The sequence below is a fragment of the Scomber scombrus genome, chromosome 8, assembly GCF_963691925.1.
Source record: "Scomber scombrus chromosome 8, fScoSco1.1, whole genome shotgun sequence".
Lineage (NCBI taxonomy): Eukaryota > Metazoa > Chordata > Actinopteri > Scombriformes > Scombridae > Scomber > Scomber scombrus.
The window spans coordinates 7626594-7880832 of record NC_084977.1 but is presented as its reverse complement, the minus strand read 5'-3'; the positions used below and the strand labels follow the sequence as shown (position 1 = coordinate 7880832).

Sequence of the window (254239 nt, the reverse complement as noted above, 5' to 3'; positions counted from 1 at the left end):
GGTGGTGGTGGTGTACTGGTAGACTATATTGAAGTGTTCCTAATATTTTGTCCACATCAATAACATAAATTCAAATTCAAATGTGTTTGTGAATTTTTACACCTTCGCTGCACACTGTAACTGAGACTACAACAGATAACTCATACTAAAACAAACAGCTCAGTTTTTCTGAGTTTATGATTGAACTACAAAACGTCACTACCGCACTACAAATACACACAGTGCGGCAGTATCCCATGATTCCTCGCGGTGTGTGACCTCTCAGCGCACGGGAAGAAGAAGCGGCCCCGCTCACGCTGTCTGACGCACGCAGGTACTCACTGCTGGCTAGCCACTGCTCGCTTATAGATCATGGCTGCTTCAAAGCCGGTAGAGCCGCAGTCCGGGACTGGACTCCCCCGCTGGCAGCTGGCACTGTTAGTCGGGACTCCCATAGTGCTGGGGGTCGGGGCGGTTTATCTATGGAACCGCAGCCGGACGAAGGAAAGGCGAGGGAAAGATACCGGAGAGCGAAAAACACCGGAAGGCAGCGCCAGTCCAGTACAGGGCCAAGACGGCGCAGCCCGGGCCAGCCGTGAGCAGGAAGAAATGGTAACTGAAGCATGGACACTGAGTTTAATTCACCACTAACACAATAGCTCGTGTTTGCATTTATGCCGTGCGTACGCCTCGCTCACTATGTGCGTCATTACCGTGACAGTAGCCTCAAGGACACCTGACGTTACCGAGAGTCGGTGGCCGCTACCTTCAGGGGAGCAAGGCCATTAGCAGGCGGCTCAGCGGGGCTGGATTAGCCCGGGTTAATATTCCTGCTAGGTTAATTTAGCCTGGTTGTAAAAGCCTGCACGCCTTTAAAAGCCGTCATTGTCCATACAGAACATGCCAGTGTAACCGAGGAGTGAAAACACAGCAGGGACAACGCGACACAGGGGGCGTTTATTTGGAGTTAAGAGCACACCTTTGTAGTTTATATGTTGTGTAAATGTCATTTGAAGCAGGTTAGTTTCATTTAACAGTGTGACAGGCTGCCAGCTGTCTACTTTCACTTCATGGTGTCAAGCATGCGTAACATACACCTGCTGCTCATGAGGAGTGTCCCGCTGCTCGTTCATTCACAGTGCAAGAGTGAAGCAGCTCTGAAATGAAGAGAACAGTGTCATTAGTATGACATAGTTAATGAGTTACAAATGAGATCTCAATGTGTAATAATGTGGATTAAGGTAAATTGTTTTCCCAGATGAACTGCACTGTTATCAAAGTGGGCTTTACATTTTACACACCCCCTGTAATCACCCCACTGATCACGTTCATATATGTTAATCAAACTGGACTTTACATTATGCATTATAGTCAGCCTCCTCTGTTATGTAACTGAAGTGTTTATTGCACATTGTCACATTTAATCTTTGCTCCTGTCACCATTTATTGGTCTGTAGTACAGTCCATATTCCCTTTAGACAATCACTATTTATAAGCTTGGCTCACATTTCAAAACTATTATTATTCCATTCTATTAATAAATTGTAATTTTTAATTTTTTTTAGCACTACTTTGTTTACTGTATAATTTCATCATTATTATTATCTTACTCTTACTCTGTATTTTTATTGTTTTGTTTGTGGGAGCAGTGACACATTCTTTATATGCTGCATACTCAACAGATTCTGATTATATGTGACAGGAAACAAACAGGATGAATTTGAACTATTGTGTGATATTAATGTGAAGTAATGGAGCAATAATCAAATTTTTAAAAAAACGATTAAACTATTATTACATTAATAAACAAACTTTTGCACTTTTGGAGGCAGCAGAAACCGTTTCACATTTCAAACACAAACATGATCAATTAGTCAGATTTAATTTGTTCCTGTGGTGTTTGCTAATGTCAGTGAAATTGGCATTTCTCCTCCATTACTGCACTCATTTATTTATAGAAAAATCTGAAAGCAGTGTTTTGAGTTCATGAATAATTCATCGCTTAGTTGATGGTCAGAAAATGTATCCACAAAATAATTTTCATTAATCATAAAGTGCTTTTGTTTCTTGCTAAAAACACAGAGTAAATTGTGACAATCAATTTTTACTTTTTTCTGACATTTTTACGGACCAAATGATTAGAAGAAAATAACTGGTAGTTTAATCAATTCAAATAATTATTATCTGCAGGCTGCAGCCTAATATTACAGTTGGCATCGTTTAATGTTGGTGATGGCATTGTTGTTATAAATGATGCTTTTGCAAATATTGTCTCTTTTATCAGATGACATTCAAAGTCTATGGTAGGGTAAAATGTATTGTAGGGCTGCAACTAATATTTTAATTGATTTAATTTTTTGGTTTGTGATACATCAGAAAATATCCATCACAGTTTCTTCAGCTCAAGGCGATGTCATAAGATGTCAAGCTTTACCTTACCACTGTCTAAAATCCAACAGATGTTCACGTTATTATGTTAAGACAATGATCGGGAGTTGCCGGTTAATTTTCTGTGCTGCATCTCTCGTGTGTTTTTAAGGGATACGCTTCAGTTCTGGATCTAGTCTACTGAGTCACCGCAGACAGCGTTCCAGCCAATAAACACTGCCTTTTCTCTTCTCTCTCATTTAGAGCCCACTGGACCGGGCCCAAGCAGCAAAGAACAAGGGCAACAAGTACTTCAAAGCTGGGAAGTATGAGAACGCCATCCAGTGCTACACAGAGGCCATCGCTCTCTGCCCCACAGAGCAAAAGTCTGATTTGTCAACGTTTTACCAGAACAGAGCAGCAGCCTTCGAACAGCAGGTTGGCTCCACCTTCTTATAAATGTTTACATGAAAGCTCCATATGATATTTAACAATGTGAAAATAAAAATAAAAGCTGAAATCATTGCAGAAGCACTTTCCCCATTCACTTAAATGAGAAATAATGTCCAACATAGACGGTTTCTTCTTAATGGATGAATTGTTACTGCTGTTTTTAGTCAAATATTTCTTAAACTAGGTTTGTTAGGTTTACTATAAAGTGAATTTCTCACTATTATGTCAAAGTTTAGCTACAACGACACTGTTTCTTCATTCATTCTATTGCTGAAATGAACAACGCAGAATCATTGTAGCTTGTTTTAGGATATCCTATTGTGTATGTTGCAGTAAAGCACAATTTCCTCCTCTCTAAATGTCCCCAGAGATATTCAGTATGCTTATAGAAGGAAAGGCACACAAGTCAGTACTCGTTACTCTAACTTCAACTTAAAATGGGCATGAAACTTCAGAGCATATTAACATCCTGCAGAAGAAATACTCTCTTTTTACAACTTAAAGCCGGTCAGAGATGGTGTCATCTGTAGAAAAACATTAGTTTGAGGTCTTTGGTCAATGTGGAGCAACACCAAGTGAAATGTCAACACTCAAATCCTTCCACCCTCATGTTTCGTTGAGTGTTCATTAACCTTACGTTTGGCTTCTTGGTCTCCGACTGGAAGTGTAATGTTGAGCTGATTAATCAGTGAAGATTCCATCCCAGTTGCCAGCAGTTACATCTTTAATTTGTAAACCATTTATACCCATTCAGGCTGCAGTTTGCCAGTTGTAACTGGTTGTACTGATTGTATATGTTGGTCTTCAGCTATCAGGATAACTGTAGATCTTGTGTGGTGAAATGATCTCCAACAGTCTGCAGTGTTATCCAGTTCAGCTGCAATTAGGCACTGACATTTTGGCCCATACGTTTTATTAAATGTCTCAACATTGTTATGCACAAGGGAAAAAAAGAAACTAAAACAGAGGTAAGAATTTGATATATAGACTTCTCCAGATAGTGGAAACACTTTTGGACTCTACTGTGTGTTCTGATGCAGATATTTTTGGAAGATACCAAAGTTTCTAACTCTAATTTCAGATGAAGTGGACAGAAGTGGTGCAGGACTGCTCTCATGCTGTGGAGCTTAACCCACGCTACGTGAAGGCTCTCTTCAGGAGGGCTAAAGCTCTGGAAAAACTCGACAACAGGAAGGAGTGCCTGGAAGGTGAGTTGAGACCTTATTATGAAATTATTCTTTTACAAACATGTCTTTTAAAAAAATGTGTCATTTTTGTTGTGACAAATGCTGTCAAGTTGAATTGCTATCGTTCCCTTTAAATCCTCCAGATGTCACAGCGGTGTGTATTCTCGAGGCTTTCCAGAACCAACAGAGCATGCTGCTAGCAGACAAGGTGCTGAAACAGCTGGGAAAAGAGAAGGCCAAAGATAAATACAAGGTATTACTACACTTTTACAGACATTCGTTTCAGTTTCATTTCCCCTGAATTGTGAGGGTAAACATTTTTCTTTTCTTTTTTTTAACCCTCTCTCTGTAGAATCGTGAGCCCATGATGCCTTCTCCTCAGTTCATCAAGTCTTACTTTAGTTCATTCACTGATGACATCATCTCACAGGCCCTGCAGAAGGGCGAGAAGAAAGATGAAGACAAGGACAATGAGGGCGAGGCGGCAGAGGTCACTGAGAGGTCAGAGAATATTAGCTTAGGATCAACTTAGTTTGTACAATCGGTTTTACCGGCGGGGACGGAGAAGCAGTTTTGGGCAGTGACACATTACTTACTAACCTGTTCTAGTAATACTATTATTTTTAAGGGATTACAGTTTGAAATTCAGTTATACTAAAGTTACTAATCCCAGTAATGCCCTGGTACTTTTACATTTGGTGTCACTGGTCGTGTTGTCTCTGCATTCAGCTAACAGACACTCTGAAGAAGGAAAAATGCATCTTGCATTACTTCCAAAGTATTGCTGTAGCTTAGCTGGCTTGCCTATATTCAGGAGTCACTTGGTGATCGTTTAGTTTAGAGAATTAAATCTTTGAATTGTAGATCTAAGGGCCAAGATCTCTGGAGTGCTTTGTACAGTTGTTGAGGTTACGCTAACATTAGCTGAGTAAATTCATCCAAACTGTATCCTGCCTCTTGTTAAACCACAAACGTCTAATTTTTCTGCTGTGTATTATATACAAACACAATACATATAATGTGTTGGTATGGAGGATTATGGTGGAGCTGATGGGTGAGTAAAGTAAAGTAACAAGTTATCTAATGCATTACTCTTGCTGCTGAGCAATAAGTAAAGTCATTAGTAATATATAATCAGAAATTAATTCCAATTTTCAAGTTAGTTGCCCAACAGTGCAGAGGAGTTTGTGACATAGAACATAATGCTCTAAATGTTCCACAGGGATCATTCTGTCTGTGTGTTGACTTAACAGTCACAACATTCCCAAGAATATTGAAATGTAACGGGCAGCATGACATGAAAGCTCCAAACATATTCATACATCCAACAGAAGAGACACATTTGTTTTTATGATCCTGTGGCTTTTCTATCAGTGGCTATCTTAGCACACAAGGACAGTGTATTAAATGAAAAGTCTTCTTTGTGTCCTTAGCTCTGGCTACCTGAAAGCAAAGCAGTACATGGAGGAGGAGAACTACGACAAAATCATCAGCGAATGCACCAAGGAGATCGAGTCAGGCGGTCGCTACACTGCCGAGGCCCTGCTGCTGCGTGCCACGTTCTACCTGCTGATTGGCAACGCTACTGCCGCTCAACCTGATCTGGACCGAGTAATCAACATGCACGATGCCAACGTGAAGGTATGGACTGTTTAACCGGTTCTCCAGGTTTAATCAGATTTTTTTAACAGATGCCATTTTGTCACAGTTTAACTGATGATTTTTACTTATGAATAAAGACTTTTGTGTCCTGTTTCTTTTTTTAATATACAGTTACGAGCCAATGCTTTGATCAAACGCGGAAGCATGTACATGCAGCAGCAGCAGCCTATGCTCTCGACACAAGACTTCAACATGGCAGCCGACATCGACACACGCAACCCTGACGTGTATCACCACAGGGGTCAGGTAGGAGTCCGGATGAAGTGGTCTCTTTAAAAATATATTTGTTAACTGACCGGGTGTCAGTGTTACAGTAGATGTTTGTGATGCTTCATAACAAGTCCTCTGTATCTCCTCTCTCAGCTGAAGATTCTGCTGGACCAGGTGGACGAGGCCGTGGGAGACTTCGACGAGTGCATCCTGCTCAGGCCTGACTCGGCTCTAGCCCAGGCGCAGAAATGCTTCGCTCTCGTAAGTTTTTTAAATCAGCAAGACCGTCTGACATTAACTGAACTATCTCATGAATGAATTGTTGAGATTAGCTGTTGAGTTTGTTTGGCTGTCGTATTCCAGTACAGACAAGCGTACACTGGAAACAACCCGTCACAAGTACAGACCGCCATGGACGGCTTCGAGGACGTTATCAGAAGGTTCCCAAAGTGTGCTGAGGGCTACGCTCTCTATGCTCAGGTATGACATCAAAAACATGGATTGTACTCATTTGTGTGGCAGTTTTAAAATATTTCAGATGTTACTGATGTGTTCAATAGAACGATAACACTTTTGTTTCTCTCTCTCTCTCTCTCTCTCCAGGCTTTGACTGATCAGCAGCAGTTTGGAAAAGCAGACGAGATGTACGACAAGTGTATTGAACTGGAACCAGACAACGCTACCACATATGTCCACAAGGGGTAGGCTTTTTTTTCCCTTCAAGTGTGCATATTGTTAAAATGACATATGTGTAAGCTAGATATCAGTTGGTAATTCTTCAATATGTTACCAGTTTGTTACAGCTTCAGTGGAAACAGGATCTCGATTTAGGTCTAGAGCTCATCAGTAAGGCAATCGAGATCGACAACAAATGTGACTTCGCTTATGAAACTATGGGAACCATCGAGGTTCAAAGGTGAGATAAAGAGCTTGACCAAAATCTCATGTTATGTCTTTTGTCTTTGTCAGAGTGCTTAAAATAACCTGAGTGTTTTCCTTCCAGGGGCAATCTGGACAAGGCGATAGAGATGTTTAACAAGGCGATTAACCTTGCCAAGTCAGAGATGGAGATGGCCCATTTGTACTCGTTATGTGACGCCGCATACGCCCAGACAGAAGTGGCGAGGAAGTACGGGCTGAAACCTCCGACGCTGTAATTTTCGAGGCCTGTCGATTGCCAATCTCAGTCTTCATTGCTGAACCTAACTGTGTTAAAAAGTGCAACTGTCTGACTTACTTTGATTTGTCTCAAAAAAAAAAAAGAGTACTGGATCATATAAAGATTAAAAAAGGAAGCGCCCTGAATAATATACCGTGTTTACATCACATTAAAGGGGTTTGCTGTCATGGAAACGATGGATATATATTTCACAATCAAGCCAAGGCAGCGATTGAGGCCTCTGGTGTACTCTGTAGGTTGATTTAGATAGGGGTCTTGGTCTTTAACAACACAGCCCATTGACACTTAAGTCAGCCAGAACATCGTCTTTTTTTTCTTTGTCTTTTTTCTTCTTTTTTGCTCAGAGTAAAGAAAGATTGTCATCTAGAGAGAGAAAACGCATACATGAACCGTCATGTATACCTGTCCACATTACAAGTAACGATGTAAAATGTAAGAGAAATGGAGACGTGAACCAATTACTAAGGTTTTTGTGACACATTTAGATCTACAGAAAATACTGTGAGAGCTTTATTTAGTTCTAATGGACTGCTCACCTGTTAATTTAAGCTGAACTGAAGGGTTTTTGTCTGGCTACCTTCTACATTGTAACATACAGCATCAGCTCTGAAAGCAAGATTAAAATTATAGTCAAATGTGTAATGTCTGTGTTTGTAATGCTGGAACTGATCCCATAAGGGAGAAGGGCGTACAGAGGAGTTAGATTAGGATCCTGAAGTGTTTTGTTTTTTGTTTTTTTTAATTACAGGATTGCCTGTTGTTTTTTTTTGTTGTTGTTTTTTTTAATATATATTTTTTGTGCAGCATGTTCACTTTATAAATAAATGTAAATGCAATGATCGTGCTGTTTGAACACTAGGAACACCCTAACGATAAGAGACTGAGCAAAACACTTTGGATTAGGAAAACATAACCAACTTCATGTCTTTAGCTTTTTTTGAAAATGTTATATTTTTTGCCTCTAGTGTCAGAAAACATCACGAGGGATTGGATATTCAGTGTTTGTTTTCCTAGCTTACCTAAATTGACAAAAACCTGATTTATTTTCTATACTATTGTAAAATGTTTATTTTTCATGCAACATTTGGTTTCATCTTTTTTGACAGAGTAAGAAGACAAATGATTTGATTTTATTTTTTCTCTACGTGCCCTCCTTTTTAAATGTATCCTCCCATTACTCGAGCCTTATTGTTTCCAGTCTACACGCAGTGCTGAGTCTTTCGGCACAGTGTGTGATTTGGTTCTCAGGTAGCAAGGAGCCACCACTGCTGAAAGATGTTTTCATCCATCTAGCAGCATTATTGGCTCCATTTCTTTTAACGTATGGCGTTGCCAAAGAACCAAATCATACATTCCTGCTGCAGCTGGTTACTTCTGGTTACTTCTCTTCAGATTTTAGAGAAACAAACGGGTTAACCTCGGAGAAATAGATGTGACCTCAGCTTTAGATATCCACTAAATTTTGACTGACATATGACACTGACATTCTTCATCAACAATATGTATGGTGACCAAAGTGAAAGAATCCTAATAAAGTTATAATTCCTGGAATTATTTTCATCTTTGCAACTTTTCTTCCAGCCTGTACACAGTGTTGTACTCTATGATAACACTCAAAGAACTCTTCACTGTGTTTGAAATGTCACTGATATCAGACAAATCCTTATATTCAAGGGGTTTATTACTCCTCAATAACCAAAGATGTCATAGCAGTATTTTCACACACTGATGAAACCTCACTTGTTGGGCTTATAATATTGTGTAATTAATAATTGTCTTTTTATATATCTATTTATGTGCTCACAGATAAAATAATACATAAAAATGGAATATCACACTGATCTAATTTGGCATTGACATTGCAATAGACAATACTTGAATTTGTTGTAAAATACCAGATGTCCTCTCCATTGTCTAAATGACCTGGACTTAATAGAAAGCTTTCTCAGACTTATGGACAAGTGAGACTATCACCTGTTAGAGCGTTACAGTAGCAGAAGCACAAGTGTAAATGAAATGAATGATGGCCAAATTCCACTCAGCTGCTTCGGTTTCACGGCCCTGATAATATGTGCGCCGGCTGACGCTATCACACTGTCATGGTTTATTACTAGAACACACCCCAGTGTTAATGATATTAGTGACACATAGTTTCCATACCATGACTACTGCAAAGTATCTGTGTTGAAAAAAGACCTATAATCGACAGAAAATCATCTGACCAGGACTCAGTCTTAAACCAAGACACTACAGATATCTAAATGGTCTCAATAACATCCAGGTTTACTGTGTTCACACGTAAATAAAACAGCCTTTACATTACATTATGCAGGTTTGAAATGAAAATGACAACAGTGCATGTGAAGCACATTTCCTGCGGGAAGCTGTTTTGAAGTGTGATCAGGAACAATGATTAAACAGTATGAGGGAGCAAAGCCAACAGACTTAGTTTTAATCCTATTAGCACACAGAGGCTAGAGGTCATTCACAAAGTGGATTTGATAATACATGAGGTAGTATGTCAAAGTGTAGCATTTGGCCTTCAAACTTATTCACTTTTTTCAATATATGGAAAACATAATGAAACACAAAACCATTTATTTCAGTGAATAAATGAAAAATAAGCAACAGAACAAAGAGAATGAAACAAAATAAATATGGGCAAGCAAAATTAGCTTAATATACAGTAAGAGAAAACATAATTGTGGAGAAAAATTAAATATAAAACTGAGGGGCCAACATGCATTTAGCCTTCTCAAAAGATATAGTTCTGTTTAATATATTTGTGTGTTAAAATTAAAAATGACAACGTTACTATAAATATCACTCACTAATATTAAAAAAGAGCCTCTAAAGTCTTTATAAATAACTAATTAATCGCCATACAGGCTGAAGTGCTATAATCTTATAATTGACAAGACTAATTATCTAATTAATCATTGACAGCGCGGCGCGACATATCGGCCGTGTTGACGGCATCTGACGTGTCTCCGTCAACACAACAATGGCGGATGCGGTGGAGGAAGCTCTTCAGGGCAGCTGGTGAGACGATTTTACATTGGATAAGAAGGGCTTTCAATCGACTGTCAAACTGTTGCGTTAGCTTCATCTGTCAGGATTCGGTGTGCGGTCTCAAAATAAGAGTTAGTGTGGTTAATTTGCTCCGCTGACGGTCGATGTTTGTGTTATTGAGGCAGTTTGGGACCGTTACTGCTCGACAGCTAGCAGCTAATATTAAATAACCAACTTCTGGTGAATAAAAAGTGGAGATATTAATATAGACGCGAATAACCAAGGAGCTTGTGAAGAAGACCTTTATCATTACACCCCTTTTCATTCTTACTTTCACAATTTTACGGGTAAAGCTTGTTAGCAAGAAAGCTAACAATATCAAGCTAGACAACCGGTGTTATGTCGAAGTCTGTACCCTCGTCAATGTGTTCCCTCTTCTCCATAACCCCAACCAGTCGTGTTTTGAACTGCTTACCTTAACCCCAACCAGCTAACCGTAACCATAATATAATTCCTAAAGCGGATGTGGTGCCATGAGAAACACAGTTTTAACAGGAGGGGGACATTATTCGAGGGGGGGGAACAGACTTCGACACAACACCGGTGTTATGTCGGATATGTTTCAACTTAACTACAATCACAGCTGGAGCTCAAACCACATCCACAGTCTGCTGCTTTAACTAGAATCTCATCATCTGTAGTGTTTCATCACGTCATCCTGAGATGTGACACAATGACCTGTTGGGTCCAGCTAGAGTTTCAGTTCGTTTGACAGAGTGATGGTGAAGAAGCAAACCAAAATCATCACCTGACTTTAGTGATAGTACATACTGTCCATGGTTATAATTACTAGAACTGCAACAATTAGTCGATTCATCGATTAGTTGTTATCTATCAGGAGTCACCAGCTATATTGATAATTGATTTGGAGTCATCTCTAAGAAAAAAAAGTCCTAATTTTAATATGTTGTGGTTTCTATGGTAGTAAACTGAATGTCTTTTGGTTGTGGACAAAACAACCAATTTTTATATGTCATTTTGGGCTTTAGGAAACAGAAATCAAAACATTTTCACCATTTACTAACATTTTATAGTTATGTTATCTTAGTTCATCAATAACTTTTTAAATACACTTATTGATGATGGACGTTACCAAAGAAAATTGTGCATTTTGTTTGACGAACATCAATCTTTGATTAGTTGTCTGACAGAAAAGTAATCTGCATCAGTGTGTGTGTGTGTGTATTTTTTCTGGTCAAAATGCTCAATATTCACTAGTTGCCACTTCTTAAATGTGAGGATTAGATGCTTATATACATGACAGTAAACTGAAAATAGTGTGTTTTAGACTGTTGGTTGAGTGAATCACGCAACTTGATGACGCTGATTTAAAAATATGATAATCTTATTAGCTTTTTATTTTATGTAAAGTGACTAGTCAGTGGAGCCACAACTCATTTCAGCTCAAAAAAGTTGTGTTTCATGTTAGAATGATAGAATGATACATGGACACATTTAACACATAAAAAAATCTTATCTTTGTTATTTGGTGGAGATGACCTTCATTTGTACTCTGTTGAAATTGTTTATCCATTTTAACGGTGTTCTCTGCGCGCCCCTTCAGGGACCAGGATCTAGCCGAGGCTCTGGACTCTGGCTCTGACATGGAGATGGAGAGAGGCATCATCCAGGTCCTGGAGCATTCAGCTCAACACAGGGCCAAGATGTGGAAGGTGAGGGGCACTTTTACATTTCCACACTGTGACCACCGCAGACAAGTTCTGTTTGTTGTTTATCTGAAGCTAAAATGACCAACTAGAAAATAATAAAATTCACTTATAATGCAATAGTGTGGTAGTGTGAAACATACAATTCATTCATCAGTTTATCAATGTAAAAAATCATGTGTAAGTGCATAAATAGAAGTGAGTAATGCTTCTATTATTAGGATCTAGCTGAGGGTTATTCACCACAGACAGCCACCTAACTGGAAAGACAAGTGTCACATACGTAAATGATATGAAGGGTGTCACCTCTTCATGACACACCCACAGCTGGACTGTCAGTGGTGTTTGAAACCACATTCCTACAATGTCATTTCAACATTCTGATAAAACATTACTTTACAACAACGCTACCCTATAGTTTATGTGAGTTAGCGCTCATAGAGTCATCATTTTAATTTTAGAATTTACATTAATACAATTGACAGTAGTAAATCGTATAAGCTGAATAAATATGCTTTAAAATATTGTTAATGCATTCTAAATCATTTTAAGAGGAAATAGTAATGCTGAATAACTTTAAATTTAGTTGTACTTGTATTCATTCTCATATTGACACATTGGCCTCATCTAATTACTTTGAAACATAAATAAACAAGTAATTAACAGTCATAAGTTTCATACAAAGTAAATTATTCATTTGTCCAGATTGTATCTACACGTTAAGACAGATGTTCATTCATGGATGGATAACTCTACATATTATGCCTGCTTAACCGGGTGATACAGCATTGGCCATGAAATCAACTCCATTCAATAATTTATAGCAGATAGTGATTATTTAATGTGAACTCCAACTGTCGAACAAAACGGGCTCCATGAATAATTCTGACTGACAGGTCAAATTAAGTTCATCATTGCTCCAAACTGCATTTTTTGCTGGTGTTATTGTTTCGTTTGAATAAAATCCTGATGTGAGGATCCACATTATATATTGTAACTGATCCCAACTGGAATTGCATGGATTGCTGCATGTAAAATCACAAGTTAATATAAATCCATTCATCCACTTTAACACTGAGTAGTCATTACTTTGTGGTGGCAGCTGTTGAGAGTCTTTAAAGTGTATTTTCAAGTGTCCCTTCATCACTGCGTAGCTGCACGTTTAACAATGACTCCTGGTTTTGTGTCTGCAGATCGCTCTGAATGTCTCCGGCAAAGGAGACAGCCTGTCTCCCTGGGACGGTGTCCTCGATTTACCAGAACAGACTCTCATTCACAATCGCAGCCAACAGCTGATTGGTGAGTAAATGCATGTGACTCTAATTTCTAATGACACAATCCTGAATGTTGGAATCGTCAGCACCTAAACACCAGGACAGGATGAATTTAACACCTCACAGTTTGTGCAGGTGCAGGACGTGACAAGCACCAGTTATAATGAAAATAAACCATGAGGTAGATTTTATGGAATGAAAACTGACAGCATCTCTATATTTTGCTTGTAAAATGCTAAACACTGAGCAAAGATAAGTGTTGCAGTGGTTGAACATTAGACTAATCCTTTAGCTTTTCATATGCAGATAACTTAGATACCAAAACATCCTCAGGACTTTGTGGCACCTTCTGGAAAATGTGTGTCTCAAGCTAAGGCAATACACATGACACAAATAGACAGACACACACATTTGTAAGCAGCAGGAAGGGAGAAAAGGTTATTTTAATTTTGGATCATACTTAGTCTGGCAGTATCTGGAGAAGATTGTCAGGATTTTATAGGAAAAAACGACTTTAATCAGTTTGTTACGGCTCAAAATAGGAAGCCTCTGATGAGAATGATGCCCAAAAAAACTCTGCAGGCAGAAAAAAGGGCTATTTTTGTGCTTAACCTCTCAGATTTGTCACACTGAGATTTTTCTCTGTGTCACGTTCTACAATGCATTTTTACAAAGATATTTATAGAAAAAAACCACTACTAACGCTTCCCAATTTGTTACCTGTGTTTAGACAAGCTGGAGGTGTCAGAGGAGGAGAGGAGCGACATGGCGTCCGACGTTGAGTCAGTCATCACGTTCTACTGCAAGTCCCGCAACATCACCTTCAACCCGGAGCTGAGCTGGCCGCACCTGCTCAAACCGCTGCTGGGGCTCCAGCTTCCCCGCAGTGACCTCTACAACTGCTTCTACGCCATCATGAACAAATACATCCCCAGGTGGGTTATCTGAGCTCCCCTCGTCCTGTTCGCCCCCCTCGTGTGTTGAATTTTTATTCTAACGCCTGAAAATTTGTGTCCGTTTCAGGGACTGCGTGCCAAAGGGCCGTCCCTTCCACCTGTACAGACTACTGCTGCAGTACCACGAGCCAGAACTCTGCTCCTTCCTGGACACCAAAAAGATCACGCCTGACTCCTACGCCATCAACTGGGTCAGCATGAGACATTGCCGCCTCTCGATTCCGACGTATTCAATGGCGATGTGCGAGCTAAATGTCTCCTTTTGTCTCCTCTTTTCCTCAACAGATGGGTAGTCTGTTTTCCAGCCACTGCCTTCCCGACGTAACACAGGCCTTGTGGGACAACTACTTCCAGCAGGCGGACCCTTTCTTCATCTTCTTCCTCATGCTCATCATCCTCGTCAATGCCAAGTAGGCAGCCGCTCGTGGAAACTATACAGACACATGTTCATACTGAGGAACGTAGATTTGATTTGTCTTTGTTTGATTGACCCTCAGAGAGAGCATCCTCACACAAGAAGGAGGCAGCAAAGAGGACATCATTAGTAAGCATGACTTCCTGTCTTCTTATTTATCCAATGTCACATAAAACCGAGCATAAACAAGACTTTTATCTATCACAGAAATGCTGGAAGACTCTCCTTCCCTTCTGGAAAGTGAAGACATTGATGATTTGTTTTCTCTGGCGCAGTATTACCAGAGCAAGACCCCCTTATCACTCAGAAAGGTAAGAGACTATTTATATTTTTGATGCACACAGAGTCACGCTGAGGAGAAACAAGACTGCTAACAAGAGATGAAGGACGCTGCACAAGAGGAGGCATTGTTTAAAAACTGGTATTGTGTGTGTGCTTTCTCTGCCCTGCTAGATGAACCAGAATCTGTTTGGTAGCAGCCTGGTGGCTCTGAAAGAAGAGGACACAGACCTGAGTCAGGCGCTGTGTCTCCCCGTGTCTGTCCCTGAAATCCTGCAGGCTAACCAGATGCAGCAGGTCAGTAATGCTCCACTGACCCTTGATTTAGCTTCTACTAATCACCCGAAGATGGGATAATAATGGATTTCACTTTTCAGGACGGGGTACGCTTCTTCGTGGTGGATTGTCGGCCCGCCGAGCAGTACAACGCTGGTCACCTCTCCACCGCCTTTCACCTGGACTCTGACCTGGTGAGTGTAAACGTCACCGCATTCAGCTGTAGAGCAACATGTTGGCGAACCTGATAGTGTAATAAACGTTTATTTTCTTCCCACAGATGCTCCAGAACCCCTCAGAGTTCGCTCTCTCGGTCAAGTCGCTCTTAGAGGCACAGAAGCAGTCTTTGGAGTCGGGCTCCATCGCCAGCGGAGAACATTTGTGCTTCATGGGCAGTGGGAGAGAGGAGGAGGACATGTATATGAACATGGTGTTAGCCCATTTCCTGCAGGTGGGGAGGATTAGACATATAAAACATCTGTATTTTCCTTTTTTTATTTTTTATAACATTTTGCTAATTAAAGGCTTTCTGTTATAGAAAAACAAAGAATACGTCAGCATTGCTAAAGGAGGTTTCATGGGTGAGTGGGTTGAATATGTTGAGAATTCTGCAACATCTGGTCACAAATTGCTGGTTTTTTTTGGGCAAGAACTGAAAATTCACTTGAGATTTGTGTGATTTTTTTTTTTTAGCCCTCCAGCAGCATCTGGTAGACATGAATGTGGAAGGTCTCGACTCCTCATACGTACACTGGATCGTCAGCACGTCGGGATCTCACAGCAGCCTCAGCTCGGCAGACGTAAGTTCACCTCAAAGAAAGTTTTTTCCAGCACGCAGATGTACATTTTGAACACATTTCTATTTCTTTGTGACTGTTATTTTGTTACTTTCTTTTTGTTTTTCGACAATGCAGGGAGATTCTCTGAGCAGCCCGGGAGACAGTAAAGGCGTCAAGTCTTTGGTCAACAAAATGACGTTCGCTCTAAAATCCAAGTCGGTAAACGTCAAGGAGAAGATGATCAGCTTCATTGAGAACACTTCCACCCCCGCAGACCGGTGAGCATCCAGTGTCTCCTCTATATAACTATATCCTTTTATTATTATATCTTTTACACACGGCTTATTATGCAAGTGTGAAATATGTAGCCGCTCTTAAACTGTACACTGAGCTATCAAATCAGTGAACTAACCCCTATAACACATAATTTTTCTTTTTTTATATATATATACTTTAATTTATGTTCACCATACCTTGTGCCTTATTCCATGCTAGAATATCTTTCAATCTACCCTGGCCAGAGAAGGTGATTCCTGATCGGTAAGAGCTCTCCAACATCGAGCTGTTTTTTCACCAGCATGTCCACTGGCTGCAGACCCACCAGTCCGCCCCCCCTCCCTCCCCTCCTCCCTCTCTTCGGGGATTGTAGGAGACATAGCCTGTGTCACATTAAAACGCATGCCTTTTTTGGTGTCAGCATCCCTACTCTCACACCACTCAACCACTCACTCATGTAGGTGGGCGGGCAGGCTGCGTACGAGACAATAGTGTACTTTTTCTTGAGATCTCGTCTTCATGCTTTCACTAACAACATCCAACACCGCTGTTTGGTTTGCTGAAGCCGCTGTCGCCCTCTCACAGGAGCATTGAGTCATCTTTACATCAGCAACTCCACAACCAAGGCCGTCGTCTCGTTCTTTTAGTACCCGATCATTGAGGCGTTTTTGTTTAAGGGAGAACCTCCTCTTCACTGCTGTTTGCTTGGAGATGCACTTTAACAGTCTGTCTTTTCATTTCATTCAAGTTCTTTTAGATGATAGACAGGGCTATGCAGAAAAGTTGAATCCACATTGAAAAAAAAAAGTTTTTTAAGCACACTGATTTGCTGCACATAGCCCTGAATATCATACAATAACTTACCTGTAAGTCTTCTAATATCCAAGTAGAAATGTCTCATCTAACCTCTGTCTTTTATATTTAACAGCATAACCTGTTGCAGTAGATTGCTTACATGTTTTAAGAAGGTTTTTTACTCCAGGCTGAAGGTCTTCATGCCATTGCTATATGTGTGTAGCCTTGCTGTTGCGTGTATTTAATGTGACTTTTCAGTTGCAGGCATTGATATTTCTCAGTACTGATGAGAGGCTCTAAAGTTGCCCTGTTGCTTTCTGTCTGTAGGCATGTAAGCAGCAGCGACCGCGTCGGCAAACCTTACCGGGGGGTGAAGCCTGTTTTCAGTATCGGTGATGAGGAGGAGTACGACACAGGTAAATCGCTTCTGAACACAGCTGCAGTGGGAAAATGAAGTGTTTAAGTATTTCTAGGCATTTTATTTATGAAAGAAAACGCACTGCAGAACCATATTGCTGTAATACAGTTTTGACTTATGACTATCTAATGTCTGCCCCTCACTCATATAGATGAGATTGACAGCTCATCCATGTCAGACGATGACAGGAAGGAGATCGTCAACATTCAGACCTGGATAAACAAACCGGACGTAAAGCATCACATTACATGCAATGAGGTGAAAGAAACCGGTCACATGTTCCCGAGGTGAGTTCTGCCTGAGCGTCAGAAATGACCATAACATTGAAGTTGTGTGTGTGTGTGTGTGTGTGTGTGTGTGTGTGTGTGTGTGTGTGTGTGTGTGTGTGTGTGTGTGTGTGTGTGTGTGTGTGTGTGTGTGTGTGTGTGTGTGTGTGTGTGTGTGTGTGTGTGTGTGTGTGTGTGTGTGTGTGTGTGTGTGTGTGTGTGTGTGTAACATTCCTCACATGACTCTCCCACACCCATCCTCCCCAACTGTTCTGGGTGTTAGAGTCTGGATTGAGCAAGCAGAAGGGGAAGTTGCACTTAAACGTGACTAATCCCCCCACTGCATCTTTAAAAAATGAATGAACCACAAGCATTGAGATGACTCATGAATGAATTATTGTGTGCTCACTCTGTCTGCTTGTCCTGTTGACTTTGCAGCCACCTGTTAATCACAGCCACTCACATGTACTGCCTGCGAGAGATCGCCTCGAGGAAAGGTTTCGCCTACATCCAGTCGAGACAAGCGCTAAACTCCGTGGTGAAGATCACATCCAAAAAGAAACACCCGGAACTGATCACGTTCAAGTTTGGCAGCAACAACTCAGCTGGAGTGGAGATAGTGGCAGTTGAAAGGTGCCTGTCTACTAACACAAATGTTGTTCACATTGGACACTGTAATTATCAGAAAAGGCTTAAAACAGGGGTTGATGTTTATAGCAGTGATAGATTAATACCCTTCTTATTATAGGCTGCTTTCACACTCCTTTTAACTGGAAGGTCCAGAACTGAATTTAAATGTCAGATGACCCTGATTAAAAGTATATATTGCTGTGTATACGCTAATATAATAATTTGGTGGTATTTCTGACTCTGATTTTGATTTTAAGTCTTTCATTTACACATAAAGTATTATATATTATCACATTTTTTCTGATGTGAAAAAACGTGTTTGGTTTTTTTGGGGGGGTTTTCGGGTTGATATTAATGAAGGGGGAAAAATCAGATTCCTTCATAATTCTGTTACATTTAAGGAAGTGCACTTATTTGCTTTACTCTAAAGAGTTGTGAGTAAGATAGAGCTCTCATCTCTGTCTGTGTTAACTGTGGAGCTACAGCATATAGGTTGCTGTGTTATTGTGACAGGAAATAGTCTCCCACATAACCCCACATACAACCACAACTTCTCATATTTACACTTTGTTTTTTGTACAGATTCAACAAACCAGGTCAGGTTATAACTGTTTATATGTGTTTCCAGTCTTTGTGCTAAACTAAGCTAACAGTCTCCCAGCTGTAGTTTCATATTTATTGTACAGACACGAGAGAAATCCTTTCATCTAACTCGTTTCCCAAACTTTTCCTTTTAACCTTACTGAAGACACATTTAAAGATTATTCTGTGCGATAAAAGGGCTTCATTTTGAATATTTTATTTAAATCAAATGTTATTTTCCTGTTTCAAGTGTTTCCTCCTTTTCTAATGTTTTATTTTCGTCCTTCTCCTCTCAGATATTTGATACCCAACGCGGGGGATGCCACAAAGGTCATCAAGCAGCAGATCATGAAAGTCCTAGATGCTCTGGAGAGCTCGTAAAGGGAGACGGTGGAGCAGGAGGGGGTGGGGGTCATGATTGGGAATCATGACGGCCAGCCGTAACACAAACTGTTAGAAGAGTCTGTCTGCCGAGAGTGAAACCTTCTCCCACTCTCTCTCTCTCCTCGGCTGTCCTCCCTCTCCGGACAGATTCCAGTGCAGTGTTTGACTGTGAAGCCCTGCGTGTCTGCGTTTTGGGGCCACATGTGGGGGCCACACCGCTGACTGCAGAGCTGCGGGACAGGCCGCGTGTGTGTTGAAATACTTAGGTGCTCCGCAGTCATTCAACCATCCTCTTACACTAAGTTAAAAAAATGGTTATGATGGGTTTTTTTTTTCTTTGCTGTTAATTTAAAAAAACATCTTTACAGTGCAATTCCACCTTGGAAACTTCCCTCTGGCCTTAAACGTAGCGTACTAACCAGTAACTGGACCAGTGGCAAACCTTTTCACTTCAAACATCTCAACTCTGAACCCTTCTTTTTTGTTTTGTTTTGTAGTGAACAGCGTCGCATTTCAGTCACTTAAGACTCTTAATTTCCTTTCTCATGTGTCGACAGCAGGTTTTTCACGATCATTTGTTCTGGTCAGGAAGTGAACATGAGTCACGTACTGCCGGCTCCCAACAGAAGATGCACATCCCCATAAAAGAAATAAAAACTAAAGAAAGCAGTGTTGGCACATGAGGCAGGTTTCCTACCACAACAACTGTTTTTGATAACTTTTTCTTTTTTTCCAGCAGGCAGCCTTAAATAGGAATTATTTGAGGATGTTTATAAATATGTAATGTATATATATTGTGTAAACTGCTCTATATTATCAGCACAGACCTTTGCAATGTCATTTTGAAAGCATATCCCGATGGTGAGAATATGCAGCGAAAACTTAACATAGCTTCTAAAACCAGCTCACATGGTTTGAAGCTCCTCTCCTCTTCCTTTCTTTCTAGAGCAAGCAGTAAGTACGTTTTACAGAGTTTCTGGGAGATAATTTATTCTCTTTTTCTCTATTCGCTTTTACATTTAAGAGTGATTCAACCTCATCTCATAACGGTGTGATGTAGCTCTCATAAAGCGTCGTTCACAGCCCCTCTGGACTACAGTAGTATTACAAAAAAGCGATTGTAGTTATCAAGAGCTTGAGCACCTCAGTATTTATTTTCCATCTCATTCAGATACAGTATGTGAGGTTTTTTTCCCCCAAGTTAACTGGATGAAAATATCTGCGATGAAGACTGCTCTACACAGCTTCCAGAGGAATGAAAAGATAATGTGATTTAAATTTTAAAAAAAAGATAAGTTATTATATATCCATGGTTTCTGATCAGTCTTGTCAGTCGTATTAATCAAACTAAGCAGCTTTAGTTGGCTTGCCACTGTTGCCTTCGGCCTCATGCCTGTGATGTGTGATAACTGGCACCAGCAGTGGGCAACGTATCACAGTATATATTGCTGCTTCTTCGTCTAACCTTTAACTCTTTTTTGGACTTTTTCTCCTCCTTCTGCTTCTCTCGCTTAACTTATTCTTTCGCATCGAAGTCTAGTCGCGTAGGCAGCCTGGGTATAAATTGTTAAGCAAAGGCTCTGAACTGACAGCTCCAGTTGAAACTTCAGTCCAGAGGGGAGGGGGGTTTATCCCTTTTTATCATCGAAGACAAATTAAATGAGGGGGAGAACTCATCCTGACTAAATCATTAAGGCACATTTATAATAAATATGGGCAACAAAAACCAAAAAAAAACTTGAATTAGAGACTCACAAATCTGGTTTCTCTTTCACTCCAGTGTCTCATAGCATTCCTGTGTAACCCATGCATCGTGTTGTAATTTGTAATTTTGTGACATATTTTTCAGTATTCAACTGACTGGAACATCCTCGATTACTCTGTAACATCACTGGCTAAAGGATGTCACCACTAGTCGAAATGCAACATGTCTCAAGTGTAATTTGCACCTTACTGTACTGCTATTATTTTCTAAACGTTTCTGTTTTTAATAAATGGAAATTACTCAACTGCACCTGTGGAAATATTGTCATTCATATGTTGCCTTTTGATATATATGTAAATTAAAACAGTTGGGTTTTTTTGACAGAGGCCTGTCACAGTATAAATGCAATTTTCTCTCTGTTTCCTTGCCATGTGCAATATTTGTAGAGCTCAAATATTGGAACAAAGCAAAGATGTACACAGGTGTTCTGTTTCTGCAAACAAGTCACAGTTAAACAAGAATATCATGTTTTCTGTTTACTTGCTTTTCCACATGTGGTGGTCATATTGGAGGACAGATAATGCAAACACCTGCCAGCAGCAGAAGAGACAGAAACAATATGAAGAGTTGGTCTCCTCAATAATTATGTGCTTTGCCCTTAATTTCATGCATAAAAATAGTTATAAATATCAACTTTTTGGTTCAAATATACAATATAAATTTACCATTTACAATGGCTAACTCCTGCATTAGGCGTCAGGTATGTTCATTTTATGTTATTTTAATGTTATAAATTACCGGTTCGTTTAACCAATGAGGACAGGCGTGTCATCTCGCACTGAAACTTGATTGGAAGGAAAACACCCACCCTTTGTGACGTAACTTCTTGTCTAAATTTCATATTAATTGTTGTGAAGTTTACGTGAGCTCAAAGCAGAGTGGTAGAGTCACTATAAGAGAGAATAACAATCAATATGTATCAGTAAACGTGTATTATTATTTCATTAATGCAGTTATTCAACCTTAAGTAAATAAAGAAATTTAAAAAATAAAACTGTAGGCTTTTACTCTGAAAACCGGAGAGCCAGCCGCAGTCACGTGACCTTTGCTTTGCTCTGTGTGACAGCAAACCGCACTGTGTTGCATTCATGTCTAACTTAACTAAAGCAATGTCCAGTAAGTATTAACATCTCCTCTGTGAGCTTCATGCATGTATAAAGTATTTTAATGAATATGTCGCCAATTGAGTACATGTACAGTTTAATAGTATCAGCTGGTGTATTGACCCTGCCTGCTCTCACTGTTGTTGACACTGTTTTAAAGTTGTAGTAAAGCCAAACTTACTCTGAGGCTCTCCTGTCTGTTCAGAGTTCCGTCTGGCCGTGGTGCAGCTGCAGGTGACCAGCGTGAAGGCGGATAACCTGAGCCGGGCCCGGAGGCTTGTTCAGCAGGCTGCAGGAGAGGGCAGCAAGGTGGTGCTGCTGCCGGTGAGGAAATACTCTGACCCTGTATTGATCAGTAATGATCAGTAGTGTGAAAATACTCTATTAGAAGTCAAAGTAGAAGTAAACAAACATTATCAGCTTGATGTAGTTGTAGAAGTCAGTAGCAGTCCCTTTGCAATTTCATTTCATATTTTGAAATGGCAAGTCCAACTTAAAGGCATGATCCCTCACCGGCTTCCCACAGGCAAACACATCTGAGCAGGTGGAGGTATCTCTACCAGGAATTGTGCTCATGCCTCTGCACCAAACACACACCCCACACACTTTGGAGTACTTTTAACACGCAGTCGTAACCCAACAACTTGGATCAACATGTAAAAGAAGTCAAAATTCTGACTTAAAGGTATCAATGCATGAGTCTGAGTCAAATGATGGTTTATCACTAACACAGGAATGCTTCAATTCTCCATATGGAACCGGCTTCTTCGCTTCGTATGCTGAGAGGATCCCAGGAGAGTCCACACAGGTGCTGTCAGAGGTAGCGAAGGAGAACAAGGTGTATCTAGTGGGAGGTGAGGAGGCTGCTGTTGCTGCAGAAAGAGATAACAACAATTATTTTTCTGCACTGTAAATTGACATTTTAGTTTATTTCCATTGCTACCTCTAACTTATTCAATATATTCAAATATCTCCTGGATATATTCAATATACAGTACTATTTTATGGCCATGTTTTACAACATTACTTTGAATTGAATTAAAAGTGTATTATATTTCTTGTACTAACAGGTTAATTATCTCATTATCTTAAGAAAACGTACATTTTTTTTCTCTAGTTAACAAGGTGTAGTCTTTTACTTGAATGGTCTTGAACTTGGCAATCAAGTATAATTGTAGATAATAAATATGTACTTCCTGTGAATAAATGTAGAACAATGTTGCATCACACCAGTTTTTCTCTCCTCATCTAGAATATCAACCCTGTGCATCAGGTGTTTGTGTATGCTCCGAGTTAAAGCTAACAGACTTTTTAATAGTTAACATGACTCTTGCTGTTTAACTGGCACTAACAGATTTAAAACAAGTTGTACTCTTCCTTCTATGTCATTTATTAGATACATTTTAAGATACGTTTTAATAGCAATTGAACAAACGAGCAAACCACATAAATGAGTATATGTGTGAAAATTGAAAGATGAAGCATTAAAAACCACCAGTGTTAACAACCTTCATTAATCAAACTTTGCTCTGGTAATGTGTAACCAACTTTTTAACCACACACATTTTTACTGTCTTACTGTAACTAACATCATGAAGCATGAAGAGTCCTGTAAATGCATTCAGGCATCGTTAAATGTTATTAATTGCTTTTCCTGCTTGTTGTCCTCTTGTTGACCAGGATCCATCCCAGAGGAGGACGGTGGGAAGTTGTATAACAGCTGTACAGTGTTCGGCCCTGATGGAGAGCTGATTCTGAAACACAGGAAGGTATTGGTTGTTTGCTGTTTGTGTGTATTTAACGACCTCATTAGTGAAAGCAGTTTAGTTTCATATTTGATCACCATTATACCCACATCTACGTGTTTCTCTTTCTTCAAGATTCACCTCTTTGACATCGACGTTCCCGGGAAAATCCGCTTCCAGGAGTCGGAAACACTGAGCCCAGGCGACAATTTGTCAATGTTTGAAACCCGTAAGCGTCGTCTCCTGACTCCTGTGTTTTGTGTCCCTGCAGCTGGACGAGCATCACGTTGATCTGTTTTCACTCTCTCTGTCTCACAGCGTTCTGTAAAGTAGGCGTAGGGATCTGCTACGACATGAGGTTCGCAGAGCTCGCACAGCTCTACAGCAGGAAAGGTAAGTAGCTGAAGTTTCTGTTTGTCTGTTTTTAAATGCTGTGTAAGATAGTGGATCATGTTTTCCTTTCTGCTCTCAGGCTGTCAGCTGCTGGTCTACCCCGGAGCCTTCAACATGACCACTGGTCCGGCCCACTGGGAGCTCCTGCAGAGGGGGAGGTCAGGCTGAGTCCATGTTCAAAATCTTCTTAAATATTTTGTGTGTTGTGCAACATTTGCTGTTGAAAAAATATCTAACAGCAGACACTGTATCATCTGACAGGGTTGAGTCAGCTCACTTGTAATTTAAAACTATAAAACTTGAGATCTGTCCTCCATCATGAAGTATGACTGGAGTTTAATAAAGTGACCAAATCTTCCATCTTCCATTAAAGATGAAACGTTCCAAGTTGAAAGTTAAACTATTCTATCATATAAACTGCTGATATTATTTTACTCACATGCCAATAACAGCATTTAGTTTAGTTTATACTAATACATTTAATACTGCATAGAAACATGTAGATAACATAAAGATGAATCTTGTTATATTTAAGAAAATCAGTGGCAGAACTCTTCCAAATCTCTTCTCCATACACTTTGTAATGTGAGTTTTGAAATGTGCTCATTAAATAAAGATTATTATTAGTAGTATTATTATTATCATCCAAGATAAGGTTGACATAAATAACACTCAATCATTTATATTTTTATATTTATATAGCATTCAAAGCCATATTACAAGGGCGTCCTCATGATTGTTTTTGGTTGTTACAATCCACTAGAAGTGCTTCATGGGAGTCTTGAACCAGAGATATTTAGGCTGTAATTAAATATCCTATCAATTGGTATAAATCATCAGTGTGTGTACTCTTCCTGTCTCTCATGCAGGGCGCTTGATAACCAGGTATACGTGGCCACAGCATCACCTGCCAGAGATGAAACTGCCTCTTATGTGGCCTGGGGTCACAGCACTGTTGTAAACCCATGGTAAGAACCAGGATTCATCTGAGCACCTTGTGTGTGTGTGTGTGTCTGTGTGTGTGTCTGTGTGTGTGTCTATGTGTGTGTCTGTGTGTGTCTTCTAAGCTCTGGTTTTCCAATAATAACCAAACCACATCTTGAACTGTGATGTCTGTGAATATTTAAGGTGTAAATTGTGCAGATTTCAGGTTTTTTTTTTCTTCATTCTGTTGATGCAGGGGAGAAGTTGTCTCCAAGGCTGGAGCAGAGGAGGCTGTAATATACGCTGATATCGGTGAGTGGCTTCTCTCTGCAGACTTCTATTCACACTAAAACTGCCAAACATGCAGTCACACCAGTTTTATCACGTGTTTTTGATGATGATGATGGTACATTTGCACAGTCTCTATAATAACTGAACATTATGAGCTTCACAGAGGAGGTTTTTATTTCTACTCTGTGGTATAATACAGTAATAAAGTGTAACAGCAATGCAAAATCATGCCTAAAAATGACTAAAATAGGAGCGTTTCTCTCACAGTCTGCTTCACAAAGGCCATTCATGCAGGGTATTTGTATTGGATTGCATTACACTGCACGCAGGTTGCTGTTATTGCGTTCACCCTCTGTATATTTTGCACTACACACTCATATCATTGTGTCACTTGGGTTAACCGCCTCTCTCTGTGTCCTCCTGTCACCAGACCTGCAGTATTTAGCCGACATCCGGCAGCAGATCCCCATCACAGTTCAGCGTCGGAGCGACCTCTACACAGTCAAGACCGTGCAGGAAGGATCGAGCTGAAGTCCGCACACAGAGAAACGGAGTCCATTCACTCTGATGCCACGTCGTCTTCTCTTCCTGCACCAGAAGCACCAGACTCTTAATTGTGGAAATGAGAGATGCAAATGAGAGACATATGTTGATGCCAGCATGACTGGAACACAAACACACTGCTCGCTTTTTTGGATAGAGCCTCCATTGCATCTGTGTGATGTCTAGTGCTGAAATGATTAGTCGATTAGTAGAAAATTGACGAGAATTTTGGTAAAGAAATAACTGTTTGCCATTTCTGGTCACAGCTTGTCTAATGTGAAAATGTACCTCTTATTTTTATCTGTTTCAGATTATTGGTAAATGAACAGTTGGTTTGCCCAAAAAAGAAGAAAAAAAACTGAAATCATATTCATCTCAATAGAGACTGATAATTATTTTGTCTTATTTTTTCAGGATATTTTCTGTCCTGATGGGAAAAGATGAACACATTTACACAAAGTGAAATCAATAAAACAGAAAGTGAAATAAAACAGTCAAGGTTTTGGTTTTGGTATCTTTTATTAAACCTTAAAACACCACGACTCCACCCTGTAAGAAAACAGAGGGAGTGTCCAACAGTAAAGCTTATTTATGAAAGTGAAGAGATGAAGATGAAACGTGTCGCCAGCTTAATTTACATCTTTCTTTTACTTATTATCTACATGGTCTGTTTAGAAAAAATGCAGCTCAAGACAGAATATTTAAGTAGTCAACCACAACACACACATATATATATATATATTTATATATTTACAAATCAGTGCTCTGTTATTCAGGCTGAAACCTGCCAGTTTATGAGGATTCATCACTGTACGTAACATAAAAAGTTACACATCGGTCTCCTTTGGCCCCAACTTCATCGCCTCAGTTTCCTCTGTGTCTGGCTCTCTCCTTCTGTGTCCTGATGATGACAAATATTTCAGTAAGAGCAAAATCACAACACATTACAATGTCTACCAGGTGTTCTTGATAGGATACATTTTAAATCACTAGGGACAATGAATAGTTTCTGCTAAGGTGAAGCAGTTGAGTTCCTGTTCTACCTCTAACAACATTGATCTTAAATAGATGATTCTCCACCCAGTCTGTGTGTACAGGTGTGGGATGATTATTCTCCTGTGGGAGTCTCTCAGTAACTGACAGTGACTTGTGTGCAACCATTTAAATAAAACAGGTTATATGGGCTGATTTGCTTAATGTTATTCATAAGTTACTGCTCTGATCACACCGAGTGTCAGTATAGTTTGTGTTTTGGATAACATGATAATACATTCTACAAAAGGATGTGACAAGATGATATCAATAGTACCACCTGGTGGAAAAAAAACTGGGTGTGATTTTGTGGAGGATTGCAAAAGGTCAGGGGTCACCAGATATGTTATGTTCCAGCTTCTTTCATTCATTTTAACAACCAAACAACTAATCGATTAATTGAGAAAATAATCAACAGATCAATTGAAAATGAAAAGAACCATTAGTTGAGGCCCCATATACACCAGATCCTGTGACATATTGCAATAGTGTAAAATGCAGATTCTAAATTTCAAGGTGCAAGTGACTTCAAAAGACGTCACCAACTTCTATTAAACGAGAGACTTTGTTTATTCTTCTTAAAATGTCACATTTTGATGTTTAGGACAGCACTTTTATCCCAGTATGTAATATATCAGTATTAGCCTCTTGCTTTTACGAGAGAATAAGAAAGAAAAAGATTGACTGTTGATTCAGAAGAGCTGAGGATGATTAATAAAGAATTGTGTCAAATATACCAAACCAAAAGGCTTAAACTTTATAACTGGTGGAAAATCTGTAGCTTAAAGTTGTGACACAGGGGAGAAACCAGATTTGTGTGGTTTTATATTTGAGAAGTGGAGTCTCTGTATCATAATAAACTGATCTAAACAAAGTCTTGATTGTATTTCTTACACTGTGACACTGCAGGTGCTTACCTCTGCCTGGACGGCTGTGCTGGTATTGCTTCTTCTTCTTCTTACTAACCCTGTCCAGGTGGATCTGATAGAACACTCCTGCCACCACCATGACCCCGACCACCACGCAGAGAGCCGTGCTGAACATCCACATGGCTTCTGACGCTCGTCTCACCACCGGGCTGCCTCGCACTCCATCTGAGCTCCGACAAAGAACCAGACATTAGTGACCCGGAGTTGACCCGCCGGTGCTTTTTAAAGCCTGATACACTGAATGAATCACTCACAGCTGGTGGACGACAAAGTTTCCTTCATGTACATGTTCTCTATGATGCACGACACCCTGGATTCTTTGGAAATGTTGGCCGTCAGGTGGCTGGTGACGTTGTAGAGACGGGAGTGCGGGAGTGATGACGCCTGGGTCTTCACTGAGCCCTCGGGGGGCTCGTGCGTGTCGTTGATGAACCAGTAAACAGCTGGTGCAGGAAAACCACCGCTGGAGTGACACAAGAAGACAGTCTCATCGCCCTGAGCTTCTTCTCTCAGCAACAATGGGGAGCTGAAACTGGCTGCAAACAGTCATCAAAGAGAGGAGTTAGTACCGTTAAAGTCCCCCTCCACTCAATAATGTGTTTTTCTTTTTGTTCTTACAGTTGGATATTTGAGCTTTTGTATTCATTTTAATTTATATGTGATTGATTGAACTTGCTTGTTTGCACCGGCGGGGACAGTAGTCCAATTTCGTTGTACTATTGTACTTGGTATGATTGTGCAATGACAATAAAGACTTATCTAACTAACACTGTGCAGAATGATGCATGTGCAGAGTTTGTTTTCACTCTCACTTTCTAGTTTCCCCCACTTATTTAATAGTGACTTTATCTAATTATGGATTTATTAGATTTCATTAATCCTTTATTATTTTCTATTTTATCTAGCTATTGGGACTTTTTACATTTTTATCCTATAACTGGTGTTTCCTCATTGCAGATTCATGAGAGTTTCTGCAGTTCCTGATTTTACTGAGTCATTTATTTCTTCTTTTGTTTGTTTGTTTGTTTGTTTTTTTCTTTCATTTTCTTTCTTACTATGCAAAGCACTTTGTCTTAAATGACTATGTATGAAAAGTTCTATACAGATAAAGTCTAAATGATTTATTGATTTCATCTGCAGAAAGTGGAAAGTGTCTCTGAGCTCATTGAAAATCTGATTTTAGGGTACGGGCATGGCCATGATTTGTGACATCACCAACAGTTTTGAAGCCAATCATGATCCAGTATTCAATTTACACAAGTGTGATGTGGGAACTTGAGGCCTCCAGTGCAGGGGTGGAGGTAGGGGGTGGCTAGGGGGCTGCAGCCCTGAATGTTTAAATCACTATTACTACAACTAATGTTTGCAGTAGTCACACAACGCAGTAAAATGACATCCTGCGCATGTAAAAAATTGTCCCCACCCCTGGGTGCTCTGGGCTTGACCCTTGATTTTATCAACTCCTAAATACGCCCATTTGTTCCAAGCAGGGTATTTCTATATATCTTAATAAGTGTCTGGAGGCTATCTTCAAACAATCTCCTGATAACAGCCTGTGTGTTTGACACTTACCTGCTGTCTTGAGACAAACGGTGCACAGAGGAGCACTGTGATTCCCCTGTGATGTGACGAACAGACTATAATAAGTTTTGTCCTCTTTGGGGTCAACTGTGGGCAGCTTCAGAGAGAAGTTTCCAGTCAGGGGAGCATCAGCTGAGATGATGAGGCTGTTAGTGCTGCATATCTCCACATTTCCGTCCTCTCTCCACTTTGATTTGAGCACCACTTCACTGCCTCTCCTCCACTCAATGGAAATATTCACGAAGGTTAATAATTCAGAGTAAACGCAGGGAAGTGAGACCGACCGTCCCACTATGCCAAGGACGCACTCCTCCTCTGTAAGGAAAGACGTGAAAAAGCACAAGCACATGTAAATCAGCAGGGAGTTTAAGTGTAATAAGTGATCTCAGTATGTGATCTGCATGATCAGACAAAGTCATCTCACCCAGACAAGCGCACAGAGTCAGGAAGCTGAGCAGCAGTCCCGTCCGCCACAGATCCACCGCCATCGCCCACTGAGGGCAAGTTTGCGCACTCAAGACGCAAAAAAGACTCCAAAGATAATTAACTCTTTAATCTGGAAAACAAAATCAGGTCCATTATTGATTCATATGCAGATCTGAATCCTCCCCTCCTCGTCCTCGGCTCGTTCCCTTTAACAAGTCCCGGTCACAGCTCACCTTTATTCACTCTGAAGGAATTCATTATCAGTCATGTTGCGGCTTGTTGTGCCGTACCTGGTAGCAACGCTGACGCCTCTTAGAATAAAACATTTACATACAGAATGGACTTAAAACGGCAGCCTGCTTAGTTTCCATCTGATTAGTTCTACTTGTGAGTCATTGTGCAAATCTGTCCGACCTGTTTGACTTCTTTTTATGTCACCTACACACCCACCCCCCTAACACACATACACACACATAGGCTACACACACACACCTCAGTGATGTAGGCGCCTGGCTGCGGTTCAAGAATCAAAACAATCTGTAGGATAGGATCAATTTCAAAATAAGGATGTTGTCAATATAACAACCACATATTGAAGTTTTCATGCTGTACCAAAAGCTTTAAAGATTTTAACAAATGATATCCACGTCACCAGAAGTTTAATATCGACTGAAGCCCAATATTTGCATTTTCTGATCAAATTGAAATAAAATGTTGACTCTATTCTTTCGTTCTTTTTTAAACATACTTATATTTTTGTGTTCAGATATTTCCATGACAGCAACACTGTTTTAAAATTGTAATGCAGAACTAAAGACTGAATTGCTTGTAGGGGTTTACTGGCAAAATATTATTTACATAAATGTAAATTTGACAAATCTCCTCATGTATTTAATTTTAGCATTTAAAAACAACTGTATAACGTATTTCTAAAATCCTTCAGACATATTACTAAACCTAAAAAGTCAGTAACGCTCCTTAGAAAATAATTTGAAGTAAGTTAATACTGAAACTTTTACAAGACGCTTAATCTCAACACAATTGTTTTCTGTATTACATAATATCATTGTTTGTTCACTATTTATTTACTTCACATCTTACTTCATATGAATTATATGATTGTATCTGGCATATTACCAGTTACTGTGAATATTTGAACTTTGTATCCAATAAATTACTAAAGAAATCTCTGGGATCCAAGCTTTAGTAATGCTTAAAGTAAAATTGCTGAAACTAATTCTGACTAACAGTTTACTAAAATAAAATAAAAAGCATTTAATCCGCAGAAATAAACCTATACGTGAAAAACAATCTAAAACGGACCAAAAGCATGAAAATATTCCTGTCAACATTCATATAAATACAAATTCTGACTGTGCTAATAAAATAAAGCTACTAGGATACTTTAAACTAGAATATGAAGCAGTTTGAACATAAACTCAGAGTGAATATTACATATATAAATGTAAAAGCAGATTAAGTGTGATGTCCAGCAGGCGGCTGTAACATGTGACACACAGACATTTCATTTATAAACTCTGTTTTGTACATTTATATCAGAACAATTCATGCATTTTACACTAGCTTCAGTTTCGTGTTAATTATTTGTCAGTAAAGTGTTTTTAATAAATATGTGAAACAGCGGAAGTGACGTAAACAGGAAAGACTACAACAACGGAGTGCGTTTTGGTTTGTCATTTTGCCCTGAGTTTAGTCTTCCAGGCAGCTGCTTCCGCCAAATCGTGCTTAAAAAACCTCCAGTAGGATTTACAAGCAAACACAAACTACACTCAGGGGCCAATTTCACACACTGTTAGCCTTTATCTAAAAGCATATGACTAACATTGTCCCCTCAATTTGCAACAAAGGTATACACAATGGGAAAACCCGCTGCCTGAAAGTCACACTCGGGGCAAAAAAAAACACCTTAAAAAACCCTGCAGCCCACAACTATGGAAGCTCGTGTAATTAAATAGATAATATAACTTAATGTTTAAATAGCTAGACTTTATATGTGAGTGTATTTATAGAGTGAAATCGCTACAGTAGCAGTGTGAGAGTGTCAGGCTGGAGAAGAAGAAGACGGTGCTCATGGTGACCTGCAGCCTCACTGTCACATGTGTTAGTTCCTATACTGTCTGATCAGAGGTGACACTGACATTTAACCGCGGTCCAGATGACACCAATCAGACAGAGCTTCCCGAAACAACATGACCACACTGAGGAGGATCCATTCGTGGTTCCCCTTCCTGCAGAAAACTGCATCATCAGCACAATGCAGACCCCCCCTCACCTGTCAGCACGCAGCCTCGGCCATCACCTGTCACCAACACCGCCTGAGAGCTGTCGCCACCCTGCACACCAGAGCCTTCACATTATCTGCACGCACTCTCAAGAACACAGATGATGACCTCAAAGGTGGACAGCAACGTTTTGGATCCACGATGGAGGAGACGGAGGAGGAGGATGAGGATGAAGATTTCATCGAGGACAGTGAGGTGGAGGAGCTCTTCCAGCAGCAGGTTCCCACAGGAATAGAAGGCCACCACAGGGTCTTCATTGTTCACCCTGATGTCAAGTGGGGAAGCAGGAAGCAGTATCTGACCACCGGTAATCACATTGTTATTCATATATGAGGAGTGTGAGTCATAGAGGTGTTGTTTCAATCGTTTTACGCCTTGCTTTGCAGCTGAGCTGATGATGGCCGAGGCTGTGGGGCTTGTGAATACATTAGACAACTGGAAAGTGGTGGATCAGATCATCCTCTCCACCAAGACGCCGCAGAAAAAGAGGATTTTTGGAAAAGGCAATTTTGAGTTTCTCACAGGTATGATCCCCTCTCAGTTTCCACCTGTGAATCTGCACATGTACGTCTTAATGTGACTCATTATATGTTTCTACTGCAGAGAAAATCAGGCAAACATCAGGAATAACAGCTGTTTTTGTCAATGTGGAGCGCCTGTACCCTTTGTCTGAGGTGAGCTTGTGTAAAAGTCGCTTCATGTCCACGTACAGAAATGTGTCATCCACTGACACTTTTTTTATATTTTCAGAGGGAGCTTGAGGAAGCCTGGGGGGTGAAAGTGTTTGACAGATACTCAGTGGTCCTCCACATCTTCCGCTGCAACGCCAGAACTAAAGAAGCCAAGTTACAGATCTCACTGGCAGAGATTCCCTTATTAAGGTTGTAATTATTGATTACATTTTATAATTTCAACCACTTTTCTTTGGTCAAATCTGACACCAAAAATGATTCCTACTAATCCACAATACTGGTTTCAGGTCTCGTGTGAAAAATGAAATTGCAAACTTGGATCAGCAGGGGGGAAAGTCGAGATACATCGGAGGTTCAGGTAATATCATGAGTGGTTAACTACAGTGTAAAACCGTCAGGTGCCTATATGAACATTGAAAGAGGTTTTTTCCTCACTATAATCATTCCTCCTGTTCATACTGGCTATTAAAAGATCTCCTTCATATGTGCCTTCAATATAAGTGATGGAGGTTGTTGAGTCAAAACAATCGATCTGATCAGTTGTTCACAAAGTGTTCAGTCTCAAAAATCTCCAGGAATCTTTTTCTTTTTTTTGCCGTCAGCTAATCCCGGAACCAAAATACACACAGACAGCGTCTATGCAGAATTGATACAATGATTCAAGATAAGTGTCTTCTTTCTATACCCAAAATACTGCTGATGTCCGTGGGAAAGTGACAACCCACTCCCCCCCCCCTAAGGCCAGGTGGATTCATCCAATCATCTTTCTCTCAAAACAACTTCATCTTATCTCCTTGGCGCCAATTATTATTGTTGTGCAGCTTCTTCGTTTTGTCTCAGTTGCACCCGGCTTCTAATCTTTGGAGCTGTTCTGAAAACAGAGGTCATACTGTTCAGTTGCTTTAAACAGAGATCCCCACAGGTCATTTCAATACTGTTCAGTTGCTTTTCTTACTGCATTTTTAAAATAATCAAAGTGTGGTATATTTAATCACACACTTTTCAGTTCATATTCATCAGATCACAAATGCTTAGCTTCAGATCAACTTTTAAATACATTTCTACACAGACGGTAGCCTTTGTCCTCCATCATTTACATTAGAAATGTATCATGTAGGGATCTTCTGATGGTCAGTGTGAACAGGAGGAATGATTACAGCAAGAAAAACCTATCAGTATTCATTTGGGCTCCTTACTGTTATTACAGACAGACTTGAAAAACTGTGAACTTGTCCTTTAAGCTTCCCTGCTGGAACCTAGCTTCGGTTTGGTCCTTACAGGTGAGACGCTGATGGAGTTCCAGCAGAGACTGTTGAAGGAGCGAGAGATGAAGATCCGCTCAGTGCTGGAAAAGCTGCGGAAGAAGAGACACCTGCTGCGATCTCAGCGCAAACACAAAGAATTCCCCACCGTCTCTGTGCTGGGATACACAAACTGTGGTGAGAGGCTGGAAACACACACACAGAGTCTTGATATTAGCCATATTTATAGTTTGATGACACTATTTATTTCCCTTATTTCAGGAAAAACGACTTTGATCAAAGCACTGACTGGTGACAGCGGTCTACAGCCCAGAAATCAGCTGTTTGCCACCCTGGATGTCACCGTCCATGCCGGCCAGTTACCCAGTCGCATGACCGTGTTGTACGTGGACACCATCGGCTTCCTGTCCCAGCTTCCCCACCAGCTCATCGACTCCTTTTCTGCCACCTTGGAAGATATTAAACACTCTGTATGTAGCTAGCACACTTATCAAAGATGATCATAACTTATTTTTCCAAGTTTCAGTGTTGTAATGCAGCTGGTATCTGGTTTTCTGGCACCTTCCAGGATCTGTTGATTCACGTGAGAGACATCAGCCACCCAGAGACGGTCAATCAGAAGGTGAACGTACTAAATGTTTTGAAGAACCTACAAATCCCCGACAGGCTGATGAACTCCATGATCGAGGTCCACAATAAAATCGACCTCGTTGACGAGTAAGAGCAAACATCCTGTTATACTGTAGGTTACCTGCCAGTTTCATCATGGTACTGATGTTCAAAGACTTTAAAAGATATTTTAGAATCTATTTAGGTTGAAAAATAAGATCACGTTAATCCATAGAGGAAAAAATGGGAAATACAGGCATCTGTTGACTAGCATACATAAGATCTAGAACATTGTATGTCAGGTTGAACCTCTGCACATAAAGTTGCATCACAGAAACACATCATTTTACTTATACAACTGAATTTATGTTATAAAATACCTTATTTAACTGTACACAAAGCAATATAATGATTTGAACTTAGATAACAGGATTTTAGGCATGTTTATACTGTTCCAGGAACCAGACATTAAATTATAATCTCATCAAATGTTTTGGCGTCCCTTTCAGCTATCAGCCCGCAGAGCCCAACACAATGTCCATATCTGCTTTGGAAGAGCGAGGTCTGGATGAGCTGAAGGCAGCAGTGGAGAAAGACATCGTGAACTCGACGGGAAAACACATTTTAGACCTCGAAATAGACCTCAGCACTCCTCAGTTAAGGTGAGCCGTTTCTCTCTCTGCGTTTTCACATTTAGAACAACGGAGCATCCGTAGTTAAACGTGCGTCTTCCTCCGCAGTTGGCTGTACAAAGAGGCCACCGTTCAGGACGTGCAGGTGAATGCAGATGAGGGCTCGGCCGTCGTCAACGTCATCATCAGCACGGCTGCTTATGGACGTTACAAGAAGCTGTTCGTGGGGAGATAACGGCGCCGGGAGGAGAGGAAACCTTTTTGTGCTGCATCACCGAAGCTCCAAATAAATGACTGATTCACACCAGACACACACACACACACAAACTACAGCAAACACACTGTGAATAAAAGACTCTGTATGTACCAAAGAGTATATTAAAATATAAGAATATACAGTTTTTGAAAGGAATCGTGTACATTCTTGTAAACATATATAAATTGCACTTTACAGCTGTATCAGACAGGTATGCAGGATGTTTTTGGGTTAAAAAAAAACTTAATTAGCATAAGAAATACAGACACTCAGATTTGTAAATACAGATCTCTTTTCAGTTAAAGATTTTAAGGTAGATATGAAAAGTGGCAGAAATATAGAAAAGTGGAGATGAGGTATACATATATATCAGTTCCCATTCAATGAAATGCTAGCTATTAACGCTGTTTAATCTGACGGTCTGTGTTTCGGACAAGTTTTTGGTTCAGTCCAATGACCAGAGAGCAGAGTGGAACTGGACCCACAAAGTCTCCTGCAATGATGTTGAGGCTCTTAGGGTCCGACCCGGGTATCTGCTTCTCCAGCCATTTCCTCAAACACTCCCAGTTATTGAACGTCAGCGTCCGCAGGGATTCTTTCGGGTTCATGGTGATGTAACTCTTGGCGGCTGTCAGATTCAGGCCAGAGACGAAGAAGCCCTCTGGAAAAAACTCATTAATAAGTAGTGTATTCAAGAAAATGCTCCAATACACACACGTCAAAGATGTCTCTCATATTCTGCACTCTGCTACCAAGTCAGTGCAGTGAATGTCAGAGAAGGAGAGTGTAAATTAATCTCACCTGGACGCCCAAAGTCTTTGTTCCACTCCAGGTAACTGATCACTTCTTCTGCTGTGTGCTTATTGGCCCACCAGTAAGGGATGGCTGGCCAGAGCTCCTGATGTCTCGCTGCATGCTGGGAGTCATAGGACAGCAGGACCTGGTAACCAGACGCCCACAGACTCCTCAAGGTCAGGACTGACTCCTGTGTGAGGCAGTTTAGGCTGTGTCAGGCACACAGTTGTTTTTAGAAAGTAAATCAGCTGGAGAAGGAGTAGGACACTAACCTTCCGGGGGCAGAGTTTAGAGCCGAACAGCTTCTTAAGAGAGAAAATGAAGGATTCGTGGAGTGCGTCGTCGATTCCCTCCAAATGGCTGCAAGCAAGGATAACAATCTCCTTCGGGTGGGACTCCAGCCAGGTGGCAACAGACGACAGTGTTTCCTGTAAATGACAGGTACCAGACGTGAGGGTGCATAAACAATACATGCATATTCCCCAAAAGCCCAAACTGATGGTTATACTCACCAAGACAGTTAAATGTGTGTATATGACGTGTGTGAAATACAGGTCGTCTGAGGAGTCGTGAGGCTTGTGTGCAATGCGGAGATCAAAGAACCGGATCCCCATCGAAAGCTGCTCCTCAATGATTTTATCCTGAGAGGAAGATATATATGTTTGTATACTACATATGCAAGTATGTTATATGAAAATTAGATATGTTACATCAATGTAATTAAAAATGTATTAATAGTTAGATCATTATCTTAACAATGGATCAAATGACTGTGTATGTCAAAGGTATTGCACAAAGTGATGAAACTCCACAGATAATTATCACCTGACCCTGAGCCGCAACCAGCTCGTGAACATAGTGGAGCATTTAGCAGCTAAAGAGGCAGATATTGTCCTCTGGAGTCACAGGAGGAGACCAAAACAGAGCTCAAAGGAGAGTGAATATTGGATACATACATGTGTGGGGTGAACAGAAACTTGACTCTAAATGATTTATAATGTTGCTTGATAATTGCTGGTTGTGTAAATAAGTCAATTTTGCTGACAATTGGCTTTACAGCTTTTCCCTGCTGTCTTCCAGTAGCTGAATAAATCAGTTAATGCAGAAAATCAGTAATCAATATCCAATCAGGTTTGTTGGGTCCTTGTTTTAATAATTTAATTTACTTTACTTTTTACATTTTATCCACCACATTCATCATCTTATCCCCCTGTCTCCTTATCCCTGTGCTAAGGCTGGGAATAATGTGATGTCAACAAACCCTTTGAACCAATTACAATGATAAACATGTCAATTGTCCCGCCCCAAACAGATGCAACAAAACATACAGGAAAATCAGGACAATGTGGATCAATTACAGTCTGTACACACAAGTCTAGCTTTAGGGGGCTGGCTGTATTTGGATATTGAATTTGGCATTTCAAGCTTTGTGGTCACCTGACACCACAACAGAGATACAACTGGTGGCGTTGACACTTTTACACCACACATACCTGTGTTGTAGCCCATTTAAAAATGGCAGGTCTTGTAAAGCAGTAGAAAAGTCCATCCAGCAGTCTGAAGAAGTCCGATTCAGATCTGACCAAAGGAGAGTTTATATCCAGACAGTAGCTCATGGCATCATGGCTCCCTGCATCAACAAGAACATGAAGGATTTCAATGCTGTCATCGCTCTGAACTGGGAGAACTAGTTTAATTTTCCACAAGGGTAACATGCAAAACCATTCACACTCATTCCTCTGAAGGACCTTATTGTTTCACTTTTTTTTTTCTTCCTCAAAAGCCACAGTACCTATTTAAACAGTCCAAAACCTAGAGATACTCACTTTACTATCATAAAAGACCCAGAAAACCTGCAAATATTCACATTTAAGAAACACAATTAAACAGTATATAATTAGTTGAGAGTATGATTGTTCTATAGTATTTATACTGGGTGATCTGTGCTCCTCTTTGCTGTATACGATTAATAGTTTTATGAATAGATTAGTTGTATTCCCAGTACAAACACAGAGAAGAGAAAAGTTACCAGGTATGGCCAGGTCTGTCAGCGGGATGTCCCACAGCTGCTCGGGTAGAGATGACATCCAGTCCTGGCAGCTGTGATCCATGTCTGTCCCAGACCTGCAAGAGACCCACCGAAAACTGGACTTGGAGATCTGAGAAGTCTGTTCGTGTCAAGTCATCATATGATCAATACCACTTCCTTTAACCAATTCCTTTAAAAGATCGACCACGAATTGATTTACAAATGAGGGAGGGGGGACTGACTGTTTCCTGATTCAGCTGCAGTGCGCTCCCTCCGAAGAAAAACAACTACATTGTTTAGCAGTTAGAGGTGCGCATTCACGTCTTGAGAGGTAAGGGTAAGTTTATCCTTTGTGTGGAAAAAGTCAACATCAGGTAAACTTCCCTGACACCTGATCCACTCTCACAACAGACTACCTGCTTCACCTAACAGCCCAGCTGACTGCTGTGACATGTCAGAGGAGGAGGGGCGAGTGTGTAGCAATCTGGGTGAGAAAAATCTCGCGAGAGTTGTGTGTTATAATAAAAAACAAGATCTTTTCCCAACCTTAATCAAGTGTTTTTGTGCCTAAACATAACCAAACGATATCCACAGCTTTGATACATCATAAAACCATTTTTTTGGAATAACAAACACAATAAGAAACAACGCGAACAAAATCTCGCGATAGCTTCGCAAATACAGGGTTACCTAGAGTTGTCTAGACAAAACCATCTTCAATACATTTTGCAACCTGATTTATTTTAAATCTATAAGAAAACTACAGTGTAAAAAAGGCCTTAAGATCATGTGAAAATATGGCAGTAGTCTATGTATCATGTATATAGTTTTGTTTCATTTATATTGAATTGTTTCCTTGGTTATGTGCTGGATGGTTTATTTTTTCCTGTTATGTTCATGTGATTTTATGTCATTAATAAAATCTTTGTATCAATAAATGCTTCATCATGTGCAGAGGAAACTGTTAAAAGTGATATTAATGCTGTTTTCTTTCATTCTTGCCACAAATGGTCTTTTAGAAAAACGTTTTTTTAAACTGCTAAATCTATATGTTCTTGTTGGGTCATCAATTTCTGAATTAAAAAATGCTGAATATTCTTTTTGTGTTTTAAATGAGTCAGGACAAAGTGCTGATGTGAAGTTTATTTAAATACTCCATCATCACAAAAGCAGGCAACCTTTCCTAGCTCTAACTCATCAACATATCAATCAGCCATCTCACAGAGAAAGTAGCTGCTGACAGGAAGTAGAGAAACAACAAAACAAAATCCCTGATTAAATGAAGACAGTATGAATAAAAATCCAGACATTCAAAACCTCATCATTCTCTTTAATGAATTTAGGCTGGACAGAGCTGCTGGTATTACTATAAACGTTTAAGTGGTTAATTATTATTGATTACTGCAATTTAGGGGAAAAAAATTTAAATCATGCCCACCGTCATAAAATTCTTCTTTTTCCCCTTTTCCCACAACACTGGAAGCAAATGCCAACCAATGAGAGCTCCAGTAACTCTGTGGGTCAGACTTCCTTTAATTATTGAGATTATTAAATTGACCTGTGGGTATAAAGGAAACTGCATTTAAGAGTGTAAGACAAAATGAAATATGTATTAATTTCGTCATTAAATCTGTAATATGTATATTGTATGTATATTTTTTCCAACAGTACCTTTTATTTAAACTTTTTAGATTGTAATTACATAATTTAAATGTAATACATTCCTTAAGGGTTTTCTAAGTGCAACAATTAAACAAATCAATCTGAAAAAAAATCACAATTATGTCAACAGCATGCACACTCTTTAGTTTTACGTTAATTAGTTTATTTGTAAGAGAAAGCTACAGAGAATGGTGACAGTAGTAGAAGCAGTGTTTCATGTATTGTACATGTGTACATAGTAGAAGCTCGTTTCCAACAGCAGTCCCCTGATGGGCGTCGATGGCTCAAAAACCTCATATCAGTGCATATAGGAATAAAACAAGAAAAACATCCCTCCATGACAACACACAAACAAATAACAGACAAGTAAAACCAAATGGAACAAAAAACATTTATAGCATGAACTCAACTATACAAATAAAAACTGGTTAGTGTCATAATCACATTTGTGACCAAGTTTTAAGCAGGACTCGACTGTTGTAGAAAACTTTTTAAAATCCTGGCAGGGAGGGAATTCAACCGCCGTACAAGCCTTCAGAAAATTGAAATGCACAATTTAGGAGTTGTGTTTACCCTGTGCGAGGCTTTAAACTGCAAACTAACAGTAGAAACATATATACACTGAACAATCTGAACAAAGGCCTTTTTAAAAGGTCATTTTCACATCTTATAAAAAAAGTGACAAGGAGAAGAAATCTGTTTTGTGGCTCTTATGTTACACTCTCATTTCCCTGTTTGTCACCATGTTGGCTGTCATGGTGACTTTAACAGAACCGTTGACATGAACAGTCTCCAGTTTAACCAGTATATCCCTTTAATGCATTTGACTAATAATGTACTAACAGCTTACATTTAAAATAGTCTTTTACATTCTTTGCTAATTAACAACTGCAGCATTATGTTTTTTGCAAGGTAACACAAACTGTCACTTCTTTTATGTAAATCAAACATTTTTATTTGCATTCATACTTCTGAATGATCAGTGAATAAAATGCGATTTATTTCCTTTAAAATGTTTATTGGAAAAGCGGATCTCCACAGGCACAGTGGTGCAGCATTATTTTTAATATCAAGGCCGAACCTGCTGGCTAAAGTCAATTATAAGTAGAACAGTCAAGGTTGAGTTCATGCATTAACTTTTGTTTTTTTCTCCATGCAATTTTGCATAAGTTTCTTCTCTACATTCTCTATGGATTAATACATGTGTTGTAGGTAACTACTTCTTAAACCTGCTGCCCACATGTTGTATTTATAAAACACGTGCCCTACATGAAGTCATATGTGGTCAGTGAATACATGGTTTGTGCTTATTCATCTAAAATGCCTACGTTAAAGGTGACATTAGTCGTATCATTATTGCTTCAGTCACCGTAATGTTAAACGGGCCACCTCGCTGACGTGTGACAACTGATACAGTACATTGCATAAATAGTAAACTGAATGTAAACAAACAAAGTGCAGCTCAAGATACCAAAAGTCTGTTTCCAAGCAGCTTTAAGATGTAAATATACAATTCACTGCCTCTGATAAGTGCAATTTATATTTAAATGAATAATTCAAGTACTTAAGTATTTTTCTGTCACTCTTGACAAAACAAGCTCATTTGTGTTTCATGCTGTAATTCACATTTTTGTCTTTTTTTTTTTTTTGTAGAATAATGCATATTGGTAAAAAGTCATGAAGACCATTTCAGTAGTTTCTCATTCAGTGAAACGACAGCTGGTACAAACTGGCTCTCTGTGATAAAATCCCCAGCGATGATGTTGAGAGAGTCGACTTTGGAGCCGGGAGTCTGCTCTTTCACCCAGCCGAGCAGCGTCGGGTAGGTGGACATCACCAGGTCTTTTAGGGACTCTGTGGGATGTGTGCAGATGTACTTCAGGTCCTCTGTCAGATTAATTCCCGTGACGAAGAAACCTCCTGAAACACAAAATACACACGAGATTGAACAAGTGATGGTAATAAAGTACTAATAATGAATTTTGTCCCCACTATGTATCTGATATCAAAGTAATTGGTATATTACCCGGTCTGCCACGTTGTTTCCTGTGTTCAAACTCCTCAATGAGAGCCTCAGCTTTGCATTTATTGGCCCACCAGTAAGGAATATGTGGCCAAAGGTCACTGTGACAGCTGGCAATGGTGTGTTCATAGGACACGATCACTTGGTAGCCCAAATCCCACAGGTTTCGAAGACTTAACACTTCCTGAAATTAAAAGAATAATGGGCTGAGTTTCATTTTCTAAGTTTTTCATTGTAATTTAAAGGATGAGGCTTGCATTCTTCTACTAGAAAAACCCATGTAAAGACGTAAACTGTTTCTGTCTTCCATCATCTGTTCATTCCTAATTAAGACATACATCTTTAAAAATGCTTCATATGTACAGTAGTTTCAGCTGGGCTCTGTAGTTTATAGCAAACGTTACTCAAACAGAAGAAAACAGCACATTTGTTGGGGACTATTTTCAGCGGTGGATTAATACACATTTGGTGTGGGATCAGCTAAAATAAACTATAATTTACAGTGTGTTTTTAATAGTTTTTGTACATCAATGGAGCTCTATGGCACAGAGGAATAAGATATATCAAGATTTGGCAAAACACATTACTTGTTAGGATAAATTTACTGATTATTTGAGTCTTTTCATGAGATTTATTAACAATATGAAAAATGTAAAACATCGTCTTATCCTTTTAACTTCTTATACAAAACAGGAGGAGTAGCCGTACCATTTTGGGACAGAGTTTGGAGGTGAATATGTTGCGTATGGTTCTGAGCAGCCTCATGTGGAGCTCCTGGCTCAGGCCGAGGAAGTGGCTGAAGGAGAGTATGACCACCTCTCTAGGATGAGCGTCCAGCCACTCTCTTATCTCAATAAGAACAGTCTGTAAAGGAAAACACCAGTTGACATTTATTCTACCACAGAATAATGAAAGATTTACAGTTTTGCACGATTGGAACCTGTCACAGGATCCGTTCCGTGGTAGGATGTGATTTTTGGAATTCATCCGAGGGTTTACTAATGGAGCGTGTCAAGTGTGTTCGATCTGCCAAATCTGCTCTGGATAAATAAGACTTTTTTTCCCTCTACTCACCACCTGGCAGCTCTGCTGGAGAGCAGAGTTGAGTGAAGAGCATTCTTATTTTTTTCTCATACATACGTTGAGTACCACAGCTTTATATTTGCTGCGTGCTTTCCTTTGTAGCATCACAGATAAGGTCTCTTTGGTGGCCTTATCATCAACATTGCTATGCAAGATTAGCTACATTCTTTTGCAACAAGCTTGTCTAAAGCAGGTACATTTTCTTTTTCACTCTTACCAAAGCAATAATGGGTTAAGGCGCATTTAAGAAATAGCTTAAAGAATGGGATTCTAAATGAAATGGCTGCAACCATAATGTTGATTTTTTTTTTTGGAGCACAATAAAGAGAGCAGAAACAGGATGATTTAGTATCTCCAGAATGAGTGTATTGTTGTTCTTTATGTTTATCTTTATGGTTATTGTTCTCGCAGCCTTTTACAGGATCGTAACTCTCAGCGTGGAAACATCTTGTGAACATTTGTGTCTGCATGTCATTACTTCACCTCCACAGTGAGCGTGGTGTAAACACCGTGGTAGAAGTACAGATCGGTGGAGCTGTCGTTAGGTCTGTGTGCTATCCTCAGGTCACAGTATCTGACACCACAGTCCAGCTGCTGCTTTATACTGAACTCCTGAGAGACACAGGATGCACAATATATTACAAGATACTACAAAATATTACTCAATCCATTTTTTTTAACAAAGAGTATGTTCTGTGGCCTTTTTTTGTGATTTATTACCTGGGTTTTCGCCCATTTGTATACAAAGGGGCGAATAAGAGGCTTCATGTACTTGTCCAGCTTTTGAAGCATGTCTGGCTGGGTGAGGTCAACGGGGGATCTGTCATTCATATCCAGACAGTAGGTTATGGCATTATGGCTGCCTGAGTGGAGAAGAAGACATTTCATTATTATTTAATGTATTAGTAACTAAGATAGTCTAGACACCAATGCGTCTAACATTTAAGCAACAGCTAACTTCAGCCTACCTGGGATGGCCAGGTGGTAGAGGGGGATGTCCAACAGGGCGCAGGGCAGGTGAGTCATCCAGCTCTCCATGGGCAGCTCTCCCAGGCTCAGCTCACTCACTCCGGACACCACAACCGAGGACATAGTGAGCTCCAGCGTCTGCAGCCCATCAGCAAACACACATTTAATCAATGGTGGAGGAAGTACTCAGATCATTTACTTCAGTAAAAGTACCAACACAGCAGTGTAGAAACACTCCATTATACGTAAAAGTCCTACTTCAGTAAGTATTATGAGCTTGATGTAATTAAAGTATTACAGTAAAAGTAATGGTTTGCTCCCTCTGACTGACATCATTAGATTATTAATAGTGAAGCATCAGTGTTAGAGCAGCATGTTACTGTTGTAGCTGCTGGAGGTTAAACTAGTTTCAACTACTTTACATACAGTTAGCTAGTTAAGTCCAGTGGTTCCAAACCTAGGGGTGGGGCCCCTCCAAAGGGTCAGCAGATAAATGTGAGGGGTGGTGAGATGATTAATGGGAGAGGAAAGAGGAAAAAACTAAGTTCTGATACACAAATGTGTTTTCAGTTTTAGGAATTTTTCCTCTAATCTTTGATTTTTGGTGAAATATTGGATCATTTGAACATTTATTGAAATGAAACCATGTGAGAAGTTTAGAGGGAAAAATCACTATATAACAACTCATAGACATCTGAAATGTGAGCCCGACTACACACTGCTTTTTGGAAAAGGTCAAAAGACAAAAGGGACACCACTGGTTACAATAATGTGTTGTAGCAAAAGCTTGTTATATTATGCAGTTGAAAATAGGATATTTCTATTGTAGTGGAGTGGAAGTATAAAATAGCATTAAACACAAATATTTAAGTAAAACACAAGTACCTCAAAATTGTACTGGAGTAAATGTACTTAGTTACTTCCCAGCACTGCATTTAATGGTAGCCTCTCACTACAGTGTGTTTCCATACAGGGATGCTGCTATTGTGTCAAAATGAAACTACATAAAGGCAGTCTTATTTGTGTGGAGGGCTAATTCATAGACGTGCATGAAGAGGAACTTGTGCATATAGAGGAACTTGTGCACCGTGTTCACAGTCACACACATACAGTCAGTGGAGCAGTGCTCCTGTTTATCTCACACTTACTTGATCAAACTGACGCTTCCTCCAGTCGCCAAACCAGCTGAACCAGCCCAACAGGCACAGAGGACAAATGCGATGCTGACTACAATTAAAGACGTGTACAAGGAGAAGCGGTACATCCCAACGCTGTAGGAAATGTCATGGCTGTACATAAAACATGTATGATGGGATCCAGGCAAAAAAAAAGAAAGAAGAAGCGTGGCCATGCACGTCTCTCCCCGGCAGCTCCGTCTGGTTACCTTTTCCACCTGCACAGCCCGGGATGCTGAGGACGCTGGGCCCGGCTCATTTTGAGTTCAGCTATTGATTATCCATAGCGATGACCGATTATCCACGTGCGATCTGCCGGCTGCTCGTGTGCATGAGTGCTCAGTGGGTCCCCTCAGCTCCCTGCGGTGCAGCGGCGGGATGTGCGGGCAGGGCGGGCGGGTAGCACCGCGCCCGCTGACAGATCAGCAGATGTAGAGAGTCTCTGTTCTTAAAGAGCCCGCTTACATGTGGAGATGAGAGTTCACTGTTGACTCACAGAGGACAGAGAAGTGATGTTCAATTGCTGCTTTCTGTGGATAGAAACTACCTAAACTCCCGCTATACTGGTGCTCTGCCCTCACCTGTAGGTACCCCACCTGTCCCAGCAGGTTCCCCTACACCTGCTGATACGTCACAGATGGGGCGTGGCCAAAAATACAACCTACTCCGGGCATTGGTTCAGCATTGATTGATTGATTTAAAAAAAAAAAAAGATGAATACTGTCATCATAATGTGAAATGTCAGTTTCAGGTACTAATATAACCATGGTCTGTGGTTTTCAACCTGGGGTCTGGGACACTCCAAGGGGTCACCAGATAGCACAGCTGCCCTGTGCAGTTTTCCTGTTAACAAAATAAGTTATGTATTCAGTATAACTCATCACTACATATATTGTGAATCCTTAAAACATGTTTCCTTCCTTTTTCTTTAATCATCTGCACATTTTAAAACACACATCTCTTTCTTCCTTGCCTTTGTTAGCACATTGCTAAGTTTCTTTGCATTTCTTACCACCACTGGTATTGATCAGAGTGTGAAACTGGAGACAGGAGTGTGTATTTTGCTGACAGTGTGCTCACACACATGTGATTAATAAAAACAAAAGGATCCACTCATAAAAACATGCCTTCATAGTCTTACTGGTGGTGAAAAACTCCACAGGGTAACTTTAACAGACATAACGAATTGTGTTTATTTTTCTGAGAGTCCTTTATTTTCTCTTCTCTATGGTAACATTTTAGAAGTTTCTCAAATTCAAATGAAACAAAGTGAAAAGGAAGAAGTGCTTACTGAAACTGAACTGCTTGTGACTACACATTGATTTACTTTGAAGGGTCATAAGTCATAAGATTAGGAACTGCTGACCTACCTCATGGAGCCTGTCAAGGAAACAGTAGTTGTCCATTCTGCAAAAAAATGTGTATTAGATGTGTGCAGGCAGTATCAGTATTTTATCTCATATACCAACTATGTTTCAGATGGTCCAATGTGTTATTTGTGTGTTCATAATTGCTGTTACACATTAAACAGTGACTCTTAAAATGTCTTGAAATCTACCAAACTGGAGACTGGTAATGATACATGGATTTTTTGGTTGAATGACACATAAGCGTTGAAATATATTTACACCAGAAGTTGACCTTTGCACTAAAATAGACTTCAAGAGAAGAAACTGATGAAGTTGTCAGTTTGCTTGTGATCATTTGGTCTTTCTCAGCTTCTTCAGCAGGTCAATAAACTCTGAAACAGCACTAACCAGCGTGGTGAAGCAAACTACACAAGCTGCTCCCCCACCTTGCTGACTTTAGATTTAATCACAACAGCTTTCCCTTCTGTACTGCTTTCTATAGATATTTTTCACCATGTAGCCGGTTACAGCCTCAGTATTGTTCACGCCGCCTCACTGAGTGCAGTCATCATTAATTAATGTAATTAGTTGCGTCTGTGCTTTTCCTGCAAGAATGGCTTGTTCACACATGCTGGATACAGGCTACCTGCTCCTCTGTAGTGCTGCTTTTAGTTAATAGTGTAGTTATGCTGCCATCTAGCTTCAAATCCAAAAAAAGTGATGGAGAAGGAAATGATAACCAATAGCACTATTATATAGAGCCTCCTGTTTCTACCACTATTCATCTTGTATTTTCTTTTTTTCCCCTATGACTCAACCTTTTTATAAACTTATCTGAAACAATTGGTTGCTGCAAATGTTGCTACTTGCAGCTTACAATGGGAGTTTCGTATTTTATCAACTAGCTGGCATAAAATAGCTCGACATCTATCCGCACAAGGTGCACAATTTTAATTTTTAAATGTATCTTCAAAAAATATTGTATATGCACATGAAAATGCATATCTGGATCCTTATTTATCTCATTAGTGTGCTCCTGTTTTTGCGATTTACAACCAACCTTAAGTCAGAATCACACAACATATCTAAAAGTTGCAAGTGCTTCCAGTCAGTGTTCATTCATGCTGTACAGGGGGTGCATTTGCATATGACTGCAACGCTCTACTTAATGCATTCTCTGTGATGATTCCTCAGCAGAGCCTCAAACCCCTCCACAGCAGCATGTGTTAACAGCAGAGTGTGCATTTGTAAAAACGATTACAGTGATGTAGGTCAGGCATGAAAGCCGTGTCTCACTTTGGCATGACATTTCTGGTTCATGAAAATGTATGTAGCGCTGCCTTTAAAGGCTGGTAACGCTGCCACTTCTGTCTGCTTTCACTCGTCTAGACTCCCACTCTCTTAAATGCGTTTCACAAGGCGAGGTGAATGATTGGATGCCCTCTGCTTTCTCTGACCTCATCTGACAAAGTGGCTCGGTCTTGTTCTGAGAGGTCAGCTCAGGTTAAGGAGTTAAATGTCTGTAAGAGGGCATTGGAAGTAGTGAATGTGAATACTTGAAGCAACAACTGAGATATGGATGACCAATCAGTGAAAAGGCATTAAATGCTTGTCAGATGATTTCAAATAATTTTTCATTTTATAACAAGGCAAAGTTCTACAGCTGTTAGTATAAAAACACAATTAAACAGTCAAATTTGAGAAGTTTTTCATAAAAATAAAATAAAAATGTGTTTCTCACTTGTGCATCTGTATAAAAAAAAATACAACAATATCCAGCCCTAGTGACCCAGCTGTGCCACAGTGTTTATTATCAAATCAGGGACACAAGTAACAGCAAAGACTGCAAATATGCAAAGTATGCACATTTCAAAATAAAAGTCTGTGGTGATGAAGGCTGATCAGTGAGTCTCTCTAACCGAAGGACACATCGGGGAATGTTATTACACTTTCTTACACGTGTTTCTTCACATGATCCACAACATACTGTAACCTGCGAACTTCACGGTACTAATATAGTGAAACTGCATTCCTACTGCACAAAAGGCATGTTGTTAAAAAAAAGAGAAGAAAAAAAAAGACTCAGCTACTTTACAAATGTAAAAAGGTTCATCGAGCCGGTTTATCACCTGTGTGTGTGTGTGTGTGTGTGTGTGTGTGTGTGTGTGTGTGTGTGTGTGTGTGTGTGTGTGTGTGTGTGTGTGTGTGTGCATGTGTGTGTTTTGCAGGTTGACTGTAACAGACAGTGTGCGACAAAACAGGTGCAGGAGATGCTCGGATTCGCTACAGGACTTCCACCTGGCGTGTCAGTTATAATTTGTGGCCGCGGTGATGTTGGGAGTGTCGGCGGAGTGGAACATTTTGTGATTCGGTTGTTATTTACACGCCAATTTCAACATCGTATGTACAAATGTTTTAGTCAAAGGCGAATTAAACCGGTTTCACACAAAGTTGTGCGGAGTACAAATGTAACTCAGGAATGACAGATGTGTTCCTCTCAAACTAACACTGACGCGCTTTTTTTTTTTTTGACGGCGATATCCTTCGTGCATCTTCTCCTGCTTTCGTGTGTACAGCACCGTTGGCACTGTGGCGTGTTCTGGTCCCTGATAGAGACGTGTTCAGAGAAACGGCCCCGGCACTTAGGAAGACTGCCAAGAGGGTGCGCGGAGAACAGCGGCGGCGGCGTTGGTGAGCGGATTCTACGAGCAAACGGCCGTCACCTCTGCACCGGGTGTCTGGAGCCCAGCGACTGCTTCCCTCTGCTCACTCCTTTCTGACAGTCCCGCCGAGGAGCGTCCGGCTGCGGAAGCCCGACCTGCCGCCGGTGCCTCCCTTTGGCCTCTGGCTCTGAGTCACTGAGCTCCAGGTCGGGACAGTAACCGTCGCTGTCCTGGTAAGAGCGTGCACTTTTCACTTTGTGTTCGGATACGGGTTTAACCCATAGTCTCTCCTTGGTGGAGCCCTTACGGGACAGTTTGTCCGAGGCCCGCAGGTCCTCTGTGGTCCGTACTAAGTTAATAGTCGCCTCTTTGAAGGACCTGCCAAAGTGCTCCATGGCAGACTTGCGAAAGCTGCTCTTGTCCAAAGCCTCGTTTGAAGCGTCCTGGTTGCCGGCCGTCTGGCAGGAGCTGTCCTTCTGAGCCACGAACTTCTCCAAGAGGCCGTTGGGTTTGGCTCGCTCTTGGTCGAGTTTGCCGTTGCTGTGGGACGAGTGGCCATGGAGGGCGGCGTGCAGGGCTAAGGGTTTGCCGCTGGGTTTGACCGCCAACGCCGAGCCGCTCGAGGCGGACAGGCGGCCGTTGGAGCGCTCCTCTCTCCGGCTGCGACCATGCATCTGAGGCTTCCCCTGGCCCAACCCTTCACCGCCATGTTCAGTCAGGTTCCCACTATGGTCCGGGCAGAGCGGACCATTACCAGATTTGGAGCTGGGGTTCCCGTTTCCAAGTGCTGAGGCTTTGGGCATTTTCAGCTTCAGAGTTATCCTCGGGGGAGGACGAAACAGTATACCCTCCACTGGAAATGAAGCAGGAAGGCCTTAAAGAGGACAAAGAGACACAAATATGTTCAATTTACACAACAAAACATGACCAAAAAAACTGAAAATGATCAGAATTATAGTTATAAATTGTAAAACGTGTGCTTGTGGTGACAAAGCGATAAGCAAGCTGAAACACAACAGATGTCTCACCAGCAGAGAGCTCCTGGTTCAACAGCTTCACATGAAGGTTGAACATCTGCTCCTGAGCTTTACTCTGCAGCAGCTTCAGCTTCTCCCGCCGACTCACCATGTAGCACAAGTTCCTCACCTGCAGAAGGAAAAAATGATGTCAAGTCATACTGACTCTTTAGTTTTCTTCGTTTCTAAACTGTTCTGACAGTTGGTTTGAGATCTGGACCCTGACTGGAACATTTCAGGACATTAATATTGTTTTGAAGTCGTTCCCGTGTCGCTTCGGCTGTCTGTTCGGGGTTGTTTGATTTGCTGGGAAGGAAATGTAAATCTTTCCGTGTGTGGCAGTTCTCTTGAGGACTGCAGCAGGTTCCCTTTCAGCATATCTCTGTAGTTTTTGGCACAGTTTTACCTTCAGCAGCCTTTCAGCCCTTGCAGAGTCTTTCTGCTGATGTGTGTGGATTGATTTGTAGAGATTTGATTTACTGCGATTCCTCGTAGAACAGTCACACAGGCAGAAACTCCCCTGGGTCTCATCTCAACAGACCCAAATAAACACATAAAATATGTTTGAAATATACTCAGAATGTGCTAAACTCAAATTAGAGCATGAATCGAGGAGCACAAGCACCACGGTTATGTAAACTAATGACGTGATTTTGAGTTTACAGGCCAAATTATGAATTCTAACACAGAGAATATCAGGCATAAAGAACGCTCACAAAGCAACCATCATCATATTATGAATAAAAATTAAGTTCAAACACAGTATATAGTGTGAAACACTCTGAACTTGCTCTGTAAACAGAAAAAAACAAGACTCAGCACTAAAGACTCAAACACTGCAGTCTATATAAAAAAAAAACCTACCCTCTCTAAATCCTGTCGCAGATGCATGAACATGCGCATGCGAGTGTGGATGGTGTCCTCCTGAGGCTGCAGCACCAGATTCTCCTCCTCCTCTTTAGGGGGCAGCAGAGCTTTGTTAAAGTTGGCTTTCCTCTTCATCTTCCAGTACTGGTAGATGAAGTCAGCCAGGTGCTCGGAGAGTCCCAGGACCTGGGCCAGCTCCCCCAGCTGGATTAGAGTGAAGAACTCCTCCTCCAGCTCCTGCAGTCTCTGCGCCCGCTGGCCAACCTTACCCGATTCACCGGGTGGTTTGGAGCGAGCTGGGCTCAGGCCAGCCTCGCCAGATTTGGACTTGCTGTGCTTCAGGCAGTAAGACTTGAACTTGACTTCGTCGCCTTCGTCCAGGATCGTCTTCATCTCCAAGCTGTGCTCAAAGGCGCATGTCACATGGAAAGGAGTGGTGCAGTTCTTTACCGAGCACTGAGCAGAGAAAAAGAACAGCAAGTGTGTTTACATGGACTCCAGTAAAAGGGAATAACAAGATTATGGTAAGAGTAGGATTTAAACTTATACATTTTTTGCAGAAACCCAACTTCCCCACTAACCTGGGTTTACATGATTAGTTTCATAATTGGATTACTGTGTGGGAAGTTGTGTGTAGCTACAAATAGCATCTCATCAGTGCCGCCAAGTAAAAAAAAAAAAAAAAAGGAAAATGGAGGCAGTCGGAGACACATTCAGATAAACATTGTAAAGGAATAGTTTGACATATATTAGCTTTTCCTTTAAATAATTGGGTTAAGATTAATACCAGTTTTAATGGTTTTGATAAAAATGAAGCTACAACAAGCTGTTTGTTAGCTTAGCTTAGCACAAAGAATAGAAAGAGCTAGTCTTTCAGCACCAAAGCTCACTAATTAACATGTTATATCTTATTTGCTTAGTACACACACACACACACACACACACACACACACACACACACACACACACACACACACACACACACACACACACACACACACACACACACACACACACACACACACACACACCTTCACTGGTGCGCGACTGTATCTTGGCTGGATACATGAATGTGTCCTCTGGTTGCCTAGCAACCTCAAGCTGACAACAAAACACCCCTGATTTCCTGTCTTTATGCTAGTCTAACCATGGGTGTAATCTTCACTGTGGGAAAGTATTCAAAATGATATTTTTCTACTCTTTGAGGGTTGATTTCAGTCCTCTTACTGTCTGTACTCTGAGCTAAATCTTCTTCTATCTTATCTCTGCTATACACCACTGTATGAATGGTACATTTTAGCACTTCATGTGTTTTTGGGGGGAAAAATAGATACATGGAACAAGTATCAACACATTATTTGGACCTTTTCCCCAATAAAACTGTTCAATATTAAACTTCCACACATTTTTTTACCACTTTACAACTTTCCCGAGGGTCAGATTTTGATACTCAAAGGGTAAATTTAGGGTGAAGTATCCCTTTAATTCAATAAACATAACCTTAAATGAATAACATTTCTATAACTGTGACCCTCACTCACCTGGATACATGCGCCTGTCTTCACTTTGCACAGACTGCAGATGAGAGACCAGCGGCTGGGTGGGATGTGGGACACCTTGGTGATGGGCTCCATCCTCTCGGGACAAGCAATGCTCACCTACAGAGGAGTAACGTTTACAGCGTGATGAGACGTTATTCATCTTTCAATGCGCATTGATATAAAGAGCAAATATAAGATATACACTCACTCCCACTTCGTTAGGTACACCTGTTCAACTGCTATGCAAATATCTAATCAGCCAATCAGGTGACAGCAACTCAATGCATTGAGGCATGTAGATGTGGTCAAGATGATATGCTGGGGTTCAAATCGAGCATCAGAACAGGAAAGAAAGCCGACTTTGAACATACCATGGGTGTTGGTGCCAGACAAGGTTGGTTTGAGTATTTCAGAAACTGCAGATCTGCTGGTATTTTAATGCAAATCCATCTCTAAGGTTTACAGAGAATGGATCAAAAAAGAGAAATGATCCAGTGAGCTGCGGTGCTCTGAGAGAAAATGTGTTGCTGATGGCAGAGGTCAAAGGTCAGAGGAGAATGCCCAGACTTGTCTAAGCTGATAGAAAAGCAACAGTAACTCAAATAAGCCCTCGTTCCAGTCGAGTATGCAGAAGAGCATCTCTGAGCGCACAACATGTTGAACGTTGGAGCAGATGGTCTACAGCAGCAGGAGAGCGCACCAGGTGCCACTGCTGTCAGCTTAGAACAGGAAAGCAAGGCTACAATTCACACAGGCTCATCAAAATTCAACAACAGAAGATTATAAAAATGCTGCCCAGACTGATCAGCCTCCAATTCTGCTGCGACATTCAGATGGTCGGGTCAGAATTTTGCATAAATAACATGAAAGCATGGATCCATCGTGCCTTGTATCAACGGTTCAGGCTGTTGGTGGTGTAATGGTGTGGGGGATATTTCCTTTGCACACTTTGGGCTCCTTAGTATCAACCGTCACTTCATTTTCTTACTACTTCATGTAAGATAACGCACCATGTCTCAAAACTCAAATCATCTCAAACTGTTTTTTTTAAAGAGTTCACTGTATTCAAATGACCTCCACAGTCAACAGATCTCACCACACAATTGGGATGTGGTGGAATGGGAGATTCACATTATAGATGTGCAGGTGACAAATCTGCAGCAACTGCGTGATGTTATCATGTTAATATGGACCAAATCCACTGAGGAATGTCTTGGAAAGATTGGTCCAACCCGGTAGTAACAAGGTGCACCTAATAAAGTGGCCGGTGAATGTGTGTGTGTGAGTGTGTGATGGTTTACCTCTGGTATCCACAGGGCGCAGCTTACATGCGCCCACTTGGTGCCGGCTCGTGTGGCCTTCATGGCTCCGCCCTTCAGGGGACACAGAAGGCACTGCGGGTCGATGCTGAGGACGCACGTTCTGCACAGCCAGTTCCCAACAGGCACTTTGACTATACCGTAGCAGGCCTGAGAGGAGAGAGGGAGGTTGATACAGTCTGTCATTAATGCGATTCTTAAATTACCATAAAAACAGGTTTATAAGACACACCTTTAAAGCAATATTTTTTCATTTAAAAATTAGGTGTGTCTTATACGCCAGTAAAATACAGAGAGAGGTTGGATCTGGATGTGATCATAGGTATGTAAAAGGCGACCCACACTAAGAACGATAACTATAACTTTAAATGTGAGCGTCAAACATTTACGAACTATAACGTCCTATACACACAGTGTCAAGCACACACTGCGCACTCCAGCTGTTTTGGCAGCTAATGAAAATAGACCTGTCACCTCTGCATGTTTTACAGAAAAATGATTGTGTGTTGATCAGAAGTATTTCGGGACATTAGTTGCTGTGATGTTTCAGTATTTACAGACCAAATTATGTTGAAGTGCGACTCGGGTGCAGTATTCTATTTACGCACAGTGACAGCTGTGATGAAGAGTTTCTGAGACTTGAGTAAGCACACAGCTACACACTGTATCAAATATGTAAAGTTACTGTGTTCTTTTAAAAGTTCCAGTTCAGTTAAGCAAATCATTACCAGACCATTAACCATTAACCTGACACACTGTTTCAGGTGTAATGTGTGTGTTTTGATTGTGTTTCAAATAGAAGTAAATTGAGGAAGTTTTGGAGTATAAACATATGTGTTAATAAATGAATAACTACTGGTGCATTCAAATAAACCAGTCTTTAATGGGAAAGTGTTTTTCCCAGCAGACAAAAAAAATAGACTGCTTCTTATACACCGGTTTTTACGGTAAGTCAATGTGGAAGAAGACAAGAAATTATGATTAGTAATTAAGTGAAATAGACTAAATGTATCTTTAGATCAAATAAAGAAACAGAAAAAACTCTTCTATACAAATAAGTAGTGGCCATGTTTAACTGGAGTAATTTCCTTATTGATCATTTGGCAGATTATTTTCTCTGATTGATCGGAGCAGGCATCCAAGGTAGCATCTTCAAACATTTTGTTTGACCAACAAGCAAAAACAAAAAAAGATATTAAATTTAAAATCACATAAAACGGAGAACACATTTTTGCTTGAAAAACGACTAAAACACAGCTTTAGAAATAGTTTTCATACTAGTTTGCCAATTCATTTTCCTTTGATGCTGTTGCCACTCTAGAATTGTATTCAATAATAAAGTGACTTCTATTACTAAGACTATTATTATTATTTAGCTATTTTATTTGATAAAGTGTTAATAGAGAATCAAGATTAATATAGTTTCTGTTACATAACTAAATGTGAGGTGTGCTCATGTCTACCTGGTGCACGCAGATGTTGCACTTGTCACAGAACACCATGTCGTTCCCTTCCTCGCTGTCGGGCGAGCGGCACACGTCGCAGATGACGTCCTCATCGTACTCGATCCCCAGACCCTCCACCGTCTCGATGGCGTGCTTCATGTTGTCGTGGCACTGGCTCTCCAGGGCCTCCATGGCACGCTCCATCGTCAGCTCGTCTATGGGCTCCTCACCTGGAAGACAGACAGGGACAAACAAAACCCGGCAGACTGTCAGAACCACATCAGTTGAAATCTTAATGCTCTTATTTCCAATTTAAGGACACAGACGTCCTCTGCTGCAGATATCGACTACACCCTCCAATTTTACAGTGGATTATCCTTTCACGACCCCGCTCCTCACCCATGCAGTCCAGCTCTCTGTTGAGCGCATGCAGCCAGTAGAGGTCCATGTCGTCCAGGTCGTAGCGACACATGGCCTCTGCCAGCTCTTTGATGTTGACATATCCCGGCTCTATCGACTCCTGGCTCGAGCACTGAATGTACTTCCTCTGGTGGGAGTAAAGCACTTCCTTGGATTTCTCCGCTATAATTCTGAACACAGAAGATCAAAAAGAAACCTGTCAGTGCTACAGAGCTCTTTGAAGGCTGTAACTAGTTATAATAACATATTTATCTCAGAGCTTCAGGACTGCAGCTTTACCTGACTGACGGCTGTGGGATGGTATCCGGACTGGCCGGGACCTGGACCCCCTTCTCCCACTCCTGCTTCCAGGTGTCCGCCAGCAGGTAGTAGTCCTCAGGGGAGACGTGGTGGGAGTCTGGCAGCTTCATGGCACTGATCAGGTCTTTTCTGAACACCTGTAGGAGAGGACGAGCCACACAGTTAAATCAGACGCCGGCGCTGATGTTTAGCAGTGCGTCGTTCTTGTGGAGGGAGGGTTACTCACTTCAGCCGGTTTCTTCGGGTCGGAGGCGGGGGTTCCCAATTTACTGCCATATTTGTTGGAAGAGCAGAATGAAGTTGAGGGACCTAAATCAAGACAGAAAGGGAGAGAGAGGGGGTTAAAAAAGCTGCAGAAAATATTTTAAAAAACAGTCTGTGTAAGGTTACAGCAGGTGACTCACTCTCATTGTCAGAACTGTCGCTGCTGCTTGAGGACCTGAGACGTTTCATCCTGTTACATCCTGCAGAAGACGAGAGGTGCGGCATTAAAACATGAAGGAAAAAGGGAATTTAAGACCCTTTAGAAACTGAAATGAGTGCTTAAATCATTATAAAAGTCAAGCTTAAATAAAAACCAACAATGTGTGTTCACAGGAGAGAGCTACTCACCATAAATTTCAAATTGAAAAGCATGCTAGTGGATTCCTCTGATAAACCTTTAACCACTAAATGTTATACCTGCAAAATAAGAAATACAGCAGTAAGAAATATGGCAGTGCAGTCAACAAAAGATGAAGGTGTAAAAAGATGCAATAAAACCCCCCAAAACACTGTTCACTATATTGCACAAGTTTCATTTCTCTGGTTCTTTTAATCTTTTTTTTCTTCCTTCGTGAATTGGACAGCTTATAGCGAGGAGAAATAGAGCAGGCAGACGCCGCAGATTCACAATACGCCCCTCTAGTCTCCTAAACCGCCGGGACGACTCATTAAAAGGTCTCAAAATACTGAGGGACTCAAACCCCGAGTAGCCCCAAATACAGTACGCTGTTTCAACAGACAGGACATGCCTCACATTCCCCATGAGGACAGGAGGGGTGGGTAGGTGGGTGAGAGCGTGAAACTCACTCCACTCCATACTGAAGTATAAGTAAAATACAGTAATGCAAACTCCTGAGGAAAGAGTGGACGTAGTTTTAAAGTAGTTACAAAGTCCAAACTAGATCTCAGTGATTCCTCAGTGAAATTACAGAGGATGGGTGATACACAAAAATTATAAAAACCTGATTTACTCTGTGGTGTGTAAATCTGACCACAGAGCTATAACGTCATTGGTTGTTCTGAGATCTTTCTTGACTTTAAACTCAGTGCTGTTTTAAACAGTGAAATCCAAGCACAGTAAACAGTGTGTCCGGCCTTTACAGCAGAGTCTGTTGTTGTTGTTGCTGCACTCAGAGCGTCCGGCATCTGCTACTGACACCACCGAGTTCACCTGTGAGTGCAGATCACTCAGGACTGCTACATAAACAACACGATTAATAAATTATGAGTAGACGTGAGAGTAACCGTCTCAAATATAAACCTACAACTCTGACTTGTTGTGGAGAACTGGAGGGAACTTTTAGATGACATCAGACAAAGGGTGCACATAATCTGAGGGAGGACAATAGTGTTAAACTGCCAGTGATTTAGGAGGCAGGTAATAAAAATGTGTTTAATGAAATAAAAAGTTTTGAATCATTATACAAAAAAAACAAGTTCTCTTGGCATGATTCTATGTTTTCTGCTCTTACTGAACTCTGTCTTTAAGATGTTTTACTATCTACTTCACCCAACTACTACTTTATGGCTTAGGTGAGACATCATTATAAAATGTAATGAGACTGTGTCTGTGTCATAACTCTACTCCAGACTTCCTCATACTGCTAATGTTAATATACTCACATTTAGGGGGAGCAGGAAGCCCCTCATATACAGTATAAAGTGGACGGATATGACATCACTCTGATATGAGACTACTGGATAAGAGGCGACAATGAGCAAACTGCTGTTACCACTTTGTTTACATTTCTCTCCTCATTTTCTTCTGTATGTAATAAAGTCAGGCTGCTAGCTGTACTTAGCTTAACTACAGAGACGTTGGGGGCGCTTTTACAGACATAAACCCTTTAAACAGCTACACAAAGTGCCCTGCCCTGAGAGCATTGGCGCCAAACACACACACACACGCACACATACATAGAGAGGCCTGTTAGCGGGCTGCAGGCTGTGGAGAAATCAAACATGAGCGCCACCGTCGTACAAAGATGTCACTTCCTACACACATTAAAGACGAATATTTCTGGAGTTCGGAGGGGTTAATTACACGCTGCAGTGAGAAGAGAAGTATCACAAACATTTACTCTCCTGTCGTTAACGTCAATGTAGTAAAGAGGCAGGAAGAGTCCCAGAAAAGGAGCAGGCCCCGTGGCCTGGAAACACCATCCAGGGCAAATCCTGGCACACTGAACCCCCCCTGTTCTTTCATTCCTGCCATCTTACCTCCAGTCCTCGCTCTGCTGTCCGCTTTATTCCCACAAACAACCCAATCTTCAACATACACTTAGAAACACAGAGCCAGGCCCTCTATCTGCGCATTCATTTGATGTTTTTTGTGTCCCACCACAGTAGGAACCTCCTGGGCTGCAATCTGTCCACCACCACGGCACAACAGCTCTATTGTACCGCGCGTCCCGCCGGGTCCTAAACCCCGCCGATTTCCCTCCAAGCTGTGTGCGCTCGATTTACGCACCGGTGTGTAGCCTGAGACACTAACCGCAAAGCAACTCCTACACAACTGTAACATAGTGATTAAAAAACAAAACAAAAGCAAATAACAGTCCAACATTCATCTGTGTGCTTTCAGATACCGTACAGCTTTTAATGTGACTACATATTTAAGTTTAGAAGTTAGACATTACACATACATGTGCATGCATGGAGACAAATTGCTAAAAAAAACCCTCCAAACTACGCTCAAGTACAAAAGGTTTACAAGTACAATAGTACATCACAAGAAGTCCCTATGTATTTTTTTTTTTTTAAAGGCAACTGTACAAAACTATCCCTCCAGACATATTTCAATATGTATAAAATACGAAGAAAGTTCCATTATCTTGTTAAAATCCTTAAAATGACATCTCTTCATTCCCCCTCATTAAAAATTGACAATATATAAATATGCAAATATTGTTCATTTCAGAAGTTTAACTGCTGAACAAAAGATGTCTCATGTAAATGAATAAATGAAACACAGTCTGGGTGTCACACTGTGACTTAATAGTGAGTCAACTGATAGAAATGTTGTTTAAGAAGGTGGAAGTCAAATAGCTGAAGTGAAAGCTGCTATGTGGGATTAACTGAGCTGTGAATGAGAGGAAGACAGCATATTGTTACTGAGGTCATCATTGCAATACACACGACTCATTCTGCCTGAAGGAAACAATGGCATGAGGGTTTTTCCATTAGACACTGATCTCTAATATGTAACCACTGTGTCTGCTAAAACACCACAGAAAATATTTCACTAATTTGACGAGTGATATTCACGAATCACGCTTTTTCCCCCACAGTCTAACACAACACAGAAGCCAGTCAAACATTGAGAGCTTGTTCGAGAATTTTGATCAAGTTACAAAACGGAAGAAGAAAGTTTCCCCTTTACCATTTTGGTGGTTTTCTCATAGTAAATGGAAACCTTAAAATAATGTGGATGTGCTGGTGACTATAGAAACTAAACTAAACCATTTACCACATTGTGATTATAGACTGTTGTTACCTTCATTTCATGTCTACAATCATTATCAGAATATATATAAAAAGCATGATAACAAAACAACAAAAGTCACACAAAAAGAAACGTTTACTAAAAATTATAACGAACATCAATTTGTTTCTATACAAAAACATTCAGTAGAGAGTATAAAACAAATATTACAAAATAAAAAAAAAACTGATCACATGAATTGCCTACATCAAAAAAACAACAGCAATTTTGAACTTGTTTACATTTACACGTATTCAGCATAAACTGATCAGTTCAGACATGCGCTCAGCCTTTCACGATTCAACTTTGGCCTAGCATATAATCAGTAAAGATGTAGTTATCATCTACACAGCTTGTTTCAAATATACACAACTTAAACACAGTCCATTATCTAAACCACATACACACATTAATCCTCATCAGAGTTAAAAATATTGATTTATATATAAAATATTTTATCCTCAGGCATTGTTGTGCCCCCCCACCCCACCCGCCCCCCACACTGCAGAGATTGTTTCAGGCATGTTTACATGAAAACAAAGCTTTAAATTAAGAATCACATTTACAGCAAAGAGCTACATTCACAGTTGATAAAAGCAACAGAACGAGCACATACATTCAGAGAAATATAAATATTCACAGCACGCTTAGTTAGCAACTAATGGACGTTATGTGGTTTACAGCGAATGTTTTACTCCTAGTTTTTAGATGATGATGCAATGACAGACTCATGGTTGATGAACTTCTTGTTCTATCAAAGGCGTTATCAAACACAGTCCTTAATGGTTTCCTTTTCTACCTAGTTTTTTTTTGTTTTAGGATAAAAAGAGGCAAATAATTGGATGCTACTTATAAAACAACCCAAACTGGACGGCAGGGTTTTTTTTAGACATTCTAAATCAGTCTGATGAGAGCTTTGTTCTGAAACTCATTTACAAGCCCATCTGCATGTCAGCAAAGTTGAAGAAGTTGTCCACGTCTCGAGAGGATGTGTTCTTATTATCAGAGACGTAAACCTGCGAGAGAAACCAAAGTTAAATGTTCCGGGCTTGGTGGAGGAATTTTAACTAGAGAAAGTGAAGCTATGTGAGTAAAACTGCTTACCTTGGTCCCACTGAACACTTCGCTTGCAGTGTTCTTGCAGGCTTCTACCACTCCGTCACCGTTGAGCTCCAGAGCGATGACGGGACCTTTAGTGATAAAGATACAAGAGTCACGACTCTGCAGTGCAACGACAACCACCTCCAACTGCTCTAACTTTCTATAAGCAAAAACCGGGATTCCTGTTGTTTTTAAATATAATGACCAAATCTGAGTGCTGACTCAGTAGATTTTTGCAATGTGGTGGCACTGGAAAGTTAGCAGTCAGCAGATTTATCATCATAAGAATCATGTGAGGTTATAGGCCACAAGTCTTTCTTAACTTCTGAGAAATGCCATAATGCTGCTTCTAAGTATTTGGGTGTAAAAAAGAAAGAAAAGAAAGCCAAAAAAAACAGATTTTGATATAATAGATAAAAAAAATATGCATTATTAGTAGCATTGTTTCAGAATTAGAATCGGCTTCATTGGACAAGTATGTTAATGCATGAAAGGAATTTGACTCTGGTTTCTAGTGGCTATCAATACCCTTAATGTTCAGGAGATACATGCGGACAAACAGTCAAAACAGAGATATATAAATATAAACGTGACTACTATGTACAAGAAAGTAGATGGGAAAATATTTGTGTCCAGTTTAAACCTGTTAAAACACACCACGATATTCATTCTGCTCTGCTGCAATATGTACAAAGCAACTTGAAGCTTGAGAGTGTGAACGTGTGTTTTATCTTTTAGGCATCTTGACAATCTACTGATTAACATCAGGCATGACGGGCCAGCTCTTGAGCAGCATGAATTTGAGAGATATTATGGAGCAATAACAACACAAGGAGAAAAAAGAAAGACTGCAAAAAACAGAAGATTACCTTTGGTGATCCACTCTACCAGGTCGTCTGCGTTATTCTGAAACACCCTCTTCACATCTTCTGGTCGCATTGAGACTTCCTTTGTCTGAATCAGCGTGAAACCTTTAGCGGTCGCCTGTGGTGGGGAGATCATAGCAACAAAGAAACTGTAACTGCCCCAGATCTGGATACACAGTCTCATGCTTGAGTGATAGAGTAATGCATATTTGGGCGATAACACAAACATAACTGGAATGTTTGAATGGCAACGCAGCCGGCTTAGCATGTTATTTTAGCATCTCAGATACTTTACAAGTAGTCAGAGTAAACAGAAATGTGGCTCAGACTACCTTCATCTGTCCTGAAAATCACATTATTTGGAATAAATCTGTCTCGTGCAAGCAGATGATAACATGTTTATCTGAATGCAATATGTCGATATAGCAGATATTTAAAGGAATGTTGAGGTGTTTACTTCACAGAGCTAAAAAGACACAGTGAAGTGAAATTTTAAACAAGTTCTACATTTCACAAGAAGTCATTGGATGGTTTGAGATGAGCACAACATCAGCTGAGCTTCAGTGATGATGCATCTCGTCTGATTTGGCCGACAAACATCTTAAAAATCCTCTAAATGTTTTAAAATGACTCCACTGAGGACGGGTGCGGCTGCTTGATCAAAAATCCCCATGTGTAAATTCAAAAAAGTGCAGCTTCTGTCAGTTAACGCTGTGGTTTCGCTTTTCTTTCGATTCATACTGCAGCTATTTAAAGACTGACCCCTATTTCAGTTTTATCAGCAGGTTTTTATGCATCATTGCCGCCACCGTGTTTCTAATACTACAGAGAAAAACCTCACTTCCCCACACTCCTCTCTCTCTCTTTTTAATCCTCCTCACCTCGTCAATCAGTTTGCGGGCGTTGGCAGTCGTGTACTCTCCAGCAAAGAAAACAAAAAGGCAGGACTCTTCGCTGTCTTTACGCCTTCCTCCTTTCGTCAAAGGCACAATGCTGCGTGCGGGTTCGGTGGAGATTCGCACCGACTTGAACTCAGACTCGGAGCCCGGGGCCGGCACGAAATCCAGGACAGCTGAAGTCTCCGGCAACAGGCTCCAGTTGTTCTCTCCGGACACCGGAGTGAAGTCGTGTATGTTGCTCCAGTTGTTGTTGAATATACTCAGCCCGGCGTCTTTGAAGTGGAAGGCAAGCTCGGGGTAGAAGTACTGAAAGCAAGCAAATTTCATACCTGTGGATGACTCGATGATGGGCTGGGTGGCGCAGCACAAGAACACCTCCATCTTTTTACAGTCCCGCGTGCGGAACTGCTGACAGGCCACCACGCACTTGATGTCCTTACAGTCTCTGAAAAACACGCTGCCCTTGATGGGCCCGAGAACGATGCGGCAGTTGACGCAGTCGTCGATGGTGATGGTGGCCGAGTGGTCGAACACGTAGATGTCGCAGTTCTCGCACTCTTGTATGACAAACTGCTGCCCGTTCAGTTTGCCAGGCAGGCGGCCCACCGTCACATCTTTGAGCCCTGTCAGCATGTAGTCTTTGGGATCAACCTGTGCAAAGACAACGGAGAATAGATGAATATTCAACATTGCTTTTATGCTCCTTTTAGGCCCTTTTAATGTGAAGCAATTGTTGTATATAATTTATTTTGTTGTTGAGCACTTTGAGCTGCATTTCTTGTATGAAAGGTGCTTTACAAATTCAATCATTATTTATTTTAAGTGTCTAACTTTTAGAAACATGCATGCAGAAGCTTTAAAGCTTCTCAAACATGCTTATACAAATAATGCACTATATTTCTTCTACACCTCTTTTATTATTTAAGTTTATTTAAGGCATTATATTTAACTTGCAGGTGTGAATTCAACTATTTTAAGACTTGTAAACCGGATGTTGCATGTTGTCCTGCATTTGGTGGCAGACTACTTTTAAAGGTGCAACATCCCATGAGTCAAAACGGAAGTTTAACCAAGGCTGTTGACGCCCATGTCTACACACACACATATACACACAGTACAGGCCATGTAAAAGTGTGGTCAGCTGCTGCAGAACAGTGAACCACACAGTGTTGTGTAGTAATCCGCTAATGAGATAACGTGGGATACACGGAGAGGCAGAGACTGAGAGAGGAAAAGGGCTTTGAGCCTAAAACTCAAAGAGCGTTGTCCATGTGCAATGAGCATTACACGCAGGTCCTGGCTGGTTAGATAACAGTTGAGTACCTGAAGGCTGCACAGTGAATCTCAGCACCGAGGAAATCACTGTAAAGCAAATGTCAATAATGTTGTTTTCTCACAACAGTCACTGATACTTTTTAGATGTCGGCATAGTAACGCTCTGCTAGCATTTAGACTATTTTACCTTTTTACCTATAGGCGAGATGTGTAAATGTAGCTCCCATTAATTGCACCTCTTGGGGGGAAACACAGTATCTAGCTGCCTGGAAGCGACTCAACACACGCGTTAAGAGGTGTTTAAAGCGTGCAGACGAGCTGAAGTTAGCTGGTTAAGTCCCCAATTTAACATTCAGCTATAGGTTTGTGTCATTTCATCACTTTATTTTGCATTTTCGCCGTTCCTTTCAGCGTTACCTTTTCCCTCTTATCCCAGCTGTACTGCTTTGGTGGCTCGTCGGTGTTGTTGCCAAGGGGAACCGCGTTGCTTGTCGTCGTAGTTTCGACCGTCGTTGTTGTAGGTGTGCGTTCCTCTTTTTCCGACGACTTTCTTTTTGATTTTTTCGAAAAGAAGCACCCCATTTTGCTCTCTCAGTGGTGGCCAGATGAGACCTGTTCTCTAGGTGTAACGTTTGCGAGAAGAAACCGAGATATGTGACTCAGGAGCTTACGTGCACTTTTAGTTGACAAGATTTTTTTTTTTTTTTGGTTCCCGTTTCCCAGTGTCGCTCCACAACCAATCGATGCCGTGCTGGTCGTTATAACAGCCAATCACAGAGCTTTACAGAGTGACGAGCTCATGGAGATGAGGCGTGCACTCACGGTGCGTTCATGTACTATCACAAAACAGAACTTCAGCAATCAGTTCTTATTTAAAGACATTTTAATGCTTGTTTATTCAAAACTACTGGCATTTTTTTTTTTTTTGCAAGTTTAACACTTTTCGTATAATGTATAGCTTGATCCGGCATCAGTAGGGTCGGTCCAGTTGCATCAAAGGACAGTTACCATGGTGGTACCTTGTACATTTTTTGTTTATAAGTCAGAGGAAGGTATAGACATTTTAATTTTTTATTGTTCTATCTATGAACTGTGATTTTCATAAATTGAATACACTGTTTGCAAAACCGTTCAAATATTCAAACTAATATGACAGGTTAAATAAAAAGTAAGTTAATGAATACCATTGTAGTGTATGCTGCAACTGTCCCTGTCCCTAAGTGTAGAATCAGTTGCAACACCTGACTTCTTCTTTTCAAATGTAAAATATGAGATTTTATCATACGTAAACATATTTCGATGACATGGGGAACTAAGCTGGTAGATATCAAAATTTTGCAATGCAAAAAGTGTTGCAACTGTCTCCACCCACAGTCTGTAGCCACTACTCAGGAATACAATGGCGTTGCTAAGTTCATAAGTTCAACACGTCTTATGTATTATGTTCCTGTGGCAGCAATCCAGTCATATGTTGTGCATTATGAAGTAGGGTGCCCTCAAAGTAGACCAACCACAGCTAAAATCGTATCAGCTTGTATTTTTCAGAGTACCATGAACGCACCGTCACCAACACATTGGACACACCTCTCTGGGTGTTGCCTTGTACCCATAACAAGCAGCTTACTGTACAATGTGGAAATAACATGTCTCATATAAAATAATTATAATACTGTGGGATTAAATGATTGAGAATAGTAGTGAGTCATTTATGCAAATGTGCTGAGATGTCTGTGTTTTTTGTTTTTTATTTTTTATTTCAACAAGTCTATATTTGCAATGTTATGAAGTTTGAGCTATAGTGAAAAAGCACACAATCCTACGACACACAACATGTAACCGTGCCCGATCAGACATCAGATTACCTTGCAACTTAAGCTACAAGGTCACTCTAATAATAGGTAATAATCCCACATCCTGCCTTATGTGAAAGATGCTGTGAGGCCTGGCCTTTCTGTAGGTACACCCACTTTTCATTCATAACCACAACGTGACAGACACAGAATATCCCCTCCAGGCATGTTTTAACACTTATACAAAATATGTGTCTGATATGGTTTTCCTAGAAGTTCAGTTACCTCGTTAAAATCCTTAAAATGTCTCCTTCTACCTCATTGAAAGATCCACAACCTATGATCATGCAACTATTTATCATGTAAGATGTCTCCTTCTTTTCAGTTGTCACGTCACATCTCATGTAAGTTGCATACTGGACCAAGATTGGCTCTAGACTAGTTGTGATGTCACAAATCATGCTCACAGGTACAGTACATGTGTTGAACTCAGATTTAAGGAGAGCAACAGTCCTCCTTTAGCAGACGAAAGTGGTAAACAGAACAGTGAAGTTCAAACATCCAACAATAAGTAGTTATAACTATTATATTTAATAGTTCCTGGGGTGAGACACAGGACAGAAAGTCGCCCATTGTGAGAATAAAAGATTAAATTACTGCAAAGGTGGAAGGATTTTGGTGGAGAAGTCTTGTGAACAGCAACAGTAATTATTTCCCTCTAATAATGAATATACCAGTCATTCATTGTTGTATCATGGCTGCCACTGTTAGAAAACGTGTCATTGTGGTGAATGACTGCATGAAATGTATTTTCAGTCACTGATGCATCATTTTTGTATTCAGTTGAAAGAAACTGACACTTCTCACTCTCAGGGGACTTTATTTTGCTGTCACTGCTGCAACGCATGGCTGGATTGACCTGTTAGGGGACCTCGGGGCAAATATTTGAGCCCCATCCTACACACACACACACACACACGCCCAATATTAAAATGAATCATAATAATAGTCACTAATAGACTTTCTGACATTTGCTGCTGAGCGGTTACCATATCAGGGCTTATTCTGTGAAAACAGCTGTGTGTTGCTGCTGCAGCAGCAGCTGGAAATGAGGTTGATGAGAGGAGTAATGGTGAATCAAAACAGGAAAGTGGTGGGTCATAAGACAAAAACAGCAAGTTGGAGGAAGCTAAAAAACTCTCTGGTCACAATTGTCTGTAGGTTTGACAATATGCTCCACCACTTCCACATTACAAACAGTCATTAGGCCCCATTCCTAACTTAAACTTCTTATCATAAAAATATTGATTGGAGCAACTTTGAGGTTAACTGTCACTTATCTGCTATACTAGAGGGGCCAGATAACATTTCCACTTTGAATTCAAAAGCAGATGTTGAGTATGGTGGTGATTATCTTTGAGTATCAGTTCATCTTTCACTTTACACAAGTAGTTTGATCTATTTTCAATGAAAATGTAAAAAAAAAAAAAAAAAAAAAAAAATTGAGTAGTGCAGCTTCAAAGTTTTAACACTAGACTTAGAAACAGGTGCATCAGAGTGTGCTTTTTGTGTGCATTTTGTGAACTAATGTATAATTGATGAAATGATGTGCATTTGACAGAATGTGAATCTGCTATTTCTGGGGCCTATGGGGCAGTTCTTGGCTTTGCTCAGCCTTTCCAGCTGCGAACCCCCCCCCCCCCCCACCCCCCCACCCCCCACCTACACTACCTCTCACCCCCACTAGTGTCACTACCAAGGCCACATCACCCCACAGCGGATATTTGTTCCTTCTCTTCTTGCAGTAGTTCGACTTTTAACGTCCAAGCACACTCCGTGTCAATTTCCTGTTTTGAGGACTGAATTGCAAAATCATCAAAAAAATCCCAGGACAATGACTCAGTAGCTTTAAATCGGCCGACTTGGTGTGTGTGTGTGTGTGTGTGTGTCTGTGCCTGTGTGATTTGGTCTCCTCCACAACAAGGACAGCGCAATCTCCCTCCGGATCGGCTCCATCGCCTTTCTTTTTTTTTTAAACACCGCGCAGTGTACCTTTAAAAGGTTGACCTCGCCGATCTACAATCTGCGAGCTGTGGATTGTTTTCCCACTCGGCTCAGCTGTGTGTAGACTACCTTCCAGCAGTGACATGGCATAGAGGTGGTTTGCTGTCAGCAGCAACAGCAACAGCAGCAGCAGCAGCAGCAGCATCATCCTGCGCCATGGAGGCTCTCCGACAGCCGCTGAAGACGATGCTGCCGCCCGTGTGGATCTTACTGATCACGGTGTACGGATTGAACGCGGAGGGCGACGGAATGGAAGAACTTGCCACGGAGAAGGAGGCAGAGGAAAGTCACCGACAGGACAGCGTTAATTTGCTGACATTCATTTTACTGCTGACCTTAACCATTCTTACCATATGGCTCTTTAAGCACAGAAGGGTCCGTTTCCTTCACGAAACCGGACTGGCAATGATTTACGGTGAGTCTTTATATCTACTAGGTTACATGTTGAGTACACACACACACACACACACACACACACACACACACACACACACACACACACACACACACACACACACACTGGCTACACACACACACAGGCTACATACACACTCCTTCACTACCACCACCTTCCCGCAGGCTTTGGTATGATTCAGTCAGCCTAGTGGTTGCAAAGAGGCTGCACACAGGCGATGAGGAGATAAAAACCTTAGCAGATGATTTAAGTCTGAACAAATGCACCGACGCGCCTCCGCATTTCCACCCCGCTCACATTGCTTCTAATTGGCTGGGCCGGCGCTAATTTAATTCTAGAAGGTGCTTTCGGCTGATCAGCCCCGTCTATACTCTCCTCACCACCAGGCTGCTGCTGCCGCTGCTTGTGCAGCTTTATCCCTGACTGACCGGGGATCAGTGCTCTGACATATCTGAAGGCACTTACGCAATCTCTGTGCTATCATGAATTAGATTACAGTGACCCTAATGTATTTTATATTATCTCATCCCCCTGTTATGATATTATACTCTGCTAAAAATAGATCTTGCACATTTTTTGTTGTTGTAGGATATCATCTTGAAATGTTTTGATGTTTGATTTAGCATCTTAAAAGCCTCTGGAAGTACTTCACATAGAAAAAGAAAAGGATAGAGAATAGAAAAAGAAGCAGTTTTGCATGATTTATAGTAACACTCATTGCCTGCTCAGACTGCAGTCAGTAAAAGCCTCTATCTCACCAGCATAAGCAGCAGACATATTTTTTTTTTAAAAGGAAAAAAGAGAGATTATCTCGGTTGTTAAAAGCCACAAATTTAGAAAAATGAGACGCAGAGTTCCTCATATTCGTCAACCTGTCATGAGCTGGGGTCTGGATGTTTTTCTGTGCCAGTGAGCTTCTGTTGATTTCTACTGGGACATGTAGATAATAAACACAGGAGATTGACTGAATAGATGCCAAATACAGTGTAAAGTTGCCCAGGAAGCAAATCTATCTGAGCAGGAGAGATATATCAGAGAATAAACTCTTCAGTCAACAAATCAAAGTCTGTCTTTATCATCTGAATGAATGAAAACAAAACCACGGTCAGTGTCAATGGCCGCTGTCTGCGACAACATGTGGCAAGTCATGCTGAGCTGATCCAGGTGGGACAAGGTGGAAGAATGTAACAGTGCAACATCTGTATTGTGTTTCTCTGGATTCCAGTCACTTATTAACCAGATATCAGACGAAAAAGATAGACTTTGGTTTGTTCTGTGCATGTGTTTCATGGAGGTTTTCCTGTTAATCGGCCTTCATGGTTGAATTAAAACCAGTTTCAGTGCTTTCAGCTTTTAGCAATGACCTAACACTGAATTGAAAACAGAAAGTAAGGGTAGCATTAGTTGTGTTTGACTATTTCCTGCTACTGGAAACTACCTGCCCTTCTGGCTTAGATACGGGTTATGGTATGTGTTATGTGCTTCAGTAAGACAGGTTCTATCAGTATGTCAATTTCATATCATTATTTCCTTTTAAGCTGCTTTTCATAAACTCAACATTCATTTCATACTCTTAAACATTGCTTTGGTTTTGTTTAGTTTGATAATATGAAGTTTAATCTATATCAGACTGTTTGTACTTTTTGGACTGTCACCACGATGGATGTGCTGCCAAGTTGGCATCCTGTTACAATATTGATTCAGTGTATAAAGAGCAACCTCTAAAAGAAATCCCTTTTTTTTTCTCCAGTTGGCTACCGTGGAGTAATTATCAGGACAAATTCACAAATTGCCAACACAAAGTCTGTTGTGTCAGTTCTGAGAGATAAAAACATGACAAATTGCAGGATCACATGATGCTTATTTTCCTTTCATGGAGCTCCCCTTTTTTAAAAAACATGAAAAGTCCCCCCCCCCAGGTGGAAAGAACCTAAAGTTTTTGATGGTGAAATCTCTTTTTTTCCCTTTTTTAAAAATGTAATAGATACAACAGGCAGTTTATTCTCAATTCTTACTCAGAGTCAACACTGTGTCAATATACCTATGCCTGCAGCAAAACTGTCATCGTGTGTATATATGTGTCTGTGTGTGTGTGTGTGTGTGTGTGTGGTTTGGCCGTAGCCAGAGTGTGATGTACATGGTTAACTCTCTTCTAGGAGGAATGAATGCAGTGCTGGCAGCTTTGCCAGAGGATTTATGTTCTCTGACTGCCTGCCTGCCTCATCTCTTCCTCCTGGCTTTAGCTCTCCCCACAAGCTCCTGCTTACCATCTCCCCATTTCTCTTCCTTGCTCTGCTGCTTTTCTTGCGTTGTCACAGCCTCAACCTTCGGGCTTGTACAGCAGAAGCACCTAGACAAATGATCCGGCGCCGAGCAATCGACTTAATGAGTTTGCCTTGGCAGCATTTTAGTTTTGGATAATTGTAGATTCTTTGTCATTATTATCTGTGTAATTGAAAAGGTTCTACTGGTGGATGATAGATGCTAAAAATGTACGCATTCTTATCTCTCTTCTTCTTTCTTTCTTTTTTCTTTCTCAGGTTTGCTGGTAGGTGTAATCCTGCGTTACGGCATCCCTGCTACCAGCTACAACCACAAAACCCCACCGAGCTGCTCGCTGAAGGAAGGGCCTGTCAGCACCCTGCTGCTTAATGTCAGCGGCAAGTTCTTTGAGTACACCCTCAAAGGAGAGATCAACTCCCGCGAGATTCACAATGTGGAGCAGAACGACATGCTGCGCAAAGTAAGACGAAAACATCAAAATCTTATTTTTTTTATTTGTCAGATTGACCCAATTAACTTGTTATTTTCCTCTCCAGGTGACATTTGACCCTGAAGTATTCTTCAACATATTGCTGCCTCCGATTATTTTCCACGCTGGCTACAGTCTAAAGAAGGTGAGACGTAATATTTTGTGGATATTTCAATTTTCAGTCCGAGGCTTTGGTTTGTATGAGACACGGTAACATGAGATGATGTTGTAGGGCCAGGTGGACGCACTGTGCCTGCTGCCACAAACTGCTGTCTCATTGGACAGATGGTAAGCTAAGAAAAGCTCTCATTGGCCAGACTGTGACAGCGTCCAGTTTTCACTGTACATAAGTGGCCCTTTTGAGGGGAAGTCCAGAGCAGATGTCTTTCGTTTCCTCTCTGGTGTTTGGCTGCAACCTAAAAAAAAAAACGGCTGACGCTGACAATATGAACAGTTTCTTCTTTCAACTGTTGTGGAAGGGGATCTGATCCTCAGTATGTCTGTGCACTCTTCATTATTATTCCATCTCTAAATATATGTAAAAATTCAGATTATGGCTGAAATATACTTTCTCCATATTAGAATTACAGGTTACAGATCTCCAGTGCAGGTGCTTGAGTGTCCCGACTTTGAAATAATAGAGAGTGAAACGTGTTTAAACAGCTGGTGACATCTGATTAATAGTCGTAGCATGAGGGCGTAGCTCAGCCAATTATACTGTGATAGATAATATCAAGGAGCAGGGGGGATGAGGAGGAGGGGGGACGGCTGTGTGCTTTGCTACTGAGCAGAAGTGATTGTGCAGTGGTTGAGTTTTAATTCTTTATCTTTATTTAATGTTTCGCAGGGCTTCACCTAATGATTATTTTCATTATGAGTTCATCTATGTTTTTTAATTAATAGCTTATCTTATAAAAATTACAGAAAAAACTCATCAAAATTCAACCAAATGAGCCCAAATTGCTTGTTTTGTCCAACCAACAATCCAAAATGTAAATATAGCCAATATGAAATAATATGTGTGAAGCTGAAATTGTTCCCAAGCAATTTTCTGTTGATTTGAGTAAACAGATACACTAATACACAAACTATGTGAATTCTCAAAATTCCTCAATTCGGTCTTTTGATACAATCAGTCTCTACAATGTTTTTTATCCACTGAAGCTACAAAGAGTCCTGTCTTCGCAAGCTTCTCTGTTTTTCTAGCGAAACTGCCTTTCAGGAATTCGCTGAGTACATCTGGCCTCAGGAAATAGGAAGCAGGAGGTCGTGGCAGCCTTTAAGTGGACTATTTTTTTCTTATCATCTGTTGCAATTCAGCTTTAGAGAGCGAAAACCGGGAGAAATGCTCACTGATGGTCTGTGTGATACTGTTGTGCTTCTTTCTCTCCTTACCTTCTCCATTCGGTTAATCGTCTACTTTAGATCATCTCAGTGAAACCAGCAGGATTGTAACTGGTGTGCAAGTGTTTGCATAATAGTATCATTGAACTGAGCTATCCTGAACCTAATCTGTCTTCCATTAAAACATCACTCCTGGCAGTCACTGAGGGAAAAGACACGTTTCCCGGGAAGAAATTAGCATTTTTTTGTTTCATATAGACATTGATGGATTTTTAGAAGGAGCTCAGCTATGGAAGTGATCCAGAGAGGCTTTTGTGTTGTGCTGTTAGTTTGCTGTACAACCAGTCAGACAGCTGAACCACCGGCACCGTCTCTGACCTGAAACCTAATTTTGTACATTTTAATTACATTCCCCTTTTCTTTTTCTTTGTCTTTTTCCAGAGACACTTCTTCAGGAACTTGGGCTCCATCATAACATATGCATTTCTGGGCACTGCCATCTCATGCTTTGTTATCGGGTGAGTGTCCACTTTCACTTTTCATGCTATGTCATAGTTTCAAATCTGGAACTTACCGGATATCCTTCTGTTGTGGGCTCGGGTTAGTTACCCTTAATTTTGTTCTATCTATCTCCAGGAACTTGATGTACGGTGTGGTCAAACTCATGCAAATGGTCGGACAGCTGACTGACAAGTTCTACTACACTGACTGCCTTTTCTTTGGTGCCATCATCTCCGCCACAGATCCAGGTATGACACACATGTGCTGACAATCAGCCAAGAAGATCTGATGCAGTTTACATCCATGTATCTGAAATTAAATGATCATATTCATGTGTGTGCAGTGACGGTGTTGGCCATCTTCAATGAGCTGCACGCAGATGGGGATCTGTACGCTCTGCTTTTCGGAGAAAGCGTCATGAATGATGCAGTGGCCATTGTGCTTTCCTCGTAAGTCACATTTCTGTCACACTTTCCTACCTCCTGCACCAGATACAGGTCTTTATAGTAATTTCCTAGCCCCCTTTTCCCCCTTCTGATGCTGAAAGTCAACGCAGAAGTGTGACACAGAGCAGACAGCACTCTGCTGCCCTCTGCTGGAACATTACAGTTCACCTCCTAGTGGATGTGAAAGGATATTACAACCAATTCTTTTACAACATTTTGGTAGATTTATATGAAAATTAACAAATCATGAATCTAAAAAAAAAAAAGCACTCAAAATGAGATATATTATATTGTAAAGAGTTGAATTCATTCAAATCCATGTTGGAAAATTGGATTCATTTATGTTAAATAGTGAAAATAACTTTCTCAACCTGTGTTTCACTTGTATTTCAGGTCTATTGTGGCTTACCAGCCTAGCGGAGCAAACACACACATGTTTGATGCTTCGGCCTTTTTCAAGTCAGTAGGGGTTTTCCTGGGTATTTTCAGCGGCTCCTTCGTGATGGGTGCAGCCACAGGAGTCGTCACCGCTCTCATATCCTTCTCTGACCCATACTTTAAACAAATGAAATAACTTGTATCAACATCAGTCTTTGGTGGGTAGCTGTGATCTAGTTGTGGTGAATAATAAAATACCCCGATGAGTGTTTTTCTTTAACTCTACTCCTACGTCACCAAATTCACCAAGCTGCACTGCTTCCCCTTGCTGGAGACGGCCCTCTTCTTCCTCATGTCCTGGAGCACGTTCCTGCTGGCAGAGGCCTGCGGCTTTACAGGTGAGCAGTGCCATTGCATGGCCTAGGGGGAAGTGGATGCAATTTTGAGAAGCAGGCACTAGACGTCTGTGGTCAGAATGCAAAACTACAGAAGCCCACATGTTCGGCACCTGTGTGACCTGAAACTATCAGAATTTGACATTTAAAAAAAGGTGAAATAAGCACCTGAACCCAAGCATCTGGTGTGAGTAGGCAAGGTGGAAAAAAAGCTTGAGTGTTTTCAAGGGGAAATACAAAAGATATGATGATAAACTATGAAAGAAGAAGGGTTTTGATCACCATCAGTACAAATGTAATGATTTTCTTATTATAATTGAACCAGAAATGTTGCATATATATGACCATTTGCCTATTTGGACACTTTTTGGATGAGAAGATCTGAAGAAGAAGATCTTTTTACATCTGAAGAGCTTCTTCAAGTTCTTTCTTCTATATGACAACTCATTAAAAAGAAGATCTGTGCTTTCAACAGCATGTTAAGTATGTAAATATATGTCTACATACTAAACTGTGAATCTTCTGGTTCTCAATCACAACCGCAGTTTACCCACACAGAGCCCTTTTTTAATTACATTTAAATTCTCGATTATATCGAATAACATAATTAAGAGCCGTTCACGCCAGCCGATGTTAAACCATCCTCAGAGAGCTGAAACTGTCTGTTGGACAAATGAAATGTGACAGGGACTTTAATAGAGATTATGCAGCAGATGTGCAGCAGATGAAATGAACAGACACAGCGCAGCAACAAGAGGATTAAAAAGCTAATCTTTAGTGATCATGTTTCCAGATAGGTAAATTGTTCTATTGCATGTCCAAATTATTCAGCTCAACCTCTGCGATACACTGTCTGGTGGAATATTGAGCTCTCTAATTGTGTGTGTGTGTGTGTGTGTGTGTGTGTGTGTTGTTTTACAGGTGTCGTGGCCGTGCTCTTCTGTGGCATCACGCAGGCTCACTACACCTACAACAACCTCTCCGAAGAGTCCACAAAGCGCACCAAGCAGGTAGCATCTGGCCGCCTCTTGCACGTGTCCCCGTGTTTTGATTCGGACTGTTTTGAACCCCCCTGATAGTATGAACCCGCTGCCAGATGGCTCAATGATCAGCCTGCTGTGACCTTAATCGGGGCTGTCTGAGGACATCCCTCCTGACTGTTTTGTATCCCAGAGGGGGGTTCAGTCTTGAGGACAGGGTACAGATTAACACATAGACAACACGCAGCGTGACACATTTGGGCTCCGAACTCCAAGTATCTTGTTATTCGGTTTCAAAGAAAGCAGAAAACTTGTAGTGCATTGGCAAGGTTCAAGTACACATAGATTAAAACAAGATTATTCTGTCTACACATGTTGGCTTTTTTTGTGAGAATTTTTCAATGCATTTTTAAAATTGAATTCATGATGTATGTGATGTTTTCCACACAGCTCTTTGAGGTTCTTCACTTCCTGGCGGAGAATTTCATCTTCTCCTACATGGGTTTGGCTCTGTTCACATTCCAGAATCACATTTTCAGCCCCATCTTCATCATCGGGGCTTTTGTATCCTTTTCTCGAAGCATGTGTTTTTTCTGTTTCCAGTTGGGACAATTAGAATCACCCTTAAGCTGTATTAGTGGGACATAGCTGATGATTTGGAGACTGCTGTGGTGTCCCTGCTGTTAGGCCAGAGTTTTGGTTAATGTTCCAGTCTTTTAAGCCCAAAATCAAGGTCAAGATAAGTCAGAGAAAAACTTTAATGTATTACTTGTTCTATATGAGTGTACAGTTACACATTTCTTGACTGCTCCCTGTGTGCCAGCTCTCTATATTCATCGGAAGAGCCTTCAACATTTACCCGCTCTCCTTCCTGCTCAACCTCGGTAGAAGGCACAAAATCAAAGGAAATTTCCAGCACATGATGATGTTTGCAGGTATGGAGAAAAAAAACACATTGTTTATTTCTTCATCACGTCAGGCCGGATGTGTGATTTGATTTTCCTGGATGTGACTCTCTACAGGTCTGCGCGGGGCGATGGCGTTCGCCCTGGCCATCAGGGATACGGCCACCTACGCCCGCCAGATGATGTTCACCACAACGCTGCTCATTGTTTTCTTCACTGTTTGGGTATTTGGTGGCGGGACCACACCCATGCTGTCTTGGCTACACATCAGGTAACGTAGACATTTTTTCCCCCCATTTGTTTTTTACTTTTTTTTTTTTTATAAATGAGACATAATACAGCTGCCAAGATTGAGACACAAACATCTGCCCACCATTTCCACAAAGTTTGTCAGTAGTGTCGCAACAAGCAGTAGCAAAAATAGCAATTGACACATGAAAAAGCACAAATCCTTAAAAGAAAAGACTATTTTGTGTCTTAGAACAAAGTGAATGAACTATTCAACATTCCCCTCAATATTTGTACAAATTTACATGTTGTCTCATGTGAACATTTTTTTAAATATGCAAGAAAAGGGGCATACAAATCTTCAAAAATACGCCCACGGTTATGCCTCTCTTGAATTAGTCTCTCAAAATGAATTTATTTGCAAAATAAGTAATCATATTTAGTATTCTACATATTCTGTTTTCTAAAGAAAGATCGAGTGTGGCGTTTAAATTATACAGACATGGATTAAAAATAAAAGACAAGAAAAAACCCCAGCTAGACTCCTGCCAAGAGTTACTAGCGGCAAGCATCAGCTCAGCTTTTGACTCATGTAACTAATTCACCCTTGAGCCTCCTTTTTAAATTACAAATTCAGATGCATGAAAAAATATATTAAAATATTCTATTAATTTCAATAAATGTTAATAATAGATAGGCAGACACCTTGAAAAACAGAGCTACATTTAATTCCTATAAAAAATCAAGATACAGTGAATTATTTATTATTATTTATTCCTCCTTGTATTCCTTGAAGATTATCCACAGGCAGGTTAAAATATCTACATTGTTTGGAATAATTTAGGCTAAATAGAAATGATTTTTGTGGGGGTAAAATCCGCCTGAAAAGACTTATAAAGAATGCATCACTGCTTGTCTATCTGCTACAGAGTGTGCCAGCCAGTCATTTAAACATTAAACCCCTCTCAATTTCACTGCTCCTGTAGTTATTGCTCTCTGCTTTTGTGTGACAGTTGCATGCTGAGCTTTAATTATGCATTGCTGATCTCTTCTATGACATGTAGCTCAGTTCCCATTGACGTTATAAGATTTATCTTCAGCTGCCAGTAGATGGGGCCAGAGTGCTCCACTCCTGCTAACTTTCCATCTTTCATTTCTTCCTCCCACAGCTTGAAGTCACTCTGATTTATTGTCTCTTACGTCTTTGAAGGAATTCACTGTGTTTTCTACTGGCAGCACTAAAAGTCCTCTGCTCTCAGATTGAACACATGAACGTTAACTCTTATTATTATTCCTGAGACGATGGTGACACTGAATCTATAATTATATCAGGTATTTATCACCAGGCTGCCACAATATGAGCTGCCCCAACTTGAGATGTTATTAGTAATGGGGTGGATCCTTGCTCCTACTTGTCTATTTGGAGCCCAGCCTCAAATATTTTTGTCTGACCATGATGCAATGAGAGGCTCTATTTGTCATGATAAAGCGGATTATGTGGCGTGATGTGTGTGTGTGTGTGTGTGACAGCAGCCGCAGCCGCAGCAGCATGAGTGAGCAGGCTCTGTTTAATATGAGTAATGCCTCCTCAGTCCGAGCAGGAACTATTGTGTTTGGTGGTGGTTGGTTCAGAGCGCTGCCAAAATCTCCCCCGTGAACTTGTCGCCATGGTAACTGGGACATGTGGCGTACGGCAGGCGGGTATCAGCCGTGCTCCTCTGTGATCCTTGTATCATCCTCTGTATATGTGCATAAATTTGCACATTTTTTCGGCTATATGGGAGGTACTTTAAAAGCACTGTGACGACATGCCTGTTTACAATACAACCAATCAGTTACTGAACAGTATTTTCTCCTTTTTTATTTAAAACTGGAGATTACATTTGGAAGATGGTATTTGCTTCTTTTTTATTTATTTATTTATTTATTTATTTATTTATGTATGACTCCTCTGGCCGGGAAGCCAAAAAGAAGCATTGCCTGTGAGACAGTGATGATGATGATGATGAGGAGCAGGCTGTGATGGAGGACTGTTGCTGGGATAGAAAGCGTTTTGGTGTGAGGGGCTCTGAGGCGCTGCTGCTTTCTGTTATTGGCTTTTGATGGATGGTCTGTAAGCAGGGAGGCGTGCAGCTTATCACCAAACCCCGGCAGAGCAGCCACCAGGAGAGGAAGAGATCACTCTGTGCTCACACTCGGTTAATAGTTGCTGGAGACATTTAGGTTGGACTGTGGTGGAACATTACTGTATAATCTATAATCAAAGTGGGGTCTGGAGACCTCCAGGTGGCCATTGAGGCGATAAAGGAGAATCATTTATTTTCAGTATAACGTCATCCATAATTAGAACAATGACAATGTGTGACTATTTTTGGTCATGGGTTTCATACACGGTCTGTAATAAAACATCTTAAATAAACAATCTTATCGAATGTGGGGCCGTGGTCAGTTTAGGGCAGACAAATATTGGCCCTGGGACAAATCTGGCCCTACGATAACATGATTTGGCCCTTTAACTAAAGTTTTCCCTTTTAAACATTACATCAATTCTTTTACATGACTTTTCATAACAATGTAAACATCAGAGTCTGTGTATATTCTACTAAATTAATTCTTATGAGATGAATAAAACAGGCACACCGCTAAATTTGGCCTCATTTTATTGTCAGTTGTGAGTATTAACATGTGTGCTCTATACACAAGTTTTGGTCTTGAATGAATTGAAGGAAATAAACAAAAAACCGAGGACGTTGCCTGTAAATCATCGGCCACCCAAATAAACAGAGCTGAAAAAACTGGCTCATGGTTGAACATAGTTGCTGACCCTTGCTTTGGAGGTCCTTAATGTGAAAACTGTAGCGTGCTCGCTGCTGAAAATGTGTTTTTTAAAGATTTTTGAAATATGTGAAATACTGTAAGCAGTTAAAGTGGCAGTTTAGGTGTAAGTTCTGGAAGAAGTGCACATTTGAAGTCCTGCTCCACTAAAAAATGTGTTTTTCTTCTTGTTCCTTCAGTTTCATGTTGGATGTCATCTGTGGAGAATGATGGACTTGCAGAGTTTTATATGCTTTCTGTAGATTTTTGGAGCCAATTGAGTATCAGTAAACAACTTACCCAAGTGTGATGTGTAAAATCGAAACGTCCAGTGCACTTTGTGGTCGGCGGTTAAACTTTTGAAAGGGAAGGGAAAAATGTTCATAGATTCTGGATTTTAAGACTTTTATTACACCAAGCAGAACAGTTTTCTATGTCCTAAAATGTCTGGAGGGGGGTCTTTAAGTTTAAGAACCGAGTGAAGTGAGTGAAAATGCTGAAAGGAGATGATGATTCAAATGAAGTTCAAGCACTGACAGGAACTTAGTGAGATGACTTCACCTGGGAGTATCATATGTAGTCTATTCTAATCACTGAGAGCAGATGAAGGAGATACAAGCAGCGGAAATGTTAGTTGACACGTAAGCGCCGAAATCAGTCGAATTGTTCCTTTACGAGCTCTACTTCTTTCATCCAACATTTTTTTTATTATCATTATTTTATGATGTTTATGCCTGAACATCTGCTCAGCCTCTGCGCCAAGTTGGAGGATTAGTGCATGTCCCCAAAACAGAGGATCATATTTGGCTGAGACTGTTGCCACTTACTGTTGGAAAAAACACCCACTGAGTGCTCACTGTTAACTACTTAAACTCTCATTTATTCTTCGCCCCCTTTTAAACTAACGCTGACACTGACATGACTTTTGATCTGGAAAATGATGCAGATGATTTTTTTTTTTTTAATCCAGTTTGTGAGAATATAGAAGCTTTTCATGCACAGAACACTTTCATTATTAGGGAAAAAACTCAATTAACAGCAGTTCATTTGCATCTGCATCTGATGTTAACATCAAATGGGGGATTTCACAGATGTGCTTTTATGAGAATCTTAATATATGACAAGTCTAGTCTTTTTACACGCAGATAAAAATATAAATGTACCACTTCATACTTTTCTCTTCGACTCTTACGAGCCTTTTTTTGTCTCGTTTTAATGTGCTTGATCCTGTACGTGTTTATGATGTGACAGAGTCGGTGATGACGAAGCATTGCAGGAGCCGCAACGTCACCGTGGATACGTCAGGTGCCGTATCTGAGCAGTGAACTCTGGTGGTGTTGGGAAACCGTGCAGTTGCTTAAGATGGGGCTCTTTTTTACGCTGTGTACTTCTGTTTTTCTGGTGATGGGGAACATGGGGTTAAAAGAGAAGTTGGGACTCTCAAGAATTATATGGTTATATATATTTTCCAGAGAATGAGTTTGGTGTTTTTTTGTCTGAATTTAAAAAAAAAAAACAAAAAAAAAAAACAATTCATTTTTGAGAAAGAAGCTGTTTTCTGTCTGTGAAAATCACATTGTCTCAGCTCTGGTGGAGCTAAATGCTGGTTACTGTAGCGTGATCAAGTGCTTTGTTCAAGGTTTTCTCTGGATGATGTGAAAACAAGAGGTTGTTTTCTCTTGTGTCTCTTGGGACTGTGCACAAGTTTATCACACAGCGGCGCGAAAAACACATCACGAGCTGTGTTCCCCTAGAAACAGCACGACAGACCTGTGTGAGCTGATCTGAAAACTATTTGGTAATGAGAGCCAGAAACCGAGCAAACTAAATAGCTTTAAAGGAATATTTGATAGATTAATGTTAAGAAGAAGGGGATGTATTCAGGAGAGGGATCCAGGGTTAGTGGGTGAACTACAGTCAGTGGAACACTCTCTAATGTGTGTGTGTGTGTGTGTGTGTGCACGCGCGTTTGAGCACGTGTGGCTGTGCGGTATTGTTCTTATCAGAGGAAACGTGTTTTAGGCTGGGCCTCACTCTTCTTGGGGCCCCAGCAGTGTGTCCTAATGCTTAATTCCTCCCAGATCCTTCCTGACGTAGCGCCATTGGAGTTTGCACCTCTTTGTTTTTGCAGGTCCTTTGACCTCTGTGCAGCCCCCCCCCCCCCTGAAGATCCTCTGTATATATATATTTGTGTGTGTGTGTGTGTGTGTGTGTAGTTTAGATAGGAAAAAGTCCTTCCAGGCTCAAAGTTTTCAAGCTATCAGACACTCTTGGCCCTGCTCTTTTTTTAAAGCAGCCGGGGCGGAAAACGGAAATAAATGCGCTGTTCCTCATTGACTCCGAAGTGACGTTTATGTACGGCTGTCATGGAAAAGTCTAAAGATAACCGTCCACATTAGCTGAACCGTCAACTGCACAGCACTGCTCTTCAGTTCAGATGTAACCGTGAAAGGCTACACTTCTCCGCCTTGGCCCATGTCCATAAGGATTAGACTCAACTGCTCCAGAGCTTATGTGAATTAAAAGTGCCCCTTTTTAAAATCTGCTTGTGTTCAGTTTTAATCCTTCCCTGTTGGTAAGAGACACCAGGAGGAAATTATTCATGCCCTGGCTGTGAACGCTAAAAACGTGCTGTTGTAACTTCAGTGGAACAGTTTGAAATAAGATGTTCACTGAGAGTTACATGACATTGATAGCGATCTCAGGTCTGTACAATAAAGGTGAAGATCTTATCATTTAACTCTGCAACAAAAGAAAGAAAAGAAGCAGGTTGTGGTTTAAGTTGTAATAGTTTAAATATGGTAATTAATTAGTTATGCTTTTCTGGTTTAAGAGACAAACACGCATAATTAGTTCAATCATGTTATGTTTCTTGCTTTCTGTATGATGATCTGTCTCTCTGGCACGGGATCAATTATGACTACATGGAACTTGTTTATAAGGTTGTGGTTTTCTGTTTTGATTCATGAACTACTAAAATGATTTCGGTGATTTTCTTATCTTCCTTCATCTCCTTTCCTTCCAGTGAGTTACACAATCTTTTGTAGCGTTTTTCAGCCTTCTAGGAAAGGTCTACCAAACAGAGCTTTGATGTGCAGGTTTGTAAAGTAACCGAGCCGCAAAGAGGCCAAATGTGACTTCTTGCAGGTGCAGTAGTCGCACACAAAAAAAAACACACACACACACACACACACACACACACACACACACACACACACACACACACACACACACACACACACACACACACACACACACACACAGGACTTTCTGTGTGAAAGGGAACCATCTGAAAACAAAGAAAAGAGGTCAAAAGTAGGGGAATTACATGGAAACAGTTTAAAAGAGGGCTGACAAATACTGCTGCTTGTAATTAGCATTTAACCAAATATGAGCCACGTTTGAAGCACTTATCTAAAGTTAAACCACTTTTTTTATTTTTTTATTAGTTGTTAATATTATCTTTCTACTTTCTTCCTGTGTTGCAGGGTTGGCGTGGACCCAGATCAGGACCTGCAGCCCTCAACAGACAGCTTCCAGGTCTTACAAGGGGTGAGGATCTTGCTCAAAACTCATTTTTATTATTGCCTGTCCTGAAACTGAAACTCCTCTACTTCTGCAATTTGATGTTGATGCCAAGCAGAATCAGCAAGTCTGAGCACATAGTTCCGTTTGTTGTCAGAAACGGAGACAAATGTCCTGAACGCCAAATGAACGGAAGCAGGATGTCGCTATTAGTTGCGTGAGATATGACCGGAATTACTTTTCAGCAGATGATGATGACGAATAATATTGCTGGTTTAGTGCCGTCTTCCCTGTTGAATGCATCAAGTGTCCCATACAGTTATAGAATTACCGTGAGCCCAGGCTTGGGATTATGTCTGTGGGGGTGGGTGCAGGTTACTATGGAGCTAGGATGTGATTTTAGTACTTACATTGCTCAGATTGCTACAGATTTACAGTATTATTAAGGTGAGCTTGCTAGTCATTTTATATGTACTTTAAAGCCGCTGAAAATATGGTGTTCCATTTTAGAAGATTAATGCACTGATAAGTAGACTTTGTTGTGTAAAATTGGTGCACTTACCCTTTAAGTATTTCTCTGTGTCATTACATACTAAGTGCTAAATATGCAAAAGTTAAATAAGGGCTCTGTTTGCCTTCTTGCTGACACACACATACTTATACAGAAATCTCTCATGTGAAATAACCCAAAAGGCTTATTGAGAAAAGAAGTTTTGTTTATCACAGAGTTATTATAATCCCAGACATTATTACATCTTTTATGCTCCATGTGATTTTTGGATGCAGACCTTATCTTTATCTCATGCAGCCTGTCTAGAATGTCTAGATGAGAATATAATGACTTTTCCATGTTTTTCCTCAGGATGGCCCCCAGGCTGAAGGTCAAAGTAAAACCAAACAGGAGAGTGCCTGGCTGTTCAGAATGTGGTACACATTTGATCACAAGTATCCTTTGTGCACCCTGCTCTACAGAAACAATGAAAAGTACGAGTTTATTAATAGTTTAAACTAATTGGCATCTCTATCGAACCACCTTACTTTACAACACAATGAAAATATTAACCATCTCCTCTCTGCCTGCCTGCAAAAACAGATTGAAGTGAATGTGTTTAGCAGCTCTCCTCCCTTCTTCCCTCTCTGGTGAACAACTGCATCCCCAGGTGGCTGATTGTGTAGCTGCTTGTGAGCGTAGCAGCTGTGCTTTGGAGTGGAGACTCTCTCCATGATGCAGCTGAAGCGAGCAGGGGTTGCATATTTCTCACATCTGAAATGCGACGTAGAGCTTTGGTGTGGAGAGTTCTGTGACTTGTGGTGACACATCAGGGGATTTACCTTTGGGTAGCTGATGGTGTACCTCAACCGGGTGTTGTTTTTGTTTTTTTGCAGCTGCAGCGAAGCTCTCGATTCCGCTTTAAACAATACAAATGTTCTGACAGGGCGCAGACTGCCTCTCTACCCACAGGGACCCATGACCTGACTGGTTGAACGGTGTGTCAGGTTTTTCCCAGAGTGCAATACAGCCTGACTAATTATAAACAAGAGGCAGAGAAGCCTGCTGTTTCACTCTCTGCTGCGCTCCCCGCCAAGCATCGCAAAACGACTTTACCCTCAGTTGCTCGCAGAATCCCATGCAGATTTAAACTCCAAATATATCCTGCTGGCAGACAGCCTCTACAATATTAAGCCATAATTCATCCGCTGAAATGTATTGATGTTTCTGGAGGGAAAAGCCTCTTGTAGGAAATGACCTCAAGGTGTGTTTTGATTAAAATACACAGCTAGTTTAAACAGTTTTATATTGGATTTACCTTATGTAAACTGTGTTTTAAGAGTTGTTTGGCTACCACTTTTGAGTAAGGCGCTATTTCTAAAGTGTTTATAACCTGTGACTAATGGTTTTTATTAATGGGTAAGGAATGAATAATGAATAAAGTTAGATAGTTGTAAGCCATTAAAAAAGGAGCAACTTTTGAGATGCCAGATTGTGGAAAATTCTCCTCCAGACACTTGCTTTGTGTTTTTTAGCTTTTAAAGTTGATCATATCGGTTCATCTTCATCCACTTACCTTTTGGAAAAGGCTGAAGGGCATCTAAACCAAAATTAACACATTACCATTTACACCTGCACTAATGACTTTTTTAGTGGTTCTTATTAGCCAGTGAGAATCTCAGTACCCTTTATTAATGACTTTAATAACTGCTCATACTCACCTTTTTTAATAATTGTTGTAGAGCTCTTTGGGTCACTCTCCTTAACAACCTCTCAGTTACCTTAAACCGATCCTGACACACAGCGGCCCGCCGCTCACCTCCACTCTGCCCAGCTACTGTGGCCCGCTGGCGAGCTGTCTGACCAGCCCCCAGGCGTACGAGGTGAGTGTCCGCACGCACCTCCACAAATAAACAGCAGGCACACCGCAAACACACAGTGACACTCCTACATGACCACCGATCTGTGAAAAATACATGTTCACATTGCAGAAGCTGCAGTTCACTGCATGGTATCTGGTCAAAGGTTTTTAAAGGGATAGTTTGACACTTTGGGAAGTTTTTACAAATGCAAATTTTCTCCTTATTATGGTCCATCTCATTTTTAACTTTCTCTACAACATATATAGGTAATTATGTGATTGTGAACTGTGTATGTGAACATGCTTTCATGAGAAAATCTATCTTTTTATGCATATATCTTGAGTTCTCTTTTTAGGCAGTGAACTGACTTCCTGATTTCTATACACAATGACAATAAAGTGATCTTGAATCTTGAAATATGCCCATTCACTGAGGCTGAGAAGATTCATACCACTCTCATTTGCACACTAAATAAACAGCCAGCTTAGCTTGTATCTTAGCTTAGCATAAAGACTGGGAACAGCTAGCCAGGTTCTGTCTGATAGTAACAAAATCCACCTAATGTTAGAGATAGCTTGGCATGTAACTTCTTTTAAAACAGCAAATGGTCATTTTCACACATTTGTTTTTGTGCGGGTTAAAAAGATAACAAAGAAGATATAATGTATTCTATATAACAGTTAGCTTTAGAGGTGCTGGTAGGCAGATTTTATTGTTTTTGGACTGAGCCAGATAAGACATTTCCTCCTGTTTCAGGCTATGCTAAGCTAACTCAATTTTTCTTTACAAATTATGTGACTAAAAATATTTGAAAAAAAATCTATGTTTTGATGCTTAAATAAAAGGATTGATCCCAACTATTGTTCACATCAGTTAGAGGGGTGAGGTCTGTTCCTGAGTCCGGTGCCTCAGGAAAGCCCTGCTTGAATACTGAAGGTTTTTCTCTCAGGAGAATTGTAATATCGTCAAAGTATTCTCAGTGCCTGCCAGTAAACGCACAAAGCAGCGAGGCCTACGGCTAGAGAGAAAATGGACGGTCAAGAAGCCTTTTTGCATTCAGCGGGCACAAAAAACCCTTTTCAGCACCACCTCAATGATGATCGGGTTGTGAAAGACGCTGCGCTCCGATATTTTAAACACACAGACTCCCATTGAGGGCCCGGTCACACTCGGATTCACTCTTGCAAGTTTTTCCTATTCTTTTCATGTGACATAGTTTCACATTGGGGCTTTTTACTATTATAGACTGCTTTCACAGTAACCCACAGAGCCTGTCACAATCAGGCTGCAAAATCTAAAACTGCATTTCTTCACTGTGACATTTTTCCCCCACTTTAAAAATCTCTGAAAGTTTAGTTCTGTCTTCTGCTCTGCATCCCTAAATATTCCTCTCTCCTGGTATGTCGGAGTTGGTTTGCCTGTGTAGGGCTGGCTGGCAGGCGTGCTGAGAATTTAGGTAGTTGCTCATATAATCAGGACCGTCCAGTGTTGCCAAGCGGAGAGAAACAGGATTAAATAAAGCTCCTTGCCTGGTTCTTTTTTGGTTATGGATATTATGAAACCTGGAGGGAATAAAATGCCCCACAAACAAAGGAGATTTTCGGTTCCTGCTGACCTCATACTGTATAAAATTTTAAAAATGTGATTATAGATGTATTCCCCAAGCTAGGTAGTTGTGAAATAATACTTAACACAGATTTAACAATCCTTTTCAAGCTTTTTATGTAAAATAAACTGAAGGCCTCAAACCAGAAATGTGTTTCAGTACCAGTCTGTGCCCACTGCTTCCTACGGTGTTAATATTTTAAAATGGGCCAAAAATATATACTTTAAAAGGAAAAAACATGTATAATTTAATAAAAGAGGTGAGCACTGTAGTTTTTAACACATTTTTTTTTAGCAAATGTTACTCAAACATTAAGTGCATTTATTGGGGACTATTTTAACCTCAGATTTTTCCCCCTCTTTCTTTATTTAAAAAAAAACATTTTTACACTGGCTTTTTAAAATGATATATATTCCTTTTACACATTATAACAGTGTGTCACTATTTTAATTTAAAAATGACCCATACTCGTTTATCTACATAAAACTGATGGATTCATTTTGAGTGTTTTTTCCTCTGCCCAGTTAATTGTCGGAGAGAAGTGGTTATGTAATTTCTTTTTTTCTTTTTTTATCCCTTCATCTGAGTAATCCCTGTATTGACCCGACGTTAACTCGTGCTGTTCTCCCCGGGGACATAGCCAGACTATTGATTGTCAGTCAGTCAATTATAGCTGTGAGAGCCTCATGCCATAGTTTGAGAGCTTCTACATACTCCAAATGCAATATGCACATTTAAATTAAGTGTCTAACTTTTAGACTTGAAGTGTGTGTTCATAACATCACGTATGCTGCTTTGCTGTGGGGGTAGGTTGTATGTTTATGCACATCTTGTGGTTTCCTGTGTTACTGCTATTTAATGAAGTTGCTACACTAAAGGCTGCTAAGTGAAAGTCTCCTTCCTTCCCTTATGTAAATCCATAGTGTCCCTTATGAGCCTTTGCACTGTTAATGTCAGTCTGTTCATCTGTTCCCACCACATGCACCCACACTGTACACCGTCCTGCGTCTGTCCCTCACCCCCATGTTCGCCATCCCTCCCCTCATGTTCCACTGTGGATGTGTTTGCAGAACCACGAGCAGCTGAGGGACCACGACTCTGACCTCATTCACAACGATGGCAACCTGACCTTCATGTTCGGGGACACGTCCATCACAGCCAACGGGGCGTCCGGCAGTGGGGTGGACGGTGCCGGGGGGTCGGGCTGGAGCGCCAATGGAAAAAGGAGCGGCAGCACCTCAGAGGAGGCGCTGGAGCGAGAGTTGGACTCGAGGGAGCAGGAGCTGCTGAGCCGCGGCACGCGCCTGGTTTTCCCCATCGAGGATCACGTCTGACCCTGCCTTCCTCCCGCCTGTGCTGTCAAACCTCCCTGACCTCACCCCTAGACCGCCTCGCCCTCAGCTCTCTTCTCATCCTGCGGGCAGAGCGTCCAGTCCTTCAGAGATAAGACAGAGTGGAGATGGGAGTAGACGAGAGGGGAGGGTTCAGAGTGACTCTGAGCTCCAGGCCCGAGAGCAGAGTTCAAGGAGCATTTTCATCCTCATCACAGAGACGCAGTTTATCCTCTAGGAGACATATGACCTCTTGTGCGTCAGGGGACTAATTCTCCATGCTGTTATACTGTGATTCAGTTTGACTGACTCTTTTGTTGTTTTCATTTTTTTTGTTTTGTTTCATCTGCATAAACGGGATTGAAACTTTTATGCAGGACAAGATGCGAGATTCAAACTGCACTACTGAAAATGTGACACTTTGTGTGTTCAGCTGGAGTGTAAAAGTAGTAGAAAAATGAAAAATATTGCCCAACAGCACTCTGTCATCATGTGATCTGACCAGTTTTATGCCTTCAAAGTTACATTAGTTAGAACTGAAACGATGCTAAGTGACTTCTTTGCCATCGTCCCCCATCTATATGCTAAAAACGAGTCCAAACAAACCAAATGTTAATGGTTTATAGATTAAACATGTCCTCTCTGGTCAATTTGTACCATTTGTCTGAAGCTGCTCAGTGTGTTAATGAAGCTTTGTGCAGTTTCACACAAAAGCATCTGTGTGGAGGAGATTCTGGCATCTGAGTGGTGCAGAGAGGGACAACAAACCTTTTACCCTCTCCACCACCAACAACAACAACACCACCACCACCACAGCCCGTCATGTGTGAAGTTACATGGGTGAAGAATACAAGCATGTAAATAGCTACAATGCCAAGCTTTGTTTCTCCTTTCAGTGCGTTACATCTCATGACTGATACAAAAAGCATCTGTTGTCTTTGAGCTGGCCCGGATCATTTTCTGTGTTAAGGGCTGGTTTTCATATCAATAACAGGAACAAGCAATGGGAGTGTTTCAATGCTGATTACATTGTTTCGTCCTTAGATGATGCTGATTTCCCGAAACTTCAAATATCATCATTAATTATAAACTCTAACACAGTTAAAAAGGAATTTGAACACTGTCAAATAAATGGCAGGCCTTTATAGTTATCATTTTGATTCCTTTGCACCATTACTACATTGTCTGCAGCTTGAAAAATGTTTAGAATTATTAATTAAGATGCATCCATTTAGGGAAAATGTGATGTAATGTTTGCACAGGTTGGATTTCTGAGTCCCCACAAGAGCTTTACAGCAAAGCTTGAGGAGGGAAACGTTCTTGAAAGACCACAAGATTCACCTGACCCACAGTGTTTAGACATTCTAACGTCCTGAATATAAAAAGAGAAGCTCTGAATGCTAAACGCTTATTACTGAGGATTAACACTCATACATAACCTCACAAAGCAGAACCCACCTTTTACCTGCATTAGCATCATCTATATTCTTTAAACTGTGGTGTCTCTGGACTGTTTAGCCTTTATATACTCACATCAAATGCTTGTCGAACTTGCTAGCACTTTAAATGAATTATGGACTGAGTTGGGTCTCATAAATTACTAATGTCAAGTATTTTAATGGGATATTTTTTTAAACTAGTGTCTCGCCTGTTGTTCGAAAACCTTAAGTTCCTGGGTTAACTGCAATATTTATTAACACTTATATTCAAATTTGTCTAGTCCTGTTTCTTGTTTGGAGACATTTTTTTTAACATACGTTTCCATTTTACAAGAAAGAAAATTCATGTTTGAATGTTGTTGGATAAGACGGTCTTAAAGTAGTAGTTAAACATGCGCTTCTTCACTTAGATAAGAAGATAAGTGCCACTCTCATATCTTTCCTTTTTAAATGTGAAGCTACAGCCAGAAACCAGTTAGCATAGCTTAGCACAAAGACTGCTAAACAGCTAGCCGAGCTCTATCTGCTGACAACAAATCTGCTTGCCAGTACCTCTAAAGCTAACCAGTTAGCATATTGCATTTTTTTTTGTTTAATTTAAACAAAAACAGCAGAGTAAAAATGAAAATTTGACAGTTTTACACATGTTGAATTTTGGGCCAATGTATTTTGAATTAGGCTACTATAAGGCTAATTTTGTTACCTTTACACAACTTTGGCTAGCTGTTATCCTGTTTTCAGGCTAAGCTAAGCTAAGCAGCTGCTAGCTGTGGCTTCATCTAACTCTCTGCCAAACAATGTATAAGTGAAGTTGCTTATTACTTCTCTGGCAGTCACTGCTCAAAAAGAATCAAAATCTACAAACTTCCCTAAACATGTGACCTGAATTCCTTTATTATATTAAATTGGACTGATAATAAATAGGAACACATGTTGCTTCCTTTAATCGATCAATCAACCAAAAAAAAACATTTTTTTTTTATTTGTCTCATGTATTCATATACAGGTACAGTCACAGTGAAATGTAATCTCATCACTGTGATTGTACCTTTAAGTGGGCTGATGGTATCCTGCATTGTTGGAGAAAATGAGGTGAACCTCTTGCGGTTAACGCATGTCATCACAGCATTAGATCAATTCTTGTGCACAGCAGGTGGATAACATCAAATACAGCATATAATACATGACATCAGTTCACCTGTGGCCCAGTTAGCAGCTACACAGAGCAGTTTAACCGATAAGAGGCTCAAATCCAGCATGCAAATCCTTGATAAGCGATTGTGGGCTTTTTGAATTTCACTTGCCTCACAACTCTGTGTTGGCATTTTTCCACAATGAACCACTGAGCCCTATTGTTTTTTTTTCTACAGGATGATTTGTGTCACTCCCACATAAACTACAGCAATGTTTCAATATTTCTCATGCATTAATTACTCCATGGCGACCTTCTACAGTTCTTCACTGTTAATAGGCCCTGTGGGATTTCCTCCCACACAGCATGATTAAGAGGGGAAGTATTTGGTCATTTTCCTTCAAGATGTCAGCTCTTATCCAACAAATGTAAATAGTAGCACATTATCTGGTGTCGTTTTCTGGATCTAAAGAGCTCTGTCAGCCCTGATCCAGCATACACATACCCATGCCCTATCTGGGAGTAGGAAGAGGTTCCTCTGTTGTTTCTTTCTCATGTTCCCCTTTCCTAAGTCTAGGCATTTGAACTGCTCCCGGTTTGAAATTCACCACATAGCACGTGTCGCCTTTGTTTTTCTCCTTCGACTGCACACAGCGGCTCCTGCATTTATGTATGAGTACACAAGGCCAGGTGTGAAAGGCGTGATTGTGTAAGTTGAAATCTCAGGCTTCCACAGGAGGGAAGAAGGCCTGCACAAGTTTTATGGTTTCACCGGGGACCTCCAAGAGGAAATGAATCTAGTTATGTAAGCTGTTGCCAAGCAGTACTGACTGTGGGTCATTTAAACTTGAGCTGAAGTGAGAAGTAATGTGAAGCGCGGCGCTGTGATTTCTGATGAACATGTCTGCAGTGCGATGACAGGGAAGCTTGTCTGTATCTAGGGCATTAAAATAATCACTTTCACCATTTTTGTCTCAACAATCCATTAATGTTAGACTCCATGATCCTCACACTGCCTCTTCTGTTATACGGATAGGTAACGCAGGCATTCTACATGCTGTGTGATTATGGTATGAATGTGAAAAACAGACCAAACTGTGATTTTTGATCATATCTGTTAAGGATTTCCACACATTTACTGCTGTATTTACTAACAAAAGTGCATAAAAAAAGGCAGAAAATTAGCTACTGTATGTCAACACTCAAGTTCAAACTGACTTTGTGTTTTCTTCAAGATGTTGGAGCACTTTATAGACAGCAACTTAAATGTTGGGTACAGGAAAACAAATTAGCAGAGTTTGGCACTTTACCTCGAGCAGAGGACACTCGTGGGACTCTTATATAACCTTCATGCGCACTCATCTCTCTCCAGACTGTTGTGCTGTCAGTTGTCTTTGCTGGCTATATTTACTTGCTCTCTTTACCTGAGAAATATGAGATGTAGCTCAGTTGTCAATATGTGCACCTGTTGTTTCTAGTAGCAACTGGCTGCAAGGTTCTACCTGCCATGGTTTGCATGTCAACATGTTAATAAAAATTGTTCAACTATAAGTCGCCTGGTTGTCTTTGATTTTGCTCTAAGAATCCGTCACATGAGGTTTGCTTTTAGTGGTAACTGGAATGCATCACATCACATTGCTGTCATGCATACTTTTACGTGCTTTTTTTCTCCTCACTTACAGCTAACAATTTCACGCAGTTTCATCAGCTGTTTGCATATTGTATGAGCAGTTCCTGAAAACAAGATTTAAAAAAAGACACTTCTGCTTTGTAAATTCTTCTAGAGTTTATATGCTGAAATGACGATTCATGTCAAAATGTGAGCCATTTTCTGTAGCTGTCTGCTACGATTTTTCATTTTGATAACGTTAACATTAAATTTCAATCCCCACTGACAATCCATTGGATTTACATTTCAGCCAGTAACTTTGCTGATATTTTTAAATGATTATTATTGCCAGCTGATCAACTCTGTGTACATGATTTCATTATGATGACATGTAAAGATTAAGGTTATATCTGGCATTTAAAAGATGGGTTCACAATTTTTCAAGTGTGTGTTAAAACAACAGTCAGGTGCCCAAATGATCATGGAAATAGTTGTTTCATGCTGTAATCATTCCTCATTTTCATACTGACAATTAGAAGATCCTGTCAGAATGAATTTAAGTGATGACTCATTTGCACAGAAAGGAGGGCTGTGGATTTCAGCCCTCCTTTCTGTGCAAATGAGTCAAATCAAGTAGATATCTTTAACATAACATTCATTTTTGTGCCAAAGTCGCTCTTTGTTAATCTATTTCCACTACATCTGATTTTTCTTTACTAAAAAGGCTGTAACTATGGAGGATACCATCTAATTCTGTTGGCTAAAGCCTTTAAATACATTTTTGCTAAAAGGAGGACTGTGAATTTTATCCCCCATCACTTACATTAAAAGTGCATTATGAAGAAGATCTTTAAATAGCCAGTATGAACAGGAGGAAGGATTACAGGGAGGAAAAACTTATTTCACTGTTCATTTCATACACCTGACTGCTGTTTTAAAACTCACTTGAAAACCTGTGGACTTATCCTGTAGAAATATGGAGACCCATTCATCAATCCCATAACATTTCAAACTCAGGACCTGCATAGAGTCCATTCAAATATCAGCTGATCATCATCACCCCCTGGTCAACTGTACATAAGCTCATTATGATGAGATGTACAGTGCATGAGTAATTATCATTTACATAATACATTATAATCTGTGGCGGACCATTCGCTACCATTGTATCTGTAACTTACTGTGCATAAGCTTGTTATGATAACACGTACGGTTTGATGCATTCATTTCTGATCAAGCAATCACACTCACTTCCTTCAAGACAGGCTTCTCTAGTTTTCACTAACTCTTTATTGTCAGTTTAAATAAGTCTAAACGTTATTTCCTTCTTTAACAAGAGAACTTCTTCAGGTATTCCACCCACAACAAATATGAACCAACTTCTAAAGTTGAACACATGGATGCTGGTAAACATTTTACCCCTCCTCAGCCCATCCTTAAGCGGAGAGATATCACAGCATTTTAACAATATTTTAGACAAAAAAACAACTAAAAAACAATAAAAATGGCAGATAAAATAAATCAGTACCATCTGTGCTGAAAACTTGCTAAAAAGTTCGTTGGCAGAGGACGGAGACAGCTTTCCAACACGCGCCCGTGGGATACTTGAAAATTTCACACCCATGTGAGTGTTTTGTCAGTGGGGCGCTGCAGCTGTCCAGATTCCTGAGGGGCCGGGGGTGGGGTGGGGTTGGTGGGGGGGGGACAATAGCTCCTCAGTCAGGCCTCTTTTAAAGAAAATACTGTAATTTCTCCTTTCAAAAGTTCTACATTAGCATTGTTAGTGAGCCAAATGCAGTTAAGTATCAGTAATGTTCGCGATTACTGCCGCGCTTATTCATAGGCTGGACGGATAATAAGTCGGGCAGGTGAGAGCTACGACCTGACACTGCCATCCTGTACGGTGCCAGTTGTCTCCCAAGAAGGACCCATCTCTGGCTTTTTATGGCCCTCGCCTGCAGGGGATTTGTGGAGGGATTAGTGCTACTAAAAGGACGGAAGGATAGAGAGGGTGGTGAGCACGGTGGCAGCACACACACCAGCCTCATCTCTCTGTCTCTCTCTTCTTGTTTATTTCTCCTCCCCGTGTTCTCTCTATCTGTATAGACCTCACTGGCGTTGAGCAGGCTACACTGTAAAAAAAAGAAGAAGAAAAAAAGCTGTCGGCTCCTCGTTTCAAATTCATCTGTCTCTGACTGGCTGCTCTTTCCACTCGGCTTCTCTCCAGTTCATTGACCTGGGCTCGGCTGAGGGAAAACAACCCGAGAAGGCCGTGCTCACACCTCCCAGTGGACCATATTCCAGCTGCTCACGTTGTTATTCCGCCTTTTTTTGCCCTCCGCCTTGAATACCAGGCCCCTGAAAGAGAGAGAGAGAGAGAGGGAGAGAGAGAGAGAGAGAGAGAGAAAAAAAAAGTCAGCTGAGCATTAAAATTAAAGCCTGAAGTTATGACCAAAGTGTACACAGAAACAGATACTGGAAGCATGAGGACAAGCTCAAGCATTCCACAGGATTAATAATGCTGGTGAGCTCTATTAATAACACTACTGATAGAGCAATGCTACGGGCTAGAGTCAGTGAGACAAGGGGCACCCGCTGCCACCACCCTGTGTCTTGCTCCGTACTTTGACGGCTTGCAGGCCACACAGCCCTAAAGGGTCTGCTTGTGAGAGCTGGCGGTGACAGGCTGCTGGTAACCCTGGGAGCTCTATGCCGTCACGGACAGCCGCGCACAATGATCCCCTTCTCGACGGCGCAGTCTGAGGCCCAGTGACTCTCTGCCAGCACCCCCCGCTATCCATGAGAGGAGCCGGCAATGCCAGGGAGAAAACAATGAGGCCTCTATTAAAAACAGCAGATCAGTCACTCATTAAGGGGGGAGAAATATTTCTGACTGTCCCGCTCTGATAGCCCCCCCCCCCAAAAAAAAATCAGTCACAGTGGTGTCACTTGTATTATTGATCTTTTAGAGCACCCAAATACATTATGTTCATTTAACCTCAACGTTAGTGTGCGGTTGTGGTTTTTACGTGTTAAATCTGTAAAGTGTGATTCATTGCCTAGTATGAAAAGGGAAAGCGAAGCCAGATTTTGATGGGTGACAGCAACAAAGTGACATATTAATAGATTATGAGGATCCGACACAGCTGTTATCTACAACATAAGAGCAGAGTCCGATATAACAGATCACACGAGGAGGGGCTGCAATGGGGAAAGTAATGAGCAAATGGACACAAGCAACAGATATATTTTGTCACAGACTCGATCTAATTCGATCAAAGACCCCCTCCAGATGTGTCTCAGGACAAACCAAAAAAGTTAGTTGCAGTTATGTGTATGTGCACATTTTGAACCTTGACTTGTGATGTCACAAAATCCTGCTTTTAAGCTTAAATCTCCATTACGACTCAAAATTGATGATAAAGAGAGAGAAATTGCAGCTCAAACAGAAAAGCCCTCTATTGTTAAACTCTGTAACCTACATACATACATAGATCTAGCACAGTGAAACTCACACATACAAAAATAGTGATGATTCATTTATGAGTGTAGAGGGGTCTTTAAATCCATCAAATCCCCACTGCCCGCCTGATCCTGCAGAGTTAAATGAATAAGAATGTGATACTCTACTGATCCCTGTATGGACTCTGCTTTCAATTCGCCTCATTCAAAAGGGAGGTCAAAGGTCAAGGATCAGCCTCAGTATACACAGCAGCAGGCATGGAGCTTGCTGGATGGTTTCTGTTAAACCACAAACATCCTGTACTGGCGGGGTACATGTTCAGAAAACGAGATGAGCATTTGCAGCAGAGTTACACATTCACAGTTAAACAAAAAAAAACACTCTTGACTTAACGCTCATTTAGTGTGATGTCACATACCTTAACCCAATGATTCTTCATGGCGCATCCTCATGTGGTTTTGTCCACGCTGTTCTTCTCATACCCCAGGTGTCTCATGACTTCGCTGCAGTAGGCCTCCACCTGATTTATCTGCTCAACATTGAGTCGCTCCCTCCAGGCGTATATGGCCTCTTTCGCGTCCCTGGATGATATCAAGAAGGGCTTGTCTGAGGAGTAACCATGGCCGTGCGTCATGTTCAGCGCAAACCTCTCCAAAGCAGGGGAGCTGGAGAGGTTGGAGAAACGGAACAGCCTCTGGAGCTCCTCCATGGGGTGCAGGACTAAGTCCTCGTAACGAATCCGGAGGTAGTTCCTCTTTACCCAAGGTGGAGAGTTCACCACCAGCATCATGTCACTCAGCCAGTTGTCACAGATGAGCTCCATGGCGCTGGAGACGTAGCTCTCCGCCCGGTTCACCCTGTTGCTCGGCACCAGCAGGCGCTTGTACTTGTCATTCTGCTTCTTACTCCTCAGCACCTGGATGCTCTCCTTCACCAGGGCCTGCTTGGATTTCAGCCGCGAGTTGTGCACGGCCCTCGGATCTCTGAAGAGCTGAATGATTTGGAGGTTTATCGCCGGGTCTTTCATCAAAGGAACCAGCGTGCTCAGGTCCAAAACGCGGACTCCTTTGATCACCACCACCTTGTACTTTTTACACTCCCTTTCCAGATCCCTGATGTCTCTCTTTTGGCACTTTGCGCACTGGTCCTCTTTCACCAGCCCGATCTCGTGTCGCTTGTGCGCTTCACACAGCGGCTCCGAGCATATCACCTTGTTCATCTTCCAGCCGAAGATGAACGACGTGGTGATGTTTTGCGAGCCTGCGTAAAGTTTGAGGACGGAGAAGTCGCAGCGGTACAGGGCGTTCATCATGTCCCGCACTGCGCCCTGCAGACTGCCCGCGTCCCCCGGGTACAGAGCCTGCCATATGTGCCACATCGGCTCATACAGGTAGAAAACATCGGGGTGCTGGTTAAACAGCTCCCCCAAAAAAGACGAGCCCGTCCTCCAGGTGGCATGCAGGTAGATGTGTATCCGAGACTGGCTCCTGTTGACGGCGTACTCCGCCCCGTCGCTGCTGCCGTTGAGTTTGTAGCCGGCGTCCCACAGCAGAGCCACTGTGTTCTCCAGATCTGGGCATCTGGGCTGTTGCTGCGGCAGTCCTTGTTTACCGTGTTGAGCGGATTTGTCCCGGTAATCTAACACATAAGGGATTAGAAGAAGTAAACCTGAATATGCTAATATCAAAATTAAGTATTTCTTATGTAGCCTCCTCTTCATTTCCTTTTGCCGTGTGAGGGGGGGCAGGCTAGCTGCTGGTGAAGAGTCGGCGCAGCGATGTGTGGAGTACCGCGGCGGCGACTGTAAAGTTATGTGAGAGGAGGGGGTGTTAGCCACGCCCATTAAAGACTAAATAACATTAGTTCTCCTTCTGGTTCGTAGAAAACGCCGCCTGTTAACGCTGCTTGATAAAATAAGTGCTACAGAAGCGTTATTAAATACGTAGCTTTCATCTATTTCTGTGACAACACTCAGAAGAAAAGTGTGATGCCGCGTGAAGAGGAGCACCGTTAAATCTCAACATCAGAGAGCCTTTGAAGGAGAGAGGCACCAACAGACACCACTTCCCGTAACCGACCGTATTGCATTATGGGAGAAGTGTTACACCCAGTGCTCCCGAATGAAATAACGTTTCAGTAACGACGCTGAAGTAAACTGCAGATTATTGTTTCTCATATATATACATGTATATATATGTTTACACTTACACTTGTTAAACATCGTAGTAAAAGCTTTGCTACGACGTTTAACACTTTTTCATTAGTGTAAGTGATGAAAAAACGGAGAATAAGCCGCTAAATATAATTTATGTTTCCTATAACTTTGCCCTTAACCCCGAATTTGAAGCTAACCTCAGCGTCGTATTTCGGTAGTATTTTGTAGTTATAACTAAATATGAAACTTATTGGCTGAATAAGTGGAATTTCCAAAGAAAATTAATTTAAAAACTCTTCTTAAATCGAATTTGAAGTCGCGCGTGCGCACTCCTCTGTTGTGGGAGTCAAGCGCAGCAGCGCGGCATTAGCTGGATGAATCAATGAAGAGATAACTACAGCTTTCCTACCATTTACAACAAAGCACATTTAGCTAACATTTTCTTACTCGTGTTAGCACTTTAGCCTCAACTAGTTGTGTACCAAGCCTTAACAGAAAGACAGCTACATGCAGCTAACATCAAGCTAACAGCAGCAGCACTGTCAACATCAGTATGGCTTACTGGAGCACCTTCGAAAAGGAGACAGAGAAAGAAATCAAGACGTTGATCCGGTGTGTCAGCGGGATTGAGGATGAGGAGGACCAGAACTTTCAGCTGGCATTGAAATTCGCCTGGTCAAATTTCAAGTGAGTGAATGTTAGTCACTGACAGGATTGGGAGCTAGCTTGTCGTCTGCTAACTTGTAACCCAGTGTTTACCTCAAATGGTGATGCTAGGAAGCTAATAATGTGATATCTTGTCAGGTTTCATCGTTTCCTGGACGCAGACAGCCATAAAATCCAACGCAGTATAACTGGGTGAGTGTGTGGTGCTTGTTGCTCTGGCACTGTCTTTTGCAGAAGTGGAAGTGTTATTTTGTAATACAAGGGGTCTATTAGGGTCCTCTCAGAAAGTGTCCTGCTGCATTACCTGATACTCTTCATGCTGTACCATGGCTGCAATATGAATGTATATTTGAATGAAAGATTATTCCATGACAGAAAAGTAAAGAACAACATGGATTAAGCCCCCACAAGTTTGTTCATCTTGATTGATTTAGCCATTTCCTCAACCCAAATATACAATATAAGTGTTTCAGATGCCACTCTCATGCCTAATCTGCTGTGTTTTTCAGAATCTATGAAAAGCTCATGGTCCACTCAGACTTAAGTAAAGCAGAAAGCTGGTTGAGGCTCACTGACGAGTTCCTGAACTCACCGTTATCTCTTACAGATGGAACAAAGGTATGGCACAGAAAATGGACTCATTAATAGAGTGAGGGTCCATTAAGTAAAACCACTCTAAAGAAACAATACCCAATAGATACTTTCAGGGCTGTGAGCCTGCGACTAACAGTTATTTTCATTATTGATTAATTGTTTTATCTATAAAATGTCAGAAAATAATGAAATATGCCTTCTATGTTTTCTTAGAGCTCAAGGTGACTTCCTCAAATGACTACAGTCCAAAGATTACTATCACATATGTCACATAAAGCTTTAAATCCTTACACTTGAGAAGCTGCCAAACAATGATTTAAATGAGAGCACTCTGGTAGTCGAGTGGTTACAGCGCATGCTGTATACTTTCAACGTCCCTGCTTTGAGTTTGGCAAGAGACCTTTGTAATACCCCTTTCTCTCTCTCCTCTTGTTTCTTGTCAGCCTCTCTGCCACCAACTATCCAATAACAGAGAATTATTATTATTTTTTTTTAAAAGACTGGAACGATTATCAAATAGTTGACGATTAATTTTCTTTCGATCAATAAACTAACTGATCCTTGCAGTACTTGATACTTTTCTTTGTGGTTCATGTTTCCTTTTGGCTTTATCTATTTTCGCAGACTGATGTGCACCACAGCATACTGTCCCTGCTCCTCTCCTTGTCGGAGTCGCCCTCCAACACAAACTTCACCGAGAGACCCAGGGTGAAGGAAGCCGGTGAGCCAACGTTTCCAAAATGTTTAGTTTCATGTTTAATGTTGAAGAATCGTGTTGAAACGCTCACCTGTTTAAATGTATTTTTTCCACTTGTTTCTCTGCAGAACAAGAGGACAACTTTGACTGGGCCCAATATCTGATGGAGGGTGAGGACATAGACATGGGACCATATCCAGATACCCCTGTGAGTAAATCAGAACCAACCTACTATTCAAGATATTTGTGCTCTAAAAATGTCCTTTTGGATGCCTGATGAATGTATTTTTAATGTAATTTATGAAATATCAAGTGGTATGTAATTTTTAGGAATGGTCTGAGGAGGAGAGTGAGGATGAGGACAGCCAACAGCCAATCAGCAGGGAGGACTCTGGGATCCAGTTGGACAGAACCCCCCAGGAAGACCAGGACCACACTAATAAAACAGTTGCAGTGGCATGGACGGGTGCGAACCAATCAAATTGTATTTAATAGAGAATGTAACTTCAAATCATGAAATCCTTATAAATAATAATAATAATAATAACAATGCAATAAGTTGAAATACACAAATGACTGAGGCAAGTCACTATGTGTTTGTTTGTCCGCTCTGTTGTTGAAAGTGAGAATAATTCCAGTTTGTGTATCATACAGTGGGGGAGCCTGATGCCCGAGCCTGGCTTGAACAACATGTAGTGACACCATACTGGGTGCCTCACGCTCCTCGTTTTCCTCACAGCTTGCATTTACACTCCAACTTGCTCAATGTGTGGTAAGACTCCAGCACTTGTACGTACTTCACTTTAAGACACAGTTGTAAGGTAACGCTTTCAAACTAAATCACAAGTTTTAAGAATTAAAATGTGAAAATGTGATAGTTTTGAATGAAAAAGTCACGTCAGTAGAAAAAAAAAGAATATTAAGATGATAACAATGAGAAAAAAGTAATATTATAGGAATAACGTCATAAATCACAGTTACAGTAATTATAAGGGAACAACTATTATAAAACAAAGCTGTAATATTAGGAGAAGATGCTCACAATATTTTAATAAAAAATATATATTTTTGAACTTTTAGAGCTCATAACCAATATCCAGTATTTTCATAAAAGTTGTAGTACAGATGCAGGTTCCATAAAATATAAAAATTGCTTTAAAAATATAATAAAAATGACCATGATGCTGCACTTTTAATGATGATTTGTTGACTTGTTGCTGATTTAACAGTTTAAGAGAAAGGGAAAAAATATCACAAAATGCACATTCCATAAATAACAAAATATCATTTATAAAATAAATATTTAATTGATAGTAACATTGTTTTTTCAAACAAGTTTATAGCAGCTCAGACTAATAGTTTATCTTTATAAACTAGAAGGGTTTACTTGAAGTTATTTATGAATGAGTATGATTTTAAATGAACATAAAGACATTAATGCTCTGTGTTTCTCTCTACAGGGATCAGCACTTGTACAACACTGATCCATTGTATCTACCAGAAGAAAAAGCCTTTGTCACAGAGTCCCAAGTAATACGGGAGACACTGTGGTAAGATGTAATGATGGGATGGTGTCAACATTTGAGTCATTGTTGGATTATAAAGGAAATTATCTTGTTCTTTACACGCTGATGTTAACATAATTATGTTTTGTTGTCATTCATTTGAGCTGTTGTGATTATGTTGCAGGCTTCTGTCTGGGGTTAAGAAACACTTTATATTCCAACATCATGATGGAAAAGTGTCAGTAAGGAATAACGTGGTTGTAACTCATCTGACCAGCGTAAGTTAAAAATCAGAAAATTCCTTGTCTTATATTTTTTTAAAAACGTGTCCTCTGTTTGCTGAAGGAAGCAATCTTTCTCCCTCTGTATTGCAGAACTGTCTGCGCTCTGTTCTGGAGCATATTGCTGTTTACGGGCAGGCCGTGTTCAGGCTGCAGAGGTTCATAGACGAGGTGACGGGGTATAACTCGGAACCGTGCCCACCAGGCTCCGGTTCCTCCCACGGCTCCAAAAAGGGTTCCGAGCCTCCCTTCAGGACCTACCAGGCCTTTGTCTGGGCCCTCAACAAGTACTTCACCAGCTTCAAAGAGGAGCTGACTACAATTGAGAGAGAGCTGATATGCAATGGCAAGTATAAGTATGTTTATGAGATCCAAAAACCATTTGGTAAGATAGTAAAACTCTACATTCACAGTAATTCTAACTTAAGATGTTGGTATAACAACACAGGTGATCTGGTGAAATATATGGCACAACTCGTGACATAGTACGTAGAATCTTAACCTTTTTAACACACACATCAGCATGTAATGTATGCGTGATCTTGTCAGTGCCATAAACTGACAGATGGCTGAAATGATAGAAAGTCAGACAGTTTCAAAGTCCAGTTAAAAGAATGTATTGCGATATCGTTGCCGGTGTATCAATCCAAATGTAAAAGAAATCTCAAATATAATGCATAGAAAAAGTTAAATAACCCAAGAAGCATATGCAGCTATTATCATGTAGTGATCAGCATGTAGTGGATTTTTAATAAGGTGGTGGAGAGTTTCATGCAGTCACTAGTGAACAAGAAACAACTTTTACAGTGTGTTTATGGCTTTTGGCTTATTAATAATTAATACAATAGGAAGACATTTTGACACGTCAGAGTATGAGAAACACTGGTGTACATGCTAGAATGAATGATGGCTGAATTCCATTTAGTTTCCCCAGTCATTAGTAATTAGTGGTGTTCGGTTTGTCTCTTACATCAGCTGGTATTTGACGATTCGTCCTCTTTTGCAGATGAGACGGTGACTCTGTCTGGGGTCCTGGAGCGGCTCAGCCCTCACCTGGCACAGATCAAAGTGCTGCACAAAGTCTTTTGCACCGGGGTCGCTGAAGTCCCACCGGAGACCCCGAACGTTGTGCGGGCCTCTCACTTGCTCAACACTCTGTACAAGGCCATCATTGAGTATGACAGCGTTGGGGAAGCTTCAGAGCAAGCTGTGAGTTGCTTAGCTCAGCAGGTTTCCACACAAGGAAGAGTTCTTGGATGTTAAGGTGATCATTCCTGTGTGTCCTTTTCTCTTATTGTAGGTGGCCTTATTGTTTTCACTGTGGACAGAGACAGTCAGACCATATCTGGAGATTGTGGATGAATGGATAGTTCACGGCCACCTGTTTGATCCTGCCAAAGAGTTCATCATCCAAAGGTTTGCACCCCAAAGACCACAAAACATCAATTCCAACATGACCTATAAACCTAACATTTTGGCAGCTATGCTACAATAAATGACATTTGATTGGCTGAATTTATTGCGTAGGAACAAGGATGTCCCAGTGAACCACAGGGACTTCTGGTACGCCACCTACACCCTGTACAGCGTGTCTGAGACGGTGGACAACGAGGAGAAGCTGAACGACGCGGCCAGTGGGAGCTCCGGAGGCGATCAGGGCTCCAGCAACAGGCAGCTCACCATGGTGTCCTTCCTCAAGCCTGTCCTCAAGCAGATCATCATGGCCGGGAAGTCCATGCAGCTGCTCAAAAACCTGGACTGTAAGGATGAGGAGCAGTCGGAGAGATCCTCCAGAGGTCAGTGTTATCCCTGCAAGCGTTACTGTACCTTATTACACTTGGAACAGTTTTTAGGAGTCTGCAAAATGAAAATCTTAAAAAATGCCAACATATTACATTGCAGATGCAGAGAGGAAGAGTTTATACGCGCTGTTCCTGGAGTCAGTGCAGTCACGCCTCTGCAGCCAAGATTCATCTCCAACCGACACAGTGACTGAGCGGCAGGCCACAGAGAGGAGCCTCATAAAGATGCAGTCCATCATCGCGCAGCATCTGGAGGTCGATCACGTCAATGATCCACTGTTGGCCATCAACTTTGCCAGGTGAGCAGTAATCTCAACACACTGAATATTGGCTAACAAGATGCCAGAATACCTACTGACATACCAATACAAACTTTAAAATCCTGAAGTTTTACTACCAATCTTTGAGGTGAATGTCCACGTTTAAATATCAAGACTCCACTGCTGGTGATAGAAGTAAACATGGATGTATAATGAAACGCCAGAATTTTAAAACAAAAAACACTTTTGTAGTCCACAACTCAAGAATAAAACATTCATTTCATGTCATAAATTTGTAATTTAAAAAAAAAAGAAAACATTATATAATGCCTTTTTGCAGCTGCTGCTTTCATAATCTCACAAAAGGCACTGTCTAAAGATGATAAGATTTTCAAAGGGATTATTTATTTTTTATGTCAGACCTACATGGATAAAATCTGAAGTGATCTGTGTTTTCTTTCAGACTCTACTTGGAGCAGAGGGACTTCCACGAGCGCTTCTCAGGAGGTGATGTCATCGTGGACCGCTCCTCTCAGTCCGTCACCTGCCAGACGTTTGAGCTCACCCTGCGCTCCTGCCTCTACCCGCACATCGAGAGGAGGTACATCGAATGCTGCGGGAACCTCATGAAGACTTTGAAAAAAGACTACAAGTAAGCATCACATTCAGGGGTTACATAATTGAACATTAATATTAAGTAATGACTTTTTTTTTGTTGCTGCGTATAGAGAATTTGAGCTCCTTGATGTCTCCGCAGGCTGCTGGAATACCTCCAAGCTATGAGGAACTATTTCCTGCTGGAAGCCGGAGACACCATGTATGACTTTTACACGGCCATCTTTGAAAAGGTGCAGGAGAAGGAGAGCTGGCAGCAGCTGTCTTTTCTCAACGTTCAGCTGCAGGAGGCAGTAGGACAGCGCCACCCTGAGGACAGCGGCAGGTACTGCATGTATTTGCGTGTGAAGAATTCAATTGATTAAAAAAAAAAAGATGAATGTGTTTTATTAAAAACGTGGGTATTTTTTCACTGTTTTTTCACATTTTCTCAGATTGTCGATCTTCTTGGAGACCATCGACCCTGCAAGGAAAAAACACCCTGTAAATAATCTAGAAGTGCTTACCCTCAGTTACAAGGTAGACACCATGAATGTGTTTGTTTAGATTTTATTAAGAATTTTTTAAAATGCTGAGCTGACAGTGACTTATTTTTCCTCATAGGTTCCCTGGCCTGTTGACATTGTGATCAGCTCAGAGTGTCAGAAGATATACAATCAGGTGTTTCTCCTCCTGCTGCAGATCAAATGGGCCAAATATAGTCTGGACACGCTTCGATTCAATGGTATGACTTACCACGTGTCTACACAGCAAGTGGTCAGATGTGTTTTTACACGCACACCACACGCAACATATATGCTTCTGTTTTAATTTATGCAGCTGTCTGCACCGGCCGTGTGCAAGTCGCGTGTCAGCTGCGTCTCGCAGGCGTCTTTTCAACCTAAGCATACATTTATGCTTCAAGTCTATTTTCCTCACATTTTGCATGCGCCACTACAGTTGTGTATATTGAGCTACGACTGCTTCTAAAACGCGGGTGACCCATGCTCAACATTGTACCTGAACTCCACACAGACAGAGCACTTGCCGCTGCTACATGCTCTGCTGATGTGCTGCTCACACTACGCTTGCCATGTAGTTAGTATGGCACTTAAAAAGCAGCATATATTTTAATGCATTCTCCAAAATAGGGCTCAATTCAGTGATATGTATAAAAACATGTCAGTTGTTTATGACGCATGAATATCTTCAGTATGCAGAGAATTTCCCCTTTTACCGCATTGATACTGCTAGTTTTCTCTAATATCTAAAATATGTTTAATTTTCACAGAGTTCATGAACATCACTAAGAAACTTGAGGGTGCTTTGGCTGAGGAAGTAAAAGTCAAAGAGCAGATCAATCAGCAGATTCACAGGATGTGTCTGCTGCGAGTCAAACTGATGCACTTTGTCAACAGCCTTCACAACTACATCGTGACCAGGGTGAGACGAGCAATGGACATTTTGACTTTTCATGGCAAGAAAAGCACAGGTGTTACTAATAACATGAACAATGGATCTGTTAATATTTAAGTGTCCCAGTAAGCCATGACAGTGTGACTGTTATCCAGCATGTGTAACACCAGGATCCTGAAACTGAAGCAGCTACATGCAATTCAGCCATCATCCATTTCAATATTTACACCTGTGCTTTTCCTATTTTTTTTACATTATCATCAGTTTCCAAAGTATATTATTCTGACTTTAAGGTCAATGCTTGTAAAATGAGACAGTTTTTAAAATTCATCATTGTGGTGGATTTAAGGACATTCCAATTCACAAGATTTCTGATTAAACTGTCAAACGTCAACTTGCTAAAAACAAGAAACGACCAAATTTGTATCGAGCTCTTTAGAAGCAAGTTTCAAGTCTGCAGTTGATTTTCAGCAGATGTGAGAATTAACAGAAAACAGCAATTGTCTGGAAGGTAGAAAAATAATCTCGAAGTAGATGATATGCTTTGGAAAATGGTTAGAGGCATTTATTATTATTTAATTATAGAGGAATTTATGCACTGAACTGCCTTTAAATTGAACTATTATATCATCTTTTACTTGTCTGTGCTGTCTCTTGGCAGATTCTGCACAGCACGGGACTGGAGTTTCAGCACCAAGTACAGGAAGCGAAGGACCTGGACCAGCTGATCAAGATCCATTACAGATATTTAGCAACTATTCATGACCGCTGCCTACTGAGGGAGAAGGTAAAACCTCACTTCACTGATCTGTGAAATCTTGTAATGTTACCTTACTCCCTGTTCGGGTAGTAGTGTGGGAGCGGGCAGTTCATTTATCTGCTGTCGTCCTCTCCTCTTGTGTTCTCTCAGGTCAGTTTTGTGAAGGAGGCAATAATGAAGGTTCTCAATCTAGTCCTCATCTTCTCAGACCGATGGCAAGCCGGATTTGGAGCCTGGAAGTAAGAGCATTCATGTAGACAGAAGAGAAGTAACAAGCTTTAATTTATAGTGTATATTATATTTTTCTCTTTAAGAAATAAAGGTACACACACATTTATATATATAATGTCAGTATATTTGTGAAGTTGTGTACAGATGACAAGGTGTTCATGATGTTTGTTTTATTCCAAGCAATTTAAAAAGTGTCTCATTATAAAAAAAATTAAAAAAAACTATGTATCAAAGCTGTCTTGGCAAACCTTCTGTGACTAAATACTGTGTTTATCTTTTGATTACAGGATTGAGTCCATAGATAAAATGGAGTCAGATTTCAAAAACTGTCACATGTTCCTCGTCACGATACTCAATAAAGCTGTATGTCGCGGCTCCTTTCCTCATTGTAAGTAAAACACTGATTCTTGCTTGAATTATTACAGATTTTTGAACTTTTTCTAATCATATGATTGGTTAACATGGAGGTAATGAGTTTTTTCTTTGCTTTTCCTTCACAGTGGAGTCTCTGGCGCTCTCTCTGATGGCGGGGTTCGAGCAGTGCTGAGGAATGTGTCCGCTTTGGCGCGGTTGGACTGAACTCCGCCGTTTGTTCCTCTACCTCATTATCATCTCTGTTCTCTGACTGCTGTCATTGTCCCATGATGATGTGCGACATATGATGTCACTGTGCGATCAGACTGTCGGAGACGGACTTGGACTGCGTGGTGTCAGAGGACAATATGTGTCTTTTTAGGGCCGTAGTTAAACAAGCTGCTTGTAAACACACAGCACTACGCATCAGCTTACTGTAAATATTGAACAAATTGTACTTTTTGTAAAGGACTTTTTTTATAAGCTGTCATGTTGATAATGTTAATAATGTGTTATATGTGAAGCACAATAAATCTTACGCTATGATGTAAGTGTGTATGTCATATTTAACATAATCAACCTTGCTTTATGATAATGGTTTATTAATAGTATTGAGAGTGTAATCAACTAGTTTATTCAATTATATAGTTTATTTAATTATTTAAGTTGAATTGGATAGGCAAGGCATAATATACTAATATACTAAGGCATAATATAATACATATACAGTATGCACACTGCATAAGTATGCTAATGTAAGTAAGGGTCTTTATTGTTATTTATTGAACAGTGAAGTTTTGACTGCAAGTATTATTACAGCTCTGTTACACTGGTTATTTTCCAACCAACAAGTAAAATGTATTTATTATGATTAACAGTTTACTTTTGCAAGTGAAAATTTGAATTAAAAGTTTAATAAACATCCATTGGCAGGCCTATCCAAAATGTCCTAAAATGTGCATAATGCCTTTTCTTTACAAATTAAAGTCAAACGCTTTGTGCCAGGAGGAATTCAGTCTATTATAATCGGAACTTAGTTGTCTCTGCTGTAAGTGGGAGATGGCAGGCTACCAATGGTTCCTATCAAAGGGCCTAACAAAATTGCTTGTCATCAGCACACTGAGGATCATTTCTCCTGACGTTGTGATTCAGGGCAACCAACATTTGAGGTATTGCAGAATGCACGGGACACTGACAAAATGTGGTCATTCTCATGCAGCAGCCCACTGTAAGCTGTGATTTAAGGCTTTTTAAATGTGACCTTTCCAGGCAACGCCCACCTGATGACTTTTAATAGTCACGAATTACAATGCCTCATTGCACAACCTGTGTTGCTGTATGGCTTAAATCGAATAGATAACCTTAGGTAAATGTACACAACAGAATTGTCTCATTCCAGATAATGTTTACTTATGTCTGGAAAAGGAGAGAGATTAGACTTATTCTGTTCTTATTTATCTTATTTCAGTTGTGATAGTTTTGATAAATATGTGGTTAGGCACAATGGTTAGCACTGTTGCCTCACAGGCACCAAGAAGGCCCTGCATCATCAGTATGGCATTTGGAGTTCCTGTGTTTGTGTGATTTCCTGTGCTCCAAGCTTCACACCTGTATGGTCAAAGCGAAAATGGCTCCAACAACTGCTAAAAAAGTTGAATTGTATAGATCGGATAAATGAATTATCTAGATTCAATCAATCAATCTTTATTTATATAGCGCCAAATCACAACAAAAGTCATCTCAAGGCACTTTACACATAGAGCAGGTCTACACCGAGATTAACTTAATCAACTAGTTCATAAATTCAAAAATTGCAACAATTTGCACGATGGGGAATTGAGCCTTCTGCTCTGCTGCACCACACTTGTGGAACAGCCTTCCCAAACATCTGAGGGCAGCACAGAGCCTCAACTCTTTAAAAAAAAGGCCCAAAAACCTATCTCTTCAGGAAGGCATTTATTCTTATTCTTATTTGTGTTCTGTGTTCTATGTTATTAATGTTGTAGCATTTTCAGTGTTTTATTATTATTATTATTATCATTATCAAAATATAATAATAAATCTTATCATATCACCCAGTAATTGGTGGTAGCGATGAAAAGAAAAACCCTACTATTTTGGTTATTAGGCTACTTGATGAACGTAATTGCTGTAATGTTATAACTTGTCTCTGATTTGAATATTTTTCTGAAAGGTCAACCACATGGTATGCTATATTTATAAGAGAAATGGGTCAATTATGTTTGTTTGTGTTCATACGGTTTAGTCAAATTTAAAGGGGTTAAATTTTGAAAATAAACGTATAAATACTTTGCATCTTTTAATTTCTGCTTTTAATCCATTTTGAGAGAATATATTGAAGGATTATGGCAAACATGTCTAAGTGGTGTAACTCTAAAACACTAAATTCTCAATAAAACACCATATCAACTAGTTTGGCATTATCTTAGATTATAACTATTTTTATATTAAATAAAAGTAATGGAAAACCATTGTTTTAAATATTAAATTTAATATGGATAATCATGTAAATCAGGAATCATTTAATTTTTTTTTTTTAATTAAGTAATTTTAGTACACTTAAATACACATACATATTAATCATTCTTTTGTGGTTACACCATTTGACATTTTCAGGAGCATTCAGTCTTACTTTTGGTTTAAAAAATGGTGCAAATGTCATTTCAAACGACAACACAAATACAAAATGTACACCCAGCTGGTGTATTCTTGAGCTGGGTATTAACAATAAATCATGAACTAGTCTTCCCATGTCATGCATTCATGTATTTGTCATATCCCTTACAGTGTTTTTTATATATGCATTTATTATTACTATTTTATCCCTAGCATCTACAATGTGTCTTTTACTATTTAAATGATATGTATGTTACTGTATATATTTACTGACAAATTGGCATTCATGACCTTAATTATGCCATGTATTTATGCGATTGTACATCCTATTATTAATATATAATGACATTGAAATTTTTTTTTCTCTTAAATTGAGACTTTTGTCCCTTATTTACCTTCCCTGTTGCTTTTTTTTATAGAATGGATTTAATATGGTTGATATTGCTGCAAGATTCATGATATATCAGAATGATTGCTATTAATTCACTTGTTCTTTTTTCTATTTTTCACCTTTGGAGCACTTTGTGGTTACATGGATGCATAAGATTTATGGGCATTGTTATAATGTATCATTTTGTATCTTTCTAATCTTTTTAATGGTGGTCTGACTTGTGATGCATATGCTTTGATTAAGTTCAAGGTACCATCCCTATAGTCCTCTGATTGGATGATTTAGGTATATATGTAAAAAATTCTTCAAATTGTTTTCGGGTTTTTAGATTACTAAAAACAACCATCTTGAATTTTTTTTAATTAAAAAAAATTCCATAGAGGATAAATCCATGATGTCACATGTCACGCTGTGTTTGATGGATGGGGGTAGTTTTTTTTCTTTTTGGGCACTATTCACCCTCCATAACCTCCGGGCACGCTCCTACTGTACATTCCTGTGACTTCAGCTTTCCCTGCCCTAGTGGAGGAGGCCAGCACCGCAGCTCAGAGCAGAGTTTCCTGTTGAGTTTCCCTGTTTGAGGGACAGGAACTCCCTGCTCGACTTCTCTCCCCCGCCCATGATAATAACACCCACCGAGGAAACTCTCCTCTGACCGACGACTGGAAAAACTTGGAGTGAAGACTTTCAAAGACTTAGCAGCCGCTGGAAGTAATCGACTATCCGGCTAAATGGCTCTCTAGTCGGGTCAATAAACGCGCAAGTTTTCCCTGATAATAACCAGCAGCTCCGGGTGAGTAGGAGTGATTCATCGTGAAGTTAGTTTCAGAGACTATTTCCAGCTAACTCCCCCACGGAGGAGAAAAAAAGCTGTGCCGCGGTGCTTTGGGTGTAGCCGTCCTTACGTCGCTTTGTTTAAGTTCTCCGTTAAAATAAGTGTTTACTTGAAATGTTGACCAGACTTATAAGCTTTAAGTGGAGTAAACAGCTTGTTGCTTCGCCAAGCCATTTTCCTGGCTCACAGGCCCGAGCTGAGACTAATCTCAGGCCACGGCAGCGATCCTGTAACCAGCCATACCACAGCTACATGGTGGAGGCTGCTCCTCACACAACTTCTCCACTTCAAAGGCTACAAATTGTTCAAGTTTCTCAGGCTGAACTTAATTATATGTGGATTTATTTGACTAGTGTTGGAAGTGAGCAGTGTCCGTCAGGTGTGAAAGAGAGTGAAACTTCTCAGTAATCAAAACTTTTCACTCTCAGCTACCGAAAATGTTTGAAAATGAACAGTTTATGATGTTTCTGTGAACGCATCTTCTTTCTCTTTCATTTGTTGCTTTGGGAATGACAGTAGTAGGAGAGATGTTGTGTTCAGGAACCCGACTGTATCACATACACACTTCTTGATGTTGCGTTCAGGGCATAGCCGCCTCACTGTAAATACCAGAGCACTCTGCCATTTCAGACATTTCTAAACGTGTGCGTCACTTAGATATTTGAAGACATTTCTCTTTAGTGGTGTCTCAAGAATGACATGTCATTTTAGGGGAAAATCATGGCAACTGCAATGTTTATTCTCCATCAAAAACAATTGGAAACGTGTGTGCCTGTACAGTAAAATGAGGAGCCAAACATGCAAATTGTTTTTTATCAGTGTTATTTTGGAGGAGGGAAGGAAGGAAGGAATGAAGGAAGGAAGAAAGAGGGTGATGAGGCATGAAGATACTTATAGTAAAGCCACATCTTATGTCATTTGGTGAAAGTTGTCTTTTTTCTCTCTCTGTGTGGTTGAATGTCTTCTTCAAAGATGCTGTGACGTCAATTAGAAATAGCACACTTCAGGTGATATATCATTTTATAGAGCGGTGACGCCACTGAAACTAAGTTGATCTCCCACAGTTTTTCTGTATTGATCACATATTAAACTTTTGTGAGAATGTGGATTTTGTCAAAGCCCTTAAGAAGGTTCAACTACTGCATGTTTGGTGGGCTTTACTAAATACTTCACTAAGTAGGCTTGAAAGTTTTGTTTTCGACATTGAACAGCACTCTATACTTGCATTTGGAGGTTCCTTTTTAATAGATATGGGTTCAAAGAAAGTATGTTGTCAGTTTTCTCCATTGCCAACCAAATCTAGGTCATGATTTATTTAGCAGCGATAGGTAAGTAACTGTGTTGATACCTTGCAAAATATGTGTTCAAAATGTAAGGTGTGAAAACGGATTATTACACCTCAGACTAAAGAAACGTCTACAACTTCCTCCCGAGTCACTGGCACACTGCGATGGCAGTGTAACAATTTGCCATTTTCTGTGGAAAGCTAAAAATTGTGCAGAGCCTACATTGTTGTTGTTGCATCTGTTTCTCGCTTGAAAGGAATACTGTAAATGTGACTTCCTTTCACGACTTCAGATGTGTGATGTCTGCGTGATCTGTTGGTTTTATTTTGTAGCAGAACCTGTTAAAGTGTCAAATTGTTCACCCACTGAGCTGCTCTATCACGCACGAGACAGATGCAAGTCATACTGTATCACAGATTGATGTTTCCTCTTTTGGAAAGGACTTTGCACGACCACTGTTTGCATACAGTAACTGCCATTAATTAAAAGATCTGTTCGCATTAAAAATTTCACATACTGATGCTGATAGCTTCTGTTTCAGAGGTTTGGAGATTAAACATTTCTGCTGGTGCTCCACTACAATGAAAGTGAATTGAATTTCATTGATGTCACCTACAGCATAAAAGAACTGAACAGCAGCATGTCTTTAGGAACAATGTCCAAGTTAGTCTAGATCAGTAGTTCTCAACATATTTTTGCCCATATATGACCCCATGTTAGATTATTATAACACTATTCATTAAGTAAAAGTGGACATTGAATTGTCAAAGTTCAGGTCGGGTTAGTCAAGTTGCATTTATACTTTTAGATCTGCAACTATTAGTGCGATAATTGACTGAAATAAATTTAAAAAACAGCGTTTTTTTATTTCTAGCTTCTTAAATGTGGATATTTTTCTGTTTTTTTTTTTACTTTCTGTGACAGCAAACTTAAATATCAGGTTATGGGCTGTTGGTCGGGGCAAAAACAAGACATTTAAGGATGCATGTTGAGCACATTTTCACCATTTTCTGACATTTTATAGACCGGACAACTAATTAATTAACTGAAAGATGAATCAAATTGTTAGCTGCAGCCCTATACTTATTGGACTATATGGGACTATTTGTTTGGAAGAAAGTCATCACTCCTTTGACTTTCCTTTTGGTTTCTTTCTTGACACTTTACATCTCTTGGCCAATTTTGTAATTTAATCTTCTGACGTCTGACAAAACTCCACGAAGTGTCAAGAGGCTCGATTCAGCTACTAGTGGTATTATTACTACTATAGTTGTATGGTGGTGCCTTCTGGTTGACCTCTGCTTCTCACACCTAGGTTACCTACTTGAGGCTGGTTTAAGCTCCTTACCGTGTAATTACCGAGGGAGCCCGACAAACACATGCTGTGCAACTTCAGCAGTGGGCATATTGGCCGACAACCTGACAGACTACATTAAGAGACATGACTTTACTAATTTGTCCCTTGTCTGGCTCTTGATTTATCAGAGGAGACAGCTGTAGAGGCTGCAGTCTTAAGAGGAACTATGCTCTCAAACAAAAGCCAGGGTTCCCTTTTTTTTTTTTTTTTTTTTAAGTAAATGGACTTTCTTACTTTCTTAAGTTCAAGAAAACCAAAAGGTTCAACAATAGCTGACTATTCCACTGTGTGAATTTTATTTTATCTGCACTTCCATAAGAACACTATCCAAATAGCCTACAATGTTTATTTTGAATGTTGTGTACCTTTCTCATTGGCTACTTTCAGTTTCTTGGACATCAGTGTTACAGTGTTTCATGAAGTAGACCCCCCCCCCCCCCCCCCCCCCCCCCAACAAAAAAAAAATCACATGGTCTCTTTGTCTGTGACTCATACTTCCCATTTTGTTGCTAAGACTGGTCTGTACTCTCCTGTGCTGCTTGCTTGAGTGTTTGCACTTCAGTTTGTCATACTGAAAAAAGAGATTGGGCTGAATCATTAATGAGACACGATCTGAGTGCCGCTTTGCATAGTTCTCCCCATCTGACTTCCTTCCCTCTTTCAAAGACTTGTATTTTGTAACTTACCACAGCTATATATACTCTCTGATCTGTGCATAACTTCATTATGGCAGTGACACATTTATTTTGGTTTTGTTGGCTTTGTACCCTCACATATCGGATATGAAATGCTGCTTCGTGGCTTTAAATTGAAGATGTTGAACAGTGAAGGAACTGAAATATGTATCCAAAGTGTTACAATTCTTTCACTTCTCAACCAATATATACAGTCATCGTGTCACTTCAAGCTAATTGTGCTGGAGTACAGAGCTTAAATAATGTGTTATTGTCCAAATGAGGAGGTGCATTTCATTGTTAATACGTTTATGAGGTGACACATTTATATATATATATATATATATATATATATATATATATATATATATATATATATATATATATATATATATATATATATGGGTATGCAAGTTTATTGACCCCAAGTAGGTCTTCTATTGCTTTATAAAAAGGAGGGAATGGCGTTGTACTATTAAAAAGTCATTTTCAGAATTATACATTTAATGTAACATAAGCTACAAAGTACCCTTAAAGATACCCTGTGGAGTTTTTTTTGTAAACAAACAAGCTTCTGTTTGCAATGAGCATTACTCACCGAAATGCATCATGTGTACCTTTGATATCTAGCAAATGTGTGGAATGCATTTTTTTCTTAAATATTGCATTGTTTACAATCCTCTAGCTTGCGGTCTTGTTCTTCTCTGCCTTCTTTGGTGCACTGCTGTACCACCGGTAGATCGGTGAAATCCTGTGAATTTGTTGATCTTTAAAAAGGTAAACTAATTTGACTATGCAATATCTGGCAAGTGAAGTTACATAATTTCTGTCATGTCATTAAGGATTAGAGATACCATTCCAACCCATATTTGTTTCTGTGCTTCATTTTCATCCTGAAAAGCAAAGCTGCTTGTGTAATGATGTGGTTTGCTGTGGTCACTTTGTAGAGATCTTTGTAGACCACGTGTCTGGGCTTGTAGTGGCTGTCTACTGTTTTATTTGCCTAAAATCTACTAAAGTTGTATTATAGTGATATAGCTGAGGTCTTATGTCCTCATCTAGCTTTCATTTCTTCCACTATCATCTCTAACTCAGTTTATTTCTAAGAGTTTGTTTCATCACCCTTCCTGAAAAGCTGAAACATGATGTTTGAGTACCATACCCCTCTACTGGAAAATTGGAAAAAGATCTCCATTGTGTATTTAACTAAAATGATATGGTGATTAATCAACAGCCAGATCTCATAATTCAGAGGGGTGAGACTAAGACTCTATATCTGCCATGTAATCTCCAAACTAAAAGTGTCATGGCAACTGTCTTTTTTTTTCTCAGTAGACCCCCTAAACAACATGTTTTAGAAGAGCTGACAAAAGGCATGAAAGGACTACTATTCTGTAGTAGTCCTTTTTAATTATATGGATCCTTTCTCCTCTTTGCGCTCTGGGCTGTACTTCCATCTACAGAGCAGTAGGTCAGTGACCTCCTCTGACCCCAGGCCTGTGCACGCAGTCACTGCCAGGCTTTTGTGTTGGTGGATAGTCACTGTGGATTGTTTGACTCACTGTCAGTTCTGATTGCAATAGGTTTTCTGATTGTCAGCAGTCAGCAGCAGCAGCAGCCGCAGCGTGAGAATGCAAACCAAAGCATACCACGCCTCTGACCGATGCAGCCTGCAGGGCTACAGTTTGAGCATTTAACTGATTCTTTTATTGACAAACATGATCTTATCTGTTCATGAGGATTTTTTTTGTTTCAGTGATTTTTCTGCATTTGATTGCAGAAACTACACTGCTGTTGTTGCAATCATGAATTTCCCTAAAGAGCAGAAGAGCAACTTTGCACCTTCGTTTCCAGTCTGAAATGGTCTATTGGTTTATTAGCATGTAGTACACAATTGATGACACCAACATACTCATGACTTTTGGGGAAATTCCTGTCATATTCACACTAACAACAGCACATGGAGCAGTTTCTTAACATGCTTGTCCGTACATGAACTAAGCGCAGAGAATATGTCCAGGTATGTAGATGGGCATGCAGATCTCTAGACAACATGAAATAATGTGTATTTGTATGATATACACCTGCAAATATCATATATACTGTCCACTTCATTTGCAGTCGCACCAGTTTTATGCATGTTTGCAAAAGTGACACAACAGCAACAATGTGAAAGCCATGCTTGTTCTCTTTTTCATAAATTTAATCACACAATATTGATGGAGGAAGTATGTGGAAAGAAAAAGACGATAAGATACTGTTATAAATGATAATTACATAGATTAGGTTAGTTTGCAGTGCAGAGTCCATGTTTCAGCACTGACCTTGTTCCCCTGTTTGGCTGTTTGGACAGGAAGCATTGTGAAGCCTGGTCACTGTTTACATAAAGGGGAACTTAAAGCATCCTGTGAAGCTGCTTGTGAGTGATTGTTCAGAGATAAAGACGTTGTGTCTGCAGCTGAATCTGACTACTGTGGGGCAATTAGTTTTAAGCGTGAAGTTCAGTTTAGTTCCACCAAGCTATCCTCTGCTGTGCTGCTGCCTCCAGGCTGTCTAGTGACACCAGAGCCTCCTCCTTCTACCCCCAAAAGAGTCCCTCTACCCCCTCCTACACTGTCTCATGTTATCAAAGCATTAAAAAAAGCATTATGCTGTTTTTAGGCATGTGGCAGCTGGAGTCTAGGGATTTCATCTATGTCAGTTGGTTGGTTGGCCACCAATCCTACACTGACATATTTCAAACACGACTACTAAAGGCACAGTATAGAGCTGGAGTCTCATTTCTGTGCCTATTTATTTCTAAGAAAGAGTTTGTTTTATCTGCCTTCCTGAAAAGCGGAAACATGATACTGTAGTTTTTTTAATCATTATTATAAGATACTACTCTACTCTACTGGATAGCAACATTTGATCACTATTATTATACCTCCATTTGTGTATTTAACCAAAATGATATGGTGATTATTCATCAATATTTAAAAAAACTAGTGGATGGATAGCTACTAACCGTTGTGCAGATGTTCCTGGTACCAAGAGGATGAATTCTATTTACATTTGTGGTTTGGTGTGAACTCTCTAAAGCATAGGTCCTGCATTTTTGGACAACAGTTTAAACATCATTCATTTTTTGACCTTTCCAGCAGCATGGCGTCCACTGTGACCTTAGAGGATGCTTTGTCCAACGTGGACCTGCTGGAGGAATTGCCGCTCCCGGACCAGCAGCCATGCATCGAGCCTCTCCCCTCTTCGGTCATGTACCAGGTCAGTGCTGATGGTGGCGATTTGCGGTTGCCCGGCCTTTCACTTATGCAGACTGATAAAGGCACACTTATTCTGTAGGCATACAGTTATGTCATGATAATGATTGTTTCAGTCAGACACTTTTTTCACACACATTTTCTATACATCAGTTTCACCATGAACAGCTGTTCAGCTAGTTGACACTCATCACTTTATGCTAAATTTTTAAAGGAAGAGAAAATCAGGCCACATTAAACAAAGATATTTTGACATGTCACTTGTAGCAATTAATGTAAGCATTACTATATGTTAAATATCTGTACCAGTGTCATTTTCATAAACAAAATTTTCTTCCCACAGCCCAACTTCAACACCAACTTCGAGGACCGAAATGCTTTCGTCACAGGCATCGCCAGATACATCGAGCAGGCCACCGTCCACTCCAGCATGGTACAGCAGCAGGGTTGTATATACGAGAAGTGACTGATTAGCGCTTCCTCTTTAATGTCATTCCTCTCTCTCACCTCAGTAATGACTCAGTGGAGAAACAAAATTCACCAGAATGAGGTCAAAGGCTTGTTTGAAAAAGGGACAGGGACTCGCCTGTCCCATCAGAGATTTTGGCTTTGTGTAGCGGGCAGCTCATAGGATCTGGGGCCAGGAGCGAGACTCTCAAAGGGCCCGAGGACAAACGGGTGCTTTCGGGCCATCTCTAGCAGGAATACTGAGGCTTTGTGTCTAATTAGTGAGGGATAATTGCTCGGGGGGTCTGAATCAAACAGCACTTTGTACCAAAGCAAGGCTGACTTGAAAGCACCTCGCTGCCACCCACCGGGAAGAAATGACTTACAAAAGAAGCAATGGTGCATGCTTAGTTTACTGTATTTTTTTGGGGGGGGCGGTGTGACATGTGAGTGCAGTGTTGTGAGTATAAACTTAAGTTTTGTTTCTTGCATTAGAATGAAATGTTGGAGGAGGGGCAGGGGTACGCCATCATGCTCTACACCTGGAGGAGCTGCTCACGTGCAATACCACAGGTAGTCATGGTTTCCTGGTACCATTGTGTGTTCTTACACAAACAAAAGCTGCATTTTCTTTCATTCACTTAACCTCACTTCTTTGTAGCAATTATTTGTCTTTTCTCTCTTTCTGTAGGTAAAATGCAACGAACAGCCCAACAGAGTAGAAATCTACGAGAAGACAGTGGAGGTCCTTGAGCCTGAAGTCACCAAGCTGATGAATTTCATGTACTTCCAGGTAAAGTCACTTTATCAGCAGCAGGTATCCTCCTTGACTACTGCCTCAAACTAATCTACAATCTCCTTCTCTCTCTTTCTTCCAGCGCACAGCTATCGACCGTTTCTGCGGGGAGGTCCGTCGTCTCTGTCACACCGAGCGCAGGAAGGACTTTGTCTCCGAAGCCTACCTGCTAACGCTCGGAAAGTTCATCAACATGTTCGCCGTGTTGGACGAGCTGAAGAACATGAAATGCAGTGTCAAGAATGACCACTCAGCCTACAAACGGTACTCAGAAACTTTGAAAACCTCCCAGATATGAATCCTGTAATTACCAAAACAGACACTAGATGGCAGCATCGGGCAGCCCCCTTTTAGAATACTTTTTCTGTCCTCTTCTACTTCACTGACTAATGAAAGATGCTCACATTCTGTGTGTGTTTTTTAAAATGTATTATTAAAACAAAATCTCTGTCTTTCTTTCTTTTTTTCTCCCAGTGCTGCTCAGTTCCTCAGAAAAATGTCTGAGCCCTCGTCCATTCAGGAGTCTCAGAACCTGTCCATGTTCCTCGCAAACCACAACAAAATCACTCAGGTTTGTCAGATATGCATGACACTGTTCGTCCAGCATCCACGATGAAACAATTTTTATCCTAAGCAGCTGTGTTGTTGCTTTTAATCAAGTCTTTTATGGTTAAGTAAATGTACAGAATATTAAAATGGGGAGTGAGTCGATTGAAACCATATGATAGGTTGTATTATTATATTATTATTACCTTTCAATCATCTGTTCTGTACTGTCTGCCAGTCTTTGCAGCAGCAGCTGGAAGTGATTAACGGATACGAAGAGCTGCTGGCTGATATCGTCAACCTGTGCGTCGATTACTACGAGAACAAGATGTACCTCACACCCAATGAGAAACACATGCTGCTCAAAGTAAGTAAGCCCCGCACCTGCGAGCATGGATTCGCTTATGATTGCCTTTGTGATCCTGCTCAGTCTAAACAATTTACCGGAGAAATGTTGTCAGTAATGGACATCCTATATATAACCACTGTTCCACTTCTTAGGTAATGGGTTTTGGCTTGTACCTCATGGATGGGAACAGCAGCAACATCTACAAGCTAGATGCCAAGAAGAGAATTAACCTCACCAAGATTGACAAGTTTTTTAAGGTATGGAGGTGTATATGTGAATATGTAATTAATTACACTACAGTACATTGCGGTATCATCATAATACAAACCTTAAAGACAAATATTGAAGAAGCCATAAGGCAGCTTGTCAACCAGACACAGAAAAGGAGGGAGAATTAAAAAAAAAAAAAAAATTGATATCAACACCAAATGTCCATGTTTCTCAAGTACCATTAGATACAGTTGGTCTCCATTGTATTTCGTGCAAAACTATAATCTTCATGGAATTGGATTTTGGATTATAATTGCATTTTAAATTATAAGATTCCTCAGTAACCCCAGGGTGTACCTACTGTGCAGTGGTCATTAAGTAGAGCCATAAAATTCCTCCCTTCACTATTACACATTGATCCAAGCGTGAGAACCTGACTGTACTACTGATTAACTGAAGGAAGTGTTTGTAGCCAGCAAATCATGCCTTGTTACGGAAATGTAGTCTACAGCTATCTCATGGTAAATCAGTATTTACACTTTAAGACAGAATTTCAAGAGATGCTAAGTCTTACATAACGGGCCTTTTATATGCATCCTTTTCTCAATGGTAAGAAAGGATAAAATACCCCCCAAAACAAGCTAATGACCACTTTTAGTTTTACATCTGACAACTCCGGTCATCACTGTAAATGCTTGATTTAGGCAGAGTCTTCCTTTGAATTTGTTGTCTTTGTTGTTTAATATGGTATTAAACATGCATTCCTCATGTCCTCGCTGTTCACAGCAACTCCAGGTGGTTCCTTTGTTCGGTGACATGCAGATTGAGTTGTCCAGGTACATCAAGACCAGCGCTCATTTTGAGGAGAACAAATCCAGGTGAGAGTGAAAGGCACTTTGCTGCGGGGTCAGAATGTGTCTATGAGTGAGGGTCATTGACAGACACATGGATTACCAAGTAGATGTAATGAAATATGAAGAATGAACCATAGAGAGAGTGTTTTTGCTTTCGGGGTAAGTTTGTTGCTGTTTATCTGTTTCTTTATCTATTTCTTGACCTAATGCCACCTGCAGTGCAAAAACACTTTGAGTTTGTCATGCTGAGTTTGTCATATTAAGTGGATATCTGCCGTCTGCCACGCAGATACAGTTTTTTTTAAATCATATCTTTGTGTTCCTTCAAAAGAGTGTTCTTGGCACTAAAAAGACAGTAACTGTGAAAGATATCTACTTGATTTGACTTACTTGGATGGCTGACGCTTCATATTAAAGAGTACGGTCTAGACCTGCTCTATGTATTTTGATTGGGCACTATATATATATATATATATTAATTGATTGACTGATAATAGCTCAGATGAATTTTCAAGTATATGAGTGTATATATGAACAAGGACTGTGGATATTGGACCCCATCACTTACCTTGTAAATACATCATGAAGTGATCTTCTAATGGTCAGTATGAACAGGAGGAATGATTATGGCACCTTTTTTAAAGAACACATTTCAGCTTGAAACCATTTCTGGCTGTTAAATGATGAATGCGTTTACATATTAGGCCATCATATCCTCATAACTAAAGATGACTTTCTTTGACGTGCACTTATATACTATTATTACCATGTTTGAATGTTCCTTTTTATTTTATCAGGGAGATTGTCTTTTAATACGATTGTCAAATTAATAAAAAAATGAAAGACTTGTTTTTTCTGTCTTTTGTTTAACCACTTCATACCTTTTTAAAGAATAAGGTAATTCTTTTTTATTATCAACAACTCACCTGAAGAGATAAAAACAACAAAAATAAATTGATCCAGCTAATATGTATTGTCTGTGTAGCCATCCCCGAACCAACACGTCTTTCCTTATTTTGCGATTGAATAGCATCCTCCTCCTTTTTTCTTCTTTTTCTTTTCCCTAAATCCCCGGGTGGTGTTTCAGTGTTGGCACATGTTCTTAACAAGAATATATCCTTTATTATCTCCCTCATTTCCTCACTCTGCTCTCCTGTGTCTCTCCCCCCTCTCAGGTGGACTTGCACGTCTATATCCAGCAGCCCCCAGTACAACATCTGTGAGCAGATGATTCAGATCCGCGAGGATCATATGCGCTTCATCTCGGAGCTGGCTCGTTATAGCAACAGTGAGGTTAGTGTGTAATAGGGCCTGATTACGCCGCTGCTGTAAATTGGTCATCAGTGAGGTGTTAGATTGTCTTTGAGATGAGCACGTGGTAACAGAACTGAAGAGCGGATCAATACATTATGTGCTCTCGGATATTTTCCTGTTAAAAAAGGAGAAAAAACAAGAGTGTATTTTACATCCATCACCTTTACAAGTAGACAACAGACTTTTCAGCACCCCTGATCAGATGTCTTTCCCCCCCACTGGGGCAAGACATCTGCTCAGGGGTCACAATCAAGTGTGCTTCAAATGCAGATTTAAATGACTGACTCACAGATCAGAATCACTGATGTGCTGCCAATACAAATATCAAGTCATTTTAATGATCACATCCTCAACAGTGCTATTTTATACTGGGTTTTCTCATTCTGTCAGTTTCATGAAAAACGCTGAATAGTTTAATTATCTTGTCTAACAAGCACTGTGAGGAGGTCAGGATTTTATCGAGCTGGCCTTCAGTTTTCTGAGAAAGCGTGTTAATTTGTGTCCCTGTAGGTGGTGACTGGATCGGGGCGACAGGAAGCCCAAAAGACAGATTCCGAGTACAGGAAGCTGTTTGACTTGGCCCTGCAGGGTATGCAGCTGCTCTCCCAGTGGAGCGCACACGTCATGGAAGTGGTGAGGACGGACAAATTGTACAGAGAAGAAAATATATGGAGCGGATTAGTTGAGACTGTATTGATGACTGTATTATAAGTTGTTTTTTTTTTGGCACTGATTAAAGCTGCAGGAGTCGTCAAAGTCATCAAATTAAATTTTGTACTAGCTTTAAAGCTGCTTGATTTTCAATTTTTTTGTGTGTTCAAATTTTCAAAAACTTTTCGGCTTTCCCCCGCAGTACTCCTGGAAACTGGTTCATCCGACAGACAAGTACTCAAATAAGGAGTGTCCTGATAATGCCGAGGAATATGAAAGAGCCACCAGATACAACTACACAAGCGAGGAGAAGTTTGCCCTCGTGGAGGTCAGTGGTGGTGACTCATCGCATACGTGCATTTCTGATTTCACTAGCGGCCTTTTCATCGGTGAACGTTGTGTTTTTTTGGCAGGTGATGGCGATGATAAAAGGGCTGCAGGTGTTGATGGGACGCATGGAGAGTGTGTTCAATCACGCCATCCGTCACACCATCTACTCGGCTCTGCAGGACTTCTCTCAAATCACCCTGCGAGACCCGCTGCGGCAGGCCATCAAGAAGAAGAAGAACGTCATCCAGAGGTGCGGATCACATGACAAATCAGCTTTCGGTTATAGTCAGCACATCACTTCTACATACTCTGTACACTTTATACCAAATTCCCATCAGTTCTCCAGAGGAAACAAGTCCTTTCATTAAATCTACATACAATTTGGAAAGACTTTGCATGATGGGTGAAGAGTCAAATAATGTAGTTAGAATATGAATACAAGCTTTTATGTCCTTTTACAGACTACAAAGAGGGAATGATAAATAGAGCTTATTTGATTTTTTGAATGAACAGAGTCTACATTTGTTATGTTAATGACAGCTTTTGAAATCATAATTTTTCTGTCTTACAGTGTTGTCAAAACCATATTTACTGTAAACATGTTTGACACTGTTTGTTGATTGTAAATGTGATTGTGAATATGTTTTCCTGCAGATTTCCTCGATAGTTCTAGTACACTGCTGTGCAGCTGTTCCCCAGGAAATCTCTGTAGTGTATAATAGATCGAACCCTACTGAGCTGCTTAGGCCTTGCAGCAAGGCTTTCATCTTCTTCATACTTCTTCCCTTTCATTATTCACCATTGAAGCTGAATGCAACCGTCTGTGTGTGTGTGTGTAGTTGTTTGTGCTTGTACGCAAACCCCCAAGCCAATGTTTGACAACCCCACTGCCCTATTTCTGCTCATAATACTACGCTCCTAACCATATTTGTTATCTCACTCCAGCGTCCTCCAGGCCATCCGAAAGACGATCTGTGACTGGGAGGCGGGCCGCGAGCCGCACAACGATCCTGCCCTCCGCGGGGAAAAAGATCCCAAGGGTGGTTTCGACATCAAGGTTCCTCGTCGCGCCGTGGGGCCGTCCAGCACACAGGTGTCACCCTCTTGCCTCTCATTCTCTACCCCCCGACTCCCATTATCATTCCTCCCGTTATCCTTTCCCGCACCCCCCCTCTAGAGGTCTTACACACCGTGACCCGAGCAGCTGCCAGTCAACACTAATCGGGCTTATGAAGCTCACAGCGCCCCCGTAGCACACCTGATTTGAGCTCAGGTCTTCCGACGTGTCATGTCGAAGCCGAATCACCTCTGGATAGTGGGGCAGGGGGAGATAATACGAGCTCATAAGGTCTCAGGCATGGCTGCGATGCCTCATAAACCAGCCTGTTTTGTATTCTGCATTTCTCTCTCTTCACATCATAGATCTGTAGTGTTATATAGCCTTTCCTCTCAGAGCTTGTCCCTAAATCCCTCTAATGAAACACATACAAGCACAATTCTGAATAGTAATCATCGGCACAATTTTGTTATATATTCACACATGTTGTCATTTTGTTGTAGCATACCTTATGTTGCATGAACCAACCAGATTTATCCGCTTAGTGCTCGGTTCCAAGAACTAATCTTGTTTTCAGGTGCAGGACTATAAAGCCCAACTCCACAATCACCCTCTGTGTGTATCTACATTGAACAGTTTTTAAACCCCAGTAGTTTTCAGTAGTAAATGATAGGGATTATGAAAATGGGTCTAAGAAAATGTTCCCCGCTGAGGTGAAGTCAAAGCTTATTTTGAGTTAAATGTAAAAATGGACTACAGACTCCCTGCAGATGCATGTGTGCTGTTGTGGTTAGACCAGGAAAAAGAAAAACACAAGGAGACATTTCACATTCCTGGTAAATATTCAGGTAGATTTTAACGTGTAGGTTTTTTAAAATTAGATAATATTCTGTAGGTAGCAACATGGAGAAGGTCTTTTATACAAGCCACCCACCTATAAGATTAGAACTGGTATTTGAAGGATCTGTGATGTGGCTCGTAAAACCTCCGCTGTGCTACCATTTATAAGATTTCAGTCTCCTTGTGGCTCTTTTAAAGCAAACATAATCACCTACCTGGCTTTAATTTGTGCCGCTTTCATTTTACGTGCAGCTCTACATGGTGAGGACTATGCTGGAGTCTCTCATCGCTGATAAAAGTGGCTCTAAGAAGACTTTGCGCAGCAGTCTTGAAGGCCCCACCATCGTGGACATTGAGAGGTTTCACCGCGAGTCCTTCTTTTACACCCATCTGTTAAACTTCAGCGGTAAGGGGGAAATCTCTAGGAACCTTTTGTTCAACGGCTGCGTGATGTTAACTCTTTTAATAAAACCTGTGTCTCTCCACATCTTCCATGCAGAAACCTTGCAGCAATGTTGTGACCTCTCCCAGCTCTGGTTCAGGGAGTTCTTCCTGGAGCTCACCATGGGCCGCAGGATCCAGTTCCCCATTGAGATGTCCATGCCCTGGATCCTCACCGACCACATCCTAGAGACCAAGGAAGCTTCCATGATGGAGTACGGAAATCATCTTTTTATCTTTTTTCGTTGCAGGGACTGCGTGGGAAACATTATTTTTCTATTGCTCCCAACTGCTTCACACTTCTAACAAATTTAAGATTTTCATCGGGGGCTGCACAGTTAATTAAAATAAGATTACAGTGTTTGATCTTGTATTAGCTTAGAGATCCACTGCATCAAGATAAATTCTCCTAATTTCTCTTTAAGCAGCATCGACTAATAAAATGTGCATTACTCCATGTGACAAATTGCACAGGACAAAGAAAAGTTGTAAAAATGCAGCAATGGTGAGGAAGAACAAATACAGTACATTCCTCCACCCCCAGTTCTGAGAAAAACACTGAGCCTGTACTGTAAAAAGTGGGAAACAGATTAAAAGACGAGACGACGAGAGGCAAACGCAGCTGCTTAAAACTTATACAACCAACTGAAATGTCACAAAAAGTCCAATATTGTCACAATTATCTTGAGTGAGTCATCCACCTAGCACTGTTAAGCTAGATGGATGCGTGGAGCGTCTCCCGTCTCCAGACCCTGGTCGTTTAAAGTTCACTGTTGTCTGTCTGAGAAACTGTTGTCTAACTTTGAAATAATGAGACTTTTTGATACAGTGAAATAGCAACTACAGGATTTAAAAATGCCAGTGTCAGGAAATGGCACCACTAGCTTGTTTTCTCTATGAAACCAACAAAAATGTAGAGTGTCGTTTAAAGTTTGGGTGAGCAATGATGCCAAATTTAGTGCTTCAAACTTCAGTGCTTGTTTCTTCTTACCTTATATTTTCAAACAGGCCCCCTGGTAAAATCTTAAAATTAGAGATAAACCATAACACACAAACTGTCAGGAATTAAAACATTAGCTTTAATTTACCCTAAATTGCTAAAAAATAAATGAATCTGTATTTTACCCATGTAGATATTTGACTTATGATTCATGGAACCAAATTAACTTTAGATTTATGTCCTAATATCCTTGTCAGCTGTACAGTACATGGGAACAGTTGAGTTCTGCTAATATGTGAACTACATTAACAGAGAAGCTGTGCACTCACGTCCTTTATTTTAATTAAGTTTTCCATTTCTGTGCTCGCTCACATCTGAAAAGACTTTTAAAAAAATGAGTCATCAAGACAGGGAGTATTTGTATGACAGTTATAATTGTGTTTTTACCCAGCTCCAAATAAAGAGGCCTCGCTGTCTCCATCCATTAGCTTTCCATCTTTTTAACAAGTTGCTATGTTCCAATCTCAGCCTGTGTTTTTTTCTTCTTCACACCCGAATGCAAATGAAAATCTGTTGGTATTAATTTTCTTTTTTCTTGAATGTCTTCCAGGTACGTGCTGTATCCTCTGGATTTATATAATGACAGTGCACACTACGCCCTGACCAAGTTCAGGAAGCAGTTCCTCTATGATGAAATAGAAGCTGAGGTAGGTTCAAATATTTGGTGTTAACATGAGTGTCACTTGTCCATAGTATCTCCTATTATGTCAGTCATTTCTTAGTTAGGTAACTGTTAATATAATTCCAAAAAGCTTTGTTGGTGTGTGTGTATGTGAAGTTAATTTGAACTTTGGTTATTTCAGGTGAACTTGTGCTTTGATCAGTTTGTCTACAAGCTGGCTGATCAAATATTTGCCTACTACAAGATTCTAGCAGGAAGGTAGGTGAAAATCCATTTGTACCTTTTCCCTTCATACTGTAGCATTAGCGTGGATGTGGTGGATTGCATGAGTTTTAAGGCACTGATTCCCAACCATGGTTAGTTGTGCCCCAGTGGGTACTTATACACTTTCTTTAGGGTATGTGGAAAGATGGAAAGTGGATCAGTTTTACTAATCTTTTTTAATTTAAATGTATTTGTATTTAGGTGAGAATAACTACCCAAAACTGAGAGTGCATAGAAGCAAAGAAATAGAATTAGTTAGCTAAAAGTAATCAGAATTAATAGTTAACTAAAAGAGGAAATAATTAAACAGCTGAAATAGCTAGCTAGAAGTAAAGCATACAGTGTTTAAATAAGTAATAAAAGGTAATGGATCAACAGGTGAAATAGCTAAAACTAATGTATAAATGGTTGCAATATTCATATTTGTCACATGTGGTAGAAGTATGAAAGAAATTAATTCTATGAGAAAATATTGCAAGAGTATCCACTTTTTGCAGTGTTACTGTTGAAATCAACTGAAATTAACACATTAGGGACATGTATTTGATTGTGGTGGGGGGTAAAATTACACAAAAAACATTGGGAACCATGATTGTAATGTGCTTCATTCAGAAATAAATATGTGTTTAAAATGCACATTGGCACTTCTACTACACCCTGTATGTGACTCTTCCTGTGTTCATTTTAATCCCTCAGTCTTCTGCTTGACAAACGTCTGAGAACCGACTGCAAGAACCAAGGAGCCAACATTCCCTGGCCGGCCTCCAACCGCTATGAGACTCTACTGAAGCAGAGACATGTCCAGGTATTTACCAATCATACTCATATATTGTACCTCTCTCTACTCCTACCTGTATTATTTTGGCGTAATGTTGTCTATGCCTGTCTAACTGGTTGTGCACTTCAGCTTCTAGGCCGCTCCATTGATCTGAACAGACTCATCACTCAGAGGGTTTCAGCTGCCCTTTACAAGTCTCTAGAGCTGGCCATCAATCGCTTTGAGAGTGAGGACCTCACTTCAATTATGGTATGTTCATTTTAGTCTTATAAACAACATTATCTTTTATTCCATCAGTATTTTTGTGTTTGCTACTATCATTTATTCATGTGTGTTCCTAGAGGCAGACTTGTGTTTTTGACTATTGTCATGTCTCTTTCTTGGTTAAAGGAACTAGAAGGTCTCTTAGACATCAACAGATTGACGCACAAGCTACTCAGTAAGTTCTTGACCCTGGACAGCTTAGACGCCATGTTCCGCGAGGCCAACCACAACGTGTCAGCCCCGTATGGACGGATAACACTGCACGTCTTCTGGGAACTCAACTATGATTTCTTGCCCAACTATTGCTACAACGGCTCCACCAACAGGTTTGAACCACTGTCTGAGTCGCATTACACTGTTGGAGTTATACTATGCCTATCACACTATATCTATCATAATAATATCATAGTGTCTATCATAATTACCAATAGCCCTAGCTTACTTTATTTGCTTATATTGTCCAACCAACACTAGTAAAATATTTGGGGTACTTTTGCTTTGAAAATGACTTATTTTGTTAATTGTCAAAATTGTTGCCTATTATTTCTGTCAATCAACTAATCAATTGATTGTCTTTTCTCGAAAGAGCTTGTTGTTTCCTGAGCTGCCATGTACAGTGAGGGTCAGCAGGGGTCCAATAGCACATTTTAACCAGGGACCCCATAGCTATAAATAGTAGCAAACGTATTGCCCACTACATTAATCAAAACGTAATGTCCTGAGTTTTAAAATTTTGAGAGATTTCTATAAATAGCAGCAAAATAAAGCTTTGCTTGTTTTAGCCCTGATGTTATTGAAAGGTCTTCTTGTGTCAAGGTTGGACCACAGTCTAATTTATGATAAATCTCCATATACAAGTACTGTATCATCTGTTTGGCTATATGCTGCTCATATAGATATCAGATCTCTGATTGCAGTAGACAATATATGTGATAAACAGATAAAATATATTTTGAGATTCTTTGGGTGTTGTATATGCGTCAAATGTTCATTTTTAATCTGTTAATATTTTATTCTTGTATGTAAGTAAAGTTTATTTGTGTTGCACCTTTCACAGATACAAAATCACATGAATACTTAATGAAAAATCCACTACTAAAGGCAATATTAAAAAATAGCAGTGATAACAAACAGCATGGGGGTGACAAGTTAAAAGCACAGCAAATCACACAAATGAGGACGGAGACACATACACAAGAACAAGAAAAACGAATAAATAAAGGGGAGCCACTATTCAGACCGGCTAATAAAAACCCTGTCTGAATAAAACTGCTTTCATAAAGACGTCACAGGAGTCCAGGGATAGCAGCGATAATGGGAGAGTGTGCCATCATTCTTTTATAGATTTGTTTTATAGTGGGTTTGAGGGACAGCTAGTAGTTAATGTTCAGCAGACCCAAGAGCTTGATTGGGCATATAAGGAAGAAAAGGTCATCAATATACTGGGGTGTTATAGGCTAGCAGCAGTGTTTTAAGGTGGATGGGAAATTTAATTGGGAGCCAGTGCAGAGAGGATGAGATTGGCTTGATATGTGATCTTTTGTCATTTCTAGTCAGTGTCACGATAATCTTAAAGAGAGGAAATGAAAGCATGAATCATCATCTCCATCTCAACCTTGGTCACCACAGATTTTAATTTAACAATGTTCCTCAAATAGAAAAAACATGAGCATATAAGCTGACATGATTACCAAACAGGGATTGGTCATAGATGACACTTAAATTTCAAAGGTTATGCTGAACACAAACACTTAATGACCACATATACTGCTTGATGTTTGGTATAAAATTTACAGGAGCAATCATAAGAGCTTTTGTCCTGTTCGCATTTAACTGACCGTTGTCAGACGTCCAAATCTTAATAGCATCCAAACATTGATGTAAAATGGACAATTGGTGTCATCAGGTTCAAAAGAGAAATACAACGGAATATCATCGGCATAAAATAAGATCCCGCTAAAATGTGTAATAATCTGTCCAAGATTTTAGCTTTTTTGTATCTCTCCACCACTTAAACACAACACTACTGTGAGGTTATCTATAGCAGGACTGGAGAGGGAACGTTTACAAGTGTGTGTGTGTTTGTCTGGATGTGTTTTAAACCTTCTTCTGTTTCCGATCACGTGCATCATATTTTGATGTCGGTGACATTAGAGATACATGTTTGAAGACTCCTCCTCATCTGTGTTCAGGTTTGTGCGCACCATCCTGCCCTTCTCTCAGGAGTTCCAGAGAGACAAGCCGCCCAATGCTCAACCCCATTATCTGTACGGGTCAAAGGTCAGTACACTTTTATTCATCATCATCACCTACAGAGAGAACATTGTCCTTTTTTAAAGGAATTTTCTTATATTTAATGAGTGGATGATCTTTTAATGATTTCTAGTATGATTTGACTGGCAGTGTATGAACTCTCCTCTGGTAAACATTCATTGCAGATTAGTAATACATGTAATGTAGATGCTGGTGGAAAAGCATCATGGTATGGGTAACAATGTCTGAAATGTCTTGTGTGTGCAAGTAAAAGGTGGGAAAATGTAGATGTTTAAATTCAGAAACATGAATGCATATCCATGGTGCATAATAAAAAAAAAAGTCCTTCATGAGCTTCTTGTTATTTACAAGAGAAACATTCACATTCAGTGGAACAAACAAATACGGACAGGCAGACAGGATGAAGCTTTTTTTCATTCAAAACATCTCAAACATCATTGAAAACTTTGAAGTGGTTCAGCAATTTAGTTTCAAATGGAAACATTTTTATTTCTGTTAAACACAAACAGGATTTCATCAGTGGGTAAAAACACTCGACAGACAATTCGTGCACAACAATACTGTGATGATGACCTCAATCCAGTTGATTCATACTGGCTCGCTGCCAGAGAGCTTAGCAAGCGTTCTCAGCTCATGGTCCTTGGTAATTATGTGGCCGGTGGTCTGCGCTGAGAGGAGCGGCGTTTGCATGATGGCGGCGTGTTTGGCGCTGCTGTCGCCACCGCCACTGCTGCTGCCGCTGGGAGTGTAGAGCTGTCTGGATCCTGAGGTGTCTTGGCGGGCCGCGTTGGTCGCGTGGCAGCTGTCGGCAGCCTGGCTGGCGATGGAGCAGGTGTTGTGGAGACAGCCCCACAACAGGATGCCAGCGATGACCAGGAGCAAGATGCAACAGGTCAGCCAGACGCCCATTGCGAGCTCCCAGCCGGCCCTGTCGTGACCTTCGTTGCTCTCTGTCAGAGTGCTGAACACCTGGCACTGGTCCCGAACCGGATTGGCGGCCTGACATGTCACGCACAAGAAGTAGGCGGTCTGAGGGAGGAGGTTGGCCAGGTGCGTGCTGGTCTGACTGACAGGGATGCGTTCCTCGTGCATGAAAGTCTTGCGCTTGTAGCCCATCAGCAGGCTGTTCCAGTTGGGGTCGTACATGACGCTGTAGAAGGTGTCCAGGCAGCCGGGAGACGACGGCCAGCTCACTCTGGCAGAGGTGGTGGAGATATTGTAGACCGCAATCCCCATGATGTCTGTCTGTCTGCTTCTGGAGGTGTGTTATACTGAGGGAAGTGTTCCCGCAATTATTTCACTCTTTGTGTGCTCACAATGTAAACTGGGCTGGAAAGAGAGATAACACGCAGAGTCAGACAGACAGAAAAGATCATTTTAAGCACAACCATTTTTTTGTGCTTATTTCCACCCAGGCGTTTGAAGCCTCCACCTCACAATTAGTCATTAAATCAGCAGGTTTTGGTCGGGGCTGTCGTGCTTGCTTCCTGTGATTACAGACTGTTTTGACCACTTTGATTACAACACCTTTTTCTCTTATGAGGGCATACGATAAAAATAATCCAAACTCGCCTGTGGCCGAATGAAATATAAAAGCAGATTCTGTCCTATACCTCCCACTCACTGAGGATTATGTTAAACACTATTAATGAACAATGTCACGGCCACCCACCACCCCGTCCCACATCATATCAAGCAGTAAACAAGAGGCATTGACATCAGAAGATAATAAGCATTGTAGAGAGGATTATCTGGAGCAAAGTGCGGCGGTAGGAGGGACGCCACGCATACGTACAGATGTTCGGCAAATTACATAATGCAGCTCATCTGTGCTGTGAAGTCACCTGTTATGGGAAAGGTGATGATCTGCTGACCTTGAAGAGCATTATATGAAATATCTATTGAAACTTAGCTCTATAGAATATAATAGCTCAGTCCTGACCTGAAATCAAGATGTCAAGTGGTGGCAGTAGAAGCCTGGGGGGAAAACTCAACAAAAGAATAATGTTCTGAAAAGCCATCATTTGACTTTCAGAGTATTTTTCATTTACATTTTATATAATGCTGTCTGGTGTAAAATACATGACTCTTTAAGTGCTCATGTTGCCTCCTCCCGTATGAAGTAATGCAGGGTGGGTGTGGTGCACATTAGAAACAAGGCAAAGTAAATGGTGTAGTTAAGTGCTGTTTTTGCCCAACAGGGTTTTCTAATTAAGCCATCATGGAAATTACCAAAGCAGACACAGATAGTATCACAAGAAGATAATAAGTCCATTGTAGAATTATTAAATTAAATCAAAACAGAGCTTACATGTGATTTATAAAGCACAAGTCACTTCAGATGTATTTCTATTTTATTCCAACTATTAAATCCAGTAAATGCATCCTTCCACAGTTTTTTTTTCTTTTTCTGTTGCATCAGCTGTAACCCGTAGCAACAAAACAGATGTGAGTTTATGGTAATAAGCCATGTTAAGATAGTCACTCGAAGTCACCCATTCAAAGCACGATTCGGAAGGAAGACTTACCGGGGAAAACGGCGCTGGCACGTGTTGAACATACCAATCTGTTGTGCCTGTGGTTGTTGAGATTATCCTGCACTCCAGCTACTCACTCATATTAGCATCTACTCCACTGTCATTGTATGAGCTGCTCTGATGCCAGATGCTGCTGCTGCTGCCGTGTAGGTTTTCAACCTCAGGACTGGACTGGAGATCGTTGTGTCCTCGTCTACGCTGCTGCCACACTAGTGGGAGTGCTGCTGGATTACGGCAGCAACTTCAACTCCCTGCCGACAGGGGAGAGAGGGAGCTGAAATCTCCTGCTGTGAATGTTAGGAAAGAAACAGTTCACCATCAAAATGGCTTATTATTTATCAGTTGTTTTTTTTTTAAATAAATAATATTAATCTGAAATACCTTGCTGTTTCATCCAGTGAGACTAATTATTCATATACCCTTGAGCAACACTTTGGAGAAGGCAGTGGTATCTTGAAAACTATTGACACAGAGCCTCTTGTGTCAGTGGAAGAGGGAGCTGAAATTTAGTTTGTCCATCTGTCAAAACATTTGGTTCAGAGCAAAATCTCTCAACAACTGCTGGCCAGATTATTGTGACATTTACTGTGGGATATTTATGGTTCCCAGAGGGGGAGTTTCTGGTGATCCCCTCACACTGACATTACCAGAAATGTCCAAAATCTCACAGAATGCTGTGAAATGTCAGTGAAATGTTCTCTGACACTTTGTGAGTTTTCCTCTTGAGCCTCCTTCAGGCCAAAATCCCAGTTTTGAACACTAGATATCTCATGATGATCTACCATGGATGTTACCATTAATTGAAAGTGATTAACCTATTTTTATTGAGGATCTCATGTTAGGACTCTGGCTACGTTAGTCAGTGAGCTGGTCAGTCGTTCTACCACTTTGGTCCTGACTGAAATATCTCAACAACTATTGGATGGATTGCCGTGAAATTTTGTACAGACATTCATAGTCACCAGAGGATGAATTTTACCAACCTCCGGCCTTCTACTCCTTTGTTTATGACCAAACAACTGGAAATGTGATGTCACTCCCATCAGCCTTAGCTGTGCTTTTGTGTTAAGGGTTAATTAGCAAATGTTAACTTGCTAACAAACCAAACTAAGATGGTGAATATGATAAACATTACTTAAACATTGTACCTCCTAAACCTCAGCATGTTAGCATCATCATTGGCTGTAGACTCCCTCCAGAGCCTCAGAGGATGTTTGGCAACCGTTTTTAGGGAGTGGTACTTCATGTGATGAATAAAGCTGAACTTCATGTATACAATGTAAAAATAGGCCTTTTTAAACTCTGTTAGCTTTTCTCTAGCACCACCCCAAGGTCAAAACTCTCATTTTGCACCCAAAAATGTTTCATAAACCACTATCATACCACTAACATGATTTACCCATTTTTTAATAAATTGTCTCACTTAGCAGAATATTGACACTAGTGCTAAGAATTACAAAATGATCTGTGTATCTGTGTTACACTTACATATTGTGTTTGATTTCCCAAACATAGAATGTGTTTTGTTGTGTTTGGGGATGATAAAGTGTTAAAAGTCTTCACTGACAAAGTGACTCATCCCTGCTGTAGACGTTAATATGCCCACGGGGCTGAATTTACCTTTAGAACCCATCTGGTCATCAGGGAGAGGAGAGTAGTGAGCAGGGGCTTGAATAGAAAAACACAATCTATTTTTTTGTTTTTTAAATACTCATCCTCATTCCCTGATGCATCACAGATGATTGAAGGTCACAATGTTTATTCAAGTGATGAAATAAGTGCCGATGCTCTAAATTGAATCATGTCTTGTCGTCGCTTCTCCTCCTCTGAATGTAGACCTTGAACCTGGCGTACAGCAGCATATATAGCTCGTACAGAAACTTCGTGGGCCCCCCGCACATAAAGGTCATGTGCAGGCTTCTGGGTTACCAGGGCATCGCCGTGGTGATGGAGGAACTGCTGAAGGTCGTCAAAAGCCTGGTGAGTGGGACTTTAATGGGTGACGTCGTGTGGAAGGCATAATTGGGGTAGCTGTTGCAGAACTGAGGACGTCACTGCTAGGAGGGGTTTAAAAGAAGAGTTTCTTAGTTGTGAATGAGAGTGATGTCATGGGAAGCTGAATGAAAAGTAGAAAAATGTGAACTTTTGTCACCTTGGTTAGTTTATGGCTTCAATGATTAGTCATATCACTTCTGGTTAACGCTTTCCTTCTCATGTGTAGCTTCAGGGAACTATAATGCAGTATGTGAAGACCCTGATGGAGGTGATGCCCAAGATCTGCCGACTTCCCCGCCACGAATACGGCTCCCCAGGTTAGTGGAAATGTGACGTCTGCATCAGTTTATTGATCTAATTTGAATTTAAAGGATCTTCTCTTTTATTTTATTTATATAAGTTATTATCAGCACCTGATTGCATTGCGTTAGATTTCCCGGAAGAAATGAAAACATTTATTTCGATCTCACATCTGTGAACTACAGCAAAGTTCCTAAAAAAACTACAAAAATGTGCCACATTGGATGCTGTGAGCCAGGAGGAAGCACCACTCCAGTTAAAAGCAACCAGCTGTGCAGCCACTGAGCAAGATATTTTAATTGAAGCTTTTCAGCAAATAAAGTGGCGTCAAATCTCCCTGAAGTAGTAGAACAAATACCAATGTTTTATACTTGCTTAGCTCAATTTGTTCCTATTCAGCTTTTTCTAAATCAAATGCAGGAGAACAGTTAGGATTAGTTTCACTGAGCGCCTTCATTTTACACAGAGCTGACGTCCAAGAAAATTAGCCGCTCTGCCACCTCAGCAGTCCGTGTTTTTATTAACTGGATAGGTTATGCCGGGTCCGCTGCTGTGACGATGGACATTTGAAGGCGATTAAACTGTGCGACTCAAAAATGAAATGAGGTGTAAGATTTGATAATTGGGGCTGTATTTGCTTTCAGGTATCTTGGAGTTCTTCCACCACCAGCTGAAGGACATTGTCGAGTACGCCGAGCTCAAGACGGTGTGTTTCCAGAACCTGAGGGAAGTTGGAAACGCCCTCCTCTTCTGTCTGCTGAGCGAGCAGAGTCTGGTACGCTTCACAGCCCAGACACACCTTGTTGAGATTATACCTGTAGATTAGTAGTAACAAATACGTCTTTGTCATCATGTGTGTAATATTGAATTTAATGCGTTTATAAGTATCATCCTCAGTCAAGCTGTTAAATCACATCCATGGTATAATCATTATGCATCTGATATTAATGAGGATAGATTATAACTTCTGCTGTATTTTCCTCCCAGTCACAGGAAGAAGTTTGTGATTTGCTGCATGCCGCACCCTTCCAGAACATTCTTCCCAGAGTTCATGTCAAAGGTAAATACAAGAAAAACATTATTATGCAGTTATATTTGAACCTTTGAATTCAAGGTGTTAGTTCATATATATATTCTATTATAGAACGTCAAAAAATCCTCCAAAATGTAATGTGAAAAGTTAGTGTCCATGGCAGGTATTCTACAAATCATACAGTTCAACACAGCACAGTTTTTAGATGAGAGTAGTAAATCAGGTGATTGCAGACACAGCCCAAAATCAACTTTCTGTCTTCTCTGCCCTGTTTGTGAATAACAACTAATGTTATTGGTTCATACAGAGGGTGTATATCTTAACAAAACAAGATAGAATATATGCTTTCACAGTTAGAAAAGACTTTTCTAAAACAGCTGGTCGTTGTAGTTTGTAGCAAATGTTACACAAACAGGAGTAGGTGGTTCATTTATTCGGGACTATTTTCAGCTGCGGATTAATACCAGCAGTGCCCATGTTAATGGTGTCGATGAGTGCAAACCTGTGGTGCACTGATGTGTTTTAAATAGTTTTGGGACAACAGTGCAGCTCTATAACACAGAGGACACTTTAAATGTATTTTTGGTTTTGGTCTTTTTTTTTTAGGGTATTTGTTGACAAAATATAGAATTTTATATACATATATATATAAATAAAAGAATATCACCAGACTCATCCCTTTATATTTGTCTTCTCTGTAATGCAGAGGGGGAGCGCCTTGATGCCAAGATGAAGCGCTTGGAAGCCAAATACACAGCGTTGCATCTGGTTCCACTGATTGAGCGCCTGGGCACTCCACAGGTATGACCTGTCCAAATATGTCAGGAGAGGACGCTGTCAACACAAGTAGAAGATACTAATAAAGTAAGGTGCTCAGTATTTGTGACTTAAATCCTCCTGCTTCACTTTCCTCTCAGCAAATCGCCATCGCTCGTGAGGGAGACCTCCTAACCAAAGAGAGGCTGTGCTGCGGTTTGTCCATGTTCGAGGTCATCCTCACACGTGTGCGCGGCTTCCTCGAGGACCCCATCTGGCGCGGCCCTCTTCCCAGCAACGGCGTGATGCACGTCGATGAGTGCGTGGAGTTCCACCGTCTCTGGAGCGCCATGCAGTTTGTGTACTGCATCCCAGTAGGAGCCCACGAGTTCACAGTGGAGTGAGTACAGCAGAGAATCGCAGACTTTTCACCACATGTGATTTGTCAGCGCCACATCTTTTATTCACACCATCTTTTTTTTTTTCTTCCCCAGGCAATGCTTCGGAGACGGCCTCCACTGGGCGGGCTGTATGATCATCGCTCTCCTGGGACAGCAGAGGCGCTTCGACATCCTCGACTTCAGCTACCACCTTCTCAAAGTGCAGAAGCACGACGGCAAGGACGAGGTCATCAAGAGCGTGGTGAGTTGGGAGAGGCGATGGAACATCAACGCCGACACACAATCTGTAAAACGGCACCTCATCGGGCGAAATGCTTGACGTGTCACAGCTGTTGTCTAATTCCTCCTATTTAATATCACGGAGCAGAGAGGCAACAGAGCATGTCAGTTTTCTCCCAACCCATGACTGTGATAACCCTGTTTATTCCGGTCATGACAGGATTATCAGTCTTACTAAGTCACACTTCCTTCTACTTTTGCCTTCATTTCATGTTTTTCCACTTAAAATTGAAACTAGAGTGTTTCTCACTTCGTATCAGCTGTATCACTTTATTTTGAACCATTCCGTTCAGTATATCGTAGCATATTTGTTGCCGTGACATGAATCTGATAAACAAGTGCTTATTTATAGACTACTTGTATCTCTTCTAGCTGAGAGTTAGAGGATAGATGCTAAACATGACGCTGAGAGCGGTATCAATCTTCTCATTTAATTCAAAGCAAGAAAGCGAATGTGTACTTTGTAAAATGTTAAACTACTTCTTAAAAGCCCAGAATCCATAAAAAGTTACCACATATAACGCTGACCACCCTTTAAAAATAACTTTAGTACATTTAAATGACAAAACCTTTATGCTCCGTTTCCCTTTTAGCCACTGAAGAAGATGGTTGACAGAATCCGCAAATTCCAAGTCCTCAACAATGAGATTTTCGCCATCCTGAACAAGTACCTGAAGTCTGGAGACGGAGAGAACATGCCGGTGGAACACGTCCGATGCTTCCAGCCACCGATACACCAGTCGCTCGCCAGCAGCTGAGGCGCCTCAGCGCGCCGTCGACACCGCGGACCAGTTTAAGTTCCAAAACACTGTCAGCATTACCAGACTATCCACAAATATTCCCATTCATTTACTTTTAGGTCTTTTAGTAGCAAATGACCATTAAATGTGAGGAAGTTGGGCCACTTTTTTTTTGTCAGAATAAATTGTTTTTGTATTCACTTGTGCCTTATCAGAAATGAATAGATATTTTCCCCCTTTTTTTGATGAACTATTCTTTGTTTTATACTTGCAGAAAGATATAGATCAGGGAGGGGAAATTAGTTTTTATCAGATAAATATTTAAAGGGTTTGCAGTGGTGGAAGATTAAGGGTGAACAGTGACCTATTTTAAGTGGGGGGTGAAGGTAAATTTGTATTTTCTATATTGTTAAAACATGCATGCTAAAACATTTTAAAAAGAAATTGAAATGTAACAAGCTCATACTCGTGTTAAGCATTTATTCACTGTGCCTTGTGTTTTCGAATGTTTTAATCATTTTAATTCAATAAATATGAAACAAATCTGTGGGTTCATCTCGAGAGCTTTTCATGTTAACGCCACATAAAAAAAGTTCGCAATGACCTCCAACAAAAATAGTTGTTACTTTCAAGTATCACGAGAATCCAAATTATAGTGACAGTCCTTTTTAAATGTTGTCATTTTTAGCAGGACTTCATATAGAATATATATATTAAAACCTTTGATTTATAGAAAGTAAGTCAGTGCATGGATATGCATGTACATATAACAAAACATTTCTTTAAAAAAAAACAAACCCAAAACATATTTACAGCGCTACAGAGGAATGAAATTAAGGTTTAAACTAAGTGAATATGAGCAGGTCATATTCTGAGAAAAGTAAGGCAAATTAAAACATTAAGTACAATCCACTGGTCTGTCCGAGTCACTTCCCCCTCACAGGTGATTGTCTTATTGTTTCATACACCATGCCTATAACAATGCCATGGCTGGTGAGTCAGAAGGAGGCTGTTTTGTTAGTGGCCTGCAAAAAGTTTCCAACATCATCCTATGATGATGTCATCGCCCCGTTTCTTCTGGAGACGTTATCGAAAGGCAAGCCCATTTCTCTGTCCTCCATGCCCTCGCTGGACTCATTATGTAGTAGTTCGTAGGTACTGTGGGATGCCATGCCGTTGGCCGCGGGAAACGCCCGATCATCCTTCCTCATGGACACAGCGAGCGTAGCCAAGCTGACGCTAATGTCTTTGAAGGCGTGGAGCAGGAAGATGCCCACGATGATTGTAAGGAAGCCACTGAGGGTGCCGATCACGTCGTCCGTGCCCATGTGCTCCCACTCCTTGAACAGGATGGCCGAGCAAGTGAGCACGGACGTGGTGAAGAACACGTAGTAGATGGGGGTCACCAGGGACGTGTTGAATATGTCCAGAGCCTTGTTCAAGTAGTTGATCTGAGTGCTCACGCAGGCAATCAGACCCAACAGCAGGATCCACGCCAACGGGTTTTGCACTACGTTTTCCCCGGCGATCGCTTCCTTGATGGCGATGCCCAGTCCTTTGACGCAGGATACTGATAGTGCCCCAATCACTGAGCAGATTGTGATGTACACGAGGATATTGGTTTGACCGTGGCGGGGACCCACAACAAAAATAAAGATGAGGGCCACGATGATGACAAGTGTGGCAAAAACGAAAAACCCTAGGAGAAAAAAAAGGGAGGATGCAAGTGTCAAACTGGGCTTCACATGAATTTAAAAGAATAAAATATGAACTTAGTGGTAATGTTTGGGCTTAAATCAAACAAAACAGGGAGCACTCTAATATGGAATAGCTCTACTTTATGTATTTCACTTCCAACTTTTAATACTTTAAATTATACATTTTGGCTCAGAAAGGAAAAGTTACAGGGCAGGATCTCTGATGTATATCTTGTTGTTTACCTGGGTCGACCAGCTTTTTGGCCATATGCTCGAGGCTGGTGATCTCTTCTTCTTTTGGAGCGTGAATTACCATGGTGGTGGAGCCTAGGATGCTGAGTAGGCAGCCGAGCTTCCCGTGCAGGTTTAACCGCTCAGTCAGGAAGTACGACGACAGCACGGCGCTGCGAAAAACACACATTTACACTCTCGTCAGCCACAGTGACTGACTGCGCTCTGCAAATCAATACGCAAATGTGAGGAAAAACGTATGTAGGCTTAACTGCCTAGTCCACACTGAGTTATCTGTACCTGACAAGCACGCTGAGGGCTCCCAATGGAGTGACGAGAGTAGCGGGAGCAAAAGCATATGCTGCAAAGTTGGCTGCTTCCCCAGCTCCCACTAGAAAAAGGACAGAAGCCCATAAAGTTAACTGCCAAGTATAGAGAGCTTAACAATGTTGTAATGGAGGCAGACAGAGTTGCCGGTAAACACAATTTGGTCTGAGGTTTAAGTGTGTTGCAACAATGAATACAAAAGATACTCTTCAAGGTAAGCACAGGTTTGGAAATTTGCAAGTCAAAAAAAACATGGAGTCTCAGTTTAAACTGGTTGTAAGTTTTTTTTTGGATTTGTAGGTTAAATGGTTTCAACTGAATTTTAATTAACATATTTCGACTGTTCCAGTAGTGCTAGAAAACAACAATTAAGTGTAGTTTAGCTGTGAAAAACATTTATTTAATTCAACCACAATGTGTGTCATCACTTACTCGATAATAAACCAGCCCACCACAGCCATTCTTTCAAATATGCATGACCACCCTGGCCTGAGGAGCAAAGAATACATATTTAAGCACATGTGATTCGACTCATATAAACAACAACACTTGAATGTATGCAAAATCTGAATTGTGCAATCATCCTAGTTAATAATTACAAGAATGCTGAGGACTCACTCTCTCACACACACACACACACACACACACACACACACACACACACACACACACACACACACACACACACACACACACACACACACACACACACACACACACACACACACAGCAAATATGAGCAAAACTGGGCAAGCCTGAAATGTAAGGCAGGTGTGCTAATGGCTTGACTTCATTACCGACTTTTGCGTGTTGCACAAGTAGCAGGGAGTGCCTCTGCTTTACTGCCAAAATTGCACCATTTGTTATTTGCTGACAGATTAGAAGGAATGATGCACATTTGACACACACACACACACACACACACACACACACACACACACACACACACACACACACACACACACACACACACACACACACACACACACACACACACAAAGCGTATTACCTGCCCGCATTGATCCCTTCCTCGCCAACCTCAGAAGTCCTTTCTTCTTGAGGATAAAACTGCCTCCGATGAAGATGCTGGAGCTGATAGCCAACCCAAGACCAAGGTAGAAATCATACTTCCCCCTGTCCTGACCCATAGTGAGGCTGGATGTGTTTGTGCGATCTGTCACATTTACTACCAAACAGTGCAGATGCTGACCCAAAGTGCAGTTCTGGCCAGCCCTGACACCTGAGAGCAGAGAACATGAGACACAACAACAAGGCGTGCATAAGCTGCTGTAAAAAAGTCAGGAAAACACAGTTGGATCTTTCTAACACCAGTTTAAAAACTAAGCTTTTACCGTTTCCACATGTGACAGTACAAGCTGGCGAACCATAATGTAATGTGTTAGAAGAATCCATGAGTTACAGCACATGTAGGAGCTCTAACTTTCACTAGCAGCTGCTCCCGTATAAACACACAGAAGTGACTGTCGCATGATATGTCACTTGTGTGGGTGTTGTACATTTTTCCCAAACGCCTTTTGAAACTCGGTCACCTGCTCTGTCAATATATTCACATGTCAAGGCTCAGGAATTCAGGAAGTGAGGTTAATGTTAACCTACACACGCTAGGTGCGGCTAACAAGCTAGCCTGAAGCAAAAGTCGCCCTTTTGCATAGTTGTAGTTTTACAATTACCCGCCTACTACATATCAGCACACTACTCTAGACTCTTCTCAGGCAGTAGCTTCACCGTGGCTACACTGTATTATATTTCAAAAACTTTGCTAGTATCTAATTGCTAGCTACTATAACCGCTCGTTAGCCAGATTAGCTTTCCCATTAACACGGCTGGCTAGCTGGTTGGCTAGCGAAGTCAATCAGCGTTCACTAAGAATTTGAGCGTCCGGTTGTTTGCGAGGTTTGAGAAGTGGTGAATGTGGGTTAAATACCTGTTCAGCAGCTGCTTGGTTTTTTTCCCTCCCAGACGCGAAGACTCTGGTAGCAGCTGGAGGGTTGCTAATAGCTCGGCTGCTTCCTGGCTCTGAGGCTAACCATCACATAGTGCCCTCCTCATACACCCAGCACCGACTCAGCCGAACGATTGCCGCACTGCCAGCCTCCTCTTCCGCCTATTATCTGGGATGTGACCGATGAGCTGTGTGCCCTCCGCAGGCTGAACGCCAGCATGTCCACAGTTCAGATAAAAACACCGCACCTCAATGCAAAGTCGACTCATGGAGTATTTATCACAAAATTATTTATTAATTATAAATGCATGATACATTATTAAAAAAAGTAACAAAAATATGATTTAAATCTTAAATCTTAGTTTCCAGAAAAAAACCATAATGTACAGTACTGATAATAAGGATTATGACATCAAAAACAAAATGTGTAGGAATTTGCAATCACCACTTTCTCAATGATAACTGCTTTATGATAACAGATTTACAATAAATGATTCCTCTAAATTATTTACTAAAACGTTAGGACTCATAGGATTAAAATAATAAGTTTAAATTTATTATTTTAATCCTATGAGTCCTAACGTTTTAGTAAATAATTTAGAGGAATCATTTATTGTAAATCTGTTATCATAAAGCAGTTATCATTGAGAAAGTGGTGATTGCAATTCATAATTTAAAGTCAGCTCATGAGTGACAAAAGCGTAAATATAATTGAAATGATCGAGTCAATTTTTAAAGCAAAAATATGAAACATGTTCAGTTTTCAGCCTTTCAAATGTGAGGATTTTCTGCTTTTCTTAATAATTTATCAGTAAAATGAAGATATTTGGGTTGTGGTCAAAGGGTAAAATAAAAAAAAAGCATTAGTAGATCTTACTTTGGGCTCTACGAAATTACAATGGATATTTTTAGACAAGAATTTGACAAAGATCATTGGCAAAACAATCATAGATTAATTAATTAAAAAAGGACTGCGTCTCACACACTTTAGTTGGACAAAACTGTTTAAGATTTCAAGTCTGCCAAGTCACAGTCATCACTGACACATACAGTAACAGAAATTAGTGTCGACACTGTAATGGAATGGTAATAAATAACCCTTTACAGTTACCTTTTTAATCACACGCCTAAAATAAGTAGCCACGTTTAATGTCATGACGAACCAGCTGTTGTTATATCAGCCTTACAAATCTTCCCATTAGAACTAAACACCTGGTCACTGTTGATACTCATCTTCTAAACAACTCCGCCACTGAAGTGACTGCTGCTGAAATTACACTGAATAATTCAAAGGCATACTGAATAAGTCACAGTGTAGGTGTTTCTGCACTGAGGCAGTCTGGCATTGGGAGAAAGGGAAACCATTCAAGAGGTCTATAAAACCCTTGAGAGGAACACTGTCTATTTGAAATGAGTAAAAACATAAAAGTCCCCAGGCTGTATTTTAAGTGTGCTGTTAAAAAGCTCTGAGACGTCAAGCAGCAGTCTCATGATAATGGTTGACGGTTATTTGTGGGTTACAGTAACTAAGAACTAGTCCAATAGAAACTGCAATAAAATTCAAGTTAATGTTGAGTGAAACCAGTTATATAACACATTGTAACTTTGGTCATTCAAGTATAGACTGTTATAAAAAAAAAGGCACAAAAGTCATATAATTATAAAAAGGCATGTCGATCACTCTGTCTTTTCCCGTAACCCCTTCTGCTTCCAAGTAAGCGAGGCCTCCTGGGATATTCGCAGTAAAACCACCCCGACGCACACTGTTGTCAAACCACAAAGCATGGCGAGGCTGTCAGTTAAAGTAAGCGCAGTCCACTCTTTGAAGAGAAGAGCAGACGCAAGAATCACAGTGGATGTGAACGTCACGTAGTAGACGGCTTCAAACATGTTGGAGCTGAACGACTCCAGGGCTTTATTGATGAAGTAGAACTGCGTGAGGACGCTGACAGCTAGCGTTCCCAGCAAGCCCAGGAACAGAGCCAGGGCCCCGCTGCTCGGAGGCCCGTCACTGAAGATGTCTTGTGCGGCCAAGCCAAGTCCTTTGCTGCTTGGAACGGTAAAGCTTCCCAAGAGGGAACATATGGCGACATACACCATGATGTTTGATGTGCCGTGAGTTGGAGCCATCCACACAATTAGCACGATGAGCATCAGGACCACCAAGAGGGCGTAAATTACAAACACTGCAGGATGAAAATGGAGATTTTTAGTGATTTCTTCATTTATAACTTTGTTCTATTGTATGCAGTACATTCAAAAAGAAGTAAAAGCTTAGAAAAGATGTTTACTTGAATTGCACATGGGCTATTGTACTTCGAATTTCACTTCAATAATCCTAGTGGCCACATTTATCTGTTACTAGAGTAGACTAAATAGGCAAAAACAAACTTGACTTATTCACCTGGGTCCCATAGCCTCTCCTCTAGCTCCAGCCTCGATGTTACAGCCTCCGCTTTAGGGGCATGAATGATGAGCATCACGGAGCCGCAGCAGCATAACACACAGCCCAGCTTCCCCAGGATATTTAAATGCTCCTCCAAGATCCAAGAAGCAAGCACAGCCCTGTAACGCATAAAAAAAGCCTCTTTTATCAAACACACCTAAGGCAATTCATAGAGTCCCGGAAGTATTTATACAAACAGGTTTATCTCTTCACTGTGCAGGTTTCTGCTCACTGATGTGAGATGTCACAGTGACATAATGAGGTTAAAGCACTTCATGATTGCTTTCATTTTCTTCTGTATGTTTGTACTTATGTGTAGATTGTTTTTGCTTAAGTTTGTTTTTTTCTTGCTTGGTGAGTTGTATTCATATTTTTATTCTATTTTATTTTTTTAGTCTCACCTGCAGGATCCTTTTTCTTCCTGCAATGTATTATGGTTTGTCTGTCTCAAATGAATAAACTAAAACTGAAGTCATGACAACAAATAAACTAAAACTAAAGTCTAGACAAGAAAATATACAATTTTAGCTTTGCACATGGCAGTGAAATAGATTGATAATTAACCATAACTTTACAGTATTTGAAAGATTAAACCTGTCCACTCATTGTCCAACACTCAAACTGATGACAAATCACAAAAAAACCACCCCAAAATTAAATAGGAAAAAAATGTTTCAAATGCAGTGCCTGTGAGTGGCAGATACTGAATAAAATCAAAAAATATGCTGCGGTTTTTGTAATGATGTTTCTCATCTAAACAAACCATATACCACAGTGTCAAACACTTCTCCAAATCCAGTTCTGTCTTGGACTTACCCAAACAACACTCCAAGGGCTCCTAGAGGTGTCACTATCACAGCAGGGGCCACATTGTAGGCCAGGAAATTCCCAATTTGACCAACAATCACTAAATGAGATTCATAAAAAGTTGCGTCATTACATTTGATATTAAGTGCATTCAATATTTAATTAAAGGTTCATTTTAATACTGAAGGAAAGGGACGATGCAAAAAAAATAAATAAAAAACTGTGAGTATGACTCGGAGTCAACAGATGGCGCTATACTCACTGGCCACTGTGCCACTCCACCACACAGCATCTACGAGGTACGACCCTCCTGGACACAAAGTACAGAGACAATTCAGTCTGTGTGGTTTAAAAGGCTTTTCTCAACTTCATGATATAATTTGTATGCTTCTCCTACTTCCTACTACATTTCATATAAGCATTGTTTAATAAAATGTCGTGTTGGTCTTCTTATCTGCTGTTTCAGTTTACCTCTGTCTCGGGAGCGTAATATTCCCTTCTTTTGCAGCACAAATGTCGACCCGTTGATGAAACTTGATATTACAGCTATCGCTATTCCAGCAACTGGTAACGAGACGGCGCTTATGTCCGAGTCTAACGCCATTTCTGCCATTTCTGGCTTTAGTTTGTTTGGTTTAACAGCACAGAGTCAACAATCCTCAATCAATGTTTGGGTTGGGAAGTGTGGTAGTGCGCATGCGCGGTTCACACAGCACCCGGCTGCAGCCCTCATGCTTTTTTGCTTTTCTCTCCAAATGAAGTGTGTCTACAGCAAACTCCCCAGTGGTATGAGATCCAGTTTCATACACGGAGAATGATTCTTCATCTATGAAATGTTAGACTTATAGAAAAGCTTCTTTGATTATTGTCACACCCCTATATATTCATTTTAACTGATCAAATGAGACTCACTGTGAGCCCATCCCAAAGATACCACATTCAAATTTCTACTGTGGATACTATACTCTATTGTGCCATTAATGCTGGAATGCTGCCTACAGTCTTCCTCCTGACTGATGAAGCAAAAATATGCCCTTCAGCTAAAAACTAAGGACACAGGCTGAACTGTGCTGAACACACATTCTTAAATATCTCCCCTTGCTGCTGGAGTCTCTTTGGGCAAGGCACTAAATGCCCACGAACAAAGTTTTATATACAAAAGTTTTTCCAGCAGATTTGTAGAGCCTAATGGTATAGTGTCACTCTGAACCCTAACTTAACTTTAAACAACATGAACCCCAATTTAACTTTTTATCAGTGTGATAAACACTGCTTGAATTAAGTAAATGTTGAGACCAAAACCAAAAGGAAATTTTACCCTGTCATTCTGTAATGAGATAACTTCAAACATACTCTAAGCACCTGTGTGTAGCCTATATGTATGTCAGATGTTTAAGTTATTAGTTGTGTATTTGTTTCAAAAGAATGTACACATTTTGAGGCTGTATTTGTATTTTCTATTAGGTATTATTCATCAACCTTGTACTGTTTCAGAACAATAAGCACATTTTTGTTCTAGTTAAAGGTATATTATACTTGATTTGTTTATGTAAATATGGTAATAAATGAAAGACATTATTGTGTGTTTAGAACCATCACTGCACATGTATTCATCTATTTATGTGTTTAATTTTTCAGTGAAGTTAGAGGGGGGGGACACCAAATATACTAGTGCCGGCCCTGCCTGTCAAATAAATACCCCCACCCTTTCCTTGAGACGAACCGCCCCCTAGTGGACAGTCGGCCTACACTCCAGGCCAACCCCGCCCCTCCTAAGTCCCGCCTCAGATACAGACGGAACGAACGTTTTATACACCCGCCAGTGCGCGGGGGCGGAGTACAGCGTGTCTAAGAAACCACAGTGCAGTGAAACCCCTCCTCCGGAGACGGCGGTGATACATATCAAACGCATCGACTCTCACAGTTACCACTACGTAATTTGTTTCCATGCATCGTGCCTCAGTCCGCGACCTGTCAATCAAGCCCATTATGCACGTCCTGTTAATGCAGCAAAGCAGCTGAGGGGACGAGAATAGCATAAGAAGAGACCGCAGGTAATTTAGAAAATCTGTCGTTAAAATACAAATGTTATCTGTTATGTTGTTGAACTTTCCTAAACGCTGCATCTCTCTCGGTTCAGTGTCACTGAGGCTGGTTCATTGCTGCCGGGATGATGAGAAGTGGTTCACCGTTAGCAAGCTAGTTAGCCTAGCCGCCAAGCTAACGTGAACGTTACCTTGCAATATGTTTTGCTTCATGAGCGTGCTGGTGCGGTGTCACTGTGTTATTAGTTGCTGCAGTGGTGTATGTAATAGTACACATATGTTAACCTGCTTATAACCAGTGTGTCAACGTTAACAGAGACGGTGTCCTTGCTAGCATTTAAATGCTCTCAACGTCATTTAACGTTACAGTAAAGGATACATCTCTGGCCCTAAACCTGAGCCTTGTATATGTAAATGAAGTCATAATACTGAATGTAATAACTTATAGATATAGGCATATTCAGGCGTATCACTGAAATAGCTTACCCAGCTTATGATAAAGCAATTTGGGTAACTTTACCTGAAACATTCATGGTGAAAAGCAGCAACATTTCGATGTAACAGTTGCAGAGTAATGTCAGCTTCTGTATCACACACCTGTCATTGAATTTTGGGAGTGGTTCAGTCCTGTGCTGAAGATATTAACGGTGGGCTAATGTTTTGTTTACATTTGGTTTCTAATATCAGTTGACTGCGGTTTACTCTGATAGTGAAAGTCAAGTAGTTCACTAGTTTGAGGTTTTGTTAGTATAAGCGTCCATTGTCAAATTTATAGATGTTGACATTTGCGGGCAATTCAAAGCAAAGCGAAAACCTGCCGTGATAAGTGCATGCTGATGTTACCCGACCTCACACTAGTAGTTTGATATATAATCATCTTACTATAATTCCTATTCCTAACAGTGACTTTGTAAGTTTGACTTGTATTAGTAACACAGCTGTTCATCTCTTCATCTTGCAGGTTGGCTGCGTTTGCAGCCAGGAGAGGAGAGGGGAAGATGCCTTCTCCATCTTTTACCCTCGATGCTCAGCTGAGATTTCATGACAAATGGCTGAAGATAGACTTACAGGTACATGTACCCAAGTGAAGGGGTGGGGGGGTCTCTTTAAAATATATGGTTTTACAGATTAAGAGGACAGCATGATATTGTGTGGGCTCAGTCACGTAAGACTACTGTAAAGCCTTTAAATGTTGATGTCTCTCTGATGAATGTTGAATAGATTCTTCTTTTCTGAAGCGATTTACTGAGTCATACCTTTCACTGTCTCAGAACTAATCAGCATAAACATCCATAATTCTGCTATTATAACCTGATCAGAGTCAAACATAAAGATGAGCTAAAGGCGCTACATTTGTTGACACATCAGATTTTCTCAGGCATTTCTAAAAGCACTAGCCTGCAAACTGTATCAAGCCTTTTGCACAGATGATTATTATTTTCCATGTGTGCTTGTGAAAAGAGGCATAACCTATAATAACACAGTAAATACAGAGAACTTTTACTTTTTATTTAAAGATCTATGTTGTGAAAACAGCCATGTGTTGGTAGTAATTATAAAGCATGTCAATATAGGATGGATTTAAAGAAGATTGATATACGAAAATCTGACTCTGCTGTCTCATATTACAAAATAGCTTCTCCTTCCTAAATTGAAGCCTGTGTGGACTCACCATGAACCTGAAAATTGTTTTTACTGACATTCAAAGCACGACTAAGACTGGAGAAGGGTGTCAAGTTTTCTCATGGTTAGATCTCTCTCCAGTGTTAAAGGCTTTATAATTGTAGTGTTGTGTGTCTGCTCTGGTGTCCTCTGTGAGCTAACATGTTTTTGACATTTGAGACATTTGATCCCCTGAAAGCAAGAGTTAACTTTCCATCTGTGTGTGTGTTTCTTAGTAAAGCAAAGCTGCCCATCAATAGTTTACTACTACGCTGATGAGCCAAACCTTATCACAGATGTGTCCTTGAGTCATTTGGAAACTAAGAGATGATGCAGCTGTTTTAAAGTCTCTATTAATCAATTACTATTGATATTAGTTTTAGTTGGGGTTCATTTCCTTGGTTGAGTTATAAAGATTGCACAACAGATTTCTTTCGACATTTGAAACAGATGGAAGAATTTAAAGAGGAATGATATACATGCAACATCACACACATTGAAATCATTATCTAAAAATGCAGCAGCGTGAGGAGACATTTTGAGCTGATACTGTAGCGCCAAAACAATCTGAGCCCCTGGTTTTTAGCTGCAATTATAAAGCCCTCATAACGGGTTAATAGCCCATCTGTGACACATTCAGATGAACTTACAAAGCAAACACATGAATGATGGGAATATATGAACATTTCAAATTTGATAAGTGACTTTCTTGCTTCTTCCGGCAGCGGGCATTCTCTCCGGAGGGACTGAGCGAGATGTGGAACGAAATGGTAAAAGATGAGGAGATAACGTTCAACGGAGAAGAATCGGCTCACCCAGGTATGCCGCTGTGAGATCGCCGCCTTCATTTAGCCGCATTTACACTGCACTGTCATTTATTTAGGATAACATACTAGGTGTCTACACACTGTTAAAGGATGACTCAGGAGCCATGAAGGAGGAGACGAAGGTTAACGTTAATGTTTTTTGGCTCTTTCAGAAGATTGCACTGATTGCTTTGGAACCCAAAAGAAGGATGAACCCAATGACAAAGAGAAGAAAGAGGAGGAGGAGACGTCGACATCAGTACATCACTCCATCATCGAGACCTGGGACTGGGGGCGGCAGCCAGGTGAGAGCGCCTGAGTTACTACACTATATATCGTCATGGCCGCTACTTCTCCTGCTGTGGCTCTCATTTCTCTTAATTTCACTTCTTATATCTGTTATTTTATGCCTTTTGGATTTCCGAGTAGGTTAATTAACACCGCGCCGACACACAACAACCGAAATGTCGGCTTGGGATACGTTGATACCGGGGCCGTCTCGCCACACATGGCCAGCCCTCTCTGTTTATCAATTTCACGTCTGTCAGGCCTCGCTGGTGTGTGTGTGTGTGTCCTGCTTGGCAAGCAATGTGTGGAAACTGCAATGACAACTTGCAGTCTGCAGGTCTGAGTGGTTATTTTTACCCCTCCGGAGTGTAATCTTGGTAGGCGTTATAATGTTGATCCAGCGCGGTGTAACGTCTCTCACCCGAGCTGAGTATGTTTACTGGCAAGGGGGGGGCGGGGGGTGGGGCTGGGTAGGATGGTGTTATGGTGGTGGGAGATAAGCTTTTGGTGTGAGGGGGTGGGGGGGCCTGCTGGGGGGCCATGCCTAGCAAAAGTAGGTTTTTGCTTGTAGCTAATTGGCTTCTCCTCTTTAGTTTTCATTTTCTTAAAAAAGAAAAAAAAAGAAAAGAATATATATATATATATATTGACTGAGCCTGGTCTGATTGTACAGCGAGTGTAACTGGATCACCTCACAGATGAGCTCTCTGTCATTGATGCTTAAAGTTCAAACAGCACACTTCCTGCTTTTCCATTGAGTGGTCCGATGTCTGGAACATGTTGATGTCAGCAGTTAGGGCTCAGACCCGACCTATTGTGTTGAAAATCAGGTTGCCGCAGGGGACACATGACAGATTCACTCTGCTTCCTTGCGGTGGATGTATTTTATGTCCCCCCCTCTCTCTCTTTACCTGTCCTGTTTATGTTAGCTCTTTTATCAAGAACTGATCAGCCCTCATCATGAATGTGGTAGTTCTCCTGTAGCAGTTAGTTTGTAGCTGAGGGTGATGTATAATAAATAGTGAGAGACTTTGTCTGAGCGGGATACATATCTATCCTGACAGCCGTGCACAGCTGACTGTAGCGCAGCTCCTACAACCTCAGGCCAGTCTGGCTTACATAAAGCTTAAGTGGATTTCAGACCTGCTATTTTGGCCCATCTTGTCTTCCCTGCAGCGCTGCCGTATAGCAACATAATGAAGACAATTTTCAGTGATGAAAGCCAGAGAGGGAAACTTTTTTTTTCTTCACATTAAAAAAAGAAACAGTCAAGGCCACAAGTAAAGCTGAAGGAGTTGTTTTGAGGCTTTCTTGAACACAGCTTTGTTAGTTTAATAAAGAGCTGTGACGTAATGATGACGCGTCATTGTAATGATGAAATGAAATATATTAACTTGAGATAGATATTTTCGTTGTTGGTGGTTTATTTTGATTGATAAACAGAAATGCACTGAACCTTGAGGGTTATATATTAAAAATTTAAGACAGTTTGAGATTGCAGATTGCAACATAAATGATTAAAAAGTAGCAGTATCTTTGTAGAATGGCAAAAAGGATTTTTAGTCATTACATGTTATTGTTTGTCATGTATCATCTGCTTTTTTTGTGTATTTTTAATCACAAAATGTGAGTTTTTGTGAGTAGTATGAAATATTTTCTAAAATGACAGTGAACGTTGTTTTGGCAAGGTCACACAAAGTGCTGAGGCTCTTTTTCTGGTGACCTATTAAAATCAGGGTGCCAAATTAACTGTTGTGTCCATTGATCTAATGGATAGTAAATGTTAAAATTTTACCAGCCACTCATAGATTACCATTGTTTTTTTGGCTAGTCAGTGAAGCAAATCTACCAGCCAGTTGCATATTGTACTGAAATGACACACAAAGTGCTGTGGCTTTTGTTCTGGTGACCTATTAAAACTGTGTTCACTAGCCAAATGACTAGTGAATGATCACATTTACCAGCTACCAGTTACAATGATTTTTTTTGGCAGGTCAGTGAAGCTAATTCACCAGCATTTGGCTTCTGTCTGGTAAATTGTTGATTTTGTGCCCTGGTTACAATATAAACTGCACATACATCTTTACATATATTTTAAGATGACTTTTGCTGCCAGAAATTGGTTTCACAACTGCAGAAGAACAACTTGAAATATAAATAAATGATATACATATATTTAATAATACATTAGTAATGCATTTGGTGTGTCTGCTCATGAAGACAATGACATGATATATTTTTATTTTAAACAAGTTTGCTCTCAGAATAAAGTTTAAATATGTTGTTGTAGAGTTTATCTACAAGTAGTAATAATCTGTAATAATAGTAGTAATTACCATTTGCTGACAGTCTTCTTCACACTGAAGCACTACTGAACTTCTTTTAAAATGTATCCACTTGATTTTATATATTGTATTTATTCTATTTTTTAATTACCTTTACTATGTACTAATTTTACTATTTTAAAATATTGACTATTTTTATTTTTCCATCTTATATTACTGATATTCTTTTTTCTTCTTTTGCTCTTTTTAACATTGCTGTATGCTCCTTTTTGGCCCTTTTTAATGTGAATCTTTTGTTGTAAAGCACTTTGAGCTGCATTTCTTGTATGAAATATGCTATACAAATAAAGTTATTATTATGATCTGTAACGACAAATAAGTTACATTATATTTATGATGATGGTGTTTTAATTGCACGTCCCTTTGTGTGTGTGTGCAGATGAGACAGAGTTGAAGGACTGTCTCATGGTCCTGGTCGACGACCAGCAGAAGCTGTCGGGCCAGATGGCCAAAAGCACCTTGTCTGCCCAACGTCTGCGCCAGCGCCTCGTCATCCTGGAGCGCTACCTCATCTCTCTCAGCCACAGCATGATGGAGGAGAAGTACAAGGTCCGCTGGAAGACGCCCCCCAGCCCCCCACTGCCTGCTGCTGACAATAAGAGGTGAGAATGATAAAGCTAGAGATGATTTAAAGCTGGCGTGGCGCTAGAAGAAGAAGAAGGTCCAGGGTTCAAATCTGATGGTCCAGCTGAGCCCTTTTGGGCGTGTGCTTAATCTTTCTATTTTTGTATATGTCTCCTGTGGGTGGGTTTTTCCCACAGTTCCGGGGTGAGGTGAATTGGAAGTATGAATGTGAGTGTGCATGTGGTGAGTCCTGTGACAGACTTCAACCCCTCACAACACTACACAGGATAAACAGATAGAGAACGAATGGAGGGATACTGGCCAGTGATTGTTACTTAAGTTGTTTACTGACAGGCCACTGAACGAGATAACTTATCAATCTATAGATTCAGCAAGTAGCGTTACAAAGTGCAAAGGACTGAACTGTTTCTCCCTGGTGTTTACAGCCCACTGACATTGATTGTTCATGCTTGTCTCGGTTAAACCCTACAGCTCAGTGTATGAATTCACACAGCTTTCCTTAAGTAGGACTCTAAAGCGCACACAAATATGCATTTCAAACATTGCATAGCCTATGTTGCACTTCGTTCCAATCCAATTGATCCAATGGAGTAACACGGTTAAGTCACAAGCTCTTTTTAACACTGTAAATTGATTCAATATTTGTGAAACCAACAGTTTTACAGACAGATGTAAAGGGTGGCCAATAGCATTGATTTATGAAAAAGAATAAAAATGACAAAATATGGATGTACGAGGTTTCTGCCCTACAGCAACGACTTGCTTGTAATCTACTATACTTTGTATTTGTGTTCCAAACTTTTTCTTGTATACTTTTTCTTCTTAAGTACTTTCTTAAGTAATTTCTTCAGTTTCATATCAGGAATGCATGATTATCTTTTGCTGTGTTTTTAACTTGTTTTCCAAGTCAGCACACCCTGTTCGTAACCCCAAAAACATGCTAACCCTGCTGCAGTGTGTGTGTTCAATGGCATTTTAAAGGGAATGATGATCATTTGCAAACAAACTTCATGAACAAACCAACCAGCAAACACACACAACTTGGCTCTTTTTTGGTACTCCCTTACACAAAACCCTATACACTGAGCAACACAGTTTACTCTGTGGCATTAAATATATTTTATTGTGAGTATCACTGAGAAAATGACATGGAGTTGTTTGATTTTGTTATTTCAGCCCTCGTCCAACCAGCAAAGGTGTAGAAGGTCTGGCCAGAGTAGGCTCCAGAGCAGCTCTCTCATTCGCCTTTGCTTTCCTGCGTCGGGCCTGGAGGTCAGGTAAGAACGTCCAGGAATACTAACAGTAGACACGTTTTTCCCCTTTAGCAGTGGTGATGATGGCTGCTGTCATGGTAATGGAGCCGTGCTCAACAGCTGGTGATGCATGTGTTGCACCATGGTACAAGTAAAGTAACAAAGTAAACAAGCCCAATGCATTTTGTAATGCTATGTTTTTAGCCTTAGCCCTGCAGTGTCCGGATGAATTATTGCATGAGTGTTTGGGATGAGGGAGACTCGTTGGTAACATTCCTGCTACTTTGGGAGAAGATATTCCCAAAATTAAAGATGACTGGGTTGAGTCTGACACTTGATCAGCACCACTAAAATATAAAAGTCCCCACTATAGATAGATGAATTTTGAACTACCCTCGAATCTCCTCTCACTTTTAAAATAACATTCAGCTGCCCAGTTTTGTAATTTGTAGCTATAACAACAGTCTGTTACCTATAATGGGGTTGCAGCTAATGATTATTTTCATTATTGATTAATCTACGAAAAATGTATTTCTAGCCATTGTTTATTCAGGGAATATTGGCTGAGCATTAAGCTCTTTTACAGCAATGATTTCACATTCATACAGGCTATATGATTTTTAAAAAAAAACACAGTAATGACAGAAAATGTCAAATCAAACAAATAACTAGCAGAGTTTGTCTAGAAGGATATACAGCAACATTAAAACAATACATTGTAAACAATGTAGAAAAAAACTGCTATTATTTCTCATCTGTAAGCATTCCATGTCTTTCTTGTTCATTGAAACAACCTTGTGGTCTAAATCAATGCAGAATACCAGTAACACAACAATAAATCCTGACTTTGGGAATGCAAAATATGTGGTTCTGACAGCCTGCATTGTATTAAAAGATGATTTTAACACAGTTCCCCTGATTTTTGTAAATGAGGATGGATTGAACTTCAATACAATACAAAGCAATCCAGTGCACTTAAAAGTTTTTTTTATTTTTAGTTTTGCAAGTAAAAACTGCTCTCTGTGTTATGTTCAGTGATTTAAGCTTGAGAGCGAGCTGCCCGTCCACAGGGACTGGGTGGGAATAAAGAGCTGGCCTCTTCTCTGTAGCTTTCTTGTAACATGAGCAGCGCACACACACACACACACACACACACACACACACACACACACACACACACACACACACACACACACACACACACTCACACACTCACACACTCACACACTCACACACTCACACACACACTCACACACACTCACACACAGAGAGAGTTAAGCCTCTCATCCTCATTCTAGCCGTGTTCCTGGAATACACTGCAAGAAAGCAGAAGTGAAAAGTGAAACAGTGTGTTCTTTCACTCGCCACCTGCTGAACGAATCCTAGTTATGATAGAACTTTATATTGTTGTGGCAGGTCCTTCAAAGGCCAGGACCTGGAACGTTCAGTCTGATTGGTTTACTAGTTAAGCTTGTGGATTGAAGGTTATAGTCTGTTAAGCGCATCCAAGGTTGAGACCAGGGCTCATATTCATCAGGTCATCACGTCAGAATCAATATCTAATGTAAAAATAGGTCTTTGATCACATTTGCTGACTATTTTTGGTGTTTTGTTAGTAAGGGAAGTCTGTGTTAGGCAAGATTGTGGTTAATGTATTATTCTAAGTGTCTGTATATGTTTATGTGCATTACAGTTTATCATTTTAAATGTAGGAAAACTGAATATATTGTAAAATAAAATAGCACAAACCTCCAATTGTTTAACTGCTGGGCTGAGCTACCCATAAACTGTATATTCTTCATACCCTCTGTGTAATATACTGTAGCCACTGCAGTTCCTTTCATAAAACAAGTTGTTTTTTTCTACAGGAGATGATGCGGATCTCTGCAGCGAGCTCCTCCAGGAGTCTCTGGATGCTCTGCGGGCTCTGCCAGAGGCCACGCTGTTCGACGAGGGAACTGTGTCATCAGTGTGGCTCGAGGTCGTCGAGAGGGCCACCAAGTTCCTCAGGTTTGTCGCTTACTGATCAGTTTCTACCTTTTAAACATTACAAGATATATTGAGATGGATAATCATGTGTCTTTCCTAAATCTTTGTCTCCCTCTGGACACAGTGATGTACATGGAAACGCCAGCACCAAAGGCAACATTCCTCTTCAGGACCAGCATTTAGCCCTGGCCATCCTGCTAGAGTTGGCTGTGCAGAGGGGAACGCTCAGGTACCCGGATACCCTTTAAAAAAAATGCTTATTTGCTCAGTTAAAATGCACCACTTCCCCCACCGATCACTCTATCTTTACGTCATTTTTTTGTCTCTCCAGTCAGTTGCTGTCCGCCGTTCTGCTGCTGCTGCGCCTGTGGGAAAGCGGCACCAGAGAGATGGACAACGAACGCTCCACGCAGGGCACCAGCGCTCCTCTGCTGCCCCTCCTGCAACGCTTTCAAAACATACACAGCAGTAAGGAAGAGCCCATCCCCGAAGAGGAAGCAGAGGTGAACATTCCCTTTTACCAGAGATAGCAATGATTCAGTTACACACCCATATGAGTAGGAAATGTGAGAAATGGAGCAATTTAACTTAATATAATTTGAAGATGAAGATCTGACCAGTGATGATCTGTTGCCTTGTGTGTTGCTCGGAAACACATGCCTTAAAATACCACTGTTCTCATACTCCTGATTAAGAGGCAAGCTAATAAGTGCTTTGTGGCTGATTTTGTGATTTCCAGATTCTAGCAGGTCCTCTCAGTCCAAACGAGAGCTTCCTGCGCTACCTGACCTTGCCTCAGGATAACGACTTGGCCATCGACCTTCGGCAAACGGCCGTGGTAATCATGGCTCACCTCGACCGCCTGGCCTCTCCCTGCAGCCCCCCACACTGCAACTCCCCGACATCACACAAGGTGACAACTCTTTTTTTTTTCTTTTTTTATAGGCTAATAAAGCTACTTGGAAGTCAGAATTTGTTTTCCAACGCTCATGCCAGTTAGCCACACAAATGTAATTCCTCCATTAGAAAAACTTGGCAAGTTGTTAAAGAAATGTGAGAAGTCAACATGTCCATCTTTTTTTGTTTTAGGGAACCCTGCAGGAGGTGATTGCCTGGGGCTTGCTGGGCTGGAAGCTCTATGCCAATGTTAATGGACCCATTCAGTGTAAAGCCCTGTCAAGCCTTGGAGTCTCACAAATAGTCTGTTCAGAAAAGGGCTTTCTCATTCTGTCCAGCAGTGGTGCTGTTTATACCCAGAACTACAAGAGCACAACCCTGGTCAGTGCTGTCATACAATGTTTCTGTTTATAATTAATCTAAAAAAAAAAAAGAAGAGAGAATAGAAGTTCCTCTCTCGCTGTAAATTGATCCACTGCATTATTTTGTTACAGGCTCCCATGCTAATCCACGGCCTGAGCTCTAGAAAGATTATGAAGCTCGCAGCTCATCCAGATGGGCAGCACTATTTGGCCTTGTCGTCCAACGGGGAAGTGTTCTCGTGGGGCTGTGGCGATGGTGGCCGCCTCGGACATGGAGACACTACGTAAGTAACTGGATTCGAGCTGATATTCATTTTCCTTAACGGCCACCCAGTGTGGTGTTTTGGCATTGTGTCATAATATAAAATACGAAGGTACCTGGAAATTATGGTGCTTTCAAATTGGAAGGACTTTGGGACACAAAATCTAATTTTTGGAAATCTATTTGAATGAAATGATTGATCTGAAATATTCCCTGATTATTTCTCAAATCGCTGACATTCCTATTAATTTGTTATGCTAATACACCACAGATCTTTAGCTGCCTACATTTTAAGCAGAGATGGAAACATCCAACCTCAACAAATTCCTTTAAACTGAATCAGTGGTATTAATATTTCCTAAAAGACTGCTTAAAACATAAATTATTCATTTTCTTCGTGATCAGAAAATTTAATTTTAGTCATTATCCATCCTATTTTTTTCTTGATTTCAGATATCTAGAAGAGCCTACAATAATTGCAGCCTTCAATGGGAAACAGACAGGAAAGAATGTGGTGCACATTGCTTGTGGGAGCACGTACAGCGCTGCGATCACAGCTGACGGCGAGCTCTACACGTGGGGTAGAGGGAACTATGGTCGCCTGGGCCACGGTAAGCTCCATCTGCTTTAAAACTGCCAGACATAGTCTCATCTATGGCTGCTTTATCTCTGAAAATAAAATATCTTCTGACTGTGTTTTTTAGGCTCTAGTGAGGATCAGACTACACCCATGCTGGTGACGGCGCTAAAAGGACTAAAGGTGATGGATGTGGCGTGCGGGAGTGGTGATGCACAGACGCTAGCTGTGACAGAAAATGGTAAGAACAATGGTAAGATATTTTTTTTATTTGGCTCGAATTCTGTCCAAAGAAGCCAAATCTGCATTTTTATTCATCTTGTCTGTGGCGCTACAGGTCAGGTGTGGTCCTGGGGGGACGGAGACTATGGAAAACTGGGCAGAGGAGGCAGCGATGGCTGCAAGACCCCCAAACTGGTGGAGAAACTGCAGGATCTGGACATAGTGAAGGTGTGCTGTGGCAGCCAGTTTTCAGTGGCCCTTACCAAAGACGGCCAAGTATACACTTGGGGAAAGGGAGACAATCAACGACTGGGTCACGGCACTGACGAGCACGTCCGCTACCCCAAGCTGCTCGACAGTCTACAGGGTGAGTGGAATATGTGAAGATAAATCCTCAGAAGCTTTTAGAATACAAAATCTGATCTCTTTCTGTTTTTATTAAGAAACAGGGAAGAAAGTCGTGGATGTGGCTGTGGGGTCGACACACTGCTTAGCCCTCACTGACGACGGAGAGGTGCACAGCTGGGGCAGTAATGATAAGCTACAACACTTTGATACCCTCTTTTCTAACAAGAAGCAGCCTAAAGCACTCCCAGGGTTCAACTCCAAACACATAGTGGGGATCTCCTGCGGTCCAGGACAGGTAGTTTACAGAACTGTCATGATTTTAAAATTCTCTTAATGATCAAACATAGATTTAACTAACTTTATTTGTTTTCAGAGCTTTGCCTGGTCCTCCTGCTCAGAGTGGTCCGTCGGACAGCGCGTGCCCTTCGTTGTGGACGTGTGTCCCGTGACCTTTGAGCAGCTGGACCTGCTCTTGAGGCAGGTCAGCGACGGCATGGACGGCAGCTCAGACTGGCCTCCTCCACAGGAGAAGGAGTGTATGGTCGTCGCCACGCTCAACCTGCTCAGGCTCCAGGTAGGCAGCAGTCTGTCAACAGATGTTTTTATTGCAGATGTGGCACTTATTTATGATCCAAGAATCTCCAGACTTTCTCTTATGCCTAGTTTAACATTACAATGAGAAGATGAATTGAACAGCTCTAAAACCTTCTCCACTGAATGTGTCTTCAGCTCCATGCAGCCATCAGTAATCAGATGGATCCAGAGGAGCTGGGATTGGGGCTCGGCAGCGTCCTGCTCAACAACCTCAAACAAACCATTGTCGTGCTAGCCAGCAATGCCGGGGTGCTCAACACTGTCCAAGCAGCTGCTCAGGCTGTCCTCCAAAGTGGCTGGTCAGTGCTGCTGCCCACCGCTGAGGAAAGGGCGAGGGCGTTATCCTCACTTTTGCCTAATGCTGGTGAGTGAAAAATCTGCTCACACTGATTAAATGCAATAATGGACGCTTTATATTCCATTAAATCCTTTTTGAAAGAACTGTCAACATGGTTTGGACCAGGGAGATAGGTTTGAATTTTTTAATTTTTTTCTCTCCCAGCATCCGGAAATGAGATGAGTGTGAGCCCCGGACGTCGCTTTATGATCGACCTTTTGGTCAGCAGCTTAATGGCTGATGGAGGTTTGGAATCTGCACTGAATGCAGCCATTACTGCTGAGATACAGGTCAGTGTTTAAACGCATGAGTCACTACTCTACTCTCATCTCTTATGTAATGTATTCATAACTGCCTCGTCTGTTTGTGTAACAAAACGATAAAATTATCTTTGGAGTCTCAAATTATCAAGATATAAGATCTTTTCACTTGTCACAAGGCAGTTTTTTTCTGGCTCTGTTAAATTACTTCAGACTTGGAGAATGAACTTCTCCTAGAACTGACCTGAAACTTTAGATAACCTTTTTTTGATCAATTTGATTTCTTCTGGACAATTTAAATCATAATTAATTGTACTATTAGGATAACTAATGCAGAATTTTAGATTGTTAATGGTATCCGCATCCTTGAACTCTTGGCATAACCCTGCTCACTGGTTAAGGAGGTCACACTTTGTTTGTTTTTTTTCATGACAGGATATTGAAGCCAAAAAGGAGGCTCAGAAAGAGAAGGAGATAGACGAACAAGAAGCCAACGCGTCCACCATGCACCGCTGTCGCGCCATGCTGGACAAAGACCTCATCAACACGGGCATCTACGAGTCAGCGGGGAAACAAATCCTGCCTCTGGTGCAACTTGTGCAGCAGCTTTTGAGGTACGTGTGCTTTGCCTGGGTCATGCCACAGATACAGAGCGAATGAGTAGCTTGGTGCCGATTTACATCAGTTTGATTTCTGCAGGAATATCGCGTCCCAGACCATCGCAAGGCTGAAGGACGTAGCTCGGCGTATCTCCAACTATCTAGAGGCAGAGCACGTAAGCAAGGAGCGCTCTGCGTCGCTGGATCTGCTTCTGCGTTTCCAGAGGCTGCTGGTTAGCAAGCTCTACCTCGGTGTTAACGGCACAGAGAATGTCAACGGATACAGTAAGTTGTGTATTTCAGCTTTTTGAAATGACCTTTCTAGTCTTCCAGATCGGAGTGAGTAGAGATCAAGTTTGAAAATGAGTTCTAAATGGGCAGCGTTGTCTGTTGTTTTGTAGATCCTGAGCTCCTGGGTGTCGGTTCCCTGTTGAAGAAGTACATCGCCCTGCTGTGCACTCATATCGGAGACATCCTCCCAGTGGCAACAAGTATTGCTTCTACCGGTCGCCGCCACTTTGCTGAAGTGTCTCGTGTTATTGAAGGAGATCTAACCGGTAACTCCCTCTCTTAAAAGTTACTGAGTGTGTGTATATGCATCATGAGTTGTGAATGATTTGAGGTCTTTTCTCTTGTAGGAGTGCTCCTGCCTGAGTTGGTGGTGTCCATTGTCCTCCTCCTCACCATTGACGCCGGTCTGATGCAGGAGACAGGTTCCATCCCTCTCCTGGCTGGACTCCTGGAGCATGTAGACCGATTTAATCACCTGGCTCCAGGTCACGAGAGGGACGATAATGAAGACCTGGCCTGGCCGGGTATTATGGGTATAACACCAGTTTCGTGTTAAAATGTCATTGAAGAGGATTTATTAGTATCAAGATTGTAAATATAAGGGAGAAAGTTTTAAAATTAGAATGTAACTAGCTCCTTTTCTGCTGTGGCAGGATCCTTCTTCACAGGACAAAGCTCCAAGAACAACGAAGAAGTGTCCCTCATCCGCAAAGCTGACCTGGAGAATCACAACAAAGACGGCGGTTTCTGGACTGTCATTGACGGAAAGGTCTATGACATCAAGGACTTCCAGGCTCAGTCCCAGTCACTAACAGGAAACAGTATACTGGGTAAGGGTAAAAAGATATTAGTTGGAGAGAAATACATTGTATTAGTCAGAATAAATTGGACTTAAAGATATATTAGTGCTTCTGTGGTGTAATAAAATATCTCCACTTACAGCTCAGTTTGCAGGAGAGGACCCTGTGGTTGCTTTGGAAGCTGCCCTGCAGTTTGAGGACACCAGGGAGTCAATGCAGGCCTTCTGTGTTGGCCAGTATATGGAGGTACCAACTATCCAAGCATACATTCTCCACATGACATTTCTTGCTTTGTAATTGGTTATAGTTTTTTTTATATTTTAATGTTTTATCATTTGCAGCCTAACCAGGAGACAGTCACCACTCCAGACCTCAGCAGTCTGTCCTCCCCACTCATCGACACAGAGAGGAACCTGGGGTTGCTGCTGGGTCTCCATGCCTCCTACTTAGCCAAGAGCACTCCCCTGTCCCCCATGGAGATCGAATGTGCCAGTGGGTTCAATGATTTTTTTTCTAATCCAGTTGATGCTCTTACCCAGACTCAGCATTGGTTTTAAATTTTAATACCATTTTTTCATCTCTTTGCACAGAGTGGCTCCAGTCCTCTATATTCTCTGGGGGCTTGCAGACCAGTCAGATCCACTACAACTACAATGAAGAGAAGGATGAAGACCACTGCAGCTCCCTGGGTACCACCACTCCAGATAAGGCCAAAATGTACTCCCGCAGAATAACCCTCAGCGACCACGCTCAGCCTTTCCTGCAGGCCATCGCTGACAACAATACTCAGGACCACACTGTAAAGGTACAAGCATTAAATCTTTGAGTGTGGACTGAAACGAATAGCCGCTCAGTGGGCGTGAAACTAAACAATTTCACTTTTCTTTTTTGGTTTGTGACACTTTAGGACTTCCTGTGCCAAATAGAGCGTTGCTGTAAGCAGTACCATCTTATTACGCCCATCACCTTCCCCCTGGAACACCCTGTGGAGGAAGTCGGCCGCCTGCTGCTCTGCTGCCTGCTCAAACATCAAGACCTCGGTAACCTAGCAACTGGCAGGCTGCATGCAATTTTGGCTCGCTTGAGCTTTGCAATGGGTTTTTCATAATTGTTACGTGTGCTAAGATGCAATTAGTTTTTCTTTATAAACCAACAAAGAAAAATCATCACATCTGTAATGACCCACACTTGTACACCAGTTTAGTGTAATATCGCTTCCTGTCGCAGGTCACATCGCTCTATCACTTGTCAGTCAATGTGCCTTTGGTGTGGACCAAGGGAAACAGAGGTCCCTCCCTAAATCTGTGATTGACGTGTGCCGCATGGTCTACCAGGCAAAGTGTTCTTTAATCAAGGTACGATCCCTGCTTTTAACTTGTGTGCTGTAATAAATACACATTGATTATAATAATAATATTATGAAGGTAATTTGTTGTAAGGGGAGGGAACCAAGAGAAACAGGGCTTATTTTCTTTGTCCTACTTATTTTAGACCCATCAAGAACAAGGACGCTCTTACAAGGAGGTGTGTGCCCCTGTCATCGAGCGTCTGCGCTTCCTGTTTAATGAGCTGCGTCCCGCCGTGAGCAACGACCTGTCCATAGTGTCCAAACTGAAGCTGCTGAGCTCTCAGCCGCGCTGGAGGAGGATCACCCAGAAACTCATCAGGGACCGCAGGAAAAAAAGAGGTGAGCAAAAACTAGGTTTTTATTGGGAAATCTATAAATCACAGTAAGGCTATTTTGGGGAAACTAACAGGGTGTCTGAGGAGAGGAGAAAAAGTGATTTTCAAGACTGATGGTGATGTGCAGAGCTGTGGTAATATTACAGAGGCGTAAAGTTGATCAGCCACAGCATGAAGTTATGGGAAAGAGTAGTGCAGAGGTGATGATCAGTGAGCAAGCAGTGCGGTTTCATGCCAGGATAGAGATGCAAACAGATGCACTGTTTGCTTTGAGAATGTTGATAGAGAAGTATAAAGAAGGTGTGAAGGAGCTGCATTGTTTCTTTGTGGATCCAGAGAAAGCATATGACAGGATACAGAGATAAGAGTGGTGGTACTATATGAGGAAATTGGGAGTGGTGCAGGATACGTATAATGGCGGTGAGTGGCGGATGGGTTTAGATCAAAGATTGGGTCTGTGCCCGCCTTTTGTTTGAAATAGTGATGATTGACAGGTTGATTGATGAGATCAGGTAGGAGTCTCTGGAATATGATGTTCACGGATGACTTCTTGATGTGTAGTGAGAGTAGGGAGCGAGTCTGAAGAGGTGGTGCACTGGAGAGAGAAGGAATTAGAACCCGGCCGATACTGGGTTTTTAGCTCCGATACGGACAACGATATGAATGAGTTATTGATATATTGGCTGATATTATTATATGTGTACAATATATATGGATAAACACATGATACCTTAAATGTAATGAGGGTATGATATTTTACAGTTTAACAGTAAACATTATCGTATAAAATGACATCAGTAAATTTCTCTGGAAATGTAATAATTAGAATTAGCTAATTAAAAAAACAAACAAAAAATAGTATGAAACTTGAATTAAGAAAAAGGGTCAAATATACATAAAATGCTGCCTACATAGCTTTAGAAAATAAAAAACAATATCGGCACATATCTGACAACATATTCACCGGTACAGATAGGTCAGTATCGGCTGACCTGATATATCAATAAGGCTCTAGAAGGAATGAAAATTAGTTGGAGCAAGATGGAATACATGAGCGTGAATGGGAGGGAGGGCAGTGGAATGGTGAGGACGCAAGGAGTAGAGGTGATGGATGAGTTTAAATACATGGGGTCAATTGTTGAAAGTAATGGGGAGTGTGAAAAGGAGATGCAGGCCGGGTGGAGAAGAATGTCAGGAGTGATCTGCAAGGGAATGTTTACAAGGGGGTAGTGAGGCCTGCTATGTTGTATTGTTTAGAGGCGGTGGCACTGATAAAAAAGATAGGAGGTGGCAGAGTTGAAGAAACTAAGATTTTCATTGGGGTTGAGGAAGATGGACAGGAATAGGAATGAGCATGTTAGAGGGACAGCTCGGGTTGGACAATTTGGAGACTAAGTAAGAGAGGTGAAACTGAGATGGAGGAGAGATGCTGGTTGTATTGGGAGAATAATGCTGATGATGGAGCTGCCAGGCAAGAGGGAAAAGAAGAAGGCCACAGAGGAAAGTTTGCAGATATGGTGGGAAAACATGCAAGCGTCTGGCATGACAGAGGACGATGTGGAGGACAAGAAGAGATGGAAATAGTTGATCTGCTGTGGGGGGACAGAGGAAGATGATGATGATAAACTGTAGTAATAGGGTGTTATTTTTGTGTTCATTATTTCTGAATTGAAATCTAAGTATTGTTTTTTCCCTTTAGTGCCTAAAAAGTCAGAGTCTGCTGACATTGAAGAGCCAAAGCTGGAGAATGAAGGGACCAATGAAGAAGAACTTAATGTTCATATCAGCCCCACACCTGCTGATAGGAAATCACCCATGAGCAAGACATCCAGGGTACTCAAGTTTAATTCATTACTTTTTTTTCTTCATTTAAACAAGATATCAAAAAGGTATACATTTTAACCCTTACATATTGTTCATATTCCGTATCATAATTAGTCTCTATCCCTATCTTTTCCCATCATTAATAAATGTTTAATTAATCTTATGGAAAACAGAAATACACAATCACTATTTTATGGTCACGGAGAACATTTCATAGATATGATGAATACAACATGTCTGAATGCTGATTTTTCAATAAACTCAGGTCAAATATCTACATTTGCATACATAATGTGTATCAGCTGCACAAAAATGTTTAAAAAATGATTATTATTATTATTTCCATTTTTGTATAGTGTGGGTCACATTAGGATTTACTGCTCTTAAATGTAAAAATTGGTCAAATTTGACCTGAACAGTATGTAAGGGTTAAAATATATAGCTACCTTATTTATATTAATTATGGTCAACAGTATTAGGAAAAACCTCACTGCAACATTACAGTTATACAAATCAGCATCCTCCAAATTTACTATAAAGTTGAATCAACACCTCTGTAAATCAGTTTCAGCAAATACTGAAGATTATAACCATGAAGTTAGAATATAATGCAAGGCTGCTGTATTAGACTGCATTACATTAAGTTTATGATGCATGATAAACTGGCAACCTTGTGTTTGATTGTTCCCTAATGCAATCAAAATATCACGGCAAAAGATGTTGTATATGTTTGTATAGTTTAACACCCCTGTATTGTTTTATTCCTTTCCAGCAGGACAAGTGGCATCCGCTTCTTAACACCGTTACCAGTGTCCACAAGTACCGGTGGCTGAAACAAAGCGTTCAGGGTGCCTTTTCTCAGTCCAGCCTTATGGCCACCATAGTGGAGTTTGCACTAAAAGAGGAGCCCCTAGATGTGGAGAAGATGAGGAAATGTCTTCTCAAACAGGTGATGGGAAAGCAAAAGATTGTCACTATCTTCAAGTAGTCAGAACAAGTAGAGGCAAATAAAGAATGCAGTATGTTGTCATGGATACAAGTTAACCTGTTAACTCTGTCTCATTGCAGCTGGAGAGGGCTGAGGTGAGGCTGGAGGGCATCGACACCATGCTGAAGTTAGCCTCCAAAAGCTTCCTGCTGCCGTCTGTGCAGTATGCAATGCTCTGTGGCTGGCAAAGGGTCGTACCAGAAGGGACCAACATTGGGTAGGTTTTTGGACTTCTGGTAAAAAGGATTCTTAATAATAATGTAGAATACATGCATACCAGAGGACATCACAATAGCACTTCATGTGATCTTGGGTGTCTTTGAAAGCACATAATCCACTAACAATGTTAAAATTAAGGAAAGTGTAATAGCTTTTGGATGTTTTTGGTGTTTTAAGTCACGTTTGAACTATCCTTTTCAGAGAGCCCCTGTCTGACTGCCTGAAAGACGTGGATCTGATCCCTCCCTTCAATCGCATGCTTTTGGAGGTGACCTTCGGCAAGTTGTATTCCTGGGCCATCCAGAACGTTCGCAACATCCTGCTCGAGGCAAGCGCCCGCTTCAAAGAGCTCGGTGTGCAGCCTGTTCCCTTGCAAACCATCACCAACGAGAACCCAGCGGGACCAAGCCTCGGCACCATTCCACAAGCCCGCTTCCTTCTGTCCATGATACATATGCTGTCCCTCAAACACGGGGCTAACAGTCTCAGCCTCTTGCTCAATTCTGGCATCCTGGCCCTCACGCAGAGTATCCTCAGGCTCGTAGGTGAGTGCTGTGTAATCAAATGCTCGGCAGTCGGAGCCAGAACAGAAGCAGTGAGCATCTGTGCTCATTTATGGATAGAATATAACAGTTTTTAAAATGTCTCTCATTTTCCAGGACCGAGCACAGACAGCAGTGAGGAGGATCTGAGCTTATGTGCACATGGAGGCTCAGCCACAGTACTAGAGGAGTCCAGAAAGGAGGCTGCCCCTACCCCGCTACCTGCCTCCGGCCCCGAGCTGGCTGCCATGATGAAGATTGGCACCAGGGTCATGAGGGGAGTCGACTGGAAGTGGGGAGATCAGGTACCTGAATCTGTTTTACAGTCACTCTGGCAGTTGATTTATAAAACTAAGGTAGAGTGAAAAAGCCTGGTTTAGTATGTGACCCTCTGTGTGCTTTGTGCAGGACGGTCCGGCACCGGGTCTCGGCAGGGTTATCGGAGAGCTGGGCGAGGATGGCTGGATCAGGGTCCAGTGGGATACAAGCAGCACCAACTCCTACAGGATGGGCAAAGAGGGCAAGTATGACCTCAAACTGGCAGAGCCGCCACCAGCCACACAGCCCCCCACCGAGGACTCAGACACAGAGGATGACACGGGTCAGTTTACAGCGCTGCTGTGGTGCAGATCCCCACAGCTGTTCAAGCAATGACATCAACAATCTCTCCTGTTTGTTACAGAAGGGGAGCTGATGGAGAAGAGCAGCCACCCGACAGCTATGATGCTAACCAGCACCGTCAACCTGCTGAAGACGTTATCTCTATCATCTGGGATGTACGCAGATGTGGTGCAAACCGACGCTACACGGACTCTGTGTGGGCTGCTGAGGATGCTTGTGGAAAGCGGAGCTAATGACAAATCAGGTAATGAACTGCCAATTTATCGTTACACAAAACAACTTATTTCGGTATTACCTGACCTGACCCGCCCTTTTTTTCCCGTCAGGCTGTCACTCCCACAGGCTGGTGTCAAGGGAGCAGCACAGAAGCTGGTGTACACTGGGTTTCATACGCAGCATCGCTCTCATGCCCCAAATGTGCAGCACCCTCAGCACCTCTGCATGGATCGGCCTGCTTATCCGAATCGTTGAGGGACACCAGTCCTTCAATGCTATCACTCTGCAGAGACAGGTGGGTTACAGAAATTGTGTGTCTTAATGCTGTTATGATGTGGTTTATGAAAGTTTTTCAATAGAGGTTCTGTAGGGGGAAAGGAGGATGACCCAGCACCCCAGATCCATTTAAGAATCATTAAAGAGGTCAAACTTTTCTTGACTGAAAATAGTTAAAATACTTGAGTGCCTTTTGTAGTGCTTATATATTAATAGTGTTGTAGAAAGGAGGGTGATTTCTGGAAGTAACACTTGCTCGTCTTGTTCATTCTCTGCATTTCCAGATCCTGGCCTTACGTCTCCTGCAGGCAGTCCTGCCTTCGTGGGACAAGATGGAGCGCTCTCAGGACATGAAGTTCCTAGTGGAGAAGTTGTTCAACTTTTTGGGAAGCCTACTAAGCACCTGCTCCTCAGATCTGCCACTTCTCAGAGGTGCGCTTATAAATCACACTCATCTTTCAAGTGAAAATCCGGTGTTTTTTCTGTAGAATGAATTTTTAAATCTGCTACTTCCTCTTTGCAGAGGGTTCCCTACGAAGAAGGAAGTCTCGCCCTCAAGCGTCTCTGACAGCCACTCACAGCAGCACGCTGGCTGAGGAGATCGTGACTGTCCTGCGTACTCTGCACTCTCTCGGCCAGTGGAACAGCCTGATAAATGATTACGTCAACACTCAACTGAGCACCATCGGAGACGTGATGGCCAGCTGCCAATCTGAAGCAGTAAGAATGATTGCATTATTATGGATCCAGCTATTGTGTGTGTGTGCATGTGTTAGTGCTTTCATTCTGACTTCATTTACAAAATTGGTTGTCTTCTAATGGTGATGATAAAAGCCCCCTCTCCTCCATTTCAGTGCTTCCTTGAAGAGTATTTTCCTGATTCTGAGGGTCCTCGAGTGGGCAGTCTGATGGCAGTACTGGCAGTGATTGGAGGGATTGACGGGCGCCTCAGGTTAGGAGGTCAGGTCGTTCATGAGGAGTACGGAGAGGGAACAGTCACGCGGATCACCCCTAAAGGACGCATCACTGTCCAATTTCATGAGATGAGGACATGTAGGGTTTGCTTGCTCAGCCACCTCAAACCGGTATGAAAGTGTTAAGATATTCATGGTTGCACATAAATCTTGCAAATTAGCTCTACTTTCACTTTAGGTTAATGAATGACAATAATACTGAATATCTTTTTTTTGGTCGTTCTCCTCAGCTGCCAGCAGTATCCTTCAGTGTACAGAATCTGCCCTTCACTGAGCCCATGTTGGCAGTTTGGGCCCAGCTGGTCAGCCTGGCTGGAAGCAGACTGGAGAAACAGCGCATGAAGAAGTCCCTCAGTCGAGGGCTTACAGGTACAGAATCTGCTGAGAAGCACAACACAAATTTTGTAGACTTGATGGACTCACATGTGACTCATAAACAGAATTGAAGATAAAATACTGTTTACTGTGTCCTGGCAATAAGCAAGAGTTTGTTCTAGTGATAAAGGATAAGCTTGTCTCTTTTCTTCCCTACAAATAATAACCATGAGAAGCTATTTTGAACTGTGGAGGATGCTTTGATTTCAAGGGTCTACTCCAATTCATTCAATCAAAGCCATTGTGTTTCCAGCTGACCAGGTGGACATCCATTTGCTGCGCTGCCAGCAGCTGAGGCTGTATATTTTCAAGGCAGCACGGGCCCTGCTCTCCCACCAGGACAAACTCAGGCAGATCCTCTCCCAGCCGGCAGTGGCGGACATAGGACCCAACCCCTGCGGTAAGATCTCACCCAGTGAAGGGTTGCTGTCTGTGAGTGTTGATAGAAGAACTGGGGAGTTGGTCTGGAAAGTTTTATGGGAAAATGATTACTTGTAAGTCCAGTAGAGTGATGCAGAGTTTCATTTCTTCAACTCTGCTGCTTAGGGGCAACATCCTGGCACCCAATGAGTGGACTAGGTGAGCATTTGGTCACGATGAGCTGTGTTTACACATTAAATACCAATTATTTTTGATACGGTGCAATATTTACTGTGTGGGAGGGCAAACTTTGCAGCGTCTGATTAACCAGACTGCTTACCTTGCACAATTTGGAGGCTTCCCCAAAATTACACGTGGGTGGATGCAAAATGAGTTTATACACACATTCTTTTATTAACATTTGAAACACCATCCTGCTGTTATCTATCTTATAATAATAATAATAATATTAATAATAATAATGTTTCATTAGATTTAGATGGAATGAATCTCTGTTAATGTATTTCTTTTGTTTTTTGTTTGCAGAGGATCCAGTGGTGTCCTCTCCTGATGTGGGGGACCTCTCACCTGAGGGACCCCTCCCTCCGCTGATCCTCCTGCAACAGCTGCTCTCAGCTGCAACTCAGCCTTCCCCAATCAAAGCCATTTTTGACAGGCAGGAGATGGAGGTGAGGCGACAGGCTAAACTTTAGAAAGGCAGTTTTACATCAAGTGTTATGTTGCATACATTAAAGCCTGTGTGTTTAGTTTGACCTCAGTTTTATCTGCCTATCATTGTGTACATGTAGGCGGCAGCTCTGGCAGTGTGTCAGTACCTGGCTGTGGAATCCGCCCACCCGTCCTCTCCGCTGTTCGAGGAGAGCAGCTCCAGCGAAGCCACCACACCTGTCACCGTACAGCACGTCAGACCCCCTAAACAGAAGAAGCAGAAGACCTCCCCTGTGCCTCCATTACCCATAGTCCTCCAGCTCATGGAGATGGGGTTCCCACGGAAAAACATCGAGTTTGCCTTGAAGTCACTGTCCGGAACTACAAGCAGTGCATCCGGTGTTCCAGGTAGGACATAAACCTGAATACACTCTCTCCTTCTAAAGAAACACTGTCTCGATGTGCTTTTTAGAGACTAATTGAGCATGTGCATCAGGTGTGGAGGCTTTGGTGAGCTGGCTGCTGGACCATCCAGATGTTCATGTCATCGAGCTGTCAGACGCAGACACCGTGTCAGATGAATACTCTGATGAGGAGGTCCTGGAGGAGCTGGAAGAGGCTGAGCCGACATTCCCTGTGGTACTTTGCTTTCACATTTCCCATTTCCACTCAGTAATAGTCCTTCTTGTGACATATCTGTTAAGAAATTATTATATAATATTGCTTGTGTGTTATTTTAGCCTTCAGGTGCAGTGGTGACCGAGAGCCAGACATTTAAGAAGAGATCAGATTTCCAAAGCAACGACGATTACGCTGTGTATGTGAGAGAGAACATTCAGGTAAGAACCTTCTCAGGGTCGACTGAAACTGCCATTAAATAGTGTGACACAAGAGATGGATCATTAACCTTCTATTCTGACTCCTCCGCAGGTGGGGATGATGGTAAAGTGCTGCAGAACGTACGAGGAAGTGTATGACGGAGATGTCGGGAAAGTGATTAAGCTGGACAGAGACGGGCTTCATGACTTAAATGTGCAGTGTGACTGGCAGCAGAAAGGTGGAACATACTGGGTCCGCTACATCCACATCGAACTGCTTGGTAAGCTTCATTCATGGCAAACGGGACTGAGAAGCAACTTGATGCTGGAATTAGTAACAAGAAGTGATTCTGAAATGTTTTATTTGCTTTCTAGGATTCCCACCACAAAGTTCTCCTTCCCATATAAAGATTGGTGACAAAGTGAGAGTGAAACCTACAGTCACAACACCAAAGTACAAATGGGGCTCTGTCACTCACAGGAGTGTGGGCGTTGTGAAAGGTAAGCCTGTTTCTTAAGCCTTTAAATTATTTATCCACAAATCCCTCCATTAAAGATGCTGTGAACTGAATCCTCTTGTTTTCTCTACTAATGGAGCTTAATTGTTTGTTTTAGCTTTCAGTGCCAATGGAAAGGATGTGATAGTAGACTTCCCTCAACAGTCCCACTGGACTGGTTTATTGTCTGAGATGGAACTGGTCCCCAGCGTTCACCCTGGAGTGAGGTAGGGATATGTTTAAGGTTTCTTTCCGCCCGATTAGCTGTTTATCGCAACATGTTGTACACATGCATGCTCTGTCCTCCCTGAAGGTGCGACGGCTGTCAGATGTTCCCCATAAATGGCCCGAGGTTCAAGTGCAGGAATTGCGACGATTTCGACTTCTGTGAAAACTGCTTCAAAACCCGCAAACACAACACCAGGCATTCTTTCGGCAGAATCAACGAGCCCGGTTAGTGACCCATCCACTCAGATAGTATCCCTGCTCCTTCTGTGTGCATGCACATGTGTGTCAACCTGTTGTTTATCTCCCTTGCAATTAGGCCAGTCTCCGGCATTCTGCGGCCGCTCAGGAAAACAGCTAAAGAAACATCACAGCAGCCAGCGTGGGATGCTGATTGATGATTGGTCTCGAGCCGTCAAGAGCCTCAATGTCTCATCGTCGGTTAACCAGGCCTCACGCCTCATCGACTGCAGCGATCAGTGTTGGCAGTCCTCCGGCTCGCAGGGAAAGGTGGGATATTGAATTGCGCACCTAAATAGCCCGAATGACAGTCAATTTACTGTCGTTTTGGTTTTTGGCTTCATTGAAGTGTCATCTTGTCTCCGCAGCACTGGATTCGGCTCGAGCTCTTTCCAGACGTTCTCGTGCACAGACTGAAGATGATCGTCGACCCGGCGGACAGCAGCTACATGCCCTCGCTAGTGGTGGTGTCAGGTGAATTAGATTTATGTTTTTCCTCTCAACGTGGCATTTTGAAGAAGTTTTTAATCAGCAGAAGTAACATTTTTCGCTTAATATACAGGTGGAAGCTCATTGAACAACTTAATCGAGCTGAAGACGATTAACATCAACCCCACAGACACCACCGTCCTTCTTCTTAGTGACTGCACTGAGGTTGGTTGACTTCAGACTTTGTAGTTGACACCGACTTTTAATTATTCTTAATTAATTCGAACGTCTTGTCCTCCCCTCCAGTATCACAGATACATTGAGATTGCGATCAAGCAGTGCCGCAGCTCCGGGATAGACTGCAAGATTCACGGGCTTGGCATCGTGGGACGCATCAGAGCGGAGGATGAAGACCTGGCTACAGTACCTTTCCTGGCTTCTGACAATGAAGAAGAGGATGATGACAAGACAGCCACTGGGAGGTATGGTGCCAGGAGATGAATTTTTCAGTGCAGATTGGCCGATGCTCTCCGCATTTAAACAGTATGGTCAATTCAGGATGTTTTACTCGTCCTCAGCCAGCATGAGGAATCTTGCTGCTCCCACTCATCTTCATTTGATTCTTGTTTGATCAATGTGACAGTAAATTGAGGGTTTAGAGTACATATCTTCACAGGTTTCTAAGTATAAGTTTTCAAGTACGTTCGTTACTGCCTTGCTGAAAGATTAGAAAAACAGAGAGCATCAAGTACATCATACACCAGTGTCTTTGATTTGCTTTGGTGCTATAAATACACAGCTTAGTTAAGTAGGACACCGGTGTATTCTGTCTTCATTTTAAAAACAATCAGGATAAGAAAATAAAATGTAGCAGATTTGTATGCCCGACCTCACTGTGTATTTGTTTTCCCTCTCAGCCTTGCTAGGAAGAAGTCGTCAGGGTTGGAGTCTGCTGCCACCATCAGGACCAAAGTGTTCGTCTGGGGGCTTAATGACAAGGACCAGCTGGGTGGACTGAAGGGTTCTAAGGTGAAGTCTGCTGCAAAATCAAATGATTATTCAAGTTCAAGGCTTGTTCAGATTTGACTAAATTATAAACTGGCCTATGGTTTAATAACAAAGGTAGCTTGAGCTCTATATCTAAGTGTTTTTCTGGTTAGATCCCAGGCATTATATTAACTAGCTTTGATTTTAAAATACAATTTGCACAAATATATTTATCAGATAAGTATACTTCCTCCTAAAGTCAATTTCCATTTGTTCTGTTTGGAATACAATAATCCATTTCAAGTCCAAATCCCCTATACATTTTTCTATCCAAGACTATGAACGTCTTAATAGCAGAACACGTTTACATTATCAAAACTAAGTTTTCATCATGCAGCAGAAAGTCCATATCAGAATAGTACATTATATTATTTTAAATACTTATTTATTATACCTGCTGCCTTCATATGTAAAGAGCATTTAGATGTAACTATTGGTCCAGCTGGAGGTAGTTTTCAATATCTAACTGACTATCTGATAATTAAATCCTATAATGATGTATCTCGCAAGGACCTGTAACAAGATAAATAACTATAGCTGGAAATACTCAGTTGTACTTCAGTAAATGTGCTTACTTTCTATCAGTGACTCCAGTATATGCAGTCTGCTACACAGTCCTATGCTCTGATTATGTGACAGTTTGTGGTTACTGTACAATAAGCACATTTGAGGATGTGTCACACTCGTATAACCACTGGTATAGAGAATATATAAAATATATATTATATATAAAAAGCTCAGAAGCTGCTACGTTCTCTAATCACTTCTGTTCGTATCCTTCACAGATCAAAGTGCCCTCCTTCTCTGAAACCCTCTCTGCGCTCAATGTGGTACAAGTGGCTGGTGGTTCCAAGAGCCTCTTTGCAGGTGGGTGAGAAAAGCTTTTATAGTGTATGTAGTTCTACAACATGCAAATACGTCATATGTAACCAATGTGTTCCTGTTTCAGTGACGGTCGAGGGGAAGATTTACGCTTGTGGAGAGGCTACGAACGGCAGGTTAGGCCTGGGCCTGTCCAGTGGGACCATCCCGATCCCCCGTCAGATCACTGCTCTCAGTAACTACGTGGTGAAGAAGGTCGCCGTGCATTCAGGAGGACGACACGCCATGGCCCTGACTGTGGACGGGAAGGTCTTCTCCTGGGGAGAGGGAGACGATGGCAAACTGGGACACTTCAGCAGAATGTATGACTCTCAGTTTGAGTATTCTTTAAATGGCAAGATAGGTCATAATGTCAGTCATTATTGTCCAGAATCTGAATCCCTAACAGTAAGATTTTCCATCTCAGGAACTGTGACAAGCCTCGGTTGATTGAGGCACTAAAGACCAAACGAATCCGCGACATCGCCTGCGGCAGCTCTCACAGCGCTGCCATCACCTCCAGCGGGGAGCTGTACAGCTGGGGTTTGGGGGAATACGGTCGCCTCGGACACGGGGACAACACGACTCAGCTGAGGCCTAAACTGGTACGTGTGTGACCCACATCAAGACATCAAGCATTCCTTTACTTGACAGGAACACTGACAGCTTGATGTGAGATCTTAGATATTATAATAGGAATCGACTTCCAGCTATGAGAGGATAATTTTACTTTAGTTGCTTTTTATATCATCCCTTCAAGAAAGATGAACATTAACACTCAATAACTTACAAGCGCTTTAGGTGGAGCTTGATTATATGCTCATGAATCCTGTCTGCCTCCGTTCCTGATTTCTTCTGCTTTCCTTGTCTTCATCATCCAGGTCAAAGTGCTTCTGGGGCATCGCGTTATCCAGGTGGCTTGTGGGAGCAGGGACGCCCAAACTCTAGCTCTAACGGATGACGGTATTTCTGTTAATCTACTTAAAAGAACCCTGAGGAGTTTTTACCAAGCATGGAGCAATGCATTGCACTGAACATGTGTCATAGGCCTTAACGTTTCACACAGGGCATTGTGGCATTTTAATGAGAAAACCCTGAATATAAACAAAAACTTTAAGGCTCGTTTTCTGATCTTTTGTTTTGGCTTTGATGGATATGTTTCAGTTTCCCATTGGTAAAGTATTTTTTCTTTTCTTTATGTTTTCCCAGGATTGGTGTTCTCCTGGGGCGATGGAGATTTTGGAAAGCTGGGTCGTGGAGGAAGCGAGGGCTGCAACTTCCCTCAGAACATAGAGAGGCTCAACGGGCAGGGAGTTTGCCAAATCGAATGTGGAGCTCAGTTCTCCTTGGCTCTTACCAAATCTGGAGTAGTGTGGACCTGGTATGATGAATGAATGAACAATTACAATTAATCATCAGTCATTCATCATTTACCTTTGGCTACAGAATGACTGTGAACTGTTTGTGTTTCCAAACAGGGGGAAAGGCGACTATTTCCGACTGGGCCACGGCACTGATGTCCACGTGCGGAAGCCCCAGATGGTGGAGGGACTGAGAGGAAAAAAGATTGTCCATGTTGCTGTTGGAGCGCTGCACTGTTTAGCTGTTACAGAGACAGGACAGGTTTGTACTGACCTCAACCATTAGATTATTAAGAACCAGAGCACATCGTTTAGGCACTCTACTCATTTACTGCTGGGCACCATTCCAGATGTGTGAATTTCTCCTCCTGTCATGAGAGCTGATTGATTGACTCCACTTCTTCAGGCACCTCTGACCCTTGCTGTTAGAGAGCGGCGTTTAACACCTTTCCTCAGAACAAATTCCATACTATTAACACATCACTTACAAAGAGGAGAGGCAGCTGATCAGTGTTTGACCAGTTTAGTAGGTTGTTAAGATTGAGAGCTTGAAGCAGTGTCATTTCTTTAGTCCATAGGTCATGGGTTCCTACATGGTTCAGCAGTAATGTTAAGTTTTCTTTGAGCTATTGTAAAATCACACAACCTTTTTTTTTACTCTGAGACACACAAGCTTGAGAGTTTTATCCTGAACACTGATCGAAATGAGCTCTAATCTAAGTTGTGTTTCTCCATCAGGTGTTTGCATGGGGCGACAATGACCACGGACAACAGGGTAACGGCACCACCACAGTTAACAGGAAGCCCACCCTGGTGCAGGGTCTGGAGGGACAAAAGATCACTCGTGTGGCATGCGGCTCCTCCCACAGCGTGGCCTGGACCACTGTGGATGTGACCACACCCTCGGTTCACGAGCCAGTCCTGTTCCAGACTGCCAGAGACTCCCTCGGTGCATCCTATTTAGGTAATCCTCCCTCTCCAAATTACTACTACTACTATTCACACATTCATTGTCAAACCTGATGGTAGGGATTATCAGTATAGATTTTTTTTAGATGTGAAGCAGCTCTTGGAACTGTCCAACCTGTCATACACATGCCAACATGTGCCACCTGCAGGAAGGGAAAGGAACAGCAGCAACATTTTAGACTTGGAAGTGCCACATTTGTCAGAGTTGCATAAGGTGTTTCTTTTCTAGCCTGTAGATGGCAGACATCAGCTAGCTCTGTAGGTCTAAACTGCTGCAGCTGGTACTTTTCCTTCTGACACAGGTCAGACTATAACTGCAGCTCTCAATCTGCCTGAACTGCAGCTCCGCAATTTGCAGACGATAGTCGTGGTCGGTTTAGGGTACTTCACATCACAGTGTGTCTCATTGTTTTTGTGTTGTAAACCACAGGTGTCCAGTCAGACAGTGACTCATCAACAGTGAACAACAAGTTGAGCGGGCAGAGCAGCGTGAAGCCTAATCGACCCTCGCTGGCCAAGATCCTCCTCAGTCTGGACGGCAACCTGGCCAAACAGCAGGCCCTGTCTCACGTGCTGTCAGCCCTCCAAATCATGCATGCAAGGTATGTTATCAACGTGATTCCACATATACATCCTGGTGGCTCAAGAGGACTCGAGCCCCATCAGACGTGCACAGCTTGACCTGAGCAGGTCTGAATAAGTGCCCAAGTCACGCCTGTATTTCAGACCTAGGAACATTTTCAAAACACTTTCAACATAGCGCAGATCTGAATTGTTGTAAAGGGTATAACCACACACACACTCAAAAAAACAAAGACAATTTAAAGTTTTTAAGATAATCAGATCAGTCTATAAAAACTACTCCTCCCCTTCAGCTCTCACATAAAATACAAAAATTACATGTAATGTGTATACAAAGATATCCTCATGAACAAAATGTGTGGGAAAGGCATCAAAGCATGCTGTTGCCTTGCAAAAATAAAAAAAGGATAACAAAGAGGAATAGGTGGAATAAAAAGGGGAAAAATAAAACAACAAATATTACAGAATTTAAATTAGGGACAATCACTGAATCTTATCAAAAGTATATTATTATATATATATTATTTGTGAGCTCTGAAATCTTAATTTTTGAGCTTGGGGCACTAAAGGAACCGTAGCTAAGAATACAGGATAATATCAGATGTGCAGAGTAAAGAAGTCTGTAATGTAGCTAGATGCTACATATCAATGTGCTTGTATTATGATAAGTAAGATCATAAAATTGTCTCTGAAGTAAACATGTAACTAGATAAAGACATTAAAGATTCAGGATAGGATTACAGTCGTAAGAAAAAACTGTTGAAATCCTGTAAGTTTAAATTTCTGCATAGACAAACTAGAGTTGAGTGAAGTACCGTTGAGGCAGGAGGATATCAAAGTGTATTTGACCTCTAAATAATCGAATCTGCTGACTGGCCCTGGTGTTTGTCATTAGTTGGTATTACTGTTGACAGGACATGTTGTGTGTTCCCCCAGGGATGCAGTGGTTGGCGCTCTGATGCCAGCCAGCATGATCCTGCCAGCAGAGTGTCCTTCCAGCTCACCTGTTCCCCCGTCAGACTCCTCGTCCTCGTCCACCGTGAGCGACGAAGAAGGCCCTCCTGTCCCACCTGAAACGGAGGAACGGGTCAGCCCTAATCCCTGGCAAGAGAAGAAGGGAGAGGTGAGGAACACTATATGTACACGCAGCTTTGTCTTTAATAAAGTTTATCATTTAACAAACGCCAGCGAAGAGGAGGAGGAGGAGGAGGAGGAAGGGGTGGCATGCTGTTTGTCTTTTTTGAATTAAAGTGCTGCCTTCATTGCATTTTGTGCTGATTCACTGGAAAACAGCGGACCATGCAACATGCATTTTTCTTCATAATGATCAGGTGTGCAGCTGCAACCATCAGCAAACTATATTTGTGGCCTACCTGAAAAGAGCAGAAACTCTCACAGGGCTTTGCTTATAATTACTAACTCTTCTACTAAAACTTTCTCCCATTTGCATCCTGGGTGTAATAAAATGTCCGCCGGCTCATTAAACAGAAAAGCAGGGAAACTTCGTTGTGATAGTAATGGTACTCTTTAAAAGTTCTCAACATAAGGATCACTCTCCTCAAACCCACAGACAATTTTGGATTTGCATATATTTCATAGATGACATTTTTAATTTAATGGAAGTATGTGGAAAAACAATGCAGAAACAGATAATGTATTCCAGCTATGCAAAAATTAATTGTGGTTATAGAAATGTATAACTCCATATAAAATAAAAGCATATTTGACTCTGTCATACAGGTTTTAGTTCATGTAAACAGGTTCTGACATTTTAAAACAAAATGTCAATGTGTGATCCCGGCCCTGCCATGAGTGTAATCCTGTGTGTGTGTGTGTGAGCAGGTTCCCTCCTCAGAAGATGCCGTCACCCCGTCATCAGCTGTGACTCCCTCTGCCTCTGGTGCCTCTTCACGTCCTTTCATACCTGTCACCGACGACCCCGGAGCAGCCAGCATCATAGCTGAGACCATGACTAAAACAAAAGAGGTTAGAGTATGTTTTGTTAAGTCTTTATCCTCAACATCATAGACCTGACTCATTCAAATTAGTCCCTTTTTTAAATTTTTTTTAATTTGCACGTTTTTCTTCAAGGATTCTGAGAGCCAGAGTAAAGTGGTCGGTCCTGAGCCTCAGTACCTGGATGAGTTCACGAGTCTGCTCGTGCCCGATGACACACGAGTAATGGTGGACCTGCTCAAGCTGGCGGTGTCCTGTCGCTCTGGAGAGAAGGGCAAAGAGGTGCTGTCTGCTGTCCTGTCTGGCATGGGTACAGCTTATCCTCAGGTAATTTACTGTATTCTCTGTTAGATTCTGCATGTATGTAGGCCTATGATTTTATTAACGTTAGACATGTTGGTGTCTGTGGTGCGCAGGTTGCTGACATGCTGCTGGAGTTGTGTGTCACCGAACTGGAGGACGTCGCCACGGACTCTCAGAGCGGCCGTCTGTCCTCGCAGCCAGTCGTCGTGGAGAGCAGCCACCCGTATACAGATGACACCTCTACCAGTGGCACTGTAAAAATCCCAGGTAAGAAAATAAAGCTTCTTGAGAAACTTGAATAAACAGGATCATCTTTTAGGCTGTCATAGTTTCAACTTTTATTTCGTCTTATAGGTGCTGAAGGTCTCAGGATAGAGTTTGATCGACAGTGTTCAACCGAAAGACGCCACGACCCGCTTACAATCATGGATGGAGCCAATAGGATCGTCTCTGTCAGATCAGGTGATGAGAGGAAAACTAGATTGTCATCAAATATAGCCAAAATTTAGCCACGAATTAATGTTGCGTGTGTGTGTTTCAGGTCGGGAGTGGTCCGACTGGTCCAGTGAATTAAGGATTCCAGGAGATGAGCTCAAATGGAAATTTACCAGTGATGGCTCAGTTAATGGCTGGGGCTGGCGCTTCACTGTCTACCCCATCATGCCTGCTGCTGGTGAGCCACTTCTAACACATATAACACAATGCTGACACTAGTCTCCTCGCTAGATATTAAACTGCACTGAGTGATAGAAAAAGGGAAAACCCTGTGTATTGTTGTGGAATGTCTGAAATAGCACTGACACTGAGGTTTGTATGTCTTTCCCCAGGTCCTAAAGACTTGCTGTCCGACCGCTCCATCTTGTCCTGCCCCTCCATGGACTTGGTTACATGTCTCCTGGACTTCAGGCTCAACTTCGCCTCCAACAGAGGCATCGTGCCTCGTCTAGCTGCGTCCCTCGCTGCTTGCGCTCAGCTAAGTGCTTTAGGTACAACCAGTTCAACCAGATTTTTATTTATGATTTTTATTTTATTTAACAGTGTGCTATGAATGTATTCTCGGTTGTGCCTCATGCTGATTTAATCGTTACTTTGTGTTTTTACAGCTGCCGGACACAGAATGTGGGCTCTGCAGAGGCTAAGAAAGCTTCTGACCACAGAGTACGGTCAGTCCATCAATATAAACAGGCTGCTGGGAGACAGTGAAGGCGAGGCTCGCTCTATGGTGAGTACAGTCCCATCGCACTCAGCAAACAGCTCAACTGAGATCAATGTTGTGTTAATTTAACAAAAGAGTGGCAAGCTAACTCATTTTGATGCAATTCCCTTTTCATTATTGGATTTTCAGTGTAAAATTCACTTCTGTCATCTTATGCATAAGCGGATAATTTCATATTATCAGTTTCATTTATTTAGTTGTCTCTCTTCAGTAGTAATTTTGTTTATTGTTATTCACATTTTTATGATTTATGATATGATTTGTGACTATTTTTTGGACTATTTACATTTTCCTTTCTAATATTGCACCTTGTTGTTATAGATTTAGTTTTACGTCCTCTGCATAACCCGTCTTTCCTTCCCCTTGTACATCATCCACTGCAGAGCTTCATCTTTTTATTTTATTATAATACACTATCATCCTATTATGCTTTGTGTAATTCTTTGAGAAATGCAGCAGTGAACAAAAACAGGAATAATCAATGCAGAGCCAAGTCTCTTATTAGTAAATTGAAGCCAGCATTTTAATGAAAATAAAATAATCTGTTCTGTCTCAGAGTTTCACAGGCAGTGCGCTGGCTGCCCTGGTGAAGGGGCTACCAGAGGCTCTGCAGAGGCAGTATGAGTACGAGGACCCCATCGTCAGAGGAGGGAAGCAGCTTCTACACAGTCCATTTTTCAAGGTAAAAAGTGGAGTGAGGTAGATTCCACAGATTATTAGATACAATTTTCTGTTAGAAGTTAACTTTTATGTTTCCTTTTTAGGTCTTGGTTGCCCTTGCTTGCGACCTTGAGCTCGATACCTTACCCTGCTGCGCCGAAACACACAAGTGGGCATGGTTCCGCCGATACTGCACCGCTTCCAGGGTGGCCGTGGCGCTGGACAAAAGGACTTCGCTACCGAGACCCTTCCTGGACGAGGTGAGTGTGCCAGGCTGTGCTGTCTGTGCTCGCCTTCACTTTGGGCTCAGAATTTTCTCTTTCATCTGTTTCCCTTTTATTATTTTTCCTTTGAAGGTTACAAAGAAAATTCGCGAGCTCATGGCCGATCACGAGAGCATGAACAGCCTCCACGAGAGCCACGATTTGTTCAAGCGCGAGCACGACGAGCAGCTCGTACAGTGGATGAACCGGCGGCCGGATGACTGGACCCTCTCCGCTGGGGGGAGCGGCACCATCTACGGCTGGGGCCACAATCACAGAGGTCAGCTAGGGGGCATCGAGGGGGCAAAGGTCAAAGTTCCCACACCTACCGAAGCCCTCGCCACACTGCGCCCGGTGCAGCTTATTGGAGGGGAGCAGACTCTGTTTGCTGTCACCGCTGATGGGAAGGTGAGTCTTAATGTTAGACTCCACTCAGTCTCCTTTTATCTGACACTATGTAGCACTACCTGTGTCAGCATAGATCAACAATGGCAATTGATGACGTGCAGGAAAATGCTGCTCTAATTTACTTTATCTCGATCCTCAGCTGTACGCAACAGGATACGGAGCTGGGGGCAGACTGGGTATCGGAGGCACCGAATCTGTATCCACCCCCACCCTGCTGGAGTCCATCCAACACGTCTTCATCAGGAAAGTGGCTGTGAACTCTGGGGGAAAGCACTGCCTGGCACTTTCATCAGAGGGGGAAGTCTACTCGTGGGGAGAGGCCGAGGATGGAAAACTCGGCCACGGGAACAGAAGGTCAGGACTGCATCTGCTGTAACATTTGGCACCTTTAACTTTCAGTTGATAAAACATACACACAACACATCCATCTTACTTTACTAGGTCTTAAGTTAAAATGAGGTGTTTTCAGTAAATGTGACTCCTCTTGTGGGGTGGCTGTGGCTCAGGAGGTAGAGCGGGTCGTCCACTTATCGGAAGATTGGTGGTTTGATCCAATCCACGTGTCGAAGTGTCCTTTGGCAAGCTACTGAACCCTGAATTGCTCCCAACGGTGTGTGACTGTGTGTGTGAATGTGAGCTTCCCCCCTGATGAGCAGGTTGGCACCCTGCCATGTATGAGAATGCATGTATGTGAAAGGGTCAGTGTGACTTGTAGTGTAAAAAGCGCTTTCAGTGGACGAAAGACTAGAAAAACGCTATATAAGTACAGTCCATTTACCATTTACCATCTTGCCTTTAGCCCCTGTGACCGTCCTCGTGTAATTGAGTCCCTGAGGGGAGTTGAAGTGGTGGACATCGCTGCTGGAGGAGCACACAGCGCCTGCATTACCGCCAGTGGAGAGCTGTTCACCTGGGGGAAGGGTCGCTACGGACGACTGGGCCACGGAGACAGCGAGGACCAACTCAAACCCAAACTGGTCAGTGAACTCTCTCCACCATGCTGTATATATATATATATAGCACGCTCCGGGTTTGTCAGTACTCTTGCTGTACTTGAGAAAATAACTGTCAGCTTTGATGTGTCTTTTAAAAACACGTGTGTCTCAGTGTTATGACAGGACTCAAAACGTCTGCTCTGCCTTCTTTTGACAACATCCCCCCCAGACAATCACAGAAAGGTAAAGCTCATGTTTGTGTCTGTACGGTTTATTCAGGTGGATGCACTGCAGGGTCACAGGGTCATCGATGTAGCCTGTGGCAGCGGGGACGCCCAGACGCTGTGTCTAACAGATGATGACATGGTTTGGTCATGGGGAGATGGGGACTACGGCAAATTGGGCCGCGGAGGCAGTGACGGCTGCAAAATACCGATGAAGGTACGACAAATTACACAGCAGAGCCAATCAAGGTCAGCACAGGTGTCACTTTATAATCGTTGTGTAGTTTTATATCAGGTATGGAACACTGAGAGGTTGTCTGTGTTGCACTGACTCCGACAGACAGTGTTGCATTATGGGTTCTTTGTAAGCCCAGTTGCTATAAAGTTAGGCCTTAAAGTTTCTTCAAGTCCATTTATAGTGAGTCTTATAGAGTTATTCATCCCTAAAGGTGTCCAGGAAGTCCAGTTAAACTTACAGGAGTTTCTGAGCTCTCTGAGGGGTTTTACTGCCACGGAGGAAAGAAAGACATGAGTAAAAACAGGTTTAATGTGTCCACCAGAGAGGGGAATCATGAGGATCTCAAAAGACAGTGTGCAAAGAAAAAATTCTGACTGCTTCTCAAAGCCTGTTTCACTTTTACCAGAGTCTTATAATCGAGGTCATCTTATATTCTAGCCAATTCAGTACTTTCAGCATATATTTAAGCATTGCACATGTTAAAAGTAATATAAATAATCTGCTTTGAATAATAATTTGTATCTAACTAGTTGTGATGTCACAAATAAGGCTCATTAGTGCACAAATTAAAGTTGAGTACAGAGAAAGTTTCCATCTTCAGCAGTTGAATTTAAAAATCACTTTCTAATGACAACCTGCACATATAGGCTTATTCTGCACAATGGAGGTCAAACATCCAAGTAACAAAAAGGAAAATGCATTTTTGAATGAAGGGGGACATTAAAAATGTAGATTTACATATTAAGAATTTTAAATATAACAATTAACAGTGTACAACTTCCTGTACATATGCCATGACCTCTTCATTAGCTATTTCATTGTTTCAATAATCTAAACACGTGATACTGTATTTCTGTAAAATGAATGTGGTACAAAGACTCAACACACACCATGCAGCAAGTACATAACATAACATAACATTAGATGTTAATACAGAAATTATGCAAATATCCACATAACCATCACATTAACATGTTGACTTAACGACTGAATTAATTAATGAATCGATTTCTTATCCACAGATCGACTCTCTCACTGGCCTCGGAGTGGTCAAAGTAGAGTGCGGCTCTCAGTTTTCTGTTGCTCTCACCAAGTCTGGAGCAGTCTACACCTGGTACGTACAACACAGTGCAGAGCAGTGAATCAGTCACAGCCTTTTGTTTCACTGAGGAGCAGACTCAGTTATATGTTTGTGTCATTCAAAGGGGGAAAGGGGACTACCATCGACTGGGCCACGGCTCCGATGACCACGTTCGAAGACCCAGACAAGTCCAGGGGCTACAAGGGAAAAAGGTCATCGCCATCGCCACGGGGTCACTGCACTGCGTCTGCTGTACTGAGGATGGTAGGAAGGAAAATTTTCTGCATATTTTTTGCCGTCTCTTGCTCTCCACGGATGTATTTGTTTATTTCAGATCAGTTTATTGCACTCTTTGCCATCTTTCCATTTACCGTCAATGAGTCCAAAGCAGTCGAGTCGGTGTTGGGTTTCAGCTTCACAGGAAAGCTTTGATGTTGTGTTTGGCTCAGGAGAAGTGTACACATGGGGCGACAACGACGAGGGCCAACTTGGAGACGGGACCACTAATGCCATCCAGAGGCCACGGCTGGTGGCTGCGCTACAGGGCAAGAAAATCAACAGGGTGGCCTGCGGATCCGCTCACACCCTCGCCTGGTCCACGAGCAAGCCCACCAACGCTGGGAAGCTGCCTGCACAGGTACAGCGTTAACCCCTGCTTCACAGAGAACTTCTGCACATATCTCTGAAGTATTTGTAGGTGGAAAAGTAGAACGTTCTCCTCAGAGCTTCCAGTAGATGGCAGTAAAGCTACGCACTCGCACACCTACAAACGCCTATCAAGCCGTCCGTCTCTGACTATGTGGTGTTTTTTTTTTTTTAAAGGTACCCATGGAGTACAACCACCTGCAGGAGATCCCCATCATGGCTCTGAGGAACAGGCTGCTGCTGCTGCACCACATCTCCGAGCTCTTCTGCCCCTGCATACCCATGTTTGACCTAGAGGGTCGGCTGGGCCAGACGGGCCACGGACCCTCAGTGGGCTTCGACACGCTCAGGGGGATCCTGATCTCCCAGGGCAAGGTGGGGCTGGTTATGAATTCAAACCCAGAATCGTGCATGAGAAAATGGGCACAGCAGTGTTTTTATTGTTTTTATTTTTTCTTCATCATCTGCGAACAGGAAGCTGCTTTCAGGAAAGTGGTCCAAGCCACCATGGTGAGGGACAGACAGCACGGACCTGTGGTGGAGCTGAACAGGATACAGGTGCAGTAGGAAACAAACATTCTTAACATCTTACAACACTAATCATCTATCTCACAGTCACTCTTCAAGTCCTCTGCTCTCACTCTTACTGTACTGCCCCCCCCGCCCACTCCTTTCTCCTCCCTCCTCCTCCTCCCCTCTCTCTCACTGTGAGGCTGTGTTCCAGACAGGCTCCTGAGCATTACATGTGATGCCTTTCATAAGGGGATTTTTTCTTTTTGCTTGTGTGTGTGTGTGTGTGAGAACGCTCCAGTCTGTCTGTAGGGGTTCCTGGTCTGCGATTTTAGACCACATCGAGTCTCGGCTCGGGCCACTGCCTCTGCTCACACACACACACACACACACACACATACACACACACACACACACACACACACACACACACACACACACACACACACACACACATCTCTGTAGTGTGTAGCTCCAAGTTGTATCAGTGGTGCGGAGAGCTGTCATACTTAGGAATTCATGCCCGTCAGTGTTCTTTCTCTCTGGGAGGAAGTTATTAAAACACATAACAGAAACAAATCAACCCCTAATCTCTTCACCCTGTAGGTGAAGCGTTCCCGTAGCAAAGGGGGCCTGGCAGGTCCTGACGGGACCAAGTCTGTATTTGGTCAGATGTGTGCCAAGATGAGTTCCTTCAGCCCAGACAACCTCCTGCTCCCTCATCGTGTCTGGAAGGTCAAATTTGTAGGTAGGTGTCCATGGCCACACCATGTCTCCTGTGTGCACCTATTTTTTCTTTAAAAGTAACATGTAAGTATCAGAAAAATGAGGTCTGCGTGCATTTTTTTGAGACGCTCTGCTCTACTTTTGTCCTCAGGGGAGTCTGTGGATGACTGCGGCGGAGGCTACAGCGAGTCCATCGCCGAAATGTGCGAGGAGCTGCAGAACGCCCTGACCCCGCTGCTCATCGTCACCCCCAACGGCCGGGACGAGTCGGGCGCCAACAGGGACTGTTTCCTGCTCAACCCCGCGGCCAAGTCCCCTCTTCACATGAGCATGTTCCGCTTCCTAGGTATAATCCAGTTAATCTCCCAGACAGGTCTTCTGGGGTGTTAATCCTGGATAAACAAAAACTGAAAATATGCATGTTTATTTTTAAAAATGTGCAAATGCTTGGTGTGCGTTTTTGCTGATAAAACACCTGGCCCCAACTGTTGAGCATGCTTCATTTAATATAGATCATCCTCTTTTTTTCTTTTTACTGCACAGACGCTGCACAATACAGTGATTGTTTATGTTTGATCTGTGTATAATGTGCTCTTCCTTGCTGTGTCTGTAGGAGTGCTCCTGGGCATCGCAATCCGCACTGGAAGCCCGCTGAGTTTGAACCTGGCAGAGCCTGTATGGAAACAGCTGGCAGGCATGAACCTGACCATCGCTGACCTCAGTGAGGTACGTATGTAGCCTCTGTGCACAACAGGGCTCTCAGTGTGTATCCAGTAAACGCTGCTAATGATTGATTGAGTGTGAAAATATAACTAACATTTCAAACGTCATGCGAGAATCACTCCTACATACAGATATTGTTCTAAAGTTGCACATTCAAGTCATTTCAGAGAATTTGTCGTATTCATCAGTTATTTTATTCTCCTTGGAACAAACAGGCCTGTTGTACAAGACATGTAGTTTAAATATGGTAAATATGATGTTAGATGATGTTAAATGACTAAAATAAACAATTTAATATTCTGTTCACAGGGAAAACATTACTCAAACCCCCATTTGGCATTTATAAGCAGTATATAAACATGCAATAAATATTGTACAACACACTACAATACAGATATAAATTAATATAAGCACAGGATGAGTTAGCTTGTTGATAACTACATTGATAATCTGCTTACAACATTAATGTGTTATAAAAAACATTTATTAATTGTTTATACACTGCTTATAAATGCTAAATATGGGACTTTAAGTCAAGTGTTTAGGTATCATCATGGCAGCAACTTATTGAGAGATTCCACATATTTTAAGAATATTTTGGCAATAAATCATAAATCCAGTATACAGTTGTTAGGATTTTTTTTCTCACTACAGTAGCTGACTGTATTCAAGTCACTGTCCAGGTGAACATCCTCTGTTGCACTCAACAGTGTAACATCACCAGCTGTATAATATTCTCTTGCCCTCCTCCATCACTGTCAAACCCGTTTGACCTCCTCCCATCTAAGTCATGGAAGGGTTTTTGTATCAAACTTCACATCAAACCATTCCCTGACAATACAGAGGTCCCCTAATATGACCGCTGACATTGTTGCATTTGTTACATTTTCATCAGCTGATTTCCAACAACAATAATAATAACAATAATAATACAGTGGGTTTTAAAGCTCCCTGATGTGAAATTCTTCTTTTTGCTTTTTTATTTAATGCTCTTGCTCTTTCTTATGTGTGAAACTTGCCCACAAACAGCAGAGAAGCCTTAAATGGTAATTTAGGGGTGTCAGTTATGCAAATGATGAAATCTCACAAACACGCAGCCTCTTATGAACAGGTGACATTCATCAGGTTAAAATAAAACCTGTAATTTACAAGTTTTCGCATTTTAGAGAGTTTGATGAGTCTGACTCTTGACACTCTGACAAGCAAAGCTCACAGTGTTGTACATGATTTTAACATCCCAAGAAACTCTAATTGTCTTGGTGTAAATTAACATCTCCACCCTCCAGCAGCGTAAAGGATTGCCTCTCTTTATGTCAGATATTATGTAACTTATGTAACCCTCATGATCTGTTTTATAACCAGCAAAAAAAAATCACATTCCTATACATTCCTTCTCAGATTAAAACCTTAAGCCTGTCGGCTCCCTGCTCATTGTAAAGGATCTTAATGGTATAGCACGAAGTACAGACTGTCACAGCGAGAACCGCTTCTGTAAACCCAACAATGTACCTGTTCTTCAAAGGTTAACATCCAACTTCATTTCAGTAGAAGCTGTGAGCCACAGCCTCAGCTTTTGTTTTAAGGGCTTGGCGTGAGTCTTCTCCTGCCCTCACGCTGTGATCATGAGCTCCTGAACCGTCTTTGGGAGAATACTGTAGCAGAAAAAAGCATCCTTTTTTACTCACAAAGCTGCTTTTGTTTTGTGCTTTTTGCCCTTGAGATACTATAAAGGTTAGATGGAAAATGATTTCAGCACAAGACTTAAGAAAGAGTGGAGCTCACAGGAAACTGTGTTTTGGACACAAGGGCATTGGCACACTCACATACACACACACTCACATGCTGCACGTACTCACATTATGATGAATAAATATATATATACATAGCAGGGGATATTACTGTGTTTTTGTTTAATTATGTTGTGATGCTCCTTTCAGGTTGATAAGGATTTTATTCCTGGCTTGATGTACATCCGGGACAACGAGGCCACAGCTGAGGAGTTTGAGGCCATGACTTTACCCTTCACGGTGCCCAACGCCAGCGGGCAGGACATCCAGCTCAGCTCCAAGTACTCCCACATTACCCTGGAGAACCGCGCAGAATACGTCCGCCTGGCAATTAACTACAGGTGAGAAAATACGCTGAATTAACAAAATATGACGTTTTGTTATTGTCTTTACCCCTTTTTTTAAATCTTTTCTTCCATCCACTCAACAGGCTCCATGAATTTGATGAACAGGTGTCTGCAGTGCGCGAGGGAATGGCTCGAGTGGTTCCCGTTCCCCTGCTGTCGCTTTTCACCGGTTACGAACTGGAAACTATGGTGAGTCAGCGCGGTTTTAGCTCACTAAATTGTTGGTGCCATGTGCAGATTTCTTACACTAAACGTCTCGTTCTCCTCAGGTGTGCGGAAGCCCAGACATCCCGCTCCACCTGCTGAAGTCGGTGGCCACCTACAAGGGGGTGGAGCCGACGTCGCCCCTTATCCAGTGGTTCTGGGAAGTGATGGAGTCCTTCTCCAACACGGAGAGGTCTCTCTTCCTCAGGTTCGTCTGGGGTCGCACGCGTCTGCCTCGCACCATCGCTGACTTCCGTGGGCGGGATTTCGTCGTGCAGGTAAGAAGTGTAAAAGTAACGGCTTAAAGGAATAGTTTGACATTTTAGGAAGGGCAAATATTGGCTTTTTTGCCAAGAGTGAGATGAAAAGTTTAAAACCTCACTTGTATCTGTCGGTTAAATATGATGCTACAGCTAGTAGCTGGTTAGCTTAGCATAAAGACTAAATACAGGAAAACAACTAGCCTGGCTCTCTCACCTTCCAGGTACAATTTGTGTTTTTGAAGGGGGGGTTATGAGCTAGAATATTTCTTATCTGGGAGCAGTGATTTCTAAGAGGCTTGTCCTCACTGTCAGGTTGCTGGGTAACCAGTCACTGCGCTGGGATTAGAAATAATCCAGCACATTACCCCCCATAAAAGCACAACTTTTCATCTTTAGGTTTCAGTTTTTATTTGTATTAAACAAAGGATATACAACATGTACAGTAAGTGAGCTTTAGAGGTGCTGATAGTTGGATTTTTATACATTTTGGATAGAACCATGCTAGCTGTTTCCCTGTGCTTCCAGTCTTTATGCTAAGATAACTTTCTTCTTTATGTCTAACTCTACATATTTCCCTGAAAGTCAAATTATTCCTTTTAAATTCAAAGTTATTTGGTGTGTATTGATGTTAGACACTCTAATACAACCCTGCTAACTTGATCTTCTCTGTCTGTAGGTGCTGGACAAGTACAACCCCCCTGACCACTTCCTGCCAGAGTCCTACACGTGTTTCTTCCTGCTCAAGCTGCCCAGGTACTCATGTAAACAGGTGCTGGAGGAGAAACTGAAATACGCCATCCATTTCTGCAAGTCCATCGACACCGACGACTACGCCCGCATCGCCTTGTCCGGAGAGCCCGCCGCTGACGACAGCAGCGAAGACTCGGACAACGAGGACGCCGATTCCTTCGCTTCAGACTCCACCCAGGACTACTTAACGGGACACTGACCTCTGACCTTTTTTCCAGATCGAGTCCAAGAAGAGTTCCAGGTGCTGCCACACAGAGACTGCATTAATCTCACCTATTAATACACACATTCATGCAGGCATTCTACTACGACACAAACGTCTGTGGGGGGGAAATGTGCAATGAGCTTTAAAAGCATTATAAGCTAAAGAGAGGAACAAAGACAGGTTTGCTCTTATTTAGTTTCTTTAAAAAAATAAATAAATAAAGATGGGGTGATCAGCTGCACACGTGATTGTTGTGTTACATGGGAATTATGTATATTATTACAGTTACAGAGTAAAAAAAAAAAGGCTCCAGCCTAGCACTGTGGTAGATCTCTCCTTCTGGTTTGTGTGAATTACCTGTCCCTAGTTTGTATATAGAAAATGGATGTGCGACAAAACAGTAGTATTATTTTTTGTTTGTTGGTAATAGCTATGTTTCTTTTATTATAAAAACAACAACATTTTTAACTTAAAAAGTCAGTGTTTCTCACTCGGCTCACGTCAGTCAGAGCTTACTGAAGGGTCATTTTAAGATTCCTGTATTTACCCCCTCCTCTCCAACACCATGTTTGTGCACTGTCTCCTTAAAGAATGTATATAATATGATTGTGCCATGTATTCACAGGTCTCATTCCTGCATATTAAATGTTAATACATTTCTGTTAATAAATTCAACTGAAAAACAAAAGAAATGGAATGACGTGTTTGCTGCAATGATTATGTGTTGTATTCTGTGTACTGCACCCAAACAAACAGCTGGATTAGAAAGGTTTAAAAAAAAAAAAAATTTTTTTTTAAATACACACACAACAAGTGCAAGACAAATTGATAAAAGCCGTGTTGATAATCATTTGAAAAGTCCATCCATTTCCTGCATTCTTTTTCTTTTTTCTTTTTTCATTGCAGTCTGGATTAAGGTTATTATTTAAATGCGTTTGGAATGAGTTAAGGGGCCGCGTTCCTCATTGTAAAACCGTTGTACTGAATTCGTCCAAACTAGGTCAGAGGTTCATTTCGGTTTCCTTCCCTCCTTTCACCAGGCAGGCGGTGCTTTAGCCAAAATGAAATCAGATTTTCGTTTTTTCTTTCTTTACCAGCCCCTATTTTTTTTTTTTTAATATATGGCACAAAGGTTGTAGCAGGATGGCAGTGGAGTGTTGCCCTGATGTGGGATGTTGCTGTCAGCCTGCAGGTCTGTGGGATTAAAGAAATCTCCTGTAATTACCTCTGTGGCGTGCTGTTGTCAGCAGTGCTCCGGCATCATGATGGGGGGTCGTGCCTCCCTCACGTGCTGGGAAAAACAGTTATGTGATGTAGCTCTTAAGACCCCCCCTCCTACTCCCACGTGCAGACCCCCTCAATGACACATTCCTCATAGTGTAACTGGCTGTAGTAAGCTCACTCAAGTGTGTGTGTGTCTGAGTCATCTGCATCCACTTCTCAACTCGTGTAAAATCGTGCATAGTTCTCTGTAGTTCAAAGGCACAAGAAGAAAAAAAAAACCTTCTGTTTTATGAAAGCTTGATTTGGCTTAAAAATCATTAGCATTCTTTTCAGACTTTTCTTCTCCCCCACAGTAATAATCACCAAGTACATTACGCTGGTGGGAGTCAGGTGCTTTTCAGTACAGTCCAGGCTGAAGGCGGGGGGGGGAGCAGAGCAAAGACAGGGAATGAACAGTCTCCTTCAACTGTGGCTTCATAGTGTGTTAAATAACTTAGTCAGCAACCACACAGTGTGACTGGATTTGTTCATATTGCATCAGAAACACACATTTTAGTATTTAATTTGTTTCCACCCTGCAATCTCCATGCACGTTAATGCAGCATTTTACTTAAAACCCATTTTCTCTGCCAGCTTCTCACTACACTACAAAAATGCATGAACAAAAAAATCTGCCACCAAATTTCGACCAGCTTTGGATCATTTCACGTGAGAGATTTCTGCATTTGTGTCTTTTTTTCTTAGCTGTTGTCACTAGTTTGAAGTGGCTTGCCAATGAGTTACAATTGCTACTTTAAAATATATTTTGTTGTTATTGATTGGCTTGTTCACCACATATGAATACACTGAAATGTTAATTATTAACAAAAGAAAATTAGATGGTAGAGCTATTTTTGGTGGAATTTTTGCTTTCTTTTATTCCAGACAGCACATGGTCACTTTCTCAGTCCCATAGCCGTAGGTGAGGCTATTTTTTAAAATGAGTATTAAGTACTATTTATATCATATACTACTATTGATTTACACAGGAGTTTAAAGTATATAGTTAATACAGGACAAACAGCAGCTGAAGAGAACTGATATAACTGCTTTAACCTGTGGTTCATGTGAAGGTAATATGGACACATCATGCAGATTTGATATCTTCCTTTTTAATTAAACATTACAACACTGAACACTTTGTTTAATGGATGTATTTGCCTTTAATTTTAGTATTAGAAGTATTAAAAGTAACTGAATTATGCTTAGCATTAATGCTGGCAGAGTTAGTTTGAGGCTGTATGAGCAGCATTGTGTCAGGCTGTTCATGTCAATAGAGAATTCTCAGGCTGCTGCGTTGGGATCACATGGGGAGGGTGTGAGGGATGCTGCCTGGCTCAGGATTGTTTAGCTATACAGACAGACAGAGGGAGAAGAAACAGCTCTCTGCGTCTGCAGCGGCATGTGACTGCATGTGAGAGGTAGACAAAAGAGCATGATGGCCCTGTCTGCAAATTTCAAAAAGCCTTTCCTTGTCTTTCTATTGATGCTTCCCCTTTTCATGTGGTCTGTTAATCACTGTTGTAACTACTAAATGTGGGTGAAAGGACCATTTATACTTTAAGGAGATAAGTAGTGAAATTGTGAAAGTACATTATGTGGCAAATACTGTCTCACTGCATTTAAAACCACTGGAATTCTGTTTCTTTTGGCCCAATATCAGTTTGGTTTTAGATGTTAGGCATTCATGGGTTACTGCAAACGCTGGTTTACGACTGAGTGGATCAGTCACAAGGGCAGTACAACTTACATGATCAAAGTATGCATAATTGTGGCCAAAGGAAGGAGGGCCAGTGAACTATGTATGAATTCCTGGAAAGGCAGACTAAGGGATTAACTCTTGAGGGAGAGTTCTTGGAGGGAAACGAGACCTCACCCAAAACTAAGAGCATGCAAGAGCTGTTATACAGTAGGTACACAAATAGACAATGTTTGAACTGCCTTAAGAGTTGGTTTCAAATTTTCTCTATAACATAAATATTCATTAAAACCTGAAAAAAAGGAATTATCCTTAGTTATTCTTAAGAGATGAACATTCAAATTTCCAGCTTCAGTTTCCAATGTTTTCCATCTTTGTTTGGCATGTTAGCATGAACATAAATACAGCTGAGGCTGATAGAAATGTCATTAGTTAGTTTGATCTACCCGCAAACATGACATTACATCATCTCCAGCTGAAGTTATGTTTTAGTGCTAAAAGGTTTAAGTAAGATACACATGGTAAACATGAATCCTGCTATTCATGAGCGCGGTAGTGTTTTGATTGTGAGAGAAATCTTTTTCTACCGTAGGTATTAAATCAAACAGGCTTTCTTTCCTTAACTGATAACCCATTAGTTTACACTGTAGACTGATCCATCACTTTGTCACTGTCCTAACAGGCATGACATCACATTTCATACACAATTTCATGGAGTCTTTAAGTCTTGTACCAGCTGCTAATGACCTGTGAACAAATAATTTCATGCCACATCCGTCACATCACTAAATTCACATCCCACCTAATATTAACCTTGTCCCCACCACTTCATACAACGGATCCTGTCTGCAATCTCCTGAGTAACTTGACCTTATGCCACTGTTCACCCAAACAGCCTTTAATGCAGAGCAGCCAGGCAGCTCCTTGCACCCCTAAAGGATCAGAGGATCGTGGGACCAAGACCTTAGGACTCAGAACAACCTATAAAAGAATTATGCCAGCACTGTCGCAGCTACTGGGAAGCTTAAACTATTGACCCATGGTCGATTGCGACACTGTCCAAAGGGTAAGCACTTCAACTATTCTGATGGAGGCATGAAAATATTCAGTGCGATCAGACTATCATCCAAATTCCATCATGTCTCCCCCAAAACAGAAGAACAGTAGCACAATAATCCCTGCAAAAATGGCCTGTTTTGGGCTAAACCAGCTACTAATGATTTGAAAGACCTTGCTTCCTTTACCGTACATGTGATGCAGAACCATGTCCAAACCCAGGAGACCGAGACTGTTCTCACAAGAAAGAGGATCTGTGCTGCTAGTGAAGGAGCAGTAGTCTTGGTCATTTTGAATTTATATTGACCTGAAAGGTCTCAATCGGCTGCTATGTGAAAAGGGGGGAATTATGTTGTGGTTGAAGGGTTGCCGAAATGATGCTTGGTACAATTACTGCATTCTCTGATGGACCACAGCAGATTAGCCTTGAAGTTACAAGCACCGGTTCAAATTGACAGGTTGGAGTCAGGAACAAATAGAGAGAAGACCAGTAGCCGAAACCCTGCAACCTTTGTGAGTTCCTTAATTGGACTTGTGCTTTTTCATAGAAGCTGTCCCCTTGGGGCAGTGAGGCATTTGGTTTAAAACGGTTTTCTATGGGCCGTAGCTTGAGAAAAATGTATGTGAATTCGCTCCATGAGTTGCTTAGCTTTGAGCCATGTGTGCCAGAGCCCTGATGAACTGGCAGAGGTGGTTTAGGACTTGCCTATCGATGCTCTGAAAATAGTTGGTTAGCTATCTGTTGAGGCAAAGAGGGCACTCAGTTGGCAGCACATGATCCTGCTCATCTACAGTACAGTGAGTGGGAAGAGAGCGGGTACAGTGCAGGGCAGGCCCTTAAGCTCTATAACGGAGCCAACATCTGATTCCCACCAATCTGATGAGGAGTGTGGGGATAGCTGAAGTTCAAAGTACATTCTTGACCTTTGGCATTATCAGTTGAGAAAACAATCTCACTACAAAGTCTGTTTAGAAGTTGCTCTAGAGCTTTTGATCATATCACATGAACTACGTCAGCAGATGGAGTTTACCCTGTTTTCATGGAATTATTCAAAAGGTGCAGTGTGTAGAATTTAGTGACATCTACTGAAATGGATTTGGCAGGAATGGAATATAATATTCATTAGTATGTTTTAATTAGTGTTTAATAACCTGAAAATTACAATCTTTGTGTTGTCGTTACCTTAGAATGAGCCCTTTATATCTGCATAGGGAGCGGGTTCTCTTCCATGGAGATCGCCATGTTGCACCGCCATGTTCCTACAGTAGCCCAGAATGGACAAACCAAACATTGGCTCTAGAGAGACCAGGGGAAGGAGGAGGAGGAGGGGTGTTCAGTTGATTGCAATCTGCAACCTCATCCGAGTATAGCAACAATTGAATCAAAATCCAATGATCTCTGTGAGGTTGTTCACGCTCGTGTTGCTAGGGCTGTCAATCAAACTTAAAGATTATTATTTTGGGGCTTTTTATGCCTTTATTTAGACAGTCTGGAAGAGATGCTGACAGGAAACAGGGAGAGAGAGAAGAGAATGACCTGCAGCATAGGTCCCTGGCTGGATTTGGACCAGGGACGCTGCGATTATATGGCATGCGCTCTAACCACACAACCACCAGGGCACTCCACTGTCAATCAAACTTGATCAAACCATACCCATACCATCCTGATAAAGCACATTAGCTTAGTTTACCAGCTAGTTTTTATTTTTTATTGTTAAACTCTTCATAAATAACAGATAATAATAATATAATGTAAAAAACCTGAAACTTCCAGTGTACATACAACTCGAATGGACATCCTGTGTCCTGTCATTAATTAACTACTTAACTAACTACTTAATTGAACTATTTTTGGGGGAAAACCTATAAGATACAAATTATTAGTCGCGGAAGAGGATTTTTATATGTCTTAAAATATACTTGGAGGAGATCTTTAAGATTTGAAACCAAGTTTTCAGGGCCTTAAAAATCTAATCAAAGCCTATACACATACACTGAGAATGGACATCTTGTTTCCAGCAGCTTAAACTAAAACTATTTGCATATTCATAGATTCTGGATTTTCAATGAAGGAGTAGCTGTCATGAAGTTTTTTTGGACCCAAATAATTAGTCTTAAAACATGTGAAGAGGGGTCCTTTAACATTTTGCACTCACTGACATGGTTGCATGATTCCTCATTAGTACATTAATGCATATCCAGTCATATGGATTATGAGTTATGGGGGTAATTACATCTCAAGATGACCACCAGCGTTCATGCTCATTCACCTTTTTCCTAAGGACTATAATTTCACGTCAGGATGATGATGATTTCTGTCTTCTGTCATCCCGCGTCACATGACTTTGTTGTTATGGATGAGAATAATTCTCATTCATCCAGGCCTCACAGAGCTGTAGTGACACTAGCCACTGGCTCACACTCTTTATTCTTGTTGTACATGTGATCGCTCCATTCTTGTTACTATATCTCACATCGGCCCACAAGACCCGTGTGCAGTCTCCCCCCTGGACATCTTCTGTGCGTGGCTCTCATCTTCTGGTGTCAAAGGCAACAGTGAGTCCAGACCAGGTGACTGCAGCCACTCAATGGGAAACATTGTCTTTGCTGATTTCTGAGAATGAAGAGGGCCAAGGCTGGAATCACACAGACAGTTACCAATCAGCTGCGAAGATCATTTTGGGAAAGTATATTTTTGTCACTGACTTTATTCACTTAACTGCACAAATTATTTTTTATAGAGGATACTTTTTAAAATGCTATTTAGGCACACATTTTTTTTTACACCAGCTAAAGCTAAAAAAAAGCAGATATATTCAGATATGCGTGGCTTTCATATACCCTCAGAGTGTTCGAGTGTTCGTTGACATCTATGTCTCTGACCTGTCTGACCTTTTTACACCTTCTGACGATGAAGAAGGCTGGTGCTGGAATTACAAAGACAGTAATAACAGCTATGGTGATCACTTTGGGAAGGAGAGTTAATGAAAATATATTTTTGTCACTGATTTTAATTCAGCTGACTGGACAGATAATTGTTATAAGGGAAGGTTTTAGTGGAAGAGTTTATAATTACTTTGATCCTTTTAGTGTGGTTCACCGATTTTTACTCATGAATGGCAGGATGTTAAAATCCTAATCTGCTCAGATGTGTTGGGTCAAAGCAAATATATTAAAAGATTAGATTAAAGATACACTCATTGATTTTGTCATAGCATCCTCCAAAATCCCCAAATTTTATCCCCGCTTATTGTTTTTTTCCCAAATGTAACAGTTCGAGTTGTCTATGTGATTGGCGCTGGCGGTTTTAAAGATACATTTTCTAGCATTGAAGACCAAAAAACTTCATTCACACATCTGTAGTGTTAGCTGTGGGTGTTTCCTGACTATCTTCAGGTTTACTCTCATTCTTTCTGGCCTTTAGGGATTTGGGCTTGAACATGAACTTTCTCTGCTGATTAAAGTCGGGGTCATAGCTGAACCCTTTATAGTATTAACCTTAACTTACAAGTACTTTCTTCTACCAGAGGGACCTTTTTTGGACATGGGTACATCATTGTCAGTTGATGGCAGTTTTCACAAGTTATTCTTAAACCCTCCCTCTGATCCTCTCACCTACTTTTTAAGTAATACCCCTGCCTCGTAGACACCTCCCACCTCAAACTTGTGTAAATACTACCAGCAGATAGAGAATATTATGATTTGAACAGCCACAAAGGTGAAAAGGGAAAAAAAAGTGAAGAGTGGGAAAAAAAGACATTCTGAAAGTGCAGCCTGTGGGTTTAAGTTTTCCTTGAAACTCTTCTGTCTCTGACCTGTCTGACCTTTCTATACCTTAAATCTTTGGAGTTGACTCACCTTATTATAGCAAGTTAGGCTCAGTTGTTGACATTTGACAGCCCTCCCTCCAAGAAAAATCAATCCGAGCAGTCTTAAATCACACACGATGTGAGAAATTCAGTGTAAAGTCACAAAATAACATCTTTTCCCTGCAAATAAAACTTTATATTAACATAATATTACCTGTCTGAGATATATGTACAGGTTTAGGAGGCTTTGGGGATGCTATGACAACAACTTTAAGATATTTATATGATCATTTTTCTTTCATTAACTAACCATCAGAATTGGATACAATCTGGTTAAAAATTATAATAAAATTGAATCAATTGTGAAATTTTACCTACATTTTACATCTAAAACTTGTATTTATTTAGTTCAAGAAACTGTAATGAAATGTTTTTTTCAACAGTGGATTTGCATTGCCGGGGGTTGCAGGGTGGTGGTGGTGGGGAGGTGGCTAAGCAGCGTGGGGAGTTTGGTTGTATGAAGGAGAGAGAGAGAAAGAGAGAGAGAGAGTGAGAGAGAAAGAGTGATTGAATGGGAAAGTTTTCTGTTAAGCTGATTGTACCACTCCTCCCCCACCCACCGACCCTTTAGACCCAGACTGTTCAGGAACATCTCCCTTCTTTGCTGGGGAGCACAAGAGAGGAGAAGAAACACCTCAGCCTCTCTCACTTTTCTCCCGTCACAATCCCCACTCTGTGCTCCAACCTACCAGCAAAAACCCCCCACAGAGAAACAGTCCCAGCAACTGTAGCAGCATCAGCAGCAAACATCTGGACTGTCAGTGTCAATTTTCTTGTGATTTTGCTGTTGGATGTTCATCGTTTTAACATCACAAACTTGACCGTCATCACAGCTGCTTACCGTCATCATCATCATCATCATTTTCATTCTCATCATCACCATCATCATACCATCTAAAAGAACGTTAATTGAGGTAAGTTTGATCACTTTCATCTCCATCTCTCCTCTTCTATCGCCATCATTAAATATTGAATTTAATTTAAAAGTTAGTCGCTGACATTTGCTTCAGTTTGTGTTCATTCTGTGTGGAGTGGATTTACTCCACAGTATCACAGTAGTGGGCTTTGTTTTAAGGGGTTTAAGCATTATGCCCTAATGCTGCTATAGAGTACAAAAGCTTTGTAAAAATCCCTTTCATTCCACTAATATGTTAATTCATGAAAATGCTGGAGGACATATCCACTCTATCCTATATATTGTATTTTGTATGAGGCTTTGTATTTTTATATATTTTAAAGTACTGAAAAAGGGGGGTAAAAAGCCTTCATGATGTAGGATGTGTCTCACACCTGACATGTCTAATCCTTTTGTTACAGTATAATTGAAGACTGTGGTTAACTTTGCCTAAGTCTGATTTAGTTACAGTCTTGCTGTGCTCGTTTAAAGACATTTATCTTGAATTTTTAATAGCTGCGAACAAAGGGTGGTGAATTTTAAGAAAGCAGTTTGTGTTTTCCATCTCACCCAGCCCACGGGCAGGATGTCATGTAAAAAGGGATTATTCTTCGCTCTGATGAGGCATATCATAAGCATTGGACAAGGCTGTTATGTGAGGTGGAACAAAACTGAGTGACATCAGCCAGTTTGAAAAAAAAGTTACATGCGAATCTGAGAATAATTGTGCATCATTCAGTAACTTCAGAAGAGTTGTTTTTTGTGTCTGGGAATGAGACATATGTGTAAAAGGTTTAGAATGAATATATTAGCCCAGAAAAACTGTTCTCTATTGACAGGGCTTGTCAAATAAGCTCTTCTTGTTCCCTTTCCACTGGAGAGAAACACTTGAAGTTTTTCTCTTTTTTTTCTGCTGCAAATTGTTAAAAAGATACTTAGTTTGAATCTGTACTGTCTCTTGACAGGACTGTAGTCTCACTCCTTAAAGAGGTATTATTGTAGAGAGCTCAAATGTCACATGTGAGTTCCTGTTGCCTTTCATGTGAGAAATAATCCTGCTGAATTCATGCGACCTCTGTGTTGACAAGGACCACATGTCTGCTGTAGCTGACCTCATCCCCTGACCTCATGCTGTGCTGTATAGGCGCTGTGAAACAATCAGCTGTTACAGTGCATGTTGCTGTTACTGTGTACATTTATAATCAGGTACAATACCTTACATGTACATGTAGAGAATTTGTCTTATACTGTACTGTAGCTGAAAAAATGGTATAATCTTTATGGCCTGTGGCTCAATCAGCATTAATGAATGGCGATCTGCTCTACAATAGAGCTCCTTGTTCTTTTTCGCCCAAGGAAAGGAACATTAGTGATGTAAAAGCAAAAGACTCATGCGTCTAACTCATCTCACAGTCTGAATATGACGTCATACTTACAATGTTGCAATCAGTTGATGAGAAAAGTTATGAAGTCACATTTTATTTGTTGTAAGTTAAGCAGACGAAGATTTTTTTTAATTAAGTAAAAAGTATAATAGCAGAATTCACATTTCAGCCATTCAAATGAACTAAATTTAAAGCTGCTATAATCAGTGTTTTAATGTTCATAATGGATCATCTGACTACTTGTATGTGGAAAGGAAGGCACTAGTGGAGACAGAACGATACATTCACCGCCAAACTCTGCGGTTACTATTTGTTCAACCAAACTTTTATAGTGTCTTTGAGCTCACTGTTTTGATTTTTTCAACTTTAACGACCGAGACAAAGTTAGCGACTAGCTAAGGAGTGTAGCTGAGCTGTTAGTCGCTAGAGAGCCAGCTATGTCCCTCAAGGGATGGTGGAGACCAAAAACAGAAATAAAAGGAGAGTGAATATTAGACTGACATTCAACTCCAAACTAATGTTCATGTACTTTGCTAATGTTGTTAGGCAGGTTATTTTTAAATTACTTAATTCCCTATGACCTTTTGACCTTTTCCTTACTAAGTCTGGCTTAGCCCGCTCCCCAACTCCTCTGCCCCACAGACACACTCATACAAACATCCCACTTCGAGCTTTAATTTGCACAAAGACTAAATAATTTCATTAAAAATATATGTAGTCATATTGCAAAATATTTAGATTTGTATGGCTTTCTGATTACCCTAAGAAGTCATGCAAAATAAGCAATGAAGAGGGGAGAAAATACACTCTTTCCGAGAAGTACAGCCTGTGGGTTTAAGTTTCCCTTGAAATGTTGATGTCTCTGACCTGTCTGACCTTTCTTCACCTTAAATCTCTTTTCACAAGTTTAGGCTTTGTGAACCCAATGGAAACGACTTAAACATACTTATATACCTAACCAAGGGACAATACAAATCTATTAAAATTTCTATCAGAACCTGCTGCATGTGTAAATAGGCAACTGTTTGCTAACATGTTCACTATCAACTTAAAAAATGATAATATGTCAATGTTGGGTTTACATCTTGTGTCCGAGTTATTGTAGGTTTATCTGTAAACCGAATATAGCTATTTTGTAATATCTAACAAAACACTGCTTTCTTATTCCCTCCAGCGGTCTCATCATGTATTTGGAGAACAAAGGCAACCTGGAGATTGAGATGTCACAAGCATCAGCCCAGGGCCATCAGGGCAGAAACAGCCTGAGGTCACCAGAGGCTGTCGCAGGGAACTTTGGGGAGCTGCGTCTGCTGCAGGGCATCTCAGAGAGGAGAGAGACCCAGAAGTTGCAACAGTCTGCAGTTCTGCCCTCGGGACAGTGTGTCATCCATGCCGAGGGTTATGTCCCTGTTCGACAAGAAGATGGGTAGGCCTCTCTAAACTACGTCATCCTTAAATATCTGCGGAGCGTTTTAGCGTTTGTTTGGGTTTTTTTGGGGTAACTTTACTGTTTTGGTTCACTCTCTCAACTCTCATCAGCATTGCTGTTTTTGGGTAAAAAACTCACTGTACACAGAGTTAGTGACTAGATAGTGAACATAGTGGAGCATTTAGCTGCTAAAGACCCTGATATTTCCCTCAGGAGTTGGTGGAGAGCAAAATTGAGCAAAAAGGAGGGTGAATGTTGGACTTTCATTATTTAGGTGACCTTTGATACAACTTTAAATGAATGATAATGTTGCTTCATATCTGCTGATTGTGTAAACAGGTTACCATTTGCTAACAAGTTTCCCATACCGACTTAGAAGGTGACAAAATCGCTGCCCCCTAGTGGATAAAAAAATGTAGGTTTAAAATTGGTGTTTACAGCCTTGGTCTAACTTTAGAGAGAGATTAGCACTAATTTTCTTTTTTCACTGGGTTACTTGGAATTGAGGCATAACAACATTGTAAAGAATTGGAAGCACATGTGCAGAATCATATTAGTCACGCCCCGTTGGTTAAATCTTCCAGGTGATGTGTGAACATACAGTATGTGGAAAACACTGGAATTTTCTCCTGAGTTATGAACGTTCACAGACAGAGAGACTTCAGTGTGTGTGGCTGTGGGTGTGTATCTCAGTCACTCAGGGAGGTGCTAATCTCAAGCCCGTGGCTGTGACGTTATTTGGATTAAAGTGGGGAATTTTTTTGCTTCGTGCACAAAGTCAAAGTTGCATATGATGAAGAGTGCACTACAGCTGATGCCTTTGTGTCTCCTGCAGGTCAGGGTCAACATTAAGCCCTTAGCACACATTAAGATCATAGATGAAGTTTCAGGACACGTGCAGTATGTAAGAAATGCATTCAGTAAGGTGACAACAAATAAAGAACATAACATAAAGAGCCATTACAAGATATGACACAATTGAACAACAAATAAAACTGAAAAAAACATGGAAGACCAGCAGCCTGTACAGTATTTTCTTGCTTAGTAAAAGCTGTGTGGAAGCTCTGAGGTTAAAGATTTGAACATGATTGCTTTTGACAATATTTTTCCATCCAAGAAGATCAGGACCTCAATAGAAGGAATGCTGCAGTGTTGTGAGGTCTGTATGGCACTTTTAGAGCATATTTGAACACAGACCAAATTCGACAGGTGAGGTGTGATAGAGGCTTAGGCTAAACTTAATGGTTTCTTAAAAAGCCAAATTAGATTGATGTAATGTCAAATGGTTATTTACAATAGCTATAATCAATATTCTTTACATAAGAGAATTATAACCTAATTCTGCAGTTCCACTTAGCTCTATATTTCAGCTTCTTTTAGCTCATTGTTTTGGTTTTCTGTCCTACAAAGTGACCATTTTGATTCAGTGTCATATGAAGCCAATTCCATGTGCAAGCTTTGATAAAGCCACTGTACACTACATCAACATAGTAGACTGTTTAGTAGTTAAAGAGACAGATATTTCCCTCAGTACTTCGTGGAGAGCTAAATTGAGCTAAAACTACACTTACATGTGTAAATAAGAAACTGTTTGCTTATAGGTTTCTCCTGGATCCTTGTCCTAATATTACAGTAAGTGTAATATCACTTGATTATGATACCTACCCTGTGAGCACAAACCAGCCCTAATGCAAACCAGTAGGTGACGTCACACCTTGCTATGTCCATCTCTAGAGTCTGTGGTGATAATGTGTCAGTGTTGTGTTTGCAGCTTGTTTCTGCTGCCCTCAAGAGGCCAAACAAAATCAGTTAATACAGGTTTAAAGTCACATGATGACTAATTAATGCATTCTCTATAAAGAAAGTGGAAGCAACCTCCAATAGCACTCTAATAAGGCAAGATAACCAAATTTTATATTATGACCCGACACTATTTTTTTGCAGGAGATAAAGTAGGAAATTGGTAAATGTCTTTCTGGAAGTGAAAATGAGCTCCTCTAATATAACATCATTGAAGACTTATTTTCTAATTGTCAATACCACAGTGACTGGTCCTTGTAGGTGTCCTAAAAAGACTTCTGTATAATTCTGTCTAATTTCAGCTTCTGTTTATATTCTGTCTTTGGCTCAATATCCATGAAATCTCTCTGCCAAGTCACATCCAGAGGTCAGCAACAGAGTCTTGTTGGAGAAAGACGAGAGAAGAAAACATTTGTAGACATGCAGTAAATCTCTTTATAGTTGTATAAGAGTATTGAAGAGGATTAACGTGGCAGACTTCCTTAATGTAATCTACTCCTTTATCCAACACTGTTGCCACATCCATTGATTCAAAGCCCCCAACAGTCTGCTGTCTGGGGTGAGTTTGGTAATAGCCTCCATACTTGACATTAACAATACAAGTAAGACATTATGAATAACTGAATTACCTGAGGTTTACTGAAAGTTAAGAAAAAAACATGTTTTCTCAAATCCGTTTCCTAATGAAAATACAATAATCAACCCACATTACATTAAAAAAGAATATGGAAGAAAAGGGCTTGCGGTGGGAATTAAGTGAATAAGTGGCATCTAGCAGTATAGACTTGGCAGAAATGAAATATAATATTCATAAGTATGTTTTAATCAGTGTATAATCTCCTGAAAATAAGATTCATTGTGTTTTTGTGACCTTAGAATGAGCCCTTTATATCTACATACAATTTAAATTCAAAGAGAGGGGTAGTTGGTTTGGATGAAATCTGCAATATCACCACTAGATGCCACTAAATCCTACACACTGGTCCTTTAAAGCACTCGGCCATATTGACAGGCAGGGGGTAAAAGCCCTTCAAGATTATACGATTAGCAAAGGGGGGCCTCTAATTTTCAAAAAGACTTCCATCTAACAGTTTTGGCTCAGTGGGTATTACATAACTCTCCTCATGACGTCTCTTATGTTGTCCAAGTAATTGCTTAGATGACAGTGGGCCTGGTGAAATAGTGGATTGGTGTATTTCTTAATGTCAAGTAAAAAATAATCCAATTCAATCATTTTATTTTTTACTATTTTTAACATAAGAAAATTACACTCACCCGCACCAGCTTTACATGTTTGAGTGTGTGTGCATTTATCTTATGAGAAGAAGACTGATGGAGAAATTGTGTGTTTGTGCACATGGATTTGATTGTTGGTTGAGACCCAGCTGTGATGCTCTTGAGGGTGGCAGCCTCCAGGAGCCTCAGGGATACAGTGCAACAGCAGGGTGACAAAAGACCCTTTAATGATCTCCTCAGGTGTCAAGTCACCAGCTGCTCGACCACCTTTCTGCCACCCGTGTGTTTACAAAGGGTCTTTAACCAGTGAATGATGGCTGTGAATTGACAGCGGAGGGCTTCTCCATTAGGGTCAAAGTTCATAAAAACTCTGTTTTTCAGTGTTTGAAAAGCACACATTTAGATTCTTTAGTTTTTAGTTTTTTTTAACTGACTGTATTCCATTGCATTTTTTTTCCAGGAGCAGTTTCAGCATGGTTAATATTCTCAGAGGAAAAACAAATTCAGCCAACCTTACAGAGAGATCACCTCTGCTGAGATTCTCTCAAGATGACAGGTGAGTAAATCCTCAGCTGTATGATATAGATCTGGTATGGAGCCCCAAGGTCTTATTAAGTAAATAAATGAGTCCTTTTGAAATAAATTAATATGAATAAATATGTACAATATGTACATTGTATATATTGCACTGTCTTAGCAAACAAGCTAAAACAACTGCCACACACTTCAGCTATTAAAATAATTATGATGAAGTAACATTTCATAAAAATGACTACTACACATTTATCGCATAATGTCTTATTTATTTATTTGATATTGAATTGGGGGCATCAGATGTGTGTCTGTAACTTATTGATCTGTATTGAAGCAGTTTTGCAGTTACCAGTTTTTCGACCTGTTATCTAGTTACTAGATCTTAAAAATAAAAGAAAAAAGGATAATCTATTTTTCATTCATGTTGTCATGAATCAGGATGACATGTTAACAGTGCTGTTTAATAAATGGTACAACTCATAATAATATGATTGTACAACCCTCCTTACAGGGATGTAATTGACAGTACAATGCATGTAATGAAATTATGATTATAGGTTGCCTCTTTTTAAAAGACATACTTGCTGCCCAGTATTAGGTACTTTTAAAAAAATAAATTTGAGAGCTTAAATCCACAGCTGGTGTCGTTAATGCCAATGTAGTGTCTGCTTCTGTCACTGAAAGTATAGCGGTCCATGCCAGAAGGCTGATAGTGATTATTCTTTTCCAGTATAACCTACATGACCCTACATGATCCCAGCTTCGTTGGGGGGGAAGAGCTTTGGGATAACAGCTCACTGGACATGGAGAAGAGGTACCGACTGGGCAGTGAGGTCACCAGCCTCTCCCTGTCTCGCTCCAGCTCCTCAGAGAAGAATGACCCTCTGGACAACCTCAACCTCAGCTTCAGACTCACCAGTAGTATGAGGTGAGATGCCTCTTCCCTGTCAGATGAGGTCTTGTTTTGACAGTGGAACATTACGACTGACTGGAACATTTGATATACCAATGGTTCCCAACCTTTACTTTCTTTATCCTTCCATGTGTTCTTCAATACGAAGCCAAGTCTACTTGCAATACCTTGTCAATGAATAGTGAAAAATTCTTTAGTTTTCATTATCTCCTACACTGGTAATCATCTAAGGACCCTTTAGACATCTTGTGAGCACTTGTGGGGGTCCTGACCTCTATGCTGGGATCCACTGGTATACAGTATACTATCATACTGGCCTCTGTTCTTCTTTCATCATATGTAAATGATCTTTTTTTGTTTTTTCAGATGCTGCTTCAAAGCCTCCAAAATTGCCACCATGTTTACTATAGTAGTGCTCTGCAGTGTAAGTGGATGTCATATTAATACTCTGACACTATTGGTGCAATAAGACAAAAATGATACTGTAAAAAAATAAACAATGATTAACTTTAGCTTGGGGTCACAAAATGTATAGATTCTATTTATTGTTAATTACTTGTTCATTCCTATTAACAGCATAGCTCAATATCTTGGGAAATCAGCTAATTAATTAACCTTCTTTCTGAGAGTGAGATGAAAAGATTAATACCACTCATGTCTGTTCATTCAATATGAAGCTACGGTATAACCAGGAGATGGTTAGCTTAACATCACATAAAGACTGTACACACCTACCAAGCACATTAATAAACACTTAAATCTAGAAATGGTAGACTTATATACTGAGGCACATACACTGGCTGAACTCTATTTCTATTTCCTGTGGTTTAGCATACCAACTTCTCTACGTATAATGTGTTTACTGAACATAAGGAAAAACAGTCTATTTAGAATGAATTTCATTAATATTTGTAGATTTAAAAAACAAAGCCATTAACAAAAGAACAGAATCTGTAGTCTACAATACAAAGAGTGCAACATTTTGCCTATAGGTTCTTTTTCCTCAGCATCTACAGTATATATGGCATGAGCTGTATGGACTAAGTGAATAATGTGTTGTTGAATGTATTCTGGTTTCAGCTGTTCTTCAGCATGTACCCAGATCGAGACAACCCCTGGAGGATGTTGGCAGTCTCTTCAACAGACAGTTTCTGTATCCTTTCGTACTGCATCATTTTCATTTCATCTTCTGATATCAGAGAGAAAAAAGTGGCTCCATAAAGCAGAATACTGTATCTGTTCCTATCTGCTGTGCTGCTCTTGGTTTTACAAAACAAACACACATTACATCGATCGCTTACATTTTTCTCTTAACGGTCTACGTCCAACAGCGATGAATCTGACAGATTTTCAGGACAACGCTTTGCTAAAGCTACAGGTGGGAGGGCCTTTCACAAAAGGGATGTTTGACCTCACCGACCAGGAGTATATCCTGATCCAGGTGGAGCAGACCGAGCCAGCGGGACCACGTAGGAGGAGGGCTCAGCAGGTAAGAGCGTCTATGTGAGACATTTTGCATCTTTTTTTGTTTAATGGCTTTGAAAAGCTAACTCATTTATCAACTGTTGTTTGTTAACAGGTGGTTCATAATTGGACCATTCCTCTACACAATGAACGAAGTGACCAGATACTGTTGACCAAAACTTTTGAGATGCTCAGCAGGTATTCATAACACTGTAAAACATTGACGTGAAAACACTAATTTTAACATGCACATAACATGAAGGGCTGCAGGAGGTTTTTTGAACAGGCACATAATGGCTCCTATTATATATACAGTGTTTACTTTGAAGATATAGCGGAGTACGACACAGGATGGCAACACTATAAGAAGATCACATCATATAGGCATATCTTTATGGACAGGTTAACATGTCTCAGTAGATAAAGCACACGTAAATGATAAAAATGAGTTGCTGAATTCCACTTAGCTGCTTCAGTTTTGTAATTTTCTTATGGTATTTTCTCTCTGCTGCAATTACACAATAGATTATATACAGCTTTTTTGGACTAGGGGACTTCTAATGTACAATGAAGGAAAAGCAGCCAAATTCACCCTTGCTGCCGTGACGTTTCCTTTCCCGAACAGTGACCCCATCGTCATCACGATCCAGGCCTTCATGCAGGATAATGAGGTGGTGCCGTTATCCATGACCCACCAGTCGCTCTACGTCAGCGTGGAGACACAGGTGGCCATCGCTGGAATGATCCTGACTGGGGTCTATGTTCTCATTATCTTTGAGGTAAATGGACATGCGATGCTTACATTCTTTTTTGGGTTGAGTTTGTGTTCACTTCACTATCTGTGCAGTACAATGCTGCATAGTGTATTTGGCAGATTGTGTGATCATTTGTGGAGACATTTGTCTAACAGTGAGCACAAATTAAAGGTTGTATACACCCATAGTGCATTGTCACAGGTGTTTTCACTTTATGTAATTAAACCTCTCCTCATGTCTGTTGGCGTTTAGAAACTGTGATTGACAGCTCCCTCATTTACTGTTGCTACGCCTGTTAAACTGTGCCTTCTAGTATGGCACATATGCAGTTTACAGTGATAATGGCGGCAGATCTCTGAAAATTCCCCCCTCTCAAAATTAATAGTAATTTTCTAACAAATATGGGTCCAAGGAAAGTGGACATTCATTGTAAATACTCGTTTTTGACGACCAAGAAACAGATTTTTCTGAAAGCTGCTCATGTTACTTGGTGCTTAATACAATAGGCCTTTTTCACAGTGGTAATTTTTACATGTCATACTAGAAATATGACTATAATTAAATGAATGATGCCTGAATTGCATTTAGTTAATCCAGAGTCCTGGCATTGTGTTAATACCACTACCTTTGCAGTCATGCATTGTCTAAAACTGTCCAAATCCTTGCATGTCAAATAGATGGGAGTGTTTCACATTTCTGTCATTTCTCCTATAATTTGACATGAACAAAGCATCATTACATTGACTTAGAAGCAAAGCATACAGTTATACTAAAATACTATAGTATAGATACTACTATACTATATTTTTGTAGTAGGACACATAAAGCTTATTTATAGTTCTGAATCATTAACAGACTACTTAAATTTGAAATGCTAAATGTAAATTCTGAACTAATACTCCTAACTAAATAATCATGAATTCCCCACACACTAGCTATCATTACTTTGATGTGTTGTCATTTTACAGACTTGTTGAGATTTGTGTTCTCTGGACAAACATCTGTAATTTTCACTCATTTCCAGACACTGTTTGGTTTTAATTGGACAGGCTAATCTCCCTGAGCGCGACAAGGTGTGAACTCACCAAACTGTGCCGGCGGGGGCAATACGTTGATGTGAAAGTCAACAGCGGGCCGTGAGAGATGACAGCACAGTTATGCTTGACACACACACTCATGTGTCAGCTCTGTTACTGACAGGCCTGCTTGCAGAGGCTGTAATTGAGAGTGTGGGGAACGTCTCTAAAGTAGAAGAGAATACATACATACATGGCTATTCAGACATTGGCAAGATGTCATCTGTATTCAGCTCTGTCGGGCTGCAGAGGTTTGTTTTCCTCGATTAGACTTTAGTCTGATAAGAACATGACACAAGCCTCTTAATGAGTGAGGACATACATTTTCTCTCACATTTAGGATATTGCGATTTTCTGTACGATAAATTCATACAAAGGGATGTGTTAATTGGACACTAATTTTCTTATTTTTAATGGGCACTTCAGTAAAATGTTCTTACAGAGGTCTAAAGAATCGCAGTATTCTTTTGTTGTCTTTAACAAAGGCAGAGGCAGAAAACACGGATGCTTTTGTTCGGCTTTATCTGAGCAGATGTATTCAGACAAAAATACGTTTCTGAGAGTCTGTAGACGGAGTTATTACTCATCTTCAGTGATGAGACTCAGTTTAGTGTTGAGTAGTTCAGCAAGGTCAATATGCACTAAAGGCATGTGATTGTTCTCATAAAAAAAATCCTTTATAAATGACAGTCGAACTAAAACGTAACAAATAATTTCTTCCTGCCACAGAAGATATATTTAGATGTTTTTCTACCCTCAACTTTTCTTTAGTAGCTCTGTTGTGATTTTGAATTCAACGTATCTGTCCTTGTAGTTTGATTGTTACGTCTAATCTATGCATGGGTTAACCTCCAGAGTTATTTTATAAGGGTGTCAGGCAGTATTTTAGTACTAGTATTTTTTCCTAAAACTTACAAATGAGCATCAGGAACAGCCTCAGTATCTGCCATTATACATGAAGTGACCTGCTTTCCTGGAATTCATTGCGATGGCATAAATGTCAGAGGAGCAGCTCTGCTTTCCGATAACACATCCATGCTTATCACAGGCCTCAATTTTTAATAACGGGATGCATCATACATGAGTGTGGGGAGGGAGCCTGGCAGAGAGCGACTTCTAGCAGCACCATGAGTTGGTCTGTAATACCTCACAGACACTTTGCATTTCTTAATATTTCACACAGGATTAAATGATGGAGCATCACAGACCTGATGGAGCACAAGTCTCAACAAGATTTCTTTTTCTTGTTATTGCAGCTGTAGACCAGACATGGTTTGAGAATAATTTGTGTAAATTAGAATATTTCTTGAAATGACCTCTGTGTATGAGGTGTAAGTTAAAAGAGAATGGAATCGGTCCTCGAGTTGACCCCTGGGGTACCCCAAAGAGCGTCTCTGAGCGCTGAAGAGTTTTCAATCCCATGTGGTCAAAATTGTAACATTATCAGCATTGTTTCAGTCTCATGGAGGCCTAGAACAAACGAAAGGTTTAGGCCAGGACCAGAATCCAGAAGTCAATGAGTCCTACTGTAGCTATTATTCTTATGTGACATTCGCATTCAGTCTGCTGGAACAACATTTTTACTGCAGCTTTCGTCTCAAACTGCATCATAAACCACAACACATCAGCTTCCAACCAATTATCTTCTTGATGTAGGGTGGATGTAGATGAAGAATATGTGAATCAGTGGATTTTGTGCCTGTTAATGTGAACGGTGTATTTTGATGTATGTGTGTGATATTGAAAAATATTTTGTACCTATATTTATATTGTAATACTTAGATAATGTAGCTTGCTTCAATTCAGAGGTATTACATTTTGTTTTTCTTGTAATTTGAATTTTCAGATTGTACATCGCACGTTGGCGGCCATGCTGGGATCTTTTGCAGCATTAGCTGCTCTGGCTATCATTGGAGACGTAAGTCTTGTACAATCTTATTTTGTGAGCTGTAAATTAATGATTGATGCCTGGAACTACTTAGCTTATTCAGACACTACATGTTTGTCAAAATATGAATTGGCAAACTTAATTTAATTTGGCTGCCTTTTAGGTTTGAAGGTCTACGTATCTGGTCTGTGCATGCTGGCTCTCTAGGACACTAAAGTGGAGCAGAGCCACTGTTAGCGTCATAAGTTCCACCTCCTATGACAAGTCAAAAAATTGTCTGTGGATAAAGACTTATATCATCCAAAGGCAGGATCTGGCACAGAGAGCAGTTACAGCAGTGTTCAAAGACAGTTAACACATACATTTGCTATGAACTTTGCACATTTTTTATACTCTACTGAAAATAACAGGTTGTCAGATCTCAACTATCCTCTGTAGTGTTGCTGGTGAAAGGCATTAATGTATCTAACAATAAATAATTGACTCTTTATTTTGTTCTTTTCCTTCACAGATATGTTAACTGTTAATAAACAGCTGTCAAATCTAATCTATTTAGTTTGTTTCTCCCACAGCGACCCAGTCTGGTTACCGTGGTAGAGTGGATCGACTATGAGACGCTGGCTCTTCTCTTCGGCATGGTGCGACTCTTAAGTATCAGATGTCCCTGTTTACATGTACTCATCACATCTCACTTAGGACAGTCTGGTTAGGTCTTTATTTATTATTCCTGGACATTTTTACATCTCCCCTAGCAGTGACATCTGTTTCTGTGGAGGCAAGTGAAAATATAAAATCTCGTCCCCATGGAAACAAACATATCCAGTTAGGTTTAAAATTGAAAAGTAAATCTGTGAAGCTGCTGTGAAGCCTAAAATCACACTGGACAATCTTACAGGCACATTTTTATCTTTAAAGCAGATTAAATATTCAGCTCTCATTATTCAGATAATTATGGAAGATGAGTGACACCTAAAGTTCACATTGATGCATGACCACCAATGATATATCCCTCTGGACAAATTCCACTGCCATCAGCTGACACTGAAAACTTCAAGACAATTTATCCTAATTTACACTGTACCTATACGCACCACATTATACTATATAGAACGCAATCATATTGAACTGTTTATGTTATACATTATTTTAAGCAACTGCTCACTGTCTATGATAGTTAAAATAGTTTGGAGATGTAGCTGTTAAATCATTCTGACTATGATAAAGTATCAATGAAATAGAATCTTGAAAGTTGAACACATTGTCAATATCTCACTCTTATAATCTGTGGTGACTGGCTTTGAAATATTAGTATGACATATATTAGAATGTGTTTTTTTAACCAACGTGTCTTGTTTCTTACAGATGGTACTGGTGGCCATTTTTTCAGAGACTGGCTTCTTTGATTATTGTGCTGTGAAGGTGAGTTTGGTTGAATGATAATAAGATGAATCAAAACACAGAAACATAGACAATTTAAAAATCTGTTGAATATAATAGAGAGAGTGTAAGATTTTTAACATGAAGCAACATATCATTTTAGTAATATATAATTTGTTGTTGACTATTCATTTGAGTGACTTATTGTTAATGTGGCTTTTCAAGTGTATGAAAATAGCGGCCAACTTGTGACTGTTGCATGTGTGTACTTTTTGTTTTGACTTTAAGGACATAACTGAGATAAGAAAGGCCTTTACAATATAAGATGACCTAACAAGTTTTGATGCCCATCTTAACATCCTGACTCAAAAGTACAGCACTGTAGGCGCTCCCTGGCAGCCTGCTGGTTAAAGATGCATGCCACATAACTGCAACATCTGCAGTTTGATTCCTTTGTTGCATGTCATTCCCTGTCTCCTTCTCTTCTCGTTTCCTGTCACCTCTAAAAACTTACACTGTCCAATAAAGGCATGAAAAATAAAAACATGGCCAGATATATATATATATATATTAAGAAAAAAAGTACAGTAATATAATTGGCTGACATGAGCGACATTTGTTTTGTTTTGTGGGAAAGTTCAGAAAACTAGGTCAGCACTGTCTTCTGAGACAAGCTCAATTTGTTCAGTATTTCTTATTATGAGAAACAGAAAACATGTTTCTTACTGAAAGCGTTCTCAACATGAGCTAAGAGACATCACTGTTAATACTCTGTTTCTTAATTCATAGATATATACTGTAAAAGTTAATTTAACCACAGACTTATATCTGCTCTACAGTATTAACAGTAATATCTCTCATGCACGTTCTCAAATGAGCGAGTTACTCGACAGTAGAAGATAAGACCTTCATCCTCCCTGTACAAGGTCAATGTTTCCTACCATTAAAAAAAAACAGCTCTGCGATGCTTAGATATAATCCTGAATATTCTTTGTAGATGGTGGAGGAGGGCGAATGCCTTTGTCCTTCAGGTACAGTAGCTCTCAGAGACATCATGCAGGCTCATGAATTTTAAGTGTGAGTTGGGTAGACACTCCAAATTGAAATACCTTCTCAGGGAACAGCTTAACAGCTCTGACACACTGTGCCATGACATACAAAGGGTGGCCATCCTGAGCCACTCCCATGGGCTTAACACTGGTATTAGCTTTAAAGATTTGGGGCTTTAGGAAGATATTGTTTATGAATCTGTGCGTAATTCTGTCTAAAATGACTATTTTTGGAATGCTACCATTGTATTTTCTATTGTTTGTCATAATACTTTAATGTAAAGTTCAATTTTCAAAATCATGACGAAGCAGCAAAAGTATATATATATATATGATTATATGTGTAGGGAAGTAAATAACTTGTTTGGCTGTGTAAAAATAGACACACTGAAAATCTGAAGCAGGATTTAAGATCAGCAGCTGGGTTCTTGATTTGTTTTATTTTTTGCTTCCACAAAAAGCACCAGCTCATAAAAGATGACATATACCACATCATTAATGGCTATCCTACTGAGTGGCTATATTCCCTATAAACTTATTATTTAGGTTTAAATCTAACAGGCTTTCAAGTGTTCATTTATAATATTTTATAAGCTTTGAAAGCTTGAAACACATCTCAGACGTGTCAGAACTCGTCCTCAGTAACACCACTCAACTGTTACTTTAACCCAGTTTCCTTAGATTTTAAATCAGTCCTGCGTTCGAGTTCAAAGTGAATCAACACATCCATTTCCTAGTTGCCAGTAACATCAACTCATCATCCTATTACTGTACTTCTCTCTGCAGGCTTACCAACTAGCCAGAGGAAGAGTGTGGCCGATGATCATCATCCTCTGTCTCATCGCAGCCATCCTCTCTGCTTTTTTGGACAATGTGACCACTATGATGCTCTTCACCCCCGTCACCATAAGGTACGGCCATTCGTCCATTATCTACCGTACTCTGCTGCACAGTGGAGAGGTGGAGCCTATAAACTGGTTACATGAGGTGAGAGGTGGATTGTATTTAAGGGCCAATTTAGAATCTTCAATTCACAAAGCTGACTGTCTTTATACTCCACAGTTAAATGTGTTACAGAAACTAGCTATGACATTTCTTTCCAACAATCCTTTATGATCAGTATAATTATAGTTTAGTCATCTGTAACTGGACATTGTGTGTGCTGTGTAATTTCATAATAGGCAGAAAATCAATATTCAAGGTCTGGTTCAGCATTTAAATCTTAGATATGCCTTCGGGAAAATCAATTATATTCAGCTATAAAGAATACTTTCTTGCTGTGTAGTATTGTAGTTTGAAATAATTACATTTTCAGTTATCAAGCGGCTGTTATACCATTGTTTTGCTTCTATATTACTTACTTATTTAAATACTTACCCCTCCCTACTGATATCTTGTAGTTTGCTCTCTTCTAGAGAAAATATTAGAATTTTATGAATTTTAAAATTCTAATCATTAATATGATCAGAGAAATGTATAATCTGATACAGTACATTTAGACAGTTTGATAGATACATTTTTACACAAGCTTGCTTATTTTTTCCCCTCAAAGTACTTGTATCAGTTAGTTAGTTGTAACAGTTAATTAATATAAAGTAACATCAATCCAGAGATCGACACCTACTCCCTAAAAAAGAGAAGAAGCACACATCACATTCCTAAAAAACAAAACTGCTACAGAGAAGCTACAATTTACTGTAGTGGTACTAATCAACTACACGTGAGTGTGTGCAACCCACATCTGCCTCTCCCTCATTGTTAGCATCTCTATTTTCTGCCCTTGACTTGAGTCTTTACAGTGAAGCATTATTAAGTTCTCAAAATCAATCTTGCTTGCATAAGGTCACAACATATTCAACTTAAATTACTACACTAAATACACACAGCACAGATCTGGGCAAAACTGTGTCCTAATTTGTGGTTATCCTGCACAAGCTCAATGTTAAATGTTTTTTTGAATGTTCAAAAATCCTTTTTTTTATTTTTTATTCCTATGTTTATTTCTCCCACTCGTTGCAATCTAATCGGGTCTAAAGGGCTTTTCTGTCTCTATCTGATTTTGCAGGTTGTGTGAGGTGCTTAATCTAGACCCCAGACATGTCCTGATTGCAGAAGTAATCTTCACCAATATTGGAGGGGCTGCCACAGCTGTCGGAGATCCACCCAATGTGATTATAGTATCAAATCAGGACCTGCGCAAAGAAGTAGGCACTTTCACAGCTCTATGACTAAACTTGCACTAATATAACAGATCGGCTCAGTGTAATCTGACACATGAACCACACGCCTGGTAAAGCAAACATAATGCTCCTTATGTGTTGAGAGAATAATAAGATGAAGGGAAAATGTTAGTCATGACTGTCACCTCTATCCCTTTATTAAGCTCTTTTGTGTTGATAATCAACTGTTCCTTTGAATAGAGGCACCAGCGCTAGGTTAATTCCTTGGACTTTGTAGCAACTTCAAATGCTTAATTACACTTGCTGGAAGATTTTAAAGCAGACAGTTACTAAGGTCAATGCCATAATCAAAAGATAAATTAACACCCTCATGATTTATTGTGTTTGTATTGATTCATTTTACCCTTGCCCTCAAGGAATTGAGAGATTTTCCACAAGAAAAAGTGATTAAATATATCACAAAGCCTCTGACTAAACACTGAATGCCAGTCGTACATACATACTGTACACCAGAATGAATAGATGAACATCTCTGACAGCCTGGTTGGCACGTTACTGCTCAACCCATAATATATGTGACTACTGTTTTGAAAACCTCATGTTATGACAAGGTGATAATGAAAGGAGCATCACTGCAGTGGCAGTAATAAATGCATATTGGGAAATGAGGCAGGCAGTTATTATTCCAAACAACTCTGCAGTGACAGATTGGGGCTGAAGCACCACTTTAAAGCTGAATATTAACATGAAATCAAATGACTTCCTGTAACGCCGGTCCCACACAACTCTGCAGCTGCATGTAGCTTTTAGCTGTTCTTTTATAGGTTTACTGGTCTTGATTTATGTTTGACAGCAAAGTACTCCATTTGTAAGTCCATGTTGCTATGGGAATGTTGGATGTGTATATATGCAGCTGTTTGCTAACTAGATCTAGAACTGGATCAGACTATCAACGCAATGATTATTTCTGCCCTCTAGTGGTAAAAAAAACCCTCATTGCAGCTTTACCGAACACACATGACAGTTCATCCAACAGGCTGTGTTTATCTTGCAATGAGAACTTACCAGCTGCTTTACTGAAGAAATCTCAGACTGCTGCCACATTTTACTTTGTTCCAATCCATCTGTTGGTTTGTGACATGATGTTACAAGCAGTCCCCATGTTGGAGATGTTTTCCTGTTAGCTGGGAAAAAGGTTTTCATAAATTCAAGGACTGTTTTTTATCTCTCCTCATCAGAGTAAGTGCTGCTCTATCCTTCAACTCAAGTTAATATGTGAGGGGAATTTGGAGGTTTTCACCTGACAACGACAAGTTATGAGCTGCACTTATTTCTCTCTCTGGAAGTTGTGTCTGTCGTATTCTTTCAAAACGTTAATGCGGGTTCAAGGAATAATAACATTCACACTGAATAGTTCTCAAATTCTCAAATTCTCAAATTCTCAAGAGCTCTGATATAAGCTTTACTTTGCACACACATTCTCAGACAGGTGCAGACATGCCTGTGCCTCATGAGTGTACACAGTGGATAGATTTAATAATCTGTGTTTGCCGGGTTGTACATGTGTTATCTCTGTTCAGCACGATCTCTCTGTGTGTTTATACAATCGTGACTCGTGACCCTTATTTATGTTGATGTACAGTTGATGAATGGAGACATAGTGGCAGTGAAACCAATTTCTATTTTTGCTGCTGCCATCATAAATCACCAGAATTAACAATGTCAAAACAGCGAAGAAGAAACTGTAACTCGTTCCCATTTCAAGGTAAAAAACGTAGCATGAGCTTCTTATTGTCAAACGATTATTAGAATAAACATTACCCAGCTGTACTGTACTGGAGAGAGTCAAAGAGGTTTATTACAAGCAACGTCTCTCAACAGCTCTCCTCCGACACATTTAATCATTTCTGAAGCCTGCGTGGAGTAACACCTTCCTACTGCTTCCCCTTTCCTGCGAAATACTCACCTGCACCTCAGCAGAAGCAGCTGCTTACATTGGTGTGTAACAAGTGGCATGCTGGGGCACACCGCAGACCCTTTTCTTGGAATTCATCTGAAAGCTTGAAGATGAGACAGTCTCAATCCTGATGCAATCATTTATGAAACCATGCAACCAGACGCCCGTCTGTGGATGACGCATATCACACTTGGTTGAGACCTTTTTGACAATCCACTGCATGTCTGATAATGTTTGAAACATGTGAAAAAGAAGGATTTAAAAATGTTTATATTTAACAATTCTTCATTTCAGTAAGCTAGTCTCCTTGTAAATATGGAAGAAATAGAAGCAGAGGTAGATTCATAGAAAAATTAACCCAAGAGATGAACATGCATCATGGAAACTTCTCTGACTGGATTTAGGTCTTGAATATTGTTCTACAACTTAGTCTGTTGTTCGATATATTGTAGATTCCCACCAGAACAGGACCTCCCATATCAATTAAAGCCTTAGGAAACCCAGGTCTCATTGGCACGCCTTATGAACCTACATTTAATGAGAGTTTTGATAGTGTAATTTACACTGAAATTAGGACTAAAATGAAAATGAGTTTACATATTGTGACATAAAAATGATGTCAGCAGACTAGCAATAATCAGAGCAGTGTGTTGGTGTCTGAAAAGGGCAATGACTTCTAGGCTCTTCCCATAACCTTCACTCTTCTTATACACACAGGAGCATAATGCTACATCACTAGAAGATATGACATTTTCCCAGCTGCTTGATGTGGCATCTGTTCACTGTGCATGACATTTTAGCCTTTGCGGGTGCAGCAGTATGTGGTCCCCTCCGGTATACAGTAGCTTCTACCGAATCGGGCTCTCACGACCCTCTGTCCAGTTTGTCTTGGCTGCGTTTCCCAGGTGACAGAACTGCAGGGACACAGGGGCGCACTCACTCAGTTATGTGTGGCCTCTGATAAGCACAGCTTGTGTGTGCATGCATGGTTTGTCCGTCTGTTTGTTTGTTTGCATGCGCGCTTGTTTGTGTCAAGGGGATTTCGGGAGAAATTCAGAGATAGAAAGAATGGCACAGCTGTGAAGTGTGTGTTTAGGTGATTCCGCCCCTCATCAGAGTGTCCTTGTATTTGATTTGTTACAGAGCAACCTCTGCCTCCTGTTGGTATAATTTCATTGAGCGACTCTGGTGGCGCCCCGTGCCAAATGGATCTCCTCCAACCAGTCAGAAGAGTCGTTGACATTGGCTCTGAAATATGGACACACCAGGGTCACAGTTTATGGCAGCAAACAGAGATACATTACAGCAGCAAAAACATAGATAAAACTTAGATTCTTTAGCCCTCAGGTTTCTTGTCCCTTCCTACGCTTTGCAGCAGCGACCGGAGATGTCACAGAGATTTGTTGAAGTGATAAGAGTTTTCATTTAAAGCCGGTTTGCATGAGCTGCTAGCCTCGACCCACAAGGGCCACAGAGGACTGAGGGCAGGTCTCTTTTGGAGACATGAATAAAGAAGCAGTCAGACTTGTACTGTATGAGTGAGGAAATGAGGGAGCAAAGTGACAAAACGAGTTTGCATGAATGAAGGGAATCACTGGAATCAAATCTGTTGCAACACTGACGAGGTACTTTAAAGTACCCCTTACATAAATGTTATGTGACATATAAAAATACTTTGTTTTGAGTAGGAATTTCAACAAAAAGATTAATTTACCTTGTTAGAATGATACCAAAATCGATGAATGAAATTATTTTATGTCCCAAAAGTTTGACTTTTGGACACAAGATGTCTCCTACTTCACTAAAAGGTTCATTCTTTCATCACACTTCTGTAACACCACCTTGATCGGCTCGTACTAGCTGTGATTTCAAAGATAACTATCAGAAGTACACGCTTTTATATCAGAGCTTTACTGACCTTGGAGAAATCTTCTTCTTTCAGCAGATAATTGTGAAAACAGCCTTCTAGTGTCAGACCTTGAACATCAGTCAGTACAATGGTCATGCCCGACTCAATTAAGAGTAAGAAAAACACGTTTTAGACTGGAAGGGGACTTTAAAGTTTGCTGCACACCTCCCACAGTGGTAACTAAAGAGGTCCTTGAAATCAAAAGCAGTGACATTGGCTTTACTCAAACCGTACCTTTATTTAAATTGTGTATTTGTTGATTTCTTTATTTTTCTCATATGCTTTGGTTTAACTGGCAGCTTATTTCATTGTAGCGCCCTCCTCTTACTGTATCTTGGACTTCTGCTGCAACTTTAAATTGCAAATCCTGTAGAGGTCACTATTAGCCAGTTTTATCACTGACTCTCTGTAGTTTCAGTCTTGACACTGTGCATGTATAATAAATAAAGACTGTATGAATCACTCACAGACCAAAGTCAGATATTATAACGTGCATTTTAAAGGCTTTCTTTATTTAATTTGGAATGTTATGTAGCTGATGCCATAAGAGGACACATTTTTAATAATGTATCTGATCAAATGTTATTCAGTGTAAAAGATTTGCTCTCAATTTGAGGACAAGCCCAGCTGGGAGCTGCTATTTCTAACTCACGCAGGAAGTAAGATGTGCTTCATGCCAAATGGGAACTTGGTGAACCTAAAAAAAAACCTTAAGGAAGCAGTTATCACCAGCCTGTTGCATGCAATAAACAAATTTCATTTCCTCAGACTGCTGCCACATCTAAACCTATTTTAGTGAATGTATTATGGTGATGTAACATACTGATCAGAGGCTAAATGTTGTTCTACTGTGTATCTCAGAGAATCAATAGTTCAGCTTATTCTAACTAGATGCTTTATCATTTATTACTGATGGTTATATATATTAAGGGAATTTTGGAGCAGTCTTATTTCAAAAGACTCTACTGTTCATGTTATTAACATATTACTTTGTCTTACAGGGGATTGATTTTGCCAGTTTCACCGGCTACATGTCCCTGGGAATATGTCTCGTCCTTTTCACCTCATTTCCCTTCCTACGGATGCTCTACTGGAACAAAAAACTCTACAACAAAGAGTCCATCGAAATTGTTGGTGAGTTGAGACATTTTTTACAAAAGTAATTTTCCACGTAGACGCTGATTTTTTGAGGCAATGAAGGTTGCCTGGGCAATGGGGTTATCATGACGTCATGGGGCTAAGTGCTATGGATGCAGCACAATCTAAACTCAATTATGAAGGTATTTTATTATTATGAAGGGTTCACAATAACAGCTGTGTACTTAATGCTACCACCCTCTCACTACAGCAGCTCACCTACTCGGACGATGAAAACGACCTCATAGAAACTTAATTAACTGAGTATTAGAGCCTCAGCTCTCTAACTCCCACATGTACTGTATAGTGACCTCTGAACTGAAGACTTCCCCCTCTGTCTCAGGTAGTTTCCTTCTGCGGTTGTGATGTAATGGATAAAATGTTAGTGGTTTAAGTGTATAACTAGGTCACAGACATGTTTAAAAACTGGTTCAGTTAAAATATGTACAGTACCCATGTTGCTCATGCTGTTAGACTCACAAGTTCAACATCATGTACTGGGTTTGGACACTTTTACCTTTTGCCTCTTTCATCAGCTCTGCTCCCTCCAGAGTCTGGTGAAACACCCAGAGTCCCCAACGCCATATGGCTCATCTCATTCAGCTGTTGGCTTTGACTATTTGGCAGCGAAAAAACGGCTTCACTCTTCCACAGAGCAGCCTGAGAGCAGCACAGGGTGTCCATCTCGGTTTCACTGTTACTGCAGTCCAAAACTCACACTCTGAGTTTCGTTTTGAAAGTGTGCTGCTGTGTAAACGATTCCACTGATCTGGCACACCGTAGCTCTTTAATATGTCTTCTTAATTATCCATTAACGAAAGAGAAAATGATCTGGTCCTCCCCTCAAGACTTGCTAGATTGTCCAGAGGTAAAATAAGGTAATTTAACAACCACATGGTTTGTTTGGTTTGGATAATAGCTGTGTCGTCCATCCTAGAATCTATATGGTGCAACTACAGAATTTTGAACATGAGACCCCGGGGATGTGCATAATGGCCAAACTAATAAACAGGGATAATTGTGCAAAAAATTGTTTGCAGTTTTTCCAAAGATACAGTCACCTCTTATCGCTGTTTACCCACAATACTGCACTGTCCCCCCTCTGAGTCAACCTCAGCAGGGGATCATTAATACAGAGACCACCGAGCTCCCCAGTCGTCACCACGCTACAGCTCCCATTTAAGAAGGGAGCGAAATCGACTGTTTGGAACTGCATCATCACTCTGAGCCACGGGCAGATTGAAGGAAGTCACTGCTGATCACTGCGGTGACTGTTCAATGCGGGCCTGATAGCCCATGTGTAAATCCCACCCTGTGGAGTTTCCGCTTCCCCCGCCAACCCAGCCCACCTGGGAGAGCGTGAAGCTAAATCAGCTCAAAGCCCCTGCCACGTCTGGTAATTGTACAGATTTGCTTACATCCAGTTATATCCTATTAGGGTCACCTAGCAACCTTCCTGAAAAAGGATGGCACCTACTGATATCTACGCAGGCGTCCAGCTCCCTCTGGCCGTATCTCTGCCTCAACATTGGCTGATCCTGAGCTGGTCAATGTGCCCATTGCCTGGCTGCATTAGTCCCTCAATGGGGGCGCACAGCGTATTGACTGAAAATATCCTAATATCCTCTCAGTCAGCCTCAGCTGTAGGAGCTATGACCAATCAAATCCCCCACTGTGCCAACATGCTACACACTACTATAAAGCTCCACCATTATAATGGCAGTGTAGTTCTTGTGTTTAACAGACACTAAACAGGCATCTTTCTCTCCTGATCTGTTTGTTCTGTTCCCTCCAGAACTGAAGCATGAGATCCTGGTCTGGAGGCAAACAGCTCAGCGCATTAACCCCGCCAGCCGAGAGGAGACAGCTGTGAAATGCCTGCTGATGCAAAAAGTCCTCAACCTGGAAAGTCTGCTCCGCAAGATGATGAAAACCTTCCAAAGGTTAAAAGACAAACAAAGAAAACAAACAAATATCTGTTATTGCTGAAAAAGCTGTTATCACCTCACACACAAACACATCTCTGTACTGTTTTATCCATTTTATAGAGGAAGCAACATTATTATTAGTGCAGACTGCATTCATCATGATTATATGACCTTTTATGAGACATCTAACAAACTATATGTATGTGTGCTCATGTTGTTGAGTTTATTATAGATAATTGAATAGCTTTAAACATGACACATAGCATTTTCTTTATTTTTTTGTTGAAAACAGAGGAAAAAAACACAAGGAAGTCCGAGAATAGTCCGATAATAGTTTCCTTTTTTGTGCCATTGTAGCATCTGCACAGCAATTATAGCACAAGTCCAAAAATACACTATATATAACACTGGAAATTACAAACTAAATCAATATTTATACAGCATTAAACAAATAAAAAACAGCATATATACTGTTCATACAATACATGCTCTATGCCTTTACTAATATTTTAAACCTTTTAAGAACATGATTGGTCTATAATTTACTGTATAATTAAATGTTTGTTTTTTTATGCTTATAATCATTAAGACAAATGAAATTAATACAGGATTAACATGTTGCTGTGTCTTGCAGACAAATTTCTCAAGAGGATAAGAACTGGGAGCAAAACATTCAAGAACTGCAAAAGAAGGTAAGCTTTCATCTCAGGCGTATTCCTAACCCTCTAGGTTCGCGGCGCATCGATGTTATCTCAATAATGAAGTTGGCCCTGTCTTTGAAACTTCTCTTAAAACAAATACTGTCAGACGTATGATAAAATCTGCCTTTTTCCCCCCATTCAGAAAGAATATATTTTTCTCCTCCACAGCACAGAATAACTGACAAGGTCCTCTTGGTGAAGTGCTTGTCCGTCCTTGGCGTGGTGATCTTCATGTTCTTTCTCAACTCCTTTGTTCCCAGCATTCATCTTGATCTCGGTAAGCACTGCACTGTCTCATTACCGCACCGTTTTTTTGCAAGCCCCACAGGGTGGTTATAGGGTCTGTCATGTAATTATGAAAAACCGCTTCCTCTGTCCTCGCATTTGAAATGAGCCCAAATAATGGGCTGGCTAGCAAATCCAACCACCAAATTACATGGATACTGAGCTGCATTTAGCCCCATTATATTACATCTATATATGCACTCTAACTTCAAACATTTGTTGATGAATATTGTTCTGGTAAGACCACACTAGGAACTTTGATACAGTATTTTCCCCAAATCTTATTTTAAATTCTCTTTTTTGGGAGTTTCTCTGCAAAGATTTGCAGCAATAAAACTAATCTAAAACTAAACTCAGAGCTGTAAAATCACCAGTGAGAATCACATAAAATCTCCAACCATAAAAGCAATTTAAATGCTGTATAAAACCATTATACAGTGACTTCATAATCCTATGAAATGCAGGTCCTAACAAAGCCCTTAACACTGGCAGCCAGATGAGACTGTCAAATTCACACATCAATGATTTACATTGTCTTTAAGCTGCTATAATCAAATTTAAAATAATGAGACTGGATCAAAAGACTTGTATAATATGAAAGCTGGAGCTTGCAGTGACAATCCCACAGAGGGTTATTACCTAAATCTGCTGTTCCCTGCAGCTCTGCGTTGCTCCATAGCATCCTTCAGCTTATTGTTTTGGTTTTCTGGAGCCTAACTTTCCCTATTTACACTCTCACAACTCTCATCAAGGTCGATTTTTGCAGCAGCAGCAGGCAGAATTTTTCAGCAAAAAGCTTTAAAAATCCACTCTACTCTAAACGTGTAGTAGATATTTCCTTTAGGAGTCGGTGGAGCTGAAAGTAGAGTGAATATTGGACTTATAATCATCAGATGGACACAAACATGGCTCCAAATGAATGCTAATGTTAGTCCATATCTGCTGGATGTGTAAAAAAGCAACAGTGTTGTGTTTTTAGTTTGTTTCTGCTGCAACCAGGTAGCCACAAAACAAAACAAATCTGTTGTTGCAGATTTTAGTCTTACATATCACAGAATATTACATATATAGGTAGCAGCATATAACTCTGTTAAGCCTACTGTTAATAAAGGTAAGTTCTGGGATCAAAGGTCATAACTATACCCCTATTCATTTTTGTTGAATGTATTTTTAAGTAACATAAACATGACTTCATCATTTATTTGTAACAAATCTCAGTGGTTCATTCTCTGTCCATTAGAATCTGTATGAATATGACGATCAGTCGCTAATCAGCTGATGTAAGCATGACGTTAGTGCTCCGCCTGAACAAATGCAAACCTCTAAATCTATGATGCTTGCATATACTGTTCATGTTAGTAAATCTGGACCTGTGGTTTAGGGTGAGGGTTACATCTTGTCCGTCTGTTGCCTCTGACTGTGATGTCTCTGATGTATGCTCAGCAGATGACCTTAACAGCATCTCATTAATGCTGAAGCTATCCCTAAATGGAGATGACCGTCTTCATACACACGCTGTCATCTCCCCCCCTCGCTGCAGGGGCCATTCAGTCACCAAACATGCTCAGTTAATTACAGGCGTTGCTCAGGTTACCTCTCTGTGACATTTATTAAATGGGAATGACCCCACATCAGTGTGTTTTCGGTCCCCGCGGAGGGATAGGCGCCTGTCCAAACATGGCTCTCGCTAATGCACGCAGGTCACAGTCAAGGCTGATCACTGCAACAAGCCCAGTCTGTTCATTCACACTTGTTTTAAGAATGGAGCCTCATTAAAATGTAATTACCTTCACACGGTAAGCTTTAATTTCAGTTTCATTATAGCCTGATCATTTGATCCTTCTAATGTGACTATACTTATATAAGTTACAACTTTGGTTAGGATTTAAACTTATTAATCCCTGTGTGGAAATCAGGAATGTATGTGAAAGTCATAGATAATGTAAAAATAATAAAAGTTAACCACAAGCATGGCCGGATCTACCATACAGGTAATCTGGGCAAGTGCCCTTTTGTGGTCAGGCTTCACAGAAATATGACACAAGACTTGACCCATTCTCTTGATGCTGATAATTATTGTGGCTGTCGGAAACCTAGTATGTCCACAATGAAATATGGAGTTGCATGGTTTCCACCTGACGGCAGCGTTATCCAATCACAATTTTTTTAAAAGTTGTTTCCAACAAAATTAAGTCTCATAATTGACTGTTTTATTGTCAATTTGATGATTGATTAACAGGCATCAATGCACTGTGGTTAGGTTGTATCAATGAGTGTTTGTGAAAAATGACCAACTTGCGGAAAATGGACAGTGTTAGTGGTAACCAAAAGATCAGCAGGGGCTGCCTAAAAGAAAGAAAAAACAAAAAGAAAAGGATGAAAAAGAAGTGGCCGCAAGGAAAAATGTCTTGCAAAGAAGTAGCTTTTTCTGAAAAGCTAAAAATGAAGAAGAGGAGGTTGGAACATAAATTATTCATATTGAAAAATCTTCTAAATGTAAGATTGATCTTTAGATACTGGCTGATTAATGTTAAAATTCTGTCTTCGGTTACATGTTGACATTTAAATGACTTTCAAAACTTCAGCAGGAGTTTTTTAAAATTATATTTTTTAGCCTTTAGACAGTTAGTGGCATAAAGGCTGTCAGGAAACGAGGAGAGAGAGAGAGAGAGAGAGAGAGAGAGAGAGAGAGTTGGGTATGATATGCAACAAATGTCCCTTGCCAGATTCGAACCAGGTACCTTGCGGGTATGCATGCACCGCAACCACTTGGCTACAGGGCGAAATGCTATTCTCTGACTATATGCTGGCACATGCTGAAGCACAAATCTCTATATGATTTGAATTTGGCCTTGTGTTAATTAATTCTGTTGTGTACCTTAAAGACAACAGGGGTGAGACATCTTTCACAGCACATTTCCTGCATCAGACGCTACTGTCTTGTGAATGATAGATGAGTCTATCATAAACCGATCAGATCCGCCTGAAAGCTCTTTTTAATTGGAGAGCTCTTTAGGTTTGTTGTCTGCTGCTTGCTTCTATTTTTTTCTTTTTTATTGTTTTATGTTGCTCAAATGAAACATAGAACTTTGCAGTCATCTGTGTGTTGTTGTAATCGGCTAGATGCTACAGGGGAGTTTAATATCTTTTATTAATCCAAGTAGTAGTAGTTGCTGAAACATAGAATATTTGCTGGAGGAGACATGCATCAGAATGAATCACATGAAATTTGAATTTATTTGCATTACATTTACATTTCTTTGCAGTATCACACTGAAGCATAAAAACTGTTAGAAAATATCAGCTGAGAGTTGGCTTTAGATGTATGAACAGACTCCATCTAACAAGAGAAATGTCACACTTTTCCTCTAATGAAGACCAGCTGTCCGTGGGGAGAGTGTAGCTGGCAGTAGTGTTTTCTAACCCTGCTGACCCGCTCTTTGTTTTCTCTTTGTACTAAACTCTTCATTTCAACCTCATTTTAGTTCCTTCTGAAGACTGTAAAAAATTATGTAAATGAAGAGTAGCTAATGCTCCTTAGTTAGATCCGCTGCTAACAAGCAGAACTTTAGCTTAAGATATGTTAATATAGAAATTCTCCTTTTTTTAAAACTAGTTTTATAATGCATTTGTGTCAAGTGTTTCTGGAAACTGTTGGTTAGAAACTTTAACTGGATGCTAATGTTGCTTTGTGTCTGCTACATGTGTGAATAAGGAACTGTCTGCTAACACGTTCGCTACATCAATTTTTTTTTGTTTACAGGTACAAAGTTGCGCTACCCCCAAATCTGCCAAAAAAAAAAAAAAAAAATCATTGATGCAAGTTTAAAGAAAGCTTTCTCAAAAATACTTTCTTATTAAAAACGATCAACTATGAAAACAGTATTCATCTGACATTGAGGAGATTTGGTGGGCAACAACATCAAGCTAGCTGCAGTCTTAACAGCAACAACAAAAAAAACTTATCAATTATAAAGAAAAGACTGTGTACAGAATCTTCACCTTGAGAGAAAAGCCAGTATTGGAAAACCCCCCCCACAAATATCCAGCCCCAGATCTCTTTCCTAACTCTGTCTGAGGCTAACAGCGGCGACTCAGCAGTTTCTGAACCAGCAAACATGTTGATCCTCCTTTTTCAGTCTTGATCTTCTTATCAGTCTGTCTGTCTCCCATCTTCCTCTGTCGCTCTCCTTTTTGTGTCCTTCTGTTGATTCCCATCACTTGTGAAATTATTTCGCCAAAGGCCTGGGCCTGGCGCTCACCTTTTTAATCAAATTTTCTCCAAGTGGATGCACACTCTTCCCTCTTTTCAGAAAACGTTTTCTAATTGTAAATATCAGCGGGCCGGTGCCACATTTTGTCCTCTAGACTACAATGTGTTGGAATTTGTGATAGTGAATGCAAATTAACTATTTATCATTTCCAACAAGTAGCACTTAATGGTATGATCTGTTTATTAGAATATAGTGATGGTATATGCGGAATTCATGCAATTTCATTTTTAAAGTCTCCTAACTATGTCCATGTGTTGTGTGTGATATTTTCCTTAGTGTGTTTTACTCTCATGAGGTCGTGAAAGCATCTTTACATATGTGAGTGTGTTTCCTGGCTATAAAGGAAGATGTCAAGTGTTTTTTCTTCTTCTCTTGCTCAGGTTGGATTGCTATTCTGGGTGCACTGTGGCTTTTGGTTCTGGCTGACATCCAGGATTTCGAGATCATCCTGCACCGAGTGGAGTGGGCAACGTTATTGTTTTTCGCTGGCCTTTTCGTTTTGATGGAGGTATTTATCATACAGCCCATATATATTTATATATTTTTTTGCATTTGACAGTGAAGCAAGATTTCAACAGATTTTGGACTCCACTCAACATCCTACAACTTCTATTTGTCACACAAGAAAATTATAAGAAATAAAATGTGACCCAGAACAAAGATTAATGTTGGTGTTTACCCCCGCTCACCTCTTACAAGCATCTTTACAAGATACTAAAGAAAAACAGGATATTTGCTTAGATCTATCGGCAGTACACAAATTCAACCCGTCAGTGAGTTTACAATCTGAAAAGTAATTATCTATTTCTTCTATTTCTAGCCTGCCAGTGAAATGATGAGATAAAGTGTAATGTCAGCACAATGACTGCTGTTGTTGTTTCTCTCCTCTGAGTGTTTGGTACAGACGGGGGCCCTGGCAAAGCTATTTGTTGGATGCATTAAACATTGTATAGTGGTGACTGTCATATCAATCTTTTGTTGCTTTCAGTGTCAATAATGATAAAAAGAATAGATGTGCCCTTGTGTAGTAAATGGCTGCTAAATTGCCTTTCTTCTCTTCGTTTAATCTCACCTATAACTAATTCTCTTCTTTTTTAAAAAAAATTAATCTTCTCCCCTTCATTTTTCAGGCTTTAGCACAGCTGCAGCTCATCGATTATATTGGAGAACAGACAGCACTGCTTATAAAAGTGAGTTTTTCCTTTCATTCTCAGCCTTAAAACTCATCTCCCAAGGCTCCACATGACTGCTATAATTGATAATTGGGCACAGGTGACATGATATTGCATTTCATGCATATAGATCCTTCATCCTGCACGGCTCTGAATTCAATTATTTAGTTTGCATCTTATTTCTGTCAGCGGATGAAGAGGTCTGAGGTAATTTTCACCAATATTCTGGCCTGTGTGCATCATGCAAGTGAGGTGTCTCTCAGCTGAGAATTGCACTAGTAATAGGTATGTCAGCTTGTGTTTAGACCTTGGGCCTCTATAACTCCAATAATCACACATGACAGGTGGTGTGCTATTCATGGTTTCTGACCTGCTCCATGTCCCAGAACAATGGGCAACATGCTGGGTAGCATCGCATGGCCTTTCTCTCGATACAAGTAGAGAACAGCTGATAGGAGGAGATATTGCCTCCTTTAACCTGACTGTGCACACCTAAGAGAAAACTATCTAGAGGGTTCAAACAACACCATGCTTGTCACATGTGGAGAATGGGCCACCCTGTGTGTGTGTGTGTGTGTGTGTGTGTGTGTGTGTGTGTGTGTGTGTGTGTGTGTGTGTGTGTGTGTGTGTGTGTGTGTGTGTGTTTACGGCACAGCTCAGAGATAAAACTCAAAGACACCACCGCCACTTTTGGTTGTGTCACACTTTCAAACAGCTTCATCCTCTCCCAGCCCTCCGCTCCCTGATGAGAGGTTCAGTGTCAAAGAATAAACATAATTGGTTTGATTTAAATCAGTGACAGGCTATATGGGGGAGTGTGTGTGTGTGTGTGTGTGTGTGTGTGTGTGTGTGTGTGTGTGTGTGTGTGTGTGTGTGTGTGTGTGTGTGTGTGTGTGTGTGTGTGTGTGTGTGCGGGTGTGGAGGGCATGGGCATCTGACTGGTAATGAAAGTAGTAGTTATCTGTCGCTCTCATTATCTCTCCTCTCTCAGGCGGTGCCAGAAGACCAGCGTTTGGCAATAGCCATTATCTTGGTGATGTGGGTCTCTGCTCTGGCTTCTTCTCTCATTGACAACATTCCCTTCACTGCCACCATGGTAAACCTGATGTTTTAATCTCACACTGCAGAATATATTTACGAGATCACAAAACCGCACACAAACACAGTTCAAACACGTCTTGAGTCATTTAAATGGAGATGGGCTTCACCATCATGTATTACTTCATTTTGCCTTGGATAAACTCAAAAACTTGACTTGTGTCATTTTGATCAATACATCCAGCATGGAGTGTTTTGAGCGGAAGATTATTAAGTATGTGACCAATTGTCCTGGAAAAAACATTGCAGGTGCAGATGACTTTCTGTGTGTGGAATAGTACTTAGCTATAATTTTTGTTGGGGTGACAGTAATCTGACCACCAGCCTTTACCTTTAAGATATTCAGACACTCATGAATTACACTGTAGTTTGTGGGGGCAGACGTATTATACAGTTAATTCTATTACAAATATCAAACTGACTACTTTCTCACCACTTTTTGTTCTCAGCTGTCTGTTTTGCTGAAGATTAATAGATTGTACGGATATCAATGTTTCAGAGGGGCGCCACTGTGCCCAATTAAAATGACAGTGAGAAAAGAAAAAGATGTTATCCCACTGACAGTATGAGATGTGGCTTGCAAGAATTAAGGCACCAGATTTTTTAACTAGTCTGCCCCGACCCCCCCTTACAGTGTATCCAGAGGTTTTTTGTAGATATTTTCAGGCCCCATGCAAGTATCGTTCTACCTAAAAGGTGGACTTCAGACTGCATCCATTTTCAATTCAGTGCACAGCTGATAAGAAAACATGTCCTGATTGTCACAATAAAGCTAAAGCTGAGAGATTTATTTCATTCAGAGCAGAGGAAATAAATTGTCTCAATTAAGCGGCTCTCTTAAGCATCGTTTTTAAACCTCAAGTACAAACTTGGCCTATTCTACGGCAGCCAAGCAAATACAAAACACGAAGTCATTATGATACAGTATATTCTTCACCCCCATGTAAATACTCAGTGAGGCTTAGCTTTCCCACCCAGGGGCAGACATTTTGATTGATATAAGGCGATGTACAGTGTATACACGCTCTGTTAGTATGGTTTGTGAAAGTGAGACGCACAGCAGTACTCAGTCATGCAGCAGCTGGTAACACCAGCAGGAAACCTATGGAAATATTCTCTACCATGCTGCACATGAAAGCTTTAATGTTTATTTTGTAGACTCTGTAGAAATTGCCAGGGAAAAAAAAAACCCTCGTAAAATCTTCAGAAAATTCTAAAACGGTCGGGACACGGATGAGTACACACTGTTCTGCCATCATAGTGCGATCCTACTAGACTATTAGATGACTAGACATTTCTAACAATTAAGTATTGAAATTATTTTGGAGAAAAGTTGCATATAAAAATGATTTCCACACTAAATCACTGTATTTTTCAGTGATTTTCAATCTGTCTCCATGCCCACAGATTCCAGTTCTCATCAACCTGAGTCAGGATGCAGATGTGAACCTACCCATAAAACCTCTCATCTTTGCCTTGGCAATGGGCGCGTGTCTTGGGGGTAAGCCTCTCTATTTTATCATCCTCACATTAATAAAAAAAAAGTTTGTCAAGTATAAAAATAAAAAGAGTTTTTTGGGTAAACACAAAAGCTTTGCAGAGTTGCTGACAGACACCGGGGACTTTATAGTTTATACCTGTTTGAAAGGTTTGGATCTTTATAGATATCCTTTGCCAGAAGGAGACATCATGTGCTTCAGCTGACAGCCACACTTTGTACAGCTGTGTCACTCTTCGGGGAGGTCAGGCTGTGTGCTTTTTTTGTGAAAGCAGCCCAAGGCCTTCAAAGCGTGCCTTATTCAGGCTCTACCACAGCCCAGCGGCCGCCCCCCCCCTCAGCAGAGTGTGTCTGTTTGGGTGAGAAGGACACAAAGAGAAAGAGCTGTCATAGTGTTTCAGTTTAATCAACTGCACTGTGACAGGTCCTTATCGATCGGCAGTATGATGTTGCCACTGCCCGGCTCCATCCCAACACTGACACCTTTTGAGATGTGAGCAGTATCGAACGGCAGCATGGGTACGCACCATGACTGTCAAAATGCTGCCAAGAGTAGATTAAAAACAGTAAAACTTAGATTAAAGTTGAAAATAGTGAGAGAATGCTGAAAGATGATGAAGAATTTTTATTATTACTCCTACTACAGCAGATTATACATGTTAAATATTTTAATTTTATTCTCCTTTGAGCTCATGTTCTTTTGCTTAAGTATGAATAATTGAGCTCAAGCCTTAATATCTAGTTGAAAAGAATGAGTTAGATTTAATTTAACAGTTTTCTATTATGTCTTCCTCTTTGTTCAGGGAACGGCACATTGATAGGAGCATCAGCCAACGTCGTGTGCGCAGGAATTGCTGAGCAACACGGCTACGGTTTCTCCTTCATGGAGTTTTTCAGGTAAGCTCTCTCTCACTTAACAGCAATGCACATATCACGAAGCGCACAGTTAGAAAAAAGTCATTAGCACCATTTTTTAAAAGACCCAATGAGTCTTTTTATTTTTAGTTGGTCTTGTGGGGGACCACAATACTGGGAAGCCTGTAGCCTACTATAGGCTAAACCGCCTGAAGGGGTACTTACATTTTAATCTGTCATATGTTATCATAGAAGATGCCAAAAATGAGCATTGAGGTTCCTGAGAACATTTAGAGAAAAAAGCAGAATTCAGATCCAAAAATTGTAAATACCCAAATTTCTCTGGAGTACTGTTCATCGAAATGTGTATGAAGTGCCAGAGGTTGCTTTGGGTACTGTGGGTATCTGACCAAGCAGGAACCAGGTTTTTTTTTTTTATGTTTTCCAGCTGACATTGCTTGGGACTTGTACAGCAGCTGCACATACTGTATATATATCCCTATTTTTATAGTCAAACTGCATGTGTGATTGACACTAAATGTAACACTCATGGAGAGCTTGATTTGAGAACTCTCTGGTAGTTAAAAAAAAATGAATAGAAAAAGTAAATGGCGAAAAATGGCATTATATATAAAACAGGATGTTAAGGAGGCCGCCTGCCAAGTTACCACCTGCTCACTAATTATTTTCATTCTGGTGACGTCACACCCAAATTACTTTGCAATTTGCTCGTAGGAGGTTAGGAAGTGGTCAGTGATGTTGAAAGAAGTCTGATTAGGCGTAATATGCAATCACTCAAAAATAGCATGTTATTTGACGTATGGGAGTGAGTGTGCTGTATGTACTGCAGGGAGGAATAGCTGAAAAGAGATTGAGCGAGGCCTGTTTCTTGAGGGATTTTGTTCGGACTTGAAAGTCTGCAGGTGGAATTTTCACATTGAAACATTGATTTCCTCACGCGGGCACCACTCCATACTCCTGTATACATCTAAAGATTCAGTAACACATGTGCCCGTGTGTAGATTACTGTCACCAAATGTACATCAAAGAATCATTGGAGCGGGTGACAGGGGATCGATCTCTTTGGACAGATCTGCGGAGAACCTTTTTCACCTGGCACTGACATGAGTGACCTATCATTTGTCTACAACTCTTCCTTCCTTTACACATTTATGTTGGTTTTTTTTTATTTATTGTGAGATTAGCTTTTTTAGCCACAACAGCAGCATGGGTTATGTGGTTGACATTTGTGGTTTTGAGCAAAATGTCAACTATTGTAAAGAAAGGTATAAAAAAACTGCAACCTCACAAATGCCAAATGAGAAAAGTTTGCTGGTTCTAGCTTCTTAAAAGTAAAAATGTATTGCTTTTCTCTCTGATTTATATATTTGTGAATGAAATAAATTAGATTAGTCTCTTTGATCGGGCAACAAGCATTTTAAAGAAGTTACTTCGGGCTCTGGGGTATTGACAATAATCACTATTTTTTAGATATTTAATGGCTAAACTAATCATTGAAAAAAGAGATAAATAACAGAAAAATTAGAGATTCATTTGCCAAAAAATAAATCTAATTGTTAGTTTCAGCCCTAATTACAGTAGTGTTGCCTCCTAGATCATTTAGTTATGTCAATCCTGTTTACTAGCGGAAGATTTCATAATGATGAGGGTGTGAGCATCCATCAGTCAAACATTTAACAATAAAACAGTACTTTCTCTGCTCTGCAACATCAAGGTATGACTTCAGATTTCATTGACATTGATAGGAAAAGTTGCACCCTCTAAGCTTTACTCCCCTCACCCTGTAGCTGTGTTTACAGTGACTGGGTAGAAGCTTTGCTCTCAGCTGAAGCGCTGCCTGTAATTGGCTCTCTGTGGCAAGGGTCACAGCTGTTCACAGAGACAGGTAAAAAGGAAATAGGTCTTTCTGCGACTCCAAGCAGCTGGGACTGACTGGTGTTGTATCAGGTGGTTTAAATTCAAAGTCCAGATGAACCCACAGGGACAAGAAAGCCATTGTGATAGATTGTCATCAAGGAAAATGAGTGGTCCTGAATAGTTCAGCAGTTAGATGGTATGGTCCCTGTTGCTTCCTTTATGCGTCTAGGCTGTTATCATCTTCCTCTCTTAAAACCATTAACCTCGGGGAGCATGGCAACAGCCTCCACTCTACATAGTGCAACTCCACAGGGTACGAACCACTGCTAGTGCACTTTTGTTCGGTGTGAGAAATAGCCTGTTACAATCTAACACCTTGATACCTGAAGGTATTCAGTTGCATTTTCACAGTGATGTCAGTGATCGGAGAGATATACAGATACTGCAGTAAATGCACCAATACAACAATGAAAAATGCCCTTTGGTAAAATGGCACAAAAAAAAATCATGTGCATCTTATTGGTAACTAGACTAGTAGACTAGTATCTCTTTGTTAGGGATCTTGTTTACTCTTATGTCTTTATGTAAATCTTAACTGAACTGAAAAGTTACTGGAAACTACTAATGTCAAATAATTATAGTGGAGTAAAAATTCCAATATTTTCCTCTTAAATGTTTTGGAGTAAACGTATAGTAGCTTAAAATAGAAATAATCAAGTGAAGGACGAGTACTTTAAAATTGTACCAAAGTCCAGTACTTGTGTTAGTGAACTTACTTTCCACTGCTGATGTTTCATTCTGTCATTACAGTCTCATCTGCTCTTTAAATCAAGTTGTCTCCCAGCAGATTAATGGCAATGTCAGGATGTCCGCCCTCAGCCTCGAAGGACGCATAAAGCAATAAAGAGAGGCTTCTGATCAAAAATTGAATAACACATTTCAGTTTTTGATTTTTACTTTGTTAGAGATCCTGCTGTGTCCCTCCCTGTGTGCTGACCACCAGCTACTGTAAACAAATCTCAAATCTCCTGATCAAATGACAGTAAACACTGTGAGCTGGTTCAGAGAGACAGAAAGAGAGAGAGAGAGAGAGAGAGAGAGAGAGAGAGAGAGAGAGAGAGAGAGAGAGAGAGAGAGAGAGAGAGAGAGAGAGAGAGAGAGAGAGAGAGAGAGAGAGAGAGAGAGAGAGAGAGAGAGAGAGAGAGGGGCATTATTCAGTTTCAGTTTCTCTCCACACCTTGAGCTGCCTTCCTTTGTGACACCATGTGACAGAATTAATATTCCCATTCATACGCCTCTCTGAGTCTGCAGAGGGGAGCTGTGTGGGAACAATGGTCCCATGCACCACAGACTGTAGGTGGGTTACCTTCATTTGCAAAAAACATTACAGGCACAGTAATCAGGGACAAAAGCTTACACAATGACAGAAATAAATACTTTTCCGCAAGCCAAAACACTACAGGTTTGTGCATTTTGCAAGTCTTATTGCTCATAGAACAGCGCAGGTCAAGCCTTGTAATAGACAGTAGCACTGCTCTCCAAAGCCAAAGGAACATGTCCCTGGGGTTTATCTAAAGAGACTCTTTCAGATTGCATCAGGACTTTCAAAGAGCTCCTATGATATGCAATTAAAGCAATGTCTGAGATCACGAGGTACGATGGGATTTTTTTTTACCAAAGGTGAACCTTGTTCTTTTCTATTGCTGTATTGTGTGCAACTCTTTCATCTGCCCTCTGTCCATTCATGCTGTGCCTGTGACGGAGAAATAAGTATTGCTCAGCAGAAAGAGATTAAGTCGTGTAGAGGTGACCTTGTGTCTGACTATGGTCACAGTTTAGCCACATAAAGGGTATTTAAAGGTCTTCAACCCAAATTTGCCATTTTAAATGCTTCATTTAAATATAACGTATAAAGTAGAACTTAAATGTCATTATGTGCGAAACTGGCAGAGACAGGGAACATTTGTGCAGCAGAGAGATAACTGTATTGTTCAACTACAGATCAATATATCACTGAGCTGTTGTGATCCTCCATCTACACTGCTGAATGCTGCATTACTATCCAGCTCTGGAGTGTTTTTTTAAGCATTGATTCTTTAGCCGGAGGGTGAGCCGAGTGGTTAAGTGGTCTGAAGTTGTCTGCTCAGTAGTAGAACCACTTCGCTAAAAGGTTTAATAATCATCGCCTGATGTAGGTGCGGGTTCTTTGCTGTCATAAAGAAACCAGAAGTGTGGAGTAGTTTGATTCAGTCAGCCATTCAGCGCCGTTGTGTGCAACTAAAGAAAGTAGTTCAACTCCTCGAACAGCTGGAGTGCAGTATGTTCAACAAGTCCTCCACATTAAAAGACAAGATGTGTCACCGGTTGAAACACAGAACCGCGCATAGAAAAGTTTCTGCCGTTATCAGGAAGATGACGTCAATTGTCTGCATCATCCAAAGCACTTCCGAAAATTAAATAGGTTTTTATCCTTTTCAAATGGTAACTAAGTACTGTAAGACCTTTCAGTGGCAGTTAAACTGATAGCAGCATTTTGTTAGCATTTACTATTGTTAAAGTGGTAATTTGACAATTTCGAAATACACTTATGGGCTTCCTTGCAGAGAGTTTGATGAGAAAAATACACACCACTCTAATATTATATCGTCATGAAGCTGGAGCTGGCATCGGGTTAGCTTAGCTTAGCATAAAGACAGAAAACAGGGGGAAACAGCTAGCCTGGCTCTGTCTGAAGGTAAAACAATCCACCTACCAGCACATCTAAAGGTTTAAATAAAACTTCAGTACATTTGTGTAATATCCATGAAGTCATTAATCATTTTGGATCACTTTGAGCTAATAATGGTAACCAGTGACAATCTGTGCGACCAAATATTAACTAGAGGCTAAAATCTTTTTCTTAGAAGCATTTAAAAAGGACCAAAGTGGAGGCTTGTCATCAGTAGGACAGACCTCTGGGAATAAAGGAATGAAAGGTCAGGTTTTTTTTTTTTTTTGAGGTTTTCTCTCATTTTTCAGCCCTTACTAAACTTTTAATGTGTAAATAGAAAATGATGACTCTGACCTTTATAACTCAGCTTAACTGGCCACTCAAAAAGTTTGACTCTTACATTTTAAATGCACCACCAGGCTGTATTGAAGATGTTATTAATGAACTTAAGTGCTTGACTATCCTCATTAATCCGTAGTTCACATACTAATTTGACATTTCCACATGCATATTAGATGGGAAGTGCTTAGTTTTATTCATCTGACTGAAGAAAGAGATGTAGCAATAAAGAGAAATACATTGGCATGCAATTATCAGACATGCTTTCACACATACACCACTTACTCTTTTATTAAGGACCTCTGGAATTCTCCCTGCTATTCACATCTTTCTCTCTGCAGATTCAATAGATAGTACAGCTTTATGAAAGGTCATCTTAACATGGAGTGTGTGTGTGTGTGTTTGTTGGCAAAGCATTTCCACAACCCGTATTTGTAATTTGATATTTCTGCTATTGATATTTAATTAGACAGTTCTTATCCGGCATATTTATCATGCACCATAATAGAGGATAAAAACGATTACTAGTTTTTAGGGCACTGCACTGAGAGCTGAACCCCCAACTCTTTTCTGTGACATTAAATCATCCAAACATATAACGTTTCCCATACAATGTCAAAAATATATGAAATAAGGAACTCATGTAGTATATAGCCTTAATTAGACACATGTGATTATCTTTAATTAAAGTGTTAACCCATTTAATATCTGTAACTCTGACACCCATGATCAGATTCAGTGTGGCTCTATAAATTGGCCAATTGTACAAACATGTTTTCACTTGTCCTGTTATTCTTTACAGACCCAACATGGAGCTTATAAGACCATGAAATACACTTAAAAAAAAAAAAAAAAGGAAACTGAATTAAAGTGGTCTTACACTAAACATGTAGTCAAAAGTCATCCAGTCATTGGAGAACCTGGTACAGTTTTTCTGAATAACCCAAATGACAAAAACCAGTATGCTCAAATTTTGTGGCTGCTACTGACCATCAATATTTATCATTCATCGCTATAAATTAAAAGTTACATTACTAGTTTTACAAATGGTGTCCAACTCTCTTTTTTTTTTTTAATATCAAACTTATTTTACATTATTTATCAGATTACTATAAAAGTAATGTGCCAAAGTGAAAGTTAAAGGTCCCATATTGTAGAAAGGGAGATTTCTGTTCTTCACTATAAAGCAGGTCTAGGTGTTGTATAAATACTGTGAAAGCAAAAGACTCAGTCCACAGAGAAATGCACACAGCCTGTATTCAGAAACTGTGACCTCAAACGAGCCATTTGGAAGGCCGTCCCCCCATTTTAGTAAGCTAGAGGTTCCTCTTCCATGAACTGTAACTAGGTGCTTTTTCACCATAAAAACATGTTTTTTAAATAGACCACTAACTAGACCAATAATATCTATTTCACATAATTTTCAGTGAGGCTTTTTCCCTGTGAGTGCTTGTTATTTTAATAAAACATACAGGGCATCAGCCTGTGTCCCACTGAAAAAATAAAACTAAGCCTACTGCTAAAACTCTATTTAGGACAAGTGAAATATAAAGTTATGTTTCTGTTTGTTTCTAGCCAAACAAACAACTGTCACCCCATTGTAATCATGCTTCATGATCATAATAATTGGCTACGATTATAAATCACTCACTTTTATCACTGTGTCATTAATCTCAATAGGGAGATTAGCAGTGCTAATAAACACAGATGTGAGCCATCATCAGCATGAGCTATGGCAACAGCGGGTTCATGGTTATTTTCTGGTTTATTTGGTCATGACTTATTCATTGAGTCTATCGATGACTTGGCTTCACACCTCCTGCTGCACCATAACACTTGTAAGCAGCATCTGCTCTAAATGATATTTTAATGATATGGGTTCCCTTCATTGTTCAGTAGGGGTTTAATTACTTCATGCTACTCTGACAGAAATGAACCAGTAGCACAGATCCAATACTGACTCAAATAGATGGATCAGGTATCAGTGAAAATGGGGTGGATCCATAAGAACTTATAACACTATGTGAAGTTGTTTGAAAGCTCTCTTTAGTAAATAGCAGCTGTCCTGAGGAGCCTGTATAGCCTCAATAAGACCAGCTATTTTAGCTAATCCTGCCAAGAGAGAACCACACTTAACAAAATCCCCCAAATATCTGCTTTATAACTGCTGTGATTATGTCAAAGCAAGGGACTAATAAAAGTGGAGTTTCCATAGCAGGCATTCAGCATTAGCACTGCTCCTCAGGCTCACTTTGGGTTTCCCCCTCTGGGATTATTTCCCCCTCATGGTCATGTCATTGTCACTCTGGCACTGTTGGGTCTTCAGATAAAAAATATAAGGTCTCTTGGTGTTACTGTCAGTTGGTTTAAAAAGTTGGATTTGTTCATGTTTCTGGACCTATTTATTTGTTATTATTTATGTTATTTTACAAAGTAAGGAAAGTAAAGTCTAGTCACACATAAAAGAATAATCCCAGTCTTTTCCAAACAGTGAGGTATGAACACCGGTATCAGATTGGTACTCGGTATTGGCCGATAACCAAAACCCAGGTATCAGCATCAGGGCTGAAAAAGACAGATTGGTGCCTTTTTCTAACTAAATACACACATCATTTTTCTTCTCTTTCTATCCTCCAACACTGATCTGTGACTGGGGGCAAACATATCTCTGGCCCTCTGAGCAGCCACGTGTCCATATAGGACATGGTAGACATCCAAATGACAAAACCATCTGCACCTCTGCGGTCATCTAAGGACACATTTTAAACTGATGATGCTAATTTGGGAATAAAAAACTGGGAGAGCAATCTGTAGACTACTTAATACAGTTTTCCTTGCTCATTTTTATGGCAGTGATGGCCGCTGTTGCATCAGAAACCTAACTACATTTCATTCATCACAATGAGGACAGAGCTGGCCTTTACAAATGCCAGGCATTATCACAATTTCACATTATCATTATCGTAAGACCTCTGAGCCAACTTTGGCCTGTCACAGGGGTTGAACTTTGGACTAGTTTGCATGCACTGCAGGGCTTTTCAGGTTCTTTCGACAAGGTTGACGTGTCTCTGTTTGGCAAATAATATGCCACCCCCTTTGTAACATCTTACGGGGACTGTCTCAGAGTAGCTGGAAGACAAACCTTCTTCTGCGGGCCGAGATGTCCTTGAGCGAAACTCTGAATTCGCACCGGCTCAATCAGTCCTGCAGCTCTGACCTCCTGTGCAGCGGGCTGAGTGAAAAGAGAATTTCCCCTATGGGCCTAAATAAAGTTTCACACATCAGAGCAAGAATCTGTATTACAGTCTAAGAAAGTTTGCACATATGAGAAATTTGACTGTCCGTGGCTGCAAAAAAAGGTCGAAGTAGGTCGAAAAACAAACCAGAACCATAAAAACGAGCTCAATAAAGAGAGGCAGACAGCTGCCGTGAGACAGTAAAAGAATAAGAGGAGCGATCTCAATGAATTTTTCAAATAACCTTTTAAACCATTTGAAATTATGCAATAGGTCTCCTCGAGGTGTAGTCTATTTAGACACCTGTTGCTTGAAATTGACAGTTATTTCCTGCTTATTGTAATTTGTTTCTGGTCTATTGAACTCCCACAAATTGGAAAAAAAAGCTTCTTCAGAAGACAACAGCATAAAGACACCTGTTTATAAATGTCAGGTCAGCCGCATGCAGGCAGCTACTCCATTTAAAACTAAGTGTTGTTCCACCTGTTAATCTTGGAATCTGCTTAACAGGGGAGTCCAATGAAAGAAATTAGAGAACAACAATATATAATATCTTTATATTTTAGGCCATGTCCTTATCAAAAAATTACTACTCCACTGTTAATATTCATAGTGTTTGAATTGTATCCAGCTCGTCTCTTGGCGCCCTGAAGTCAATTTACCGGCTTTTCTCTCCCTAAATCTCAGTTACAGGAAATACTGTTCCATCAGGTGGTCTCATTAATGTCGTCTCGCAGGGATCTGCTCAAACTCACGGTGTTTACTCTGCATCGATTGCTTCTTCCTCGACCTTTTGGCATCCCAGATGAACATTAAACCGAGCTCTTTTGAGGAGAGACACAGAATAGCTGTGGATGGAAGCTGTAAAATCAAACGACATTGTAAAATACCAACAGCCTTATCAAACATTTATTCAGGAACAAGCTGATCCTGGGGAAGACAAACATGGCCAAATGTGTCTGCGAGTGCACATTTTTTTTGGATTGTAGAGAGGTTTGATAAATGTTCAGAGAATGTAGCCAACTATCCACTAAGGTATGAGATATGAAACATGCCTGAGTTACAGTATACTTAACAGTAAACACTCTTAAGTTATGTTATTGGTATGTATGTGCTGTTGCCTGGGTAACAGCTAATGGGGATCCAAATAAACTAAACTAAACATAGAAAAGCCTGCATTGCATTACCACACAACAATGGCTACACTTTGACAACAACAAACGCTGACTCATTCATTTTGGATGATCCAACTACATTTCCAAGTACTTTTTCATACAGTAATGGGAATGAATAGAAACTGCTGACTGATGTAAAGATACAAAACACTTGGAAAATAGTGAAAAAGTTCTTTACAATAAAAGCTAAACATTTAAAGACAGACAGATTAAAATAAGCTAAAAGCCATAAAAATAAAGGGAGTAAAAAAAATGCAAAATTAAAAATAAAGAACTTGAAATTAAAAACAAATAGAGTCAAGGAAAATGAGCAGGCAGCTCAGGTAAAAATCAGGAAATGCTGTCCAAAAAAAAGTGCGTTCCAAGAAGAGAACTTGAAAGAAGATACTGACGCAGACAGCTTTATTTCCTCAGGCAGGTTGTCTAGGAAACAGTCTAAAATGGGCAAAAAAACTAGTATGGCCCCTAATAAATCAGGTTTAGAGCTGCTTCCTGCTTCTGAAATGAAAAGCTCCAAAACTATTATCTTTGAGAGTTTGTTTCCTCTTCAGAATAGTATCTGTCAAAAGCTTTTACTATCAGGGGACATTACGCAGTGAAGATGCTATTTTTATAGTAATTACACTGGTAGTATGCATTCCTAATGAATGTTGTACAATAAATAGATACAGATAACAGATAAAAGCCTGCCTGTATGTCACTCTGAGCAAAAGCTGCTTACTCATAGGAGTTAAAATACCTATACTCCACAGTATAGTGTTAACATGACATTCCATCTATCTTATGAGGCTATAAAGCTCATTGCTCACCAGAAAACCCAATTGTTGGATTTGAAGAAAAACTGCTGAAATAAAAACTGTGCACTGTGTGAAGTCCATTTCTGGGCTTTTTGTGCTTTGCTCTATGTGTCAGAGCCTTTTTTGTTTGAATGTGGACTCAGCCTCAGATATGTGGTCAGGCTCAGCTGTAGTAATGCTCGGCTCAAAATGCTCAGTTTGATTGTAAATAAGAATAAAATGTTAATTCATAACATTTTCTTGCTCTCTTGCTTTTTACAGGTTAGGATTCCCCATGATGATAATGACATGCATGATAGGCATGTGCTACCTGCTGGCCACCCACATCGGACTTGGATGGAACATGTAATCCACAACTGCTGTACAGAGCCAAAGAATGTGTGTGTATAAGTGTGTGTGTGTGTGTGTGTGTGTGTGTGTGTGTGTGTGTGTGTGTGTGTAAATGTGTGCATGTGACCATTCCTTCAAGCATTTAGAGTTTCAGCTGACTGTAATGTGATATGTAACCTGATTGTGTGATCAGATTACAGGCGCTATAGAAAGCACAGCAGCCATATTTTTCAAAGTATGGATAAGTGTCTTTTTCTAAAGTGCAGACCAGCAGGGACCAGAATTACTGACTCATTGACCAAAGCTTTGAATCAAACATCTCTTAAAACTGATGCACGTGAATAAAGTTCTTGGTCCCTCGTCACCCTTTTTGAGTTTTACCAACTTTTTAAAAACTTGAACTCAATCCAAGGGAAGGAGATGTGTCTTTACTGGAAAAAAAAATTGCCCCACTCCACAATGCTGAATATGGTGCTACTGCCTCAATGGGTATAACTGGTGTAAGTGTTTCCATCCATCACCTCTGATGTCAGACTGTTCAATCTTTTGGAAATCCATGTGGTCTGTTTACAAAAAGCAACGACTGATTCCTGTAGACGTGTATTACACTGATTTGCTTTTGGAGACATGTAGATCATGTAGATCACACTGATCATTATTTGTTTTAGGCAAATGTTTCACCCATGGTTTACCAAACTTATGTTTATATTGTAAAGGAACCACAATACCCAGTGAAAGGGATTTTATAATGTCTAATATTTTTGTCAGATGTCCATATATCAATGCCCTGAATCTGAAAATAACTAAAGGAGCATCAATTAAATATATATAAAATGACAATGATTAAGTGAAACAGGTGTAGACTGTTAACCAAATAATGTATTCTATCTATTGTACTGTGTACACAAAGATCTTATGTAACCTCATGATTTTTTTCAGTTAACCATATTTAATGTAGAAAAGATGTAATCATGTAAATGATCTTACATGGAATGGACAACATCCTCTTAACTTGTCCAATTGAAACTGTTACCTGTATTTATTGTACAACCTGACAACCTGCAGGACATCTAAAGTATGTTCAAAGGTTGGAACTTTCAGAACATTAAGATCAACATGAATAATAAAGTTTGTGATGTTTCTGGAATTTTTTGATTGTCATTTGTCACCGATTTTATGCATGCAAGTTATTTCTGATGACGTCTTCAAGTTATCTTAAGTTGGGTTTGCTTCGAATTCATGGCAAAAAGTCATTTCAAACTAAAAGAAATGGGCATTCACTAGCGGAAAGGGTCTAATTAAAGATGTAAGTAAGTTGCATTATGGGATATGTAGGATCCAGTGCTTTTGTAGCTTAACTCCTAGTAGTGACTATAATTGATCATTCTAATCATGCTAATCCCCTAACTTTTTAGAGGTCCTATAGCTGGAGTATACCTTTACTATTGTATATATAGTAATCATTGTTTTTCAGGGGTAGACCTGTCAATTTAAAAGAATAATTCACCATACACACTGTATATACTTAATTTGGCACAGTACCTGCCACGTGACTTTTATTTTGTTGATTTCCACCACAATAACCAATGTGGTTTAATGCCAGAAAACTTCTCAGTTAAACATCTCTTATATGTTTAAGCCAAACCGATGTTGTGATTAGTACAAGAGACGTGACTCTCACTGTGTGGTCCTTGTGATGAGAGAAACACCTGCTGTGGTCATCCTTGTACCATGTTGACATTATCAGGATTGTTCTGTCCACCTACACTTTCCCACTCGAGCTTTAAGAGTTCTCAACATGTTTGTAAAATGCTGGAAATGGCTAAATATAAAGTAGAGGATGCAGATCAGTGGGAACTTGTAGTGGTGGTACAGTGTCTCCATGAACTGAGAGTGGCTCTCTGCTGGTTGGTGGTTTGAGATCACTGAAGGACGTAGTAAGTTGTGCTCCAATAACCAATAACACAACAAGTAGTAGTTAAAGAAACAAACTTGTAGCCAAAGTGTTGTTGAATGAGTTAAAGGAGCGAAAGCATTGGATTGATAAAAAAGGTTGATGGTTAGAAAATAATGGCATTTATTTAAAGCTCCTTCATTATACATCGTTCCAATTTATGCCATATTGCCCTTTTCAAAGTTTTCGGTAATGCACGTAATTGGGGATTAAATATATAGGCCACACCTACTCAATACAGGTCGGCGATGTCTCGGTGGTGTAATAGGTTAGTGGGTTGTTGGTTTGAGCAACAAACAAACAAGTAATATGATATTGGTAGTAGAAGATAAAGTCCTTAAAGATCTTTTCCTTCAATATGCCTTGGTGCCCATTTCTGCCATAATGCCCTATTTTTAGTTTTTGGTAATGCAAGTAATTGGGGATTGAAAATATAGGCCACACCAACTCAACAACAGGTAGTCCCAGGGGAGCGCGACAGCTTGGGGTGTGAAACCTCTCAGTTTGTTACAGTCATTGGAAATCTGTTTGTGTTGTCCACTTTACTGCCATTACAGAGCCGTGCTCTGGATCACAGCGTTAATTAGCACATAATTAATTAAAGAAAATTCCTCCCACAGAGAACTTGACAACATTATACATCATTAATGTACTTAATGTGATGCGGGAGTTAAGAGTAATTTACAGTGAGTTAAACAACTATTTACTTCTTACTTCTGCACTAAAGCAAGCTGTCCCTTACATGCCTTACATTGAAAAACAAACATATTTCTTGTATAAGTAACGAGAGACACTGTTACAATAAATAAAATGTTTCTTTTATGACAATGAACATGGACACTCTATTTTGAGTCACTCCCAATATACAATAATTAGGGCACCACATATGTATTATTACGCAGCTCAAAATAGTCCCCATTATCTGTACTATTTTCTCTTGTTAGAATAACATTTGTATAAGACTGCAGTGCCCAGATGTTTCGTAAAATGATTCAGCCTCTAGATTAAATGATACACTGTTTTTGGGACCTATTTTAAAAGATTGTAGTTATCAGTAAGAAACAATGGATTTGGTGTTGAAAACCACAGGGTGTTGACGTCAGTACTGAGGAAACGCTAACTCGTTGACTGTTTTAGTCTTTTAATGGGATATGACGACAATAAGAAAAGGATAGAATAAAGTCTGGTGTCCAAACTACATTTTGAAGCTGCTGTTGGTGTTTTCCTCTCTTCTGTGATGGATTCCTCTGTACTATCACTGAGCATTGGTACAAAATGGAAGAGAGCAGAGATTTTCCTTTAGTTCTGATGGACCGATACCAAGAAAACCATATTTCTGCTGCTAATGTTTCAAATCAATAAGAATATTTCATCTATTAAACTCACACATCAACACGTAGAGCTGAACTGTCTCTGTACTTTTATAGCTTGTGAAAAACAGAGTCAAATGTCTCCTACTGAGCAGTTTCTCCCTCGTTTGCTTTGCTTTTTTTGCAAAACTGCTGACATTTTGTCATTTAGGTTTGGCCACACATTCACCGATATGGGCCTTGCTTTACAAAAACACCAGCGAGTTAGACACTGACCCAAATGCTTCCCTTAAGACAGCTCAGTGAGTATTCAATCTCCATTAAAAGGAAGCAACACAGTCTCAGATCAATGATAATGAGCAAATATTTCAACTGCCTGAATAAGAAAACTACTGTGAGGCTTCAAGGCCACTGGGAATAAGTCAGTGCTGTTTTTCCTGTTTTGCTCATTGACAGGATGTGAAGTGCAGTAGTGAGAACAATAATAAGAGTGACCATTTTAACCTTATAAAACAGTGTAGAGGTTTCTGGCACAACTTTACCTACTTCCAATTTGCATGGAGAATGGGAAAAAAGTATAAAAAAGTCAAAGCTCCAGCAGCACTTGAAGTATACAGAACAACTTCATTGTTAGATCAATGTATTTTGGCTTGCAGCCTTCATTCAGGTCATCATAAAACACACTGCAAAAGCATTATAAAAGGGTAGTTAAAAAGCTGAAAGAAAATTCCAAAAAGGTAAAAAATATACAAAAAATAACCAATTGTGTCCATCCAGATATCAGCTAATGATGTATCTACCAAGATGTGCTGAAGTCATCAGGTGGACACAAACATGACTTAACATGAACTAAAAGGTTTCTCCATGACATCTGTGTTAATAAGTAACTCTTTCAATCAAGATAAAGAATGCAGGATATACTGTACATTTATATCATTTTGATTGGTTGCTAAGCTTCAAGAAGGTGGATCTCACTCAGTATGAGCAGGGCAGACGTACATCATGCTGATCTTAGATGTTACATGGTTGCTTTGGTGATGAAATCAAGGCATATGTTGGGTTATATCCAATTTCCGCTCTATTATTTTAATGTGACAGATGATTGGAGCACTACCTCTTCGTGAGAAAAAAACCTTTGCAAATCTTTAATAAATCTTATGAAGATATTACATAATTTGCTGTTTTTCAAATGCACCAAGAAATGTTTTAAATTAATGTTTTAAATCAACCAGGATAAATGTATTGGCTCGACACGAGTGATGAGTAAAATCATTTATATCTTATCACTTATTACATTTGAACCGTATTCGATGCATCAACACTATATTGCATTAATTGTTGCTTTAATACTGATGTATGCACCCTAATCATTCATCATAAATCTAATTTCCACAGGTAATGTACCAGTTGAGCCTTTACAAATAGATAATGAAGTGAAAAATCATTTATCATGCAGCCAACAAGGCCAGCGTGCAGGGTGTGTTCACTGCTGAACATGTTGTATTTTGGTTTCTTGGTGACACTATTGCTCCTCTGACCATCTGAACTAATTAATTACAGCAGTTCAATAAGAATTCATTCGATTTCCTCTAAGAAGTCTCTTCTTTCCACGGCTAATGCTCCTTTTCATCAAGAATGGATTAAATGTGTTCTGCCCTGCGTAATTAAGAAGAGGGGTGAAGGGGGCTTAAGAGGATTCACTTTAAAGACTATTTTTAAAAAGCCTCATCCTCCTGCTACAACACAAAGTAATACGATACGGACTGAAATAAACATTACCCTAACTTCGAGGACTGACCTCATCATGCAAGGTCTTTCATTTTAATTACTCTGAGAGTTCAAATTGAATGGCGCTTTATGAAATACCATATGGAAGAGGTCTTTTATGTGCAATGTTATTGTTAGATTAACATTTACCAATGATTAGCAGGTTGTAATTGTAGCAGCTGTGGAAAACATGACAGTTTAAAGCGTGAAATGACAAAATCAAAAGTTCCGAACGAAGTATGAGAGAAGAGAACAAATATAATGGCTATGTGCTGCTGTGTACTCTAAGGCTATACTTATGGTAGAGCTTCAACTACAAGCTGCACAGTGATTCATAATGATGCTGTAAGGACTCACGTCATAATGTGTTTATCATAAACCATGCTGGTCTTCAGTGGAATACATAATATTTGATTACTTACAATTAGGAGGAAACAAAGAAAGCTTCTTTATGACCTGATGCATATTATTGGATGTCGGTTTAATCATATGAAAACCATTAAACCTGTCAGCAGGCTCGAAATGACTTGAATTCACATATTTCCTCATTTGTACATTTCGACAAACAGGCTGAGAGTAAGCATGTTGTATGAACAGTGGTGAAAATCAGCCTATTAGTGGTAAGTAGAAGTAGAAAGAGTTTTGCTGACACATAAGCACATAATCATGCATCATCCTGAGGATTTCTGAGTGCTTTAACAATTGTTACTGATTAGTCTTTTTCATCATTTATCATGCCTCATCTTTAAGTGTGTGCTAAGGGGTTCTTCCTTTTTTTGAGTGCAGATCCAAAACTGACTAAGTTATTCAGTGTCTCACAGAAAGAAAAAAAAGGGCAGCTGATTTCCTCTGTGACTGACATAAAACTGACATCACCAGTGTGAAAAATCAACGTCTGTGTCTTTTTGGTTTGTTACTGATTAGTTTTTGTATTGCTGACAGGCTATTGTTAAAGGACACAAGATGATCACTATACAATCACAATCCCACGTTGGGTGCAGCTTTGCTATTGTAGTGGGAGAATGTAATCCTGCAGGTTGCCCTGAAAAGGTATTCAGCCTGATCAACAACTGAAGTGAGATTATAAGTTTGTTCCAAAGCCCTTTGAAAAAAAGATTGCTGGCATACAACTGGTTTGTTTCTAAACAGGATTTACTGTTGCTGAATGACTTATCAATGTTGGCCACCTCTAGAGACAAGTGGACAAGCTCAAGTTTCTCTTATTACCATGCGAATCAGCTGGTGGTATCAGTCTAAGTGTAGATGGATAGCTATAACAATACATCACATACAACACCAGTACAAGCATAAAGGACTGTGATCAATTACTTCATTTTGAAAGAGCTCTAAAAGCAAGTTTGTTTCTATGTGATAGTGAAACAATAGGAAGAATTCTGGTGTATGGTGTATCTGTGGAAATAATGACAGTGAGTGCTATTTGTCATTCCTGGAAGAAAACATCTAAAATCATTGTCATTCCCTTTTTAAGAATCAAGCTTTGGATCACTGTTCATTAAAAGTGATTTAATGGTATCATCTGACATTTGGCTAAATGCACTTGTTTGCTTGTCTTACCCAGAATAACTTCAAAATGACCTGTCTGTACATCATAGTGTAATTCCATCTAAAAGGAACAACAAAAATGGCAAAGCTTTAGTAAAACTTTGTACATCCAGTATGGTTAGAAATAAAAACTTCAGGTGAAGGATTTCTGGATGACTGCTGGGTGCAGTGATTGAGCACAGCATGTAGCCGGCTGCTATGGAGGGTCAAGAAACTGCAGGTATTCTTTTCTATCTAAATGTTAAAGCAGCTGGTTTCACTGATTGGCATGTTTAACCAGACAGGAAGAAGTAATCAGAGAGATCACCTGGTGTATCAAACCCACACACTCTCAGACCTCCAAAACACATATCTTCACTCTGCTGATTCATACTGAATGGTGCTCCTCTCTCTACTATGTTCAGGTTAGAGGTGATAATAATGCCACAGCACCATTCAAACATCAAAAAGTCATCAAAAAGAGCCATTATTTTCTTTTCAAGCCAACAGCCGAGAGGTTTTACAGACCAGTAACTGCAGTGTCTCGTCCTGGTTTCACCTCAGTTGTGATCATAGCTGATCAAAGCCCACTTGCCTTGTTACCGTTCCAACCCCTAATAATAGAGCATTTGCATATCTATGACAAAAATGCATCACACTCTCAGTGGCTCATTGTTTATAGACATGTACGAGATGATTGCAGAAATGGGAAAAAAGACTGCTTGGCATCGACTTAATTGGATTTCTTATCTGGGTATTGTGTGCATGATGAAACAGGCTGCTGGTCTGAGTGCTGAAGTTACGCAGGGTTAAATGTTCATCAACTGTTTTGGCCAACATTGTTGTCTTTGGTTATTACCAACTTTCATAAAATACTTCTGATTGGTACAGTTCACGTTGCAAACACCTCGTGGAGAAAATGGCATTAAAGTACACATGTTCATGAGAGCACCATTCTCAACCAGGAAGTGGACAATGTTTGATATTTCACACTAACATTCTGCCTACTACATACTCATGTACTGCATACATGCCTACTAAATGAAGGATTAAGGACCCCATTACCAGCAGACTATGCACACTAAAGTACACTCAGACTCTGACTGCATCACATGATTGTATCCCAGTCCATTATTGTGCAGTCTGAAGAGATGCCATGCAATTTGGGGAAGTTGGCTACATCTAGTAAGCCTTATTTCTGGCCAATCAGAGGCCAATCTGGGTATTTCGCTGATTTATACGTAAAATCCACAATTCGGGTGGATTGCACTACACACTCCATTTGATGTCATACTTAGCATGAATAGTACGTTAGTATGCGATTCCATAAATAGACAAGATTAGAAATCAAAGCAAACAAGAAACCAGTTTAGGTGATGAATATATGTTACCAATCAAATATTATACTAAACTAATCCAGCTTTAACATGTACATGTATATCTACTCAAATATTTTGCTTTATTACTTTTACGCTAAAGCTCACAAATTGAACTTATACCTCGTACAAAAACAACAATGGGCGCAGTGAGTTCACTGCTACTGGTCAAGAAATAGTAACCATAAGATGTGAACTTTTTATCCTTACACTTTAACACTTTTGGTACAAATTAAACAAATGAGATACATTATGTTAATGATTACATTTTAGAGAAAGCAGATTTGTTTTTTGTTTTTTATCAAACTCTCTGTAAATGTTAAACTATTCCTTTAACTAATACCTCATTATAGACTATAAACTACCTGAGCATGAACAGATACTGCTGAGCAGGAAGACATACCTCCTGATGACCTGACAGCTCAGTGTGACAGAGATGGGACTGTCTGGACTCTGCACTGATTCAACTCCTCTGCTCTTCACCCTGGCAGACAATAAGAGCCCTGTGATTTACTTGCATGACTGGTCCTTTGTACAGGACATTAAAAAAGTGCTGTATGCTCCAAGATGCTAAAAACTTACCATCAATATGTTATTAATATGTTACTTACATTCTCAAGATGGAGTACGTCAATTATCGTGAGGAAAATATACCAATGTATTGATACACATCGATGCCTACTCTTGTATTCCTACTCTAAATGTGCCTTTATATCAGCATTCTCAGTCCAAGTGATCTTGAACTGTGGGAAAAAAGCTCAGGGTCTTCTATCATCCCACCAAAGCATTTTTGGACACCATCCATCTGATGAGTGGAAGAGTTTGAAAAAACTTTGATTCTTTAGAGATTTGCTTGTAGGAAGATCACAGAAAGTAGCCATGTGTGTGTTTGTCTCAGATTGAAAGATGTTCAAAGCCTTCACCACGGCTTTATTGCAATACAATACTTGTTCACGAAGGCTATTTCAGCTGGACTCACAAGGAAAACGTTAAAGAGTAAATACACACCCAAATTCTGCTAGCTCTCTCTCTCTCCAAGCACATTTAGAAATGCAGCAGAGGACTGGAAAGGACAATGACAGTCAATCAATCTTTATTTATATAGCACCAAATCACAACAAAAGTCATCTCAAGGCACTTTACACATAGAGCAGGTCTAAACCGTACTCTTCAAGTTTGAATTTAAAGAAACCCAACATTCCCACATGAGCAAGCACTTGGCAACAGTGGCAAGAAAAAACTCCTTTTAACAGGAAGAAATCTCAGACAGAACCAGGCTCAAAGTGGGCGGCCATCTGCCTCGACCGGTTGGGGTAGAGAGGAAGAATAGGAGAGAGAAGCACATTGAAAACCAACATTGAAGCTAGTAGGTCCTGGACTGGAATCATCCGGACGTCTACAGGCCCAGATTAGCCGTGAGACGAGAAAGCACAGACAACTCCGGGGAACAAGTTTAGGTTATTGAATGCATTAATAGTACATGAATGTTAATG

The 254239-nt window shown here is 40.7% G+C and overlaps 18 protein-coding genes across 30 annotated transcripts; 9 read left to right on the top strand and 9 right to left on the bottom strand.

The window, feature by feature from the left end:
• The first annotated feature begins 288 nt into the window (after window positions 1–288).
• tomm70a (translocase of outer mitochondrial membrane 70 homolog A (S. cerevisiae)) lies at window positions 289–7015 on the top strand. Its single transcript, XM_062423751.1, has 12 exons — window positions 289–591; window positions 2611–2784; window positions 3881–4007; window positions 4130–4239; window positions 4339–4487; window positions 5420–5627; window positions 5760–5894; window positions 6012–6119; window positions 6222–6338; window positions 6462–6559; window positions 6652–6774; window positions 6862–7015. Exons 1-12 carry the CDS (start codon window positions 352–354, stop codon window positions 7013–7015), a joined length of 1743 nt encoding a protein of 580 aa, XP_062279735.1. The 5' UTR covers window positions 289–351.
• A 3015-nt stretch (window positions 7016–10030) lies between these two features.
• On the top strand, window positions 10031–21121 carry tbc1d23 (TBC1 domain family, member 23). 2 transcript variants are annotated; one of them, XM_062423749.1, is made up of 19 exons: window positions 10031–10080; window positions 11675–11783; window positions 12971–13076; window positions 13782–13986; window positions 14075–14198; window positions 14293–14417; window positions 14505–14551; window positions 14630–14733; window positions 14876–14998; window positions 15079–15171; window positions 15258–15428; window positions 15516–15558; window positions 15671–15777; window positions 15892–16034; window positions 16252–16296; window positions 17155–17243; window positions 17397–17532; window positions 17950–18144; window positions 19020–21121. In XM_062423749.1, exons 1-19 carry the CDS (start codon window positions 10043–10045, stop codon window positions 19102–19104), a joined length of 2088 nt encoding a protein of 695 aa, XP_062279733.1. In that variant the 5' UTR covers window positions 10031–10042; the 3' UTR covers window positions 19105–21121. The 2 variants fall into 2 exon arrangements, with proteins under 2 accessions (XP_062279733.1, XP_062279734.1); XM_062423750.1 differs by lacking the exon at window positions 16252–16296.
• Window positions 21122–21897: 776 nt separating this feature from the next.
• On the top strand, window positions 21898–26361 carry nit2 (nitrilase family, member 2). Its single transcript, XM_062424026.1, has 10 exons — window positions 21898–21988; window positions 22181–22299; window positions 22709–22829; window positions 23656–23744; window positions 23856–23949; window positions 24039–24113; window positions 24193–24271; window positions 24983–25081; window positions 25294–25349; window positions 25759–26361. The coding sequence occupies exons 1-10, from the start codon at window positions 21961–21963 to the stop codon at window positions 25857–25859; spliced, it is 861 nt and encodes a 286-aa protein (XP_062280010.1). The 5' UTR covers window positions 21898–21960; the 3' UTR covers window positions 25860–26361.
• A 337-nt stretch (window positions 26362–26698) lies between these two features.
• LOC133984745 (uncharacterized) lies at window positions 26699–29901 on the bottom strand. The gene is made up of 5 exons (XM_062424207.1): window positions 29838–29901; window positions 29405–29728; window positions 28087–28368; window positions 27821–27997; window positions 26699–26772 (listed from the first exon to the last, which is right to left on the bottom strand). Exons 1-5 carry the CDS (start codon window positions 29899–29901, stop codon window positions 26699–26701), a joined length of 921 nt encoding a protein of 306 aa, XP_062280191.1.
• A 1873-nt stretch (window positions 29902–31774) lies between these two features.
• Window positions 31775–35738, top strand: gtpbp6 (GTP binding protein 6 (putative)). 2 transcript variants are annotated; one of them, XM_062424057.1, is made up of 10 exons: window positions 31775–32449; window positions 32529–32666; window positions 32746–32816; window positions 32893–33023; window positions 33122–33192; window positions 34115–34273; window positions 34358–34566; window positions 34665–34813; window positions 35215–35367; window positions 35446–35738. In XM_062424057.1, the coding sequence occupies exons 1-10, from the start codon at window positions 32050–32052 to the stop codon at window positions 35570–35572; spliced, it is 1608 nt and encodes a 535-aa protein (XP_062280041.1). In that variant the 5' UTR covers window positions 31775–32049; the 3' UTR covers window positions 35573–35738. The 2 variants fall into 2 exon arrangements, with proteins under 2 accessions (XP_062280041.1, XP_062280040.1); XM_062424056.1 differs by having other exon boundaries at window positions 34115–34566.
• Window positions 35739–35853: 115 nt separating this feature from the next.
• si:dkey-66a8.7 (PI-PLC X domain-containing protein 1) lies at window positions 35854–38824 on the bottom strand. The gene is made up of 6 exons (XM_062424058.1): window positions 38418–38824; window positions 37882–38018; window positions 36901–37029; window positions 36661–36816; window positions 36395–36578; window positions 35854–36254 (listed from the first exon to the last, which is right to left on the bottom strand). The coding sequence occupies exons 1-6, from the start codon at window positions 38497–38499 to the stop codon at window positions 35992–35994; spliced, it is 951 nt and encodes a 316-aa protein (XP_062280042.1). The 5' UTR covers window positions 38500–38824; the 3' UTR covers window positions 35854–35991.
• Window positions 38825–41754: 2930 nt separating this feature from the next.
• plcxd1 (phosphatidylinositol-specific phospholipase C, X domain containing 1) lies at window positions 41755–44277 on the bottom strand. The gene is made up of 6 exons (XM_062424055.1): window positions 44154–44277; window positions 43906–44048; window positions 43669–43797; window positions 42811–42966; window positions 42106–42286; window positions 41755–41999 (listed from the first exon to the last, which is right to left on the bottom strand). The coding sequence occupies exons 1-6, from the start codon at window positions 44275–44277 to the stop codon at window positions 41755–41757; spliced, it is 978 nt and encodes a 325-aa protein (XP_062280039.1).
• Window positions 44278–48485: 4208 nt separating this feature from the next.
• jade3 (jade family PHD finger 3) lies at window positions 48486–58872 on the bottom strand. The gene is made up of 12 exons (XM_062424054.1): window positions 58734–58872; window positions 56862–56930; window positions 56654–56713; window positions 56476–56558; window positions 56229–56386; window positions 55929–56119; window positions 55548–55759; window positions 54067–54234; window positions 52766–52882; window positions 51222–51680; window positions 50370–50487; window positions 48486–50215 (listed from the first exon to the last, which is right to left on the bottom strand). The coding sequence occupies exons 3-12, from the start codon at window positions 56700–56702 to the stop codon at window positions 49398–49400; spliced, it is 2373 nt and encodes a 790-aa protein (XP_062280038.1). The 5' UTR covers window positions 56703–56713; window positions 56862–56930; window positions 58734–58872; the 3' UTR covers window positions 48486–49397.
• A 1203-nt stretch (window positions 58873–60075) lies between these two features.
• rp2 (RP2 activator of ARL3 GTPase) lies at window positions 60076–64839 on the bottom strand. Its single transcript, XM_062424053.1, has 5 exons — window positions 64556–64839; window positions 62846–63514; window positions 61968–62082; window positions 61102–61187; window positions 60076–61013 (listed from the first exon to the last, which is right to left on the bottom strand). Exons 1-5 carry the CDS (start codon window positions 64718–64720, stop codon window positions 60930–60932), a joined length of 1119 nt encoding a protein of 372 aa, XP_062280037.1. The 5' UTR covers window positions 64721–64839; the 3' UTR covers window positions 60076–60929.
• A 2922-nt stretch (window positions 64840–67761) lies between these two features.
• slc9a7 (solute carrier family 9 member 7) lies at window positions 67762–92086 on the top strand. The gene is made up of 16 exons (XM_062424049.1): window positions 67762–68407; window positions 70948–71150; window positions 71227–71304; window positions 72945–73021; window positions 73140–73252; window positions 73348–73453; window positions 73844–73985; window positions 74121–74226; window positions 75145–75233; window positions 75654–75767; window positions 76027–76138; window positions 76226–76379; window positions 82639–82702; window positions 83538–83620; window positions 84943–85048; window positions 87704–92086. The coding sequence occupies exons 1-16, from the start codon at window positions 68149–68151 to the stop codon at window positions 87965–87967; spliced, it is 2070 nt and encodes a 689-aa protein (XP_062280033.1). The 5' UTR covers window positions 67762–68148; the 3' UTR covers window positions 87968–92086.
• Window positions 92087–93422: 1336 nt separating this feature from the next.
• On the bottom strand, window positions 93423–97359 carry chst7 (carbohydrate (N-acetylglucosamine 6-O) sulfotransferase 7). The gene is made up of 2 exons (XM_062424173.1): window positions 96026–97359; window positions 93423–94502 (listed from the first exon to the last, which is right to left on the bottom strand). Exon 1 carries the CDS (start codon window positions 97325–97327, stop codon window positions 96056–96058), a length of 1272 nt encoding a protein of 423 aa, XP_062280157.1. The 5' UTR covers window positions 97328–97359; the 3' UTR covers window positions 93423–94502; window positions 96026–96055.
• Window positions 97360–98104: 745 nt separating this feature from the next.
• tubgcp5 (tubulin gamma complex component 5) lies at window positions 98105–107468 on the top strand. The gene is made up of 23 exons (XM_062424013.1): window positions 98105–98449; window positions 98567–98620; window positions 98938–99046; window positions 99647–99743; window positions 99848–99927; window positions 100050–100185; window positions 100374–100491; window positions 101180–101269; window positions 101409–101502; window positions 101599–101851; window positions 102512–102714; window positions 102806–102921; window positions 103033–103301; window positions 103408–103606; window positions 104031–104219; window positions 104325–104507; window positions 104617–104701; window positions 104786–104906; window positions 105453–105604; window positions 106239–106364; window positions 106488–106576; window positions 106856–106956; window positions 107069–107468. Exons 1-23 carry the CDS (start codon window positions 98316–98318, stop codon window positions 107113–107115), a joined length of 3045 nt encoding a protein of 1014 aa, XP_062279997.1. The 5' UTR covers window positions 98105–98315; the 3' UTR covers window positions 107116–107468.
• Window positions 107469–110404: 2936 nt separating this feature from the next.
• cyfip1 (cytoplasmic FMR1 interacting protein 1) lies at window positions 110405–139167 on the top strand. The gene is made up of 31 exons (XM_062424969.1): window positions 110405–110743; window positions 117243–117363; window positions 117703–117792; window positions 118302–118379; window positions 118498–118599; window positions 118685–118866; window positions 119077–119173; window positions 119387–119515; window positions 119650–119754; window positions 120494–120585; window positions 121737–121854; window positions 122386–122508; window positions 122729–122854; window positions 122940–123106; window positions 123802–123949; window positions 125006–125159; window positions 125253–125409; window positions 126745–126841; window positions 126998–127074; window positions 127777–127885; window positions 127988–128107; window positions 128249–128448; window positions 130315–130402; window positions 134770–134913; window positions 135155–135245; window positions 135873–136003; window positions 136216–136288; window positions 136968–137062; window positions 137179–137417; window positions 137512–137659; window positions 138291–139167. The coding sequence occupies exons 2-31, from the start codon at window positions 117247–117249 to the stop codon at window positions 138453–138455; spliced, it is 3762 nt and encodes a 1253-aa protein (XP_062280953.1). The 5' UTR covers window positions 110405–110743; window positions 117243–117246; the 3' UTR covers window positions 138456–139167.
• Window positions 130946–132031, bottom strand: LOC133985353 (fibronectin type III domain-containing protein 9). Its single transcript, XM_062424971.1, has one exon. It carries the CDS (start codon window positions 131630–131632, stop codon window positions 130985–130987), a length of 648 nt encoding a protein of 215 aa, XP_062280955.1. The 5' UTR covers window positions 131633–132031; the 3' UTR covers window positions 130946–130984.
• On the bottom strand, window positions 138901–142805 carry nipa2 (NIPA magnesium transporter 2). Its single transcript, XM_062424970.1, has 6 exons — window positions 142638–142805; window positions 141702–141932; window positions 141125–141181; window positions 140666–140756; window positions 140378–140538; window positions 138901–140136 (listed from the first exon to the last, which is right to left on the bottom strand). The coding sequence occupies exons 2-6, from the start codon at window positions 141838–141840 to the stop codon at window positions 139487–139489; spliced, it is 1098 nt and encodes a 365-aa protein (XP_062280954.1). The 5' UTR covers window positions 141841–141932; window positions 142638–142805; the 3' UTR covers window positions 138901–139486.
• Window positions 142806–142928: 123 nt separating this feature from the next.
• Window positions 142929–146512, bottom strand: nipa1 (NIPA magnesium transporter 1). Its single transcript, XM_062424390.1, has 5 exons — window positions 146380–146512; window positions 146171–146218; window positions 145918–146008; window positions 145060–145220; window positions 142929–144841 (listed from the first exon to the last, which is right to left on the bottom strand). The coding sequence occupies exons 1-5, from the start codon at window positions 146510–146512 to the stop codon at window positions 144333–144335; spliced, it is 942 nt and encodes a 313-aa protein (XP_062280374.1). The 3' UTR covers window positions 142929–144332.
• Window positions 146513–147913: 1401 nt separating this feature from the next.
• herc2 (HECT and RLD domain containing E3 ubiquitin protein ligase 2) lies at window positions 147914–192331 on the top strand. Of its 9 annotated transcripts, none has more exons than XM_062423468.1 (91): window positions 147914–147962; window positions 148915–149023; window positions 150341–150434; window positions 150595–150726; window positions 153434–153656; window positions 154816–154916; window positions 156761–156902; window positions 157006–157110; window positions 157213–157384; window positions 157621–157794; window positions 157971–158159; window positions 158273–158424; window positions 158856–159013; window positions 159107–159220; window positions 159317–159568; window positions 159651–159844; window positions 159923–160123; window positions 160279–160507; window positions 160646–160770; window positions 161176–161354; window positions 161440–161624; window positions 161741–161896; window positions 161978–162163; window positions 162284–162460; window positions 162573–162676; window positions 162772–162922; window positions 163021–163235; window positions 163338–163470; window positions 163658–163785; window positions 163922–164117; window positions 165813–165946; window positions 166710–166886; window positions 167006–167142; window positions 167346–167689; window positions 167804–167991; window positions 168095–168287; window positions 168369–168551; window positions 168634–168818; window positions 169084–169231; window positions 169323–169519; window positions 169654–169884; window positions 170004–170142; window positions 170402–170548; window positions 170695–170727; window positions 171055–171197; window positions 171318–171585; window positions 171674–171816; window positions 171918–172016; window positions 172108–172276; window positions 172371–172496; window positions 172611–172719; window positions 172806–172945; window positions 173037–173227; window positions 173326–173431; window positions 173520–173611; window positions 173693–173868; window positions 174304–174415; window positions 175219–175300; window positions 175383–175617; window positions 175722–175899; window positions 176176–176257; window positions 176504–176675; window positions 176773–176917; window positions 177394–177619; window positions 178055–178226; window positions 179143–179329; window positions 180049–180192; window positions 180298–180489; window positions 180579–180732; window positions 180820–180927; window positions 181007–181138; window positions 181293–181451; window positions 181569–181687; window positions 182238–182363; window positions 182446–182601; window positions 182698–183012; window positions 183152–183366; window positions 183812–183989; window positions 184227–184388; window positions 185432–185523; window positions 185615–185754; window positions 185940–186127; window positions 186313–186510; window positions 186610–186693; window positions 187252–187393; window positions 187523–187717; window positions 187985–188097; window positions 190032–190222; window positions 190312–190417; window positions 190498–190710; window positions 191372–192331. In XM_062423468.1, the coding sequence occupies exons 2-91, from the start codon at window positions 148952–148954 to the stop codon at window positions 191642–191644; spliced, it is 14523 nt and encodes a 4840-aa protein (XP_062279452.1). In that variant the 5' UTR covers window positions 147914–147962; window positions 148915–148951; the 3' UTR covers window positions 191645–192331. The 9 variants fall into 9 exon arrangements, with proteins under 9 accessions (XP_062279452.1, XP_062279450.1, XP_062279449.1 ...); XM_062423466.1 differs by having other exon boundaries at window positions 159645–159844; XM_062423465.1 differs by having other exon boundaries at window positions 159107–159232.
• A 10670-nt stretch (window positions 192332–203001) lies between these two features.
• Window positions 203002–244816, top strand: oca2 (oculocutaneous albinism II). Of its 3 annotated transcripts, XM_062424471.1 has the most exons (24): window positions 203002–203215; window positions 205465–205471; window positions 206746–206838; window positions 207547–207744; window positions 208096–208153; window positions 208810–208882; window positions 209061–209218; window positions 209309–209391; window positions 209819–209972; window positions 212871–212942; window positions 213485–213550; window positions 214275–214331; window positions 216125–216249; window positions 217404–217542; window positions 222386–222518; window positions 224317–224464; window positions 225084–225141; window positions 225319–225427; window positions 230090–230217; window positions 230840–230899; window positions 231873–231977; window positions 233387–233480; window positions 234281–234374; window positions 244729–244816. In XM_062424471.1, exons 1-24 carry the CDS (start codon window positions 203002–203004, stop codon window positions 244814–244816), a joined length of 2514 nt encoding a protein of 837 aa, XP_062280455.1. The 3 variants fall into 3 exon arrangements, with proteins under 3 accessions (XP_062280455.1, XP_062280454.1, XP_062280453.1); XM_062424470.1 differs by lacking the exon at window positions 205465–205471 and having other exon boundaries at window positions 203002–203243; window positions 206743–206838; XM_062424469.1 differs by lacking the exon at window positions 205465–205471 and having other exon boundaries at window positions 203002–203246; window positions 206740–206838.
• The last annotated feature ends 9423 nt before the right edge of the window (window positions 244817–254239 follow it).

Excerpts from the sequence above, each read along its gene's own strand:
- plcxd1 (XM_062424055.1), bottom strand. The coding sequence starts at position 44,277 with ATGTCCTCGGTTGTGGTGTCCGGAGTGAGTGAGCTGAGCCTGGGAGAG. Across the intron at positions 42,287-42,810 it reads CCAAACTCTGTCCCAAAATG|GAAGTGTTAAGTCTTCGAAA; the intron begins GTACGGCTACTC and ends TTTTAATTTCAG. Across the intron at positions 42,000-42,105 it reads GAAACAACGTGGCAGACCGG|GAGGTTTCTTCGTCACGGGA; the intron begins GTAATATACCAA and ends TTTGTGTTTCAG.
- nit2 (XM_062424026.1), top strand. The coding sequence starts at position 21,961 with ATGTCTAACTTAACTAAAGCAATGTCCA. Across the intron at positions 22,830-23,655 it reads CAAGGTGTATCTAGTGGGAG|GATCCATCCCAGAGGAGGAC; the intron begins GTGAGGAGGCTG and ends CTTGTTGACCAG. Across the intron at positions 23,950-24,038 it reads TTTGTCAATGTTTGAAACCC|CGTTCTGTAAAGTAGGCGTA; the intron begins GTAAGCGTCGTC and ends TCTGTCTCACAG.
- gtpbp6 (XM_062424056.1), top strand. The coding sequence starts at position 32,050 with ATGACCACACTGAGGAGGATCCATTCGTGGTTCCCCTTCCTGCAGAAA. Across the intron at positions 33,193-34,114 it reads GAGATACATCGGAGGTTCAG|GTGAGACGCTGATGGAGTTC; the intron begins GTAATATCATGA and ends TGGTCCTTACAG. Across the intron at positions 35,368-35,445 it reads CTCAGCACTCCTCAGTTAAG|TTGGCTGTACAAAGAGGCCA; the intron begins GTGAGCCGTTTC and ends CTTCCTCCGCAG.
- nipa1 (XM_062424390.1), bottom strand. The coding sequence starts at position 146,512 with ATGGCGTTAGACTCGGACATAAGCGCCGTCTCGTTACCAGTTGCTGGA. Across the intron at positions 146,219-146,379 it reads ATTACGCTCCCGAGACAGAG|GAGGGTCGTACCTCGTAGAT; the intron begins GTAAACTGAAAC and ends CTTTGTGTCCAG. Across the intron at positions 146,009-146,170 it reads GTGGAGTGGCACAGTGGCCA|TGATTGTTGGTCAAATTGGG; the intron begins GTGAGTATAGCG and ends AATCTCATTTAG.
- slc9a7 (XM_062424049.1), top strand. The coding sequence starts at position 68,149 with ATGGAGGCTCTCCGACAGCCGCTGAAGACGATGCTGCCGCCCGTGTGG. Across the intron at positions 71,151-71,226 it reads AGAACGACATGCTGCGCAAA|GTGACATTTGACCCTGAAGT; the intron begins GTAAGACGAAAA and ends TTTCCTCTCCAG. Across the intron at positions 73,986-74,120 it reads CAGGAGTCGTCACCGCTCTC|GTCACCAAATTCACCAAGCT; the intron begins ATATCCTTCTCT and ends CTCTACTCCTAC.
- tubgcp5 (XM_062424013.1), top strand. The coding sequence starts at position 98,316 with ATGGCTTACTGGAGCACCTTCGAAAAGGAGACAGAGAAAGAAATCAAG. Across the intron at positions 101,852-102,511 it reads GAGAGAGCTGATATGCAATG|ATGAGACGGTGACTCTGTCT; the intron begins GCAAGTATAAGT and ends CCTCTTTTGCAG. Across the intron at positions 103,607-104,030 it reads TTGGCCATCAACTTTGCCAG|ACTCTACTTGGAGCAGAGGG; the intron begins GTGAGCAGTAAT and ends GTTTTCTTTCAG.
- tomm70a (XM_062423751.1), top strand. The coding sequence starts at position 352 with ATGGCTGCTTCAAAGCCGGTAGAGCCGCAGTCCGGGACTGGACTCCCC. Across the intron at positions 592-2,610 it reads GCCGTGAGCAGGAAGAAATG|AGCCCACTGGACCGGGCCCA; the intron begins GTAACTGAAGCA and ends TCTCTCATTTAG. Across the intron at positions 4,008-4,129 it reads CAGGAAGGAGTGCCTGGAAG|ATGTCACAGCGGTGTGTATT; the intron begins GTGAGTTGAGAC and ends TAAATCCTCCAG.
- LOC133984745 (XM_062424207.1), bottom strand. The coding sequence starts at position 29,901 with ATGGCGGTGGATCTGTGGCGGACGGGACTGCTGCTCAGCTTCCTGACT. Across the intron at positions 27,998-28,086 it reads AACTTTGTCGTCCACCAGCT|ATGGAGTGCGAGGCAGCCCG; the intron begins GTGAGTGATTCA and ends GTCGGAGCTCAG. Across the intron at positions 26,773-27,820 it reads GCACAGCCGTCCAGGCAGAG|GACACAGAAGGAGAGAGCCA; the intron begins GTAAGCACCTGC and ends TGTCATCATCAG.
- tbc1d23 (XM_062423749.1), top strand. The coding sequence starts at position 10,043 with ATGGCGGATGCGGTGGAGGAAGCTCTTCAGGGCAGCTG. Across the intron at positions 14,552-14,629 it reads CAGCAAAGAGGACATCATTA|AAATGCTGGAAGACTCTCCT; the intron begins GTAAGCATGACT and ends TATCTATCACAG. Across the intron at positions 18,145-19,019 it reads GAGATAGTGGCAGTTGAAAG|ATATTTGATACCCAACGCGG; the intron begins GTGCCTGTCTAC and ends TTCTCCTCTCAG.
- nipa2 (XM_062424970.1), bottom strand. The coding sequence starts at position 141,840 with ATGGGTCAGGACAGGGGGAAGTATGATTTCTACCTTGGTCTTGGGTTG. Across the intron at positions 140,757-141,124 it reads GTGGGCTGGTTTATTATCGA|TGGGAGCTGGGGAAGCAGCC; the intron begins GTAAGTGATGAC and ends TCCTTTTTCTAG. Across the intron at positions 140,539-140,665 it reads GCCCTCAGCGTGCTTGTCAG|CGCCGTGCTGTCGTCGTACT; the intron begins GTACAGATAACT and ends TGTTTTTCGCAG.
- herc2 (XM_062423463.1), top strand. The coding sequence starts at position 148,952 with ATGCCTTCTCCATCTTTTACCCTCGATGCTCAGCTGAGATTTCATGAC. Across the intron at positions 168,552-168,633 it reads CGGAGCTAATGACAAATCAG|GCTGTCACTCCCACAGGCTG; the intron begins GTAATGAACTGC and ends TTTTCCCGTCAG. Across the intron at positions 172,017-172,107 it reads ATGTGAGAGAGAACATTCAG|GTGGGGATGATGGTAAAGTG; the intron begins GTAAGAACCTTC and ends ACTCCTCCGCAG.
- oca2 (XM_062424469.1), top strand. The coding sequence starts at position 203,002 with ATGTATTTGGAGAACAAAGGCAACCTGGAGATTGAGATGTCACAAGCA. Across the intron at positions 206,839-207,546 it reads AGATTCTCTCAAGATGACAG|TATAACCTACATGACCCTAC; the intron begins GTGAGTAAATCC and ends ATTCTTTTCCAG. Across the intron at positions 208,154-208,809 it reads CTATAGTAGTGCTCTGCAGT|CTGTTCTTCAGCATGTACCC; the intron begins GTAAGTGGATGT and ends TTCTGGTTTCAG.
- LOC133985353 (XM_062424971.1), bottom strand. The coding sequence starts at position 131,632 with ATGGGGATTGCGGTCTACAATATCTCCACCACCTCTGCCAGAGTGAGC.
- chst7 (XM_062424173.1), bottom strand. The coding sequence starts at position 97,327 with ATGAAGAGGAGGCTACATAAGAAATACTTAATTTTGATATTAGCATAT.
- si:dkey-66a8.7 (XM_062424058.1), bottom strand. The coding sequence starts at position 38,499 with ATGGATCACAGCTGCCAGGACTGGATGTCATCTCTACCCGAGCAGCTG. Across the intron at positions 36,817-36,900 it reads ACACACATTTAACTGTCTTG|GAAACACTGTCGTCTGTTGC; the intron begins GTGAGTATAACC and ends TGTCATTTACAG. Across the intron at positions 36,579-36,660 it reads CTAAACTCTGCCCCCGGAAG|GAGTCAGTCCTGACCTTGAG; the intron begins GTTAGTGTCCTA and ends TGCCTCACACAG.
- cyfip1 (XM_062424969.1), top strand. The coding sequence starts at position 117,247 with ATGGCGTCCACTGTGACCTTAGAGGATGCTTTGTCCAACGTGGACCTG. Across the intron at positions 122,509-122,728 it reads GCGCACACGTCATGGAAGTG|TACTCCTGGAAACTGGTTCA; the intron begins GTGAGGACGGAC and ends TTTCCCCCGCAG. Across the intron at positions 127,075-127,776 it reads TACAAGATTCTAGCAGGAAG|TCTTCTGCTTGACAAACGTC; the intron begins GTAGGTGAAAAT and ends TTAATCCCTCAG.
- rp2 (XM_062424053.1), bottom strand. The coding sequence starts at position 64,720 with ATGGGGTGCTTCTTTTCGAAAAAATCAAAAAGAAAGTCGTCGGAAAAA. Across the intron at positions 62,083-62,845 it reads CCCGCAAACTGATTGACGAG|GCGACCGCTAAAGGTTTCAC; the intron begins GTGAGGAGGATT and ends TCCCCACCACAG. Across the intron at positions 61,014-61,101 it reads AAGTGTTCAGTGGGACCAAG|GTTTACGTCTCTGATAATAA; the intron begins GTAAGCAGTTTT and ends TTTCTCTCGCAG.
- jade3 (XM_062424054.1), bottom strand. The coding sequence starts at position 56,702 with ATGAAACGTCTCAGGTCCTCAAGCAGCAGCGACAGTTCTGACAATGAG. Across the intron at positions 52,883-54,066 it reads GCGCCCTGTGGATACCAGAG|GTGAGCATTGCTTGTCCCGA; the intron begins GTAAACCATCAC and ends ACTCCTCTGTAG. Across the intron at positions 51,681-52,765 it reads AGACAGGCGCATGTATCCAG|TGCTCGGTAAAGAACTGCAC; the intron begins GTGAGTGAGGGT and ends TTCTCTGCTCAG.